The sequence below is a fragment of the Rhineura floridana genome, chromosome 9 (assembly GCF_030035675.1).
Source record: "Rhineura floridana isolate rRhiFlo1 chromosome 9, rRhiFlo1.hap2, whole genome shotgun sequence".
In the NCBI taxonomy this organism is placed as follows: Eukaryota; Metazoa; Chordata; class Lepidosauria; order Squamata; family Rhineuridae; genus Rhineura; species Rhineura floridana.
Window position 1 is genome coordinate 36214737 of NC_084488.1, and position 288358 is coordinate 36503094.

At 41.8% G+C, this 288358-nt stretch overlaps 3 protein-coding genes across 22 annotated transcripts; 1 reads left to right on the forward strand and 2 right to left on the reverse strand.

The window, feature by feature from the left end:
* Nucleotides 1-16065: 16065 nt before the first annotated feature.
* Nucleotides 16066-98048, reverse strand: FGL1 (fibrinogen like 1). 7 transcript variants are annotated; one of them, XM_061584368.1, is made up of 9 exons: nt 97996-98012; nt 64798-64848; nt 63008-63083; nt 41404-41587; nt 33099-33258; nt 32101-32198; nt 30279-30367; nt 27635-27822; nt 16066-16530 (listed from the first exon to the last, which is right to left on the reverse strand). In XM_061584368.1, the coding sequence occupies exons 3-9, from the start codon at nt 63071-63073 to the stop codon at nt 16371-16373; spliced, it is 945 nt and encodes a 314-aa protein (XP_061440352.1). In that variant the 5' UTR covers nt 63074-63083; nt 64798-64848; nt 97996-98012; the 3' UTR covers nt 16066-16370. The 7 variants fall into 7 exon arrangements, with proteins under 7 accessions (XP_061440352.1, XP_061440354.1, XP_061440351.1 ...); XM_061584370.1 differs by lacking the exon at nt 97996-98012 and adding an exon at nt 82827-82936 and having other exon boundaries at nt 41404-41584; XM_061584367.1 differs by lacking the exon at nt 97996-98012 and adding an exon at nt 82827-82936.
* A 162-nt stretch (nt 98049-98210) lies between these two features.
* PCM1 (pericentriolar material 1) lies at nt 98211-206640 on the forward strand. 13 transcript variants are annotated; one of them, XM_061584818.1, is made up of 41 exons: nt 98211-98454; nt 102355-102466; nt 102832-103077; nt 104968-105240; nt 106093-106263; nt 107376-107492; nt 110175-110363; nt 111915-112092; nt 117221-117330; nt 118188-118404; nt 120226-120412; nt 121514-121690; nt 124004-124158; nt 125234-125457; nt 143841-143989; nt 144766-144895; nt 145344-145457; nt 146014-146204; nt 147190-147390; nt 148344-148566; nt 152188-152333; nt 156381-156571; nt 157014-157191; nt 158311-158663; nt 160746-160913; nt 162621-162677; nt 180564-180736; nt 180830-180958; nt 183373-183493; nt 187050-187190; nt 187541-187656; nt 188129-188263; nt 191245-191442; nt 192562-192621; nt 197591-197723; nt 199266-199423; nt 203155-203224; nt 204444-204697; nt 205486-205578; nt 205703-205826; nt 206338-206640. In XM_061584818.1, exons 2-41 carry the CDS (start codon nt 102371-102373, stop codon nt 206361-206363), a joined length of 6372 nt encoding a protein of 2123 aa, XP_061440802.1. In that variant the 5' UTR covers nt 98211-98454; nt 102355-102370; the 3' UTR covers nt 206364-206640. The 13 variants fall into 13 exon arrangements, with proteins under 13 accessions (XP_061440802.1, XP_061440805.1, XP_061440796.1 ...); XM_061584812.1 differs by having other exon boundaries at nt 98212-98454; nt 187541-187674; XM_061584813.1 differs by lacking the exon at nt 98211-98454 and adding an exon at nt 98464-98635 and having other exon boundaries at nt 187541-187674.
* Nucleotides 206641-216346: 9706 nt separating this feature from the next.
* Nucleotides 216347-243326, reverse strand: ASAH1 (N-acylsphingosine amidohydrolase 1). 2 transcript variants are annotated; one of them, XM_061584251.1, is made up of 14 exons: nt 243024-243326; nt 234667-234713; nt 231657-231747; nt 230591-230677; nt 224879-224957; nt 223934-224008; nt 223805-223850; nt 222092-222236; nt 220980-221034; nt 220565-220646; nt 220169-220300; nt 219691-219814; nt 218247-218303; nt 216347-217731 (listed from the first exon to the last, which is right to left on the reverse strand). In XM_061584251.1, exons 1-14 carry the CDS (start codon nt 243309-243311, stop codon nt 217642-217644), a joined length of 1398 nt encoding a protein of 465 aa, XP_061440235.1. In that variant the 5' UTR covers nt 243312-243326; the 3' UTR covers nt 216347-217641. The 2 variants fall into 2 exon arrangements, with proteins under 2 accessions (XP_061440235.1, XP_061440236.1); XM_061584252.1 differs by lacking the exon at nt 243024-243326 and adding an exon at nt 242580-242669.
* Nucleotides 243327-288358: the final 45032 nt, after the last annotated feature.

The following is a 288358-nucleotide window of genomic DNA, read 5'->3' on the forward strand; positions in this document are numbered from 1 at the left end:
CAGCTTTTTCAGCCGATAGACCAGTATTTTGCAACTGTCTTTCACACTGCTTGTTTTCGTCCCTCACCCGTGCACACTGTTCCCCACAGTGTAGGAGGTCTAAGATCTCATCCCGTCGCCATGCAAGCCCTCTCCCTTTAGGATCTGACTTTTTAAATTGTTTTAGTTGTATTGAGACAGGGGAGGGTGCTGCTATCTGCGCCGATACCGGAATACCAGTACAACATTAGTTAGGCAAAACAACAACAACCCCAGTGCAACTAAAGGGTAGGAATGCACTGCATGCTGGGGTGCCTATCATGTGAGTGGCTGCAGCTAGCAAAAAACTGCAATCTTCCGGGTTCCCAGCCTTGCTAAATGATTATTTCTGGTATCATTTATCATGGAAATTAGTGCTAAACTTCCACTATATTCCACTAGAATTCTGGAGTTACCTTGTGCGTCGTGTGAAAGATCAAATATAAAGCACAAATTACCAGGTAAGAAATCGTCAGAATAACGGAATGAAGTGCAGTGTGAAAGTAGCCATTGTAAGATTTGTAAGAGGTGGATATTTATTTTTAGCAGCTGATTTAGTGATCCGTTGTAGTTTAGCATTTACCTGTCACATGTTTAAAAGGTATGCCACCATAAACTAAAACCCTTTGCTTTAAATGATTAATGAGTGAAACTTGATGAAGATCCCCCTTTTGCAGAAAGCAGTAGATTGGTTTGCATTGAAATGAGCAGACAAAAAAGGAGAGCACAGTACAACCTTTATTGAAGCTGACTCCTCTCAGGGTCTCAGTTTACATTTCTAGAGACTGGTGTTCCAAATACACTTAGGTGAAAGGAGATACTGTAGGTGGAATGAAAGAGGCAGCAGTCAGGCATCTGGCAACTGTAACATATCACTAAGGATTCAAACGATACCTGTAGATCACTCTTGAAGCTGACTTTGTCTTTTAAAGATTAAAGTCCAGGTTTAGATAAATAATTCACAGATACTTTGTGCATGTCACTAAATGAACTTTGATACAGACCAAAAACAAAAAACGCCATCTTCAGCTTTTGCTCTAACGACCTCCCATATTCAATTCCTGCCTCTATTCACTTTAGTAATTTGGCTATAAATGAAGGCCAGTTGTAAAGTGTCATGGTAGCTTCTGTCATGCTGGCCTTAGTACTAAAAGAAATACAGTGTTGAGAATTTTTACCAGACCTGTTTCTGTTTGTGGAAGGGTTTATAAACTTCTGTGAATTGTGCAGAGTTCCGTTTTAGACAGCATGAAATCTGATGAAGACCATTTTACCCAGTGCAAATTTAGCAGGGGGGAAAAACAAGTGACTCATCCCTCATAAATTGCCTGTGATTCAGCTCATATGTCCTTCTAGAGCAGGAATGGGGAACCAGTGGCCTCCCAATGTTGTCTCCATTAGCCCCAGCCACCACGGTCAGGGATTATGTGGCTCAGCAACATCTGGAGTGCCACAGGATCCCCATCCCTGGTCTAGAGTGTGTGGTCTTCTGAAAGCCCCAAGAAGAATATATTCTAGGGCTGTGCACACCCCGTCCATATCCAATTCATGGACCTGGTTTGTCAATCTGGAATGGACCCAGTTCAAATGGCAATAACATTTTTGTTTTTCACATAGAGTCATGATATTTGGAGGCATGGAAGCCCCTCAAGAGGGGATTAATCCTGCCAAATTACAGATAGATAGCTCCAGTGGTTTTCATGCTAGACACCTGCAAAGTTTTAATTTAAAGAAAATTAATGGCCATAACTTTTTTGTTGTTTCACATAGGTGCATGAAATCCCCAGAGGGGATTAACCCTGCCAGATTACAGACAGATATCTCTACGGTTTTTGTCCTAGCCACCTTTAAAGTGTTTTTTTTAAGTTTTCTTTTTTGAAGTCTGTACTGCACTAATGTATGCAGTATTACACTGCATGTGTGCTGCTTGTACACTGACTCTGTACAACATACTGGGCTATGTACAATGTACTCACAAGATGTACTGCCATTCACACTCACACACACAGAGGATGCTGGGAGGAAGGAGGGGATATAAATTAAATAATAAATAAATAGATAAGATAAGATAAAGTACTAATAAAAACAGATACAGAAAACAGAACTAAATGAACCTTACCGAAAAACTAGAACCAAAATCAGGGTGGCTGGCTGGGGGAGATAAGACACAGACAACAAACTTTTAAAAAAATAATAATGATGGGACTGGGATTGATTGGGAAAGTATGGAAAACAAACAGGTAAAAGTTTTGTTGAACTGTTAAGGAAACAAAACACAAGCTGAACAAATGTCGCCAAACTCCACCAAACTCTTTCGAAGAGACAGAGCTCACAAAAGAGTTCTGCATGTTAAGAGTTCAACATCCTTCCCCTCCCCCAAGCCCTGTGACTAGAGAGTGTTTGGTTGGGTGAGATTCTAGTCCTGTAGTTCTCAATAAGCAAAGTAGAGCTCCTCTCCTCCCCCGTCCCCACCCTGGTGCTCTCCTTGTATGGTGTTGCAATTAATAATTGCAACAGTTTGGAGACAATCTGTCTAACTTTCTGAGAGACTGTTTTGAGCTACAGATAATCACAAATTGCTACACATTTATTGGGTTGACCAAACCTGCTCTGCAGCAATTTGTAACTGCCTCAACCCAATATGGACATGGCACAAATCAGCCTGATCTGTTTTAGGATTTAGCTAAATCTGGCGCAGAGCCCGAATCTATACATAAAAGATGGTTAGAAAACTCAACAGAAAAAGGAAGGAACTTAATAGCAGGCATACAGGCCTGGATAAATGTAGATTCTACAAGTTTCATAGTTTGTTCTGCCTACAGAGTGAGTAGGAAATGACAAGTACCCATCACCACCATTCTCTACTTATCATGTCTAGATATCACCCATAAACAAAACATATATTTGGGGAATTAAAGACTAAACTCTTTCTGTAGACTACAATTTTTTGGATGTTAATCAGCCGAGTCTGCTTGCATATGAATAGTTTGCCTAATTAGAATGACCATGTGTAGAGCACCCTCTAGTGCAAACTGTTTCTTTTAGGCATGTGTGATAATCTTTTCACAGGTCAGTTACACCCCTAGTGTAGTAAATGATCAGAGGAATGGGAAACTGCTATAGGAATATTATTTTGTTTCCACATAGGAAATGAGGGTCAACAAAGGACCTGGAACCTTGACCTCAGGCCAGCAGGGAGAGGAAGCTGTTCGTAATCAGCTGATAGCTGGAATACATCCTGGAGGCAGCAAGCTTTTTGGTCAACAATACTGTAAGAAAAGTTAAACTCCCCCCAAACCATTTATTTAAATCCAAGGACTCCACTATATTTTCTGGGTTCAGAAAGACACAGGATCAGAGTCCTTTGAAACACTAGTAATGGGAAGACACATGAATGTGCAGCAAGACTTACGTGGGCTAATAAAAGCAGAGGCAGGACTGCATTAATTATTAGTCTAAGTATGCTGTAATGTAGGGCCTCTGCCAAACTGGGGACCCCAGTATGCTATAGATATCTAACACCCCTCCTGAACAGCGTGGGCCTGTTCTCCTCCCAGCACGTGGCTCTTTTAGAATCAGTCAGAACCAGCGGTGTGGGCTTGAGCCGGGGATGGAGAACCTGCGAGCCTTCAGATGCTGTTGGACTCCAGCTCTAACCAGCATGGCCAATTATTGGAGATGATGGGAGCTAGAGTCCAGCAACCTCTGAAGGCCACAGGTTCCACATCTCTGGGTTGAGCTACATGTGGCTGCTATTCAGGAGAATTTGCTGCCTCTTAGAATGAGCAACTGAATTGGGAAGAACACTGACTCTTTACTTGCCTTCAAAATTAGCCAACTATTCAGTACAATAATGGCTGCAATCCACAACCTGTTTACTGTATATTAGTAGCCTCATTAAAATCAAGGCAACTGGCCTACAGAACGTGGATTGTGGTATGCCACTGTAGCCAGTGTCCACATTTTTGGTGAATCATGGAAGTGGCAGGGCTTGTTTCACTTTTAGCTTATTCCACTCATCCCTGCACGTCAGTGAGAAAGCCTGACCTATTCTTTCCTATTGATGTAAGGAGGCTTGTTTGGTTGTCGTGGCAGGGCTCCCTGTAATTGCCCCTTCAGCCAGAGCTTAACAATTCAAGATTCAGACTCAGTTCCTGATATTTGAAAACTCATTTGGATACATATAATGAAAAGCCTTCACAAAATCAAGCACCATCCGTGACGGGGTGCTGCGCCTCTTGAACATAGCCTTTCTCTGTACAGGGGAAAAAAGTTTGCTAATGTTTCCATATTTCTGAACGTGAAAGGAAGAACGTGTCAGAACATGCCTCCATACTCTGTTTACAAACCTATCTACAAATCAGCTAAAGCTCAAGTGTAATTGGCTCCTGGAATGGAATGGTTGAGTGAATCCATCCATTAGTATGTCATTAGTTCTCTTTCAATCTTCATAGAGCTTATGTGTTTTTTTGTTTTGGTTTTTTTAAAACCATTTTTAAAAAAGGGATTCCTACAAACTACTGCAAAAGAGACAGCTTTTGTGCCCTATATGCTGTTGATGGCTAAAATAATGTCCTTTGTTGAATAATGAATGACAGTCTATTCCTTTTTTTTATTTCTCTGGTTTCCCCCCATTTGGTTGTGTGATCTTGGAATCGAGTGATAAATTCACACTTGTGCACTTTGTAGGTGTTGAGTGTCTCCTGTCCTATGTTGGAAGATGTAAGGTGATATTTCTTCTGCAGTCACGGAAGAATTCATTAATAGGCTTCTCCAGAGAGCATTCAGATTTTAGATGAAGCAAATTATTACCAGCAGGCAATATCAAGCCAAACAATTTTCTTTTAGATTTCATTTTCATTTTGATTTGGTAGTGCCTTTGAAAGTAACCTTAATAACTTAAATAGAGTTGATGTGGCCAAATGGTTGGCAGAGCAATCAACATAAGAACATAAGAACATAAGAAGAGCCTGCTGGATCAGGCCAGTGGCCCATCTAGTCCAGCATCCTGTTCTCACAGTGGCCAACCAGGTGCCTGGGGGAAGCCCACAAGCAGGACCCGAGTACAAGAACACTCTCCCCTCCTGAGGCTTCTGGCAACTGGTTTTCAGAAGCATGCTGCCTCTGACTAGGGTGGCACAGCACAGCCATCATGGCTAGTAGCCATTGATAGCCCTGTCCTCCAGGAATTTGTCTAATCTTCTTTTAAAGCCATCCAAGCTGGTGGCCATTACTGCATCTTGTGGGAGCAAATTCCATAGTTTAACTATGTGCTGAGTAAAGAAGTACTTCCTTTTGTCTGTCCTGAATCTTCCAACATTCAGCTTCTTTGAATGTCCACGAGTTCTAGTATTATGAGAGAGGGAGAAGAACTTTTCTCTATCCACTTTCTCAATGTCATGCATAATTTTATACACTTCTATCATGTCTCCTCTGACCCGCCTTTTCTCTAAACTAAAAAGCCCCAAATGCTGCAACCTTTCCTCGTAAGGGAGTCGCTCCATCCCCTTGATCATTCTGGTTGCCCTCTTCTGAACCTTTTCCAACTCTATAATATCCTTTTTGAGATGAGGTGACCAGAACTGTACACAGTATTCCAAATGCGGCCGCACCATAGATTTATACAACAGCACTATGATATTGGCTGTTTTATTTTCAATACCTTTCCTAATTATCCCTTGCATGGAATTTGCCTTTTTCACAGCTGCCGCACACTGGGTCGACATTTTCATCGTGCTGTCTGTGATGTTCCTGTATTAATGTAAATATGGTAAGTGCTATTTGTATAGAAGATATATGGTAAGTGGAGTGAAAGAGGAGGGGGGAGTAGATGAGCAGTAGAATGCTGGATGATTGGCTGAGTGTTTGAATGGCTGGGAGTATAAATGGAAGAATGACAGTTGAATCTAGAGTGAATGTTAGTAGGTGGGTGTTAGTTGGTGGATGTGAGAGGAAGAAGGTGTTTGGTGGTGGATGTTAGGAGAGTGTGGAGAAAGAGGGAATTGGAGTTCTAGTGAATAATAAGACAAGTATCACAGGAATAGATGAAACCCTATGCTTATGTACCATTATAAAAGTAATCTTGTTATTTCTGATATGTAATAAATACTATTTTGGTTTACCGAAGGCCTGATCCTTGGCTGGGGTTTTCACAGACCAGAAGGGAGGGCAAGGTAATTACCAAGGCTGAAGGGAAACAGTAACGAATGGTGGCAGCGGTGAAGAGAAGAATAATAACATTACAAGTATCCAGCGCAACCCAGAGTTATATGAGTTATCTATATAGATACAAAGGGGTTGGGAACAGCATAAGCATGGAGTCACAAAAGTAACCAGATAGAGAGAGGCTCAGGCAAAGTCTCTGGGAACATTGGTTAGAGAATGTGACTGGTGGTGCTGCCTAGCAGAGGGATCTAGTGAGATCTGTGCTAGAGCGGAGAGAGAAACCATAAAAAGGACAGTCCGGACTGGTGGAGTCCCTGGTGGTGCCTAGTGAAAGGTAGTAGCCACAAGCAGGTAGGAACCTGACAGGGAGAGCCAGGGAAGGGCGTCACAGGTGGTGGGTGTAGCGATGGGATACGAACAAAAGAGAGTCCCTAAAAGTGGTGTGGCAAAAAGAAATAACAAATAAAGATTACTTGTGAGAGTGACTGGCAAAGAGTGTGTGGCAAAGAGTGAGTGAACTCCAACACCATGGCTGAATATATAAAGATGAAAAGAGAGGAGCTGGTGGAGAAGTGCATAACATTCAATTTACCTCACGAGGGTAAAGGGGTAGATGAATTGCGGGTTGCACTAATAGCATTTACAACTGTCCAGCAAAAACAACCTGTCAGGGAAGAGACCCCAGAAGGGTATTCAAGCAATCCCGCTTATATAGAGTATTTGAGAGAGAAGTTAAGATTGGAAACTGAGAGATTGAGGATGGAAGGTGCAGAGAAGGAAAAACAGAGGGAGTTGGAATTTGAGAGAATGAGAGTGGATGCTGAAATACAGGTGGAAAAGTTAAAGTTTGAAAGAGAGAAGTTTCATTCTGATGAAACAAGAAAGGACAGAAATGAAACAAAAATAAAAGTTACACCGAAAGATTTTGCAGTGTTTGAGCCTGGACAAGATCCACAAATTTACCTCAGCACTTTTGAAAAGGCAGCTCAAATGTGGGAGCTACCGGAGGATAAATATATGCAATATTTATCAAACCTGATCAAAGGGGAATTGGCAGAGGTATACCAATATTTCCCCTCAGACAAGCCTGTCACATATGCCGAGTTTAAAGAGGCAGTATACAAAAGATTCAGACTGGGACCTGACTATTTTAGAAAGTTATTCCGAAACTGTCAGATCCAAGCAGGGAGATCTTTTGTTGAACTAGGAGCAAAGTTGATGGATATATTTGGAAAGTGGTTGAGTAGTGCCAAAGCTCAGTCAGTGGAAGAGGTGAAAAGCCTCATGATACTGGATCAATTATTCCATCAGTTACCACCAGAAATAAGGCTCCTTGTCAAAGACCGTTCCCCTACATCGGTGCAGGAGGCCGCAGAGATGGCGGATCACTTTGCCTCCAATAGACCTGGCTGGGTGGGGAAAACATCAAAAGAATTTAAACCCAGACCATATAATGGTGGCAGAAAGGATGTAGTACCACAGCGAGTGAGTCCTCCAATAAAATCTGAAGGGCACAGGACACACCAGAGTGGATCTGTGTACCCTAAAAGGGAGGAGAAATTATGCTATAAATGTGGTAGACCGGGGCACCTACGTTTTCAATGTGAGGTTGCTAACCCCATTGGTAATCCTGCTCAGGGAAGGGCAGTGAAAACAGAACCAAAAGAGCTGGAAACGAAAAAGGTTCAGTTCTGCCAGATAAACTGGACAGAAGTAAAAGACTTTGATTCGAGTCTAAGAGAAGAAGTGAGTGTTCAAGGGGCAAATTATTGGGCATTGCTTGATACTGGTGCCGCTCAGACGTTACTGAGGCCAGATTTAATAAAATCTGAGGAAATATTACCTCAGGAAACGGTGACTATCCAAGGAGTGAGGGGTGAACCAGAAAGCATACCCATGGCCCTAATAAGAATAAAGTGGAGAGGTAGGGAGGAAAAATATAAAGTAGGTATTAATGCCCAACAAGAAGAACCAGTGATACTGGGAAGAGATGTAATGGGGGCACAAGGAAAAATATATGTGGTGACCAGATGACAACTTGGCAAAGAAACAGAAGCCATGTTAAAAGAGGCTGAGGAAAACAGGGTGGAACCTGTTATCGAGCCTAAGGTCGCCATAGCAACCCTTGGCAGGCCTACTGAAAGAGACAACTTGTATCAAATGGTCTCTAGTGAAGAGGCAGAGCAGTTCAGGGAAGAGCTGAATAGGGATACAAGTCTGAAGCAAATAAAGGACCAAGCCCTGACACAAAAGGTTCCCTTTACTGACAAACTGAGGAATCAAATTGTGTGTGAGAATAGGATTTTATATAGACTGTGGATGCCCGCTGAGAGAAAGGATGAATGCGAACCAGTGAAGCAATTGATAGTACCTAGCAAATACAGAACCAGATTGCTAGAGATAGCCCATGATGTCCCATGTGCAGGGCATCTTGAAATAAAGAAGACCAAGAAGAGATTGGCTGCACACTATTATTGGCCAAATATCTCTAAAGATGTAAAACAATATTGTTTATCTTGTAACATATGCCAAAATGTGGGGAAAAGTGGAGTAAAGCCTAAGGCACCCTTAAAGTCCCTTCCTATAATAGGACAACCCTTTTATAGAGTGGGAGTAGATTTGGTGGGCCCTTTTTCCAAACCCACAAGGCATGGCAAGAAATATCTAGTGGTGGTGGTGGATTTTGCCACCAGGTACCCAGACGCGGAAGCATTAAGATCCGTAGAAGCCCCTATAGTGGCAGAGGCTTTATTAAAAATATTTATGAGACTGGGTTTCCCTCATGAAGTGCGAACGGATCAAGGCAGTGTATTCATGGGAGAAGTGATGCAATGTATGTGGAAGTGTTGTGGTCTAAAACATCTGAAGACAACCACTTACCATCCAGCCACTAATGGATTGACTGAGAGATTCAATGGGGTTCTGAAGGGCATGATAAGAAGTTATGTTCAAGATCACCCACAAGACTGGGATGAACGTTTGGGGTGATTCTTATTTGCGTACAGAGAAGTCCCTCAGGAGTCAACAGGCTTCTCACCCTTTGAACTGATGTTTACTAGAAAAGTGAGGGGACCTTTGGAACTGTTGAAAAATTCATGGGAAGGAACTCTGGGAGAGTACAAAACATCTGTAGTTGATTTTGTATTAGACTTCCGCAACAAATTAACATCAATGATGGAAGTTGTGCAAAAGAATTTGAGTCAAGCTCAGGAGAAGCAAAGTTACTGGTATGACAGAACAGCCAGGGAACGTGTGTATGATGTGGGAGATATGGTTATGGCATTCATACCCAGGAAACACGATAAATTACAGGCCAACTGGGAGGGACGATATACCATAAGGGAAAAGCTTGACAAAGTGACGTATGTAATAACCACAGGCCAATTAAAAAAGCACAAAGTGGTTCATGTAAATATGTTAAAACCTTATCACACCAGGGATGCAAAGGTGTTGCAAGTTACCTTATTCCCTGAGGGAAGTGGGGCTGAACTTCCAGATTTGGTACAGGAAAGCAAAGCCAAAGGAGGGGTAGATCAATTGGAATGGTCGGAGGAGGTGAAGGAAGAAGTAAAAGAAGAGATTCTGAGAGTTTTGAAAAATTATGGAGATCTCTTTAGCAATAAACCTGGCCGAACCAGTATAGCCAGACATTCCATTGATACTGGAAATCATGCCCCAATCAGATCTGTTACGTACCGTGTGAATGGGAAAGTTTTGAGTGAAATTAAAAAGGAGGTTGAAGACATGCTGGAACTAGGAGTGATCAGGGAATCCATCAGTCCCTGGGCCTCAAGTATTGTGCTGGTTCCGAAAAAAGATGGAACCACAAGATTTTGTATTGATTATCGTTTAATCAATAAAATTACTGTCCCAGATGCGTATCCTATGCCTAGGGTGGACGCAATGTTAGAGTTATTGGGGGCAGCAACCATTATCTCTACGATAGATCTCTGTAAAGGATTTTGGCAGATGGAACTAGACGAGCAATCCAGAGCCAAAACTGCCTTCAGTACACCAGATGGGTTATATGAGTTTGTGACTTTACCCATGGGACTAAGGAACTCACCAAGTTCGTTTCAGAGGCTAATTAATACTGTGTTGCGAGGCATGTCAGATTTTGCAGTGGCCTATATAGATGACGTGGCCATTTTCAGCAAGTCGGTGCCTGAGCATGTCCAACACCTGACGATAGTATTAGAGGCATTAAGGAAAGCAGGGCTAACTATAAAAGCTACAAAATGCCAGTTTGGGTTGAATGAAGTAATCTATTTAGGACATAAGGTGGGGAGTGGGAAAATAACCCCCTTATGGAGCAAAGTTGAGGCAATACAATAGTGGCCTTGCCCCTTAACCAAGAAACAAGTTAGGGCATTTTTAGGTGTGGCTGGGTTTTACTGAAAGTTTGTGAAAGATTTTGGGGAAATCGCACCCCCCTTGCATGAGCTGACAAAGAAAAAGTGTGCTGAGCGTGTGGTATGGACGGATGAATGTCAAAAGGCTTTTGATCTTCTGAAGCAAGCCTTGTGCCAAGGACCCATATTAATAGCACCGGATTATGAGCAACCATTCATCGTGGCTACGGATGCGTCGGACCTCGTGCTGGGAGTCGTCTTGCTGCAGGAGAGAGGAGGCACCAGACATCCAGTGGCGTATCTTAGTCGCAAGCTGACATCGAGGGAGAAGAATTATTCATCGGTCCAAAAGGAGTGCCTAGCGGTTGTGTGGGGACTGAGCAAGTTGCGCCCATACATGTGGGGACGAAGATTTATGGTGACGACGGATCATCGGGCCTTGTTATGGTTACAGACTATGAAAAATCATAACGCTATGCTGCAGAGGTGGTCCTCGGCTCTACAAGACTATCAAGTGGGCTTCAAGTTCATAAAAGGCAAGGACAATGTATTGGCCGATGGACTTTCAAGGCAGGTGGCTGGGACTGCAGTGACGTGACCCAGAAGTAGGAACAAAAAAGACATTTTCCCCATAAAGACTTGGTTTTATTGGTAACGCGACGTATGAATCCTAGAGCAGGAATAATACTTTGCCGTTATTTTTAAGGGGGGGGGGATGTGATGTTCCTGTATTAATGTAAATATGGTAAGTGCTATTTGTATAGAAGATATATGGTAAGTGGAGTGAAAGAGGAGGGGGGAGTAGATGAGCAGTAGAATGCTGGATGATTGGCTGAGCGTTTGAATGGCTGGGAGTATAAATGGAAGAATGATAGTTGAATCTGGGTGGTGGATGTTAGTCGGTGGATGTTAGTGGTGGGTGTTAGTTGGTGGGTGTGAGAGGAAGAAGGTGTTTGGTAGTGGATGTTAGGAGAGTGTGGAGAAAGAGGGAATTGGAGTTCTAGTTAATAATAAGACAAGTATCACAGGAATAGATGAAACCCTATGCTTATGTACCATTATAAAAGTAATCTTGTTATTTCTGATATTTAATAAATACTATTTTGGTTTACCGAAGGCCTGATCCTTGGCTGGGGTTTTCACAGACCAGAAGGGAGGGCAAGGTAATTACCAAGGCTGAAGGGAAACAGTAACGAATGGTGGCAGCGGTGAAGAGAAGAAGAATAACATTATATGTATCCAGCGCAACCCAGAGTATATGAGTTATCTATATAGATACAAAGGGGTTGGGAACAGCATAAGCACGGAGTCACAACCGTAACCAGACAGAGAGAGGCTCAGGCAAAGTCTCTGGGAATATTGGTTATAGGACGTGACTGGTGGTGCTGCCTAGCAGAGGGATCTAGTGAGATCTGTGCTAGAGCGGAGAGAGAAACCATAAAAAAGACAGTCCGGACTGGTGGAGTCCCTGGTGGTGCGTAGTGAAAGGTAGTAGCCACAAGCAGGTAGAAACCTGACAGGGAGAGCCAGGGAAGGGCGTCACACTGTCCACTACAACCCCGAGGTCTCTCTCCTGGTCGGTCACAGCCAGTTCATACCCCATGAGCGTATATGTGAAATTCAGATTTTTGCTCCAATATGCATAATTGTACACTTGTTTATATTGAATTGCATTTGCTATTTTTCCGCCCATTCACTCAGTTTGGAGAGGTCTTTTTGGAGCTCTTTGCAATCCCTTTTTGTTTTAACAACCCTGAACAATTTAGTATCGTCAGCAAACTTGGCCACTTCACTGCTCACTCCTAATTCTAGGTCATTAATGAGCAAGTAGAAAAGTACAGGTCCCAATACTGATCCTTGAGGGACTCCACTTTCTACAGCCCTCCATTGGGAGAACTGTCCGTTTATTCCTACTCTCTGCTTTCTGCTTCTTAACCAATTCCTTATCCACAAGAGGACCTCTCCTCTTATTCCATGACTGCTAAGCTTCCTCAGAAGTCTTTGGTGAGGTACCTTGTCAAATGCTTTTTGAAAGTCTAAGTACACTATGTCCACTGGATCACCTCTATCTATATGCTTGTTGACACTCTCAAAGAATTCTAATAGGTTACTGAGACAGGACTTTCCCTTGCAGAAGCCATGCTGGCTCTGCTTCAGCAAGGCTTGTTCTTCTATGTGCTTAGTTAATCTAGCTTTAATAATACTTTCCCTGGCTGGGCAGTGGTGGATCATAATGGAGCTACATGGCCACCATGACATCCACAGAGCCTTCGTTCATGCCAGCTGGGGCAGAAGGTGGTGGTGGGGAGCACACAAAGCTTGCTCTGGGCTACACCAGCATGGAAGCGGTGCAGAAACTGGGCTTGGACCAGGTCTGATGCTGTCAAGTGATGCAGTGAAGGCTGCTTGGTTCAGCCCCTCCACCTCCCAGAATGTCCTATTTTGTGGCTTTTCATCCTTCTGCCCACTGCACTTTTGGCCGGTGTAAGGGGGAGCTAGAGTCACTTTGCAGGGAGAGGCTAGCGAGGCTGTTCTCATCAGGACAGAAAGATACCTCTGCTCCATTCAACCCCCAGCACAGCAGATCAGGTGTGAGTGGTCTTAGAAGCCACTGACTATTCTCACTGGCATTATCTGATCTGCAAAATGAGGATAATAATATTGACCTACCTTACAGAGTTGTTGTAAGATTATCAAGGTAAAGCACTTTTAAAGGTAAAAAAGTGCTATATGAGTGCAATCAAATGGTCTGACCTCACATTGTCGATCCATTCATTTTCATGACAATTGTCCATAAAATGCAGTAATTCATGCAATAAAATGTGCTTAAAATAACAGAAATGTTTGTTTCAATGGTATAAAGTGACAAACACTTGAGAGTCAAAGTAAAACAAGTCTCTAGCCATCAAGAGGTAACATATGCTTTGCATGTAAAAGATCTCAGGTTCAGTTTCCTGATATTTCCTAGTAGGGCTGAGAAAAACTCATGCCTGAAGCCCTGGAGAGCTGCTGCCAATCAGTGTAGACAGTGCTGAGCTAGATGGACCAATGATCTGACTCTGTATAAAACAACGTCCTATGTTTTATCATGATTTGGTTCATTAGCTGGGGTGCTCATAGATCCAAATTTTGCCACTGGAGGCTTAACTGGCCTCAGTTGTACAGAACATTTTTCACCAGCTTAGGCTGTTGTACCTGCTGTGACCCCTTCTGGACAGAGACAGCCTAATCATGGTTATCTATACTCTGGTAACCTCCAGTTAAACTACTGCAGTGCTTTGTATATAGGGGCTGCCTGTGAAGACTGTTTGGAAACAGCAGCTACTGCAAAATTCACAGCCACTAGGCTGGTAATTGGAGTCAGGTAAAGGGAACTCATCTTACTGATACCTGAAGAGCTGCACTAGCTGCTGGGCCATTTCTGAGCACAATTCAAAGTGCTGGTGCTCGTGTTTAAATCCCAGTATGGCTTTGGATATGGCTACCTGAAGGGTCATCTTTCTTCATGTCAACTTGTCCGTGTATTGAAGGTGTCTTGAGGTACACTTGCCAGCTCAGGTGAAGCAGCTGGTGCCTGGAGGGAGGGCCTTTTGGTCATCACCCTCCACCTATGGAATTCTCTCCCCTAGGGAGGCTTGCCTGACTTTTCAACAACAGGAAAATACCTTTATGTTTTCCTAGACTTTAAACATCTGATGATATTTAAGTATCTGTTTTTACTGCTGTTTTTATTTTGCTTTATTATCTATTGTTTTATTATGCTGTTATGTGTGTCTTATTGTTGGTTGTGAACCTCCTGATGACCTCTATTGAAGGGAGCTATATACATCTCTCTCTCTCTCTCTCTCTCTCTCCCCCCCTCAAATAAAAATGCAAAACCTCAAAGAGTCTATATAGGACAGCCCAGGATCCAGATTTCCTGTGCCAGGTCTTTAATCACAAAACCACTCGTCTTTATTTCCTAAAGGACAATGACGTACTATATAAATAGCAACTTACTCTGAGAAAGGAATGCCTATGTGCCAAAGAAACCAGGAAGAGACACAGGAACATTCCCTTCCCGCACTCATGTATCAAGAGACTAGTATATAGTTTAGCTTGGTAGATATAACACATTCATATCTGAATTAGAATTTAATTTGAATGTAGGCTGATTGTAGAGTCAAAAAAATGGACATAAACTCAAGACTACTCAATATGTATTAGTTATCACTGAAAACCTTTAACTACTCTTATATTCTCAGTCAGGGATGTCAAGGGGTATAATTCCATCCTTTACAAGCCTGCTTATTCATAAAGTGGGGATTCTAGTGCATTGATACATTACATCTATATCCCCCACCCTCACTGTGGAAGCTCAGAACTGCATTCTTGCCTCACATCAACTTTGTAAGAAGGCTTAGGCAAAAGCTCCATAGGAACTGGATAGCTTTTCAATATCACAATGTAAACAAAGTATAGGAAGTGTTGAGAGGTGATAACATATAAACCAAATAGTAAGCTGTACAACAAAAATGATAAGGACCACCTGGCAGCATTAGATCATTTTAATCACCATTTGTGTTTGTTTTGGCTCAGATTTACTCCCCCTCTACAATTTTCTGTGGTGCGTTTACTGCTGAAAAAATAAGAAACAAATGTATGAAATCTAACTTCAGCAGTGTGCAGAGTAAAACTAATGTGCATGTTAATAGGAGAAACTAGGGCTGACCAAATATATTTTGCTGCTTGAGGTCTCCTAACACCTCCCAGCGCTCTTAACAAACTTAAGAGTTTCTTTGGAGGAAGCCATTACTGTTAAAGTGGTATAATACATCTTTAAATGTAAAGTGCAGATGTGGCTTATGTGTCACAACCATTTAGACAAACACAAATCATAAATGTCCTGGGCTAGTCCTCCTTAGGAGTCCACTATATAGAGTAATATACAGTATGCTCAGTGAAGTGTTTCAGCTCTTTAATAACTACAAGTCAGGTCAAAACCAATGGCAGAAAATAAATGCTCTATCAACAAAAGTTAATTGCCTCCTGTATTTGCTATGAAAAAAATCCACTTGACCAGATCCACTCTGTGTCCCTTATGAAATTCACCTCCTCCAAGCTGGATATATATACTGCCTTCAAATCTATTCTGACTTATGGCAATGCTATGAATAGGATTTTCATGGTAAGTGGTATTCAGAGGGGCTTTACCATTGCTTTCGTCTGAGGCTGAGAGACAGTGACTGGCCCAAGGTCACCCAGTGAGCTTCATGGCTGTGTGGGGATTAGAACCCTGGTCTTCCAGGTTGTACTTCAACACTCTAACCACTACGCCAATTGCAGACACTGCATGATGAAGCTGCAATAAATAGGTCACTAGTTTAAAGCATTTGAAATATGTGATTTTAGAATTGATGTACACGGACCATAAGCCTTTTTTTTAAAAAAATGGAAGAATTATGGTAGCATTGTAGTCCAAAAGGATAGAGTTGCACAAAATCAACAAAGACATAAAAACACCATAAAAACAAATAAACAAAACAGAAAATGAATCTACCACGAAAATTGTCTATTTTATCTGTTGGAATAAAGGGCATAACTGTGGCCCTAATCTTGAAATTCATACATCCACACTGTCAATTTTGGGCTGAATTCTTATTGGTCTGTGTAAAGCCTATTTGCCTTGACAAAGAGCTATGCACGCTTAAGCCTATAAGCACTTCATCCTGTGTTGGACTGCAGCTGCTGTACACAGCAGAGTCTTTCATAATTTGTACAGAGATAAATGAAGAAAACAAATGTTACAATACAATTCAGACTGGCTTGTTTAAAATGACAAGCGCAAGAACAAGCTTAAACGTCATTAGGACTAAAGTCTGATGGGCTAACTTTCATGACAACAGACTTCAAAGAATACCACCATCCATGCCACGTGTACCACACAATCCCATTGTCTGTCGCTGCCGAGTAGGGTCCATTGTAGTACAGGCCATTCAGGTTGGCAGAGTGACATCTGGTAGAAAAGAGAGAGAAAAAGGGTATCCTTTAGATTCAAACAGAACCTTCTATTCCCTGTGGTGTTTTCACATAGCAAATGTGGCTTATTTGTCTTGCTGGAATCCAGTTATCAAGCCCTCTCTGATTTTTATGTACTTTGCAAGTTTCATAGGTATTTCCTGTGTGAATCAGGTTCAAATGATGAATGGAATATTTCAGTGAAACACATTGACATATATATTCTAGCTGATTTTTGGAGAGGCTAAAAAAGTATACAGCTAAGATAATTAGACTAACCATGTGTCCCACTATAGAGAGGATGGGCCACTATTGGAAGGACTGTACTGTGCTGTTTAAATCTGTCTGATTTAAAGATAAAGAACCATAATATGGGAAAGCAGAAGCCTTGCAGTTGCCAATCAACAGTTAGCACCTGAACAGCAGATTAACAAGGCACTATGGTGAGATGTATTTCACTTTAAAGTAATTATTTCTATATTTGGGGGGGGGAGCTAGCCCAGTCCAGATGTGGGCCCCTGTGCAACTGAGGTTTGCTCTCTCATTGTATTTGTTATGCTTATCTTTCCTTCTTGGGTGTATGCTATTATAGTCCTTATACTTGGCCCCTTTAATATTTCCCACTATTCAAATCATGATGGTGGTTTGCTTATCATGTGACATGGGATCAGTTACTAGCTACACAGATATTTTGGGGGAGTGTGGGGGTTTACAAAAAGGTAGCAATTGTCCATCATGAAGAATATGATCTCTATCATCCCCTTTGCTACTCTATGTTCTCTGTGATAGGGTTTGAGAACAGCAGCCTTAAACAAAAGCCTTTTTGTTCCTTTGCTGATTTTTTGGATGCTATTAACTCCCGCCATTTTGCCTGCTAATCAGCTTAATCGGAGAATGCTTCCGAACCTGTGATGGTTGTACCTAGGAACAACCACATGAAAGGAGTGCAGTTACGTGCACTTCCTTGATTAGTTGCTTTGGAGTAACTTTGTGAATGCATTTGCTGCCAACAGTTGGGGTTCACATGACAGAACAAAAGCAATTACCCACACAGCCTAGCTATTAGGCAACTGATGACTATTTGTTAGGTGCAAGTTAAATATAGTCAAACTGGCCATCGGCCAACAGCTTAGATTCTCTCAGCTACCTTTTAATTGGCTATGCAGAAATCCTCCCTCTCCAGCCCTAACCCTTTCTGTAAACTGACTTCATAATTCTCCATGATGTTACAGGGCTTCATTTGTTTCTACAAAAAATAAAGCAGCTCTGAAGCCCCTCACCCACCCGGAGAACTGAACAGTGTCTTCTGCGGTACATTGCCATGAGTCAGTTGATCGATAGCTTCAGAATGTGAATGTAACAATAACAAATGTTTTGTAAATAGTACTCAGCCGCTGTAGCTCAGAGGCTGGGTGAGTGAAAAGAATATCTCATCAGACAGCATGCTCCAGAGCGGGATAGGTTTTCTCATTTCTAGCAGAATGCACTATCTGGAAATAGCAAAATGACCATTATTGTGATGGGCAAAGTGTTGTGTGGAGAAAGAGCTTGTTTATTGCAAGGACCCATAAGATGGATGCATGAAGATTTGCCCCACTCCACTGCCCCCTTGTAGGATCCCTGTCAGTTGAGCGCCAGGCCACCCCAGTGTCATGGTTGGATGGTAAGTTTTGCCCATAGATCAGGGTGACCTGTTAGAGTGCTTTACTTTTCATCACAGGAGGAAATTACAACCATTTACTAATATGGGGGGGAGATAAAGGAATGCCTTTTGGGACATCATTGGGGAGGGGTCAAAGAAAGGGCTAAACTTTCTAGAATGTGATATTGGGTGAGTTTGATGAAAATATGTCACCTTCCTTGAGTATCTCTTGAGAAAGAAGGCTCACAATTTCATAAAGAAATAAAAGAATAAAGCACTTTTGTAGAAGAGCCACAGCTTGGTGTTACAGCAGCTGCTTTGCATGCAGAAGGTGCCAGGTTCATTCCCTGACATCTCCAGGTAGGGCTGGAATTGTCCCCTGCCTGAAACTCCAGGGAGCCGCTACCAGACATTGTATGTAGATAACATTGTGCTAAATGGACCAATGTGTAAGACAGATTCCTTGGTTCCTAGATACTTTAATTGCGATTGTATTGTTGTTTATTATTATGTTTTTATAGTCTCTTTTATTTGTTTTGTTTTAACATTGTGTAAGTTGCTTGGGGACCTTTGGATATCAAGCAACTAATAAATCTAGATGATGATGATGATAATAATAATTAACTTCCAAGTAAATTTGCATAAGACTATGCTGCATACTAGACCTGACCCCATTGCCTACCAGTGCTTCATTAACGTCCTTGTTTTTTCAGTCCCAGACAGCTACCAAGACCTGGAAGTGTTGGCTTGTTGAGACACAAGTCGAGTAGGCCTCATCTATGGTCAGTCCCATTCCAGCTTTTCCAGATGTTGCTGAACTACAGTCCCCACAATTCCTGACCATTGGCCATCCTGGCTGGGGCTGGTGGGAATTGTAGTCCAGCAACATCTGAGGACCCAAAGGCTGGAAAAGTCTGTCCTCTTCTCTTCCTGAAGTCTTCATTTTTAAAGTCAAAACAACATTGTCATTCCCTCCCCCACAGCCCAAGCAAATCAGTATTTTTACTCATGTGGGCATCATCTTTTATTGTTCATATACTGGTAAGACAGCTGCAGCCATTTCTGGACCGGGATAGCCTGACCACTGTTGTCCACACTCTGGTAACCTCCAGGCTGGATTACTGTAATGCGCTCTATGTGGGGCTGCCCTTGAGGCTGGTCTGGAAGCTGCAGCTGGTGCAAAATGCGGCAGCAAGACTGCTCACTGGGGCAGGGTATCGCCAACATGTCACCCCGCTGCTGAAAGAATTGCACTGGCTGCCCATTTGCTACCGGGCCAAGTTCAAGGTTCTAGTTTTGGTGTATACAGCTTGGGACCAGGATACCTGAAAGACCATCTTACTCCTTATATACCCAGTCGATCACTGTGCTCTGCAGGTGAGGGCCTCCTGCAGATACCATCTTATCAGGAGGTTCGTTCTGCACAATATGGAAAACGGACCTTTAGTGTGGCAGCACCTACCCTGTGGAATTCCCTCCCCTTGAATATTAGGCAGGCGCCATCTCTGCTATCTTTTCGGCACCTTTTGAAGACTTTCCTCTTTCAACAAATCTTTTAAGTTGAGACCTATCTCAGTCTGCGTCTGTGTTAGAATTGCTTGTTAATATGTGGTTTTTTAAATAATGTTTTTAACCCTTTTTTAAAAGATGTTTTTAAAGCTTATTTTAAAAAATGTTTTTAACATTGTTTTGTTTTAATGTATTTTAAGGTCTGTTTTTATGATGTTTTAAAGTGTTTTTAGCGTTTCTGTTTGCCGCCCTGGGCTCCTGCTGGGAGGAAGGGCGGGATATAAATCAAATAATAAATAATGAATAAATATACAAGGGTCTGCTGTCGGTGCTTTCCCTGCCTGCGGTTGCCAGTTTTGTTCTTGCAGGCACACTGCTCCATTGAATGCTCTATTGTTCAGCACGAAAGAACCTAGCTTTAAAAAAACAGCAGCGGGGTGGTGGTGGAAGGGAGATGGGCACTGTCATTTTCAGAATGCATTACCACTGCACAACAAAGTTGCCATCAGACAATAATACTGTCAGTCCTTAAAGAGATACATACCCTTTGTCTGCCATACAAAGTACAAATTTACAGGCAGTCAAGTACTGGGGTGTGTTAGGGTCAGTTGCTGACAAATCTAGCTACACAGAGGCTTCCACTGGGTGACTGTAGTGCTTACGCTAGCCAGATCTTTTCCCTCCTCCAGCATACTCAACATTATTCTGCCTCAGCAGTCAGCACCATCATATTGACATGGGAATTGAACTGATTCTTTATAATGTTTTGCAGATGAACCTTAGAGCTTGAGCTGTTGTGTTGAAATTGGGTGCACTTGGATTCTGCACCAGAGAACAGTACAATGTTTTTCTTTGCCTTGAGGCTGATACAGCAGATGCCCTTGTCATATCTGTGCCAGTGCTTCACCAAGAGGCAGGGGAGGATAGCAAGGACTCTTTAAGTTTTATCTTATGGGTTGTTTACATTTCTATGGCTTGTGATTCAGAAATAGCAGGGCTGCCCTATGTTACTATTAGGGATGTTGGAGAATTCTTTCAGAAATGGAAATCGGAATGGAAATTGCCAAAATTCGCATGTTTGTTGGAGGTCAGGAATAGAAATCACACAAGCAGCATTTGCTATCCTTATTTTTATAGGGTGGGATTCAATGCTTCTACTCAGAGTAGATCCACTGAAATTAATAAACAAGACTAACTTAATTCATTAATTTCAGTGAGTCTACTCTGAGTAGAACTTCACTGAATACAACCCTTAGGAAATGTTATATAAATCATTGTTATTTTCTGCATTTTTTTGTTTTCCTTGTGTTGAAATAGATTGTGTAATTAATTGTTTCAGCAATAGTAGATAGTGAGATGAACAATGCAGATTTTAGCAGAAGCCGAAATGCAGAAGAATGGAAAAAGCACTGATTGTGACAAACACAGACAGGACAGGACAGAAATTGATGACTCCTTATATTCCTAGTCACTACTCTGTTAAATAAGGGAAGTTCACTGGCAAGTAAGCCAGTGACCATTTGTCCTGCCTGCAACAGCTGAAGCAAGCCCATTGGATTAGGCTCTTTTTGAATATCATCATCAGTTTTCAAATTCAAAAGTTGTTATATTTATGTATGTATGTATGTATTTCACAGAGTACAGTTATTTTAAGTTTTCCCGCAATACAAAATAAGTTCCCTTCCTTCAATGTCTTGTGATAAAGACACATTCACCAGTTTCTGCGATGTGTAGAATATGCACATTTTCCACACAGAGGTCGTCCTGTTAGGCAATACTTACAAAAGGCTCATTTTGACTCTGTAGTATATATAGCCTAATAATTAATCCAGCCCTCAACATAATCTCCTCACAGACCTCTTTTGATCTCCAAGCTTTCAGGTGTCAATTCACTCACAATAAATATGGAAGACTATAAAATCCAAATTAGACTGAAATTATACATACTCTTAAGTTGGGAGTAAGCCCCATTCAGGTTAGCAGGACTTATTTTGGAACACATATATGGATAGGTTCAGCTCACATGCAACATTAAACCATCGTTTAACATAAGCATAGTTTAAAATAAACACACTATGGTTTAATGCACATGTGTACTTTGCTCATCTTACACTCCTTCCGACTGTGCTGCTCAGGGGAGTAATATGCAAACCTGGGGTCATGTTTTGTTTCCTCCAAACCAACCATGAGCGGAAGCCAAGAACAAACCTTGGTGAGCCTGGGTTCACACATCATGATGAGCCAGACTCTAGCCTGTTTACTCCCCATGAGACACACTCAGGAGGGGTTGCATGTGTTACATGTGAACCGGGCCATATTTGGAGTGACCTGCAAGTAATTTTATTTGTTCTTTGGATGCTTCGAAATAATATATAACTTGGATCCTAATTTGTTCCTTGGTTTACTTGAGGATGGAGTGATCTTTGCCAGCAATTCCCTTCATCTGCTCCTCCCCCCCCCCATTCTCAAGGACCCCCAAAACCCAGGAGCAGATTTTCAGGGATTCAGCAGAGATTGGAGGGGAAAACATGAGGTGGAAAAGCCACATTCCATGAAGGTTAACCGTTGCATTCATAGAAAGAAAAAGTTAGGGTTCTATGCTTGGTTTGAAATGAGAAATAAAAAGTAAACAACAAAAGGTGGAATAATTCATTTATAACCATTATTCTGGGACTCTAAAAAATGTGATTCAGTTGGGTATATTCAGTAGTGATTCACTAGAAACAAATGTGACTCTTCATTGTCCTCAGTGAAATAATTTCCTTCTGAAGTCAGTGGAAGATTTGACTTAATTGGAAACAGGATTTACACACAGGTTCATTTCCTCCTTTTTATCATTTTAGGGTTGAGGAAAGTAAAAAAAAACTTTCGCATAGTAAATTTGGCTTCAGTTCAACCCAATTTGGACTGTTTGCATGACTCTTGCAGTCACTGGTGACATGGCCTATAAGCTATTTGGTAACGGACAGGTCTGGACAATTTCCCCACAAAAATCCAGAGCAATAAAGGGTGACAACTACAAACATTGTAGCTGATTCTGATTGACACCCTTGCTGAGTGAATTTAGATCGCTCTAAAATAGTAAAAGACAAATAATTTCCAAAGAAGCATGCATATTTCTATAGCTGTTGCATAACTCTATTGCCGTACTATATTTTGCAGCCATTTAAATTTAGCAGTGACATTTTGGGAGACAGCTGCAATTAAAGTTCCCTTACATATGTCACTTCTAATCCATGGATGCATTTTAAATGCAACCATTTAAGAGTCTTCCTTGCTACACTCTCTCTGACTGAGGCTATGCAGGTTTCCATGATGTTGCTGAAAACATGCAGTCACTCTGAACATGGGTAGGGATAAATTCAAGCAGAATTTATTAAATTTGCAATTTCCGAAACAATATGAGAACTGAAACACAGGCATCCTTTGAAATTCGCATTTATTAGAATTTTGGGATGCAGTTAACCAGATAAACAACATTTACAAAAATGCATATATTAGGAGAAAGTGTGCATAAAAATGAATACATGAGTGAAAATAACATGCAAAAGGCATGAAATGGTGAGAAATTGTTTGCAAAAATGTGTACCTTTGTCAAAACTGCCTACAAAAATGTGTTTATTTGGAGATATTTGCACTAAAACGGTGTAGAATTTTCATGAGAATTTTTTTTAAAATTTTTTGCTGATTGTTGCAGAAATGTAGAGAACTGAATTTAACACTGGAAAAATGAGAAACTGAGAGAACCGAAACAGACAAATATTTCCATCCCTAAACATGGGGATGAAAAAGTAACTCAGGTAACATTTATTAACTCATTTTAGTGCTAACCTGTCCTGCTTTCAAACAAGTGTCACATCTGATCTGGACAAGGGCTAAACCAGAGCTGACATTGGCAGACCAATATGTATTAGAATCAGATTGTTGCAAGTTCCCTGTGGAGCTGAGGATGAGGCAATTTAAAGTGCATCAAAGGACAGGAAGGGAGTACTGAGCCTTTCTCCCCCCCACACACTAGCCCTCCCCAAAGTTGTTTTGTAACCTCTGCAGCTTTTTCACAGCAGCTTTTCTCCTAGTGGGGAAAAGCAGTGTTATTTTTGGCAGGGGGGGGAGTGGCTATAAGCAGGGGAAGGCTTTATTTCTATTCCTTCTAACTATTCCCAGCTTTCCATAAAAATGACGAAGGTGGCTAACAATAAAATCCAATGCTTTATTTATTGATTTAATGGAATTTATATGCCACTTAATCATCAAAACCACGAAGCACTTTACACAAAATATACATTAACATTATGGACAAAGGCAGATGTTAAAAAGAAGCTAACCTAAAAAATTTCAAAATATAAATAAAATCAAATAAAATACATGTCAAAAATACATGTCAAATGTACATGTCTCAGTTTAAACATAAAGAAGGTTTCAACATGCCTTTACTTGCTCTCATCAATAAGGTTGTGGCCTTACTTCACTCATAAACCTGTGTCTGGCTGTGTTATTCGCATTGCTAAAGGGGGCGCAACATGCTCCTACCACACAATTAAGTGTTTGTAAAAGGCTAATAAGGGGGCTGCAATATTGGTTAACAGACTGAGTTACCTTGAGTAATTCAACTGTTAAGTTTCTGAACTAAGCAGATGTATATTCAAGCAACTGGCAGACATGCAGATCAGACAGTACTGTATCTTGTTGCAGGAAATGGGACAACTATGGGAAATGAGAAATCTTTCATTGAAGGAAAATAAACAAAACAGGTGCACCCAAGGGCACGGCAATGTTTTGTTGAATTTTTAATTTTTATTTTTAATATATATTTAACCCTTTTAAAATGTTTTAAAGGTTTTTTAAAATGTTTTTAAAGATGTTTTGTTTTAACATGTCTTTAATGGTTGTTGCGTTTTAATATATTTTGAAGTCTGTTTTTATGATGTTTTAAAGTGTTTTTAGTGCTTTTGTTTGCAGCCCTGGGCTCCTACTGGGAGCAAGGGCAGGATATAAATCAAATAAATACATAAATAAAATAGGCTTGCTTAAATAAAAAAGGTTTTAGCAGGCACTGAAAATAGTTCAGCAACTATTTTTAAGCAACATCATAATAAATAATATGCCAAAATCGCAATACAAATATCCGTTAAACCATATAAAAACTGGTGCAAATAAAAAAATGAAAATGGCAGCCTGTTAAAAATATAATCAGAATAAATAGTAATACAGAGCAACAAAGAAAAACAAATCACCTCTGAGGCCAAATGCCTGTTTTTGGTTTGGTTTTGTTTGTTTGGTTTCACATGCATGCCGATGGAAGGCCATAAAACTAACAAGCTAGACAAGCCTCCCTTGGTAGAGAGTTCCAAAGTTCAGGCTGAGAAGGCCCTTTGACAAGTTCCTGCTAACTGTATGTCTGCTGTTGGCAGGACAGAGACAGAGCTTGGAAAAGTTACTTTTTTGAACTACAGCTCCCATCAGCCCCAGCCAGCATGGCCACTGGATTGGGCTGATGGGAGTTGTAGTTCAAAAAAGTAACTTTTCCAAGCTCTGGACAGAGAGAACCTGCAGCAGGAAGGCAGGCTCGCATGGAAGAAGGCAGTCCTTCAGAGAGCCAGGTCCCAAGCCATTTTGACCTTCATAGGTCATCACCAGCACTCTGAATTATACCCAAAATCAGACCAGAGCTGGCATAGCTGTTATGTCCCAAGTCATGTACTCCCTATCATTGCCCTTTGTCAACAGTCTGGCTGCAGCATTCTGAGGCAGCTGAAATTTCTGAACAGTCTTCAAAGTCAGCCTCCCAAAAAGCAAATTGCCTTATATTCCGATTAAATTTAGCACTTTTAAAATTACTTCAGATGATACACATTTACTTTAATGGCAGCCTCAACCACAAGTGAGAATGGTGGTACAACTGGGGGCAATACCGGTCTTATGTACTTGATTCTCTTACTTACTAGCATTATATTTCATCCTATTTCACCCCCCAGATCAGCATGAGTGTTGTAGAGACTCATGATTTCCTTTGCGACAGTTATAGAGCTGTAGCCAGGTGGAGAAGGGGGAGAGGGTTTAGAAAGTAAGACAGAAAACAAATTAACAGGGAAGGACAAGGAGACAGAGAGGGAATGAGAAGGATCTTTCACTTTACTAAAGCCTTTATTGGTGGCACCAGGGTGGTTGAGAGTTAATACATCTCTTTGATGGCATAGCCCATTACAGCTACAAACAGATGTGCAGTGCAGCCCTAAGCTTGTTTACGCAGAAGCAGCGATGGGCTCCATTTCTGCAGTAATCAGATTCACCATCGGATTAATTATTTCTGATACTTTGTGGAGAGATTGGTGAAGTAGCGCCTGGTTTCTGATTCATTATTTTCCTCCGATTCATTTTTATAAAAAAAATAGCTTTGAAATCATTAATAGTGTGAATGATACTTTATTTTCTAATCTGTTTTCTATGTAAACTCTTCAAATGTGTATTCCCTTTCACTGATGTCAATGAAGTTCTGATTGTAACTGACAGACAGAAAGCAGCAGGGGGGAAGACACTGACTTGATTAACTGCCTCAGTCTGTCTGCTCTGCAGTGCACTTGAAAAAGAATGTAAATAGGCAATTATTACGGAGTTCAGAATAAAGATCGATACCAGTAGAGGCCCGTGAATAAACAGTTATTATAATATCGATAATTCTATGTAAAGCAAAAACAAAAACAAAACGGAAAATGAAACGTAAAAAAGGAGAGGATTCTATCCCTACTCAGAAGTAAGGTTCTCTGAGTTCAATGCAATTTGGGCAGTCCATTTCATTTTCTCAAGGGCCAAAAAGGACATTGCTTTAATTGCATGGCTAACAGCCACATCTGGGTTGTTCTTTTTTTATTTAATACCTGGTATGGGGATCTTCCTGGTTTTTATTAGAACTCTGGCAAAAAGGGAAGGGAAGCTTAACTCTGTGATCGTAACAAAACTGGTTCCCTCCATACAGCAGTACTAAGAAAAAATACTTCCATTGGCAGCTTTAACATGAGATTATATGCATGCTGTGACAGTCCTCATGTAGGTAAATCTGTGTTAGGAGGGAGGGAAATCCTTGTCTGCCCCCCCCATGGACCATGTTTGACAAATGGGTGGGGTCCCCTACCTGTCAATCACCTGACATTTAACTAATGTCAGATGACTCATTTTTGCCTGGGCAGACAATCAGATGATCATCAGTGCTTGAAAAGTGCCACACACAGAGCTATATCTCAACAATTGGCTAAATGTCAGCACCAGCTGATTGGTGGTACCTGCAAACCCCCTTTGGCCCAGCCGTGTACTTCCCCACACCTGATGCCATAGATGACATCAGGTATAGGGCAGTTGAGCATGGCTAAGCCAAAATGGCCTGGTGAGCTCAATTGGTCTGTGGGCTGGAAGTTTCCCACCCCACTTGTAGTTGATTGAGCTGATAGGTATAGATGTTGTGCATTAGTACAAATTCGGAACAGATGAAACTGTCCATTTCTGTTTCTCTTGGTTTCTCATCTTTCCAATCTTAAATTCAGTTCACCATATTTCACTATTCTTAAAAAAAGTCCTCATGATTTTTTTATTAATGTGCATTTCTCCTAATATACACGTTTTTGTATGCAATTTTGTCTGATATATGTATTTTTGGAAGCATTTCCCCTAATATAATGTATGTTTGTATATTATGTTCACTAATAAGTGGGTTTTCATGGACAAATTATATTTTTAACACATTACTTTGTTGAAGAACTGCATAGCAAAATTCAGAGAAATGTGAATTTTGAAGGCTTGCTGTATTTGGGTTCCTGTATTATTTTGAGAAGTGCAAATTCAGTAGGTTCACATAAAACTGTGAACAGGACCAAATTTCACCCCCTAGTATAAATGCATTTAGAGTCAAAATTATAATAAAATATTTCAAGTACAAGCAAGGTTAAAAAAGTTACTTAACCTGTTAAACCACCAACCAGCTTTATCTTCTTCAGCACAGTTCATTTCATAATTGTCATTATCTCTGTCTTTTGTACTGAATTTCATTCCTTGGTGGTTTGCCCACCATTTAACTTCAGGGTGAAACCCCCCAGTGAGGGAGTCTCCTGCTGTCCCAGAGTATTGTCCACAATTCATCTTGTAAGAACTCTGGTGAAAAGTTGAAAGATGGAGAAAGAATCATATAAAGCAGCAAACTACAACTTCGGCATTCAACAAACATGCTCAGAAAGGAAGGAAACATGCTCAATCCAATCAGAATTATTTACAAGCACAAATATCTCATACACAGTCTTCACATGCAATAGTAATTTAAAAGGCAAGTAGGTATTTAAGGTGATTTAATGTGTGACTAAGAATTAAAAGGTTAATAGTGCAGCTCTCAAACATCAAGCCTTCCAAACTTGTAGTGCTCACCATTGGATTAATTTTATTTATCTACCTACCCATCTCATCCTTCCTCCAAGGAGGTCAGGATGGAGCTATTCTATTTTATCCTTACTGCAACCTTGTAAGATAGGTTAACTGAAAACATGGGGACAGCCCCAATGTCATCTAGTAAACTTTCCAGTTGGGTGAGGAATGGGATTTGAACCAAGATCTGCCTTATCCAAGTCCAACATGCATTTACTACAGCATGCTAACAGACACACAGGCCTCATTTGCACATCATGATAAACCACAGTTAAGAGTTCAGCATGACCACATCTTCCTATTTGTCAGCTCCCCACTAGGGCGCAGAGGAAACAAAGCATGATCCCTGGCTTACTGTTATGTCTGAATGAAGGGTCGTGGTTTGTTTCATTCCTGACAAACCACAATCTGTTGCCAAGGTTTATTCTTGGCTTAGTGATCATAGTTTTTGGGATTGAAACAAACCACAATTCCTGGTTTGAATGTAACACTAAGCCAGGAGTTGTGGCTTGTTTTCCCCACATGCTAGTGTGGAGGAGATAAACAGAAAAAGGTGTGATAACAGTACCCAGTAACTGTGATTTACCATGATGTGTAAACTGGATCATAGTCTCAATATTTATTTATTTATTAAATTTATACCCCTCCTTATGGCCAAAAGGCCCTCAAGGTGGCTTACAAAAAACCATGAACATAATATATCAATAATAATAATATTTTATTAGTTAGTCCAAAGACCATTACAAGCAAAGGTCAGGTACAAAACATTAAAACGTTAAAATGTACATACAAACAAAATCATAATCAAAGTTATGTAAATATAATTAAAACAAGTATCTTAATCAGGACTATACAAAAGAGCAAGTGACCAGAGAAGGGCATAGCCTTTTAGTGCAATAACCAAAACCTTTATAGGCTCCAAACTGGGGCTTACTAGAATATTCTGGCTCTTTTGTTACTTTAATTAATTAGTTTAATTTTGTGGAGCAACCATACATGGTCTGTTAATTATAACTAGGTTCAAGAATTTAGAGACTTAGACTGCGATTGCTTTTTCAGCGCCCTCTAAGAGGGCAAACAAAAGAGCCTCCAGGGAACGACCCGGGAAGGATTTCAGGATGGGGTTTAAAAGATCTTTTCTAGCCCCATTGTAGTACCTACAGTTAAATAGGACATGCGAGACAGACTCGACTTCAGTCTTGTCGCATGAGCAGTATCTGAGATTTCTCGGGATTTTTTCATATCTGCCCTGCAGAAGATTAGAAGGTAGGGCATTGAATCGGGCCAAGGAAAATGCCCTTCTGTACTTGGGTACAGACAGACAGCTTAGATAACTCACCCCATCTTTGCAGGGGAGTCCTGGGAGTCTCAATGAACGGGGTGAACAAGGGCCTGAAGCAGCTGCCAGGAGCTCTTGATTGTCTATATCAATTAGCCGCTGTTTGACAATCGCCTTAGCCCTACCAAGCTCCATAGAAAGCAACTCAGCGGATGAGAGACCCACCGATGTAACTTTATCTTGAACAATCTTGGTCCAGGATGACTTAATAGGGTATCTCATCATCTGATAGGTGAATGCATCTTGAGAGGGCATAAGACAGCACCGTAGCCAGAATTGGATGACATTTGTCCAAGCTAGACAGTTTATGGAGTTAAAGCCAGCCTCCAAAGTAAGGGTGGCTCCAGCAACACGTCTAGGAGCACCAAAAATAGATCTAAGAAAGGTGGCATAGATTTCTCCCAATGAGCCTTTGAAAAAGGGGTACCAAATTGGGGCCCCATAGAGTATCATCGGGACTATTTTATTTTTTAAAACACGTGTTGCAGCTGGCACGAATTTCCCGCGCTTAGTGAAAAAGAATCAGGTCAGTGCACCCAGATTTTTCTCAGCCTTAGCCTTAACATATTTAGATTGGGTTCTCCAAGTGGCTGTTTCTTGAAACCAAATCCCCAAGTACTTATAAGAGTTGACTTGTTCAATTCGGACTGATCCCATAGACCAGGAGAATCTGGCCTTCCTCCTGGAGAAAACTATTACATTGGATTTAGAATGGTTAATTATGAGGTGGTTGGCTTCACAGTAATATACATCAATAGACAACACAGTTGGGGAACATATTTTTCTGTTGCATTCAGAATCCTAATTTTTATTATAAGTTCCAAAGTGCCAGTTTAGGAGTTAATTTTATTACCTGCTCATCCGCAACTCGGAAATTTTCATACCGTGCAAAACGCTGTTCATTCGCAAAATCAGTCAGATCAATTTTTAAGGTGTAATTCCCTGAATAATTAACAAAAATGATAAGGGTAAACCATCCAGAGGAGAGGAGAGAACATCCATTGAATTCATTATAAGCACTGAAGGAGTTCTATGTAGTGCGGTTGAACTGTAATCCTTGTTTATTGGTCCATTATCAAAAGTTTGATTTCCCTCATTGATTAGCATCATACTGACACATTATGTCTTGATTGCATATTGACATTTTATTTTGGATTTTCTTTATGACTTTAATTACAGATCTTGCTTTTTATAGTCCTAGGGCTCCTCTGATTATTTTGGTATCTAACATTGGTGATTAACGTGCAGCTGCTATCTCTAAGCGTGTACCCAGCAACTCTAACCAGGCACCTAGCAATATGTTTCTCTGCTTTAATATGGCTGTGAAGTGTGCTCAGCCTGAGTGGGTGGAGGTAAAAATGACATGTGGCCCATCCTTGAGATAAAACTGCTGGATCACCAAGCAAAGCCAAATCTAAAACTGAACCCATAATACTTTGAGTATTCAGGTGTGCCTAATTAAAAATATAAACCTTTTGTCTTTTTGGAAAGAGTAAGGGAAAAAAATTGATGAGACTTGTCCCCCACACTTCCATCATATTTTCACTCAGGCTTGATAATAGTTATTTCAAAATGTGTAAGCAGTAGCTATGATGCATGAGGAGCATTAAGCAGAGAGAGAGAGAGAGAGAGAAAATCTCACCATTATTGCTACATGAACGTACTGTTATTGAATCTCCTGAAACTGCAATTCTGTCTAAAGCGGGATGGGGATCGAAAATTCTCCCATCTCCTGCAGTGGTTGGGAGCATACTCTAAGTGTGCTCCCAATTCTTCCTTTGCAGCCCATCTTGAATTCCAGTCACGCCTCCAAAGGATGGTTTACTCAGCTGCAATTTGATGCTTTTTGAATGTGGTGCCTTAAAAGGTGTCAAATTCAAAAAGTCCCAAGCTATACCAGTGGCTGGAAAGGCTCAGGAGCACACTAAGAGCCTTCCTTTTTAATTTTAAACCTGCAGGTTTACCTGTCCCACACCTTACACCAAATGATCACATCACATGATGTCAGGTGATCAACAGGTGAGTGTTTAGGCCAAACCATGCTGAGGTCCAAATGGGAAGCCTTATTTAGGCCTGTGGGTCAGAGATATAAAGCAAATTAGCTACAACCACTGTGATTAGGGATGGAAAAATCTGTCAATTTTGGTTCTCAATTTCTCATTTTTCCAATATTCAACTCTGTTCTCTATATTTCTGCAGCAATTTGCCATTTTATTTTTTAAAAATCCTCATAAAAATTCTCCAACATTTTAGTGTGAATTTCTTCTAATAAACACATTTTTGTAGGCAGTTCTAATGTATGTGTTTGCAAGCCATTTCTCATCATAAAATGAACTTTGGTATGTTATTTTCACTCATATACAGTATTCATTTTTGCACACACTTTCCCCTTACATGTACATTTTTGTAGACATTGTTTGGTTGGCAAACTGCATTGCAAAATGTGAATAATTTCCAAGGATGGCTGTGTTTTGGTTCTCATATTGTTTTGGAATGTGCAAATCTGATAGATTTGGCTTGAAATACGAACTGAAGCAAATTTCTTGCTCATCCCCAACTGTGATGAAATCAAGCGGTTGATTTCAGCCTTCATTTTTGGTGTTGCACAAGCAGCAAATATTCCTGTCATTGTTGGTTTTGTTTTTCTTAATGAACATTAACTGAGCAGGTCTTACCCTGAGATGTCAAATAGTGGAGATTTTTATTTCCAAGCCAGTATTCACCATCTGGTGAAGCAAAATCGCCAAAACCTTGTTCATACTCAGCCCAGTCTCTGAAAACAAAATGCAAACCTCTGATTTGGGTCACTCAGAGAGGATTCTGGTTCTTATCAAATAATTTAATAATCAAGAGGATTATCAAGCTTGCACAGTCTTCTGATTATAGCAAATCACCAGTATACATAAGAATATATGGGGCTTGCTTCTGGATATATTTACAGAAATCTCTGTTTTAAAAATATTCACTTCCTCAGAAATAGTACTATTACTTTCTATTTGATACAAATGCAGAAATAGCTGTGACTGTGAAGACACAGCCCGTGGAGATTTGCCTGCTAGGAACACCTTTGATATCTCAGGTCCTGATAGGTTATGTTGTGCTCCAACATCAGTGTGAGAGAGCTCCCATTTATTCTCCTTTGGGTATCAGTAATCTGACCCAAACTTTCAATGACGGAAAGAAAGCTCCACTGGAGCTTTGACCAACCTTGCCCCCGTCCCCAAGGAAGTGAAGCAGTGCTCATCCCAGACACAGAACATTTTGAGGCATGTAAGAAGAACGAGAAAAGAGGATCCCTGTCTCAGCTGTTAACACAGGACAGAATTTGGTGATGGTGATACTGAATGTTTATCCCAGCCAACCAGATTTTAAATTTGCATTAGGAGAAGATTTAAAAGAAAGCTAACTTAAGCCTGATGTGAAAATGACCAAAAAATTCCACTTCATGAGTGTGTGTGGGGGAGGATCAGACAGTTGCAGTCTCTCCAGAGTCTATGGAACACACCCATAGATGATGAATTCAGCATTCTCAAGAGAAGCACAGAAAGGATTGGGTTGCATCTCTCACTCTCAGGAGTTAGTACTCTCAGGAGTTATATTGCAGGTTTGTCATTACTATTTACCTTCTTTAAAGTGCCTATGACTTATTTTGAATGGTACGTCCACCACTTACCTATCAAAGTTTTGACTCCCATCTGACCGCTTCTGAAAGACTGTCCATCCTCCTCCATCAGACATGTCACAATAGGCAGAGAATCCATTTGGACTTCCAAGAGGTTTCATCTTGTAAAATCCACTCTGTGCGTGTCCAGCATTATAGATCTCGGCACAGTCTGCACCGCCCCAAAACATCAGTCATTCCAAATAATGAAATTTGGTCTTGTTCTCAGCTTGTGTGACCCACCAAGCCAAATGCCACCCGTACATTTCAGCAGTATGCTATTGGTTTTTTCCCAGTCCCAAATATGTAGGAAAACCTAGAGGTTTACTGAGCAGCTTCTGAAAAGCCATTTATGGATGAGAGACTGTGTTTCGTAGGTCACAAGTTGTGCAAGCCTAATTAGCAAGTGACATCATTGTTAACCATCATAATAATGGCATCAAATTTGCACGGTAGACTTCTGGACAAAATTGCATCCTAATGATATAGTGCTCCCCTCCAGTTCCATGTGAGCTGTATTATTAAGTAGTAGTAGTATAATAGTTGTAAACATATTACCCACCTGTCACCAAAAGGCACCAGCCCGCCCTGGGCCCCGGCACTCCCCTTCTGCGATTTGTGGCAGGATTGGTACTGTGGATCGTAGGGCAGGAGCTCCCAAGCCACCCGCCATTCCCCTCCTCTACTTACCTTTCTCTCTGCTGTTTTTTCAGCTGCATGCACAGGGTTGCCATCAATCAAGATGGCGGCTGAGGTTTCCCTAAAGGGCTGAAGCCTCTGCTGCCAACTTCGTTGATGGCATGCATGCATGCCACATGCGCACATTGCTGCCATCAACCAAGATGGCGGTAGAGGCTTCAGCCCCTTAGGGAAACCTCAGCCGCCATCTTGATTGATGGCAACCCTGCACATGCAGTGTGCACAGCTGCAAAAAACAGCAGAGAGAAAGGTAGGTGAAGCGGGGGGAATGGCGGGCAGCTCAGAAGCTCCTGTCCTGTGATCTGCGGCAGCAATCCTGCTGTGGATTACAGAAGGGGAGCACAGGGGCCCCTCAGCCAGGGCCCCACCTGGCCGCCCTTTAGAGCCAGCCCTGAGAATAGGTCACAGCAACTTAAATACAACATAAAAACAGTTTAAAACAAATTACAACCACAAGAATAGGGTGGATCCTAAAAATATACATCTCAAGTGTCACCTTAAAGCTCATGAATCCTATGTCACCTTTATTGACTGACTTTTTGAGCCTCGTGGAAAAGAGAAGCCTGTGAGTTCTACAACCATAGTAAGATTGTGCCATTTTGTTTGTTTCCATCTGGGAGACATAATCCCCGATGGCTTTCACCCTCCCAAAGACTAATGATGTGAGGCAGAAATTTTTCCAGTGCTTTATTTTTTTGCATAAAATTTTCCATTTCATACATTCACTAGTAATTAAGAATGGATGTCAATTGCAAATACAATATGAGGCCCTTTGGCAGTTTCAACACTTTTAGTTTTGTTTACTAAATACAAGCGAAATAAACCTGTTAAATTAGATCACTTTCAGGAGGGCCTTCATGCCATTGCTTGGCCACTACCTCCTCACGAATCTGACCTGCTGCACTAGATGTGTAGCCTTTTGGTTGGACCAGCAACTCCCTGCATGCTGAGTATGGGTGGGTTTGAGAAGATTTGGGAGGGGGGAATGAAAGATCTACCTCTTCTGAGAGAAAAGGGCCAGTGAAGGTGTTGAAGGAAATTAGAAGGAAAGGAAGGGGATAAGAGAAAAAAAGGGATTATAAAAGGTCCAGGGGCTGGGGGGATAGAGATGACAGAAAGTGGCAGTTTGGGACGATGGGGGGATAAGGTACAAGTTGAATGTGAATGGAGAATGGCAGAAGAAATTACAGGAGATGGGTAAATATACTTTGAGAGTCATGCCAGGGTGGAAAGGGAAAAATATAAGAGAAAATCTTTCTCTACTTAGCCTGTAGCTCAGCAAACTCTGCCTAAAATGGGAAGGCTGAGTCACAATACCTCCAGAGCAAGTGTCTGTACTTAAACTTGAGGAAAATTGAGCTTTGGAACTCCTTGCCACAAGATAAATGCTGTGGCAAAGAATGTAGCAATTTCCAAAGATGGATTAGATATCAGCAGAAAAGCATGTCAGTAATTGCCAGCTGATTAGGACAAACTCTGCCTCCACCAACCCCCATTTTGTGATTGGCTATGCTCCTACACCATCATTTTGTGAGGGACCTGGGGGTAGAAAGTTTGAGTACCCCTGCTCTTGGGCATCAGAAAATGCTCCGATGAAAACTGAAAAATTTCCAATGCAAACTGAACATTTTCAGTTGCAAATTACCCTAATTAAGGAAAACTGTCCAGGACTATGAAAGACTGGCAAGAAATAGTATGAACAGCTTTCTCTGTTTGTCTATGACAGTAGAAATGGAAAGGGTGGTGAAAACACTTCCACTTCCGTAAAGAACAGAAGGTAAGTTTCTGTTGAGAGAATGGAGAGCAGAAGCAAAGGTCAAATTTAGCCCAGGTGACCTTTCTTAATAGACAAAAGCTGTTTTGGGATGCTTTTGTAACGGCAGATAGCATAGACTCTTTGACAAGCATGGAGGTGGTATGAAAATTATGGTATTAAGTTTTTTCACCTAACATAAAGCCATCAGATGCCCAGGCAAACAACAAAGGATGACTACTGCACCTTTGGTATTTAGAAATATTCTTGCTTATAGCCTTGGCTTCTAGTTATCTCCTGGCAATTTATCATGGCAAGAAGCAGGAGGATATGCCTGGTTTGCACATAATGCTAAGTCATGTTTGTTAAACTATAATTTATTATTATTATTATTATTATTATTATTATTATTATTATTATTATTATTAATAATAATAATAATAATAATAATAATAATAATAATAATAAATAAAATTTTATTTGTGAGTCGCCTATCCGGCCGAACTAACAGCCACTCTAGGCGACGTACAGTAACACAATAAAATACAATATATAGATCAAAACAATAATCAATAATTAATCTAAAACCAATTTTCCAATCAATAACATCATAAAAACTAATCCACCCCAGAAATCTTGTAGGCCTGCCTGAATAGCCAGGTCTTTAAGGCCCGGTGGAAGCCCATCAGGGAGGGGGCATGTCGAAGGTCAAAAGGAAGGGAATTCCAGAGGGTGGGGGCCACAATCGAAAATGCCCTCTCTCTGGTCCGTACCAACCTAGCTGTTTTGATTGGAGGGACCGAGAGGAGGTCTTCTGTGGCTGATCTCGTCAGGCGGCATAATTGGTGATGCTGGAGGTGCTCCTTCAGATAAACTGGGCCAAAACCATATAGGGAATCAGGTATGGGGAACCCTTGGCCCTCCAGATGTTGTTGGACTGCAACTCACATCAGCCCCAGCCAGCACAGCCAATGGTCATGGATGATGGTGTTGTAGTTTAGCAACATCTGGGGGTCCACAGGGTCCCTACCCCTATATTAAACAACAACAGTGTTATTTGAAAACCCTGCCCAGAGGTTTACCTTTGGTTTGTTTATTGCCAGCAAACCATGATCTGAAGCCGTGGTTTGTTGTTGGCTTACAAACCTTGGTTTGTTGGTCACCCTACCCCAGATACTCACTATGCTACAAAGGTATGAGGCAAGAACAGCTGAAAAACAACCCAAACTTTGCAGAAAAAGTTTCTTGTCTGTGAGACAACTCATGGTTTGTTAAAGGACTCCATGCCAACATTGTTCTACTTCTGCTGAAGGATACTGTGAGTTGTATTCAACTAAGTGTCACTCATAAGAGACTAACTGAAATGACTGAACCTAAGTTAGTCATCTCCATTAATTGGAATGGGTCTACTCTGAGTAGGACTAGCATTGAAAACCACCCACAATAATCTGCTAAGAGACTGCACTCAGCTGTATCTAACTTTCTTCTCAGTGAGGACCTAACAGATGTTACACTAAACACACAGTTAGTTCTGAAAATGGAAGGGGTGTTAAGCTCACCCCTTTCCTTCCATAATACCTAGCAGAATTTATTTGTGTCCTGAATTCATGCACTTTCCCACCCCAGTAGCAGCCAAAGATGTGGAGTGGTGGGGGCAGGGAAACACAAGATATTATAACATCAGGACACAGGTAAGGTCTACTAGATGCTAAAAAGAAAAGCTAGACATGTGACTGCCTTTTTTTGAAAAAGTCAGTTTAACATAATACCTTGTTTGGCCTATTATTATGGAGGCTAAGCTGCAATGGCACTCAGCTTCCCTAAGATGGTGTCTTACTCAGGGAAGCTATCCTGCAGCTCACTAGCCTAGGCAAAGAGCCAGAGCTACAATGCTATGAAAGGAGCTGCCTCACTGTGCTACTGCACCAGCATTGAGCAACTAGGGACTAATAGCTTTTATAGGGAGCCTGATGGCCCATATCCTCCTGGAACTGCTCAGGGTTAGAGACCAGAGCATGCACAGGAGTTGTTTTCTCTTCCTAAGTACGCTGGATTGGGGGTGCGTGGGGCGGGAATCTTGCTGCATTGGAAGACTTGACCTTCAGCCTGGGCCTTTTGGCACCACCATTCCTGAAGGTAATAAAGGAGCCAAGATGGGTCTGAGGCTGATGAAGCGGGTTCTAGTCAAGATGGGGATCCCAGCAAGAGGCAGTGGGGTCCCTCCTATTTAGAGTTTCTTTGGGGAAGTGTCATCAGCCTGTGCCTCAGGAGACAGGGAGGCTCCAGGGTCCCCATTTGGGCTAGAGGCTGCTACAGTCTAGGCCTAACTATTGGTTAAGATGCCAATTTGCAACTGATTTCAGCCAGCACTGTCTGAAAATGCCCTTAGGTAGCAACAGTCTTGTCACTTTCATTACCCAAACTACACTGCTTAAATGCAGAGCACAGAAAGGACAGAAAAGCCAAAAATGCTGTTGGACAGTTATTATTATCAACCAAGCTACGCATAAAGTTAAAAAATGCCAATAGATTCTTTCTGAATTGGATTCTTATAGCACAATTCTATGCATGTCTACTCAGATGTTAGTCCCCCTGAATTCAACCAGGCTTTCTCCCACGTAAGAGGGTACATGATTCAGTCAGAGTTATATTCCTACCTAGAAACCCAAACTAACAGTTGCTGTTTTGAATGGTCGTGTTCCATGCTGTGTCTTGGTTGAACTGTTTCAGGATAAACTCTTGGAAGATTTCAAGACAGTTTTATTGGTTAAATAAATACATGGAAAACAGATGGAAATTGGAGTTAACTAATTCCTGATTTTATATATATTTGCCCACAAACCCTTTTCCACTTTTTCTGCTGACTTAGTCTTTTCCTGGATGGGTTTATTGAAAGCATGCTATTTTTAAAAAATCTTTCACTCTTTATTTGCAGCCTTCCCAGTCAGATCCACCATTCACATTCAAGTCCAGCTCCCTCTCTAGCTTCCATTTTTGTATCAGCAACTTAAAAAGTAACTATTTATTTCTCAATGTGGGGATAACAGTATCAAGCCCCATCCATATTGCTAATGCTATGGCCTTTGTCGTATGCGTGGAGCTGGCTGCTGTGCCACCTATTGGTTTTTGGTACAAGCCTTGCCCGGGAACTGTGACATCACTCTGATAGAGAGGCCATGAGTTCTACGTTACAGTCCTCTATCTGAAGGGCTGGCAAAGGGCGGTCCAAGTCTGGTTTAAAGATAAAGAGCAATAAGAAGGGAGAGTAGGTTCTTTGAAGATGCCCATCAACAGTTGGCTCCTGGACAGCAGGTACAGAGGCCACCTGGTCACAGTCTTCTCAACTATGGCATTTCTCTTCAAATTACAGTAATTTCTGAATTTGCATCTATAATATTAATTAGCATATGCAAATGTCATGCAAAGCAGTGTTGCCTTTTCTCTCTCTTTTTGGTAAAGCATTCTCTCTTATTTTGTGATACATCAGTGGTCATCCCACACTCTTGATTGCTACCTAATGATGAAAGTGGGCACAGCACATTTACTCTCATGCTAATATTGTGTAATTCCTGCATTAAGCAAGAGGGTGGACTCAATGGCCTTATCAGCCCCTTCCAATTCTACGATTGTATGAGTCTATGATTTATATCCATGGAATGTTAGCAACTTTGGTAAAATTGTCACATATAATGAATGATGTGATAACAGCAATGATAGTAGCATGGACATTATTTTGTGATACATCAGTGGTCACCCCACACTCTTGATTGCTACTTAGTGATGAAAGTGGGCACAGCACATTTACTCTCATGCTAATATTGTGTAATTCCTGCATTGAGCAAGAGGGTTGGACTTGATGGCCTTATAGGCCCCTTCCAACTCTACTATTCTGTGATTCTATGACATATCTTTTGTCATTATCTGTTAGCCATGGGTGATATCCACAAGTCATAGAACAGATCTGTTGAAATCAACAGACAAGTTACTTAAGCATACTCATTTCAATGAGTCTACTCTAACTATGACTTAGACAGATATCATCCTAATTAGATGAAACCTTCTACATTTATAAGCAGTATATCTCTGACTCCCAGATGTTAAGAAGAACAGGGGACAGTTACAGATCATAAATAAATGCCCTGCTCATAACCTTCCCAGAATTATTTGGGTGGCCACTGTACAGAATGCTTCAATAGATGGATTTTTATGCTTGTGTCAAAATGGGAGAAATGTTGTTTCTCAGAGATGATTTCCTGAAAATGCCCCAAGCAGTGGTGTAGTGAAGTCCCCATAGCCACTCCCACAAAGGAGAGTCCAAAAATGCTAGCAGCTGTGTTGATCCTTTATATAAAATAATATACACTCTCCCAACAAGTTCAGTTTGCAATTTATTAGGATCAGCTGGCATAGAATAGTGAGCTGGCAAAGGGTGGTGTGAATAGTTAGCATGTTGGAATTTAGCTGGGGAGACCAGATCAGCCGCATCACATGACTGTAACTCTATGCATAGTTGTCTGGGAATAGGGATGGAAAGATCTGTACATTTTGGTTCTCTTATTTTCTCATTTTTCCAATCTTAAATACAGTTCTCCACATTTTTGCAGCAATCTGTGGATTCACCCCCAGCATTTTAGTATGAATTTCTCCTAATAAACACATTTTTGTAGGCAGTTCTAATATACACATAGTTGCAAGCCATTTCTCACCATAGAATGCATTTTTGTATGTTATTTTTGCCCAGTTATTCACTTTTATGCACACTTTACCCTAACATGCATTTTAAAAAAATTGGTAGGCAACTGCATTGCAAAATTCAAATAAGTGTGAATTTTGAAGGATAGCTGTTTTGGTTCTCATATTGTTTCGGAAAGTGCAAATTTGATAGATTTGGCATGAAATGTGAACTGAATCGAATTTCTTGCCCATCCGCATCTGAGAGTGAGTTTGCTTATTTCTGATTGCATAAGTTCAATTTGTAAATTACAGTGAACTTTAATAAAAGATCTTCAGACAGCTGAAATGCACCCTTTAACTTTTAATTAGAAATGTAAACAATCTTGTATTGAGGTGTTACCATTTAAACTGCTAATGTAAAGTAGGAACTTTATCAGTGAGAAGAGGTAGAAAACTACAGTTTGGCTTCATGTTTAAATTGACAAACCATAGTTTGTGATTGGCTGGCAAACTGAATAAGAGACTATGATTCAAAATGGGCTTGTAAAGTATGATTTGGTGCACAATGTCACCTCTGAACTGATAAACCACAGTTACAGCCAACAGATTACCTATTTATTGAGCATTCATCCTGATTTGCTTACCCAAAATTTACATGCAGGTTAGATTATATGTGGCATTTAGTGAGTGTTGGTTTCAATTTGTTTGCAGGGTGGTTATACAACAAGGAGTATTCATCTTGCATTTGCTTTTGGGGTGTTTACATGGTTTCCCATTAGTCATTTGTGCATCCCACAGTTTTCAAAACATTTTCCTGTCTCTTTCCTAACTGCTAAAAAGTCTTTTTAAAAAATGGATTTGTTGCATTAAGGTGACAGAACAATTTAATCCACATTAATTGCCCAAACCTAAAGTTCCAGCATGCACTTGAATCCCTCCCTCAAAATACTGACAGTGTGGAGCCACCCTTTGTCTGTATTTGTAGAGGCCGCAGCATTTATCAAACATGCTGCTGTGAAGAGGGAAAATTAAAGAAGGCAAGCAGCTCGAAACAGCAATTTGCCTGTTTAATTTTTGGAAGCTCAAACTATGGTTTGGGTTCTAACTATGGTAGCTGCATACCATGATTTGGCATGATGACTGAATGGAGCCTATTTGAAAAGCAGAGAGAGAGAGAGATTTAGTTCTAACCTTTATACTCTCTTTCTTCTCCCAGATCAATGACACTGTTTTCACTTCCTTTATCTCTGTTCTGTATGTCCTTCTCCATTAAGAGGTGCACGATTTTGGCTTGTTGCTGCTTCACACTGTGCTCCAGCAGTCTCACATGAGCCTGGAGTCGCAGTTGCTCTTGAAAACAACTCTCTAAAGTCTGCTGGAGCAGTTCATAGAAGAAAAAGAAGAAAGAAGAATAAATAGAATAAGCAATACTGCATTAGTATTAGGCCACTTCCAGATGTCCTGTTTATTGAGCAGTCATTCCGATTTGCATCAAATGTTATCCCAGTGCATTTTCCATCTTTCCTTATTGCAAATAGTCTGATTTTGAGGGGAAAGTGTGTTTGTTGCACAAGAGCTCCAAATCAACTTTAGCTGCACAATCTGAATTTGCCATTATGTGATTGAATCCCACCCAAATATAGCAGCACTTTGGAAGCACCCTTAGAGTACAGGTTCACCCATCAATCACAATAAAACCTATCACGTTCAGCTCCATGAGCCTGTTTGAAAAAAAGGAATATGGTATTCTCTCTTATTAGCAATATGCAAGGTTCATTACTAAACTGTTGTGATTAATCACTTAAAAGTGCTGATATTTTAAAAGCATAGCAGTTAATGAGCAAAGCCTCGTGAAACAGGCTCTTTTGGGTTCAAAAAGGTAACCCTGTTTGAGCAAGGAGTATTGACTCATACAAAGAAAACTCTGTGCATCTAAGATACACAAGTGCCTCACTGAAGATAATTCACCAGATCTGGTATTGCGTAAAAGCATCTGTTAACCCTGCCAGTATTAATAACTGATGGATTAATTTAAAAGTAATCTGAGTGCTTGCCTCATTCTATTATACCAAATGAAGACAGCAACAAGTGACTCACACTTTCTTTAATACCCATGCTTATTATATGCTGCTGTTTTTGTTCTTTCCTCCAATTTCTAATTATCTATTGGGTTTAAAACAAACAAATATTATTTATCTATCATTGTGCCAGTTCCATAAAATCCATTAACACGTAGGTCTGTTTACTGTTCTCTTTTCTTTGATGTGACAACACTAGGAATTATTACAATTCTGCAGTAAAATTTTGTTGGTTAAAACATATGAAATCCCCCCTCCTCCAATTTAATTACATTTTGGCTTGACTTAAAAGCAGGAATTCATTACCACAGCCAGGAAACATATACACAATCTGGATCACAATTATATACTGTTGCTTGTGGTAAAACAGAAGACTGTTGCACAGGTCTATACTTTTTTGGAGTCCCCCTTTTTGACTCCAAAAGATGTTATTCACTTTTGTTGACTAATAGCAGGAAATTAATTAGATTGGAATGCAGGAGGATGGGAATGGGGGGTAGGTCTGAAACTTCTTCATGGAAGAAAAATTCAAAATGGAATATTATTTTTAGACTAGATCCCTCTCGCCTCCAGTATTCATTTCTAGGTTGCTTTAAATAAGCATTTGTTGCTTGATGCTTGTTGACTCTGGAGTGATCTTGATTGCATGCCTGCCTTTTAAATATTTGTGTTGTGTCTCAGATGTTTGTTTTTTGTTTAATTCCTACCCTTGAGTGCAATCCAATATATGGCAATGGAGAACAGCCTGGAAAACATGCGGCAGGATTAGGCAGCTTGTCAGGAAACTATTCCAGGGGGACAGGCTCAGTGCCAGTCCAGAGCAGTTTTGGTAATGTTCTAACAATTCATTCAGAAGGGAACTTTCCTGCCAGCTGGGTGATGCTGTTTCAGTGTAAAGAATGGGGTCCCTCTGGGTAGGCTGAGATGTTGCACCCTTCCTATATTCATAGCCATATTATATATTGGGACTCTCAAGTTAATTAAAGGATTTTTAGTAATTAATTATCTACATTTTAACTGGTTAATTAAGTATCTGATTCAGTTAAAATAGAATTGGATGTTCCTAAAGACACCTATAATAATAGCCCTTTTTCAAATATTTATGGAACTGAAAATAACTTCCTAATATGTTCCTATTCTAAATACTGTACAAAATATTCCTAATATTATTCATAAGCTTTTGTTTAATCAAGTTATCATCCATTGCTAGATGGAAAGATAATAGTTTCTTATATATGTTGCAACCTTGTTCCAATGATTCCAACGGAATCAAAATTGTTCAGCCAAGGTGAAGAAGTGCACCCTTAACTTGTCTCAGTGCACCAATTAAAATTGCTTTCACTGTTTAAAATTGTCCTCTACCTATTAATTAACTAAAGCTTGAATAGACTAATCTACTGATTCAGCTGCTTTGAGGTTGCACTCCTTTATTATACACGTTATGATAAGGACAATGAGAAAATGTATTATCTCTATTATATACAGATAGGACTGACATGTGAAGGAAATTAGCAAATGTATTTATTTAATCTGTTAGTCACTTTTCTTCACAAAAGTGAACCCAACGTGACTTACAATCAATAAACTACCTGGATAAATTCCTATAAGACTTAATTTCTACCTAGAAGGTGGTGGACAAGTTACCTCAACTGGAAGTTGCTCAGGGCCCCTCCAGGTGTCCTTTTTGTTGTGCATACATGATAATTCATGCTCATGGTGCTATCAGGATGGTCACATACGATCCCATTTTCAATACTATTTGCAGCTGCAAAGGTTTTGGGGCTTTTATTTTTTTTTTCATTTCCAATCAGTTGACATCCTGTAACCTCCTGTTGAAATGCAGTAACTTTTCATACCACAAATGTTCTGGGTTTTGTTTTGTTTTATCCAGCTTTTGTTTCACAAGAGCCCTTCTGGACAGAATAATGTGGTAGCATTGGAGAAGCACAGCAAGACAATCAATAAAGCAAAATGAACCCACCACTAACACACTACTGTTGTGTCAAGAACATGTTGCAGAATATGCCCATTACAAAATACCAATCTGGAGGAACTTGCATGGATTCAAGATCCATAGGAAGCTGCCTTATACTAAGCCAGACCATTGGTCCATCTAGCTCAGTATTGTTTTTCAGCTTTAGGGCTATGTTCCCTTCTGGGCAACCTTCTGGGGAAGGCAGAGGCAAAGGTAGAGGGAGCAACAAATGTAAACGTTACCTTTGGACAGTAGGCTAATCTTTACCCACTAGGGTTGTCAGTTCTCCGGTTTTTGCCCGGATGCTCTGGTTTTGGGGGGTCCTGTCTGGGTCTCCAGGTGAGTCACCTTAATCTCCAAACCCGTAGCTTTCATTTTTTAAAAAATTAAGTTTCTAGGTGGTCTGGTTCAAAAATTATAAACCAAAATGTCAACCCCCCCAACTTCTGTTAGAACCAGCTGCTCTAATCCCTGCCCTTTCAGGTTTTTAGCCAGTCAATGAAGTCAGGGTTATGATTGACAAGATTTCTTGACCCCCACCCCCCGGCAATACCTAAATCCCATTTCAAGTTTTGAGATCAGTTTCCTTTTCCTGCTTGTCTCACATCAGCAGCATAAAGAGTACTTTCTCTGTACAGGATTGGGACTTGCTTCTGAATAAACATGCATAGGATTGCACTACAACAGAAGATCACAGCAGGATCTTGGTGAGCATATACAGTAAAAAATTTTAGTTATAATTATTATAAAAGTTTGTATGCAGGTTTTTTCAATTACTTGCAAAAATGGCATATTATACATTTTATCTTTCAAATAATTTTTGAACAGAAATTTTAAAAAGTATACATGCTGCGGTGTTATCCTTTTCCAATTAAGGAGTCAAACAAGTTTAAATTTTACTAGACTGTTGAAGAGGGCAGTTTATTTCTCTTATTCACAACCTGTTTTGAAAACCTTCCCAATGTGAAGCTTTTCTGGGAGTAAATCTGCAATGCTAATTCCACATACCTGGGAGTTAACCCCATTGAATTCAGTAAGACTGAGTAGGCATGGTTAGTATTGTGCTGAAAATCAGTGGGACTTCTAAGTGAACATAGAAAAGGATATATTTTTACATCTCCAGTGTGTGTGTGTATGGAATATTTCCAACAACCCTGTGAGGTAGGGTTGGGAAGCAAAGCAACTCACAAGAAATAAAGCCGTTTAAAATCAAATAACCACAAAACAAGTATAAAACAGTTGCAAAACAGCTTAAAGTGGCATGATTCTGAATTTTTGATGGGGTGAGTGAAGTTCCTTTTCACTAAATTTTAGTCCTATGCATGCTTCCCTATTTGAGTAAGCCCCATTGAATACATTGGGACTTGCTTCTGAGTAAACATGCATAGATTGCACTATAAAATGCAAGTAATAAACATCTATGATATTCATGCTTATATAAATATTTCTTCATACTATGTCTTGATATGTATCTGATTTCACACTATGGTTGTAAATTATTATTTACAAATTATTATTTCCTCTACATTTGTTGTTGTTTTCACCCTGAGGGGCAGATTAGGCTGAGAGATGGTGCATAGCCCATCGTCACCCAGTAAATTTTGTAGCTTATTTCCATTTTAAAATTGAATTAAAATGATTTATATGCAAGCAAAGTTGTGAAGTAATGCAGATCCACATTATACATTATACATCCAACTCGCATGACTTCCCCCAAACAATCCTGGAAAGTGTAGTTTCGCCCTCACAGTTATAGTTCCCACCACTCTTAACAAACTACAGTCCCCATGATTTTGTGTTGGGATTCATGTGCTTCAAATGTGTGTTGAATGTACTTTAAATGCATGGTGTGGATCTGCCCTAATATGCTGTGCATTCAATAGAGAATTGAAAGGAACAATTTTAAAAGATACTTTTTTAAACAGGGCTGTAGCTCAGTGGTAGGGCACTTCCATTGTATGCAAAGTTCCAAAATTCGATCTCTGGAAGAGCCTATTGCCTGGAATACTGGAGAGCAAATGCTAGTCCATGTCATGAGAACTGAGCTAGATGGCATCAAATGGCCTAACTCGGTATAAGACAGATTCCTTTGTGCTTAAAAGAGAAAGAGACCCAAGAGGCACAGTGAATCCAAAATTTATTATACAGCAACAAGAATGGCTGTATACTATAGTCAGCAGTTACCAAATTCTTCCAAGCTCCACAGGAAGTGGATTGGACTGTGAAAGACCAACCCAAATTGTGTTTGCATTTTGACAAATTTGTAGGGCAGTACAATATCTCAGACAGGAGGTCAGGTCTCCTGCTCCCCTGGTGCATTCACTATAGCTGCCCAATTTCCCTGCTTCTTAAAGTTTGATAGAAATATCTGTTGGCTATAGGTATGTTCCAAACCGCAAGGTTTTTTTGCCTATTAGTGAATTTATGTATTTTATATACAACATTTATATACTGCTTTATTGTAAAAAAAAAAACCCAAAAGCAATTTATAGAAGGAATTAAAACAATAAAATTCTTGGCACAAACAGTGAAAGACAGGTATTTAAAAACATTCAAAATAATAAAACCAACAATGAGTTAAAAACAGATAAAAAACATAATAGCTTCTACATGCCTGGGTAGGCTTGCCTAAACAAAAATGTTTTTAGCAGGTGCCAAAATGAGTACAATGAAGGCTCCTGCCTAATGGAAATAGGCAGGGAGTTCCCAAGTGTAGGTGCTGCCACACTAAAGGATCATTTTCTTATAAGAGCAGAACGAGTACTATGTAGAACCTGTAATGTGGAAAGCACAACTTGAACTTGGCATGGTAGCAAATCGGCAACCAGTGCAGATTTCAGAGCAGAAGTATTATGTGCTTATAGGGTCTCACTTATGTCAGCAATTATGCCTCAGCATTCTGCACTAACTGCAGACCCCAGGTCAGGTTGTGCTGCATGGAGATTTCTGTGACCTTGCTGACTGGCTGCCAGGATTTTTTTAGTTTGGTTAGGAACCCTGACTGGTTGTGGGATGCTGCGTTTTCTGTCTTACTCATAGGGATCTTGTTGTGGTTGGTATGGTATTGCATTTAGGAAATCATCACTGTGTTTTTCTTTGTCTATTTGCATTTCATTTTACCTCTGACCTTACTCCCTTACATCCATAGAAGCAACAACTGGTTCCATGTGGTCAGCTCAACCCCCTTAAACCCACTGATGATGCATCTTGTTGTTTCTTGCTCAATAGTGGTAAAAGAGAATTCACATACTGAGAAGCGTGGCTTCAATTGCTATTGTTCCCAAGCTATTGCCTGTGAAGGTAGACCAAACCAGGTGTGCTTTCTGTTTGTAGTTATTACTCACTGGAATTGGGCTGGGTGTCAAAGTGAGTTTATAGCAGCCCACAGAGTAGGTAGGAAAGAGTGGAGAATCTTCTTAACTCTTACTCATTTCTCAAACCTCTCTCTGCAGTGAAGGGTCAAGTCTGTCAAGACGTTTGGAGCAGCTAAGTTAAAAGGCAGGCAGCGCATTCCCGGCAGGGAGGTGCCAACCCTGCCTTTATATGAATACCATTGCAGAGGATCCCTAGTCAAGCCTCACCAACAGCACAATCCTAACAATATCTACTCAGAAGTGAGTCCTGTTGAGTTCTATTGGGTTAGTCCCTTCGTGTGTTTAGAACTGCAGCATTCAGTGGCATCCATCTTTACTCCTGAGTGCTTCCATCTAACAACTTCACAACACTAGGCTCCTTTCTTCCTACAATGGCCTTCTGGTGACTGAGGGCACTTAAACCCTTCCTGCCAGAAGCAAGTAGGCTAGATTAAATGTTCCTTACCCAGGCTTCCTAAGCAGGTGAGAAGGAATGATCCCATCACTTCAGCTGGACCTGGAAACACACTCATTTAGCTAAGATTTCTATCTTAATTTCCAGTCAGAGAATGATTTTTTGTTTGAGTGATAAGCTCCAAGCAACTGTGGTTGATGCTTAATGTACCATTCTTAATGACATCGCTAGTCATCACCTCATTTCATTTCATTTCATTTTATTAAATTTATATACCGCCCATAGCTGAAGCTCCCTGGGTGGTTCACAACAATCAGCATAAAATACAATGAAACATCACTAGGGCACACCCCCATGACATCACTAGGGCCCACCCCTGAAATCTCAGGGTTTGGGATGCTTCTGACCTGGCAACCCTATTACCCACACTTGTACACCCCCACTAGTCTTCTTCCTGGCAGCCAAATAGCATTATCAGGATCCAAAGAAACATTCCAAGAAGGCAAAAACACTCAAGGAAGGTGCAAAGCAGGGCCAGTAAAGGGTGTAGCCTGGGAAAGGAGAATGGCTGGAGTGTCCAGGCAGGGCCGGCTCCAAGCATGCCAGGGCCCTTGGACACCAGCCTGCCCCGGGTCCCTCCACTCCCCTTCTGTGCAGGACAGGAGCTTCTGAGCCGCCCGCCATCCCCCAGCTTCACCTTCCTTTCTCTGCTGTTTTTTACGGGTGCACGCACTGTGTGCACTGCGCACGCAGTGTTGCCATCAATCAAGATGGTGGCCAAGGTTTCCATAAGGGGCTGAATCCTCTGCCGCAATCTTGGTTGATGGCACACATGCACGCACGCACATTACTGCCATCAAACAAGATGGCAGCAGAGGCTTCAGCCCCTTACGGAAACCTACACTGCCATCTTGATTGATGGCAACCCTGCACACACTGCAAAAAACAGCAGAGAGAAAGGTAGATGAAGCGGGGGGATGGCGGGCAGCTCGGAAGCTCCTCCTGTCCTGCGATCTGCGGCTCCTGCAGCAGATCGCGCAAGGGGAGTGGAGGGGGCCCTCGGGCCAGTGCCCCACCTGGCCACCTTTTAGAACCGGCCCTGTCTCCAGGATCAGATAGAGAGGCTTCCAGACCCACATTTGGCCCCTGGGCCTGAGGTTCCCCATCCCTGGTCTGCACTGTCTGGCAGTGGCTCTTCAGGGTTTAAAGCAGGAGTTTCCCAGCCCTACCTGGAGATGGCAGGAATTGAACATGGGACCTTATGCACGCAAACCCAATGCTCTACCACTGACCTATGGGCCTTCTACACAGAGTGAGTAGGCCTAGGTCAACAGTAGTATCTGCAAAACACAGAACTGAGGGTGATTTTTTTTAAAGTGCTAATATCATTTATGAAGGGAACACAGATGCACAAAATAAAATACAGTAATGGCTTTTCACTTTAAATTAAATGTAAATGGAGGCTAGGAAAACCTTCAGCCCCAGTTGTGTGCATTTTAAAAGAAAAAGCGGCCATCAATACAGTTGTGTGTGGCATTCATTTCAATGGCTATCTTGAGTACGTCAGTGGAAAGGTGGTATTCAAATAATGCATAATGATGCAAAGTGTGCATTATTCACAGTGTTTGCTGACCAGGGGTCTAGTGTAGTAACCAGAAAAGAGAACGTTTGATATTCCCCACATCAGATCTTAAGTCTATTTGATGTAATAGATGTTAGCTGATATGTGGTTACTTAGATGATCTTTTCTCTTAAGCTTTACTCAGGAGAATTTAGAAAACTATGCGGTAATACTCATGCTCCCTCTTCTGGCTTTGTAGCTGCAAAACACCCGAGCAAGGAATCAAAGTCTCAGCAGCCACTTTCCATAAGGGTGCCATACTTCTTCTGGACATTCCTCTAACTTTAGGCCAGTTTTCACACTCTGCTTTGTCAGACACCTGTGAAGGTTCCTCCAGACTATTTGTTTGTGTGAGTGTATTTTGCAACATATAATTGACGCAATCATGGATTAGTGGTGGATTTATACTGGACCATCTTCACATCATTTGGTTTTTTCAGTTGTTTTGCAATGCTTCCCCTATGCTACCGCATTATTGCCATCTGGATGGGCACTCTTGCACTATAGTGGGACAAAAACAAAACCCTGGTATGTTTGTGGCATGGAAAGTAACAGGATTTCAGCAGGAAGCTGTGGCACATACATTGATTGGAAACAAAGCGGTGTATTTGCCTTGAAACTTCTGCAGGCACAAACAATATTGTAAGTGGGATTGTGTATAACCATCCCAATACCATCCTGAGCATAAAGCATTATGAAAGCACAATAAAAAGGAGTGTAGGGACCCTAAGTCAAACTAAATGTAATGGTGAGAGATGCTTTTATTTCATTGCATGTCTGCCCCATTCATATCTAAAGCAAGGAATGGGATGTCTAATTTTTATATCAGAGGCCTCACATATGAAGGTGGCTGAACTAACACACACACATGTCCCTGTTACGCAATGCCCCCCACTTGTGCATTATGCATAAATGGGGCAGACCTGCAAACACAAATATGGCTACCAATGACACATCTCATTTGCCCATACGCTGTTTTAAAGGAGATAGCCAACTTGGTGCCCTCCACATGTTGCTGGAGTCCAGTTCCCATCAGCCCCAGCCAGCCTGTCCAATGGTCAGGGAAGATGGAAGCTGAAGTCCAGCAACGTCTGCAGAATACTATGTTGGCTAGTTGTTTTCAAAAGGATACATTTAAAAATTTAAGAATGCAAACCGGAAACAATATTATTGTTATTGCTACTACCACCTGCCACAAGGTCACAACAATGTAAAACACAACATTAAAACAGTTTAAAACAAATTACAATCACAACTAGTGTGGGTCCTGAAATTATTTCTCTCAAGTGTCAAAAACCAGGGTGAAGAGGTGTGTCTGTAAGTAAGGAGCAGAACAAGGCCTGCTCATATAGATTCAAAGTTCTTATTCCAGAAACAGAGCTTATTTTAAGTACATGCTTGAGATTGTTCTCTTTTTTCATCTCTCATAATATCATGGAAGTACAATATCACAGCACAGGCATCCCCACCCTACCCCCCATAAGCAAAAACATCTAGAGAGCTGGGATGAAAAACAACCAAGAGTCTAGTAGCACTTTAAAGGCAAACAAATATATCTGCATAAGCTTCCATGGACTAGCGTCCATGATCCTCACATATAGTAGGAGGCTGCATGAAACTGCACATCAAGATACCTGCTTGTTCCCCAGGGGCAAAGATTATTGCAATGTGAAGCCTTCACCACCCCATTGCCAGAGTACAGAAGTAGCTCCCCCCCCCATTTCAGATGTCTGAAAAACACTGGTGCCATTGATGTTTACTAATGGTCACTGAGCACACAAAGTTGATCAGGCAGCCCTAGAAGTGCTCTTGAGAAATGATCACATTCACATATGAGCTGAAACATGGGACACTTTGCCTTGACTGAACCACACTCCTGTTGGAGATCAATATGTAACAGGTCCGTTTGAGGTTACTATGTAACCTCCTTTGTAGCAAAGCAATTTATCTCTTGTTCATGAAGAGAATCCTGTTAGGTAGTACTAGCACTAGTTTATAGTTTGATAAACTGGGACTTGTGCCATTGCTTCTAGAGATGCCAGAAAGCCAAGGAAGTTAATTTGTGTTCCACAACTAATGACCCAAGGCTGTTACCAGGGCTGGCCCTATCACTGTTATTATCATCAATCTAATTTTAATACCCCCCTTTCTCGTATGGGAGCCCAGGATGCTGAACAGCATAAAAATACAATCTGTATTCTATACAATAAAAATAATTTAAAAATACATCTTTAAAAACTAAATACAAGTAATGTCAGTTACTGAGCGCAGATCCACACCATAAATTTAAAGCATATCCAACATGCATTTAATTCACATTATTTCCCCCAAATATTCATAGGAACTGCTGTTTCCCTCTCAACAGAGCTACAAATTCCCAGCAACCTTAGCAAACTACAGTTGCCATTATTTTTGGGGAGATATCATGTGCTTTAAATATGTGTTGGATCAAGGATGTGCTTTAATATATGGTGTGGATCTGCCCTGAGATTGCAAAATACACCCATGTCCCAAAGACCCAGACCAAATATGTATCTAGTCTGCATCTAAATGCTAACAAGGTAGGAAACATGTGCATGGCACCTCCTGGGAGCGATTTCCGCAAAGAGGGCACTGCCACTGTGAAGGCCCTGTCCTAAGTCACTTCACAATGGGTCACATTCATTGGTGGCACCACCAACAGGGCCTCCTCCAGAGATCTCGAAGAACAGGGTTACATAGTATTGGGGAAGGTGATCCTGTAAGTAGCTGAGCCTCAACCATTTAGGGCTTTGTATACTAGCATCAAAACCTTGTATTGGGATCATTAGTACAGCCAGCCAGTGCAGTATTTTAAGGGCAGGTGATATATTGTCCCATCTTGCTGCTCCACTTCAGCCTTCCTTTTTAGGTAGGGCAGCCACATTTCTAGGTGGGGCATGGGGAGAGGCACATAATGCCAGCCAATCCCCCCCACCAATGGTGGAGAGGATGTGAGAGCCAGACCAAGGGAAGGGAAAGGCAGTGAACTTCTCCTGGATCCTCCTCCATACAGAAAATGTGTTAACTTACACAATGGGCTATGCAAAAGTCAACTTAACAGAAAAATTAGTATGAACACCAGGAATTAAATGATTAGTATATTTTTTTGTTTCATAAGAAAAAGGGTCTGAAGGATACAGTGAACAAGGGGACACCAAAAGATATAAAACAAACAAAATAGTTTATGCTGTTACTAAGAAGTTAAAAACTAGTGCAGAGCTTCTTTTCTCAAAAATTCAGTTTTAATCTTGTATCATGACAACACCAATGCAACAAAACAAAACAAGATGAGGTTTGAAAACAGAATAAGAGTACATTACAATGCAACCATAGTCAAGCATTTAGGGAGAGTGGTGCTAAAAAAATATGAAAAACTTTCTTGTTGAAGTCGAGATCTAGTCCTTAACTTTGTAAAATATTTACCGCACAACAGACTTTTTATATAAAGGACTAACTAAGCCACTGGAAACTAAGTGTGGAAAGAAACTGGAATTTTTTTTCTGGTTGCTGTGCTGATTTTTCTGCCCAGAAACCATGAAAAGGCCTCATGCTGAGCTCCACACATTGTGGAAATTAGAAATTAGGCCTGAGTTACAGCCTTACTGGCCAGCCAGCTAGCTAACTGTAGTGTGCACAGCCGTGTTTCTAACTGTAGTGTGCACAGCAGTGTTTCTAACTGTTGTATGCATAGCAGTGTTTCTATTTCTCTAGGGCAGCTGTCATTCTTTAATTGGAGGTTGTCTTATCAGAAATTAAAAACACAATTCCCCCCCCAAACAATCTGGGGGGAGCACAGCTCAGGCGTGTGTGTGCACCAATTTGCCCCACCCTGACTACAGGGCTGCTTCACTTAACAGCCTGGCAGCAGCATTCTGCACCAGCTGCAGCTTCTGGGCCATGTTCAAGAGTATCCCCACATAAAGTGCATTGCAGTAGTCATATTATGAGGTTACTAGAACATGGCCTACTGTGGCCAGACTATGGTGTAAGAACAGCCATAACAGGCTATTTTCAAGGAACAGCCATAACGTGCAAACCAGTAGTACCCCTAAGCAATGTACCCGCTTCTTCATGGGGAATGCAAATCCACCCAGAACAGATACTCTCCCTAATTCCCAGACATGAGAATCACCTATGGACAGTATCTCTGTCCTATCAGAATTCAGTTTCAATTTATTCACCACCCGTCCAGCTCATTACTGCCTCCAGACACTGGTCCAGCACCAGCACAGCATCTCCCGATTCAGATGGAATGGAGAGAGATGAGTGTCGTCAGCATACTAATGGCATCATGCTTGAAATCCTTAGATGACAGCTCCCAACAACTTCATATAGATATTAAACAGAATGGGAGATGGAATATTTATTTTTTATTATTATTATTAATTAGATTTTTATACAGCCCCATAGCCGAAGCTCTCTGGGCAGTGCACAACATATAAACATCCAATACAATTAAAACATTATTAAACAACTAAAAATGAAATGAAATACCAAAAACCAAAACATAACTAAACACATAAACAAATACAAAACTTCGTACTAAAATATAAACTGTTAAAAAAGTATTAAACTGATTAATATATTAAGATGTTAAAATGTTGTATATTAAATGTAAAATATTAAACTGTTAGCATGTTAAGATGTTAAAATGTTAAAATGCCTGGGAGAAGAGGAAGGTTTTTACCTGATGCCGAAAGGATAGTAACGTTGGCGCCAGGCGTACCTCATCAGGGAGCGAATTCCATAGTTCGGGGGCCACCACTGAGAAGGCCCTTTTTCTCGTTGTTACCTTCCGGGCTTCTCTCTGAGTCGGCACCCGGAGGAGGGCCTTAGATGTTGATCGCAGTGTACGGGTAGGTTTGTATCGGGAGATGCGTTCCAACAGATATTGTGGTTCCAGGCCGTGTAAGGCTTTATAGGTTAAAACCAGCACCTTGAATCGAGCCCGGAAGCATATAGGCAGCCAGTGCAAGCGGGCCAGAATTGGTGTTATATGATCGGACCTCCGAGTCCCTGTCAACATTCTGGCCGCTGCATTTTGCACGAGCTGCAGCTTCCGAACCCTCTTCAAAGGCAGCCCCACGTAGAGTGCATTGCAGTAGTCTAATCTAGAGGTTACCAGTGCATGGACAACTAAAGCAAGGTTGGCCCTGTCCAGATAGGGGCGTAGTTGGGCCACCAACCGAAGTTGATAGAAAGCACTCTGTGCCACCGAGGCTACCTGTGCCTCTAATGACAAGGATGGTTCTAAAAGAACTCCCAAACACTTGCAGACCCTCAGCAATCAACACAAATGCTGTGGGCCCAAACAGCAGTCCCTGATGCTACTGTCTGGTAAAAATCCTGAAGGTAGGAGCAGCACCACTGCCTGGAACTCCCACCTCACCCCACCCCCCATGACACTCCAGGAGGATATTAGACAACCACCTTAGGCAGCAAAATCGGGGGGGGAGGAGGTAGCAGCAGTGAGGTGTTAAAGAACAGAGTTGTGTGTGCTAGATGATGTGCCCCCTGCACCTCCTGAAGTTGCCTGCCACCTTCAGGTACAGAGGAAAATGTTGACCCATCACCAGTGCTGAAGTAAGATTCAGTACCACCAGTCCAGTTGGTTTCAGATTGGAGGGAGGTACCATCTTGTCTTTTGCTTCAGGCAGCAAAAACTGTGCAAATTTACCATGTCTCAACTCTCCAAGCATTTGGGAGGGGATGGATCAAACAATTCATGTGAATACATCAGATCAGAGATACTAACCAGCCTCCTTCCCTCCCACTGATTTTCCAACAAGTCATTTAAGGGCAATGAAAAGTGTTTTGTTTTGAGAATGCCAGAATTACTCCCTCTGGGGAAAAGTCATAAGGGCGGTCTTCAAAATGTTAACAAAAACCAGCCGCTAAACTGGGACATTACAGAAAAGGAAAAAGAGAAATTTGTAAACGCACAGATGTCATGGGATGAGGAACTGTTTGCTCTTGCCTTTTAAAGCCGTTTGAAAGAACAGAGTGAAAAATATAAGATAATCATTGGGGAGAAATGCTATTTAGACTATGGCTATGCCATTAATTGGAAACAGATTAAGTGTAACTGACTCTGCCTACTTTATTGACTACATTTGAAAAAATATTTTTCAATCTCAATTAAACAGCTGCAGTCAAATCCTGTAGTCTGGACACGCAATCAGGTTTATTCGAGCTGTTGCCATTAATGAATGCATCCAACCCCTTTTTATTGTATAGCTTTGTGTGGTCAATTACAAGCTAACACATCTGATATATTATCTTGAGGAAGGACTATGTCAAGTTAAAAGAGCTAGCCATGAAAGCACCCACATTGCTCGTTTCCATTGTGTGAGTTATGTGCCTTCAAGTTGATTACAACTTATGGCAACCCTGTGAATCAGCAACCTCCAGTAGCATATAGAATCATAGAATAGTAGAGTTGGAAGGGGCCTATAAGGGCATCAAGTCCAACCCACTGCTCAATGCAGGAATCCAAATCAAACCTTTCCTGACAGATGACTGTCCAGCTGCCTCTTATATATCTCCAGTGTTGGAGAGCCCGCTATCTCTCTAGGTAATTGGTTCCATTGTCATATGGCTCTAACAGTTAGGAAGTTTTTCCTGATGTCCAGTCGAAATCTGGCTTCCTGCAACTTGAGCCCATTGTTCCGTGTCCTGCACTCTAGGACGATTGAGAAGAGATCCCGGCCCTCCTCTGTGTGACAGCCTTTCACGTACTTGAAGAGTGCTATCATATCTCCCCTCAGTCTTCTCCAGGCTAAACATGCCCAGTTCTTTCAGTCTCTCCTCATAGGGCTTTGTTTCCAGTCCCCTGTTCATCCTTGTTGCCCTCCTCTGAACCTGTTCCAGTTTGTCTGCATCCTTCTTGAAGTGCGGAGACCAGAACTGGATGCAGTACTCAAGATGAGGCCTAACCAGTGCTGAATAGAGGGGAACTAATACTTCACGCGATTTGTAAACCACCCTGTTCAGATCTTGTAAATTCAGGTCTGTAGCTTCCTTCATGGAATCATTCCATGTCTTGTTTGGTCTTCCTCTTTTTCTACTCCCTTCTGTTTTTCCCAGCATTATTTTCTTTTCTAGTAAATCATGTCATTATGTGTCTAAAATACGATAACATCAGTTTCATCATATTAGCTTGTAGTGATAGCTCTGGTTTAATTTGTTGTAACACCCAATTCTTTGTCTTTTTCACAGTCCATCGTATGTGCAAAACTCTCCTCCAACACCACATTTCAAATGAGTTGATTTTCCTCTTATCCACTTTTTTCACTGTCCAACTTTTATATCCATACATAAAGATCGGGAATACCATGGTCTGAATGATCCTGATGTTGGTGTTCAGTGATACATCTTTGCATTTGAGGACCTTTTCTAGTTCTCTCATAGCTGCCCTCCCTAGTCCTAGCCTTTTTCTGATTACTTGACTATTGTCTCCATTTTGGTTAATGACTGCACCCTGGTATTGATAATCTTTGACAAGTTCAATAGTGAATGCACCAGGAGAGCAGGAGACCTGGCCTCCTCTCTGAGATATTGGACTGCTCTACAAATCTGTAAAAATGCAAACACAATTTCGCTTGGTCTTTCACAGTGAGTGGTGGCAACAACTGCAAACAGCCAAAATAATAGAAACAAGACATGGGCTGTATTGATTTTGTTTTAGCAGGGAGGAAGCAATATTAAGATAACAATATTTGCTACATCACTTCTCACTATTAAAGCAATCCCATTTCTTCTTGATTTCTCATTTCCTGCATAAAATATTTTGTAGTTGCCTGATTAAAAATGTCCCATTCCCATCCATTTTAATTCACCCATGCCTAGTATTGTAATGTTGATACATTCCATTTCTTGCTTGACAATTTCTAACTTTTCCTGGTTCATGCTTCTCACATTCCATGTTCCTATTGTGTGTGTCGTATAAGTGCAGACTCTTCTTTCGCATCTGTTTTACACTAAAACATACACTAAAAAAACTCCAAAAACAATTGTGGAATAATGCCACTGACTATTCTGCAGAATAGTCTCTAGTGGACATTGGGAGTGTCTCAGTTTACACAAGATAAAACAGTGGAAGGTGAAATATATACTAGCAAATTTCTAGGTGTGCTCTATGTTTTTAATTGACCATGGCCACTTTTCCTTAAATGAAGTGGTTTAAACATAGCAGTCTGAAAACATGCATCTTGGACAGGCCAAGTTTGTTTTTTTCAACAGCTAGAGCCATTCCTGAAGTAGCAACATATTGTAATCAGTCTGATTTTACATGAAACTGCAGTTTCAGATTCAACTGTTAATGCACCCAAAATAGAAATAGAACATTACTTCCAATTTGAAACACAAAAGGCTGTCTTCACCATCATATGACATTGACCAATAAAAAGGCTTTGAAATTAATAAAAACAAATTTGACACAGTTTTCTAGGATGAATAATGAGGGAAATAAAATTTTCTAGATTAGATTCTTTGTAGAAACAATAGTAACATAGGAAAGAAGCAAAGTAAGAGGAACACCAACAAACATACAAAAACATAATTCTCCATCTTTGGAGATGGCAGGTGTTGCCACCACTCACCATATGCTCAGAGACGCATGTTACCCAATTCTTCCAAGCTACACAGCAAGTGGATTGGACTGCAAAAGACCAACCCAAATTGTGTTTGCATTTTGACAAATTTGTAGGGTAGTACAATATCTCAGACAGGAGGTCAGGTCTCCTGCTTCCCTGGTGCGTTCACTATAGCTGCCCAATTTCCCTGCTTTTTAGATAGGTAGGCTATAGGTACATTGTTAAACTGCAAGGTTTTTTGCTTATGAGTGAATTGATCTTTAAATTCTTCTGGGATATTATTTAAATTGTATTTTGGCATTATGATTGCTTTGTTGTTCTTTGCTTTACTCTGATTTTCGATATTACCATTTCATGATCTGTACCGCAGTCTGTTTCTGGTCTTGTTTTCACAGAAAGTGTAGAACTTCTCCATCTTCTGCTTAGAATTTATATAATCAATTTGATTCCTATATTGACCATTTGGTGATGTCCAAGTGTGCAGTCATCTTTTCGATTGCTCAAAAAAATGTGTTTGCAAAATGCAAATTATTTGCTTCACAGAATTCAATAAGTCTCTCTCCTGCTTCATTTCTACCTCCTAAGCCGCATTTCCCCACAATTTCTAGTTCTTCTCTGTTCCCTACTTTTGCATTCCAGTCCCCCATGATTATGAGAACATCCTATTTTGGTGTGTGATCAATTTCTTCCAGTACTTCTGCATAAAATCTCTCCATTTCCTCTTCTTCTGTCTTTGCCGTTGGAGCATAGACTTGGAAGATGGTTTTGTTGATAGGTTTCCTGTTAAGTCTCATTGTTATCACTCACTCAGACCTTGCGTTGTAGCTCCTAACTGCTTTTGCTACATCACTTTTCACTATTAGAACAACCCCATTTCTTGTTAATTTATCATTTCCTGCATAAAATATTTTGTAGTTGCCTGATTGAAAGTGATCCATTCCCATCCATTTTAATTCACTCACGCCAGGTATTGGAATGTTGATACATTCCATTTCTTGCTTGACAATCTTTAACTTTCCCTGGTTCATGCTTCTCACATTCCATGTTCCTATTGTGTGCGTCGTACAACTCCGGACTCTCCTTTTGCATCTGTGCGCATCAGCCCCTGGGCTTCGTTTCGGCTTTGACCCAGCTGCGTCATTAGTTACAGTGCTACTCGTACTTGTCCTTTGTTCTTCCCCAGTAACTTGATGAGTGCCTTCTGACTGGGGGTCTCATCTTCCAGCACTATCTTGTGTTGCATTTTGGAGAGTCTATTCATACGGTTTTCATTGTAAAGGATATTCAGAGGTGGTTTACCATTGCCTTCCTCTGGGTCTGGATGAATCTTAGTCTGGTGTCTCAGCTTTGACTATTCTGCTTGGGTGCCCCTGCTAGGAGTCTAGCCTCTTGGTCTAGACTCCTGATGGCATCACTCTCAGCTTCTTCGATATTCTCAAACCCCCTCACCACATTAAGGTGTGCATCCTAGAGGGAGTCCTTTCCATTAAAATCATAAAATTAAATGTTATGAATTCTTAGTACTTCTGAACATAAGGTATTCAGCACAGCGTTAAGCAATTTGAACTATGCACTAAGAACAATAAAGAAGCCAATTTTTTTTGTAATTCTGAGGTTAAGTCCAGACGATTTACATTTTACTTCTCTGTTAGAGAAGTAGACAAATTCATGGAAGCACTGCAGATTGTCATACATTTGACAGATGGAAAACAATGGAAAGTCCCACACCCCTGCTGGCTTTGTACCTGCAGAGCTGTTCTGTAGCTTTTGGAGTTACTTTACTGGGAATTTAGTCTTGTTTAGGTTAAGGAAAGGAGGGGGAGAGTAGTGTGCCTGGCCTCCTTGCCCTGCTGCCGAACTCACTCGGCTGCTTAACTTGCCTTAACACTTCATCAGCTGGGGTTCCCTTTAGCTTGTGTTAATCCTTTCTTTGTATTTAGTAACAGCTAGGACTGGATATACAGTAGAATTACTCATACAAAGATAACAGAAGTCCATCTTGCCAATAGTTCTCGGTAAGATGAAGCTTATGCGGTAAAACAGCACCCCATTAACAAGGTTTGGGTGACTGTAAGGGAGTAACCAGATCATTTTTGCAATACAAAGCTAAGAAAGATGTATTATATTACATAGGAGTGATAGATGGAAAGGTATGAACAAACAAAACAGGGAAAGGGCATAGCTCAATGGTAGAGCATCTGCTTTGCATGCAAAAGGTTCCAGGTTCAATCCTCAACATCTCTGGGTAGGACTGGGAAGGATTCCCTACTTGAAACTCTGGATATTTGCTGCCATTCAGTGTGGACAATACTGAGCTAGTATGGTCTGACTCGATATTAGGTAGCTTCCTGTGCTTACATTCATTTGTCAGATAATCCCATTGCAAGATTCCTTTATGACTCCTCAAGGACACAAGTGTGCTCCAGCAAACCACATCGTTGTATACGTTCATTTCAGTTCTCCAAGTGCCATCACCTATGTAGCCAAAATGGCAACAGGGCTCACAAGAGGGAAGCATTGGCAGACTCAGGATAACCCTGGGATTTGCAGAAGTACAAGAAATCTTTAGGAAATAAAAACAAACCCTACATGGGAGGAACTCACAAAACAGCTCATTGAGGACTCAGCAGGCTCAGTAGGCATAGAAATCTCACTGACTGTTGAGAAGAAAATGTAGAAAATGGGAATGGAATAGAGTGGCTGGAAAATGAGTGCAGAGAAAAAGACACATATAAAAAGCACTAGTCTGTCTACACTTGTTGATGTCTGCCTGTTCAAGAATTTTGTGCAGTCTCCTGTCTGAGAAGGGAGACCTTTGAAGGCTCCTCCAGCCCCGTGACACACAGAGATGTTTGTTGCAGGGCTTCATTTGTATATATAAGTAGTGATGTAGCCAGTATGACACCATCCATACACAAGAGGGAGGTATCAGCAGGTTTGAAGGAAGCACAAGGTTTGCAGATATGTATATATATATATATTATATCTATGTATATAATATTTTGGTGAGCCATCGCACTGTCATGCAGTGTGTACGACAGCATTATATTGGGTTGTGGCGCAGTGTGACAGGGAGACGCAGCAGGTGTGAGGCAAGTGAGGCAAGAGCTTGAGGGAAGCAAGGTTGACAGCCAAGCAAGGTGGATGGGTGTGGGCTGAGCAAGGTGGAGGTTGTGGGGTGAGGGGCGGGTGTGGGGCAAGCGAGGCAGGGGTGTGTGAGGTGACACGCAGGTGTGAGGTGAGTGAGATGGGCAAGCAAGACGGGCGGATGTGGGGTGACCAAGGCGGGCTGGTGGGAGGCCAGTGAGGCAACGAGGTTGGCTAGTGTGAGGTCTAGATGTGCTGCATGGTGGCAGTGTTTGTCTGGGGTGGCATGGAGCAGGTGATGCAGGGCAGCAGTGGCAGAGGATTAGGCGAGGCAAGCAAGTTGATGAGGGGAGTGAGGTTGCCTGAGGGTTGATGGGTGAGTGAACAGAGTGAGCCGGGGAGGAGAGCCTATCTAGTATTATATATAATCCCCAAAACAGCCCAGTGAAAGCTGAGCATGCTCAGCGGCAACAGAATACCAAGCTCCTGTTAATGGGGGGGGGGGGAATAGAAAACAAGGAAGGGAAATGGAACTGAGTGTCCACGGCTGGCTTGCAGAAACTCTGAACAGGAGCGCTCTACTCTGCAACATTTTGTTGCAGTTCCCACTAATGAAAATATAATGCAAGAATTATTGGGCACATGTGGTGACACTACCTTTTTGTATCTGCCTTTTGGGATGTTGTTTTTCAGCACATGGTCAAAATCACCAGTCAAGTGATTCCCTAAAACCTGGCACTGGCATTACTTTCCATAAAGGCAATTCCCAAATTGTTATATTTTGGACTTAACCTTTTCCTACTGGTTGCAGGCAGGATGACAGTGGTGGTGGAAGATTCATCCGGCTTTACCATAACAGCTTGGTACAACCATATATGGCAAATCATTCTGTGTGAAAAAGTGACCTACGCAGTTCAGTGTATGAGAGGTTTGAAAGTGTCTGAGAGCTTTAAATCTATTTGATTGCCTTTCTTTTGTTTTATTAATGCAGCAGAAGGGGGCAGTTCTTTCGCAATCTCAAAACTCTTTTTTGAGTGACTCGGTCATGATAGTTTCATCTTCTACTTCTCCCTTTTCTACCCAACCTATTATTTAATTATCTTTTATTGCCATTTGGACTGTGTAAACTGGCTACATTTTCTTACTGTTTTGTTTCTTGTCCTATTCTTGTTTGTTTGATATGTTATATTGTACTATGTTCTAAAACTCTAATAAACATTAAAAAAAAGAATTATTGGGCATTTGAAGACTGTAATTAACAGCCACTTCTAGAAACCCACCAAAAGCAGCTCATCTCTGGTTCACATATTGTGTTTTAATATATATTTAGCCTCATATTGTCATGTACAACTAAAAAAAAACACAGTTCTGTTTTTGAACAGAGGTGTAAGAAGCTGCCTTTATTTTGGGAACAGGTCCTCTATCAACCATCTGGAATTACAACAGGAGCCTCCAGGGAATAGTTCTGATCTCTTGACATTTTTAGGCATAAGTGTAGCTTTGATAAACTTTACTATATTGGCTTAAGGGGTAATGCTCAGCTAAATCTCACCTCTAAACTCAACAAGATCTAAACATGAATAACCTCATTCTTTTTTTTCTTACATGGTGGGAAGAAACTGTAAATCATCTTGTAAAGAGTAAAACTTACCAAGCCAGCAGAGCCTGCTATCAATACCTTTAGAAGAAACAACTGAAATAAACTCCAATTTTTCATTTTGATGAACCTGCAAAAGAAAACAACACATTGTGTAAGCAGAACTATAAGCACAGCTACTGATTACTCAACACTGAGTTCGCAGAAGCAATCAAGGACCTACTGTTCACTCCCTCATTTGCGTTGCATTGAATTGTTAGTGCAGAAGTGTACTATTAGAAACCAAATTACTCTGAAACCCCTGGTGATTCTTAGACAAAAGCAAGACAAAAATAAAACATCTTAATGCAAAGTTGAGGTAAAAAAAATATTCCTCAACCCAATGACCTGGCTTACTATGAATGAGTAAGTAGACCAATGCACACTGCTCAGATTGCACCCACCCCACTCCCCATTTTCCAAGCTGGGAAGAAACAAACCAGAGAACTGGCATGACTGGAAACCAAGGTGTGTTGTTGGCTTTCTCTTGTGGTTTGCTTGGAGAGAAAGAAACCATGAGTGCTGGCTCACACATAATGGTAAGGCACTGCTCTGTTGGCATGGAAAAAGAAGGAGCGGTGTGAGCACGATTTGAGTAGAAGTGCACCAGCACGTTTGCTCATTGCCTATAAGCCACACTTTGGCTTACTCAAATGTGTGAACCAGGCCAACATGTCATGAAGATAAATGCTGAATGGCAATATCTTCAGTTACAACACCACCTCTTGGTGACTATGGCCTGTCTGCTTTGAGTGCTTTGGCATCTCCTAAAGGAAGAAATTATTGGATCTTCTCAGAAAGCTAAATCCACAACTGCTGTTTGTAAGTGCTTATTGGACCTTTGTAAAGTAGATGTTCAGGCACTTAGAGAGATGTGGAACAGGGAATTAGAATGCTATACAACCTAAACAATGGAAAATTGCTTTAGAATGTATACAAAGCATTTCTCTAGATTTGAAATTGAGACAGATTCAGCAATGATTAATGTTTTTGGTGCAATGGACTCCACAACATCGGACAGGAAGGCACTGCCTAATATAGATAGGAGGTATAATGCTGAAAACACCTCATTGAGGCAGATGATGTGGGCATATCCAGTGATATATTATTTTTGGCCTGAAGCTATTGTCCATATCAATTTTGTATTTGCAATATATTTCATGTTTGCAGATGTTCATGAAAATTTAAATTATATTCCTGTAATATGGGGAGTAATGGCAGGACAACAGAAGTAGATTTTGTGAGCTCTTATGGTTGCTGAGAGACTTCTACTGTGAACCTTGAAGGACAACTACCCACTGTTGATTACACAACGGTCTGAGGATCTTAACACCCTTGCTACATATGAACTTTTTTTTATAAACACCAATCTTGTGTGGATACCTATTTGGAGATCTGGAGGGCTTATATTGACATATGTTTAATTTTAGATGGAAGTACTAATGGCTGTTGCATTCTCAATGTAAGCTGTCAGTGTTTATTGACATTGTGTGTTTTTTTCCTTTCTCTTTTGAAATTTTTTTATTCTTTGTTAAATTTGACATTTTAAAATGATAATTAAATAAATGAAAAATAAAAGAGGAAATACAAACTTGAGTTCTTGTTAACAGTAACATGTTAAAAAAATTATCTGTGATACAGAAAATATTCTGGAAACCTGCTTCAAGACAGGAACTTACTCAGGAATCAGGTGCTGCACATTATGCATGCAAGTCTTTTTTTCCCCAGTATCCTGTCCACACAATGTTGTTATCAGAATGCAAGCCCATACCCCCTCCCATTTAATCTTGATCAATTCCTCTTACCGCAAAAATGCTGCCCTGGGCTCCTACTGGGAGGAAGGGTAGGATATAAATCTAATAATAAACAAACAAACAAACAAATATATAAATAAATACAAATCTTGTAAGTAAAAATAACCCATCATACATCTGCCGTCACTGCTGATGTGGAACTTTGTTGCTGTATCTTTTTCGTGGATGGTTTGACATGCATGTAGCCATGTTTCTACCACTTGCTTCCTGCTCTAGGTATGTCAAACTTTTTGCAATCCAACTCACATGTAGTACATTCAGGGGATTATACAGCCACAACAGTGGCTGTACACTATAGCCAGCATGGATTTTTCGCATTCCGCAGTGTTAAATTCAAAATACGCTCCCATGCCATTCTGCTGCTTCCCATATCATTAAACTTACAGTCCTGAACTCAGAAATGCTTGCTTAACAACTTTCTAAATTTTCATGGCGATACACAGAACACTCAGAGAGAATCGAGAGTTCAAAGTGTAAAACAAGAGGGGGGGAAATCCAGACCCCTGCTGGACTTTTTTCTGTGAGTGGTTTCATAATCTCCTGAAATTCATTACAAAATCAGCCATGTTCACAGAGTACCTGTAATCCTGTTACTGACCTTGCCTCATACTCTGACTTTCATCTTCTGCAGTTTAAAAGTTAAAAAAATGCCTGGCTGATTTTTAATTAATTTAAGAAATTTAACATTGAAGTCAATGATAAGCACAGGCATGCTCAGTAAGAGCATGTTCTAAAAGCCAGACTCACAGCTGTTTGGCTTGGCTAATCAGGAGGCCACACCCACTCCAGACCTTTATTTCTCTTTATACAGTCAGGGCTTCCCCCAAAGAATCCTGGGAAGTGTAGTTTGTGAAGGGAGCTGAGTTGTTAGGAGACTCCTATTCCCCTGACAGAGCTCCAGTGGCCAGAGTAGTTTAACAGTCAACCCCTCTTCTGAGGATTGTAGCTCTGTGAGGGGAATATGGCATCTCCTACCAACTCTCATGATTGTCTAAAGTGAAATAAAGGTCTGGTGTGGATGTGGCCAGGGACAGCTTTGGTTTAAATTTGGGTGGTAGGCTACATGTGCCTGCTGTAGAATAAAAAGGTGGAGAAAACAATGATACTGTTCACAATGTTTTCCTTTTAGAAAGAAAAGGGGCTTCCCCTCTGCCCAGTGCTGCCCACCCAATCTCCTCCCCTCCCTCTCCTTCTTCCCTCCCCTTCCCCTTCATCCCCCTCCCTGTCCCTTTCCCAAGTCAGTTTCACCTATCCTAAGCATGATTGCACAGAAGTACATCCCACTGAACTCTAAACGCATGCAAATGATCAAACTTGCCCTTCCCTCCTCCTCCCTCCTATCCCCTGCCTCTTGCCCCTTCTCTCCCCCTTCCTTTGCCTCTCCTGCCCCTCCCTTCCTCCTTCCCTCTCCTCTTCCCTACTCACCTTCTCCTCCCCCCCATGGTCAGTTTTACCTATCCTAAGCATGACTGCATGGGAGTAAATCCCATTTAACTCAATAAGCATGCAAATGATCAAACCTACCCTACCCTCCTCCTTCCTTCCCTCCAGCCCCTCCCTTCCTTCACATCTCCCTCCCCATTCTCCTCCTCCTGCATGGTCAGTTTCACCTATCCTAAGCATGACTGCACAGGAGTAAATCCCACTGAACTCAATAAGCATGCAAATGATCAGACCTGCCTTTCCCCTCCCCTCCCTGTCTCCTCTCCTTTCCCTGCCCTCCTTCCCCTCTCCTCTCCCCTCCTCCTTTCTTCCTCCCCTCCCCTTTTCCTCCTTCCCTGCCCACTCTAGCCCTCCCTCTTCTCCTCTCTCCCAAGCTCAGTTTCATCTATCCTAAGCATGATTGCAAAGGAGTAAATCCCATTGAACTCAATAACCATGCAAATAATCCTTTCTAAGCAAACTTGCACAGGATCCCATTTCTTACCTCCCAGATTAAAAAGCAGAGAAATTCATTAATAGGCAGAAAAACCTTGCAGTTAAATAACATATCTATAGCCAACAGATATTTCTATCAAACTTTAAAAACCAGGGAAATTGGGCATCTACAGTGAATACACCAGGGGAGCAGGAGACCTGACCTCATCTCTAAGATTTTGTACTACCCTACAAATTTGTAAAAAGGCAAACACAAGTTGGATTGGTCTTTCACAGTCCAATCCACTTCCTGTGTAGGTTGGAAGAATGTGGTAACGTGTCTCTGAGCATATGGTGAGTTGTGGCAACACCTGCAATCAGCGCAAACAATAGAAACCAGACATGTGCTGTGCTGATCTTGTTTTAGCAGGGAAGAAGCAACAATATTAAGACAGATGATATAGTTCAGATAGTCACTTGGAATATGTTTGATTTACTTTGCAATTTTAGTGAAGCATTTTCTTTTTCTTCTGTTTCTGTGAATATGTGAAATACAGCAACATTTTGCATTATGTACTAAAAAACTCTGAAAACAATTGTGGAATCATGGCACTGAGTATTCTGTTGAATAGTCTCAATTGGACATGAGGAGTGTCTCAGTCTACACAAGATAAAACCACTGGAGGTGAAATATATTCTAGCAAAATTATAGGTGTGCTCTATGTTTTTAATTGATCATTCCCACCCTTCCTTAAATGGGGTGTTTTAAGCATAGCAGGCTGAACACATGCATCTTGGGCAGGTCAAGTTTGTTTCTTCCAACAGCTAGATTTATTGCTTAAGTAGCAACAAAATCGGTCAGATTTTACATCAAAGTGGTTTCAGATTCTACTGTTAATACATCCAAAATAGAAATAAGATATAACCTCCAGTTTGAAACACAAAAGGCTGTCTTCAGCATCATATGACATTGACCAATAAAAAGGCTTTGAAATTAATAAAAATAAATTTGACACAGATTTCTAGGATGAATAATGAGAGAAATATAATTTTCTAGGTTAGATTCTCTGTAGAAAGAGTAGAAACACTGGAAAGAAGCAAAGCAAGAACACCAACAAACAAAAATGCAATTCTTCATCTTTGGAGCTGTAGTCCTGATTGCAGGTGTTGCCACCATTCGCCATATGCTCAGAGGCACATTACCAACTTCTTTCAAGCTACACAGGAGATGGCTTGGTCTGTGAAAGACCAACCCAAATTGTGTTTGCATTTTTATAAATTTATAGGGCAGTACAATATCTTAGACAAGAAGTCACATCTCCTGCTCCCCTGGTGCATTCACTCTAGCTGCTCAATTTCCCTGCTTTTTAAAGTTTGATAGAAATATCTGTTAGCTGTAGGTAAGTTCTTAAACTGCAAGTTTTTTTTTTGCCTATTAGTGAATTATCTCATAGACTGTAATTGGAGTAGACACAACAGAAGTTTAAAAAGTCATGTACAAGACAACTCTTGTGCAAACCTCAGTATTAAAAAACATACACCACCAAATGAAAATGGATTATTCACCCACCCGCCCCAAAAGCACAATGCTCCATTTTGCACATTGTGAAACATGATAACTAAAAGCTGGTAAAATTTGCTCTTTCTTTTTCCACTTCAAGTGAGTTTGTTTTTTTAAAAGATGTGCATATGCACGCTTGTGTGCATGCCTAGAAATGGAAGAGGTAGTAAGGAGTGGGAGAGTAGTGACTGAGGGCAAGGGGCCAGAGGGCACAGCATAGAAACAGTCTGTCAAGAGCCACCTACTGCAGTGGACGAGAAACAGTAGAATGCCTATTTAAAATGTGTAGATGCTTGCTTACATGCTAATCACACACACCAGGGGAAAAAACTGAAGTACCCGTTCATGATATTAACCCCCTGTCTGGAAACACCCATAGTCAGGTCATATGCACACCATACATTTAAAGCACATTTCTTCCCCCTAAGAATCCTAGGAACTGTAGTTTCTTAACGGTGCTGAAATTGTAGCTCTGTGTTGGGTTAACTTCCCAGGATTCTTTGGGGAAGAAATGAGCTTTAAATGTTCAGTTAGAAACCTTTAGAAAGTTAGTACAAACATTCATCTGTGTGAGTGTAAGGTTAGTAAGTTTCATTGCTAAGTGCGTTTTACTCAGCACATCTGGAGGCCATTTTAGCCACTGGTGACCTCTGACAGAAAATATTATCATTCCTCCCTTCTTAGTAGAGTAGTTTTGCCCTTGTATTTTCCTCAAGCCTTTTACATTTCTTTGGCTGGAAGAAGAGCTTTCACAGGGGGATTCTAAATAGTTATCTCGGCCACATTCCAGCAACATTTTTTCTTGAACAAAGGAAAGGCATTTAGCTGCTTGGGGAAGTTCAAACTTCCAATGCAAGGACATTAAGCGCTTATCCACATGAGCATTAGTACGTGCTAAAGACTCTGTTTTTACCTCCATTTTCTGTTTGCACTGACCACAGTAAGGGCTCAATGCCAGCTGCAAACACACTGTTTTCTATTCACACTGAGGGGAAGGATCAATCATACACTTTCCTAATGACCACGCCCTCTAATTTAACATTTCCACTCCCTCTAGTTACTTGGCAACTGAGAATGCTCAGTTTGTTCTACCAGTTAGTTTCATTTTAAAACAACAGCCCGGAAGTGCAATTATTTGTATTTTCACTCGCACAATACAGCTGAAATACAAATCTTTGCTTGAGCAGTGTAATACTTTTCTGCACAAGTTAGGGGGAAAAGAAAAATAAGGCACTGTTTGCAGCAACATATAAAAGGCTTGCAAAATGGGGGAGAGCAGCCAGAAATTGTTTGTCAGCCCACAGGAAATGAAATGAACAAAGGAAGGAAGAGGGAGTGGGTGTGGAGAGGGGAGCGATTGACACACCTGCCTTAAAGCATTGGAGCCAAGCACCTGCAAGACTAGAGATACAGAGTGAAGACTTTTTTCCCCTTCCCTTTTAGTATTATTAGAGGATTGGGTTAGTAGGATTTACAGGGGGGAAACTGTGTGACAGCTACTGTTTGCCCAGGGCCGGTTCCAAAGGGCAGCCAGGTGGGGCCTTGGCTGAGGGCGTCTGGGGCTACCACTCCCCTTCTGCGATTCGCAGCAGGATCGCTATGTGGATCACATGATGACAGCTTTTGAGCCCCCACCATTCCCTTGGTTAACCTATCTTTCTCGGCTGTTTTGCTGTTGCACACTGTCAGGACCCTTCCTGTCAGGATCCCACCTCAGGCCACCACCTGCTAGGATCCCACCTGTGGCTACCGCCTTGTCATCATCCCACCTCAGATCCCACTGCTAGGCAGCACCACCAGTCACTCCCAGTAATTCAATATTGCCTTGAGACTGTGCCTTAGTCTCCTCCAGGCCTATTGATACTTTGTGTCTGGGTGCACTTGCAGGCCACAACCCCCCTGTATCTTTGTGCCTATACGAACATGTAGATGAGCCCTAAGACCATACTTAGAATCATGCTGCTGCCTAAATTAGATTTTACATCTTTATTTTGTTTTTGGGCTTTTTTTGTGCTAATGAGATATATTCTTATAGAGGAAAAGAGAACAATAAAAGAGAATTAAATAGAATGAAATACTATAATTAAACATATGAAAACTGAAGCAACTGACAAAAGACTCTTCAGTGCAACAGAGCCATTGTATCGTAATTTTTAAACACAGCTGAAACAGGTCACCTAGTTTTTAATGAGGATTGCTTTTTTCTTTTCTTTTTAATTGCTGACTTCTGTAAGCTGAAATCATATCATATATGGAGCATATTCCAGTGCATTTTCACTTAGAAGTTAAGTCCCAGTAAGTTCAGGGGAACTTACTCCCATCCAAATAAGTGTGCTCATGATTGTAACTTTAACGTTATAGTCTGCAAATCTTTTCAAACCCACAGCCAACCTTAGCTCAAATATGCACAATGGGATCCACATCTTACTTTAATATATATATATATATATATATATATATATATATATATATATATATATATATATATATATATATATATAGTATTTTGTATGGTGCTAATGTTGCTCATGCAATTCACCTTAAATCAGGCTGCAGCCCAGTTGTGGATCCAACCCACCAGTTGAAGATCAATAGCTTAAAGGGTCTGAGATATTATACAGCCATGAGAGGGGTATACAGCCAGCATGGATTTTTTGCATTCTGCAATGTTAAACTAAAAATATCCCCCATCCCATACCACTGCTTTCCATAAGCACATATAAAAACAAAACCTTACAAAACTTATGGTCCTGAACTCAGAAACACTCGCTTAACAACCCTCTAAATGTTCATGGTGATACACAAAACAGTCAGAGAGAATTGAGAGTTTGTTTGTTTGTTTGTTATTTGATTTATATCCCGCCCTTCCTCCGAGCAGGAGCCCGGGGTGGCAAACAAAAGCACTAAAAACATTTTAAAACATCATAAAAACAGACTTTAAAATACACTAAAACAAGACATCTTTAAAAACTTTTTTTAAAAAAGGCTTTCAACACATCTTTTAAAGAAGGTTAAAAACATTTTTTTAAAAAGATTTAAAAGCATATTAAAAAGCAATTCCAACACAGGCACAGACTGAGATAAGGTCTCAACTTAAAAGGCTTGTTGAAAGAGGAAGGTCTTCAATAGGCACTGAAAAGATAACAGTCTAATATTTAAGGGGAGGGAATTCCAAAGGGTAGGTGCCACTACACTGAAGGTCTGCTTCCTATGTTGTACAGAACGGACCTCCTGATAAGATGGTATCTGTAGGAGGTCCTCACCTGCAGAGCGCAGTGATTGACAGGGGTATATAAGGGATAAGACAGCCTTTCAGGTATCCTGGTCCCAAGCTGTATAGGGCTTTGAACACCAAAACTAGAACCTTGAACTTAGCTAATAGGTAGCCAGTGCAATTATTTCAGTAGAGGAGTGACTCTAGGGAGCAGTCTCACCATCACATTTTGCACCAGCTGCAGCTTCTGGACCAACATGAAGAGTAGCTCCACATAGAGCACATTACAGTAATCCAGCCTGGAGGTGACCAGTGCATGGACAACAGTGGTCAGGCTATCCTGGTCCAGAAACAGCTGCCTTACCAGCTGAAGCTGATAAAAGGCACTCCTAGCCATTGAGGTCACCTGGGCCTCTAGTGACAAAGATGGATCCATGAGCAGCCCTGGACTATGAACCTGCTCTTTCAGAGGAAGTACGACCCCATCCAAAGCAGGCAACTGACCAATTATCCGAACTCGGGAACCACCAACCCGCAGGGTCTCCGTCTTGCTAGGATTCAGACTCAGTTTATTGGCCCTCATCCAGCCCACCACCAAGTCCAGGCAGCTGTCCAGGGCTTACTCCCGATTCAGATGTTACAGAGAAATAGAGCTGGGTATCATCAGAGCACTGACACCTTGCTGCAATCTCCTGATGACTACTCCCAAGGGCTTCATATAGATGTTAAACAGCATGGGGAACAAGATGGTACCCTGCGGCACTCCACTCCACAACTGCCAGGGGGCCGAAAGGCAATCACCCAATGCTATTCTCTGAAAATGACCTTGGAGATAGGATCAGAACCACTGTAAAACAGTGCCTCCAATACCCAGCTCACCAAGTTAGCCCAGAAGGATACCATGATGCTAGTACATCCAAGATGGTGGTAGGAGCAGCTCTTCTGTCTCCTTCCCTCCCTCATTGCTTGAGGCGATGTGGCCACCTGCCGTTTGCATTCTGGTAGTGCTGTTGTGCCTGGCTCCGCTGCTCCATTATGTGGCATCGGCACAGGCAGTCTGGACCGCTTGGCTCAATGTCTTGTGGAAGATGTCCGGCAGCAACCAGAGAGGCTGGAGCGCCAGCAAGAATGGAGTCTATGGGCAGGGCACATCCCTGCGGCGGGTGGCCGGTGTGCTGGTGCTGCCGGAGGGGCTCGATGCTGTCAACACCTGCAACCCCCTCACCAACTTCAGTGTCCCGGCCGCTGTCGCCATCACAGGTACACTGTGGCTCACCCTTATCCAGCGGGTGCATCTTCTCTGAGAAGATCTATGTGGCCACCATGCGGGAGGCCACCAGCACCATTTACAACTATGGCGACAGGATGGGGAATGACATCCAGGCTATGACCCACCCTGCTTCTGCGGGACCGGCTGGTGCTGAGGAAAGCTTACTTGTATTTGCCATCAGAGAAGCTGATCAGAAGTTCAAATGAAGGTGTCACACTTGCAAGCATAGAAAGAAAGAGAGAGAACCAACTCACAGCTTTGTTGGGGGCAGCCTGAGATGTTTCTGCCACTCCAGGCACCTACACCACCCTGTATTTTCACTAATTGCTGTTTTTTAAATAATGTTGTTATTTAATTTTTTAAAATTGTATTGTTTTATTGATGTATTTCTATATTTGTGTTTTTCTTGTAAGCCGCCTTGAGAGCCTTTTGGCCAAAAGGTGGGGTATAAATAAACTATAATAATAATAATAATAATAATAATAATAATAATAATAATAATACAATGGTATCAAAAGCTGCTGAGAGATCAAGTAAGAATAACAGGGTCGCACTCCCCCTGTCCTCCTCCCGATAAAGGTCATCCATCAGGGCGACCAAGGCTGATTCAGTCCCATAACCAGGCCTGAAGCCAGACTGGAATGGGTCAAGATAATCTGTTTCATCCAAGAGTACTTGTGATTCAAAGTGTAAAAAGAGAGAGAGAAAAAACAGACCCCTGCTGGACTTTTTTGTCAGTGTTCTCATAATTCATGAAAAATCAGCCATGTTCACAGAGTACCACCTGTAATCCTATTACTGACCTTGCCCCATACTCTGACCTTCATCTTTTGCAGCTTAAAAGTTAAAAAAAATGCCTGGCCGATTGTTAATTAAGAAATTTAGCATTGGAGTCAATGATAAGCATGGGCATGCTCAGTAAAAACAAACTGTCAGTGTTCTAATAGTCAAACTCACAGCTGTTTGGCTTGGCTAATCAGGGGGCTACACCCACACCAGTTTTACCTAAACATAAGCAGGGACCTCAGAGAGAGGAATCCAAAGAAAGAAACTCCATCTTACTGCATAAAGTTCTTGTGGCAAATAATTATAAGCAAAAATCAGACAATTGGATTTTAGACAGTGGATGTACAAACCATAGTTGTTATAATGAAGATTTATTTGATGAAATAAATAGTGATACTAAAGGAAGAATAGAGACTGCCAATGGTCAATATATTAATATTAATGGATCTGGAACTGTTGCTCTAAAGTGCCAGCTACCTAATGAAACCATAGAAAATGTAGCAGATCATGTTTTATTTGTTCCTGAACTGAGTTGCAATATGCTAAGCATTTCTGCTTTAGATAAGAAAGGATATGCAATACATTTCCAGGATGGAAAGTGTACAGTAACCAAAGATGATACGTTGTTTGCACTAGCTTATGAAAATGACAGTGTTTATGAATTAAGTCTTTCAGCTGAACAAGCAAATACAGCCATGGTAGACAAGGATGAGACCAGCCTAGAACTTTGCCACAGGCGACTGGGACATCGCGATCCAAAGCCAATCCTACAAATGCAAAAGCAGAGCCTTGCCACAGGTATCAAGGTAAACCAAGAGTGCCATGATAAAACAAGCAGGTGTGTAAATTGCATTGAGGAAAAGGGTGTTAGGTCCTCATTTCCATCAAGAACTGAAAAGAGAAGCACCAAGGTGCTAGATCACATACACAGTGACCTCTGTGGACCATTTAATGTACCCTAACTTGGAAAAGAATAGATATGTTCTAATTTTTGTGGATGATTTTTCAAGGTACTGTGTGACTTACTTATTAAAGGACAAGAGTCAAACGCATGAGATGCTGAAGAAATACATCTCCATGGTGAGCACAAAATTTGAAAGGAGGCCCAAAGCGATACAGACGGACAATAGTGGTGAGTTTATATCGCACCAAACACAAACTTTTCTGGAGGAACAAGGCATTTTGCACAGGAGGACTGTCAGTCATACTCCAGAGCAGAATGGGATTTCTGAAAGAAAATTTAGATCTCTTCTGGAAATGACTAAATGCATGTTGGCTGACGCTAATCTACCCAAAAGGCTGTGGGGTGACGCGATCGTGGCTGCAACGTATATCCAGAACAGATTGCCAACCAAGGGCACCACACACACCCCATTCCAGTTGTGGCATGACAGGATTCTAAACCTGGCACATATCAGAGTGTTTGGAAGCATTGCTTTTGCCTACATAGCAAAACAAAAGAGGCAGAAGCTAGATGCTAGAACAGAACAGACTATTTTAATAGGCTATGCTCCTGGTAGCAAAGGCTACAGAGTTATGAACCTAAAGACAGGTGAAGTCAGCACAAGAGATGTTGTCTACTTTGATGAACAAAGCAGAGCTGACAAAAGAGGGACTGTGCTAGATTTCTCAGAAGAGCAAGGACACCATGTCCAATCTCTCATAAACATGCCAGTACCCACATATGAAATACCAGTGACACCACAGATATCTGCACAACCTGAACCAAGCCTTAAGCAAGAGGAAGAGGCAGAGACTGCAGAAAGTGATGATGAGGCTGAGAGAGGTACAGACGCAGATGAGAATGATGAGATGACTGGACTGGAAGATGCTGCAGAGCGAGAACAGATCCCAGAACAAGCTCCTAGATGCTCATCGTGAACCAACAAGGGTGTACCACCTCTATGCCTGTCCTACCTCGCAAAGTCAGCCCTACCCAGAGAACCATCAACTTGGGAGGAGATTAAGCTTCCGAGGCCGCTCAGTGGAGAAAAGCTGCTCAGGAGGAGAAGGACGCATTGCGCAAGAATAAGAGGTGGACCCTGACAGAGCTTCCACCAGGAAAGAAAGCCATAGGGTGCAGATGGGTGTTCAAGATGAAGCAAGATGCAGGAGGAGAAATTGAACGCTACAAGGCAAGACTAGTTGCCAAAGGTTTCCTGCAGAAATATGGAGAGGACTATGATGCTATCTTTGCTCTTGTTGTCTGACACAGCACAATAAGAATGCTACTAAGTGTGGCAGCCTCCAAACAGATGCACATCAGACACCTCAATGTCAAGACCACCTTTCTGCATGGAGAAATAACGGAAGAGTTGTACATGCAACAACCTCCAGGCTTCGTGAACCAGAAGCAAGCACATCTTGTATGCAAACTTAAAAAGGGCCTGTATGGACTCAAACGAACTGCAAGGGCCTGGAATGAGAAAATGGATAAAATGCTCAAGGAGCAAGGCTTCAAGCAAGGTGAGGTAGACCAATGCCTGTATACCAGAAGCAAAGATGGACATTTAACTTATATCCTGATTTATGCTGATGACTTGATTGTGGCGACTCAAAGAGATCAAGACTACACAGAAATTGTACATCTTTTCAACAAAGAAGTTGAAATCAAAGAGTTAGGCACTGCAAAATACTACCTAGGAATCCAGATTGAAAAGGAAGCAGATGGCTCTTACCTATGCAACCAAAAGCAAAAGACTGTTGATCTTTTAGAGACGCTAGAACTCAAAGATGCCTATCTGTATCAATGCCCATGGCAACAGACTTTCTTAAAGACAATGATGTAGGTGAACCTTTACCAAATAACAACTATAAAACAGCAATGGGAAAGCTTCTGTACTTAACCACAAACACCAGACCTGACATAGCAAGTGCAGTAGGGATCCTATGCAGGAAAACTAGCACACCCACACAAAACGACTGGATTGCTGTCAAAAGGGTGGCTAGATAGTTGAAAGGGACTATGGACTTTAAACCGAGATTGCCAGCTAATAGTGATCCAAAACTTGTGTGTTACACTGACGCTGACTGGGCTGGAGACAGTTCAGACTCCAAGTCAACTAGTGGCTTCCTGTTTACATATGGAGATGGACCTATCTCTGGGCTAGTCACAAGCAAGACATTATAGCATTTGCTCCTACAGAATCTGAGTATATAGCTACTGCAGAAGCATGCAAATAAGCCATTTGGCTTAACAGACTACTAAAGGACTTTGGAATAAGAGCACAAAGACCAATCCGGATGATGGAAGACAACCAAAGTTGTATTAGACTTTCTCAGACTGAGAGAATCACACCACGCATTAAACATATAGGGATAAAGTACCATATTGTGCGTGAGCTGACAGAGAAGGATTCATCAAGATGAACTACTGTCCAACTACAGAAATGACAGCTGGTATCTTGACAAAGCCATTGCCAAGAGACTGTTTCCAGAGACTTCGTGTCAAGATGGGGCTGTTGGGTTCCTGCATGCCAGTTTGAGAAGGAGTGTTGGAATAAGCAAACCTGCATGTTCCCTTTAAGGGATATTTGGGAAATATCCCATGTACCTGTTTACCAGTGATGTAACTTCCTAAAGGGTGGGGTTACCTGGCTTCTCTTCCTCCTCCTTTGTCTGGTAGTTTTTGCATATTCTCCATTAAGCATGAGGAGAGTGAAGCATGCACATGCTCCTCTCCAAGATGACCTTTATTATGGACTAAGACTCCTTTTATTTCATCTAAGCTAGAGCCTATGTTTCCTGAACATATGGAAGGTTGTGAGTAAACATTCTTTATCTTTTACTTAAGAAGATTGTGTCTGTAATTATTTGTGTCTGAGGGAAAGTGTGGACTGGTTGATTCTCATCCTACTGCTTGCATTTATATCTCTACTGAGAAATAGGACCACAAAACTATTCCTATTTCACATATATTTTTAAAATACCAAACAGTTTCATCTATCCTAAGCATTGCAGGGGAGAAAATCCCATTGAACTCAATAAACATGGAACTGATAAATCCAATCTCAGCAAACTTGCACAGGATCCCATTTCCTACCTCCCACATTAAAAAGCAGAGAAATTCACTAACAGGCAAAAAAGCCTTGCAGTTTAAGAACATACCTATAGCCAACAGATATTTCTATCAAACTTTAAAAAGCAGGGAAATTGGAAGCCAGCTAATAGTTACCATATTGTTCCAAGCTACACAAATTTGTAGGGCAGTACAGTATCTCAGACAGGAGGTCAGGTCTCCTGCTCCCATGGTGCATTCACAACAGCTGCCCAATTTCCCTGCTTTTTAAAGTTTGATAGAAATATCTGTGGGCTATAGGCATGTTCTTAAACTGCAAGTTTTTTTTGCCTATTAGTGAATAAAATGAGGTTATCGGTAAACTAAATGGAAACTCTGTTCCCATTTATTTCCTATAAAGATTGTATGAACATAACAGGTATTGATTAATTCTAGAAGGCTAATCATATTTTAGTCTACCATAGTTTAGTTCACCTCTACAAAGAGATGAAGAAATCCTCAATCCTCCTAGCAGCACTAGGATGCCACAGAAAACAGAACACGTCCATATTTGGGTTTTCCCCTGCTTAATTTAGCACAACAGGTAACAACAATGATCTGTGTTTTGACATCATCACATGACTTTCCCTGCCCTCACTCCGCATCACTGGCTGCTGCTAGTGGTGGCATGGGAATACGCATGATGATGTCATGGGATGGATAAGTGTGGCTGCATATTAACAGGAGGTGGGAAGAGCTTGACAAGAGGGGTGCTGTTTTCAGTCACGTCACTGTGTTGGTGATCATGTCGAACAGAATCCTTAAATACCAACTAGTTTATCATAGATGAGCTTTTAGAGAAGGTCTATTTCATCATATGCATAAGAAAGTGACACTTGAAAGCCAATGTGGGCTGAAAACCAAGGCTGCAGCCTTGGCTCTTTTCACTCATGTATATGCTCTATTGATTTACTGTTGAACAACTCCACTGGTGCAATGCAGCAGATGCTGATGTAGCACAGAGGCTGATGCTGGCTGTAACCCAGGAACTTTCCATTTCAAAACTCACCTTGACCATGATCTCATTACATGTCATTAGGCAAGCCACTATTCTCTTACCCTCAGCCTCAGCAATATGGGAATAATAATATTGTTCTAGCTTACAGGATTCTGGCTGGAATATTAACACTACTTACCTGGGAGTAAGCCCCATTGAATTCAATAGGACTTACTTCTGAGCAGACATGGTTAGGATTGTGCTATTATGGAAATAACATATGTCAAGGCTGGGGAATCTTCAGCCCTCCAGATGTTGTTGGACTACAATTCCCATTAGCCCCAGCCAGCATGGTCAAGAGTCAGGGCTGATGGGTGCTGCAGGTTAGCAACATCTGGAATGCCAAAGGTTCCTCAGCCCTGATATACGAGAAGTTTGAACTCTTGAAATGTGCTACATAATTGCTGACTTATAATTAGATAACCAATGGTAGAATTGCACCCACACACAAAAAATGTAATGGACTCATAAAAGTAGGTTCAGCTAGAAATGACAGACTGACAGTGATACTTGTTCTTTTTTTTTTTTCAATAATTTTTATTCAGATTTTCATAAAACATACAAGACAAAATCATAAAACATTCAAAGACAAAAAACAAAATCAAAAATAGTTAAACAAAAAGAAAAAAAGAAAAGAAGAAAAAAATAAAATAAAAAATAAAGAGTAAAATATTGACTTCCCATTTGTCAAAGATCAAATCAGTTATAAGTCTATAATATATAGCAATCCTGTCTCTTAAGTCATATTATAAAATCACTTTCCTCCAGTAGTTATCTTACTTAATCATCAAATCTCATAAACATTACTTTATTCTTTCCACAAAAAGTCAAAGAGAGGTTTCAATTCTTTAAGAAATATATCTATCAATTTTTTTTTCCAGATAAGCATATCGATTAATCCATCTCATTACTAATTGTGATAATCTTATTGTCATAACCATAGTCAAAATAAACATTTCAATTAATCCATCACATCAGAATCTGTTAGGTTCAGTAATTTCAGTAGCCATTGTTCTATTATCTCTATTAGTTCCATTTTCCATCTTCCATCTTCAGTAGTCTTGTTAAGTCCAGTAATTTCAATATCCAATCTTCCATTATCAGTATTCCATAATAATCTTGCTGTCAAAGCCATAGTCATATAATAAGAGTCTGATGGGAATTACCTCTATCCCAAATATTTTCTTGCCATCCATTCTGAATAAGTTGCTGAAATACTGCTGTAAAATCATATCTCTGTTCTTTTTTTCAAAATACACTGGGTCATCTCTTAAAAGTTTTTCCATTGTCACATGGCTGCAGTTAATTCCATAGATTTTCTCTATATTGGGCTCCATCACATCATTCCAGTCCAGAAGATAATCCATGCCATTGATAACTTTATCTCTAGAATCTTCATTAATTTCTTCAGAGATAACATTGAGTTCCAAACAATAGATTTTATTTCTAAAGTCCATAGACTCCAAATCTTGTTCCTGTTCCACGTTTGTTCCAATCTCCGGGATCTCCTCTCTCACAGGGACCCCTATTCCAGTCTCCAGGGTCTCCTCTCTCACAGGGACCCCTATTCCAATCTCCGGGGTCTCCTCTCTCACAGGGACCCCTTCCAGGGTCACCTCTCTCACAGGGACCCTTATATCTTTAATCTCCTGCTTCATTTTACTCAATTCAATTTTCGTTATCTCAATCTCATTCATTATTCTCTGAAACATAGTTATTTCCAGATTCTCAGCCACTTTCTTAATTGCCATTTTAAAAGAAAAATATAGGAAAACCACTTCTTATTTCAGCAACAATTGGGTTAATACTCCAAACTTGGTGACATCACAGTATAAACAGAGCAGACAGCCTTATCTCTCCAATAGTTAAGTAAACAAAATGCAGTTCCCAGGATCGAAGGAATTAATGGCAATCGTCAAGAAACAGATTCGTCAAAATAAAATAAAATAGACCAAAAAGAGAGTAGTCTCAAAACAGTATAATATTTTTCAAAATAAAAATCTGGAATAGAAATCCCTCTTCTGTGTGTATCTTTAGAATGCAAATCCAGGACAGCTTTTTGCAACAAAAACAGAGATAAGCTATTAATTAGTGCGTAGCAGAGAGAAGTTACGGCTCCCCAGTGAGATGTCAAAAACCGATCAATCTGGCAAATCTCTTTTAAACAGCAACAATTTAAGTCAAGTAAAAGAAAAATATAGAAAGAAGGGTGCTTGCCTGTTAGTGCGTTCTCTCTTAGAAGATAAGATGAACGTTCGCTTTAACAGATAGAGCTTGCTGTTGAAAATCCGTCCCACCTTCGTCGGCTGGACCTCGTCCCATAAATTAATGAGATCTGGTCGTCCCAACAAAAATAGGCTTTGAGGTTAATCTCTTCGTTTCTCCCTACCCGGGAGAAGTTTAATCAGTCAAAAAAAAAAGAAAAAACTGACTGATATATCTGAATAAGCTTCTTTTGAGGCAGGAGCCCGTCTCAAAAGCAGGCACAGGCTAAGTCACCCTTCCCGGAAGTCCGACAGTGATACTTGTTCAAAAGGTCTAAGGTAGTGCACATCAGAGCAAGAGAGACTCATTTGCATAGGGCAATATTGGTGCTCCTTCAAGAGTAAATTTTTCCACTATAGGTACATGTGGGCTTTCAGCAAGAATTAAATGGATTTAAAGTAAATGTATCGGATATATTGCCAAGAAATAGTCCTCCAATAATCTGCCTTGGCCACCTCTCTATTATCCCCAAAGTATATTCATGAGTACATAACAATGGGCATTAATAATGTTAGGGAAATTTTTTTGCTACTAACACTGTAGACTATTAGAATTTGTCTTTTAACTGGTAGCAAGCTATTTCCAAAGATTATCTTTTGGGTTCATCTTAAGCAATTAAAACTATAAAATGATATCATACAATAACTGATCATGAGGAATAACAAAATAACTTGATACTGGGCTGATAAATAAAACATCATTATCCAGTTTTCAACTGTATACACATTTACCTGAGAGTAAGTCCCACTGAACTCAGCACTCTTACTTCTAAAGAGCATGTAGATTGGTCTACTTATTATAAATTGATTACTTTCTGTTAGCTTGTGAGCCTTGCATGCACTTCTTCCACACTAGCCTTTTTCCTACATTTGACTACTCATCCAGTCATGAGAATCCAAATAATATTTTCCCCAAAACTTTGCACCCTCCTTTTTTAAAAGGCTCTTTTATAGCAATTTCTGGAGCTTCCAGAGCAAGAGTAGCACAATCACATGAAAACTAAACTGAAATGGTTCTGTTACCTCACTGGCTTGTGATACCCTTGCTAATGGTGTGTAACCCTGCCTCTCTCTTTTATTTGGCACCCTCCATTACCTGTTCTACATCTCTGCCTATGATATGGAGCTCCTGGAGAAGAGACTACAGCAGTTCCTACTAGGGTCCATGGCAAAATTAGGTGAAATTGATACAGATTTTGTCAATTTCAGTCATTCCTTGAGCTGAAACTGTAAGGAGTCCCATCAGTCCCTCCCCCATAGCTTCCATACAAAATTAAATGAAACTATCACAACTCTTGCCTATGGCTCCTGTGGATGTTTCACATTCACTGCTTCTGATGGGGGAGAAAATAAGCTAGCCCACACAAATTACTCATCCTTCCACAGAGAAGCAGCAACAACAGCTGCATGGGAACTCTTACATGGAAATCAGTGACCAGTTATATTTCCCCCCAGGAGAAATAGCTGGTTGGAAGAGTGACTTTCCCCCTCCCCTGAGCAGCACAATGGTAGGAACAGTTACTCATGACTGGAGAAAGGATGGCTGGTTTATGTTCCTTCCTTTCAGTAACAGTGGTGGCAGGCAAATAAGTTAAGAGTAGAGGGAGAGGGCAAATTTTACACGGAAGAACTATCCCTTCTGAAGTCGGCAATCTATTGCTTGAGGGCCACATAATGTGCAGATAGCATTGAATCAGGCTAATTCTTGTACAATGTCTGCAAAAATTGCTTTTGCTGTTGTTGTCTTGAAACACTCACTATCTATGGAAACGTAGTAACTCAAAATTAACTTATACTGTGCAAGCCTTTGCATGTTTACTTGAAAGTAAGCCCCACTGTGTTCAGTGAGACTTACTGTCTAGTAATTGTGTTTAGGATTGCAGCTTTACTTTCTTTTACAGCAGTTCATTAAACTATTAATCCCATCAGAGCACGACACTGTAATTAAGTACACAGTGTATATCTGGTGATAGAGAAATCACCTCCACCCTCAAAACATTCTTCCATGGTTTACCTTTGAATGCTGTAGAGAGCCTTCGGAATTGTTGCAAAGAATATCACAGCCTCCTTTAGAATGAGATAGGGCTTTTTTTGCTGTTAATTTCTGAACTGTTCAAACTATAATGAGTCAGTGGGGAGGAATGTTCAGAGGAACTGTAGTTGTTAAGACTATTGCTAGCTTGCCACATTATAAATGCAATGCTAGTATGATCAACCATCCAACAGGAAAAAAAAAGAAGGGGAATAAAAAGTTTATTACCAAAAACACACTTGCATAATCTTTCTCCTTCATTTGACACCAAGGAAAGTTCTAGGATATGAAATCTCACTAGAATCTGTGTTCTTTCTATTGAGGCTGCATACACAACATACATTTAAAGCACATGCCTTCCCCCAAAGAATCCTGGAAACTGACATTTGTTAAGTGTACTGGGAATTGTAGTTATGTGAGGGGTAAACTACAGTTCCCAGGATTTTTTTGGGGAAACCACATGCTTTAAATGAATGGTGTGTACACAGCCTCACATAGACAGTTCAGAACAGAAGGAATTAATATTATATGTGATATGAGAGCCAGTGTAATGTAGTGGTTGGAGTATTGGACTGGAACCTGCAGGACCAGGGTTCAAATCCACACTGAGCCATGAAGTGCACTGGGTGACCTTGGGCCAGTAACTGTCTCTCATAGGGTTGCCAGGTTCAGGGCCTGAGACTGATCCTGTATCTTTAGGAGAAAGTCAGCCAAGTGCAGGTGTTCTTGCAACACTGTAATGGGAAAAACCACAAGGTGGAATTCTCCCTCCCCCCTCCATGACTTTCAAAGATACAGGAGACCTCTTGGAGGCCGGGCCTGGCAACCAAGAGGTCTTCTGTATCTTCAAAAGTTGTGCAGGAGGAAGGGAGAATTCCACCTTGTGGTTTTTCCCATTACAGTGTTGCAAGAACACCTGCATTTGGCTGACTTTCTCTTCTCCTAAAGATACAGGATCAGTCTCAGACCCTGAACCTGGCAACCCTAGTTTCTCAGCCTAACCTACCTCACGGGGTTGTTGCAAGGATAAACTCAGGAGGGGGAGAACCATGTTTGTACTTCATCTTGAGCTCCTTGGAGGAAAGGAGGGATATAAATGTAATTATAAAATAAAGAAACTGCACTGAAGTGATTACATGCAGAAAAATCACACCTGTGTATCGTTCCAACAATAGGCAAGCATGTGGAAAAATACTGGAACTGATGAAAGAAATGGGTATTTATTTATTTATTGCATCTGTATACCGCCCCATAGCCGAAGCTCTCTGGGCTGTTTACAACATTGCAATGCCTTTCAAAAAGGCTACATATGCACTCATGTGTATATGAAAACATAAACCCATCTTTGCATGTCACCCAAAATCCTTTAAAACTAGTGCCAACATTGTGCTAGAGATTGGGAGTGCAGGGAGGGTTCAAATCTCCACAAAGTCACAAAGCTCATTGAGTAACATTGAACCAGTTAACCTCTCACCTAACCTGCATCACATGTTTGTGGTGATGATAAAATTTGGGTGGGGGAAAGAAAAAATCATGTTCCTTCAGCAATTAAAATGTAATAAACATTAGGTTCCCATTTCTTACTGAGATACACAGATGATTATTTATTTACTTCCATTTATATCCTGCCATTCTTCCATCACAGAATCCAAGGCAAGATACATGTGCTTCTCAGATGGTAGCCCATCCAGGCACTGACCAAATTCAGACCCGCTTAACTTCAGCAACATGATGGCCTCATGTGCCTTCAGATCATATCCTGGGACCAACAGGGGTTCGCCAGCCAGTGGTCCATGAGCTCATTCAAGTTGTCTGTGGCCTGTCTGTGGCCTTGTTGTTAATGGGGACGGCACATCAATTGTACTAGATATTCATACTGATTTTAATTGTATTTTACTGTTTCTTTAGTTTCTTATAGATTGCATTTTTGTATTAAAATTTGAATTCAAATTGTATTACAGTATGCGGGGGTGGCGTTAGGCATGACTGGGCTCTTGGACACCAGCCTGTCCCGGGCCCACAGTGCCATAACCCAACCCCCCCCCTTATAGGCGGCGTAGGGCTAATAAGCCCACCCATGCATCTAACCTAACTCTCCCATCCCTGTGAATAATGTGTGTGCTGCATGAGCATGTGTGCCATCAACCAAGATGGTGGCAGGAGCGTCAGCCCCTTAGGAAAGCCTCCACTACCATCTTGGTGGATGGCAGCCACAGGGACAGGAGATATAGGTGTGGCATGTGTGTGGGCTTATTGAAGCCCACACTGACTGTACAGGGGGGTGCACAGGAGCTTCCTCTCTGTGATCCATGGCAGGGTTGGGAGCTGATGCAATTGGGAGCACTACCCTCCCACCATAAGGAGGAGCCCTTCAGGGGCCCTCTGGGTTGCAGGGGCCCAACCTGGCTGCCCTCTGGAGCCAGCCCTGACAGTATGGAATTCAAATTGTGACAGAATAAAATACTATATATGAAATAAATGAATAAAAATACAATTAAAAATAATTTAGCAGCTACAAGAGGCAGAAAAATCATTAAGTGGTCTGCCAAGACTTTCAGCAATTTTCAAAGTGGTCTGTCAGGGAAAAAGTTTGGGAACTATTGCCCTGTATATCTGGAAAAGATGCAAGGCAGCTGCAAATGCTCCTGCCCTCTTTCTCAGCAGCCCTGTCTTCACCTCTTGAAAACTGCAGCTAGTCCAGAACACTGTGGCTAAGTGGCTACTCCACGGGCTCCCAGTAAGCTTTTGAGGACAACTCAAAGTTCTGGTTTCAACCTATAAAGCCTTACATGGCTTAGAAACGTATCCGTTGGATCATGATATTCTCCCATATCAATCTGCCTGTCCACTGAGATTGTCATGGCGATGTCATTACTAACGTTTAGATGCCAGGCAAAAACCGATCTCCCCTTTGAAGAACTGTTAATATAACTGTTAGTATAAGCATTATTTAACTTGGAACACTTTAATTTCACCATCTATTGCTTGGTGCTGCTTTTGCTTGTTGTTTTCAATTTGCTATATTAGCGATATGCTTTAATAATAATAATAATAATAATAATTTGCACTTTTTTGTTTTTTACTACTCTGTTAGCCACCTTGGGAACATAAATCTGTGTTGAAGGTGAGGGATAGAAAGTATGTAAATTAATGGGCACTTGCTGCAGCAGATTAGCAAGGAGGAGGAAGCAGAAAAAAGGACCAGCAAGGGGAAGAGCCATAGCTTAATAGTAGATGGAGCATCTGCTTTGCATGCAGAAGGTCCCAGGTTCAACCCCCAGCACTTCCAGGTAAAGCTGGGAATGTCCCCTGAAACCCTGGAGAACAGCTTCCAATACTGTGCTAGATGTAGGCCCAGTGCCAGAGGACAGCCAGGTTGGCTGAGGGCCCCTGCGACTGGGACTGGGAGGGTGGAGCTCCCGCTCTGTGATCCCTTGCAGCATCGATTCCCAGGCCGCAACCAGATAGTGGCATGGATTGCAGAGCAGGAGCTCCACTCTCCCACCTGACATCAGTCCCACACACATGCGCAGCAGGTGTGCACTTACATAGACCGGTTGTGCCACCTTACGCATCATTCCGCTGTGCACTCATGCTTACCATCACCCAAGATGGCAGCAGGGGTGTCAACACCCACCCACCCACATCTTGGGTGATGGCAGGCATGTGAGCACAGTGTGCTGATATGCAAGGTGGCATGACTGGGCATATTTAAGTATGTGCTCACACACAGGAGGGAGGCAAGGGCCCATGGCAGGCTGGTGCCTGAAGGCCCGCACCAGCTGCTGGCAGCCCTGGCTAGATGGACCAATGGTGTGATTTGGTATAAGGCAGCTTCCTCTGTTTCTAAGAGAAAGGGCAGGCAGAGCCCCACTGAACACAGTGGGACTTACTTTTGATTACATTGTTAATATCTGAAAAATGCCCTCAGCACTGAAAGGGTAAAATATGTTAAATATTATGATACATCTAACAGCCATTTTCTAATTTACATCCTTTCCCCTATTATAAATAACATTTATGGTTTTATTGCTTTATAATCCCATAGCAACATATACAAGAGGTGGTAAAGACATATACAAGTTTCCAGTTTTTAGGTGGCAATTTCTAATGAAAGAATTTTAATTAAATTCTTTGTTACATAATTAGTTTTTTAAATGTCCTGTTCTTGCTTTAGTATTGTACTTGGCAGAATTTCAGGATTTGGTAAAATGTCAGTATTTAAAAGATGTCACACATCTGTCATTCGGATGCAAATGCCCCACAGACTAGCACGACATTCAGTTTTGAGAAACCTTGTCTTTCATGCATTATGCACCACCACCTGGAAGCTTTGCCATTTCCCAGAAGGCTGACTCCTAACCTGTAAAGTTTCAAATCATCTTGAGTTGTCATATAAAAATACAGAAAGGTCAAAGTTTGTACAATTATAAAAATGGTTGCTCAATCCTTGCTCAAATTGGCTTTCACTCCATCTGTTATGAATTAATTTGTTTACATTTTCTCCCCCCCCTGCACTGTGGAATGTTAAGGCCAAACTGAAAAAATGTAACAGACTTGATTTAAAAAAAATGAAACTGATCTAAGAAGACTGTGTAAGATGGCAATCATGTTAACTTAGGAAATGTACTACTGAATTCAGTGTAACTTCATCCCATGTACATATGCATTGGAATGGGATATATCTTATACATCTGCCTTCTGTGGTTCTTCCAAACATCAAGTTAAGGTTTCTTCTAATAAGCAACATGCTTTAGTAGGCTTTATGCTTAAATAATTAAACCCCTGTCCAAAAACTGTAAAAGCATTTTGTGGTCCATAGTTATTTTGTGTTGTGCATTTAGAAATCATATTTTAATTTGAAACTTTTTGGAGACAGGCAGTAGAGTGTATATGCTCTCCAGATGTTGTGGATTACAACTCTCACCATCCCTAAGAAATGCCCATACTGGCTGGGGCTGATGGGAGTTGTAGTCGAAAAAATCTGGAGACCACATTGGTTACCCCTAGTCTGTGCAATTCTGTTGTATATTTACAATATGCAATACATGCTATACAATCTCTGTTGAAACCATTGTGTTTTTTTTGTGACAGCTTACTTAGTGGCATGAATTTCCTTAGTGGCAAGACTTTCCTCTTCTCCCAGGCGTTTTTGCATGTGTTTTTTTAAATTGTTTTTTGTGTTTTAAAATTTGTATATTTGTTTTTATTGTTTTTAATTGCTGTAAACCACCCAGCGAGCTTCAGCTATGGGGCAGTATATAAATGCAACAAATAAATAAATAAATTTGGTAGCCATCACAATGCAATTGCCAAAAGAGATCACATTTTCAGAACTGAGTGTTCTCCAAATTTATACCATTATAAAATGATTTAAAATTTCAGGCAGACCATTTTTTCTCAAACATAAGAGCTCATGTGGACAGAAAATCATTCCGTCTTTGAAGTCTCCAACATAGTTTGATACACTAGGGCTGCTTTCACACATGGGGCTGATTGAATAAGTTTAACGGATTAAAAAGGTAGCACTTCTGTCCCGATTTCTAAAATCCCTTTCACACTGCAGTACCTGTTGCATTAAGGAACAGCAGGCTTTTCAGCCGATATACCAGCATTGTGTGCAATTGTCTTTCACATGGCTTGTTTTCGTCCCTCACCCATGCACACTGTTCCCCACTGTGAAGGAGGTCTAAGATCTCGTCCCATTGCCATGCAAGCCCTCTCCCTTTAGGATCTGACTTTTGAAATTGTTTTAGTTGTATCGAGACTGGTGTGTATGTAGGAAATGCTGCTGCTATCTGCACCAATACCGAAATACCGGTACAACATTCATCAGGCAAAACACCCCAGAAAACCTGCATGACTAAAGGGCAGGAACACACTGCATGCTGGGATGCCCATCACGTGAGCAGCTGCAGATAGTGAAAAACTCCTGCGATCTTCCGGGTTCCCAGCCATGCTAACAGATTATTACTGGTATCATTTATCGCGAAATTTACGCTAAACTTCCACCACATTCCACTAGAATTCTGGAGCTAGCTTGTGCGTCATGTGAAACATCAAATATAATGCGCAAATTACCAGGTAAGAAATTGTCAGAATAAAGGAATAAAGTGCAGTGTGCAAGCAGCCCAAATTCCTGAATGCTGACACATGTATTAAAGCCATGAAGTGTTGAGAAAGCAGTTCAGTTTCAAGGACATTTCAAAATCCAGAGGAATGATTGTTATCAGATGTTTTTTTAAAAAAATTCAATTATTAACACATTGCACCCTCAAGCTTTTGTTTTTGGAACGCAGTTTCAGAATTTGGTACTTACTCATCTTACTTCTTGAAGATGAGAACTGGAGAATGTCTAATTTAATTGGGTATTTTCAGAAATGGCTAAGTTGTTTCAAGAGTATTAATACAAAATAGGTAAAGAAATGTTTGTAACTGGGCAACTTTCTGATAGCTTAGTTGTGTAAAAGATTTACAAAACTCTTCCTCATTTTGTGTGATCAAGAGCTATTGGTCTGTAACTCTGCATACTCCTGCTTGAGTTCTATATTTCTTTGGATAAAATCCATTCCGGAACAGGATGTTTTCAGGATGATGAAAGAGCTTGTGTGTTTCCTCAAGCTCCCTTACTTATGAAAGACCATTTTACAGTATAATTTGCAGAATCCAATAGAGTATTAGTCTGAAAGGGGAAAAGAACAGAAATCTTCAGTGCCAGTTTGTAGATAAAACAAGACACGTAACAGCTCAAGAACCAATTTTAAATTTAACTTGTTCTCTTCTCCTCCTCCATCTTCCAACATACAAGGACAGATTTTTAAAATGCTCATTGCAGGAAAGAAGCTGAGGGGGAAAAAGGAGGCTTTCAAAAAAGCTATGAAGATCCTTTAATTTGTTTTCCTTTAAAGGAACCGCAAGCAGGGAATGGCTTTGCTTTCGGAAGTAGTGCAATGGGGGGACGGACATGGGGAACTCCCAGGCTGTCTCTGTATTCCAAAAAACAATTTAATATGCAGTTCTTAAATACAGAACATACCAGATATCAAACTTACAAGAACAGATTAACTTTTGTTGAGAAACCATTTCAAGCTTTAACTTTAAGAAGTTATAGCAATAAATTCATATGATACTAGTCATAAAGCTGAGAAGAGAGAGTTTTTGTTTTTTAAAAATGCTCAGTCTACTTCAGGGATGGGGAAACTGTGGCCCTCCAACTGCCATGCCATCAGGCAGCATGGCCAATGGACAGGGATGATGGGAGTTGGAGTCCACCAACATCTGGAGGGCTAGAAGTTCCCCAGATGTCTACTGGGCAGTCTGATGTCTTCTTCTGATGTCATGAGAAAATGCATCCAATTCCGCAAACCAGTTAACTGGAATTATGGGCATGTCTTTACAGAATTTTCCTGCATGATCAATTCAGCACTCTGGTGCACAACCAGAAGTGTGGGCAACAGGTATAGAACTGGATGATATCCCATGTTAGTCATGCTTAAGAATAGACCCACCAAAATCAATGCCCTTAAGTAACAATTGGATATCATGCTGTTTCAACTGCTTTGAAGTCATGAGGACTCCACCATTCTGCTACGGTGCTCCACTCTGTGCTCACTGAAAAATAGGCGGTGATGGTTTTATTCAGCTTACTTTTCCAGATACACTTGTACTAAATGCTGTTTACAGAAAACAAGCAGTCTAAACACAGTAGTACAATAACCACCATACACAATAAAAATTGGATCAGTACAACAGTAACAAATAAACAGGTAATTTGTTTAGCCAATAACCCAATTAGACTCCCAAAGTAGACATTAGGCTAATGACATTGCTACCAAGGCCCGCCACCCCCAATTTTATACCAGAAACCCTCTCTCAGTTCTTCTGGCAGCTGCTCTCTTATGAAGGCTCCTAGAGCAGGAGGATGGGGCATGGCAGGTGCAAGCAGCCATCCCATGATAGAAAACACAGTCTCTCTATTTTAAGGGACAGCTCACTCTTCATTCATTACAAATGGCCACCTTTTTCCAGATACTGGAAATACTGGGGCTTTTGTGTTGATGTAAATTGTGTAATCTACTTTGTTACTGTCTTTTAAATAGCAGCAGCAGGGGCACATCCTAGATCAGGCTGCTTGGTAAATTTGGAGAAGTATGCTTCTCTTACAATGAAAGCTCTGTGAATTTCACGCATCTTAGGCTGTGAGCATACTAGTTGCCTACGGCAAAGCACTTCTATTGGCCACACCTGGAGGGAGAACGGGTTGATCCGCCGATCAGTTGTGAAATCTCTTTGAAGTGATTAAAAAAATGCAACCAAACTGCTCCCACCAGGTTTTACAGTAAAAAGGTGTAGGGTTTGACTAACATTGTGTGCCCCCATTTTCAGAAAAGAGACGTGGAGACTCATTGGAACCGGCAGAACAGCAAGTGTGTCTCTACCCTTACTGTATAGTCTTGTACTCCATAAACTCTTAATGTGTTTTAATAAATACTCATGTAGTTTCCTTATGTTCTCTGCCATCTGCTGGACAGATGAATTTTGTATACCAGCACAATAAAGAATCCCTTTTAATCTGAGGAATTGCCTGCTCAAGATTAATCTGGGTTGATAAAGGTTAGTAGAAAGAGTGTTATTAAAATGCATCCATCATGTCTGCTGTGCAAACAAATGAACTATTGTGAGTGTACATATACACACAAACACAATAAGCAGTCTTCAGAAAGGCAAAAGAGCAGAATATACACAGTGTATTATACCATACGAGAGACTGGCAACCTTTTAAGGGTCAAGGGTTATATGCCTTCTGGTGGCAAGGGGAAGTGATCAGGAGCTACACACCATCGGGGCAGGACCAAAACTAAAAGTGAGCAAGTATACTGCCTTCTTTTCCCTTCATGTATCCATTACCCCCCCTTCCTCAATATCCATGTTGAGGCTGCCTCAAATGGGCCACTTCAGGACTTCATGGCCTCTATGACAATCATGGTGTTGTCTGAGTACATCACTGGTCCAACATATATAGCCAGACATACACTTGACCTGGATTTTGCCACACAGCAGACTGGTAATACTCCGTTGATTGGGGACTCACTGTGAGTCCATTGATATGGATGGATTACTCACTGATGAGGTATGTGTTGAATGTGGCTACTTCACACTGCAGGGATGGGGGACCTACTGTGATTGTCTGCACTTGGAGATTTATGGAATCTGAAGGATTCCTGAATGTTCTGAGGGATTTTTAGGCTGACATGGCTGTCGAGGCCCTTGTCATACTATGGAATAGTGAAATGCGCAGAGCCATCAACATCATTGCTCCTGAGTGCCCTCGCCATCGCTGTAGAGCATGCAGGTCACCTTGGTATTCTAGTGACCTATGTGCAATGAAACAGGAGAATAGACGGCTACAGCACAAGTAACATAAATCTTGGTCTGAACCTCAGCAACCACCAAAAGTCATATTTATTATCTACAAGATCTAAAAACACCAAAGGAGCTTAGTAACATCTAGCCAACAAAAATCCAAAGTGCCCAATGAAGAAAAGCTTTATAGGCTGATATGCATTTGGGAAAGATCTAGTTCAAGATCTGATTGCATGGAATGGATGAAGGATATTTTATTGCCATATATTATTGTTTTTAATAATGTTTTAGGTTTGCTAGTTAATATATTACATATATACATTAAAATTTAAAAGTTAAAGAGGAAAGCACAAAAGCAGGACTACAGCTGAACATCAGCAAGACTAAAGTAATGACAACAGAAGATTTATGTAACTTTAAAGTTGACAATGAGGATATTGAACTTGTCAACGATTATCAATACCTTGGCACAGTCATTAACCAAAATGGAGACAATAGTCAAGAAATCAGAAGAAGGCTACGGGTGGGGAGGGCAGCTATGAGACAACTAGAAAAGATCCTCAAATGCAAAGATGTATCACTGAACACTAAGTCAGGATCATTCAGACCATGATATTCCCGATTTCTATGTATGGATGTGAAAGTTGGACAGTGAAAAAAGTGCATAAGCAAAAAATCAAATCATTTGAAATGTAGTGTTACAGGAGAGCTTTGCAGATATTATGGACCGCAAAAAAGACAGATAATTGGGTGTTAGAACAAATTAAACCAGAACTATCACTAGAAGCTAAAATAATGAAACAGGTTATCATACGTTGGACACATAATGAGAAGACCTGATTCACTAGAAAAGACAATAATACTGAAACAGTAGAAAAAGAAGAGGCCAAACAAGAGATGGAATGATTCCATAAAGGAAGCCACAAGGTCTGAACAGGATTGTTTATAACAGATGCTCCTGGAGGTCGCTGATTCATAGGGTCGCCATAAGTCAAAATCGACTTGAAGGCACATAACAACAACATACATTAAAATTATATTTTTTACTTTAGATGTTTAATAGATACATTACCTATCCCAACTGAATTTTTCAGAGCTTCTCAGTAATTCCACCACCCTCAGAAGTTCGGGGGTTGTAGCCCAGGAGAGGGCATTATCTGTGGCAGTCCCTAAGCTCTGGAATGCCCTCCTCACAGATGCACCTCTTTACCCTAGTCTTTGGCACTTGAGATATACGTTTTCAGGACCAACCCTATTCTTGTGACTGTAATTTGCTTTAATTGCTTTTAATGCTGATTTTAGACTGCTGTAACCCACCCTGGGACCTGCTGGTGGAGGGCAGGAAATAATAATAATAATAATAACAACAACAACAACAATGTACAACAATTCACACAAGCTTCCCCTCTTCACTACCCAGTTAAGCTGCCTCTCTCTGGCTTCTGCTCACCTAAAGCAAGACCTGCCTTCTGGCCATTCTGATTAGAGGAGTTGGGACCCTCAGTGTCCCTGGTACTTTGCCCTCCACAAACTCTGTTCAGCTGCAGCAACAGAAAGGCATCCAGGTGCACACTACACTCTTCTAGGCGCTCTGCTCTGTGTTAGAGTTGCATATGCACACACACCAACCACAGAATGTGTGCACATAGAGCAGGATATGAACAATGCTGTAGGGCCTAGAGCAGCGTTTCTCAACCGGTGTGCCTCCAGATGTTGTTGGACCACAATTCCCATCCTTCCTGACCATTGGCAATGCTGGCTGAGGCTGATGGGAGTTATGGTCCAACAACATCTGGAGGCACACCGGTTGAGAAACACTGGCCTAGAGTCTATGTCATGGGTGGGGAACCTTGGCCCTCCAGATGTTCCTAGACTACAGCAGCTGGAAGGCTACAGGTTCCTCACCCCTGCTCTGTGGCTGGGTCATGCCTTCCTATTGGTTCTTCTGTTTCTTGTTAAGGCACAATGGCAGTACCAGAGGGCTGCATAGAGAGAGGCTGAGTGCTACAACCAGCCTGCCCACCTATGTTCTAAGGGCAAGGGCAAACATGGACCAACTCCCTTCAAATAACCAAGAAGCTTCAGGCATGAGCAGTGAGTACATGGGCAAGACTAACCCTGGAAACTAACAAGTATCCAGACAATTCCAGAGTTCTAACAGAAGTTTATTAAAGGATTCTGGAAAAGGAAAAATAAGACACAGGACCAAAAGAAAACAAACAATAATTGTTTGGAAGTAGCTTTAGATTAGAAGTTGTAAACCTGAGGAGCTCTCCCTCTTCTCTTCCCGAAAGACATCCCTTGTGTATTCAGACAAAACTTACAAACAATGTGGTTTGCTTGTTATTATGGCAGAATGTGTGGCAGTCCTAAAAATTGTTAACGAGACAAACGGGGTTGGATCTTTGGTATACGTCACAGAGAAGGCTTGGAAGGAAAGATGAGAAGTTTGGTGGACAAACTGAGCATGAGATAATGATGAAGCATCCAAGGGGAAATATTAAAGAGGCACTTGAAGATGTTGAATTGGGGAGAAAGTTTTGAGGTAGACAAGTGAAATGAAGAGAGGGTTGTCAGTATTTAAAATGGTGGTGAAAAAACATGGGATGGGATGAGGTCACCCAATGATAGTATGGAGAAAGACAAAATGAGAATAGCAGAGGGACAATAGCAGAGCCTTGAGGGATCCCAATGGAAAAAGAAAAAGCAGAGGAAGAGCTCCCTCCTAGGGAAACACTTGTTATGGGCTTCCCCCATTTCTTATGCATTTTTACCCCAAAAAACCCTCATCAGTAAGAGAAATGCATATTGCGTATCATGCAAGAGCTGTTAGAATGCTGTGTAGGGTCAAACCAGCGGAGAAAACCGATGAATATTTCTCCCCCTTAAGTCTTCAGCCTGACTTCAATTTCCAGGCATTCTGCCAAGCTCAGTAGTAAATAAAAGACAAGACAGCTGGGATTGAAGCCAACAGCACAGAAGTGAACTCTAGTTGAGTTTCTTAAAGTCCTTATTGGGAAAGCAAATTAATGTCTCTCCGAGGCATATGATGGGTGGTCCCGTCGCTTGCAAAGTTGACACCTGCCTGATAAGAAGTGTTATAAATATGTGAAGAACACAATGCCATTTGCCAGTGCTTTTAAGCCTGGTTGAAGAAGATGCAGCTGCTGCCGACAGATTGAGGTTTGACTCCCACAATGGGTAAGATAATTATTCATTTTCTTTCTTGATAGGAATTAGAGGTACTGATATAGGTCCTAAGATACTAAAGGATAGCCTTCATATATATTGCAGTGTAACTGATTTGATTCTGACTTATTGGCTAAGGCCAACTATATGCATTCTTGTAAAACGTTAAGTTTAAGAAATAAATGTTATAAAGATACTCTGCTGCTGAACTCCCATTTAGTTTCCTGATATTTCCTAAGGCCAAGAATTCTTGGGAGGGATCTCCAGCCAGTAGCCTGCCTATTCAGATTATTGCTGTTGGTAAATGTGCATGCTGAGGTGAACATAATGTCTGACATAAAAGGAATCTGAATAGCCTCAGGGCAAAGGGGAGAACATAAGAACCCTTGATCCTGCGTATTCACAAGGTAAGAGGCTGTCCAGGCGGTTTCTGACTGAAAGTAGGATTAGATATGTAGAACCAACTGAGGACAGAATCAGAGAGATCTAGGACAAAAAGGGAGTAAAAGAAAGCAACCGGCTGTATCACAGGCAGAAGAAAGGTAAAGGACCACAAATTATGCAGTCGAGTTTCCTGCATTTGGGGAAATCACAGGGGTCAGCAAGAGAGGTAAAGGAGTACGTGGACTGAGTAGACGCATTTGGATTTGGCAGTAAGGACACCATCAGTGATTTGATGAGAACAGTTCCAGCACAGTGCTGAGGATGAAAGGCAAAATGGAGAGGATTAACACCAGAGCTGTAAAACAGAAAGATGGTGGAAATATGCAGTACATTCCTAGTGTCTGGAATAAAGAGGGCAGAAGTAAAATTGGGTGGTAGTTGTAGTTTTAAATTTCATTCTTCAGCTATGAAAAAGAGGGCTGCAGTGCAGCCAAAGCAGGTGGAAATGGTGATGGTGACAGTTCTAGATGACCTTTATTAGAAGACTCCATATTATCTTAAGAGACATCTAAAGATAGTAAAAAATAGAAAGTAGCCATATTGGTCCACTAAACTCACAGTATTACAATACCTTTATCCAAAACTTACAGTATTACAATATCTTTATTACAACTAACTAAAATGTCACAAAATCATGAGATAGCCTCTGACTTCTCCAGAACTCTTAATCAGGCAAGATGTTAAACAAAACAAAGGTCGTGGTGGTGACCAAGTAGGAGGTGGAATGTTTACCTCAAGTTTGCAGTTCTTAAAATGGAGTCTGGCAAAATCACACAGAGATAAATGGGATAAATCTTATTGGCTGCAAGGTAGGGTGCAGGATGCATTCAGGGCAGGGCAGGGCGGGGCAATGGACCACAATAAAATGGGACGGTGTAAAAGCTGGAACGGAACAGGCTGGAACGAGCCCTTTATAAAAGAAATTGATGCCAAAAACACTGGGATGTGTTAGAGACACTTGAGAACAACATTTAGGAACAAAAACCATTCCGATAGGATTTTTATTAATCCTTTAACAACCAAAATGCCCTCTGGAACGGAATGAAACAGCCTGGAACGGCGCCTTCCCAGCGAGCCAAACCTCCAAAATTCACCAGTCCCACATGACTACATGGGATGCATGCAATAAGACACAAAACTTCCACAAAAACCACATTCCGATACCCGTTCCGGGCTATAATACGCTTTTACATAAAACAGCCCGGAACACCGACTTCCCAGTGAGCCAGACCTGGGAAGTCGCCGTTCCGGGCTGTTTTACATGAAAGCGTATTATAGCCCAGAACAGGTATCGGAACGTGGTTTTCGTGGAAGTTTTGTGTCTTATTGCATGCATCCCATGTAGTCATGTGGGACTGGTGAATTTCGGAGGTCTGGCTCGCTGGGAAGTCACTGTTCCAGGCTGTTTTACGTAAAAGCATATTATAGCCCAGAACGGGTATCGGAACGTGGTTTTCATGGAAGTTTTGTGTCTTATTGCATGCATCCCATGTAGTCATGTGGGACTGGTGAATTTTGGAGGTCTGGCTCGCTGGGAAGTCGCCGTTCCAGGCTGTTTCGTTCCGATCCAGAGGGCATTTTGGTTGTTAAAGGGTTAATAAAAATCCTATCGGAATGGTTTTTGTTCCTAAATGTTGTTCTCAAGTGTCTCTAACACATCCCAGTGTTTTTGGCATCATTTCTTTTATAAAGGGCCCGTTCCGGCCTGTTCAGTTCCGTCTTTTACACTGTCCTCAATAAAATGATTTTTCCGCCAAGTTTGAAAATACAAAACTGAGTAATTACTTGGATCTGTCTCCAGCCATATTCAGAACACACAGGTCCCTAAGAGCAGAGGCAGGCAACAGAAGTAAACAGAAATACAGCAGTCTTTTTATGAGCAAAGCCAACGATCAATTGTAGGTGGTATACCAGGTACAGAATCAACAGAAAATTAGTCAGAGTTTCTTTATATACACTAACTCTGAAGTCAGTTTCGTTGATGACACAAGACTGGCCTGAGACCTTAAAGTTAATTAGCAAAATTATTATACTTTTAAAGACTCTACTTTGGAAAACCTGAAAAGGTCGGGATTCACAATATGTAATTTATCCCCCTCCCCCGCTTTCGTTTATATACTACCCAGGCTTCTACTGGAAAAATTTCTAAAATTACCTAAGGAAATTAGATATCCCAGAATCCAACATTGTCTATGAGGTCTATGATCTGCAATCCTCGTTCACAGACTAAACTACACTTCCCAGAATGAGTTCGCCCAAGACCGTCAATGGCTTACGAAAGGCAGCACGCACTGCACTCTGGGGAACGTAGTTTAGTTTGAGTTTGTTACACCAACCCACGCGTGAGTTCGCTCGAGGAGTTCCCACTGGCTTAACGCCCAAGGAGGAAAGCGAATAGCTCTGGTGGCTGGAAGGCACCTGGTTGGCCACTGTGAGAACAGGATGCTGGACTAGATGGGCCACTGGCCTGATCCAGCAGGCTCTTCTTATGTTCTTATGAAGGCACCTGCTTCATCGACCATGTGACAAGAGGGAGGCGGGGAAAGGAAGAAGAGGCGCAGGGACGCGCGCTGCGGAAGAGCATCGTTTTCCAGGCACAGGTTACTTAGTAACGGTATGTATCCATCCGCCCCCTTCCTTTCACTGGAAAGATAGATCAAGATGGCGGTGAAGATGTCCGTTAGAGGTGGTATGTGAGGGGATTCCCTCAAGTATCTTCCTCCGCCCGGACTACGGTACGAGGCACCGGCAAGAAGGGGCGCGGGAGCAGCCTGCCAGGAAGGACAGAAAACGTGGTATTTGTCTCCATCCCCCAACCAGCGAGTCCCTGGGAGACCCCCCCCCCGAGGTGGGAGACGACGGGTGGCAAACAAAAGCGGTGGGGGAAGGGTGCCTTTTGGATCTCTGTGTGAGAGAGCGCGCGCTTCTTCTCTTTCGAGTTCTCCCATGAATCGCGTGCGGACGGTGAGGGGGAGCGTTTGCCATCTCAACCTCGTTACTTGCAACGCACTCACTTGTTTCACCCGCGCGGCGCCCTTCATACGCCCCTCCCCCTGTACCTGCTGAGCGGGATAGGTAGTGGTATCTTGTTTCCATGGAGACGGCGCGTTCTCTTTCCTAATTGGCCGAAAGCCAGGCTGCCCGTGTTGCCGGGGCCCCCTTCCATCTTCCACGGGTCTGGACTTTGCCGCCAATCTGAAGAAAGGAGCGGGATCTCTGAACCCGTGACTACGTCCCGCTAACCGTCTTTCTATCTCGCCCGCCACCCCCCGCAGCTGCAAGTGGGAAAAGGGCAGGTAAGACCTATTCAGTGGCGCTAAAGCGGCTGAAGAGCTTTTTGAAGAAGAGCTCCAGGTGCTCCTCCAACAGCAGGTGGGCCTCAGTTAGGATCTCCCCAATTGTGCTGGCCTTTCTTTTGTTAATTTCCTGTGGTCCGTTGGTGTAACTACTGTGGGGACACCTCTTATTCTTTCTGAATGGGGTTGGGGGCTCCGGTTATCTGATTATGTCTGCGTTGTAAACCACCCTGTTAGTGCTGTTCCTGCATTTGGGGGTTGACATATGACTTGCCAGAGGAATTGTGAAGTTAGTGTAGGTGGCTCCCACCATGTAGAAGATTATAGTTAACCATCACATATTAAAGCCTGCCTCTCCTTGTGCTGCTTTGAATTTCTGCATTTATTAAAAGTACCAGATCTGAAGTATAGGAAGTAATGTGAGCCTTATATATGCATAACTGAAAGCTCCATTTTTATAGAGAGAACATTTTGGGTGGTTGTCACATGTGGGTAGTTCAGTTCCAGTGTCTCCTAATGTTAGGCAGCATTTGATTCCTAAGAATAAAAGTACAAGTTATGAAGCAGTGCTTTGTCTATTTTCAATCAAAAGGACAAGGCAATACTTCTAGTTTAAGGCTGCGTATGTTTTGTTATCTCTGTTATTTTTTTATAAAGGATAAGCCCATTAAAGAATTGGAACTTAACCAGACTTTTTCATCCTGATGTTTACAGTGTATGCTTGGTAACTGTGTATAGTAACAACCATGTACAGTGGATCTTGTTGCTTAGATCTGTGGTATCACTGTGGAAAATACCAAGCCATAACAGTAAAAATAAAATAGAAATACAGTATGTAGTGAGATCTAAGAGATTCTTTCTTACGTCAAACTGAATAAAAATAATTTTAAAGTGTTTTTTTTTTTTAAATGCTGGTGGTTTTGAGAACTCTGAGTGGCTGCAACTTGGGCTTAAATAAGGTAAATGCAAAATATCTAGCAAGTCTGTTTCCTGGAAAAGGTGCTTTATTATATTTAAAGAAATAGTGTTTGCCAATTGCAAATGATGCTTGGTAGTGTGTGTGGCTAGGTGTCTGTGTTATTGATCAGGTAAAAGCAACTGGCCCATTGACATTCCTGTTATATCATGGGACGTGCTGTATATGGAAGATAATCTCTAATGTAAGGGGCCAGAGGCAAGTATTCAAGTTAGAGCTACGCTTTGGGAGCACTAACATGGCTAAATTTGTTTATGCAGCACAATATAAACGTTCAAAAACTGTTTGATATCTCATTGAGTGACCTTTAATTTTATATTTTTATGCTCTTTGTACTATAATTAATCTTTTATTTTACTTATTTTAGCCATTTTATGTATATACCATGCTACTGTAACAACTATTACTTGGATGGGTCTATGACCGTAATAAACTTATTGTATTGTATTGTATTGGGAGCACTAACAGTCTAATCCTCTGAGTTGGAGCTGAGTTCCTAGAAGGTATTCACTAATAGGCAAACAAACCTTGCGGTTTGAGAACATACTTATAGCCAACAGATATTTCTATCAAACTTTAAGAAACAGGGAAATTGGGCAGCTGTCATGAACAAAAGCACTAAAAACTTTAAAATATCATAAAAACAAACTTTAAAACACATTAAAACAAAACCTCTTTAAAAACGTTTCTTAAAAAAAACTTTCAAAACATCTTCTAAGATTAAAAACATTTTAAAAGAAGGATTAAGAACATATTAAAAAGCAATTCCGACACAGACTGGAATAGGTCTCAACTTCAAAGGCTTGTTGAAAGTTTATGCAGGTAAGTTCAGCAGGGAAATAGGTTGATTTAGATATTAAGAAAATGATTAAAATATTGTTAGAACAAGGAATGTTTGTGCTGCTTTTGATAGGTGAATGCTTACAGAACATAGGTTGCAGTCATATGTACACTTGCCTGGGAGTAAGTTCATTGAACTGGATAGGACTTATTTTTGAATAGATATGCATAGGATGATGCTGTTAGGCTGCAATTCTATAGGCACTTACCTTGGGAGTAAAGCTTCCATTGAATGAACTTATTTCTAAATAAATCTGTTTAGGATTAATTAAGTATGCGATATCCACTGAATTAAATCATCCTTGTATATGAACTGGGTTTAGCATGCATACACTGTTGGAGTTCAACCTTTTTTTAAAAAATCAATTCAGAAATAGGAATGCCATACTATTGGATGGTTAATCTGTACCTGTGTATCAGACTCAGTTCAGATGGACTTTTTCCCAACAAAGCCTGTGATTCTGTGCACACTTACCTGGGAGTAAATCACCCCCAAATGCAGTGAGGCTTACTTTGAAGTAAACATGTGTAAGATTGCTGTTATTACTATTTACTTCATTTAATGGTTTTCAGTGCAAAGTTATACTTGTCTACTCAGAAATAAGCCCCATTGAGTTTATTGAGGCTTACTTCCAGGTAAGTAAGTATGTATAGCGTTGTATCCAAAGTATAAATCCACTTACTTATAGTCCTAATTAAATTGGGAGTAATTCCAGTAATGTTTTTGTTTTTGTTTTGCTAAGGCATGATTCTTGTATCATTGAGAACACTTACTGTTCCTTGAAATACCTTTATGCTGTCATTAAGTTGAAATATTAGAGTAATTAAAAAAAAGATGTGTAAGGGTCTGTTTAATCTTTTTTGTTGAATAGCCATCTGTTTGCTGTAGTCTCTGCTCCGCTTGTCTGAGATACGGTATGTGGTAGCTTGTGAGAGGGCATTCCATAGTAGCACCCTGACTCTGCAATGCCCTCCCCTCTCGGGTGTGAGCAGCATTAACACCGATGGGGTTTGGTGTCAGGTAAAAATGTGGCTGTTCACCCAAGCATTTTGATTAAAGTGGTGTCCCTCACTTGGCTGATGTAGTTATGTTAATATATACTGTCTGTTTTTACAGTAAGATATTTAAATTAAATATTGTTTTATTGTAGTTTAATGTTGATTCTCATTCTGAGATTGTGTTAATAATGAAGAGTGGGTTATGAATAATTTAAACAAATAAAATGGTAACTGAGCAGGACCAAACATTAGAGAACATGGGTTGGTTCTGAAGCTATGGAAACCATGGTTTCTTGTTACATGAACTAACCTGTGCAAGCCCAGGGCTTGCCTAACTATTAGTAAAGACTAGAAGTATGATACAATGAAGTGGACTTGTCTCTTGCTTGCATTTATTTTTTAGTGGTGAATGGTATAACATGGCGGCAGGAGGCAGTCCTTTTGAAGAAGGAATGGATGATCGTGACTTACCCAGCTGGTGCAATGAGAGCCTTGATGATCGATTGAACAACACGGTATAACTATAATTTCTGATGATTATATCATAATATCGGTTATTCTGTTAAGCTCTAGATATAGACAAATGGGTTGCGCGGTCAATTTCAAGAATGTATGGTGCTTCTACCAAAACTATAAAAACTAAATGCAAGCTTGAAATTAATTTTACAGTGTTGAAGAAAAGCACTAGTAGACTGTAATATGCTGAATACTTGTTTTAAAATGGACAAACAATAATGTTTCACTCATTAGTTAAAACTAACTTTAGTGGTTTGAGTGTGTGGTTTTGATAAGAATAATATTTTAAGCAATACTTTTCCTTCAATAAAGGTAATAAGTTTTCTATTTGGTGTGTGTGGCTTTTTTGTTTTTTATTTTTAAGGGCTGGGGTGGTCAACCAAAGAGACCAAACAGATCTTCAGAAAAAAACAGGAAAAAAGTGTCTGGTGAAAGTGAAACAAGACTTACTAATGACATCTCACCAGAATCCACACCAGGAATTGGACGGCGAAAGTCAAAGACACCTCATACTTTTCCTCATACAAGATACATTTCCCAAATGTCTGTTCCAGAGCAAGCAGAATTGGAAAAACTTAAACAAAGAATAAACTTCAGTGATTTAGATCAGGTTTGTGCTTTGTGTTTACTAAACTAAGTGACATAATCTGGATATGAAAGTCAGTTAATGTATTTGAGAAACAAAAGGGTGGGCGTTCTTAGGCATTACATATATTTTTGTGTCTAGATGACACAAGTTACAAATTAGATTCTGAATAGGAGAAAAAATATATACCTCCTATGCTCATGATATAGGATTCAAGGAATTTGTGTGTTTCATCTGTTTTTATCTGGTAAACTAGACAAATTTTGTGTTGTCCTCAAGTTGTGCTATAATTGAAAAGGAGCACAACTGTTTATTTGCTTTCTGGAGTCCAGCATTGCTAACACACAGCTTTTGTTGTTTGAAGTGGTTCTGGTACTATTTGAGTAAGACATAAAGGAATTTTTCCAGGCCTCCTCTTATATATTTCCCCCAATAATGTTTTCAAATAGCCAGTGATGTGGTCACTTGTGGCAAGTAAAAATTGTCCTTGGGCAACCAGATAAATCCTCCTCTCCCCTCTCTCTCTACTTTAAATAACTACTGGATACTTTAAGGCTAGAAAACTGAGCACTCATCTGTTTTTTCTCTTCCTGGCAGTGAAAATCAATAGCCTTGATTCCCATCTCCAGAATTTAAGACTTCTGTTGCTGGACTTCACACTTCCTTCTCACTTTAAAACTGCAGTTCTAATCCTGGAAACAGGCAGTCTTGTGCATAGTTCCTAAACATTATTTCTTTCATCCCATTCCTCTGATAATGGAACAGAGAAGGGAAATGCAAAGGCTAGCAATTGCCTGGGTGGCCTCCCTTGTTTCCAAGCTAGGAAATTCAAGTGTTTAGCCAGTATCTCCCTTGGGTAGAGAGGCAGGAGGGAAGTGCAGAAGCTAGCAGCTGCCCAAGTGCCCTGCTGTCCACTCTTTAACTATCCTATAATCTTGTCTGACAAGAACTGAGGAAAGGTGATCAGCACAGACCACTGTCAAGCACTTGGGTATAACTAGCTTCTGAGCAACAGTGACAGCATTGCTTGGTTCCCTCTGTACTTTCAGGTTATAATTATGGACACTATCTCCATGACTTAATTTGTGAATAGGAAACAAGCCAATTGGGGCCTCTGCTGCTGTTAGGTGGCTAGCAGCACCTTGCTGTGTTCTCCACTGCATCCTTTCACCTCTTGCAGACAAAGGACAATTGTGGTTAACAGCAAAAGAATTGCTCATCTAGGCTAGCATTCTGTTTTCACAGTGGCCAACCAGATGCCTATAGGAAGCTCACAAGCAGAACGTGAGCACAAAAGCCCTCTTCCACTTAAGTTCCCCAATAACTGGTATTTGGAGGCAGACTACAGTCATCAGACTGGTAGCCATTGATAATCTTATTCTCCATGAATTTGTCTGATCCTGTTAAAACCATCACTACATCTTGGGTAATAAATGCTATGTTTAATAACTATGCATTGTGTGAAGAAGTACTTCCTTTTATCTCTCCTGAATCTCTCACCATTCAGCTTCATTGGAGGACTTTGGGTTCACTTGGCTACCAGAGGGAATAGGTTATTACATTGCTTTGCTGATGGAGCAGCTCTTCTTGTACTCCCCTCACCTCTGTCCCCACTCCTTTCATGTCAACACTGGGAAGGGAATAAAGAAGCAAGGGATTTGGGTATGAGAAGGGGATGGGGTAAAACCTAGTCAGGTAGAACTTTGGAAATGGGCAGCTGTTCCCTACAATATTATTTTTATTGCTGTGATAATACATTTTTCAATATTGCCTCAATTTATTCATTCATCTGGAGGGAAAATGTCCATTTGTCTGTTCAGATGTTTATCTAATAGTGCACTGCAAAGTTGCATAACTTGAGCAATGTTTGAAAGAAACATATAAGTAATTTTGTGGTATTTCACTCTTGTATAGAGAAGCATTGGAAGCGATTCTCAGGGCAGAGCAACAGCTGCTAATAACAAACGCCAGCTTAATGAAAACAGAAAGCCATTCAACTTCCTGTCACTGCAGATTAATACTAACAAAGGCAAAGATGCAACAGCAACTTCTCAAACACAAGAAATTGGTGGATTGTCACAATGTAAAGATTTGTTTACAGCTGCCTTGAGTAAGGATTTGTTACAGAATTGTCCTGTCTCAATTGAAGAAGATGGAAGAGGTGAACCTGCAGTGGATAGTAGTCAGGTAATGCTTGTGGTTAAGCTACCTGATTCATCTTGAAAAATATATTTAATACCTAATGAATACTCCTCAAAACAGTAATCTTTTCTAGAAGGCTTATTATGAATATAAGGCAAGCATGTGTTGAAACATAATGTGCAATTATTATTGCTGTGGAAGTACTTCAATTTTTTAAAGCATGTTTTTAATTGAAACATGGCTTTAGTCTAGAAAACCAGGCAGTCAATCAAGCAAGCCTTATTAGTAAAAAAAAAAGGATGTTACATTTTGAAGGTTTTGTACGTACTTGGACTATAGTCCTATATTTTTATTTATTACCTTTTTTACAGCTTTGCATACAAAATATCAAGGACTGTATACAACCGTATAAAAACATAATAATAAATCCCAAATTATAAGTGTTCCATTGATAAAACCAAATCGTTAGTAGGCAACAGGAAACATTCTTGACTGGGAGTAAGGTCAAGATTTAATAGGGCTTGTAAGTAGACAAGATTGCACTGTTAGAATAATAGTTGCACAAGTACATTCTTGATCTGTGTCAATTACAAAAAAAAATGGGTTCAACTTTTCTAACTGGTGTAACTTTGTTTTTGGTGTTGTGGTTTTACCCATATGCATGTACTTGTGAGACTGAAACCTTCACCTGTTAATTTCATGACAGCACTTTATACCTCACTGGCATTTCATAGAATCATCATAGAGTTGGAAGGGACTTATAAGGGCATCAAGTCCAGCTCACTGCTCAACTCAGGATCCAAATTAAAGCATACCCAACAGGTGGCTGTCCAGCTGCCTTGTGAATTTACTCATCACAAATGATTAACTCAATATTGTTGCTTGTGACTTTTTCAGATTGTGAGCCGTTTAGTTCAAATTCGTGACTATATTGCAAAAGCCAGTTCCATGAGAGATGATCTTGTTGAAAAAAATGAAAAATCTGCTAACGTTGAACGTTTATCACATCTCATAGATCATCTGAAAGAACAGGAGAAATCTTACCTAAAATTTTTGCAGAAGATGCTTGTAAGTTGGAGAACTTATATTATTTATTACTTAAATCCCACCCTTCCTCCCAGAAGGAGCCTAGGGTGGCAAACAAAACACTAACAAAACTCTAAAATGCATTAAAACAAAATATCCTTAAAAACATATTAAAATAAAACCTTAAAACAATCTTTTTAAAAAAACTTTAAAACATCTTAAAAAGCTCTTCCAACACAGACTGGGATAGGATCTCTACTTAAAAGGCTTGTTGAAAGAGGAAGATCTTCAGTAGGCTTCGAAAAGATAACAGAAATGGTGCTTGTCTAATATGTAAGGGGAGGGAATTCCGAAAGGTAGGTGCTGCTACACTAAAGGTCCACTTCCTATGTTGTGTGGAATGGGCCTCCTGATAAGATGGTATCTGAAGGAGGCCCTCATCTGCAGAGTGCAGTGATTGACTGGGTATACGAGGGGTAAGACTATCTTTCAGGTATCCTGGTCCAAAGCTGTGTAGGGCTTTGTATACCAAAACCAGAACCTTGAACTTGGCCTGGTAGCTAATGGGCAGCCAGTGCAATTCTTTCAGCAGTGGAGTGACATGTTGGTGATACCCTGCCCCAATGAGCAGTTGCTGTGCCGCATTTTGCACCAGCTACAGCTTCTGGACCAACCTCAAGAGCAGCCCCACATAGAGCACATTACAATAATCTAGCTCGAAGTTTACCAGTGCATGGACAACAGTCGTCAGGCTATCCTGGTCCAGAAATAGCCACAGCTGTCTTACCAGCTGAAGCTGGTAAAAGGCACTCCTAGTCACTGAGGCCACCTGGGCCTCTAGTGACAAAGATGGATCCAGGAGCACCCCCAGGCTATGGACCAGCTCTTTCAGAGGAAGTACGATTCCATCCAAAGCAGACAACTGACTAATTATCCAAACCACCAACCCACAGTGCCTCCATCTTGCTAGGATTCAGACTCAGTTTATTCGCCCTCATCCAGCCCACTGCCAAGTCCATCGAGAACTTAAATGTCTTTTTCGAACAGTGTGAAAAAATAGCATGTGGGATGAATTTAAAATGTAGCATTTTCCCCTTAATGTTCCCTTAACTTCATTTATACAGTTCTTTGTTTATGCCACTAAAATATTCCAGGCTAGCGAAAATGAGGAGGAGGATGGTCGGACTATAGATTCAGCTGTGGGATCTGGTTCTGTAGCTGAGAGCACATCGCTAAACATAGATGTGCAGTCTGAAGTTTCAGATACAACGGTAAGCTGCTTTTTTAGTAATAAAGGTGCTAGAAATGGAGATGCTTTTTTCTCTCTAGATAACTCATTCTGAATCTGAATTTTAGTCCAGGAAAATGTTTTATAACTATAAACTCTGGAAATGTTATAAAGAATGTAACAATTTTAAATCGTAATGGTTTGGTGCTTGACTACAGTAATATAGAAAACAGGGCATTGCTACCTCCCTCCTCTACTGCAGCCTGCTCCCAAAAATGCACTTGAGGGTCGGGGATCCTCTGAGATGGCCTGGAATGTTGCCCTTTCTGTAATGGCATCTCTTTGGATCCAACTCACTGACAGCTCTGCTTAAGTTCATTAAGTATTATGAAAAGATTGTTTACATGGTCTTTATTACTAAAGACAGAGAACTTCCCTCATCTCATGAAGCTGCAAGTGTGAAGAGTCATCCTCCCAATCCTCAATCTGAATAGTCGTACAAAGTGTTTTAGGATTCTGTTAACCCTATACTGTATTCAGTACTTATGGTCTGTATACTAAAGTGAGTGGTATAGCCCAGACACAGATGTACCACCAGGAAGAGGGCAGGAGAGAAGATGGATTTGAAGTTAAAGCTTTGTGACAGCAGAGTTTGAATCTTTGCTCATTGTTTATTTTGTATATATAGGATTCTCTGCAGGCTGGTATGCGTCAAGCTGTTTTCAAATTCATGTCTTACTTATTTGGTGTCTTGCTCTTGCTGCTACAATAAAGAAAGTGTGATCAATTCTTAGAATGCAGTCCTGTGCATATTTGCTTAGAAGTAAGTCCTAGTGACCTCAGTGGGACTTACTTCCAGGTAAGGTGCATAGGTAGCCGTAGCTCCTTAGTTGGCAGTACATTCTAATACCAGACATACCCAGCTCATTCTCCTCTTTGGTAGTGTCAGTTCTGAGGTATAATAGGTGAGGGATTGGTCTGAGGTAGTTGGAACAATAAAAATGGATGTGAATAATGTTTGTCTTTTAGCTTTGTTTTTCAACAAATGCAAGATGAAGTGCATATAAACAACCTATTTTTCTATCAAAATTACACTGTTCTCTACCCCCTTCCCTATGTAAAAGTAAATGTTAAACTTGTGGACCCCTTCCTCCCTGCCCCTGTTGCTTACTCCCATTTCTAAAAGATAAAATTAATGAACCAACAAAAAAAGGGAAGAAGGGTTAATTACCACGCATGCTCTGAAACTAGAGAATATTCTCCCGTGTCTTTGGTTTCCAGTGGTGTACAAACATAGTAAATTTCACTTGCCTCTTAACCACAAATGTAGATAACCGCAAATCTTAACTTCCAGGATTTTTTTTGTAAAAAAACACACACTAGAGCCTATGTATGGTTTAACACTGAACAATGATCATAGGTTTATTTAGAATACATTTGTTTTACTAGAAGGCAAGTTTAGTGGAATCTGCTGTACTAGATTCTAACCTGCCCCAGACCTGTCCTGCTCTTACAACAACTTAGTGTACAAATTAGGCAGTTCTTAGCTTAGTGAGGCAGGGGGAACGTGTGTGCTTGGCAGTAGGTGGAGGAGGTGATAAAGGTAGTCAGCAGCAAGTCCTTGCTTGGAAAGGGGATGAGCTGAACAGGGTTATTAGAAGCATGGGCTATACAGTGAGGAAACGGATCAGGGATGAGAGCTGTTCCACCTACCCAGAAGCAACTGTAGCTTATCATAAGTGATGTGAGTAGTTGCTGATGCATTTTGAATTAGAATATTACATATCTAAACAAATACTAAAGTGTTAGCTTTGAAAAGATATATGTAGTGATGAATTTATTTTAATATTCTTGTTTGAAACAGCAATAGTAGAAGGTTGTGATTGGCACAAACTGGGCACACTTCAAATACCTGTATGCATTGTGGTCTCCCATCTTTCTTTATGAAGGGTAGTGCTCTGCACACATGAGGATCCTTGTACATGTTGGGCAGTTGCCTGTACAAAATAGAACAGGCAAGTTTCTGTGTACATGGAGCTACACATGGGCTTCCTGGGCTTTGTGTACATTATAGATTACAGCAATTAAGTGAGAAGTGACCACATCATTGCCTGTACTTGTACGATCCATCTCCTTCAAACGTTACTGGGTACAGAGTGGAGGTAGCTCTGTCACAGCAGTTCCTGTGTTAGAGCATATGAACTAGGCTTAAAAGTTTCATGTTGTGTTTTGATTTGTTAAGTTTGGCTTGTGTAAGATGTTTTGTAGGAAATCTATTGGTCACAGTCAGAAGAATATATATGTGCCACCCATACAGTTCCTTCATGTTTGCACATAATTTGATGTTAATTTCTTATCCACCCCCAAAACAGCATTACACTTCAGAAGATGCTGCCCTTTTTGGGAACCCTTCTGCCAAATCCCAAAAACACTGTTTCAGTTTCTGGGAGTATAAAAAGGCAATGGAGAATTTGGAAGGACATACCTACAGGGAAATTCAAAGTTACAATTATGCATATTTCCCCTCTGGATCATAATGTTTGATATCTTTCCATCTTGTAAAAGCAAAAAGAAATATATGAAAATATATTAAGCAAGAACATGGTTTATATAATATTGTATGTTGACAAATCATAACTGGAGTAGGCCAGCGGTGTTATAAACGTAAAAACTATGCTTTACAGAAGTATGTTTACGGTCTAACTTATTAAACTATTTGATAAAGGAGGTATCTTTTAGTCTGAGAGCTCGCCCCTGCATTGAGGACAAACTAGGGAATTCAGCTTCTCAAGGACAGGTTTCAGACATGGCCGTTACAGCAAGTCCAAATGTGAAAAATGACAGAGCTGCTCTGAATGGCAGGGAAATCTGGTCTAGTAGGATTAATAGCCAAGACCCTGGATTGCTCTCAAAGGTACACTACCAAATAGTGCTTTCGAAATCTTGCAATATAGGGTCTAAGTCTGCATACTTGGTTTTTCTCTGCAATACGTTGTCTGTAGCAGCAGTTTAAAATGTACTGAAGAATTGCTTTTATTTTTTCAAAGATTCAACTTTGTTTATACTTATTGGTAAAGCTATTCTATTTTATTGCAAATGCAATTTTTTTAAAAAAACAAGCATTACCCACCTAGTTTTGCCAGTGAAGGATTTCTGCTTGTGCAACAGAACTTCCCCCTCCTCTCCCCATGTGCACCTCGCACACTCCCCAAATCTGCAGAGAATTTGAGGAACCACCAGAACAGACTTGGGAGGTGAGAAGAGGAGGGAAGGTCCATTGCAGAAGTGGAAATCCTTGTGCTGGTGGAATGAGGTTGTTGGATAGTGCCCACTGTCTACTTTGAAAGAATAAATTAAAGAATATTTTAATAATATTTATTTCAGCACAGATATCTTCTTGTCTGTGGCAGGCATTGATCTTGCCCCATAAGAAAAGAAAATAGTAAGGAAGTCTCTGTGCTGTTCTTATATGTAACTTTTTATAATCTTCTATTTCATTGATTAAGCTAATGGAATCAAACACTTCAAACGTTTTTTGGTGGCTATTGCTTAAAAAAAGTTGCTTATTCCTAAAATAGGACCTATTAATACTGGGGTTGTTTAGATTCATTTTTAGAAACACTCCCCTTTCTCTCTCAGCCCCAAATCTGTTATCTTAAAACAATTAAACTAGGCATTAAAGATGAGCAGCTGTATTTTGTGCTTGCCTTGGACATTTTTAGGAAGATGTTGAATTGTGTGGATTGTGATTGGGTTTTTGCATCTATTAATGGCTTTCCTTTTTCATAGTTTTTGTTGTAATATGGGGTTTTATATAATCATAGTGTTGGAATGGATCTTAATTTCAGTAGTTTTAATTTCAGTGGGAGACATGTTTCACCTTCTCCCATTAAAACAAATAGAACTCAATGTCCTCTGGCTGGATTATGCTCCTTTGTGGTTGCATGAATGGTATTATAACATTGGGTCTAGCCCTTAAATTTCAGAGGTTTTCTTAAATTTCAGAAAAGGCAGGATATCCAAATATGTAAGTACTATTATCAGGGCTATTCTATGTACATATGGGAGTAAGCCCCAGTAAACACAGTGGTACTTACAGCACAATCCTATGTATATTTACACAGAAGTAACTCTTGATTACTTGAGATGGCATGGTTTTTTAAGAACTGAATATAACTCCAGCTAATACAGTATTCTCTGGGGAGAGGAAACAGGTATATCAGAAACTTAAAATTTGCTTCCAATACTTTTTAAGAGAATAACATATTCTTCTGACCAAACCAAAAAAGGGTACACATTTAGAGGTTCAGATTTAATTATTTTCTCCAGAGAGAAAATATTGCAAATAGCCTTATTACTTTTGAATGCGATAATAGGCATAATGAAAGAAGTACATAAATTAAGTTTCCTTTTAATTGCCAGCTAAATATTAAACTTTTTTTCATTATCACTTTTTATTTCCCAGGCTAGAGATCCTCAGCAAGAGGCTACAGAAGAACTTGCAAATCTAAAGAAGCAACATGATTTACTGAAGAGGATGTTACAACAGCAGGAACAACTGAAAGCTCTTCAGGGGAGGCAAGCTGCTCTGCTTGCATTACAGCATAAAGCAGAACAAGCTATTGCTGTCATGGATGATTCTGGTATGTTGGGGTTTTCTATGCGAGCAAAAATTATTTTCCTCTGAACATAAATGATTAATTTGATGTCAGATTTTGTACCTTTTATGCTGGCATACCTAGAGTCATGAAGAAACTGGTTGACTGAAACTATTCACACTACTTTAGTGGCGATGTTTCTTAAATAAGACCATGAGAAATCTACCGGAGAACTTGTTAAATGAGACATGTTGATAGTATGCAGTTTGGGTGATAGTCACCAAGTCATACTCAAAGTAGATTCATTGAAATCAGTGGACTTAAATTACATAAGGACAACCCAACTAAGTAACAGTATTATGAGAAACTGAGAAGTATTAGGAAAGTGGCAATTAGTGTGTGTATGACCCAAGCTCCTAGTAATCTTCAGAATACGCTTTTAGCATGAATTGCAATCACAGTGACCATTATTCAGACTCCCACTGCAAAAAGCTAATATTCTCCAGATCTTTCAAATCCTTCCAGATTTCCATAATTCACTATATGATTTGGGGAAGAGCTGTAGGTCAGTGGTACAGCATCTGCCTTGCATGCAGAAGATCTCAGGTTCAATTCCTGGCATCTCCACTTAGGGCTGGGAGAGACTCCTGTCTGAAACCTTAGTGAGCTGCTGCCAATCACTGTAGGTAATACTGAGCTAAATGGACCAATCCAGGGCTAGTCTTAAGGGTGGGTGATCTGGGCAGTTGCCGGAGGTGCTTAGCTGAGCTGAGGGGGGCTGCTAGGTGAGCTCAGTGGCTTTTTAATATACTGTCTGCAGCAAACTAGGGTGGCAAAAAGCAAGTATCTGTAACTTTTTCCCAAAAGTTCTTTAGGTTGTTTGGGTACTAACTTCAAAAATGATTTTCCTTCAGTTAGCTTTAAAGTATGTTTCTTTCTCAATTTCCACGTTGATGCCATTTACGCTAGGTTAAAATCAGTGGAATTCAGCTGGAACACAGCTTTACTTTGAAGCAACTTTACCAAGCCTATACAAATAATAATAAAATAAAGCTGTAAGAGGTCAGCTGGATACCCTTCTTATTTATAACTTCTTTATTTTTAAAGGTAGAAATAATGGATCTTTTTAATATAAAGAATGCTTACTAAAAGATTAGGAACTGCTATGAAACAAAGAAATATTAAAAGTAAAACCTGTGATCGCTGAGGAAGGAGTGCTGGAGCTCAGGGAGGAGAGCGTGCAGCAGCCCTGTAGCCAGCCCTCCTTGTTAGGTGGGGCAGTCACATTTCTAGGTAGGGCGGGAGAAGTGCATAGTGCCAGCCATACTCACTCACTCACTCACTCACTCACTCACACTAGTGGAGAGGACATGAGGGTGGGACCAGGGGAAGGGAAAGTCAGTGACCTTCCCCCTCACTCCTCCTCCATCCAGAGAGTGTGTTAATTTACATGAATTTTACACAATCCAAGTTTAGCTTGGATGACTTTAAAAGAGGATTAGATTCATGGAGGATAAGGCTATTAATGGCTACTAGCCATGATGGCTGTGCTGTTCCATAGTCAGAGGCAGTATGCATCTTTAACACGCTGCAGGAGGGGAGAGTGCTCTTGCTTGTGGGCTTCCATCGGCATCTGGCTGGCCGCTCTGAGAATGCTGGACTAGATGGGCCACTGGCCTCATCCAGTAGGCTCTTCTTGTTCTATATCTGTTGAACTGTCTCACCTTTTTTTGAGAGATCCCACAGGAATACTAGTCTCAAATGCTTTACTTTGCCTATAGCTACAGTCCCCTTTCACCTGAGGTGTTCTGATTCTTCATGAACTGAACTTCTTTGGTAATGTCAGTAAGCTTTGGAGCTTGGCTTTGATGCTGCATTAGGTATGTCAGTTTTAGATTCCACCTGAAAAATAAACTCTTTCATACGAGTTTAGGGAAGGGCAGAGAGAAAATAAATACTTTAGGGTGTGTTTGTTAATTCCTCCTCTCTCCTTATAGTCTTGTTCCTGACTTTTAGATTTTCCTTGTTGGACAATCAAGGGAAAGCTTTTTAACTGGCTGCTATATAAAGAACTACCTAAGCAAATGGAAACTAATTGTGGAAAGCAATTGGAATTTTTTTTTTACCAGTTGCTGGGTTAATTTTTCCATCTACAAACCCTGAAAAGGACTCATGTTGAGCTGCACATATTGGGCAAATAAGAAATTAGACCTGAGTTACAGCCTAGATGGCCAGCCACCCAGCTAGCTAGCTAACTGTAGTGTACACAGCAATATTTCTTGTCCTCTAGGGCTGTTTTCATCCTTTGCCATCAAGTACTCAAGAAAAAGAAGAAAAAGTAGCCATTATGATTCTGAGTATAGTGAGTGCTTTAAAAGAGTAAAGGGTAGCCATTTTTTCACATTGCCTTAAGTTACCTCTTTATTTCATGCTTTAGCAATAAGCACCAATCCTGCTCTACTCACTATAATCACTGCAGAATAAACAAACTTACTGCTGTAGCCCATAATTCAAAGTTCTAATTCACTAATAGGCAAAAAACCTTGTGGTTTAAGAATGTAAATATAGCCCACAGATATTTCTATCAAACCTTAAAAAGCAGGGAACTTGGGCAGCTATAGTGAATGCACCAGGGGAGCAGGAGACCTGACCTCTCTGAGATATTGTACTGCCCTACAAATTTGTAAAAATGCAAATACAATTTGGGTTGGTCTTTCACAGTCCAATCCACTTCCTGTGTAGCTTGGAAGAATTTGGTACAACCATGCTTAGGATAGGTAAAACTGACCAGAGGGAGAGGGAGGGAGGGCTGGAGTGGGCAGGCTGGGAGGAAGAAAGAAGAGGGGAGGGGAGGGGGGAAGGAGGGGAAAAGCAGGTCTGATCATTTGCATGCTTATTGATTTCAATGGATGTACTCCTGTGTAATCATGGTTAGGATAGGTAAAACTGACCATGGGGAAGGAGCAGGGGGAGGGGAAGGAGGGGATTAGAGGGGGAGGGGCAAAGGAAGGGGCAGGGAAGGGCAGGTTTGATCATTTGCATGCCTATTGAGTTCAATGGTATTTACTCTCATGCAATCATGCTTAAGATAGGTAAAACTGACCATGGGGAGGGGATGGGAGGGAGAGGGCAGGGTTCAATGGGATTTATTTCTGTGCAGTCATGTTTGAAAATGAAAATAGACTGCCTTCAAGTCGATCCTGACTTATGGCGACCCTATGAAGAGGGTTTTCATGGTAAATGGTATCCAGAGGGGGTTCACCATTGCCTTCCTCTGAGGCTGAGAGGCAGTGACTGGCCCAAGGTCAGGCAGTGAGCTTCATGGCTGTGTGGGGATTCGAACCCTGGTCTCCTGGGTCGTAGTCCAACACTGACCTGTGGGAGGGGCAGGGAGGGTAGGAGATTGGGTGGGTGGTTACTGGTCAGAGGGGAAGCCCCTTTTTCAAAAGGAAAATATTGTGAACAGCATCATTGCTTTTCAGGGTTTCCCCCACCTTTTTATTCTACAGCAGGCACGTGTAGCCTCCCACCCAAATTTAAACCACACCGCTTCTCCCAAAGAATCCTCGGAAGTGTAGTTAGTGAAGAGTGCTGAGAGTTGCTAGGAGAGGCCCTGTTCCCCTTTCAATCAGAGCTTCAATCAGGCGGACTGTTCAGCCACTCTGGCCACTGGAGCTCTGTCAGTGGAATAGGAGTCTCCCCTCAGCACCGTTCACAAACTACACTTCCCAGGATTCTCTTAGGGAAGCCATGACTGTCTCACGTGAAACCAAAGTGGTGTGGGTGTGGCCCCCTGATTAGGCAAGCCAAGCAGCTGTGAGTCTGGCTTTTAGAACAGTGACAGTTGGTTCTTACTGAGCATGCCTGACATTATCTTTCAGTTCAATGCAAAATTTATTAAAAATCAGCCAGACATTTTTTAAACTTTTAAACTGCAGAAGATGAAGGTCAGAGTATGGGGCAAGGTCAGTATTAGGATTACAGGTACTCTGTGAACATGACTGATTTTTAATGAATTTCAACAGATTATGTGAACTCTCAGAGAAAAAAGTCTAAAGGGGGGGTCTGGGTTGTTTTCTCTCTTTTTAGACTTTGAACTCTTGATTCTCTCTGACTGTTTTCTGTATCGCCATGAAAATTTACAAGGTTATTAAGGAAGCGTTTCTGAGTTCAGGACTATAAGTTTTGTAAGGTTTTGTTTTGAAATGAGCTTATGGGAATCATCAGAATGGCATGGGGGGTATTTTCAATTTAACATTGTGGAATGTGAAAAATCCATGCTAGCTATAGTATACAGCCACTTTTGTGGCTGTATAATATAGTATAGTATTTAACTCTTTAAGGGTTATGTTACTATACAGGCTGTTTTTTTTCAGGATCACTTAAATAATTATTGGGTAACTGTGATCATGAAAAATCCACCCTCAGTTAGGGTAAATCTTGTGTGAGGAGACTTTGGGGGCTCTACCAGATGAGGCTGTTGTGCACCTGGCCTACCTTATTTACTGAATTTTTCAGAGGGTCCTATTCTTAAATTACTCCTTGCTTAAAATAAGTTGTCTACTTTTAAATGAAAGTTGTCATTGTCTGTCATGTCACAAATTAAAAAATATAATTTCCCCCCAAAATTGTGGGGGGGGGAGTGGCAAAGCACAGCTGAGGGGGGCAGTGCCCCCATTTCTTCACCCGCCCCCGGCTACATGCCTGACTTGCAGCCATTTTGTGTGTGTGCTGAATATAGGCCTGCAAGTCCATAAGAGTCATTTTTTGATAGCCACCCACACCACATGACAGAGACTTCTTTGGGATCCTAGAACTGGAGCAGACATGCACTTAAAGCAGACCAGCAACTAAGGGGTAGTTTGCTCTGGGTGCTTTTCATAGACATTGCTGCTAGATCCCATGGCACCACACCCACACCAGGCTCCATAAAGCCTCTGGGTTGCCCTGCAAAGCTGACCTCAGAGTGGGGGCGCCAAAGGCACTCCTCACCCAGGGCACTTTCCTAAGGCCGGCCTTGGGTCTTACTCAGTATAAAGCAGCTTCTAGGTTCCGTGCTATGACTGCTTTTTCTGTATGCCCTGTCTATTTTGTGTGATTGTGATTAAAGGCCTGGTTCTAATAAGTTGCAAACTTACATTGATAATAATTTCCATTTTTCTCCCACCTGTAGTTGTAACAGAAACCACAGGTAGCATTTCAGGAGTGAGTCTAACATCTGAGCTGAATGAAGAATTAAATGACTTAATTCAGCGTTTTCATAATCAGCTTCATGATTCTCAGGTAACTTTTTGGTATTCAGTGTGTACATAATTTCATCACTAGTTTGCCAATCAAAATCAGTTGAAAGTGGCTTGGTACTGCCAAGGCGAATTCGACTTCAGAACTGAGCATAATAGTATTGGTTGTTGCCAGTCCCAACTCTGTCGATTCCTTTATTAGCACTTGTCATGGAATATTTGTTTTTAAATTTAAGTTTTTACCCTGCTGTTCAGCTGAAAAGGCTATCAGGACAGCTCATATAAGATCGGTAGAAGCAAGACTGCTTGCTTACAAATCTAAAACACATGACAGAAAAGGAGAAGGGGTGGGGAGGGAAGAAGGGGAAAAAGCAAACTCTGGTAGCAGTTTTAAAAGTTCAGCTGTTGTTTATATGACCAGCTAGAATAGAATCAGTTCCAGGAGGCCACATTTAGCAGAGCTGATGGAGTGACCCTGTTTCCCTTCTTCCATCTCCTTTAGTGTGATGAATAGTGGCTGCCAACTGACCAGGAAATAGCGTGTGTGCACACTTTTGCTCCAGTATGGAGTACAAGAAGCACACAGGAGTTGATTGTGTCTAAGTGGCTTGATATAAAAACCTGCCTTGGACAGTTCTTTCTGCCATCCAGCATATCCATATGTTGTAGTCCCGTAAATATAATATCAATTTGATAGATAGATAGAAGCGGGAATCGCTTATGTTGCCAACTCTTCCTTTCACTAGCAGGAACTTCTACTGGATTTCTGTCCCTTCTGTGAATGGAAGGAACACTCTTTCCAACCCACTGAGTTCAGTGAAACTTACTGTCAGGAAAGTGGTTATAGGATTGTAGTGTTAAGCATACTGTGCCTGGAATAAGATCTATATTTGCTTTTAGGTTCAACCTGTTCCAGATAACAGGAGGCAAGCAGAGAGTCTTTCTCTTACCAGAGAGGTTTCCCAGAGCAGGAATTCTTCCATGTCTGAACATCTGTCTGAAGAGAAGGCACAGCTCTTTAGTAAGATGATAGCACTGCAGGGTAAAAAACAAAAAATGGACAAATTGCTAGGAAAATTGTATACGCTTCGGGATCAGCATCTGAACAATTCATCACGTAAGTAGCTTGCAACCTGGTGATGTTTAGGGCGTTTTGTTTTGTTTTTGTTTTTATGAGTTGTTATAACTTCATAATTCAGAATTTCTGCTTAACATTTAGTTGTGGAAGTCTTGTCAGTTATGTTTTTTCCTAAATACATTTTGAGATGTTGGGTTTTGATGTTAAACATTCAGGTTCAAGTCCTTGCTCAGCCTAATTTTTCTAGGTTAAGTTGGGTAAATTCTACTCTTGCAGGGCTTTTTCAGACATCATTTTCCTCACTCATCCCTTAAAGAAGTAAGTAGGTAAGGAAGACACCTCCAAAGGTTCATGTTGTAATATACACATGAAGTCTACTAGATGCATGTTACTCATCTCTGACCCTTCAGACATAAATATGCAGATTCTTCCTCTTTTCTTCTATCTGCTCCTTGAAGATAGAAGTCTGGAAAAATCATGTCTGAAACTGCCTTCAACTTAACCTACTGAGAGTTGGACTCATAAATGTGACCTAGAAATATTTTAAAATAAAAACTGTTTGAATAAATGCCCTAAGTATTATGAAGCGTGTGGTAAACTGACAAGCACTATTGAAATGATAAATACTATGATCTTCCATGTTGTAGTGGTTAACTTCATTAGCTGAGCTAAGACAGCTCTGGAAGGAAAAGAGGCTTTGTACTGGGAAAAGGAGGGGGGAATCTTCTGGAATGTTTGGGAACTGAAGCTGTGGTGAAGTCATACTGCCTCCTTGGGCTCCTGCTGGAAGGAAGGACGGAATATAAGTCTAATAAAAAAAAGGAAAGAGCACAAAATGGCTCTGCAACCAGTAATGCAAGCAATAGGGAAAGGAGGAACATGGTCAGCACATCATCCACTTTCCCCAGGGACAGCTGTTCCCAATGTGCCTCAATCCTGCATTTTTTTTGTCCACACCAAAGAAACTGCTGCTGTTCCACTCTTTCCCTTCTTAATAGATTTTCTGTGGTACAAAAAAACTGGTGCAGACTGGGAAAATAGCCTTCCCTTTGTAATCAGCCTAAGTCATGTGGACTCTGAAAAGATTTGTGAAGGGGGCATGGCAATTGCACATTAAAAGTTTTGTCTCAAAGCAACTAGTTTTTTTGTTTGAAGATGTATACCTCTGTGAAAGCATTAGAATCCTGCTTGTGTGTACTTAAAAGGGAAAAAACACTATGCATATGTGCCTTTCATAACTGATGTGATAAGTGTATCTTGACTCCTAGGTATAAAAGACATAAAGTAGCAATGACTATGCACCTGAGGCTTGGCGGGTGTTGGTAGAATGGCATGGAGCTAGGGTCAATTGTTTTCTCAATTCTGAGAGGGAAAGAAAGACAGACAGGAAGTACAATTGAGAGAGTGGAAATGGTGCATGGTTTTTGTACCATATGTTTGAGATGGGAGGCATCCACTTAGTGAGTTAGGGGCATGAGATTTGATTCTTCGCCATGTCCTCTCTCGGCGTTGGCTCCTTCTCCAATTTTGTATTTGTCTTCGCCCTAAGCAGAAGTAACTTTTCCTCTGTTCTTTTCCTCTCTGCTTTAATGCTCAGGCCTCTTCTACCCCCTCTAAAAAAATCTGTTAGCTTACTTTCTTGTTTTACTTGCTCTTCTTTATCCTCCCTCCCCCCATCCCGAAGTTACCCTTTGCAGTTACATCGGCTTTTTCTGATCACCTTCCTTCCCCCAGCTTCACTTGTTTAATATACTTGGGCTGCAACATTTAATTATTATAAAAACAGTCCTTAAGAAGTTAACAATTGCATAGTTTTTGCACAAAACAAGATAAAATCTGATTTTATCTTGTGTGCTTCAGGGTCTCCTCAGAGAAGTGTTGATCAAAGAAGTACAGCTTCAGTAGCTTCTGCACCAGTAGGGATAGCAACTGCTGTCAATGAAGAATCGAACAGCTTAGCATCATCTGCTGTCTACCATCCAGATTCTGTAACGTCGCAAAATGACAGTGAAGAGGATGACAACCTAAATCCAACAGAAAAGCTACAGTAATATATTTTTATGTTTTAATTTTGAATAATCAATATGTTGTATTGATTTGATTTATTCAGCATTTGGCAATGGTAGTTATTTGAGAGCATTTTTACCACACAGAAAGACGATTTGAAGACCTCAGTACTTCCTGTTTTAACATAGTTATTTCGAGGCATACTATACTGCTATGGATAACAGTTTAGTTGTATGTTCAAACTGGTTGCTGAAAAAAGGCAGACCTGGTGCTTTTGTATACTTTGGTACTGAACACTTATGTGTCTGCATACATTCTGGTTTCATTTTTTTCATGAAATTATAAACTATTAGCTACAGTACCTTACACAATTCAGACAACTACTTGGCAATGTAGCATTATCTGTACTGTGCTTTTAGAGCCTGATTTTAGCAAATGTCTTGGACCATCCTAAAATCAGAAGAGTAAAGTTTTAACAATGTTATGAAACAAGGAATAAGAGTGATGAATTAGCAAGTCTCTAGTTTAGATCTCAACTGTGACATGATCTTAGGTGTAAGACTTAGGTAGACTTAGGTGTGCCACTGTGTCAGTCTCAGCACACCTGTCTAAAGTATAGAGAAAATACTGACCTACCTTTTTATTGTAAGTATTACAACAATATTACATATGTGAAATGATTTGAACACTGTAAATGCTAAATGAGTTCTATGAATGGCCAGATTTCAAAGGAACTACTGAAATGTTTGGCACAGTATGTTTAGCTACTGTTGTATCATAAAAATCCTAATTTGCTTCCCAATTAGCTAACTTATGCCTAATCAAAGCAATCAGAAGTTCCAGTCTTTTCCATCTCTCTTCTCCCCCTGCCCCCCCCAAATTTACAAAATTATTCCTGTGGTTCTCCCCTCCCCCCAATAAAATAAAATAAATCCCAGTGCATTTCTAGAGGAATCTGGTAAATTACCAGCGCCTTGTCCAAAGCAAGATTTCCCCTAGAAAACTGCCTTTTGATCATCGCTGGGTTATGTTTTTCTTAATGTAAGGAAATAATAAACAAGTTTTCTCAAATCCCCCTACCCCCACCCCAGGGTACAGAATCAACAGAGCAAGCTGTCAGTTGGATATCTTTTCTTTGTAGGAAGTTGAATGAAGTTAGGAAAAGACTAAATGAATTACGTGAATTAGTCCACTACTATGAACAGACGTCTGATATGATGATAGATGCTGTTAATGAAAACACTAAAGAGGAAGAGGAGACAGAAGATTCAGAGTGTAATTCTGAGCATGAGAATCCACAGCCTGTTACCAATATTAGGTAGGTTGGTTGTGGTTGTTGCCTACTAAACAATGCTGCTATGATGACAAGAAATAAGCCCTATGTTATCTTAAACATAACCTTGCTGTAATTGTCTTATGTAGAATACCTAAAGTCTGACTTGATATTTAAGAAAGTGGGGAAAGCAAAAGTGCATATGTTTAATACTTTCTCCTGCTTTTTCTTCTGTAGCAATGTGGAGGGGGTGGGATGCTACAGCTTGCACTCTATCATTGGGACCATTATAATTTTTCCTGACTGCCCCACAGTTAGTTGCCTACAGCCTCAGGAGAGAAGTGGTTGGTTGTCACTCACAATCTAGATTCTTTCACTTTCTGGTCATGTTAATAGCTCTGTACTTGTACCATCTCTCTAGCTCAGTGTCATTTTTTGCGACAGGAATATAAGAAGTGTGCACAGTGTTTCTTACGTGGCTATACTACAGATTTTTATAGTGACAGTGCAGAATTTACTACTAATTTTATTTTCATTCCTTTTCCTCATAAACCTCTGCACTGAATTCACTGATGTAGTTTGAGGTTTTGTTGTGATTTCTTTTTTTTTGGTATGATGTCAGTATCTCTTGGCAAGTATGTGTGTGGACAGTTTTGTAGTTGGATTTCATTTATTTCCTCTTGGTAGTTACCCTGTTTGAAGGGACCTTTTGGGAACTTTTCAATCTTGTTTGGGGTCTAGTAATCCTGGGAATTTTGTGATTTCCTCGTACTTGCCTATTTTACTGTTTCCTCTTGGAGTGCAGAAAATTTTGAATTGGGATGCAACTGCAACAGCTGTTTTTATCCAAGCTTTGTCCCAGGAATAACTGTTGTAGTCCTTATTACACTACTCCTAAAGGTTCCTCTTCTAGGTTTGTTACTGGGCTCATAAAAGGAAGATACTTAATTCCCTTCTAGATTTCAGTTCACTGATAGGCAGACCTAAGCTTGCCATTCAAGGAGGAAGCAGACTGGAAGCCTTGCCTGGTTACAGATAATTTGAGGAAGGATTTACTCCTGCAGTTTCAAGACTGAAATATTTTCTTTAGAGGTCAATCTTCTTAGTCACTTTCTCTCCCAAGGAAATTTTTTAGGAGTGCAATTGATTGCGCCAAAGATATTATTTACTAGAAGTAAAACTGCGTGGCAACCGGTATTTGAAATTGAGTGGAATTTCAGAAGCAGTTTGTGATACGATGTTGGGTCAAAATTGTTCAAAAGGAGGAGTATTCACTGGACTAGTAGACTTCCCTAGCTATGTATAAGTAACTTTTTGGATTCTAGCTGCAATGTTAAGAAAAATGGATTTATTTTCAATATAGGGGTATTTTGTTCTTACAACTGCTGGAGATGCAACCAAGTGCAATTGTCCACATACCTGCTTTTCAAAATGTAGAGAGAGAGAGGTCAGTGAATTTGACCCTCTTCCCTCAACTATCTGTGATTATACTCCTTACGCCTGCTGTTCTAGCACTAATGTAAAGACAAAAGGACTGTATAGGAAGAGCTTCATTGGTTACCAAAAAAAAATAGTATTCCTCCACTGGAAATCGAAGCTTTCACCTGAAAAACCCTTGGCTGGATCGCATGCTATGCTTTTGTAATCAATAAAAAATGCTTTATGTAGAGAGACAACATCTGAGAAACATCAAATTATATGATCTTTTCTCTAATATTATGGAGTGATTATGACCCCCCCCCCGTTATATTAGTACTAACATTGGATTCCTTGTTGGTTATTTTTCTTCTTCCCCCACCCTTGTTTTTTCTCTCTCTTCCCTCACATGTGTCTGTCATCTTTGGTATGCTTGGAATGTGGGAAGCTTTGAGAACAGGATTTGTTAAGGTTATGTGTGCGTGTTGTTACATTAGAGAAATTCTTACAAAATCAAAATTTTAAAAAAATTAACATTTAAGTAATAAAAAATAAAAAATACTTTTTCGTAATTTAATGCAGGTACAAAAATGTTAAGGATTATTATCCATTATTGTATAAATTTATTACAAAAATTAGTATGTTCAGTTCATTTGATGTAGTATTTTTAAGAATAGAGTTTTTGTTAGATCATTTATTCATTTATTTTTATTTGCTATGGTGTGATCTAGAACTAGGAATAGAATGGTCTTCATGGGTGAAGGGCAAATATTCTGGTAAAATACAGATTTCAAAATATTGTAATTACTTGCTGCCTTACCAGTTGTTATCTTGAGTTTTTAAAACATACTGCTATCTAATTTTTAATTTTTTGACTTGGAGCTTGTAAGAAACTAAGGGTACTTACACTTAAATGATACTTAATTTGGTTTTCCCCTTTAGAAATCCACAAGGCATTAGTAACTGGGGAGAAATTAATTGCAATAGCAATTTGCAATGTGGAACGAATAACAGAAATGGAAGGCATCTTAATACAGCTTGTGAAATAAACAATCAGTCTGCTAATATAAGGATGCCGAATGTGCCCTCAACTTTAGGTATGTTTCAGAATAATATATTTTGCAGAAAAAGTATACTTCGGTATATTTGGAAATCTTCAAGTTGTTCAGTTTTCTTTTTGGTATTTTTAATGTTGCTGGGTCTTGGAAAATTAGATGTGTAAAATGCTCAGGGAAGTCTTCATATAATCGCAGTAACATAGGGTCAACATTAGTCACACTCAGAGTGGATGAGTTACTTGGACCCTCTGATTTCAGGGGTCTTTGCCTCACTGTGATTAATACTGGATGTCACCTGAAATAATGAAACCCTAAAGATTTCCATTTGCACAATGGAACTTCCCCCTTCTCGCCCTGCATGCCCTCCAAATCTTCTCCAGAGGATTGGGGGGAAACCCAGAACAGATTTAGGAGGGAAGTGAGGAGAGGGAGGGGAAGCTCTTTTGCACAGCCAGAAGTCCTTGCACTAATGGAACTACTTCGTTGGATACTGTCCAACAACATTTAGGATCAGCAGAACTTCATATTATAACTATAAAATAATTTTAAATTGACCATATGGTGATTAATCATGTTACTCTATAAACTAGATTTGTAAATTGTTAAAAACTGTTTCTGAAGCAGGAAGCATACTGTGTTTTTAGATGTATGTAAGTGTTGTTATGTGCCTTCAAAACGATTATGACTTATGGTGACCCTATGAATCAGTGACTTCCAATAGCATCTGTTATAAACCACCCTGTTCAGATCTTGTAAGTTCCAGTCTGTGGCTTCCTTTATGGAATCAATCCATCTCTTGTTTGGCCTGCCTCTTTTTCTATTCCCTTCTGTTTTTCCCAGCATTAGTGTATTTGTATGTAAGTGTAGCAGGCATCATTTGAGAAGAGGGTTCCTCTTTGATGTGAGAATGGAGAATGCCTCTTTTAAGGTGGTGCTTGTCATATGCAGTTTTTGTAATCCTTTTATTAAAAATAAGATAGATATATTTTAAAAATCTGTTGTCCAATTAATTGGGGACTCCTTTTTAGCCAATTAAATGATAAATTCTAATTGATACATCAGTTAGTTGGAGTCCAAATTGTAATTAATTTCAGTCACTTGTTTTTTCTTTCAGATTGTCATTATAATAGAAAAGATGATGAGGCAGATATACCACAAGGTGAGGACGATGATGTTGATGCTGAAGGTGATAGAGCCAGTGAAGCTTCCTTATCCAGTTACAGAAGCAGTATAGCTGATGAGGCTCCTGCAGATGTAGAATTTGAGCAGAAAATTAACAGGCTTATTGCAGCAAAGCAGAAACTTAGACAACTGCAAAATCTTGTTGCTATGGTGCAGGTATGTTTTCATTTAATAAATAATTATTCTTAGTTTACTGGCAAACTTAAACTAAAACAACACTGTGTGTGTGTTTTGAAAATTAATGCAGTGTAATCTGGCTTGTTTAGGCAGGACTTCATCAGTAAATGGTGAAATGCTTTTCAGCAGTGAAATACTGAAAAAGAGTGCTTAGTTCTTAAGGCATTAAATCAACCCTTTTTTACTCTTGATTACAGACAGCCTCACAATTTTGACATATTTCTGGTATCAAGAAAAAGGGGGAACCCAGTAATGACAAACAGTGAACATTTTGAAAATTTATTTTGGACATCATCTGGTCAAATTTAGGCTACGCCTATTTCAGTGGGAAAGAGTTGCACATGCTTAATTTTTCAGTTGAAATTAATTAGACTTACATTGGCGAGGTAATGTCCAAACTGTATATTCGATATACAGATTTCCATAGATAAGAATACTATATTTCCATTCACCACATCACTTCACAAGTGGAATTTTTATCATTTAGTATGATTTGGGGAATTCATCTTGGATTGTTCATGGATTTATCGTTTTATGTGATATTGTTACCCTTTGCATATATTTAAAATTTATACTAAGAAGTATAAGGTGGGTTCTCCAGTGGGCATCAAGATAGCCCAAATGGGTATTGTCTTCCTCTCCTGTTGCTTGAAGCAGGCAAGAGTTAACACTCCAAAGGACTCTCATCTTAGCCCCTTCCACAGAGTGTCAGTTTGTTTTCCTGCCTGGCTTAAGCAGTACTGTTTTCGTCTTGCTGGTTTATATCCTTAGAATCCCAAATCTTTCCCTACTGTTTTTGATTTGTTGTGTCTGAATTTCTTTCTGAGTGGTTAGTGCTTGAATGTCGTTAACAGTTTTTTCCAAATGAATTGTGTGTGTGTCTGAGTGACTTAAATGTCCATTATGTCCGTTGGTCAGTTTATTATGTTGTTAAATTAATTGCTCTAAGCATTTGATACCCTGAATTAATTACCTAGATAATTAGCTGAGGTGTTCAAATTAATTCTGTTTTATCTAATGAAGTCTATGTATTGATTCAACTGTGACGGAGAAGACTTTTTTGAGGTGGGAAAAACTACCACCTAGCAGTGAAATGCTTAGAGCTTACCAAACATTCATCAGAGCACTCTAAAAAAAATAAAATCAGTACAGAAAGCAGCAGGACCGGTTGATGTGGTAGTGCCTTCAGCCCGCTTAGGTGATGGTTAAAAAGACAAGCTGCAGTACTGTGTGCAGAGATAGCTGCCATTTTGGGCAACAGAAAACAGCCTCACAGTCAGTGCGTGGCCCATTCACTCTTGTGGTAGCACAGAGAGAGGCTAGTAGTCAACAGCAAAGTGCTTTAAACCCTGCAAGTGATGTGGTAGCAGAGCAATCGGTGAGGAAACATGCTGCCAAAAATAAAGAGAAAAATAAAAACACAGTTTTAGCAACATTATTAGAGTGCAGAAGGCTGCCATTTTGGGCAACAGGAAACAGCCTCACAGGCAGTGGGTGGCCCATTCACTCTTGCGGTAGCACAGAGAGTGGCCAGTAATATGTACAAAAGCATTGCAAACCCTGCAGGCGATGCGGTAGGGAAAATGCCTGCAAAACTAAGGAGAAAAATAAAAATGCAGTTTTACCAACAACATTATTAGAGTGCGGAAGAGCAACTTACATGGGAGAGCAAAGTCAGCAGTGGGTGGCAACAAATGATGAGATGCTCTCTGAGGATGAAAGGGCTTCACATCCTTTGGTCCTTTTCTGCTCAAATTCAGAGGAGGAAGAAGAATTCTCTGGGATTAACACCCAGCTGGTCTGAACTTCCACAGACCTGTTTAAATACTATGCTATTGAGTAATGCTGCCACTTCTGGTCAAAACCAGCAACAACAGCATACAGATTCAGCAAAGGCAAATGGCATAAAGATTCAACACAGACATTTTATTTGCTCTCTGCTGCCATCTCAGGGATCAATCAGGAAATTCAGCTGGTGAAATATTTCCATTTAAGTCCTGCTGCATTAAATCACATTCAGTCCATGGCAATCACTCGTGACCGCGTAAGATTGTCTTCCAAAATAAAGCCTTTAACAGTGGGTCCCGTAAGTGACTGTGGAGCCCAATCCTAGATCCACACATCCTCCCACAGTGAGGACATAGGTGTCCAGATGGAAGACAGTTGCAATGAGGATTTGTTTGACGTGCTTTCCGCTTGGCTCGTTTGTCCCTTTCGCTCTGTATTCGTGCTTCTTCAAAGTCCATAGTGCCTTTGATAATAGCCAACCTCCATTTGGGACGCTCATGGGCCAAGACTTCCCAGTTCTCGATGCTCATGTTACATTTTTTTTAGGTTATTTTTAAGAACATCTTTAAACCTCTTTTGCTGTCCACCAATATTCCGTTTTCCATCCTTAAGCTGGGAGTAAAGTAGCTGCTTTGGAAGATGGTGAACAACATGGCTGGTCCAGCGAAGCTGATGTTGGAGGATTATTGTTTTGACGCTGGTGGTCTTTGCTTCTTCCAATACACGTAACTTTAGTCTGCCTATCTTCCCAAGTAATGTGCAGAATTTTCTGGAGGCAGCGTTGGTGGAATGTTTTAAGAAGTTGGGAGTGTCGTTTATAGATGGTTCATGTTTCACAGGCATACAGTACAGTTGGTAGTACAATGGCATTGTAAATAAGCATTTTGGTCTTCCTGCAAATATCCCAGTCCTTGAACACTCTACACTTCATTCGGGAGAATGCGGCACTCGCAGAGCTCAGATGATGTTGAATATCAGCACTGTCAGCTTTTACAGAGAGATGGCTGACAAGATAAGAAAAGTGATTAACATACTCCAGAGTCACACCATTAAGAGGGACTAGTTCGCATCTGCTGATGCAACACTTGTGAGTTTTTTGATATTGAGTGAGAGGCCAAGCTTTCCATATGCTGCTGTGAAGACATTTAGGATAGTTTGAAGATATTCCTCTGAATGTGCGGAGACTACATTATCATTGGCATACAGGAACACCCCGCTATACGGACCTTCACTTAACGTACACACTCGCTTTTACGGACATACTCCATACTCCACCATGCCCCTGTTTATGTACGCTTGCTTCACACTTACGGACACTTAACAGTGCGTGGGGGTGGAAATAGACGTGATTGTGCCACCGCAAATCAGCTGGGAGGTGCGTTCGCGATCAGCTGAGAGGCGCGGCAGCGCAGCAGCAGAGGCTTTAGCGCGGGGCTTTGAGGCTCCGCATGAAGGAGAGGTAAAAAAAGTTTTAAAAGGTAGTGCTTCACTTTAAGGACATTTTCGGTTTACGTACTCGCTCTGGTCCTGTTGAGTATGTTAATGCGAGGTATTCCTGTATTGAAGTTCTATGACAGAGGTTCTAATTACCTTTTTACTTTCAGCCTACTGAGATTAAAAACCTTCCATTTGTTCAATATGTGATTGCCACACAAGTGGGAAGTTTCCCCTCAACAAGGTATAGAATCATGGCAATGAAACTGGCAAATAAGGTCGGAGCAATGACACTTCCCTGTTTTCCCCAGGTAGCATGCCATCACGTGAGTTATAGCGCCATCTAGCATCCGAAGGCAAGAATGTACTGAAGTCAAGACCTGGGGTATCCATGCTCATCTCACTCCAGTTCATTCTTGCCTTTGTCTGAGGCAGTTATATCCACTTGTCGTGTGAGAATTTAGTGTTTAAGTTTGTGAAAGTTTGTGTGAGAGAGAGTGTGTGTTGGGACTGGAGGTTATTTTTGCTGGAGTTTTTTGTTCCCAGTCTTTTCCCTCCATCCTTTTTCACCTTTACCCCTTTTGTGGCTGGTTTGGGCTGGTTGTTTTTCAGTTGTGTTTCCCTCCCCCCCTTCCTCCTGCCCTGCTTGTTCGTCCTTGTTTTTTGGGAACAGCAGAGGCTGCTGGTGTCGCCTCTGCCCTTTTAGTTGGTTTTTTCCCCCTTCATGGTTTTTGGCGACACCAGGGGCTGCTTCTGTCACCTCTGCTTCTGCAGCGGCTGCTTTCCCTCCTTCAGGACTGTTACTTCGCCGCCAACAGAAGCAGTGAGTCTGAAGCTGCGGCTTCGACTCGCACCCCGCTTTACTGTGGCGGTGGCTTCTGCATTTGGCAGCAGCGGCTATCTCTTCCCTCAGAGGAGCTGCTGCGGTGCGGTTTGTACTTGCAGCGACAGCGACTCCCTCTCTCCCCATGGAGGAGCTCCCTGTACTGGCTGCTGCAGCGCGCTTAGTGCTCGCTGTGGTGGCTCCCTGCCTTCGTCCCTGCTGACAGCGACTGCAGGATGGTTGCCTTCTTACTGCCCTCTTGGAAGGGCAAGGCGGTTTTTCTCCCCTTTTTGGAGCTTGCAGCTGCGGCTCCAGTTAAAGGAGAGGCGGATACTCCTGTTAGCTGTCGGTGTGTGCGTATAGAGATCATACAAAGAAGAAATTCTAGGGACTCATGGATCAGTAAATAAGCCAGGACAGGCAAGTTTCTTGTAAGAGTCTTTACTGACAAATTCACAAAGCACAGTTCTCTCTCTCCAAACTACTTTTTCCCCCACACCAGAGCTTCTGCAAGTTCCTGCTTATCTACTTGCCCACCAGTTGCTGACCTTGGCAAACCTGGCGCTCTGTTCTGCTCTGCTTAACCCGTTTATTGCAGGTTTCCTTCTCTCACAAAAAATCCCTGTCTGTGAGTCTCACAGCTTGCTTTACTGAACAACAGCCCCCACCTGAGACTCACAGATTACAAAACTACATGTTCATTGTTACATTTATACAATCTTAACTTGTCATTACAATACACTTCAGTACATGTTTCCTTACAGTATCTATTTACATTTCCATTTCAGTTTTTGTTCTTTATTCATACAAGTTTTACAGAGTTTTTGTTCACTTTTATTTGATAACACTCATTTATATTTCATTCTTCAATACAGTATTTCCACATGAGATCCATTGTTTCTTTGTCTATTGGCCCTTCTTTTTCCCATTCTACAGGATATTCATCTGTCTCATCATTCTTTTGTGTAACATTAAATGTGAATCTATGAGGTGGTTTTCCTTTCGTTTTTCTTTCTGACCGTCTAACAGTATCTATTTCCATTTCTTCCTCACTCTCAATTTTACTTGGTCCTGCACCTGTGTCTGCACTTGTTCCTGCACTAGTACCTGGCACCTCTTTATCTTGCATTGCCATGTCTTCACTCCTCAGTCTTTTCACAGTACGTTTGCCACTTTGAATTAAGTCAGTCAATGCGGTTCTTAATGGTATTTGATGCCCAAAAGGAACATCTGCTGCTTCCTGCTTGCTTGCACCATCAAGTATTACTGTTTGACTGTCTCTCCAAGGTTTATCTATCACCTTTATGCTTCTACTTAACACTACTTGTTGTTTCTCAGGCAACCAAATTCTATAATATGAATTCTGAAATCCCAAAATACGACCTGCCTGAGCTCTTGAAGCTAATTTACCATGTCTTTTCTGCTTTGACACATGCACCCAGCATTTTGCTCCAAAATGCTCTATGTGTTTTACCCTGGGTTTTCTTCCAGTCAGTTTCTCATATGGAGACATGCCTATTACTCTGTGCACAAGGCGGTTCTGAATGTAAGCAGTGTATAGAATACATTCACCCCAATAAGTGTTATTCATATCTGCATCAGCCAGCATGGCTCTCATTGAATCCTGCAGTGACCGGTTCCTCCTTTCTGCAGTTCCGTTGGAGGATGGGCTGAAGGGAGCAGTGAGACTTTGTATTATTCCCTTCTTTTCCAAATATGTTTTAAATGAATTACTGGTAAATTCCCCACCTTGATCTGATTTGATATTTTTGATAACAACCCCATATTGTGTCTCTGTCCTCTGTATAAATGCCTTTAATTTGTCTTCTGCTTCACTCTTCTTTTTCAATAAGAATACATGTGTAAATCTGGAAAAATCATCTACAATCACTAAATAGAATCTTGCCCCACCTTTTGAACACTGGAAAGGTCCAGCCAAATCCACATGTATGAGCTGATAGGGTTTAGTGGTAGTACTTTCACAGCTCTTATTTACAGGAGTCACAGTCATTTTTGTTTTATAGCATACCTCACATTCATCCACATGCTCACAATGTGTTAGTTCCAAATCTTGACTATGCGTTGGAGTATTTTTCACTTTCTCAAAATGTGCGTGCCCTAATTTTCTGTGCCATTCATGTATGCAATTTTCGTGTTTGTTTTTATTTACTCCTATCCAGGCACACATGGGTTTATCAAGCTTGCTCTCTACCATAAACATTTGGTTCTGTAATTTCCCTTGCATACAGATTTCACCATCTTTTCTCCCAAAACATCTATCCCCTTCAAATGTAATTTTACAACCTATTTGAGCTAGTTTTCGTACCGATAGAATGTTATATTTTAAACCAGAAACTAATAACACATCTGTCAATATAGTTCCCAAATTACTTAACTTGAGCGTGCCTCTTGCAATTGGGTCCTGAGTCGATCCGTCAGCCAGATAAATCTTCTCCTGTATTGGCTTTGATGTGTAAAATAAACTAGAGTCTGTGATCAGGCAATTAGACGCTCCGCTGTCTAACAGCCATTTAGAGTTAATCAGTTCATTGTCCTCCTTGGTAATAAAGTTCACGCTTGTTCTCTGACGTCCAAAGTCCCTGTTACTTCTCTTCTTACTTAAACAATGTCTCTGTATATGTCCTTGGGACCCACAAAAATAACATTTTATTCTCTTGCCTGTTTCTTTGATATTGATGTTGTTGTACAGCCTCAGTCTCTTTTAATTCAGTCTTCTTACTCTCTTGTCTCCTATTCCATTCTTGTTGAAGTTTTTGTTCTACAAAGTCCAAATTTAAATTTCCGTCTGGTAAAGTTTCTAAGCTCGAGACCATTACATCCCATTTTCGATCAAATGAAGATAACAGTATATAGACCATCTGAATGTCACTATGATGCACTCCTCTTTCTTGAAGTTCAGCAAATAATCTACGAAATTCAGCCAGATGCTCTGTCATAGTCACTTCATCTGTAAAACGCATCTGATAAAGTTTCCTTGCTAAACACAGCCAGCTCCCTGCGGTTTGCTGCACATGAGCGGCCCTTAGCTTCTCCCACATTTGATTAGCTGTCGGCTCATTACTCACCAGCAACAGTTGAGAATCAGACAGCCCCAGAGTAATAAAAGCCTTCGCTTTCTCATCTTTCTTCGTCCACGCTGCTGAAGGAGCTGCCGGAGGGGTTTTTTATTTATTTATTTATTTTATTATTATTATTTTATTACATTTCTAGACCGCCCTATAGCAGAAAGCTCTCAGGGCGGTGTACAACAAATAAAATCACAATTAAAATATGAGCAAGTGTGAAAAATATAACATGATAAAAATCCGAAATAGAATTGCCATGAGTTTATAAATTAAAATCCATATTAGGTTTAAAATTAAATTTAAAATGTTTAAAAAGCCTGGGCGAAAAGGTAGGTTTTTACCTGGCGCCGAAAAGATAACAAAGAAGGCGCCAGGCGTATCTCGTCTGGGAGGGCATTCCATAGTTCGGGGGCCACCACCGAGAAGGCCCTAGATCTAGTTGTTGATCTCCGGGCCTCTTTATGAGTTGGGACCCGGAGAAGGGCCTTCGACATCGAGCGTAGTGAACGGGTAGGTACATAGCGAGAGAGGCGTTCCACCAGGTATTGCGGTCCGATGCCGTTTAGGGCTTTATAGGTAAGAACCAACACTTTGAATCTGGCCCGGAAACATATCGGTAGCCAGTGCAGCTGCGCCAGGACAGGTGTTATATGGTCAAATTTCTTTGTCCCAGTGAGAACTCTGGCCGCAGCATTTTGCACTAGCTGAAGTTTCCGAACCGTCTTCACAGGTAGCCCCACGTAGAGTGCATTACAGTAGTCCAATCTAGAGGTTACCATAGCATGGATAACTGAGGCGAGATTCTCCCTGTCCAGATAGGGTTGTAGTTGGGCTACCAGCCGAAGCTGGTAGAATGCATTCCGTCCCACCGAGGCTACCTGAGCCTCAAGTGACAGGAGCGGATCTAATAAGACCCCCAAACTACGTACCTGCTCCTTTAGGGGGAGTGTAACCCCATCTAGGGCAGGTCGAACGTCAACCATCTGGGCAGAGGGCCCTCCCACCAACAGCATCTCAGTCTTGTTAGGATTGAGTTTCAGTTTATTAGCTCTCATCCAGCCCATTATCGCGGCCAGGCAGTGGTCTAGTACATCAACAGCCTCACCTGACGAAGATGAAAAGGAGTAGTAGAGCTGCGTATCATCAGCATATTGCTGGAAACGCACTCCAAAACTCCTGATGACCTCACCCAGCGGCTTCATATAGATATTGAAAAGCATGGGGGACAGAACTGAACCCTGTGGGACTCCATATTGGAGTACCCAGGGACTCGAGTAATGTTCCCCCAGCATCACCTTCTGGAGACGATTCCCGAGATAGGAGCAGAGCCACCGCCAAGCAGTGCCTCCCACTCCTAAATCCGTAAGTCGCTCCAGAAGGATACCATGGTCGATGGTATCAAACGCCGCTGAGAGATCAAGGAGAACCAACAGAGTTACACTCCCTCTGTCTTTCTCCCGACAGAGGTCATCATACAGGGCGACCAAGGCCGTTTCTGTACCAAACCCCGGCCGAAAGCCCGATTGAAATGGGTCCAGATAATCAGTTTCATCCAAGAGAGCCTGGAGTTGGCGAGCGACCACACGCTCTAGGACCTTGCCCAGGAATGGAACATTTGCTACCGGCCTATAGTTGTCCAAATTATCAGGGTCCAAGGAGGGTTTTTTTAGGAGCGGTCTCACCACCGCCTGTTTCAGGCAGGATGGGACCACTCCCTCTCGTAAAGAGGCATTAATCACCTCCTTGGCCCAGCCGGCTGTTCCATTCCTGCTAGCTTTTATTAGCCATGAGGGGCAAGGATCCAGAGCAGAAGTGGTCGCCCGCACCTGTCCAAGCACCTTGTCCACATCCTCGAGCTGTACCAACTGAAACTCATCCAGTAAAACAGGACAAGACTGTGCTCTGGACACCTCATTAGGATCAACTGCTACAATAATGGAGTCAAGGTCCCGGCGGATGTTCATGATCTTATCACGAAAGTGTCGCGCAAACTCATTACAGCGGGCAATTGATGGTGTTATTGCGTCCTGGGGACCAGAGTGTAAAAGTCCCCGGACAACTTTATAAAGTTCTGCTGGGCGGTTAAGAGATGACTGAATAGAGACAGCAAAGTATTGCTTCTTTGCTGCTCTCACTGCCTTTCTACGACATCATTCAAATCTTCTTTAATCAGAACTACTCTCATTCTCCATTTCCAGCTGGAGTAGTTTACAGCATTCAGTCTCTCCATCGGCATCCCGGATGACAGGTTTACAGCCATGTTGTCCACTCTTACTTGCCTCTTTCTCGCACTTTCTTTTCTCTGCAGCAACGTCACTCGAACCCCTTACTTTGTATGATAAGCTGGGCCCATAACCCCTGTCGGTGTGTGCGTATAGAGATCATACAAAGAAGAAATTCTAGGGACGCATGGATCAGTAAATAAGCCAGGACAGGCAAGTTTCTTGTAAGAGTCTTTACTGACAAATTCACAAAGCACAGTTCTCTCTCTCCAAACTACTTTTTCCCCCACACCAGAGCTTCTGCAAGTTCCTGCTTATCTACTTGCCCACCAGCTGCTGACCTTGGCAAACCTGGCGCTCTGTTCTGCTCTGCTTAACCCGTTTATTGCAGGTTTCCTTCTCTCACAAAAAATCCCTGTCTGTGAGTCTCACAGCTTGCTTTACTGAACAACATTAGCTTGGCCCGCCTAGAGTGCGTGACAGTGGCTCTTCCTTCCTTCATTGACTGCGGGGGTGGTTGCTTCTTTACTGCCCCTCCAGATGGCCTCCTCTACTACTGTGATGGCCGCCATTGTCCTCCCCTGAAGGGCCTGATAGACTCGGTGGCCGCCATTTTGTTTTCTACCTTTCCCTCCTTTTAATCAACAGCCTTTTTTGTTTACTTACTGTTTTCCCGCACTTTTTTTCTAAGGTATTTTTTCTTAGAGACTTTATATACACCCTCCACATATTACAACTTTCAGCATTGTGTGGTCAGTGTATCAGTATTAATACAGGGGATCATATAGGGCATATTTCTACTAATGTTGTTCTTATTTTAAAAAAAAAGAAGAAGAAAAAGAACAGGTCCAGGAGGCGGAGAGGCTACCAGATATATAAGTGCACAGGAGCAGTACTGCACCTCTCCCACTGTGTGCTTGTGCCTGAGCTTTGACTTCATGGTATCTCATCGCTAGCAGTGCACTTGGGGCTGTACTGCTCCTCTCGTCTGTGGGTGTGTAATGGTGCCCCTTTTATAACGCACCCCTCTTTTAGTGCATGGGTTGACAACAGATACCGCACCCTCCATCCTTGTGCGTGTATATTATGGCAGATCAGCGGCCAAATGATGTACTTCCGGGTGGAAGTACACTTGGGGCTGTACCACTCCCCTTGTCCATGGGTGTGTACCGGTGCTCCCTGTTCACACTGCATCCCTCTTCTAGTGCGTGTGTTTGACTAAAGATACCACATTCCTCACTCACATGGGTGTATAACATCTCGGTTCAGGCACCAGGCAAAGGTGAGTGTATGCCAGGCGACAGGTGAGTGTATGCCATGTTGATCACTCTCTGTCCTTCCCTCACATATCAGTCCATTAGGAGGTGCAAGGCCTCAAGTACAGGACCTCCTTGCACCAGGTCGCCTCTATTTTGCTGGCTGCCAGCCAGGCATGCAATGTGCCTACACTGCCAGTGAGTCCTTTTCAGAGGTTACAACCCAGACATCTGGCACTGTTGGGGCCAGCCTCAGCTTCCACTACCCCTTCAGTTTTCACTTGCCTGTTGATGCTACTGTCTTGTCACTACCTCAGATGACTTGCCTTTTTGCTGCAAGTACTTTGCTTGGGCCGTAGTTGATGGTGTTTGGATATTCTGGACCTTGGCTACATCTCTGGGCTACCTTCAGAGTTGAACCGCTCCTATCTGCTGTGTGCACTTGGTTTTATCCCTTGGCTGGATTTCATGGCTGCATTTAGAGCTCTAAATGGCACCTTGGCGAAGATTGCAAACTGATGGCATCCCCAGTTAAGTAGTCCGCTGCTGCAGCTGCGGAACCATGATGAGTTATCCACGGTTCCTGTCCGGTCAGATACATAACCATTGTGGAAGGACACTCTCACTGCCCCTCCCCACTGTGTGCGATGATTTTTGCTCTTAGTGGTTGCTCCACTTCCCTCATGAACCATGATAAGTATCCACGGTTCCTGTCAGGCCAGAGACAAGACCAGTGCGGAAGGACACTCTCAATGCCCCTCCACACTGTGTGCGATTATTTTGGTTCTTAGAGGTCGCTCCCCTCAGTGGTGTGCAGTTAGGTTTGGCCTCATGAGTCAATGCTCCCTCTACCGATGTAATTGTTGGTTTGCCTTTGCCTGTATTTGGAACTAATTAGAGGCAGATTTCTTCTCCTGCCTCTGTTGGGCAGTTTTTGGCCTCGCTATTACCGCTCCCCTCTACCTTGGGTAATTATGTTTTGCTTGGCCGCATTCAGAGCTCCTATGGGCTCGGCCCTCTCCCCTCTTCTGGGTTGGGTCCTTTTTTGGTCTCACCAATCCAGCCTTTGACTGCATTTGGAGCTCATTAAAGATCAGACCTCCACCCTCTTGGGGTGGGGTCATTTTGGGTCTCGATATTCCTCTATACTCCTCTTCCCATGCAGATGTTGATATATGGTATGGGTCTGCTTCCTTCTGCTGTGTGTGCGTATTTGTGGCCAGATCACCCTGTGTTGGTTTTCTAAATGTCATCATTTAGGCACAGCGCAGTAATAGGCAGCGATAGCCATTTCTTCAGATGTAAGTGATAGGCAGCAGCACCCACTTCAGCAGCAGTCAGTGATATGCAGCAGTAGCCTTTTCAGCAGCCGTCAGTTCCATGTTTCGCATAGCCTGCGTCAGAAGGAATTCTGCTGGAACGAATGCTGCATTCAATTTGGGCTGCACAAGGTGTGCATTGACCCTAAGGTAGGCAAGGCTGTCCTATAGTGAATATAGCAGCCAAACGTGGGCCTTCTAAGTATTCCTCCTCAGCAATTGCACCTGAGCAGCAAGGTTGGTGTTGACGCTGAGGGTGCTGATGCTGCTTGTGGAACGTAATGAGCGCTTTCTTAGTCAGTCCAGTGACTGTGGAAGGGCTTAGCCTGTCACTCAGAACCCTGGGGATAGGGCCTAGTTGCTACCTAGACTCCTTGGGCAGAAAACGGTGTAGCCCTCTGCTGAGGAATTCCTGTCATTCTGTCTAGTGACTGGGAAAAGGGGCCCAGCTAGTTCTCCAGAAGCTTTGGCCAGAGAGATGTCATAGTCCTCAGCTTGGAATTATGTCTGATCTTTTGCATTGAAAGCAATATTTGATTTCCCATTTTTTTCTTAGGCCTGAAGTAATAGCAGGCTGCTTCCAGGGGCAACAGTGGTACAACGTGTGCCTCCTCTAGGGGCCTTGGTGTACCTGAAATATACGGCTGGCTTTTCGAGCTACAGCTCAAATCCCTACTCTGTCCCTTTGAACAGTTGCTGGCCTTCATGGCCGTTGGTGTAAACTTGGCAGGATTTATAACTTGGTGACCCCTTTAGGGGCCTCAGATACTCAAATTGCATCAGCCTCAGTTGTAGGTTTCAGCCCTCCATATCTCTGTGTGAACCTTTGCAGGCCCTCATAGCTGACTGTGTAGCATTTTTTCTTGGTAACTGATGCTTAGCAGAATAACATCATGAACCTGGTGGCTAGGGGAGTCATCACCAGCAGATCCCTGGGTGATATCGTCTATTACAAATTCCATGCAGCCTCATTATGGCTCATTTCGAGGTTCAGCGAACTGGATTCTGTTCACTAGCTGTTTGCGTAACTTCCTTCTAGATTAATCACATAGTCTAAGCTCACGGTTACTTACATAAGTCTGTCCTAAGGTGCAGTTCTCCTGGTAGATGGGGATTGCCCACTTGAGTCCTGACCATCATCAGTACTTCCCTGGGTGACTATAACAGTTTAACATTTCTTATTACAGTTATCAAACATTGAGTTTTAGTAAGGCTTACTTCAGTGTTTATCTTGTGTATCTGGAGCTGAGAGCAGTCCACCTGACCCTTGCATCTTCCAGTCATGACATCTCCTGCGTGAAACTATGTAAAAGTTAGAAAGGGGGCATTGAAGCTCTTTCTCTTTGGGTGGAGACCACACTATTATGCTATCATTATATTGGGCTGAGAGTCACCTGTCCTCGAACAGAGATTACTTCAGTGGGGCTCGGAAGGTCACGGCAGATTGGCTGAGCAGGCAACAAGTGATCCCAGGGGACTGGAAAATACATCTGGCAGTATTTCATCTCCTTCAACTAGTTTTGACAGCTTGACAGTGGAGCTGCTTGTTTGAGTCACAACTCTTGACTTCCCTGGTGCTTCTCCTGGTACTTAGACACAAGGGTGGAGTCCGTAGAGGCCCTTGGGAACTCCTGATTGGACCATCTCCTATTTGGTTCCTTCCAGGGCAGAGCACTGTGGAAGTTGTGGCACTACGGGACCTTATGTACTGGCCGCGTCGACTGTGATTCTCAGATCAGCTTGCCCTATTAATAGCAGTTCGTTGGTGGCTGCCATCGAGATCAGATCCAATGACATTAGGTCTTCCTTTGCATTGTCCAATCTGGCACCCAGATTCTGACTGGTTGCGTCTGATGGCTTGGTGTTGGAGTGGACACAGCTGATCTGCGCAGGCCTATAACAGAAAGGTACTGATACAATGCTGGTGTCTAGAAGGCCATCAACAAATCACATCTACCAGACTGCATGGTCTGCCTTCTTTGACAGGTATGCTTCCAGGGCTCTTCCACCTTCATGAGCCACATTACAACAAGTCTTCCAGCGTCTTCATAGAGGTCTGAAGATGGGAGTGACAGCTAACACCTTGTGTCTCCAGGCTTAGTTTGATTACCCTTCGAGTGCTTAAATGGCCTTGCATCCAATGATTGTAGGTTCTTCCTAGGCAGCTGCCCTCCTTCCGTCGGCAGTGTGTCACTATTTTCCTTCCTGGAGTTTACCAAAGTTCCTGCAAGCCCTGCAGTGACCTCCCTTGGAGCCTCTTAGGTCAGTACCATTTTGACTGTTGACCTCCAAGGTCCTGTTTCTTGTGGCGGTCACCGCGACGAGAAGAGTTTCAGAGTTGGGAGCTTTGTCATTGACACGCCATCTTTGCATCGCCCATAAGGACTCAGTTGTGCTGAGTCCAGATCCAACCTTTTGTTCCAGAGTCAATTCAGTTTTCCTCTACAGTTAGGACATTGGTCTTCCCTCGCTCTGTCCTAAGCCCGTCCATCCACTGGAGAAGACCTGGCACTCTTTTGATGTTCGGAGGGCCCTCAAGTCCTGCCTGTCTCAAACCTAGGACATAAGATTAATGGATTCACTGTTTGTATCCTTTCACCATGGTCACTGGGGAAGAAAGGTTTCTAACTCCACCGTGTTTTGTTGGTTGCGCGCCTGCCTTACGCTGGCTTACAAGGCGCTTAAGCTTCCAGTGCCTAGTAAAATAATGGCACACTTGACTAGGTTGGTTGCCATTATGGCTGCATTTGCATCCAATGCACCTCTTGCAGATATTTGCAGAGTGGCTGTATAGTCTACTCCAGATTCCTTTCTCAAGCATTACAAGATAGATCGCTACACTTCTGCCGATGCCTCTTTTGGGAGGTGTGTTCTGCAACAGGTCCTTTCTCATATGTAATCAGTGCTATTCCATGCTGTTCCACAGCAACATCTTACTACTCACCTAGACTCCTTGGGCAGTAGTGGCCACTGTTGTCAAGTACTATATATGGGGCCAATTTGGGCACTTCCTCATCAGGAGGTGAAGAGTTTGCAGGGTTCCCGCCTCCCCATTCAGTAATCAGAAGCTGCAGTCAGCCTCTCAAAGGCAGAGAGGCTGCACTATATTATAGTGTGAGTAATTGTTTTCCATAATGTCCCATACTGGGTTGCCAGTTCGGGGTTATTTGGACCCCAGAATGTTCATACAGTGTTCAAGAGTTATATAGACATGTCTGTGGAGACTGTTAGTTTTTTTTCCCTCAGAACACACCAGAATATTGACCCTTTGGAAATATTCCTAGAGGACCAGAAGCATATAAGTTATTATCAGTTACCTCATGAGCTTCATGAAAATGTGAAGGTTATTTTTAGCAGTTGGCCCTGTGGTATTTTTATTTGGAAGTTTTTTCAAGAGTAGCAGCAAATAGCACAAGTTTGCTCTTCTGGAGAGCTGCATTCCTTAATAATTGAAGGAATGGATATCTTATCAATTCTTGAGGAGTTTAAGGGTCCTCTGTATGATGCCCTATTATCCTCTGCAATGACATATTCACTATTATTTTACCAGGGGTTTCGGTTCATTAGCTAAAGAACTGTTGGAATGGTGCTGATGTTCAATTCATTACTTACTCTTCACCATCAGGTTCCAGGGCAGCGTAAAAGAGTTTATAGATTAATACTGCAACCTGTGGAACAAATTAACCTTGGTAGGGCTTACTACTCTGCACAACTTGGTAACTTGGCTAAGGCTTACACACATGCAATTCTGTTTCGTTACTCCCTTGAGGAAGTTCAGTAGCAAATTTAATCCATGTTTTACATGTAAATTAATTTGTCTTTATTCCTTGTGTTCGAAAGATAGTTTTTTATATAGGTGTTTTGTTTTTTGTTTTTTAGAATATGAGCAACAGAATTGAAGGTAAACACATGCTTCTTATATAATCCCTAACCCACTGGAAATTAAGGCTACCTGGTGTTCTGTTGTTCTTGTTGTATTAATTTAAACAGCAGTTTAAGTTTCAGATTACTGGCACTCAGAATTTTTTTTATTGGGCTTTATGGGTAAACAAAAAGAAAAGAAATATGGAAGAATAATATTATATATGATTACGGCAGCAAGATTATTATATGCACAAAAGTGGAAAATGGAATCAGTACCAACAATGGAAGAATGGCTATTGAAATTAATGGACTTAGTCGAGATGGACAAATTGACATGCCTTCTCAGAGAAAAAACGATAGATACATTTCTTAAGGAATGGAAGCCTCTTTTGGACTTTTTGTTGAAAGAAAAAAATGAAATGATGATAATGGGATTTGACGATTAATCAAGATAGACTATGGAAAAAAGTGAATTTTGTATGTTTTAGGGGTCAAGTTTGATATATATTATGTACCTATAGCTGATCTGTAACAAATCGGAAGTCAAGTTTTTTTTTCTTTTTATTTTTGTTGTATTGTTTTTGTTTGATTTTGTTGTGTTTGTTTTATAAAAAATTGAATAATAAAAATTATTACAAAAAAAAAAGATTACTGGCACTCAGCAGGTTCTTGTAGCATGGCAATATTTCAGGGATTGCTTTGAAGGTATGAGAAGTTTCACCTAGTTGGAGTTCCCCTGGCTGCTTTTGAAACACTCAGGAGGTTTGATTGTATAAATTACCAAGTGTCCATTAGCGAGTTCCTTCTAGCTGGAGCTTCTCTGGCTGCTTCTGAAGCATTCAGGGGGTTACCTTACTCTGCACCTGGCTCATTCAATAAGAGCACCAGCTTGCTTACACAGCACATTCAACAATTGTTCCTCTACAGCAGCCACTTGGGCAAACCCAGATACATTTATCAAGTACTATAAGATGGATGTTTATGCATTTGCAGAGGCAGCCATAGGGAGGAGAGTTCCTTAGCAGGTGCTGCCGGATCATTAAGGGGCATGTACCCACCCACGCGGAAGGTCAGCTTTGGAACATTCCACTTGGAGATGTCCTGGTGCCCACTGGAGAAGGAACCTTTTACTCAGCAGAAAGGTGTTTCTCTGGGGGCACCAGGACACCGCCAAGGCCCACCCTGGGATGTCACATGAGAATGAATAACACAAGGTAAATGGGGGAAGGTTGAAGGGTCAGGGAACTGACCTAGTATATTTCATGGTGGCTTCAGTAAATTCAATGTTATTTTGAGTCATGATGTTAGTGTTATAAGTGTAATACTTTCAATCTTGGCCAGATGGCGAAGTGACACTCCATGGGAGGGGCTAAGATGAGAGTCCTTTGGAGTGTTAACTCTTTCCTACCTCTAGCAACAAAAGAGGAAGACAATACCCCCTTGGTGGTGTCCTGGTGCCTCCAGAGAAACACCTGGTGTGTAAAAGGGTTCTATCCAAAGGCTCATTTTCTCCATTTGAAGCTTCCTGTATTGGAGGAAGCAAACCTTTGGATCCAGTCCATAATTAAGTGACTTCGTTTGGTGTTCTTAATTATTTTTCAGATTTCCCTTCCATTATTTTTGATAAATACGGACTGTGCTAAATTGCGTAACAGCTAAGAATAAGTCAAATAGGTCTGGTTCTCACATAATGCAATGCCATAGTTTGTTTAGCCCAAGAGTGGTTTGTTTGGACATCTGAACCCAGTTCAGGAGACTAACAATTGAGATTGAAGGAGATTCTACAACTTTCCTACAAAACTTAAGCACTACCATTCTAAGTTTCATTCAGATAAGTAGAAATGGTACATAAATACTTCTACAGTACTGAATAGTTAATTTATTCAATATTGATTTTCAGTTTTTCATTTTCATCTTTATGTAATTATGTAATGATAACCATCCTTGCTACCACATGATGATGGGTGCAGTGGGGGAGTCGGTCTGCAGAGACTCTAGGCACTAGGAAAGTTCTCAAGAGTGCCATGGTACCAACCATTATGCTTATGCTGGATTTCTGCTGCCCACCACATCTAGTGTTAACTAACAATCTATGAAGTATACTAAACCATTTAAGAGTCCTTTATGACTTCACAAAGCGACATAAATGTATTTGAAACTGAAGTAAATGGCAAAAACAGTTTTCAGAAATGGCTTCTGGTTTGCAGTCTACTATTAGAAAATTAAAAAATTCTACTGGGTGATCTCAGGCCCTTGGGCTCTATCAATGTGCTCAGTTGATCTGACCATAATTATTTCATCAGAGTCACAGAAAGTACTTGATAAGAGTGCAAAGCGCTTGTGTGATCTTCTCCCACAATTACTTGTCTCATATATCTTTTCTACATTTCTCCACCATTAAATTTTCGTTGTGTGTTTTTAGTAAACAGTGTGTGACTATGCCAAGTGTGCAGCATGAGTCTTTGGCTCCAGTGCATCTGAAGGCAAATAACTCCTTTGGATGGGGCTGGGGAGGAAAAGAGTGGGGAGCTCAGTGAGATCATTGCTGGAGTGACTGTTGCTTTTTTTAGGATGATGAGGGGGAGCTAGAGGCTGCAGGACAGGACAACATGGATCAACTATTTCTGGCTGAAGAGGAAAAAGAGCAGCAGCAGCCAAACAATATTCGAACTAGTGCAAACAAGTCACAGAAAGGTGTGGTTCTAAATGAAAAAGCAAGGTACAGTCTCTTTTACCTGGATTAAAATTACTGATGGGGCAGATTTACTGACAGGAGTTGAGGGGATTATCTATTGCAAGGCTTTTTTCAGAGTCCACTTGAGCATTGCAGAGTCTGAAAACGTGCACGGCTGCACCCAGTGCCTTCCTGGAATTACTGGGATTCTCCCTGCCTGCCAGTACTCTTTTACTGACTTTACTTCTTGTGAGGCCCAGTAACCCATACACCATGCATGAATGATGCTGTCTAAGGCAGGGGTGTGGAATGTGTGGCTCTCCAGCTGTTGTACTTCAACTCCCAGTCAGCATGGCCAAAGCTTAGGGGTGATGGGAGTTGGAGTCCAGGAATTCCTGGAGGACCACAGGTTCCCTACACCATGTCTAAGGCCTCACATGCCCTTCTCAATCTAGGTGGAACTGTCTTGGACATGCATCCCTGCCTTTGGTATGTTGTATACTAGGAGGGGTGCAGGGAGGACTGTAAGCCCCGTAACTCTCCTGACGGCCTCATTGGGAATGCTGTGGGACCAGGAGGCTGTGCCAATTCAGAATGGATTGGTTTTAGAAATGAATACGTTTCAGACTTCTAGAGTGGATGTTCTCCAGATTAATCTTTTTTTTCCAGATCCATTGCAAATTAGATGGGGGTGGATGATTGCCCAGTCAGATGGTGATGCTGATGATTTTTTATTAGATGTCCTGCGATCACTTCAGTGTGCTTCCGTATATAATTCTTGTTCAAGAAAATGGTAATATGAGACAGTTTTATTATTCTAGAGAGAAATTTTATGAAGCCAAACTTCAGCAGCAACAGAGAGAACTGAAACATCTCCAAGAAGAAAGAAAGAAACTGATAAAAATTCAAGAAAAAATCCAAGTGCTGCAGAAGGCTTGTCCTGATCTTCAAGTAAGTAGAATGGTGGTCTAGCATGGGAGAGTGAAATAAGAAGTTCCAAAGGCAATTCTGCTTGGCATCTCATTGACAAGATGATTAATCCCAGCTTTTATTCATTTAAGAAAAGGGATGATGGGAGTGTTAGTCTTTGTGGGTATAATGCTAAGTTTTAAGTGTATTGTTGCCAATATATTAAAAGATCAGAAAACAATGAGAAAAAGACGTATGTTTGAAAGAGATGATGGATCTGTAAACAGTTGTATGAGCAGTTAAGAAACTTGGAGCATTAGTTTATATACATCAGTCTTGTTTGGCTTGCAAACTGTTTTCCCAGGATGCAGCCTTCCTGAAATAAAAAATTGGTTGCATCATTAAAAGGCAATGATGCTACAGATGTCATTAATTTGTGAAATGTTCTTATTAAAATATTAATATTCCCATTTTAACATTTCATTCTTAGTTGTCATCTAGCCTGGATAATTGCCCAGGGAATAATCCAACACCCGCTGCTAATGAAATCAATGCAGCCAGCAAGGCTCTGGTTCAGCCAGAAGAAACCACAGTGGATAGTGAGGTACTTCATATTCAGGACAACACTGATAAACTTTCCTCTTTAGATTCCAAATATTCTTCAGTAAATTGGGACTGCACCGTTGTAAAAGACTGGTAAACTTCTCTCATCCCATCCCTTCCTATTACTTTATTTTGCCTCATACTTGGAAGTATTTTGGGTTAAAAATTGGAATAAAATATGCAAATCAAGCAATCATGAAAACCTTGAATGCATTTGAGAAGTTTAAATTTGGCTACTGTGCAAGAGTTATAAGGGGAAGAAGAGGCTGAGTGAGAAATGAAGAGGGTGAAAGGATCATTAGGATACCCTGGGAAAGAGGCTTTCTAGATCTCCTGCCTCCTTTTCCCTTTGCTTGTGTCTCATTCCTTCATAATGTCCTAATTAAGGGGATAGGGAGCCCTTTCTCTGTGCTAGTCTAACAGAAGACATTGAAAAGTTGCACAGTTCTGAGTGTGCTTGAAATGGGATTTAAAAAAACCCTTAATCTTGTACATAAAATTGCAGTAACATATTTGATTTGTATTTCATTAAAATATTTTCTCTTAATATTTAACAGCTTTGGTCTGAGATGCGTAGACATGAGATTTTAAGAGAAGAATTGCGACAGAGAAGAAAGCAGCTTGAAGCTTTAATGGCTGAGCACCAGAGGAGAAGAGATCTAGCAGACAGCACTTCTGCTGGTGCTGGATCTATTAAAAGTGATGGATCAGAGACTCAGTGCACTCCCCAACAAAGCAGAACAGACAAGTAAGAGAAAAAGTCAAACGAGAAGAAAAAGCTTCCTCATCTGGGCTACATTTAGGTTGTATTCATTGTAAAGATAGATACCTTTTCAAAATTATATTTAGATTCAGATTTGTTCTGAATGAGCTATAACTAGGATTGCCTATACTTGGGTCTGAATACTGCTTTCTACAAACCATTTCAAGGAAGGGAAGAGATTCCCTTTCAGGTTTCCTTCCCCCCACCACAGATTTGATCACTGCTGTGATATTGCTGCTTCCTCAAATAGCCAGGCTGATTGTTATATAGCCAAGCTTGCTGATCTTGGTGCAGAAGGTTTGAGCAGACACTATTAGATTATAAACAATTTGTCCTTATATTGCAAAGACATAGTTGTGAATTGAAAAATGCAGTAGCTACTCGGAACAAAACATACACCCTGAAAGATGGAGAAATACTCTAAAAATAAAACAAAGGCATAACTAACTCCCCAGTATAATTTGGATCTTGCAGAATTCCCAAAAGACATACAGATAAAGCAAATTGTGTTTCTAGAACATGACATTAATTTGGGAAGTACATACAGTAGGGCCCCACTCATGCGGTGGATTACATTCCAGACCCCCGCCGAAAAGCTAAAATTGCCGGAAAGTGGGACATAGCCCGAAGCCTGCTGCTGCTCCAACTCGATCATCTGTACAGAACAGCTGATCGCTGTGATCTCTAGCATGGCAGCTGGAGCTCCCCACGTTACAGCTGATTAGTTATAGCGTGCAATCAGCTGTAGCGCAGGGAGCTCCAGCAGCCGCACTCCAGCTGACAGTGCTTGGCCCCTGAAGCTCCCCACGCTACAGTTATCTCCCCGCTGGCGCCATATTAGCGGGATGCCGAAAAGCAGGGCCCTACTGTACTTGCTGTTCTTACACAGTGCACAGTTATTTCTGTGTGATTTGATTTCATTTTATTATGCTTTAGCAGCAGAATGACTTTTTTTAATACCTAATGCTAGAACAACGGCAACATGGGGAGGGTCTACTCAGTGTGCACTCGATGAAGATGATGGTGGTGGTGATGAAGATTTATATCTTTCTGATGGGCTTGGCCAAGCAGAAGAGGAGGAAGAAGAGCAAGAATTTAGTTCCAATGAGTTCTCCGTGTGTCCCAGTAATGTAGATCAAAGTGCATATTGTGCAAAGGAAGATAAGGAGAGGTTAGTTTTGCATGTGCATTACCAATAGTGAAGTTGTAATTAATTCCCTTTAAGAAGGCCGTTTCCTTTGATTGTTTATTAATAATGTGAATCATTTGTTCTGTACTGAGGTCCATTCCGCACAACATAGGAAGCAGACCTTTAACATTGTGGCACCCAGCTTTTAGAATTCCATCCCCTTAAATATTATACATGCACCATCTCTGTTATCTTTTTGGCACATACCAAAGACCTTCCTCTGTAAACAAGCCTTTTAAGTAGAGACCTTATCCAGTCTCCGTCTGTGTGGGAATTGCTTTTTAAGATGTTTTTAAAGCTTTTTTTAAAAATATTTTTAAAGATGCATTGTTTTAATATGTCGTAAAGTCTTTTGTTTTTAAGATTTTTTAGTGTTTTGTTTGCCACCCTGGACTCCTTCTGGGAGGAAGAGCGGGATATAAATTTAATAAATAATAATAATAATAATAATAATACTGAGAAGTTTACCCTGAAAGGTTATATATAACCTGAAACTATGAACGTGTGGGTATTTGGTGTATTTCTTCTGTGACTTCATTTGTCTGCTTACTACTGATGCTTAGCTTCTAAGGCCTGCTTATAACATTTATTGGATCAGAGTCTTTGTGTTGTAGAGGAGAGACACTGCTCTGTCCCACCTCTACACAGAACAGAACGTATGATGTAGGTGCTTCATCCAGATGCCAGATAAAATAAATTCTTCCCCTTCACAAAGAAGGTGAAGGGAGGCTGTACAAATCAGGTGACTGTATCATATATGATGTTACCTGCATGGTGAAGGGGAGGAGGCATGAACTAGGCTTGGGTTCCTTTAGAACTGAACTGGCTATATTTCTTTTGCCTTGTAACCGTATTTTTTACTTTATGAAATGTTTTCTACCCAGAGCAGAATTTAGAAATGTGTAATCACTTGTTATAACACTAATTATTCCCAGCTGGAAGAATCCTCGTCCTCTTTCAGCAGATGGAAACTACCGTCCTCTCGCAACAGCAAGGCAGCAACAGAATATCAGCATGCGGCGTCAAGAAAACCATCGCTGGATGTCTGAACTTTCTCATGTGGAGGAGAAAGAACAATGGCAAGAGCAGATTAACCAACTTAAGAAACAACTTGAATTCAGTGTCAATATTTGTCAGACTTTAATGCAAGATCAACAGGTAGAATGAAAAAGACGTTAATTTTCTCTCCTGTATTTTTCCATCCAGTGGGGTATTTAAGGTTATGCCTAGATCCCTGTCTTTCCTGCTTTGTTTTTTTTAAAAAAGTGGCAGGGCCGAATTGAGCCCATTGTTGAGTGGAATTTTACTTTGGGGAAAGGGAGATTGCCTCCTATATTAAGAGGGAATGATTTAAACCCTTAAGAAACCATCACTTCTCCTGTTGCTGGTGAAACTCATCAGATTGGGTTATAGCTCCACCTTGTGGTCACAGGCGGGAAAGACAAGTTGAGGGAAGTAGGTCGCTCTCATTCTGTCTTTGCTCCCTTTTTTACCTCAGGTTTTCTTATTATTATGTATCATTGTGCCTTTAAAGCCCTCTCCCTCCCGCTATACTGCTCTGGTGACTATTTCTTCCTTTAAAAAAAAAAAAAAAAGGTCTCTGTTTTTCCCACCCTTTTTTCCTATCTCTGCTTTCTAATCTTGTTTTGGGCCTTCTCAGCGGGGGGGGGGCAGGGGGGAGAGTGAAGCAGTCATATCTCCATTTACAACAAATTCTTTCAGCCTGAGTCCAATTCTTTCGGCCTGAGTCCACTGCGCCTTCGTGTCAGGGTGTGTGTTGCGCTCACTCTGCTTCCTTTACCTCAGCGGTACAGCTGAAATGGTGTCCAGCAGCCTTTTACCAGAGGCATCTACGGTTCCTGTGCTCCCTGCAGCCCGCAAGGCCGAGCAGAAGCGCAGACATCTAGAGCCCCCCCCCCAGCCCAGATGAAGCCCTGGGGGCAAAAAAGCTGTGCACCAGCAACAGCAAGTATTTTCCTGCGCCTCATGGCCACGAAGCAACAAAAGGGAGGGGTACCTTTCCCACTGCCATGGTGATACAGAGGATCAACTTTATTAGCAGTGGGCTACATATCCTCATACCTGAGGAGAGGAAGAGTTTCTGGGGTTTCCAGAGGTCTCCCCCACTAGTTCAACCCCCTCTCCACCTTATCCCAAGTCAGCCAGCCTCCATCCCATACTCAGGGCTCTGATGACGCTGGCCAAGAATTCCTCCTTAGTGTCAACATACTGAGGCAAATTAAAGAAGCCTTAATAGGAGAATTATCAGCACAGTTAAGGGCCACCCCTCCCCCTCCTGCTGCTTGTGAACCACAGCACAATGTGCATTATGTTTCTGCAGACCCTAGTGTGTCTTCCTCGTTGCACTCTGGGCCTTCTGTACAGTTGCTGGTGCATGCTAATTGTTCTAACCATAGGGGGATGGAATGGCAGGCGGCTCAGAAGCTCCTGTCCTGTGATCCCTCCTGTGGCTGTTTCCGTGGATCACAGTAGGGGATTGGAGGGGCCCAGGGCACACTGGTGCCCAAGGGGCCCATCATACCTGGAGCTGGCCCTGATGGAAGACCTTCACATTCTGGTGTTCTTCCAAGGGATTTTCCGCACGCAACCCCAGGTTTTCCACCGTTCTAGCCTTTCTCCAAGCTGGTCGTGCAAAGGGCCTCCAGCCCAACACCCTGAAGAGGCAAAGTGCAGCTATATTTTCTCTAGCTTTCCTATCCTCAGTATTTCCTATATCCCATCACCCCTTATTGAAGAGATTCCTTGGGGGGTGACCCTTAAGTGTCCTCCTAGGTGCATAGATACCCATCTTAGGATCTTCATAAGGTGCTCAGGGCATTACAAAAACCTCTCTTTGAGCTCTTCAGTAAGGTTTTCTTAGACTTCTATCACTGAAAGCCCTTTTCCTCGTGGCAATAACATCCGCCTGTAGGATTTCAGAATTAAATGCTCTGTCAGTGGCTAAGTACCTCTGTATTTCATTCAGCGTGATCCTCCGCACTGACCCCTCTTTCCTCCCTAAAGTACTTTCTAGATTCCATAGACAGCAAGAATTGATCCTTCCTACATTTTGCCCAAATCCATCCCACCCCTTCTAAAGAGTCTGGCATTCACTTGACCTTAGAAGGGACCTTAAAGTGTACATTAATAGAACAAAAGCCCTTAGACAAATGGACTCTCTTTTTATCTCCTTCTACCTGGCCTCCTTGGGTAAGAGGGTCACTTCCCCTACTCTCAAGGTGGATTAGGGCATGTATAGTACTTGCCCATGAGTCACAGAAATTGCCAGTCCTGACTAGAATTACTGCCCATTCTGCGAGGGCTGCTGCCACCTCTGCAGCACTGTCAGCCAATGCTCCTTTGGAGTGGCCACTTTGGCATTGCCCAGTTCATTCACCAAACAGTATAAAATTGACAGGTATGCTTCAGCAGAGATGGCCTTTGGCCAAAGGGTTCTACAGCAGATTCTATGTGCTTGATGGACAGCTTTTTACATATGGCCCTCCCTACATGGGAAGCTTTAGAACATCCCAAGCTGATGAGTTTCACCAGCATCACAAGAAAAAAACATTGGTTCCCTACCTGAAGGGTAGTTCTGTGTTGCTGGTCAGAAACTCATCAGCCCCACCGTTGTGGCTGTCCTTTTTCTGTTTTGCATGTTTATCTGGGATTCTCATGTAATCCTCAATTAAGGGAAGTAGGTTTTTGTCTTCCACTATTGCATGGTTGTTTATTCCTTTGACATTTTTGAACTTGGCGAGGATACAAACTGAGGAATCCTGGGAGCTACCTACTTCCCTCAACTAGTCTTTCCTGCCTGCAACCACATCAGCTATAACCCAAGCTGATGAGTTTCTAACCAGCAACACAGAACTACCCTTCAGGTAGGGAATCAATGGTTCTTTTGTGGTGATGACCTCAGTTGTTACAGGCTAGTTTCCAGCCTCCCATTTCTTCTGCAAGGTTCCTGAATATGTGACACAACAACTCCAGAATTACTATTATTTTGTGACTCTCCAGCCCAGTTATGGACTGAGATGTTTTAGTAGTTTTAATGACACTATTATATTAACCTGGAAATTCACTGGGGAAACTCCTCATTGTTGATATTCTGGAGTTCTTTGCTGGCTTTTGACACTATGTGAATTACAGTATATTGTTGCCATGCCTCAAAACTTAAGTGTGAGGATGGGATTCTACCTTAAGATGGTTGTACACTTTGTTCTGTGGAGCGCTCTCAGAGTGTTATAATCAACAGTGCCTCTTGAGACTTGTTATGTGGTGTTCTGCAGAGGTCAATTTTGTTACCATTGTTGTTAACAAACCTACTTGTTCTACACAGCTTTGGTTAGTTTCAGGGCAGTATGATTATGTCATGACTAACATTGTTAGCAATTTCTTTTCATACTGTATATTGATTCCAATTGTATTTTTAAAAACAATTTTTTAAATATTGTATACTGCCTTGGTGTGTTAAAATGACAATTCTTAATGAGAATTTAATGTTCTCTTGTGGATATTAGAGGTCTCAAAGACGGGTTGTGCTCCCTGCAGCTCGGAGACAGTAAATGCCTAAGCTTCAACAGAAGACTTAGCTCCTCACTTCCTGTTGAAGTTCAGTTTGATTCCTATTGCAGCTCAGCACATCCTCCTGTGATCTCTCCATCTTCTTTCTACATACCTTGTGCTCCTTTGGGAGGAAGGGTGGGATAGAAAATTAATAAAAAATATTTTCATGTATATAGATACATGTCTATTTTCACACATTTTTCCCTGCAGACTCTCTCCTGTTTGTTGCAGACATTGCTTACTGGCCCTTACAGCGTGCTGCCCAGTAATGTTGCTTCACCACAAGTACATCTTATAATGCATCAGTTAAATCAGTGCTATACTCAACTGACATGGCAACAAAATAATGTTCAAAGGTATTCATTTCAACTTTATAGTTACCTGCTCAGTATTTTTGAGAAATGGCAGATTATAATGATACAGGAATGGTCTGTTAATGTATTTAAGGGAATCCTTGTCACATTAGAGTTTTATGTGCGCACTCCTACTTGAAGCTACCATTGGCTAGGTAGCTTGGTAGATAGTGCTGGGGTTGAGTCAGTGGTCATGGTGCATGTTGGCACCAATGACATGGGGAAATGCAGTCATGAGATCCTGGAAGCAAAATTTGGGTTGCTAGGTAGGATACTGAAAGCCAGGTGTACCAAGGTAGCTACCTCTGAAATGCTACTGGTTCTATGCACAGGGCTAGGTGTAGCTTTGTAGTCTTAATGTGTGGATGAAACGATGATGTCAGGGTGGGGAGTTAGATTTATTAAGTGCTGGGGAACATTTTGGGACAAGCTGGGTCTGTACAAACAGGACAGGCTTCACTTGAACCTGGATGGAACCAGATTGCTGACATTTAAAATCTAAAAGGTGGCAGAGCAGCTTTTAAACTGATTGAGGGGCAAAAGCTGACAGGAATCGAGGAGAGTGGTTTGAAACAAATCACACATCCCCGGGATAAAGTTAAAAAAAATGATGAAAACTTTAAAGGGATAGGCCTAGAACTAGGCACTGTGAGTGCAGGGGCACAAGATAGCAATCCAGAGAGGCAAAAGTACCACAGGCCAAACCAAAAGTGCCAAAGGCATTTACAGAGAGACACTGCATACAAGTGTTTATACATTAATGCTAGAAACCTCTGAACCAAGATGGGAGAACTGGAGTGCTTGGTCTTAGAGGACAGCACTGATATAGCGAGCATAATGGAAACGTGGAATGGAGAAAACCAGTGGGACATGGTTATCCCTGGATATAATCTGTATCAGAAGGACAGGGAAGGACGTATTGGAGGTGGTGTCACTCTGTATGTGAAAGAGGGCATTGAATCCAGGAAGCTGGAAACCCTCAAAGGGGCAGACTCCTCCACGGAATCATTGTGGGTGGTGTTACTGGGCCCTAAGAGTAACTTAGTACTGGGGACACTTTATCATCCCCCTGATCAAAGTGCTCAGGGAGATCTTGAGATGAAAAATGAAATTGAGGAAGCATCCAAACTAGGAAATGTTGTAGTAATGGGTGACTTCAGCTAACCTGACATAGATTGGCTACGTATGTGTTCAGTCATGACAAAGACGTACAATTTCTAGATCCCCTAAATGACTGTGCCCTAGAACAGTTGGTCATGGAACTGACAAGATGGATGGCAACTCCGAATTTAAACTTAAGTGGCACCCAGGACCTGGTACAAGATGCGAATATTGTTGAACCAATTGGGAGCATTGGTCATAGTGCTATTAAATTAAACATACATGTAAATGGCCAATTGCCAAGAAAATCCAACATAGTCACATTTGAATTCAAAAGGGGAAACTTCCCCAAAATGAGGAGGTTGGTAAAAAGAAAGTTGAAAGGCAAAGTCCAGTAACCAGATCACTCCAAAATGCTTGAGAGTTGTTTAAAAACACAATATTATAAGCTCAACCAGAGTATATACTACAGATCAGGAAAGGTACCACCAGGGCTAAGAGGATGCCGGCGTGGTTAACAAGCAGAGTCAAAGAAGCTATTAGAGGCAAGAAGGCTTCCTTCAAAAATGGAAGTCTTGTCCAAATGAGGAGAATAAAAAGGAACATGAATTCTGGCAAAAGAAATGCAAGAAGACAATAAGGGATGCTGAAAAAGGAATTTGAGGACCACATTGGTAAAAACAAACAACAAAAAATTCTGTAAATACATTCAAAGCAGGAGACCATCTAGGGAGGCGGTTGGACCCTTGGATGACAAGGGAGTCCGAAGGTGTGCTAAAGCAGGATAAGGAGACTGTAGAGAAGCTAAATGGATTGTTTGCATCTTTCTTCACAGTGGAGGATATAGGGCAGATCCCTATGCCGGAACTAGCTTTTGCAGGAAGGTAGTCTGAGGCAAATAATTTAATTAATTAAGAAGAAATAATGGTGATGAGAGATTAAGCTCTATGCTTAATAGACAAAATAAAAACTGACAAATCGCTGGTTCCGGATAGCATCCACCCGAGAGTTCTCAAAGAGCTCAAATGTGAGATTGTTGATCTTCTAACAAAAATATGTAACTTGTCCCTCAGATCCGTCTCCATACCTGAGGACTGGAAAGTGTTCAATGTAATGCCAATCTTAAAAAGGATTAAGGGGGAATCCTGGAAATTACAGGCTGGTTAGCTGAACATCTGTCCTGGGAAAATTGGTAGAAAGTATTGTTAAAGATAAAATAACTAAGCATATAGAAAAGCAAGTCTTGCTGCAGCAGAACCAGCATGGCTTCTGCAAGTCTCACTAACTTATTAAGAGTTCTTTGAGAGTGTCAAAGAGAATATAGATAGAGGTGATTCAGTTGACATAGTGTGCTTGGACTTTCAAAAAGCTTTCAATAAGATACCTCAGTAAAGACTCCTGAGTAAGGTTAGCAATCATGGAATAAGAAGAGAGGTTCTATTATGGATCAGGAATTGGTTAAGTAGCAGGAAGCAGAGAGTAGGACTAAATGAATAGTACTCCCAATGGAGGGCTATAGAAAGAGAACAATATGCTGGACCATATGGGCTATTGTTCTGATCCAACAGGCTCTTCTTATGTTTTTAAAGTGGAGTCCCCCAAGGATCTGTATTGGGACCTGTGCTTTTTAACTTCTTAATAAACAATCTAGAGTTAGGGATGAGCAGTGGGGTGGCCATGTTTGCTGATGATACTAAATTGTTCAGGGTTGTTAAAACAAAAAGGATTGCTCTGAAAGGACCATACTGAGTGAATGGGCAGTAAAATGGCAAATGCAATTCAGTGCAGACAAGTGTAAAGTTATGCATATTGGAGCAAAAAAATCTTAATCTGACATATACGCTCATGGGGTCCGAACTGGTGATGACTAACCAGGAACGAGACCTTAGGGTTGTAGTGGATAGCTTGATGAAAATGTTGACCCAGTGTGCGGCAGCTGTGAAAAAGGCATATTCCATGCTAAGGATCATTAAGAAAGGTATTGAAAATAAAACTGCTGATATCATAATGTCATTATGTAAATCTGTGGTTCAGAAAGGGCAACCAGAATGATCAAGGGAATGAAGCAATTCCCCTATGAAGAAAGGTTGCAGCATTTGGGGCTTTTTTAGTTTAGAGAAAAGGCGAATCGGACATGACATGATAGAAATGTATAAAATTATGCATGGCCTGGAGAAAGTGGATAGAGAAAAGCTTTTCTCCCTCTCTCATAACACTAGAACTTGTGGACATCCAATGAAGCAAATTTGGGAAGATTCAGGTCATACAAAATAAAGTACTTCTTCATGCAAGGCATAGTTAAACTCTAGACTTTGCTCCCACAAGAGGCAATGATGGCTGCCAACTTGGAAAACCTTAGAAGAGGATTAGAGAAGTTTATGGAGGAAAAGGCTATCAGTGGCTATTAGCCATAATGGCTATGCTCTGCTTCCATAGGTGGAGGCAGTATGCTTCCAAATACCAGTTGCTGGAAACCACAGGAGGGGAGAGTGCTCTTGTACTCAGGTCCAGCGTGCGGGCTTCCCATAGGCAACTGGTTAGCCACTGTGAAAACAGAATGCTGGACTAGATGGGCCATTGGCCTGATCCAGTAGGCTCCTCTTATGTTCTTATGAAATAAAAGTGTGATGCCTCAAGCACAGTGCAAGCAAGAAACACTGCAGTAATGTTATGTAATATTTTCAAAATAACATTTGTATGCTGTTTTTGTGAACATAGTAGAAATAAGGCTATCATAATAGCCTGACTTGCTTATTTCGTGATCATCTTAGAACATATTTAACCCTTGTTAAAACTGCTTAGGGACTGAAATTTGGACACAGATGCATTTCTGTACTACTGTTTACTAAAATCATGCCTCTTGAGCATTTGTTAATTACGCATTTTTGAAATAATTTGCTTAAACAGCCCTTACATCACTTCCTATTCAAAAACATATTAATTTCACAGGTTGAAGCAAATGCTTAATGATCTGATGCATCAGCAAGAGCAACAGCAGGCAAGAACAACCAAGAAGGAAAAGGGCAGCAGGGCACCACCACTTCCATCACCAGCTATGTTTTGTCCCTTCAGTTTTCCTTCCCAGACAATGAACCTTTTCAGTATGCCTGGTTTTACGAATTTCTCCTCTTTCCCACCAGGTAAGGATTTCCAGAACTGTGAAGGAGAACACGAAAGGGCTAGGAGCAGATCACAATGGGTTTTGCTACTCTTCCCCAAGAAAAGTTCTTGAAAGCAATATGTCTCATCATATTGTTTTCCTTGAAAGTAAATCCTCCCCCAGTCTTCCTTAAAATCTTTTTTACTAACTTCATTGTAGCTGCTTCGACCCTACTTCACTTTCTGCTCGATAGCACTAAGTTCTTTCCAGCCATGAAGCTCGTTGGGTGGCCTTGGTAGGATCGATTGAGGGAGTGACTGGGCTTGTAGGATAGTTATTAGGAAAAAATTGGATAATTCCATGCGCTCTGTCTGGGCTTCTTGGATAAAGATGGAATACAAGTTTGATAGACTATGAATATGTTATCACAAACATTTGAATTATGGAGGGAGTAATATTTCTGAGTTGATTTCTGTTCACAGGTATCAACTTTGGCCCAATGTTTCCATCTGGTTTGGCGGATTTTCCACGCAACTGCGCTGCTCAAAGCGGTGAACATCAGCAGCCACCCTTAGAGCATAACACTACTGGGAAAACTGACTACATGGCATTTCCAAAGCCTTTTGAAAGTAATTCCACTGGTGGAGCAGAGAAGCCAAGGTACTTTAAACTTAAATTGAACTTCTGTTTGTGAGCATCATTGTATTAAAACTCAAATTAGAACTTGTGCTTATAAGAGTGATTTAAAGGTTGAATTGTACATAGATGTTGGTGTGATTGAAGTTCTGATTTAGTGGTAGTTCAAGCCAGTAAAGATTTAGTATACTTCCAGAACCAATTCAGCTAAAGTTCAATTCTGGACCAATTTAGTCCCAGAGAAAAGATAGAAATGATTCACATTACAGTCCTAATTTGCCAAGTTGGATGCAATAGATCAGTGCTGTATCCAAAGACCATTCTCCCTGGGGATTCCTCATGCCCGGTGAGGGTTGGGGGACTTTTCAAACAGCATGTGTTATGTATCGAATAGGTTTTGAAATAAAGATTTGGGAGAAAAATTAAGGATTGGGTTTTCTTACTTCATGCCTGCAAATTACAGATTTATGTTTGCTTCTCATTTTATAATGCTACTCATTGAAACATTTAATTGCTTTGAATATCTATTTGATTGTTGTCTAACAGGGATTTTATTTAAATTAAAGAGTACACTTGGGCTGGTTCAGATGTAGTGTAAATCTGTAGGATCACAAGCTCCCTTTCTCCCTCTCCTCTTGCAGGCCCATTTCTTTTTATAGTAGTTCAGCATTATGTCTGATCAGTGTAATACCTTGAAGGCATTCTGAACCTGACTTGTGGAACCCAGGCGTTAACCATGGTTAAAATTGATCAGGTGTAATAGTGAACCATTTTAAGGAGGAATACAGAAATTGTGTGCTGGAGGGGAGAGATCATGTAGTTACAGTAGGGCCCCGCTTATACGGCAGGTTAGGGACCAGACTCCCGCCATAAAGCAGAAATCGCCATAAAGTGGAACCCATTGACTATAATGGATCGCGCTGTGCGAAAATGATGCCAAAATGCTGCAAAAGCGCAAAATTGGGTTTAAAACGGGGAATTTCCCCTAATTGAAAGCCGCCACCTCAGCGGAACGCCGGAAAGTGGGGACCTACTGTACACTTTAGTTGTCTAGAAATGCACTTCTTTTATTGGAAAGCTTCTGACCTTGCCCCCCATCCCATGATTTGAGAATGTATTCTGAATCTTTCTGTTTCTATTAAGAGGTCAGATGCAACCTGAAGAAGAAATGGAGAATAGATCAATGTGGTTAAATGGACACCAGGAAGGAGGAAAGCAGTTGTTCCTCAAGACCGGATTTGCACTGCCAGTGCAAAATACAACATGTGGAAATCACAAAAATGAACCCGAAGCTAGCAGGAGGAGGGAATTTGATGAAGAATCTCTGGAGAGCTTCAGCAGTATGCCTGATCCAGTTGATCCAACTACTGTGACTAAAACGTTTAAACCTCGGAAAGCATCTGCACAGGCCAGTCTAGCTTCAAAAGACAAAACACCAAAGTCCAAGAATAAGAGGAGGAATGCCTCCCAATTTAAAAACAGGCCTACAGCCAATGGTAGGTTCATACTAAACACCCATGATTTGGGATTATTTCATTGTATGTTTGTGTCAGTAATCTGCATGTGCTCTATCTTGGAGGCAGGATGGCTATGAAAACTGTAAGTAGCACACCAAAGCTTCAGCAAGAGATGTCTCTCACCTGACACTAGGTTGCAGTTCCAAACAGCAGGATATTTATTTATTTATTTATTAAATTAGTCGTCCATCTGGCTGGTTGTCCAGCCACTCTGGGCGACGTACAAGATAAAAAAAACAAAAAAAATACATTAAAACGTTAAAATTTAAAACCATAACAGTAAAAACCTAACCCACCCCAAAAGCCTGCCTGAAGAGCCAGGTCTTCAAGGCCCGGCGGAAGCTCATCATAGAAGGGGCATGGCAGAGATCATTTGGGAGAGAGTTCCACAGGGTGGGGGCCACTATTGAAAAAGCCCTCTCTCTAGTCCTCACCAGTCTAGCTGTTTTAACCGGTGGGATCGAGAGAAGGTCTTCTGAGGCTGATCTTGTTGAGCGGCATGGCATTCCTGACGATGCTGGAGGGCTCCTTCAGATAGACTGGGCTAAAACCGTATAGGGTTTTAAAGGTCAAAACCAACACCTTGAATTGGGCCCGGTAAACAACCGGTAGCCAGTGCAACTCCTTCAGCACTGGAGTGATGTGATCAAGTTTTCTAGTCCTTGATCATTTCTCGCCTCCACACTGGTGGTGCATCTGGCAGCTCTGCATTTTGATTGCTAATTCTGAGCTGCTTCTGTCAGATTTCTTCTCCCCCTTCCCCATACACATCAAGAATAACTTTTGCCCTCTACAAAATGACAACATTTTATTGAGGTCTGGAGTATATATTTTTTAAAATCCACAATGAAGTAATAAATATTTACTAAAACAATGTATTTTGGAGAGCCAGTGTGGTGTATTGGTTAGAGTGTTGGACTACAACCTGGGAGACCAAGATTTGAATCCCCACACAGCCATGAAGCTCACTGGGTGACCTTGGGCCAGTCACTGCCTCTCAGTCTGAGAGGAAGGCAATGGCAAACTACCTCTGAATACCGCTTACCATAAAAACCCTATTCATAAGGTCGCCATAAGTCGGAATCAACTTGAAGGCAGTCCATTTCCAAAGCAGTTCACTTCACTTCAGGGTTTTATAAGAAACTGATTAGGAGGACCTACTGAGATTGCTTAGTATAGATTAATTACCCTTCAACATACTTTGGCTGTCCATTTGTAATTTTTACCCATTAAGAATGTGATTTCTTTCTCTGTTCAAATGTGTGTGACTTTTAAGTTTTCATTAATAGGTATGGAACCAAGGGATCATAACTTTGTTCTAAATTAATTATCTGGAATAAATGTGAACTTTCATGTGAATTCAGAATAGAATTAAAATCTGAGCTGAGTTTTGGACTATTGTAGTACAAAGGGGCGTCTAACAGTCAGTGGAAATTGAGATAGATACTGTAGTCCTACTACACACACTTGGAAGTAACTTTGATTGACAGCAGTAGTACTTCTACACAAGTGTGAAGATATTTCAAATACATTGATAGCGATCCATGTGGACTTCCCTTCAGAACATAACGAGTTATTAAACTGAGTAGAAGTTTCTAATCTGACAAGATAGTTGTTGAGATATTATTTGACTTTTTAAAACTTCACAATATGTCTGAGAACATAAGACTTTTGATATAGGATGAGATAAAATGTCTGTGTAATCCAGTATTCTGTTAGGCAGTTGCCTCTGGAAATTCACAAGCAAGGAGTTAAGATGACAGTCTTTCCATATGTTTGTTTTCAGCATTTAATAGCCAGAAGTATGTTGCTTTAGAACATGGTAAATCTAATCAGTGCCATGCATCATAGCCATTGATAGACCTATCCTCCATTAATTTGTTTGTTTGTAAGAGTCATCTAGATTGGTTATCCCAATTTATATGTTAACTTCCTAGTGCCTGTTAACTGAGGACTTTAAACTGTGTTAATTGATCTTGAATTCTGATGTTTAATTAAATATTAAGACACTTTAAAAATAATTTTGGGGCAAGCTGTAAAAATTAATCTTTTTATTTTAAGGTTTTGAAAGTGCCAGTGTCTCTAGTACATGTGAGCCTTACAAGAGCAACAGGAGTAGGCACTCAACTCGGAAGGAAGAAGTAATTCCAGCAAAAGTGTTCAGTAAAAAAAATCGGGAACAACTAGAAAAAATAATTAAATACAGTAGATCATCAGAAATGTCCTCAGGTACTTTAGAATAAACATCTTAACTATTTTTAAGTGTACCGATTCAGTGGCTATTTACATGATCTTCAGAGGAACGGAATCTTACTAGGATTGAAATTTTCTGCTAATGGACTGTTGTGTTCACATAATTGTTACATGCTATTTTTTTTAAAGAAGCTTCATTAAAGATGTATAGATGGAAAATATTATATGCTGAAGAATATGCATGGGATTTTATGCCCCAGACCTAAATGCATTTGCATGCTATTAATGTCCTTTTAAATGTGATGGGAACTCGATGCAGGTAACATAGAACTGTGCTTTAATATTAATCCCCTCCCCCACAAGATTATAATGGATTGTGCCCCCTGAAAAGCCCCTTCAGAGGGTTGGGCTAACCCTGTAAGTGTGGGAGATGGCATGGAGGAATTGCAGGGGGGAAAGGGAATCAGCAAAAATTGTTTCTTCTCTCTCTCCCCCTTCCCCCCAATCCCAAAGCAGGGTTCCTTCCATTAATGAAAGAGAGACCCTGGATACAATGATCCAAACATTACAGTGTTTTATTGAAACATTGATTTCATATTTTTTTTTAATAAGAGAGCCTTAAGTAAACAACAAAATAGCAACAGGTCTAAAACTACTGTTCCTGAATGTAATGTACTTTCAGTGTTGTACTTTTTTCACCTTTAAAGGGACATAATTCAGGCATATATTTAGTCGCTTTTTGTTGCAGGTAATGTTGGAAATCCAGTTCTGGATGTTAGAGCATTTAAATAAAAAAACCATATAGCTCCATTCAAATTTTAAACATTGGTTAAGCATAATTTAATAACTTGACAGTGGACTGATTTGAATATAACTTGAAAGCATAGTTTAGCATTGCAAGAATGAGTCTGGCCTGTTCCTTCCTTCCCCCCTCCAATGAAGCCGCCGGAAGGCGTTCAGAAGCTTTCACTTCAGTTTTTGATTAACCGCAGCTTGCCATATAATCCAAACCCAGACAAACTATTTAATCTTATGATTAATGAAAACAAGCCAACTTTAAACCATAGTTTATAAATCTGGCTTCTTTTCCAGTGATCATAGTTATGATTGGCCACAGTTCATGGTTCATATGACATGCTGTGGTTAATACAAAGTTGGAACAGAAGGTTCCGGTCTTCTCATTGTTGTGCCAAAGTGGGTACATGAGTCCATGGGCAGGCTAGGCTCTTCTTGTAACACTAAACCATGCTTTAGCATTGCATTTGAATGCCTCCAATGTCCTTTTTTACCAATGTGGTGTGTGTACGGGTTTCTTTTTCTCTCCCCCTTTTGGGGTTCTTTGAAATCATGGGAGACTAGTTTAGTCTTGAGACTTAAATCATCTTTATTGAAGTGTTATGTTTTCAGTGGAATTTTTATTAGCAAACAAGTTTCAGTTGTGATTTCAATGGAACTATGTATGTGAAATTCTGTATAAGCCAAAAATCCAGGGCATATGCTTGAAAAAATCCCTTTTGGAATCTTCACACCTCACTGGGATTTTTGTGGTAATACGCTTTTCTCAATCCCCTGCCCTCAAAAGACCTGGGCTCTATGGGGATTTAAAAATATATACATAGACTCATTTGGATTACTCAGTAGCCTTTCTCCCATTATTTCATTAGGCCTTGCTTTTCTATCCCGATACACATTTTTGTGTTTATCACTGTCTGTCCTTCCCACCCACCCACCCCTTTCCTGCAGCACATGCTAGGAGAATACTGCAGCAGTCTAACAGAAATGCATGCATAGAAGCACCAGGTAATGCACTAGCTGCTTAGCTTCCAAACTTACCTTTTCTGATCTCTTGTCCTAAATATTTTTTGTAGGCTGCTTATTGAATTAGCCAAAAATGCACTAATCCAAATGATTCCACAGAATAACATAAACAGTTCTTATCTACTTGCTTTCCTAATTAGGTACTTTATTATTCCTGAAAGTCACAATAAACCCCTACATATCTTTGATTAAGGGAAAGGTAGCCAGTGTATACCCTCCACATGTTTTGGACTACAGCTCACATTATCCCAGGCCATTGGCCATGCTGACTGGGGCTGATGGGAGTTTGAATCCAAACAAATGGAGGGCACCACATTAATTTTCTCGGAATTAGGAATTTCTATGTCAGAGGGATGAGACTTTCAGGCTAAGTTTTGTGCTAGTATCTCTTATGGTAGAAACTAAGCAGTGTATTAATAAATAAAATGTTTGATTCTACCTGTTTGCATCTGGAGATATTTGAGATACAATACAGTACAGAAAAGTATTTGTGCAATCTGCTGCTTGAACTGCTGTTGAATCATCAAAAGTGGACAGGTAACATAATTTGCTTTCTGCTAGGAAAATGGAAGTGTGTTGCTATGCTCATTGCAGGCGATTAATCTCTCACGTCTTTCTGACTAGGTGAGCTCTTGAAAAGCCAGACGTTGTACACAGAATAATATAAATCTAAACATGTTACCATTTATGCTCAAGTGAAAATTTCAAAGGTGTGCCATGCTGGCTAATCTGAACTGGTGCCAAATAGTCTCAACCAATGGGAAATTTGATTTACTAGTCAGGAAAAGTAGAACAGGAGCATAGAACCCCATCTGTTCTTTTAAATGAGTGAATAATATATTAAGGGGAAGAGTTATAGCTCAGGAGTAGAACACATGCTTTGAATGCAGAAGGTCCTAGGTTCAATCTTTGGTGTCTCCAGATATAGCTTGGAAAGACTGAGCTAGGTGGACCAATGGTTTGACTTGGTATAAGGCAGTTTCCTACATTCCTATATATTATTGCCTAAAAAAGAAACTGGTTGCTGAAACTCAAAATTGGGTTTTAGTATACATACACATGTGCTCAACTACTTCAACAGATACAAGAGCCATTTGACACCTTAAAGACTAACAAATGTATTACGGCATGAGCTTTCATAGCCTACTTCATGAGCTGCATGAAGTGGACTGTGAAACAAATAGATTTGTTAGGCCAGGATCTAAAGAACCGCACACCTAGTTGCATGAGATCCAAGAGTTGTTTTGGATCCCAGCCATACTTTTAAAGTGTCATAAGACTGTGAATATTATGCTAACATGGCTACTGTCCTGGAAATTCACTCTTGACTTACACCAGCTTTCCTAATCTTTGGACCCCCAGATGTTGTTGAACTACAATTCCCATCAGCCCAGTCAGCATGACCAATGATCAGGAATGAGAACTGTAGTCCAGCAACATCTGGGGACCCAAAGATTGGGAAAGAGTGACTTACACTTAATAACGAACGACCTGATAGTGAGGTGTGCTATTGCAGCAATGTTTCAGATGCATCTGAAAATAACATAGATCTAAAACATACATGTTTTAAGATGCAGAGTACTGATTCTTGGCAAAAATGTTGTCACTAAATCATAGCATTGTACTAGTGTGTCAGTCACTGTGTGGTGTTTCCCGCAGGTAGCATACCATCAGGTGGGTTCTAGCGATGCCTAGTATCCAAAGGCAGGAATGCAGTAGTCAAGACTTTGGCTGCTGCTTCTGGTTAGACCCCATTCCATTCCTGCCTTTGTCCTAGGTTGGGTCCTTTGGTCTTAGCGCTTCTGAGTTTGTTCCTTGCTATCTGTGCTAATTTCTCTCAGTTTTCTTTTCTATTCTTATCTGTAGTGTTTCTGCTTCACTTGTTTTTTATTTAAAAAAAAGGTTTAAAAATTGTTTTTATTTAGGATTTTTCAGGGACAGTTTTTTTCGGGGGGCAGTTTCACCAGGCTCGGTCAGCCTTGGAGCTCGCTGGTTCTTCACCTACCCACTCTTGTGACTCTGCTTCCCCTCCCAGCTGGTCTCCTCAGCGCTGGCGGCCATTCTTGTGGCTGCTCCAGGCCTTCCCACGACAAGAGTCTCAGCGTTTTCCTGTTTGGAGCTTGTGGCTGCAACTCCCTTCTCTGCCGTGCTTCTCCTTCTTTCACCCCTTAGAGCAGCTAGAGCAATAGTATGCCATTGTCTGCCTTCTCCCTGGGGACCAGGGCTGGAGGCAGCCATTTTATGTGCGGCTGTCTTCCCGCTCTTTTTCAGAGACGGTTTTTTGTGTGCTCATTTTCCATAGGAGGTATGCCATCAAGCGGGTATTAGCTCCACCTATTGTCCGAAGGCAAGAATGTTTCTGAAATGAAGACTGGGGGCGTCAGGCCCCTCCCACTCTCCAGTTCATTCTTGCCTTCGTACCGAACAAGTTTGAGATTATTGCTTAGCTTATAGATAAGTCTTTCGTGTTTTTGTGACAGGGTGGGAGATTTCTGTGTACTTCTGTACGTTTTTTCCTTCCCTGTCTTGTCTTCGTTTTTTATTTGTTTGTTCACACTTTGTTTAAAATTTGATTGTTTCCCCTGGGGATTTTCTTGCAGGGTTTTATTTTCCCCTTGATTCTTCCCCAGTGAGTGCCTAACGGTGCTTCAGAGAGACCGCGGCTGCGGTCCTCTCTTCTGTAGGCGGCAGACACTGGTTTTTACAGGAGCTTGCGGCTGCAGCTCCTTGCCTTTCTGAACGGCCATTTCGGGAGACCGCGGCTGCGGTTTTCCCCTCCTCAGCAGGCGGCTGCTCACTTAATCCGTCAGCCTGCCGTTACAGCTCTCGCGCCGCTGTCCCCCTTCTCTTTATCCCTCACTGCATTTTGCGCCAGTTTCAAAGCCTGCGCCTGCAGTTTTCTCCATTCAGTGTCCATTCTAGTTGAACTCCCGCCTCCCTCCAGCTCGGTCTGCGGCTTTTTAAAGCTCGCCGCGACCGCCTTCGGAGCCTGTGACTGCGGCTCCGTCTTTTCTCCTTGCCTGCTGAGACTGTCCCGCGGCAATAGAGAGCTAGCTCTCTCGCTGCGATCATGATTATCAGCCCCGCACCATTAGATCGTATCCTTTGAAGGCGTTTTTTGAGCTCGTTGGTGCTTCCCTAACCGCCATTGCTTCTTCACCAGTTCTAGCCTTTTTGATTGGCCTATTTTCCCACTTCTTTTCGCGGGCGCCATTTTGATTGTCCGTTTTCTCCCGCTCTTTCTGCTAGCCCACTAGTATTGCATGTTGGCATTGCGGCTTGCCTGTCAGGGCAGAGCCACTGCGTATAACAGGAATGAATAGAGACAGAACGCTAGAAGTGGTGAAGATGAATCTTTTACTGATCCAATAGCTTAGGTCAGATACAGATACAGATACACGAGCTCTCTCCTTCACAGACATCAAATGCACCCCCCACACCCTGAGCTGTTTCTATGGAGTTATATAGCCTTGGCAGCTTTCCTGCCCAGCCACCTGCAGCCTTCGGTCTGCTCTCTGTCCTTGAGCCCCAGAGTGTGCTTACTTTAACCCTATCCATGTTTTTTTGGAACACTTCGTGTCTCAGCATGCTAACAAGCCCCCACCTTCCAAACAGACATGGCTTTCCTACATTTTACATTTTACAGTTTTGTTTTCTCATGTACAATTCACATTTCACCTATTACAGTTCAGGTTTACAGTTTCTTTCTTGCTTCCGGTCTCTCACTCCATCTTTTATTATACATTATACATTTGTTTATCACATCAGACAACACATCAGTCAGCATTTATTTCTGGTTTGAAACATGTTAGATACAAGGTTTCCTCATTTGTTTTGCGTTCTGGCACTTCTGTAAAACCTGTATACCCATGCATTTCATCATGTTTTCGTATGATATCTATCTGGAATCTATCAGGCGGTTTTCCCAGATTAGATCTCCTTGAAACAACTTTTGGTTTGGGACTGCTATGTGTTTCTGTTTCAACAAGAGCATGTTCCTCTTGTTTCTCCTGTTTCACTGTTTGCTCCCTTTGTTCAGAGCCATTGCGTGTGTGCGTTACTTTTGAACACCTAAAATGATTCCTTTCTGAGCTCTGTTTCTGTAAGAACCCTTTGGCGACCAGACGTGCTCTATGTATTTCACCTGTGTTTGTTCTTTTAGGTTTACGTACCCACTTGCACCCTATCATTGACTTGCCAGGAGGCAATGGTTCCAATGTCCACGTTTTATTGCTATCCATTGCCTCTAATTCATCCTGCATTGCCTCTTGCCATTTGGCTTGCTCATCCGGAGACATTTGTTTAATCTCATTTATATCCCCTGGATCTCTCTTTGTGTCTCCCTCAATCCACGAGGGACGTTCTTCGCACAACGCTACCAAGGCTTTTATTTGTGGCAGTGCTTGTACTTTTTCCTCCATTACTTGAGTACCTGTAACTGCAGTGAGTGTCACATGAAACAAAGACTGCTTAATGAAACCTTTCAAACGTGTCTTGTTTCCCTTCACTATCTCACATGTTCTGTTTCTAAATATAACAGTGAACCCCATCGCACACAATTTAGATACAGATAAAATGTTACATTGAATGTCTGGCACGTACAAAACGTCAGTAATAATTGTATTTAAAGCACTTAAATGCACAGTACCCATAGCTTGTACCTGTTTTTGAGTCCCATCAGCCAGTACCACATGTGAAGTCACTGGAACCATTGTCCTGAACATAGACTTGTCTTTTATTAGATTGTGAGCAGCCCCAGAATCAATAGTCCATATTCCTTTAATTTTATAGTCTCTTTCTCTGTCTTTACCTTCAGCATTCAGTAGCTGCACTTGCGACGAATTCCTTCTCTGTTTTCTCTGCCGCAACTCACAGTCTCTTTGAAGATGAGTTAATGACCCACAACGATAGCATGCCTTTGTTCCAAACGACCTGCCAAACGACCTGCCATTAATCTCAGTCTTTTCACTTTTTCCTTCCGACTTTCTTTCCTTCTCCTGTTCAGAAGCCTCCTGACGTCTCTCCCACTGCTGTATCAACTTGCCTGTCACGTAAGGGAGCTGGTACTTGAGCTGGTACAATCTTCTTGTTAAACTTATTTTATTGCTTGTTGCTTTTCGAACATGGATCTCATTCAGAGCTTGCCAAGCTAATTTAGCTGTTTCTTTATCCTGCACGTATAGCAATTGAGAGTCACTTACTGCCAGGATAATATACGATCTTGCACGTTCATCCAGCCTTCTCCACGGTGCCGGTGGGGGATCAGACGGGGGATCCTCTGTTACAACAGTCCATAAGTCTTCCTTTGTTAGAAACGCCTGCATTCTCAGTCTCCAATTCAAGTAATTAGTTTCGTTCAGATGCTCCAGCGGCATTTCTTGCGAAAGTGAAACTGCCATTTTTCACAGTTTCCTTGCGTCACTTTGGAGAAACGAAACTTCTCTTTTTATTACAGCTTCACTGTATCTGCTCCAGGCTTCTTTTACGATCTGCACAGGCTTCCACTGGCTCCTGTCACCGTCCGTGCTTCCTTCGACAGTCGGCTCAGCTCTGCTGCCTTTCTTTCTTCACTGCACTCTGCTCATGCTCTATTTCTTTCCTGTCTCTGGGCCCATAACCCTTTGTTGGAATTGTGGCTTGCCTGTCAGGGCAGAGCCACTGCGTATAACAGGAATGAATAGAGACAGAACGCTAGAAGTGGTGAAGATGAATCTTTTACTGATCCAATAGCTTAGGTCAGATACAGATACAGATACACGAGCTCTCTCCTTCACAGACATCAAATGCACCCCCCACACCCTGAGCTGTTTCTATGGCGTTATATAGCCTTGGCAGCTTTCCTGCCCAGCCACCTGCAGCCTTCGGTCTGCTCTCTGTCCTTGAGTCCCAGAGTGTGCTTACTTTAACCCTATCCATGTCTTTTTGGAACACTTCGTGTCTCAGCATGCTAACATTGCAAGGGGGGTCTCCCTTACACTGGCTATGGATAGCAGAGTCCAGAATTCCTGTCAGCTCCCCCTATGTGATCTGCCCCTGTTTGTGTGTTACAGATAGGATTCTATAACTCTATATAGGTTCCTTTATTAACTCCGCTTCTGCTGCTGGCCCTGCAACTATTTGATTACTGCTGTTATCTGAACCAGCACAAAGACTGTTATTGCTACAAGGCCTGTGCACCGGTGCCTGTTTCATCAAAACTATTAATACTGCTCTGATGGTGCACCAGACTAACTGATACCTAGTGTGCAAGGTGCTGATACCATATAATCCCTGTCTGGACTGTACATTCTGCCCCATCCGTGGCCGTGTACAAAGGCTGTTGATACCATGCAAAGCTGTTTGGACTGTACATTCTGCCCCATTCGTGGCCGAGTACTAGAGCTGTTGATACTGTGTGAAGCTGTGCAAATATTACTTCTGCTCTATATTGTACCACACCTGTTGATACTGTGCCACGCTATCTAGACATGCATTCTGCCCCATCTGTGGCCGTGTACTAAGTCTGTTCATAGTGTACATTCTGCCCCATCGTGGCAGTGTACTTAGCCATCAGCCAGTGCATTCTGCCCCAGTCGTGTGCCGTGTACTGAGCCTGTTCGGGTCTGTGCATTCTGCCCCATCCGTGGCCGTGTACTGCTACCCTTAAAATATATGATGGCAGAACAGCCAGAGACAACCCAGGCAATCAAGCCGAAACAACAGCCAGAGACAAACCAGATGACCAAGGCTAAACCACCTAAGGCGGTCAAACATAAGCATGCTAAAGCGGGTGCCAAAACCAAACATCTTTCCAGCCACAGCACAACCAAGCGGCCCCGCTATGTCTCTGTTCCAGTTCCAGAAGGGTCAACCCATGCACAGTTAACTACCCTCTTTCATTCTCCTGCTGCGTCCTCTGATGAGGAGGACTTTCCTGGTTTTCCTGAGCAGCCAACGGTCACCCAACCCGGGGCTTACTCTTCTTCACTACCTGTGGGACCGTCCGCACTTCCGCCTATCCAAGAGCAACTGGCTACATCTCCGGGACTGCAGCTGTCCCATGAGTTCATTTCACAACTTCAGGGCATGCTGTCGTTTTTCGCTCAGAGACAGTCACCATCACAAGTTCTCGCTACACCTCCACACAGTGGGGACCAATTTGCTCACAGTGAGACGAACCCTTCATGTTCTCCAAATCCGTTTGACATTGCCAGGGGCACGTTTGTTGATGACGTCTCTTGTGCGGAGGAATCCGCATTTGTGCTGCAAGACGAAGGAGATGACTGGAGTGACCATTCGGAACATGAGCAGTATACATCCTATCGCTTTTTCGATGCCTCAGACTACCAGCCTCTTGCGCGCAGAGTGTTGAACACCCTAGGCCTTCAATCCACTCCAACTGCAGCTGCTACTCCCGCTTTAAAAGGGGCCAGGGTCTTGAAATCCCCCGCTCCAGCAGAACACTATCTTCCTGTGCCAGATCCCATTGCTAAACTGGCCAAGGATGAATGGTCTCACCCTCTACAAGCACGCCGATTTAATAACATTGCGGACAGACTTTATCCTTTGGCCCCGGACTTTACTACCAAGCTGGCCGTCCCTGGCATAGACGAGCCAATTTCCAGTTTAGTTTCCAGATCCCTCTTGCCAAGGGAAGGAGAATCTCATTTAAAGGATGCCACTGAGCGGAGACTGGACTTCGCCTTACGCAAGTCTCATGAGGCCACCGCCTTTTCTATGCGTGCATCTACATCAGCCTCTATTTTTGCCAGGGCAGCGATGATGTGGTTGGACGACCTCATCGAGGATCCCAATCCAGATCCCGTTTCTCTGCGAAGATCGCTAATAAAATTGTGCAAAACAGCTGCTTTCGTGGCCGACGCCACCTTGGACGCGAATCAGCTAGGGGCACGCGCCATGGCGGCTCAGGTTGTGGCCCGACGGACCCTCTGGCTTCGTCACTGGCAGGCTGACTCTACTGCCAGAGTTAATCTATCACGGGCACCTTATGCCGGATCTTTACTTTTCAGTGCGGAGGCACTAAAGGCAGTGCTTGTTGACCCTAAGGACACTGGAAAGCCTCTCGGCCACCGTCAGAAACATCGAGCGCAGACCTTTTAGACGTTTCGTTTCGTACCGTACGTCTCAGCCCTTTCGAGGAACGCGGCCCGGGGGACGAGGCCGCGAGTTCCCAACATATGATTTCTGTTCATCCAGAGGAGGCTGGAATAGACATTTCCTGGGTAGAGGTCAGTACCAGGGCCGCAGAGCCTTCTCAACGTCCTCTTACAGGGGAGGGTCTCGCCAGCGCAGACAGTAATGCAATGCCAGTTGGGGGCAGACTGCTTCTGTTTGGTGAACATTGGCTACGCCCGACTCAGGTCTCCTGGATCAGAGATCTTTTTTGTTATGGATATGCTATTGAGTTTTGGGCAATACCTCCAGACAAGTTTCATCCCTCCCCTTGTCCCAGGGCACCAGCTAGGCACTGCATCATGCAGACTGCGATACGTCACCTCTTGGACATAGCGGCGATAGAGCCAGTCCCCGCGGCTGAGAGGTCGGAAGGGGTGTACTCCCTCCTATTTGCTGTGCCCAAACAAGATATCTCATGGAGGGCGGTATTGGATCTCAAGTTCATTAACCGTTTCATAAAGTATCGCATGTTCAAAATGGAATCCCTCTACTCCATTACAGACAGCCTGCATGAAGGAGACTTCCTGGCTTCTATTGACCTACAGGAACCGTATCTCCATGTACCTATTTGCATTGCCCACAGAAAATTCCTTCGTTTTGCCTTTGGCTCCCAGCACTTCCAATATCGAGTGATGCCATTCGGACTCTCGTCTGCCCCGAGGGTATTTACCAAGGTGCTACTTATTCTAGTGGCTCACCTCAGACTTCAAGGGGTCCATATCTACCCCTACTTGGACGATCTTCTAATACGGGTGAGTTCTAGGGAGTTGGCTCATCGACATCTAACGCTCACGCTCCATGTCTTACAGGCCCACGGCTGGCTAGTCAACTTTGACAAAAGCCATCTACAACCAACCCAACGTCTACAACATCTAGGGGCGATGTTGGACACCCTGCAAGCAACAGTGTTCCGGTCCCCAGATCGCATAACTGCTATCACAGACGTCGCAAGATCCCTGATGCACAAAACATCCGCAGACGTCTTGCTTCTAGCCAGGGCTCTAGGAATGTTGGTGTCCACCATTCACATTGTTCCATGGGCTCGAGCTCATACTCGTCAGCTACAGTGGGCCTTGCTGACGTTCCAACATGACATTGCCAACTCAAACCATCGAGCAATTCTCTTGAGCTCCACACTGTGTTTGTCATTCCGCTGGTGGACAAGGGTAAAACATCTCACCCAGGGCACTCCATTCAGAGAACCCCACAGGACTGTCATCACCACAGATGCCAGTCTCCTCGGCTGGGGAGCCCACTGCAACTCTCAGTTTGTTCAAGGGGTTTGGACCGTAGCAGAACTGGTTCAGAGCATCAATTGGCTGGAGCTAAAGGCTGTCCACTTTGCTCTGCTCCATTTTCAATCTCTGTTCCCCTTGGACCATGTTCTCATTCAAACCTACAACACGTGTGCGAAATCACATTTAAACAGACAAGGGGGAACGAGGTCGCGTTCTTTACAGGATCTAGCTTACCTCATCTTCGACTGGGCAGAACAAAATCTACAGTCCTTGAAAGCAGAGCATCTCAGAGGTATTTGGAATGTGACAGCGGACTGGCTCAGCAGACAAGTCTTTCCAGGAGAATGGAAACTTCATCTGACCATTTTCCATCTTCTCCAGCGTCGATTCAGCCCCTTCTCAGTCAACCTGTTTGCTTCCAGTCGCAATTGCCAGCTTCCCAGGTACTTCACACGATACCTGGACACGACAGCGGAAACAGTGGATGCTTTGTCAATACCGTGGCCGGATGGCCTATTGTACGCCTTCCCTGCAATAGCACTGTTAGCCAGAACCTTGAGGAAGGTGCGGCGCGAGAGGGCACGGCTAGTGCTGATAGCACCATATTGGCCCCGTCGACCGTGGTTCTCGGATCTCCTTGCAATGTCGGTGACGGATCCTTGGCCACTACCAGTCAGGCCAGACCTCCTATCCCAGGGCCCAGTATGTCATCAGGACCCCAAGTGGCTCAACCTAACAGCGTGGCTTTTGAACGGCGACATTTGAGGTCGGCTGGACTGTCGGATGCTGTTATTGACATTATTCTAGCCTCGAGACGACCATCCACCACCCGTATATATCAACATACTTGGGTGGCTTTTTCCAGGTGGTGTCAGACTCAGCACCTCGATCCTTCACAGGCTGCAGTACAACAAGTGCTGCAATATCTTCATAGGGGCCTCATGATGGGACTTAGACCCAACACATTGCGTCGACATGCGTCCACTCTGTCGTCCATTCTTTCAGTGTTCTCCACTGGTGCCCCTATTGCCTCACATCCGTTCATCAAACGCTTCCTCAGAGGCACTGCTCTACGCTCACTGGCTGTAGCCCACCGTTTTCCCTCATGGAGTTTGTCAAAGGTTCCGCAGGCCTTACAACGTCCTCTGTTTGAGCCCCTCAGGACTGTGCCTTTACGTCTGTTGTCATTCAAGGTCCTGTTCCTGATTGCGATTACATCTGCGAGAAGAGTCTCGGAACTGGGCGCATTGTCTTCTGCTCGCCATCTCTGTGTCTTTCACAAGGATTCTGTTGTGCTGAAAACTGATCCTTCCGCTCCAAGGTCAATTCAGTTTTCCATTGCAACCAGGACATTGTTCTTCTTTCATTTTGTCCGAATCCTACCCATCATCTAGAGAAGGCTTGGCATTCGTTGGATGTTCGGAGGGCTCTCAAGACCTAACTCTCCAGGACCCAGGATATATGACAGACTGAGTCTTTGTTTGTATCCTTTAATCCACGTTCTATGGGGCATAAAGTTGCTAATTCTACCTTATCCCGCTGGTTGAGAGCATGTATTACCTTAGCTTATGAGCCCCTTAAGCTTCCAGTTCCACCTAGTATAACAGCTCATTCCACTAGGTCAGCAGCCACTTCGGCTGCTTTTGCTACCAACGCTCCTGTTGCTGATATTTGCAGACCAGCTGTTTGGTCTACCCCACACTCGTTTATAAGGCATTATAAAATAGACCGTTATGCCTCTGCCGATGCCTCTTTTGGCAGACGAGTGTTGCAACAGGTTCTTAATGAGGATTAGGTTGTGGGTGGTCCCTCCCTGTTATGGGCTGCTTTGGTACATCCCGCTTGATGGCATACCTCCTATGGAAAATGGACCGTTGGTCTCACCTGTAGGGTGATTTTCATAGGGAGATATGCCATCACGACCCTCCCAGCAGAGGATACCTAGATATTGGTTGGGAATGTTATATATGCTTGTTACGCTATTTTATTACATTTATCAGTGAAGTCAAGACTTCTATTACTGTTATCTCGCTATTTTAGAGTCATATTATTATGAATGTTGCTATTATGTTATGTTCTTGCTGGTAGGCCCATTGGCCTTTTTTCCTGCATTTTTAGATATTTCTCTTGGACTTGCTGGGAATGAACTGGAGAGTGGGAGGGGCCTGACGCCCCTAGTCTTGACTTCAGAAACATTCTTGCCTTCGGACGATAGGTGGAGCTAATACCTGCTTGATGGCATACCTCCTATGAAAATCACCCTTCAGGTGAGACCAATGGTCCATTTTCCCTGCTCTTTTTTTGAGTGCCATTTTGACTGCCTTTTTTCCTATTGATGTCTCCTTCAGTCTCTAGTGCCTGTCTGTCACTTCCCTTGCCCTTGTTCCTGGATTCTGTCATTGGTTTCCTCCTGTTTCCCCCCCCCTTCCTTGAACAGGGGACAAACAGGACTTTAAGGGCAGTCATAAAGGAAGACGAGGAAGAACATCAGGAATTATTTTTGACACTGCAAGGATTTTTACTTGAGGCAAACCAACAGGAGGGAGTTGGCTCTGCTGAGTTTCACTGCACTCCTCTACCTGTGTATTTATAATTGGGCACCGAGGTCATACCTCTCCCCTCCTCTGTGGGTGTGTTCCACTGGCCTCTCTAATTCTGCTGCTCCCTTCAACTTGTGTGTAATAAGTTGGCTGCCTGAGGTCACACCGTTCCCCTCTTCTGTGGGCGTGTTCTACTGGCCTCCCTCGCTCTAAAGCACCCTCTCCACTTGGGTGTTAGGAAGATGGCTGCTTGAGGTCATACCTCTCCCCTCTTCTGTGGGCGTGTTCTACTGGCCTCTCTCTCATTCTCCACTGCACCCCGCAACCTGTGCGTGTGTTAACTGTATGTGTGCTGCGATACTGAACTCTCTTGCCATGGCCGACCTCTTTTCTGCTACGTCTAGAGCATTAGTTATGAGCACACAACTTATCGATAATGTGCAGCCTATTGTATCACAGTCTATTGCTTCACAGCCATCAATAATTGCGGCTGGGCCTACCGCTAGGGCACCTAAGCGTAAAGCCTCCAAACATACTCCTTCCAAATGTTCAAAAAAGTCCATGAGGCCAAACCGACGGCTGACAGACAATCCCAGTATATCAGTCTTCCTCAACAGAGCCTGGAAACCACTTTCCATTCATCTGCTGACACTTCTGAGGAAGAGTTTGAAGGGTTCCCCACTCAGACCACAGAGGGGTCCCCTCACCATGGGCTTCCTTCTCAACCAATGTCTCCTGAGCAACCGGGTCCGTCCGCGGCCTCATCACAGTCTCAGTTGTCCTTGGATCCTCAAGCGTTTGCTGCTCCTGCTTTTAAACCAGACATTCCTTTCACAATTCAGAGACACACTACTTGGTTCCATCTCCTTTGAGTTGCCGAGGCCAATGCAAGGGGCACAAGCTCCGCTCCACTCCGATGGGGGTCCTCAACACCAGTGGGCCTCCTCTCCTAACCCCTTTGACATTATCCAAGGTAGGATCTCGCGAGGCCAGGAACTGGAGGATGATCTGCTCGATCCTTTCATCTCCCCTGAAGATGACGACGTGGAGTGGAGTGGGGAGACTGAAGGTGAGGAAGAGAGCTCACATCATTTGTTTGATTCTTCAGATTATCTCACCCTTTTCCACAAGACTTTAACTACTCTGGGTCTGGATGGTTCAGTCCCTGACACCTCAGCTGCTCCTGTCAAAGGGGCGAAGGTGTTGAAGGCACCAAAGTTTTCGGCTTGTTTCTTCCCGGTTCCTGATCCTCTCAGTAAATTGGCGAAGGAAGAATGGGGTCATCCTCTTCGAGCACGCTGCATCTCAGCGTTTGCCAACAAGTTTTATTCACTAGACCTGGACTTCATGAAATTTTTGAAAGTTCCCTCAGTGGATGGTCCTGTCTCTGCTCTGGTTTCCAGATTTCTTCTCCTGCAGGAAAATGATTCCATATTCAGAGATCCATCTGAGCGAAGACTTGATTTTGCTCTTCAAAGAACACACGAAGCTTCGACTTACGCTCTGTGAACTTCCTGCACTGCCTCCCTCATCAGCAGAGCTGCGATGATGTGGCTTGATGAATTGCTTGATCAGCCAGACCTTCCACAGGCCGCACTACTCAGGACCTTGGTCAAGCTACACAAGGTGGCACTGTTTGTAGCAGATGTGTTGCTGGACGCAACACAATTTACAGCCAGGGCAATGTCCACAGGAGTAGTGGCTTGCCGTACCCTCTGGCTGCGCCACTGGGATGTGGACAACACCGCACGCATCAACCTGGCCACGGCTCCCTATGCTGGTTCCCTTTTATTCGGGGTGAGGCCCTCAAGGCAGTTCTTGTGGACCCCAAAGACAAACACAAGCCTGTCTTAGCCACTACCAAATGGGATGACTGCAGAGGAAACTGCAGAGTGTCATCTTACCCATACCAGCAGTCCGTTCAGGCTTTGTGGCCCTCTTAGAGGGGCCATGATTTTTGATCCACAAGAGGATATTGGAACAGGCAGCGATTCCCCGGCTGTAGCCAGAACCAGTTCGCTGGTCGCCAGGGACGTACTACACCCTCTGGCTGTGGGGGGAGGCAACAATGCCGATACTGACACCATCCCGATGGGGGCAGGTTCCTACATTTCGCTGAGGCCTGGAGACGTGACAGTGGATGCATGGGTGTGAGATACGGTAACTCAAGGCTACTTGATAGAGTTTTGGCAACTATCTCCTCAAAGATTCATTCTGTCATCCCTCTCCATCTCCCCCGAAAGGTGGATAGTGATGACAGAGGCCATAAACCATTGGCTGTCAGTTGGCGCAATAGAGCCAATGGATCCCCCACATTTTACTCAGATGCCTACTCCATTCTCTTCGTGGTGCCCAAAAAAGATCACTCATGGAAGGCAATCCTCAATCTCAAATTTGTCAACACCTTTGTCAGGCATCAGCACTTCAAAATGGAATCCCTGTCATCGATTGTCGAGTCTCTTCAGGAGAGGGATTATTTGGTTTCTGTTGAGCTCAAGGAAGCCTACCTGCATGTTCCCTTCTTGCCCAACCATCAGCAGTTCCTCAGGTTTGCTTACAACTGTGCTGACTTCCAGTGTCGAGCCCTCTCGTTTGGACTCTCATCAGCTCCAAGAGTGTTCATGAAACTGATGGCAGCTCTGGTGGCACACCTTCGGCTCCCGAGGATCCATATCTACCTCTATCTGGACAACCTTCTGGTGAGGGCTCACTCTGCGTCCCGGGCATACATATACGTCTCACCATCGAATCTCTCAGGGATCACGGCTTCCTTGTGAACCTGAAGAAGAGTCACCTGATTCCAACACAGTGTCTCCTGCACCTGGGCACGGTTTTGGATATGTCATGTGCAACAGTGTTTCTGTCTCTGGATAGCTTCCATCATTCATACTGCTTGTTGTTTGATGAACAAGAGGGTGGAGCACTTGATTTTTCTAGCCAGGGTTCTGGGGCTCTTCATTTCCTGCATTCACATAATTCTTTGGGCTCAACACCATTCTCAATCTCTCCAGTGGGCCCTGCTGCCTTTTCAGCTGGACATAGCCAATTCCAGCCGCAAGAGAGTGTATCTCTAACTTTCTCTCAGGAGGTTGTTTCTTTGGTGGACGATAGTCAGAAACCTGCAGCAAGGGACTCCCTTCAGACAACCGGACAGAGTCCTGATAACCACCAATGCCAGTCTCCTGGGCTGGGGGGCTCATTGCAATTCTTGTTTCATCCAAGGGCGGTGGACAGCTTCTGAGCAGTGCCTCAGCATAAACTTGCTAGAGCTACGAGTGGTACATCTGGCACTCCTTCACTTTCAGTCGCAGATCCAGCTGCTCTACGTACTCATTAGTACCGACAACATCAGTGTGAAGGCGCATTTGAATTGTCAAGGCAGCATGCGGTGACGAGCCCTCCAGGCAGAATCCACGCTCATTTTCAACTGGGCCAAACACCACCTACGCTCCTTGAGAGCAGAACATCTCAGCAGTAATCTCAATGTAGCAGCAGACTGGCTCAGCCAACAATAGATCCTTCCTTGGGAGTGGAAACTGCATCCCAGGATATTTCAACAACTGAACAGTCTATTCAGTCCATTCACCGCCCATCTCTTTGCCTCGGCCCACAACGCCCAACTACGGAGGTTCTTCTCTCGCTGTTTTCAACAGGGTGCCGAAGCAATCAACGTGTTGGTAACTCCCTGGCCAAACGGCACTCTGCTTTCCCTGCAGTACCACTGTTGGCGTGTACAGTCAGGAAAATTCACTGAGAACAGGCTCACATCATTCTCCTGGCCCTGTTCTGGCCACTCAGGCCATGGTTCTCAGACCTGCTGGCTCTGTCAACCCAGGAACCATGGCGCCTGCTACTGTTGCCAGACCTGCTCTCTCAGGGTCCAGTTCGCCATCCAGACCCCGGATGGCTGAGTCTGACAGCGTGGGTGTTGAGCAGTATTACTCGAGGCAGTCGTGGTATTCTAAAGATGTAGTAGCTACCATTTTGGCCTCTAGAAGGCCTTTCACGATCTGTATATATCAAACTACATGGTCAGCTTTTGCTACTTGGTGCTTTAAAGAATGGCTCTGCCCCTCCAGGGTTACTGTTCATCACCTACTTGAATTTCTCCATGTGGGTCACTAGATGGGCCTGAGGCCTAACACTCTACATAGGCAAGCCTCAACTATTTTTGTCTACATGATCGGACCAGTCCTCTCTGGGATCGCGTCCCTTGGTCAAGCATTTCCTGCGAGGAGTCTCTTCTGTCACTGCCGGTAGTTCATAGATTTCCGTCCTGGAGCCTTTCAAAGGTCCTTCAAGCATTACAGCATCCCCCTTTCGAACCGCTCAAGTCTGCATCACTTCGTTTGCTATCGTACAAGGTCCTGTTTCTTGTAGCAGTCACTTCAGCTCGAAGGGTTTCAGATCTGGCAGTGCCATCTTTGCTTCTTTCACAAGGACTCTGCAGTTGCGTCCAGATCCTACATTTTGGCCTAAGGTGGCTTCAGTTTTTCATTATAATCAGGATATTGTTTTGCCCTCCTTTTGTCCTCAGCCCAGTCATCCCTTGGCGGGCCCTGAAGGTTTACCTGGCCAGGACCAGGGACATTCGGCTATCTGAATCCCTTTTCGTTTCTTTTCATCCACGAATTTTGGGGCAAATTCAAAATACTGTCCCATTGGCTGTGGGCTTGCATCACTCTGGCCTATGAAAGTCTGCGGATACCAATGCCTCAAAACATAACAGTGCATTCTATAAGGTTGGTGGCTGCTGTGGCTGGCTTTGCGACCAATGCATCCATCGCAGATATTTGTAGGGCTGCTGCGTGGTCCACTCCTAATACATTTGTTGGACATTACAAAATAGTTTGGCTTCAGCAGACTCCTCTTTTGGTAGGCAAGTTCTGCAGCAAGTGCTCCTATCATCCTAGGCAGATGGGGCCCACCCTACTGGGACGCCTTTAGTACATCCCACCTGATGGTATGCTACCTGGGGGAAACGGACCATTGGCCTCACCTGAAGGGTGGCTTCCCCAGGTGTCATACCATCAGGGCACTCCCTGTTGAGGGTGGCTGCCTAGCATGTTTTTCCAGTGTTTACTGTTTCAGGAATGTTATCTTATTCGGTTCTATTCCACTACAGTTAGACTACACTACTGCTAAGACTTACTCAATGTGCTATTGTTGTTTGGAGTCGAGTTTGTACTTAACAGAATTGCTGCTTCTTGTATATCTCCCTTCCTGAGTGTCTTATGTCTGATGTGAAATGGTCAGATCTGGTGTACAGTTCGTCCGGAATGGAATGGGGTCTAGCCACAAGCAGCAGCCAAAGTCTTGACTCCTACATTGCTGCCTTTGGACACTAGGCAGCACTATAACCCACCTGATGGTATGATACCTTGGGAAACCACCCTTCAGGTGAGACCAGTGGTCCATTTCAAGTGAATTCGTTGTAACAATTAATATGTGGGGTTCCAGTATTAAGTCAGTTATGCTTTGTTTTATTTAGCATCCTTCAGTACAAAAGTTTGGTAGATATTTTTGTTTTCATCTATAAAATACAATATACAGCAATTCATTTGTTATTGTAGTGTAAGTTCTGTAAAAGATGGAAACTGGGACTGTAACCATTGTGCACAGTATTCCTCTTTTGTCTAGAGGCTTTTCAGCAACCTATTTCCAGCAGCAGCCCCTTCCAAGATTGGGAAGCCCTCTAAGAGCAGTTCTCCATGAGGCACAAGGAGCTGCTGCAGGAAGGAAATATCACTCCCCCTCATGCATGAGCAAAGCTACTTTCCACCCACTCAAGAAGGTCAGGGGGCTGAATCCCACCCATTAGACACATCCTCTTCAAAGCTTGCATGTTATCATAGGAGATAAATGTCAGTAGAGAAGAATTATGATAATTATTGATTTCTTTTATCTTTCTACAGAAACAGGCAGTGATCTTTCGATGTTTGAAGCTTTGCGAGACACCATTTATTCTGAAGTAGCTACTTTGATATCTCAAAATGAGTCTCGCCCTCATTTTTTAATTGAACTTTTTCATGAACTCCAGATGCTCAGTACAGACTATTTGAGACAAAGAGCATTGTATGCCTTACAGGTACCTTAAAAACCATGATTTTGGGTCTTGTGTTGTTTTGTTAAGCAAACATTTTCTTAATACAGTCTTTAACAAAATTGTTGCATTATATAGGATATAGTGACCAGACATGCATCTGAAGAAAATGCAAATGGAGAATGTCCAAAACCACTCAGCTCTGCAGGTTGGGCAGGATCAAATTCAGAACTTACTCCTAGTGAAAGCCTTCCAACTACTGATGATGTAAGGGGTTTTGAAAACTTTGGTGTATTTGAAGAAAAATCAACCTTTTTTAAAAAAAGGGGACTTAGATTTCAGTGTAAATGCACTTAATATTAAAAATCTGTATAGATTTGTGCCATTAGACTGGGATGTGAAGATAATTTGTCACAATGGCAAATGAGAATTATGGAAAAGTAAGAAAAATAAATACATACCGTAAAGCTTGTTCATTTTAAGCTGTTGTGTAAATAGATTATGCCCCTCACAAAATTAAATCACTGAAGACTTTAAAGTTTTGTTGACAATTGATCTGCGCTAGAGAAGAGGTGACTTCTGGCCATCTCAGGCTCTTTCCTGTTCTCCACGCAGTATCTTGCAGCATTACCCTTTGGTTTGACTTGTAATTTTTCCCAGGTAGCATGCAATCAGGTGGGTATTAGCACCACCTAGTGTCTAAAGACAGGAATGCATGGGAGTCAAGACTTCTGATGCTTCTTCCTGTCTGATGCCAGTCGATTCCTGCTTTTGTCCTAGGATGGATCCTTCTGCCTTAGCTCTTCGCAAGTCTGTTCTTACGCTACTGTATTTTGTCTTGTATTTTGTGAGCCTGTTCTCTTCCTTATTCTTTTTGATCCCTTGTTTTTTCTAAAAAACCTTTTTCTTCAGTATGGCTAGTCCCAGACTTGAGGCACTGGGGCTTTCCCCCTCTTTGCGTTCTCTTCCTCCTCCTCCTCCAGTTGTCTAAAAGTCGCGGCTTCTTCACCCCCTGCTTGATTGTGGCTTCTTCACCCCCGCTACTCGACCACAGCTTCTCCCCCCCTCCACCCAATTGTGGCTGCACCTGATCATGGTCTGAGGCTGGGGATCACTGACTGCCACTACGGGCAGCGGCTTGGACTGCCCCTGCAGCCACTGATTCCTCTGGTGCTTGCAGCTGAAGTCGCGTCCTTGCTGTCCTTCTTTCTGACCCCCATTTTGGTTCCCTTGCGGTCTCTCTCTCCTGACCACCATTTTGTTTTGTTCCCCCCCCCTCCATTTTCCATTTGTACTCAGTTCCTTTCATGCTCTTTTTGTTGTCTTATTGTTCCTTAGCCCTTTTTGCCTACCCTCCATTTAAAAAAAAAAAATGGTTTTCTTCTGCTTGTCTGTGCTGTACTTAGACTGGGATCTCTGTGCCTCCTTCCTTGCCACATTTCCTCTTCTGACAAGGGGAAAATATTGCTGCCTTTTTGGTCTGCAATTTCACACCCATCTACTGGATATAGTGAACGCTGTCTTGGCTGCCCTTAGTTTTTCTCCCCCCCTATTGGCTGCATTTAAAGCTCAAGCTGCTCCCCCCTACTGTGTGTGGTTAATTCTGTTTTGGCTGCATTTAGAGGTCAGACCACTCCCCTCTACTGTGTGCAGTTAATTCCAGCCTCACTAATCCACTGCACCACTCTACCTGTGCGTATGTTGATTAACTAGAAGTCTATCCAACTAATGCCTGGTACTGCTCCCCTCTATTGTGCATGTGTAACCATGGCTGGGTCATCTCATGCTGATCTTACGGACATCTCACCAGAACAGCAGCACTCTGATATGCACTAGCAGCCATCTCAGCATCTATCAACCTCTCAGGCCTTGGCAGAATCCAAGTCGCATAAGCACAAAGCCTCCAAACCTTTGAAATGCACTAAGAAGTTATATCTCTCTGCTAAGCAGAAGGCTCTAAGGAGGGCTTGCTATGTCAGTGCCCCTACTTCTCGAGGTGACTCATTGGAGGCTATGGTGCAGGAGCAGCCTCGCGGACAACACAAGGTAGAGGCACTTTTTCAATCACGTGTGGACTCCTCTGATGAGGAATTTGAAGGGTTTCCAGACAAGTCTTCCAGGAAGGCCGCTGCGCTCCTTCCTCACCAAACAGTTTCCAAGGTTCAGCATACAGCCCATGCTTCCCCTCAGTTATCTGAGCCACTTGAGTGTTCTCAGACCCAGCCGTCTACTCAGTTTCAACATTCTCCTGATCCACAAGCATGTCTAGACTCCCGCTGTCCTTACACTCCCTTGCAGGGAACTTCTCCTGAACCAGGTCTTTCTTTCTCAGTTCAGAGATGCTCAACTGAACTTCAAAGGCCTTCTCCTGTGCCTGCACCCCAAGCTTGTCCTCTCCCTCTATCTGAGGAACAAAGGTCATCGTCCCCTATGTGGTGCTAATACCCTCCTGATGGCATAATACCTGGGAAAACCACCTTTCAGGTGAGACCAGCGGTCCATTCTTCGTTCTGTGAACTTCACTAAGACTACAGTCCTAAACATGCATACTAGGAAGTATGTCAAAGATGATCTTAATTTAAGATTCTGGAGGGTATTTATGGAAACATGAGAGTTCTGAGAGTGGCAGTTATTTGTGGAACAGCATGTGCTTCAAAACTTGTTCTGTGCATGCTTTTAAGGAGACATTTGAGAAGAACTTTGACCAAGGAGCCTGTGGAGAGTGTGAACGAAATGATGAAGACAATGGCAGTACTATGTCTACATCTTCAAATTTTGAACCGTTTGCTACTGATGAGCTTGGTAAGCATAGATGTAGCAGTTGAACACTATGAAGCAGTAACTTGAAGATCTTTTTTGATTGTCACAACTGTTTATTGACTTTGTAACCCTGATGGACCTGTATTGGGAGAGGGATGGGGGAGTGTGACCATGTTAATATTACTTGATTTCTCACTGGCTTTTGATACCATTTACCATAGTATCTGTCAAAGAACCCTGGAGTCTTTGACCTCAAGACCCCAGGTCCTTGCTTCCTGGACTAATTCCCAACCCCTTGGGCAGTTGTTCCAGGGTAGACACTCCCTGTGCCTCTCCTTACCAGGACAGAGTTACAACCAATGTCAACCCTGCAAGGTAGGTAGACTGCCACCACCCCTCAGCCTGGCTTCCCACTCTGAGTAAGGGGAACTCAGAGCACCCATTAGAATGACAAAGATTCCAAAGAGCAAGAGCTATTGTTATACTCCTTGCCCTGGAGCATTAATAATCAGTAGTCAGTAGCGTTGTAGTCAAGGACTGGATTTAGAGCCAAAACCCTAAAGTAACACACACCAGTAATATCAGGTAGTTTATTAAAAGATACTAGAGTGCACATAAAAAGAGCAGCATACAAATTCCTTTAAGCCCAAATGCCTCAGACTGGGCTAGGCATAGTCAACACATACAACACAGTGAGAGATTCAAACAGACAAAACATAACAAAGCTTACTAGCCTAAACTAATGCTTCAAAAAGTACAAGAGCCTGGTTCCCTTTGGCTCCTTGTACCACAGAACATCCCACAGGCGAGTCAAGATGGAATAGTAACAACTAACTGAAGAATCACCCCTCTTTTTATGGGGTTTGTCTGGCAATAGCAAGAGGGCCAATTAGCCAATCCAGGCACCTCTTTAATTATCCAATCCAGGCACTTCTTTGATGAGGAAACAGCCTAGAAAATTCACACAGGGCTGGACTCTGATTTATGACCCTCAGACCTCCTGACTTTGATATCAGGAAACAGATATGGCTCAGCTACCTTCTCTTAGAAAAACAATCAGCAGTTGGCTGGTATAAGATGTCTTAATTTTCCCAGCACTGAGCATCCCAAGAACCTTTGCAGATATCCCCCACAATTCTCTCTTGCTGAGCCATATTAATTTGGTCACCCTTAACTCAACCTTATCTATTCTTGACAGTATCATCCTGGATTGACTGTATGGATGGGTATTGGAGGCGCTGTACTACAGTGGTTCTCTTCTTACATGCATGGTTGAGTCCAGAGAGCAGGATTGGGGGAGTGCTCTTTGACTCCCTGCCACCTATGCTATGGGGTTCTGCAGGGCACTATGTTGTCTCCAGTGCTATTTAACATTTATATGAAGCCACTAGAATGGTTATTTAGGAGTTTTGGAGCACCGTGCCATCAGTATGCTGATGACATGTAGCTCTACTACTCCATAACATCTGAATCGGGGGAAACTGTGTAAGCCCTGGACCAGTGTCGTAATGCAATGGTAGACTGGATTAGGCCCCAAAAACTGAGTTTGATCCTGGGAAGATGGAGGCTCTGTGGGTAGGTGGTTCCCATGTCCGGAAGATAGAGCAGTGGCCTGTTCTGGATAGGGTTGCACTCTCCTTTACCTTGGGGGTACTTTTGTATACATCTTTTTGACCTTGGGCCAGTCACTGCCTCTCAGCCTCAGAGGAAGGCAATGGTAAAACCTCTCTGAATACCGCTTACCATGAAAACCCTATTCATGGGTCGCCCATAAGTCGGAATCGACTTGAAGGCAGTCCATTCCATTTTTTTTGTCATTAGATGCTCAAGTGACCTTGAAAGCTAGGATTGCCTTTTACCAGCTTTGTCTGGTATGCTATCTGTGGCGGTATACGGATGGGAATAACTTGGACACTGTAGTCCATGAACTAATAGTTTTCCTCTATTCGGCACTGGTTAGGCCTCATCTTGAGTACTGCATGCAGTTCTGGACACCACTATTAAGAAGGATGCAGACTGGACATCCTATTAAGAAGGATGCAGACAAACGAACAGGTTCAGAGGAGGGCAACAAAGATGATTGGGGGACTGGAAACAAAGCCCTATGAGGAGAGACTGAAAGAACTGGGCATGTTTAGCCTGGAGAAGAGAAGATTGAGGGGAAGTACAATAGCACTGTTCAAGTACTTGAAACATAGTCACACTGAGGAGGGCCAGGATCTCTTCTCAGTTGTCCCAGAGTGCAGGGCATGGAATAATGGGCTCAAGTTACAGGAAGTCAGATTTCGACTAAACATCAGGAAAAACTTCCTAACTGTTAGAGCGGTATGACAATGGAACCAATTACCTAGGGAGGTGCTGGGCTCTCCGACACTGGAGACATTCAGGAGGCAGCTGGACAGCCACCTGTCGGGTGTGCTTTGATTTGGATTCCTGCACAGAGCAGGGGGTTGGATTTGATGGCCTTACAGGCCCCTTCCAACTCTATTATTCTGTGATTGGCAACCTTGCATTGGATTATTGCACTGTGCTTTGTGTGGGGCTGCATTTGGGCCAGGTCCGGAAGCTTCTGTTGATGCAGAATGCAATGGCTAGACTGCTGATGGAGGCAGACAGCTGACAGCATGTGATACCCCTGCTAAAACATTTGCAGTAGCTACCCATATGCCACTGGGCCAGGTTCAAGGTTCTTGTGTTGATATACAAAAACCCTGGACAACTTGGGTCCAGGGTACCTTAAGGACCACCTGAGCCCTTATATCCCAGCCCAGTCACTGACATCATCTGGAGGAGTGTTGTTAGTCGTCCCCCCGTGTTACAGAGGCCAGACTAGCCTCAACTAGAAGTCAGGCATTTAGTGTCACTGGTCTCATGTTGTGAAACACTCTTCTGGCAGAGATTTGGCAGGCATCCTCACTTTTGGCTTCCAGGTATCACTTGAAGACTTTTTTTTTATGACAGGCTTATGCAGCTGTTTGAAACGTTTTTGTGTAGCCAATCATTTTAATTGTTTTATATTGTTCTTAAATGTTTTGATGGTGCTGTACACCACTCTGGAAGTTTTGTGACAAGGCGGTATATACATACTTCTATAAACAAATAAATCAGTGTTTCATATCTAGGTCTGTGCAAGGCACCCCCATTTCAGTTTGTGGCCCAATTCAGTGATCCTGATTGCAACCTGGACCAAATTGGGGGGCTGTGCACACCCTCTAATAAAAAATTAGGGTTTTAAAGCCTAATTAAACATGTGGTCTCCCCCTCATCCCCCACAACCTCATGTTTAATCAAGGTTTTAAACCCTAATTAAACCTAATTATGATTGGTGACGGGGGAAGGAGGAGATGATGCAGGCAATCTCTTTCCCCCTCACTGCCCAACCGCCCCTCTTTTGACAGCCCCAGATTGCTGCAGGTAGACCCAACCTGCTCCAAACAGATCAGATCAGCCTGATTCAGGGCCAGAATTTATCCAGACCAAATGCACAACTCTAACAATAACCACACTTTTTCTTCCATTTTTTAATCTACACATATTAGAGTTTGATTTTCAAAAAATTTAAATACATATTGTAAAAGATTTGGTTGCCAAAAAATAGGCAACACTGTGATTCATTTAGATCAGGCACTGGTTCGGATGAGAGAATATGGACGGAAGAAAATGGCAGTCGAAAATAATGTTGACTCCGAGGATGGTTGCTGTAATAATTCCCAGAGTGTTCCTGCTTCTAAATTGGAAGGTATGCTGTACATGTTTGTTGATTTGTCACAATTGTATGTCACGCTTTTTGAAAAGGAACATACACAACCCTCCCCGGCATTCTCCATACAGATAGTGTTCTGGCCTAATCTTAAGAAACAGAACTACATCAGGTGCCTTAACACTGTTTCTGTACATATAAATGTTTCATACTGTTTATAAGCTATTTGTGTAGAAAACAACAGTAATATATTTTACTTCAGTTAATATGCTTTAATCTACTGAAATAAATTGGTAGTCCTCATATAGTCAAATAGATTTGTGACCTGTATTGAACCTGCAGTTTTGTGAAAAGAACATTAATTTGAATATACATTTTTCTCTTTAAAGGTTCAGATACAGTTGAAAGCCATTGTGTACCACAGCCTGCTGAAGTACCTGCTGTTCCTTGTCCTCGAATAGATACTCAACAGCTTGACCGACAAATTAAAGCTATTATGAAAGAGGTTATTCCTTTTCTGAGGGTAATCAAAATTGTTTCAGTAAATGCAGCTCTGAAGACATTTTTCCAGAAATATGTAGTTAGGTTTCTCTTACCGTAGAAGCTACTGTCTTGATCTATAGAGGGGGAGGCTTTTACCTTGTTTTCTTCTCAAACAATAAATGATTTCTTCACAGGACTGCAGAGTTAGCTACAGTTTCTGCAGTTGTGCAGATTTTTGTGTAGAGCAGTTAATATTGTATTTATCTGCATAGCCACTATTGCTCTGGCATACATGTACTGGAAAGATGCCTTATGATCTGTTAGCTGTAAGCAAATATCTGCATTGCTATTCTGGGAAATCAGCTGTGAAACTAGGACAGTCACTTTTTATATAAAATTTCTGGGAATAAAAGCAGGACATGTCAATAAAGGATCATTATCTTTTTATGTGTTTTCATTAAGTGAAGAGTAATTTGTTTTTCATCTATTGGTAGGAACACATGGATGAAGTGTGTTCTACTCAGCTCTTGACCTCAGTAAGACGTATGGTCTTAACCCTTACTCAGCAGAATGATGAGAGCAAAGAATTTGTGAAGATATTTCATAAGCAACTTCGTAGTATTCTACAAGTTAGTATGCAATATGTCTTTTAACTAAGCACTGTTAAGCCTCATTTTCACAATCACTATAATTAGGGGTAATCTACGATGGGTTAAGTTTAGCTTATTACTTTGATGTGAATGTTTCTATGATTGCTTTACCACATCAGTGAATCAGTTGGTTGTACAAAACCTGAGCAACTGAAGCAAAGCAGAGCTCTTTATAAACTTTCGTTGATGTAATGCTAAGCCAAACTATGTTGAGCACAAACAAATGTGTGGGTTCCTACAGAAAAGATTGTGGCCACTTTGCTTCTCTGGTCTTGGTGTTGCCTTATGCTCATGTTTATGTCCAAACCCAGGCTTGTGGTTTATTCTTCTGCAGGCAAACCACAAGCTGTAAGCTGTAGAAAAGAATCTTGGCTACAGCTCATAGGTAAACTACGTCCCTGGGTTTGGATGTAATGGTAAGCCAAACCATAGGTTAGCTCATAGGAGCACAGTGGTGGGAAGACTGGAGGTGGAGCAAAAGTGACTGCAATTTTTTCTCCAGGATCCTACATTTGCTTGTTTGTGCTAAGCCATGGCTTGGCAGTGTGACAGAGTGCTCTGTTCAGAGTTGTTGTTGCTATCGCACCCTTCCTCCCAGCAGTAGCCCAGGGCGGCAAACAAAGCACTAAAAGCACTTTAAAACATCATAAAAACAGGCTTTAAAACATATTAAAACAAAACATCTTTAAAAACATTTTTTGAAAAGCTTTAAAACAATTTTTTTAAAAAAGAAGTTTACAAACATATTAAAAAGCAATTCCAACATAGACACAGACTGGGATAAGGTCTCTGCTTAAAAGGCTTGTTGAAAGAGGAAGGATTGAAATCTTAAGTGTCCTATTTACCAGACTGTAAGCGTGGCAGTTAAGCTGCACCTTAGCTTTCCCTGAAACAGATGCCACGTCAGAGGAGAGAAAGGTAGCTCCCATTCTTCATATTAACATACAGGAAATTTAGGATTTGGGAACAACTGTTCAGACAGATAAGATCAGTTAAACAAGTTTCCTTTACTTATAAAACTATTTAAACATTACTTAAGAGGTAATAAAAGTTAACCAACATAGAATCAAAATAAAAGCAAGTTAAGGCATTGCATACCTTAAAGCATAATAGCTCTAAAGTCCTGATATATACCATAGATATAACACATCAATGCATCCTATTTGATGCAGAGCTGAGACACCTACCTGAGATACCTGAATCTTACAAGGTTAGGGGATGCAAGCATTAGTGAGCCTCTCCTAGGAGAAGACTTATTTGATGCTAGAAGACTGATTTGATACTAAAATGCAGGAATGTTTATAGTAAATGTTCCTTTGAAGATTATAAATTCATGAAATTCCTAGATTAATTGCTGCTTATTGCAATTGTCAGAGAAAAATTAACTATTCTAAAATATAACAAGATGGTACATTCCTCAATATATCTGAATGCATGAAAGAAATACATTAATTTCAGCTACAGAATAACATATTAAATCTCTTAGATGTGGTAAGGTATCTGATATGCATCTCAACATACAAAGAAATTGTCAATTTAAGGTTTTCAACATTTATACAAAAAATTGTCCAGCTAAGTGGAATCACTTAACAGTTCACAATATAGGTAATTAATGTCCTTATCAATGTGATTTAATTGCTCCTAATTGATGGTAGTCACTCTGAGATTTTATGTCTTGGAGATAAGCTTGACGTTTATGGTTTTATGGCTGGAGATGTTTTAGTGTGGCACCAAAGGTGTTCTGGTGTCTATCAGATGCCATGATGGTGGGCCCATCGTGAATAGACAAAGGGATAACTATTCCCTATGTATGAAATTTAATTGTGCCCCATTTGGTTGAGGGGAATTATTAATATGAATATTCTCTGAATCTTCCATCGTCTCTGGGTCCAGCTAGGTTAAAAATGTGAATATTTGCCACAGCAGACTAAAACAAAGTTGTTCAGAGTCCTCAATACACTTTGCATTACCTCATTACTTAAAAGGCAAGACTTCTTACTAAGTGTCACAAACTAACACCACAATATTATGGAGAGCTACTGTGTCCCACCCCAGTCTTTACATATGGCTTACAATAGTTACAGTGCAGTTCAGTAACCAATGGAGTCTAAAGGTTGAATTCTTCCTGTACTATAAACTCAAAAGGTAAGGCATTCTTTTTATCTCTCTTTCTCAGTTCTTTTGCTCATTCTGCACTATGGGGATTTTTGTTGCAGGGTTACAAAACTAACCAAAATGCTGTGTGGGAGATGTATAGGAGAAGTAAGGAAGAATATTTCACAGGGGCTATCCTGTCCTGAGCAGGGGGTTGGACTAAATGCCCTTAAAGGTTTCTTCTAACTTCTCTTATTCTAGATGGATGGTATTGCTTTCCGGTTGGGTGGTTGTAATGTAGAATTGTAGCTTCACTTGCAGTGATTCTGTGTGTCTAGCCACTGAACAGACAAATCTGGGACTTAAGGTCCATCCCTCTGCCACTGACAGCCATCCAGCTTCAACGTAGTGATGAAGCTAGAACTCACCTCAGCATAAGATACCATATCCGTATTGCCTAAATAACTAGTCTGTAGACGGTGTGGCCTTTAACAGCTGCAATTTCCCAGCGTTTGGAGCTTTCCTGACCATGGAAAACTCTTAACACATGTTAAATTGAAAGGTTTGTTAACTGAATTGGTCTCTGGGTTGTTGACCACTCTGGAAGTATAAAAATAAGAGTCAAGAGTTTTGAAATATGCCTGAAAAATAGAGTGCATGTGATGTAGTGGATAGTGTGTTAGACTTGGACTGGGGAGAGTTGACCACGAAGCTTACTAGATGGCCTTGGGCAAATCATGCAGCCAACATGGTAATTGTAAGGAAATATTTGAATAACCCCATATATGCTACCCTGAATTTTTTTTGGGGGGAGGGTGAACTATAAGTGGAGTAAATAAAAACAAAACTGTTTTCTTTTTTGACAGGATTCACTGGCAAAATTTGCTGGTAAGAAATTAAAGGATTGTGGTGAGGATCTTCTTGTGGAGATTTCTGAGGTCTTATTCAATGAATTAGCCTTCTTTAAACTTATGCAAGACTTGGACAACAATAGCCTTACAATAAAGCAAAGATGTAAAAAGAAAATTGAAGCAGATGGAATGATACAGTCCTATGCCAAAGAGGTTTATATCATATTTTAAATATGAGTGATTTCCCCAGGAAATGGAAGTAATATGGATTATTTCTAAAATTAAATTTATTAAATTTCTAAATTTGATCAGCTGTGCTGTCTAATACCACAGTAGAACTTGTTTGAATTATAAATATAGCTACTTTGAGATATAGTTGTGGCCTGTAAGATTCCACTTGTGTCAGGCATAGCACAAAGAACCATGTCACTCCTTGGAGCTGGGAGGTGACTGGTGACAAGCAGGATGACTGACCTTATTGTTTGAAGGCCTAGCTCCCCCAAACCCTGCAAATTGTTCCTATCTAAATGTAAATTGAACCTCACGTTAGACGTGAATCTTGAACATATTGTCAACTTACATACCTACAACAATAAATTACCAGGAATGCATTTACCTTAGTACAACTAGCAACTCATAAATAACATTTGAGTATCTTATTTATTTATTACATTTATATTTCGCCTTTCTTTTTCATGAAACCCAAGGCGGCTTGCATATGGTTCCCAGGAGGTCTCCCATCCAGGCACTGACCAGACCTGACCCTGCTTAACTTCACCAGGGAGCTGGCCTTATGTGCCTGGGACCTAATATCTTCAGTTCTGATTAAAAAGCCATATTTATCCAATTTTGATATAGCAGAACTGCACAAAACAGAAGCATTTATGTGAACTGTTTGCAGTGTCACAGCTAAAATGTCATTGCTAAAACCCAAGTGAGAACAATATCAAAACACCTTTTTTAACCAACTGAAAACTGTTCACATTGCATAGAAGTCTTTGTGCTTAGATTCAAGAGTTAAACCAAGCCCCAAAAAGAGGTAGTGGGGAAAAGTCTGGTAGAAGACATAGTATAAGCCTTGTCTGCAATATGTTTTAATCTTAAAAAGTTGATTTGGGGTGGGCATTGCAGACTAACTAGGTTAATTTGTTCCCAGTGCAAAAGCTGGCTGGTTGCACCAAAGCATACTGGGATAAAGAAGTAATGGTCACTCTCTCATTACTAGCAATCAATTTGATTTCCTTATTAGAGTCAATTCAATCTCTGTCTTAACTGGTTGGTTAGTTGGTTTTGAACAGAAAAGAAATAAACGTTCAATTCTTTGCTATCTAGGCAAAAAGAGCACTTGAAGGAGGAGCTTGTTCATCTACTGAAGATATAGATGAAGACAAAGTAAGATTTTCTCAAATTATGGTGAAAAATTGAGCCTGCCTTGAAAGGTCATTTTAAGTACAATATTAATCTGTCAAGAAATTGTCATTTTTCAACCTATAAAAATTTTTCATTCATTCAAATGCCTAGAAATAAGAACATCTGAGAAGCTATTTGCAAAAGTTCTGTTCCTGGGAAGTCAGGAGTATAATTCCACCCAAAGTGTATTCCAACTGATGAAAAGGGAAGCTTGATTTTCACTGTTTCCTCTTTCTTCCCCCAGCAGTCCCCTGCCCTCCAAAAATCTCTAAAGAGTTGGGGAACTGTGGGAGAAAATACACAAAAATCGCCTCCATCTCCCTTCTACCAGTGGGCAGTGTCCTTTGGATTGGAGTCCATTCTATGATCAGAAGGAGCCCTTCCAGGATCCAAACCAATAAATTTAATGAATTCAACTAAACCTGCTGTTGTGTGAACAGAAGGGTACCTCCCATTCATGGAAATGGCTTTGATCCAGCAAAGGGTCCTCTGTGGAGGAAACGGGGTAGCTACAATTTTTCACTGATTTTTTCCCTTTTCCCCTGCAGCCCCCAGCACCACCTCTTGTGCTGTAACAGAAGGTTTTCCCCAGGTAGGATGCCATCAGGTGGGTTTTAGCACCACCTAGTGTCTGAAGGTAGGAATGCACAGGTGTCAAGACTTGAGCTGCTCCTTCCGGTCCCCACTCCAGTCCATTCCTGTCTTCTTCCGAGGAGGATATATCTCAGCCTTAGCTCTCTTCTTCAGCTTTGTGGGTGTGTTTCTTTGAAATGTGTGAGTTCTTTCTTGTCCTTGGTCCGTGTGTGTTCATTGCTACTGCAGTTTTTTAAAAAATGTGGTTGGTAAAGTGTGTGTCTGTGGTGGTCATCCACCTACCCAAGCTTGCAGCTATGGCATTCTTTTCTGTTTGTCACCTGTTGTTGAGCCCCAGTTACTCCAAATGCCTCAGAGCAACTGGGCAGAGGAGGACGAGACTTCTGAGAGCCTTGAGGGAGGGGGGAGCGTTAGCAATCCTTCAATCTCTCTGGACACTCCCCCGAGCGGCTTAGAACCTGTTCCACCTCATAGCGTCTTGCCACCTGCAAGCGCACTGCCAGAGCCGTTGGGGAGCGATCTCGCTCACGCGCCAACTCCAACCCCCCAGGACACCTCACTTGGACCTTCAAACATTTCCCCGCCAACTCGCTCCCCGCCCCCTGAAGTCGAGTCGACACCTAGTAAGCCTGTACTGTCTGATCAGGCGGAGGCGCGCCCCCTTTCACCCTGTGCGAAACAACGCAAGAAGCGGTTCGGTCAGAGGGAGGGTCTTCGAAGGAGATTACAAGCGAAGACCTTTTCCACAGGAGGACTGCCATCAAGCGGATAACATAGCTCCACCTATCGTCCAAAGGCAAGAATGTTTTGAAGTCAAGACTAGGGGCATCAGGCCCCTCCCACTCTCCAGTTCATTCTTGCCTTTCGTCCGTGCAAGTTGGAGTATAAGATAGCGTAGATAAGTTTTGTGTATCTCTGTTATTTAATTTAGTGTGTGTGGGACTGATTGTTCTTTTTCTGTCTTTGTTTTTTATTGTCCTGGGGAATTTCTTTGGGGGGTTGCCCTTCGCCCTTGTTTCCTCAGTCCCTGCCTGAACGGTGACTTACTGGGAGACCGCGGCTGCGACTCTCCCTTCCTCAGGCGGCGGACGCAGCCTTAATCCAGGAGCTTGCGGCTGCAGCTTCCTGCTCTGCGCCTCTGCTGTCTCGTGTATTTTATAGATTGCCACCTACTTTCGCAGCGGCTCCCTTGGTCTTTCCTCCCCAGGAGCCTGCGGCTGCGGCTCTTTTTGCTTTTCCAGTGGCCCTTTATTTAGTTGGGCTGCTCCGTCTCCCTCCCTCCCCGGCTCGTTCCGCGGCATCTTAAATCTCACTGCGACTGACCTCAGGAGCCTGCAGCTGCGGCTCCTTACCGTTTTGCAGCTTTCTTTGCCGATTGCCACCCCCCCCCGCTAGCTGCGACTGTCTCAACGACTGTAGAGATTTCGCAGGCTGTTCTGCCTCCTCGGCAGTGATTTTCACGGCTGGCCCTTAAAGCTGCGATTGCGTCCTTCAGCCCTACGGCTGTAGAGCTTATTTTGATGCCACTCTGCTGCAGCAGTGTTTTCAGTCGGCCCTGTTTCAGCTCACTGGTGTTCTTCAGTGACCGCCATTGCTTCTTCCTCGTCCCTACACTTTTCTGATTGGCTTATTTTCCCGCTCTTTTAGCGGGCGCCATTTTATTCGTTCCCCCTTTTCCCGCCCTTTCTGTTTAACCCTTACAACAGTAAAGGATTCTTTTCAAGGCCTTTTTTGTCAGTTTCTGTGTGTGTGCTGCAGAGTACAATAATAGAGGATTCTTTTCAAGGCCTTTTTTGTCAGTTTCTGTGTGTGTGCCGCAGAGTAGGTCTCTCAACTCAAACTGCTGACTGAGGCTGACTACTGAAGCAGTTTGGAACTGTACATTCTGCCCCATCCGTGGCCGTGTACCAAGGCTGTTTGAAATTGTACATTCTGCCCCATCCGTGGCCGTGTACCAAGGCTGTTCGAAATTGTACATTCTGCCCCATCCGTGGCCGTGTACCAAGGCTGTTCAAAATTATACATTCTGCCCCATCCGTGGCCATGTACTAAGGCTGTTTGGAACTGTATATTCTCCCCCATCCACGGGCGTATACTTAGCCATCTGAGCCGGTGCACTCTGCCCCATCCGTGGCCGTGTACTGAGCCTGTTGGGTCTGTACATTCTGCCCCATCCGTGGCCGTGTACTGAACCCCCTCGAAAATATATGTTGGCGAAACAGCCAGTGACAGCTCAGGCAACCAAGCCTAAACAATCTAAGGCAACCAAGCACAAGCACCCCAAAGCGGTTGCCAAAACCAAGCATATATCCAGCCACAGCACAACCAAGCGGGTACGCTACGTCTCTGTCCCGGTTTCTGAGGAGGTGGGCCAAGAACCATTAACAAATGCTGAACTGCCCATATCTTTGCCTCTACAAGTGCAACTATCTCTCACACCAGGGCTGCAGCTGTCTCAGGAGTTCATATCCCAACTACAAGACATGCTGTCGTTCTTCTCTCAAACGCAGTCACAGTCACAGGTCACTGCCATGCCTCAGTGGAGTGTTTGCAGACAACCCGATGATATGAGCCACTGTGCACGCAATGAGGCAGATCCATCATGCTCTCCAAACCCTTTTGACATTGCCAGGGGCAGGTTTGTTGATGACGTTTCTTGTGGGCAGGATCCATCATTTGCTATGCAAGCCGAAGGAGATGAGTGGAGTGATCAGTCGGAACAAGAGGAGGATAGATCTTATCGCCTGTTTGATGCCTCTGATTATCAGCCCCTTGCTCGCAGAGTATTGAACACCCTTGGTCTCCAATCTACACAACCTGCAGCTACCACTCCCGCTATTAAAGGGGCCAGGGTCCTGAAATCCCCCACACCAGCAGAGCACTACCTTCCTGTGCCAGATCCTATTGCCAAACTGGCCAAGGACGAATGGTCTCACCCATTACAAACACGCCGTTTTAACGCCCTTGCGGACAAGCTTTACTCTTTGGCTCAGGATTTTACAAGTAGACTGGCCGTCCCCGGCATAGACGAGCCGATTTCCAGTCTAGTCTCTAGATCCCTTTTGCCGAGGGAAGGGGACTCACATTTAAAGGACGCCACTGAGCGGAAGCTGGACTTCGCCTTACACAAAAACCATGAGGCCACCGCTTTCTGCATGCGAGCCTCGGCATCAGCCTCCATCTTTTCCAGGGCAGCGATGATGTGGTTGGATGACCTCTTAGATGATCCTAATCCCGATCCTGTCTCTCTCAGGAGGTCACTGGTGAAATTACGCAAGACGGCAGCGTTTGTGGCTGATGCCACCTTGGACGCAAATCAGCTGGGAGCAAGAGCTATGGCAGCTCAGGTAGTCACTCGGCGGACCCTCTGGCTTTGTCACTGGCAAGCAGACTCTACAGTCAGGGTTAACTTATCAAGGGCACCTTATTCGGGCTCATTACTCTTTGGCGAGGAAGCCCTAAAGGCAGTACTTGTTGACCCCAAGGATGCTCGGAAGCCTGTCTTGGCCACTGTCAGGAACATTGATCGCAGGCCCTTCAGACGTTTCACCTCATACCGCACGACCCAGCCCTTTCGAGGAGTGCGGCCCGGGGGACGAGGCCGCGATTTCCAAACCAATGATTTCCAGTCCTCCAGGGGACCCTGGAACAGATGTTTCCCAGGCAGAGGTCAGTACCAGGGACGCAGAGGTACCTCAACGTCCTCATATCGGGGAGGGTCTCGCCAGCACAGACAGTACTGATGCGATACCGGTCGGAGGCAGACTGCTTCTGTTTGGAGACCATTGGCTGCGTCTGACTCAGGTCTCCTGGAAACTAACTTTTCCAAGCTCTGAGTATAGGTGCTGTAGGAAGAATGGGGAATTGGCAAAAATTGTTTCCCCCCTTCCATCCATGGAAACATACAATTAGCAGAGTTCTGCTACAGGCAGCTCTGGATCCAACTTCCTGGATCCAACTTTCACTGGTAGTATTCTTTCGGCATTGTTCCACTCAGTGTATAATACACAAAGAGCAAAAACTGGCATTTATTTTTATTTTCAGTGGCATAGAGCAGCATGAAAATAGATCTGCATTGTAACAGAACACCACATGCTTCCTTGGAAGCTCACAAGCAGGGCATTAAGTTGCCCTGCAGCTTCTTCCAAAAGAAACAGTTTAGGTGTTTCTGTTCACAACATGTTTGTTCAAGGTTTTTCTGCTCAGTCTTCATGTGTGTTTTACTTCAAAAAAAATCTGATATAACTTTAAGTTCAATAAACAATGTAAGAGACACACACATTTATGTCTACTGTAAATTGAATCTGAAAGCTGTAATTTTGAAATTTCATATAGGATTAATTTTGTTTATGTCTAGGATAAAGATGAAACTGAAACTACTAAGCATGTTCATGAATCTGCAATATACAACAGAGAAGTTCCTATAACTACAAGATCAGATGCTTCTGACCAGGAGGAAGAGGAGAGTGAAAATTGTCCAGTGTCCATAAGTAAGCAGTATTCATTGCTTTAATTAGCATCATCACACAATACACATTTCTGTCATAGCATTACATCTGCCTTTATCAACCTGGTATTCTCCAGATGTTTTAGACCATAACTCCAATCAGCCCTAGCAGGCATAGATGAGAGTTGTCCAAAAAATCTGGAGACAGTCAGGCTAGCAAAGTCACCAGATTTATGTCTTCTGATGTCATCTATCTTCAGATAAAATTATTTTTGTCCTATTCGGCTGGCCCAGTCATGAGACGAATTGAAACAGTTGTATCAGGCAGTAGCCACAGGGCTACATGTGGCAAACTGATGCCTACCCAGGTCCCTTGCTCTCTTGGTTTGCTGTTGCCTGGGCCCTGTAGAAGCCTTACATGGGCGGCAGCAGGCTGCCCACCACCTCCTCCTGCTGTGTGAAGGATCTAAGAGGAAGGTTCCTTCCTTAGAGTGATGCATTCAGGTTGAGGTGGCTGAAAACCGCCTCAGCTGTTGTTGCTTTGCTGCGGCAGGTAGAAGCTCTGATTTAAATGCAAGTAAAAAAAAAAAAAGTTGGAAAGGTTGCCCATGGCAAAGTAGTGGCAGTGGTACAGGCAGTCTCTTTTCCACCTCACTCAGAAGGCAACTCTGAGAGGAAGGACCTTCCCCACTTGGGCTTTCTCAGAGCATGGCAGGGAGGAGGAAAGAAAAAAAAAAGAGGAGGAGGAGGTAGGCATAACCACGGTTGACACTGTCAGCAGTACCACCTGATGGGGAGACCGAAAATAAGGAAAAGGCTGTAGCTGGCTGCATTTTACTATCTAAATATTGTCCAGTTGAATCCTAATGAGTATTTGGGTAGATATAGGCCGGAGTAAGAGAAGTTGATTGCATCTGTATAATGGGTACTATGTCCATTATACAAAGTTTAATGGAGTTTAAATACAAAGCTCTCACTGTGTGCTCTGTTCTTTTATGGTCAGAGATGGCATTTGGATGACAGCCTCAGTTCCTTTGTATGCTTACATGGGAGTAAGTCCTACTGAATATAGTATTTCTAAGTAAACCTGCATAGGACTATTCTTGTAAGCATCCATCTACAGGGCTTAACTATCCTTACTGGCTCATTGTTTTTCACATCTAAAAGTATGTACTATTATAATTATCACAGTGGCCCAAATCCAATTGAGTTAAGCTTGCTTAAGCCCATTGAAATCAGTGGACTTAAGCATGCCTAATTCTATGTGGCATTTAGGCCAGTGTGGTCTCTTGCAGTGAGGACTGCAGAAAATATGGCCAGAATTTAAAGAGCCACACAACCAGTTCTGTGCACCAAAGTTCCTTTGAAATTCACAGGACTCTCAAAAGCATTTTGTGATATGAAATGGAGCACCTGCTATTAAAGGGGAGGGGGAATCCTCAGATCTCACTTGACATTCCCAGGCCCTTGCACATTCCTATGTACCTCTTGGACTCCCACACCATGGCTTTAACATGCATACAGACACATTTTCACATACAAACACAGTATTTTGGTGTATGTTTTAAAACTTATTTCACTTCAGGTTTGTCTAAAGCAGAAACCCAGGCTTTAACTAATTATGGAAGTGGAGAGGATGAAAATGAAGATGAAGAAATAGATGAATTTGAAGAAGGACCTGTGGATGTCCAAACTTCCCTCCAAGCAAACGATGAAACTACAGCTGAAAATGAACAAGAGCAGGTATTGAGGGTGACAACATTGGGTGGTAGATGTACAGTGAAATTCAGTGCTGTATAAAAACTTCTTCAAAATACTAGCCAGCTTCTGAGTTGAAATGTATTGGTTTTCCTTACTTCCTTTAGCGTGTTTCTAATATCCCCAGTGATCCATTCCCAAAAAAACCTACAGAAAGACTCATAGAATTGTAGAGTTGGAAGGGACCTATAAGGCCATCAAGTCCAATTCCCTGGTCAATGCAGGAATCCAAATTAAAGCATATCTGACAGGTGGCTGTCCAGCTGCCTCTAGAATGCCTCCAGTGTTGGAGAGCCCACCGCTTCCCTAGATAATTGGCTACAGTGTCATACCACTGTAACAATTAGGACGTTTTTCCTGATGTTCAGCTGAAATCTGGCTTTCTGCAACTTGAGCCCATTTTTCCGTGTCCTGCATTCTTTGCAGTCCCCTGATCATCCATGTTGCCCTCCCAGAGCTTGGAAAAGTTACTTTTTTGAACTACAAGTCCCATCAGCCCCAACCAGCATGGCCACTGGATTGGGCTGATGGGAGTTGTAGTTCAAAAAAGTAACTTTTCCAAGCTCTGCCTGTTCCAGTTTGTCTGCATCCTTCTTGAAGTACGGAGACCAGAACTGCATGCAGTAGTCAAGATGAGGCCTAAAGACTTCCCAGGAGGATCCCTACGCCTGTGCAGCCTCTGAGACGAGCTCTCGTCTTGGATGAAACTTTTCCAGTTTAAATTCAGTCAGAAGGCTCTTTTCTGACTGGGAATAATTTCTTCCGGTTAAAGAAGAAACGTGAGATTTCCTACATAGCTTTGTTTTGATTGTTGGAGTCTGGAATTCGTCAGAATTGTCTGTCTTCCAGCAGCTCAGACAGAGCGAGGATTTTTATGCTAGCTCAGCTGGATAAGTGACCCGTTTTTTTATACGGATTAACAGGCAAACATCCTCCTGTCTACATTCATCATTTTCTTATCTATACAGCTAAAGAGATTTGTCAAAGTAACAGCAATTGAGATAACCTAGGTGAGGTAAGACTTTCCTTTTTTTATTCACGGAACTAAGGGGGAAGAAAATATAAATAGCGTATCTTTTTTTTTATTGCAAAAAGCTGACATGGAAAATAGCATTCTAAAGATTAAACGGATGAGAGATTTCTGATTGAAAGAGATAAGACTGGGACTATTTTTCTTGATCTACTTTTTTTTTTTCTTTTTGACGAATCTGCTCATTCTCTCTGCTACTAGCTATTTCGACGCTGTGAACTAAAGCCGTTCTTACACTTCTGGGCAGATAAGAGATAAGGGCTGTCTAGCGTGTGACGTTAGTTTGCTGGAAAGATTAACTCCTTTGTAACTGGTTAAAGAAATAAGCTGCTCTCTGTTTGGGACATTGAAAATTGAAGGAGTTTTGTTCCTTTGGTTTTAAGAATGACAATTAAGAAGATCATGGATGTACAAGAAGGGACTTTATCTCTAGACATGTTTCAGAAAATAATGAATGGGATTAACTCAATAAAACAAGAACTGAGAAATAATAGACAAGCGTGGAGAATTGAATTTCACGAAATGAGACAGGAGCTGAAAGAAACTCAGGATTCTATGAGAAAGGAGAATAAAGATAGATCTGGAAAACAAAAAAAGGATGGAAGAGAAATTAAAGGCAAGGTTCAAACTATGGAGATTGGCTTAATTATGGACATGAAAAAAGATTTGGATTTTCTGGCTGTGATGGATCCTGGAGACAAATATTATAGTTTGGAATTCAGCGCTGTCCTTGAAGGAATTGAAGAGATTGGAGATAAAGATATTATCGGTTCAAGAAAATTCTTGGACTGGAAGGATTTGATGGAACTTGAAATGGAGAAAGTTAACAGAATTAATCCCTGTTTTGTGTCAATGGAAAAACCTTCAAGCGATGTACTAGTGTATCATGTGGAAAAGAGGAACAGAGATGCGGCTTTGCAACAACACTTCAGTGATACGTTTGGATTTGATGGTAAGAAAACATCTGTGATGGAGGAAATTCCTATCAGACTTTTATTATATGACTATGACAGCAAGATTTTTGGGTGCGTAAAGATGGAAGATGGAAGATGGACCCAATATGGATAATGACAGAAGAGCGATTTAAAATTACTGGACTTAGTAGATTTGATGAGTTGGATTAATTGGCATGTTTATTTAGAAAAAAAATTGATTGACATATATCTCAAGGATTGGAAACTTCTCTTTGACTCTTTGTGGAAGATTAAAATGATATGATGTTAATGAGATTTGAAACCAACTAAGATAACCGTTGGAGGAAGGTGATTTTATAATCTATTAAGAGATAGGTTTGTTATATATTATAGATTTATAGCTGAACTATGACAAATCGGAAGTCAATATTCTTTCTTCTTTATATATATATATATATATTTTCTTTCTTTTTGTATTGTACTAGTTATTGATTTGTGTTGTTTTCTTTTGTATTGTTTTGGTTTTGAAAATTGGAATAAAAATTAATTGAAAAAAAAAAAAAAGATGAGGCCTAATGAGAACTTACAAGATCTGAACAGGGTGGTTCACGACAGATGCTGTTGGAGATCACTGATTCATAGGGTCGCCATAAGTCATAGTCGACGTGAAGGCACATAACAACAATAACAACAAAGTACTTCACGCACTTTGGAAACTATACTTCTGTTAATGCAGCCTAAAATGGCATTTGTCTTCTTTGCAGCCATATCACACTGTTAGCTCATATTCAGCTTGTGATCAACAACAATTCCAAGATCCTTCTCACATGTTGTATTTCTGAGCCAAGTATCCCCCATCTTTTAACTGTCCATTTGGTTTTTTTTCCCTACGTGTAGAACTTTGCACATATCACTGTTAAATTTCATTCTGTTGTTTTCAGCCCAATGCTCCAGCCTATCAAGATCCCTTTGAAATTTGTTTCTGTCTTCCAGGGTATTAGCTATCCCTCCTAATTTTGTATCATCTGCAAATTTGATAATTTGCAAAAACTCCTCATCCAAGTTACTATTAAATTTTTTGAAGAGCACTGGGCCCAGGACTAAGCCCTGCCCCCCTTGTTACCTCCCCTGAGTTCAAGGAGGAACCATTGATAAGCACTCTGAGTACGATTCTGTAGCCAACTGTGAATCCACCTGATAGTTGTTCCATCCAGCCCACATTCAACTAGCTTGCTAATCAGAATATCAAGGGGCACTTTGTCAAAAGGTGAATTTACTGTTGCTGCTGAACATCATTCAGAAAACTTGACTCACAACATATTTGTAGAAATATATGTCAACAGTCCACATTGCTTGATTGATTAACTTGCTTAATTGGATTAGAATGCCCAAATCTTGTATATCTGCATGGATGGGGAACTCAGAAACCCAAATTAGCTAAACTAGTTTTAAGCGTAGTTCTTTAAATGAGGAAGGTGGTGGCTTACTAATTTTAAAGCCATGTATCAGGAATAAAGTAGAATCTGATGAGGATGTCGTGGGATAAAAATTTCAGTGTTTACTAAATGAGACTAGTGGAAAATAAAAATTAATAGTGAGTTTTCCGGACATTGTGGATTTTAAAGTGCAAAAATGGTATTCCTATTGACTGGATTTATTTAACTTAACACAATCACTGCAGAAAACATTGGAGCTTTATGTGCTCATAATTAATTTAGATAAACTCTGGTAAAAACCCAGAGATTCAATATTTTAATTTTATTTCCTCACAGGTTTCACAACCCAAATCAGAGAATCCAAATGGTTGTCAGACTTCTGAGCAAGAATTTATAAATGATAACGGTAAAATGATTTTTCAAAGGAACTGATTTGTGTGTAATGGATTAAAAAAGTGTTTGTGTGGGAGAGAACATTTCAAACCTTTGTGGCCATATTCATAACTGGATGGTGTGTGTAGCATTTGTTCCACTGTTGCCAATATTAGGATGAGTTTTAATTGCACAGGTGTACTAATTATAAAATTATTGCTTTTTATTACATTTGCTAGTTCTAATTCACCTAAGTGACATTGCCGTGGATATAAAAGTTGACCCAATACCTCCTGCTGTTCAGAAGTCCTAATATAATTACTAGGTTTATGTTGATGTAGTTAAAGTATAACAGACAGCAAGCAAAGGTTATTACCTGGCCAAGGCTGATGTCTGTAGTCTCAAAGCTTGTTAGATGCAGCATTCATGCTTTGTGAGAAACTTGAGCAATCTCTGCATGATCTAAGTTACGCTCAGATATTTTAAAACTTTAAAACTATGAGGGAATTTGAATCACTAAATTGGATGGGGGGGGGAAGAGGGACTATTTTAGATGACTGTTCAATCATTTGAGGCTAGGTTACCTGGCACTAAGAACTGGTCTATCACAAATGGCCCACCATCTACTGTGTTCATGCATATGTTGTACCAGCTATGTACCTTATATGCAGATTACCCAAGGACTGCTAATTTTTATTACAAGCTTCTAGTGCAGTGGTGGGAAACCTGGTGCCCTCCCAATGTCGTTGGATTCTACCTCCCATTAGCCCCAGCCAGCATGGTCAGGGATTATGGGAATTGTCATTCAGCAACGTCTGGACGGCCACAGATTCTTCACCCATGGTTTAATATGATCTTCAGTGCTGATAGAATGACGGGTACACCTGACCGGCATAGTGGATTGTCATGCTCTTTTAGCCTTTTTAAGGCTGCAGTCCTGTATCCACTTATGTGGTGTATGCCACATTGAAATCTGTGGGTCTTCCTTTTGAGCAGAAATTTATAGGATTGCACTGCAAGACTCTTTACCGGTTTGAGACATTTGGTTTGCTGTTATTAAACAATGGGTGTCTCTTCATTTGGTCTTTTGAAGTATCTTTACCTCTTTTTACTGCTAACCCATAATGGGGCAGATAGCTGCTGCATTCTATACATGCCATGGAATCCCAGTTCTGCCTGTTTATTGAACAACTGTACTACCTTTGCAGGCAATGTAGTAAAATGCTGTTTTGGGTGTTAATATTTTTTTTTAGGTATCCAAGATTTACCTGCTGTTGTGCCTCAGTATCTGAATGTATTAGAAGATAAGCAGCTCTTAGCTGTAAGAGGTGCTGAAGATCTTAATATTAGCGCTGTATTAACATCAGAAGAACCAGACTCGTTAGCAGTAAATGAAAGTCATGCATTAGACACACTACATGGAGAAACCAAATCTTCATCAGGAACACCTGAAAGCTCCGTGGTTGGCAGTCCCAATACAGAGTCACCTGTATTAGTGAATGAATATGTATGTATTGGTTGACTTTAAATGCTGTGTTTTATTCCTTTTAAAATATAAACTTTGTTAACTTGTGCAATATAAGGTGATCTGAGCTTGGAAAGTGTTTAGTCTAGGGAGTTTCCCAAAGTTGTGTTGCTTAGTTGCTTACAAACATAGAACTGCATAGCTTAAATTAGCCTTTCCCAACCAGTGTGCCTCCAGATGCTGTTGGACCACAACTCCCATCAGCCTCAGCCATTGGCAGTGCTGGCTGAGGCTGATGGGAGTTGTGGTCCAACAGCATCTGGAGGCACACTGGTTGGGAAAGGCTGGCTTAAATGGTTTTATTGGATTTTATAGATGTGTGACGGCAAACTGCTTTGGGGGCATTTTTGCCTTAAAAGTGGTTTAAAGCCTTATTAAATGAAAATAAATAAAATATAATACCCCTTTTGAGATTTTGGACCTATCAGAAACCTTTCTCATGCTGCCATTTTATTTTCGGCAGCTGTTTTGGGTGTTCAGAATATGCAGGCAAGGGGGAGGGATAATTTTTTTTCTCAGTTAAGGGGAAATGCAGTACCCACTCAGCTCTGACTGGAAAGCTTTCTCCTCAGACCAGTTCTTTTACATGCACAAGGATAGTTTTTTAAAGAACAAACAAAACTATGACTTAGAAATTAATCTAAAAAAAATTTAAGCACTTTTTGATCCCATTCATTTTGGTATGTGTGTAACTTTTCCGTCTGATATCAGAATTACAAGCGATTAGCATTCTTAATGAGAACCTAGATTTAAAAATATTCTGTCAACAGGAAACTGGTTCTGGAAACGTCAGTCAGAAATCAGATGAAGATGACTTTGTAAAAGTTGAAGACTTACCTCTTAAACTTGCAGTCTATTCAGAGGTATGTTGCTTGAAAATCAGTATATTTAGAGATGTACTAAGCATACAATTTTATTTTTTAAAGTAACATACACAGGAAGTGGACAACAAATAGTTGTGATAATTATTACTTTATCTGTTTCTAGGAAGATTTAATGAAAAAAATGGTGGCAGAGGCTCAGACCAACAGTATCACTGAAGAAATACTAGCTGGTGGAGAAAGTCATGGCAAAGAATTAGCAGGAGATCCTCAAATGCTGAAGGAACCTGGTGAGAATCTTTAGTTTCTTTATACGTACTTGTTTATCTTAACATGACTCAACTAGTTTTATTTGTGTGGGCTGTAGATTTTAGTAGACTTGGGAAAGCGAGAATCAAGATTTGAAAGTTTCTGTTTATGTGCATGTTTGCAATATTTTGGCTGTTGGTCGAAGTAAGGGGAAGATTTAGCAAGATTTGCACCAATCCCTTTTTGTTCCACTGTTCCAGCAATTTTAGTATGGGGTCTTGAATGCTCCACTCATTTCATTGGAAGTACCAGATGTGTATATGTGGTTCCATGTGTTTAGGGATCTTCTGCTTGTGTTTAAATGAATGTGGAAGGATGAGCAAGAGCTCCATGTGCATATTAAAGTGCACCTGGGGCTCTGAATTGGCCATATGACTGTGCTGACTGTAGTCTGCAAAGTGCTGGGAATCCTTGGCCAAACTATTTTTTTATATATAAAAAGATATATTTGTATTGTTTCTAAACAGTGATTAGTATTTTCTCTTTTTACAGAGACTATTGGAGCCCAAAGTGCATGAAAACGATCTGCAGGGCTCCTTTTTGGCCCACTTCATTTACAATTGCATCTAGAAAATTGCTACTAAACTTCATGCGTTCTAATTTGTATAAAAATGTAAATTAGTTTTTCACATACTGCCTTTTAGAATAGGCATGCTCACTTTTCCCTATAAAAGTCTAAACAGCTTAAACTGAGATTTCAGTCTAGCTGCACAGTTCTTTTCTGTCTTGTCTTCTTAATTTTTATTGTGATTTTAGCAATTTTAACATGTAGTTTTAAATAAAGTTTGACTTGTATGTAGGTGTGTATGTGAGGCTCTGTGAATAGAGTGAAGCATTATAGATTCAAAGAAACAAGTGGTATGGAATTACTTTTTACTCTTGCTAGTTTTTTTATAAAGTGTAAAATTTCCTTTTTTCACAGGAACGTAGTTCTCTGGGGCAACAATAATGGGTTGGATGCAAAAGTGTCATCCTGCATACAGAAGCGATCTTCTAGTCATGGAAGAACTATTTTACATCTTGTTGTAGGGCAGGGAGTCTTCCTCAGTGGCTTGCTAGCTTCTGACCCAGTATTTCAGTTTTAAACTCGTCTATCCAGCCCAGCAAAATGCTGGAGATGCATATAATAATAATAAAAATGTTGCTCTGCTTCCACAAGTGGAAACATGACAATAATTATAGAATTTTCCTATTATATAACAATGTGAATTTCTTATTCTCTTGATGATGGCTGCGGAGGACAACACTAGTAGCTAATTTCTTTTTGTTCACAGTTCTGTGGCAGCAGTCCTAAATGTTTCTTATCAAGCAGGGTTGACTGTATTTAAGACACAGTCTTGCTTGTGAGCCCATTGTTGAGAATATCACACTTGTAACCAATTTGATTTCCTCCTTCAACACAAAAAAATGACATTAAATTATCGCCAAAGAGGAAAAGACCCCCACCCCTGTCACGGTTCTGCAATGGAGAGGAGGGCATAGGAGGAAACTGTAAGAGAGTGCATGTGTGACTGCATGTTCTCTGAAAAGCAAATAATGTTTGCGCTCCTTGTTACTGAGTGCTGTGATGTGGAACAGAGGGAGCTGTCTCTGTCTCACTGAAATGCTAGTTCAGTGAGAAAGTGCTGTGTGCCTGCAAGGTGTATGTGTGACAGAGTTTGTGCTGTGTGCTCAGGTGTGTGGCAGAGCTGCCTACTTTCAGTTGCTTTAAAATTTTCATTAAATGTTTTGGTGCTAGCAGTTTAGTGGCTTTTAATATATGCCGTTTGTTATTTTCATACGGACAGTTTCTCTGTCTCATCTCATGAGGAGCTACCGTATATTCCAGCGTATAAGACGACTGGGCGTATAAGACGACCCCCAACTTTTCCAGTTAAAATATAGAGTTTGGGATATACTCGCCGTATAAGACTACCCCTGCTTATGACGTGCAGGTACTTAGCAGGAAAACTGTCACTTATAAACTTATAAATATTAATATTTGGATTGTCCGGTTGTTTTGTTTTTGTGCCTAGGAATTACCACCAAAAACTGGGGAAAGATGTGAGAAATCTTTTTTTTAAAAGCAACATTAAATGCCTAGACTCTAGTTTCCAACACTATGGAGTATTTATTGATTGATTAAGAGAATTTATATCCTGCCCTTTTGCTGTTAAAAACAGAGCTCAGCACAGCTTACAAATATAGTAAAAACAATAAAAATACACAATCAGAGAAAAACAAGAAGCCAAAATGTTAGGAAAAGGAGTCTTTCACACCACATGCTCAGTTCTAAATACTGTTGCAGCAAGTTTTACAAGTTCCTCCAGTATTCCACTGGTGCAGGCACACATTCAAAGTACTGTATGTTTCTTAGGTTTTATAAAAGCAGAGCTTTGCTTAACTCAAAATTTCTTCTCCCTTTGATAACCACATCTACACAGGTTCCACCTCCATACTCAAAATGAAACTGAGCCTGGAAGTGTACAACAACCCCACACATACCTTGCTAATTCGATTATCAATGCCAGGATGTCTGTCTTATCGACTACTCTCCTGCTCCCCCCCCACACACACACACCGGGCATCATGAAAGACCCAGTCCTGGGCTCAGAGAGAAAATAAATATCTGGTCCTCTTCAAAGTATTGATAAGCCTCTTGTTTTAATTGAAATAATAATTATAAATTCTTGTTCTTATCACTAATGGGAGTTAATTATCTTGCATATGCTGCTGTTGCTTCTATGGCTGTAACGGAGTGAGGTTAAAGATAAGTGAAATGCAAATAGGAAAAAAAAATACAGAAGGCAGTAACACTTTCCTAAATGTAATACCATACCAACCACAACAAGATTCCTATAAGGCAAAAAACTAAGCATCTCACAACCAGTCAGGATTCCTAACCAAAAACCAAAAATATGATAAATGAAGAAATATTTATATAAGCATAACTATCAAATATATTTATTATTTACACAAACTGTAAAGATATTTATAGTGCAATCCTAAATTTATTTATTCAGAAGCAAGTCCCAGCGTATTCAATGGGGCTTACTCAAACAGGGACAGAAATGCAACCTCAAGTGATAAGCAACTTCATTCACACAACCCAAAATTCCGAATCATGCCACTTTACACTGTTTTGCAACTGTTTATACTTGTTTTATGGTCATTGGATTTTAAATGGCTTTATTTCTTCTTGTGAGCTGCCTTGGTTTGCAACCCTACCTCACAGGGGTGTTGGAAAGACTCCATACACACATGCACACACTGCAGATGTATAAATACATACAGCCCATATAATAGTTTATTGTCAAACCAATTGGTCATTGCAGAAAAATCAGTATTAGTTTTTTAAAAATCAGTATTAGTTTCCTACAGAATAAAAACTGCAATACCTAAGTAAGCCCTGCCTACTTGCTTTAAAATAGGACTGGGGGGGGGGCAGAAAGAGAACACAAACACAATTCTTTTTTACATTCACTCCAAAGTCCCATTGATTTTCAGCACATTCATAATCATGTCTACTCAAAAGTAATTCCTACTGAATTCAATAGGATTTACTCTGGACATATGGGATTAGCACTGTTTTTACCCCCAAAAGCAACTATTGGGAAGGTTTTCAAAACACTGCCCAGGATCTGACTCCTACACACAACAGGGGGAAAAACTGAAATGTATATACCTACCCAATTTATGAGATTTTCAGATAAACAGGAGGGGAAACCACCATTTTCTGGCCTCGCAATGAGGTTTTGCAGACACTGCCACCAAACAAACACTTCACTGATTGGCTGAAATCCTGAATGGGCGGGGTTAAAGCTACGAAGTGCTATACAGTAGTTTAAAAAAAGATTTAACCGGGGGGGGGGTTCCTGACGTTTTTATATATATCTCGGGAACCGCACCACCTAGAAACTTAATTTTTTTTTTAAATGAAAGCTGAGAATCCGGGCCACCTAAGGGGCTAGCCGGGCGCTGGGTGGCATGCTTAGAATCCGGGTAAAACCCAGCTATCCAGGCAATATGGCAACCCTAATAAGACGACACCCAGCGTATAAGACAACCCCCGACTTTGGAGAAGATTTTCCAGGGTTAAAAAGTCGTCTTATACGCCAGAATATACGGTAATTGTATTGTGAATCTGTGGTAAGTTAAGAGGTGGTAAGTTAAGAGTTGCCTTTAACTCAAAAATTTGTTGCTGCTCCACCATTAACTGGCAAAAGGGTTAAAGGTACCATAACCTCTGCAAGAAAAGGAACTAATTGACCTATGTATGGGATAGATTGAGTTGAGTTGAGTTCTGGGCAGGATCCTTGAGACAGATAGCCTAACTCTCCAGTCTCTTACTGACATCTTCCTTTCCTACCCCCTCCGTTGCCCTAAGCAGGGAATGGACCCATGGTGCATGAGATGAAAAGTTCCCAAATCTTCCAGGTTTCAAGTTAAACCCCAGTCTCCAATTTAAGGTTTACTTTTATCTATTTAAATATTTTAATACTGCCTTTCAAGCCTAAGCAGTCCTCTTAAGGCAATTCACATCATAATAACACACATGGAGAACACACACACTCACTCACTCACTCGCTCATTAGAAAACCAGCAGTAAGTGACATAAGAGCAATGGTTAAATTACCATTTAAGACCATGGGCCATCATCAGTAATCAATTTAAAGCAGATGTAACAAATCATGCCTTTGACTGATTTAAAAACAGGCATGGAGGAGCTAGCTGCACTCCCTGTGGAGGGGATTCCATAATGAAAACACCACCACTGGAAAGACCCCATCTCTCCTGCCCACTAACTTGATGGACCTTACTGGTGGATATGTGAGAGGGCTTTCATAATTTATTAGGATCAAGATATCTGATAGTATGAAAATAAAATATTTCTAGCTCACCTAACCATTTCAAAGAATCTAAGTGGGTCTTAAACCTATACTCACAATAAAAGAAGTACAGAAAGGTTTGAAGCTGAAAAATGACATTTTGTAAAGAAGATTGATTTGAAATTGAACATGATGACAGAATGGGATAGGGGGGAGCGTAATCAACTAGTCAATATGGGTAGAAAGTTCTTGCCACCAATGAAAGGTTTTCTTATGGCCATATGGGCTTGGTCACATATTTTAGTTTAGACGTTAAAGCAAATAGAGCCATAGTCTTTTGCTGTTTTGGAAAGAAACACTTGACAGAACATCCTGATCAAAAGAGAGGGAGGAGGAAGATGAGATCTAGTGGCAATTTCCAGCCTTTCCTGCTGAACAGGAGGCTAAATAGGATTTCTGATTAGATATATAGGAATGCCTTTTTTATTAAATGTGCCTTGGAAACACAGCTAATTGAAGTCACAGGGCTCCTTCTGGGAGGAAGGGCAGGATAGAAATTTAATAATAAATAAAAACTGAGGAGGGGAGCCAGTAACTAAATCCTACTATAATTGTGGCTGGACACTCACACATACACAGTTAAGTTAGTGAAAATCCAGAGCTAGTTTCATTGACAGATGAAAAACAAGAAGCTTACATTAAAGTTGGACAACAAATGTTCCAATCTGCCTTTGAGTAAGCATATGGATTAGATATTTAACCAAGTTGACAGCCAAACAGGATAGGGTAAACCATTTTGTGCTTTGTTAATGTGTTAAGTTTTGTGTCAACAGAGACATTTAGTGCCTTCACCCTTACCCTTCTAAACAGTAGTAGTTATAGGCAACCTTACAATTTTTAGTTTTTGACAATTTGCATTCTTGAAAATGTATTCCTGGACTGTATATATTTATACATCTGCAGTGTGTGCGTGTGTGTGTGTGTGTAGTCTTTCCAACACCCCTGTGAGGTAGGGTTGGAAACCAAGGCAGCTCACAACAAGAAATAAAGCCATTTAAAATCCAATAACCATAAAAACAAGTATAAACAGTTGCAAAACAGCGTAAAGTGGCATGATTCGGAATTTTGGGTTGTGTGAATGAAGTTGCTTATCACTTGAGGTTGCATTTCTGTCCCTGTTTGAGTAAGCCCCACTGAATACACTGGGACTTGCTTCTGAATAAATAAACCTAGGATTGCACTATAAATATCTTTACAGTTTGTGTAAATAATAAATATATTTGATAGTCATGCTTATATAAATATTTCTTCGTTTATCCTATTTTTGGTTTTTGGTTAGGAATCCTGACTGGTTGTGAGATGCTTAGTTTTTTGCCTTACTCATAGGAATCTTGTTGTGGTTGGTATGGTATTACATTTAGGAAAGCGTTACTGCCTTCTGTGTTTTTTTCCTTATTTGCATTTCACTTATCTTTAACCTCACTCCATTACCGCCATAGAAGCAACAGCAGCATATGCAAGATAATTAACTCCCATGAGTGATAAGAACAAGAATTTATAATTATTATTTCAATTAAAACAAGAGGCTTATCAATACTTTGAAGAGGACCAGATATTTATTTTCTTTCTGAGCCCAGGACTGGGTCTTTCATGATGCCCGGTGTGTGTGTGTGTGGGGGGGGGAGCAGGAGAGTAGTTGATAAGACAGACATCCTGGCATTGGTAATCTAATTAGCAAGGCATGTGTGGGGTTGTTGCACACTTCCAGGCTCAGTTTCATTTTGAGTATGGAGGTGGAACCTGTGTAGATGTGGTTGATCAAAGGGAGAAGAAATTTTGAGTTAAGCAAAGCTCAGCTTTTATAAAACCTAAGAAACATACAGATACTTTGAATGTCTGAGTGCCTGCACCAGTGGAATACTGGAGGAACTTGTAAAACTTGCTGCAACAGTATTTAGAACTGAGCATGTGGTGTGAAAGACTCCTTTTCCTAACATTTTGGCTTCTTGTTTTTCTCCACCCACCACATCTTTGAAATATATCGTATATGGTTAACCGTACTGCTGCCCTGATTTACTTTGTTTGTTGCTATTTTGTGTTTTTATTATGTTTTTATATTGATTGTGTATTTTTATTGTTTTTATTATATTTGTAAGCTTTGCTGAGCTCTGTTTTTAACAGCAAAAGGGCAGGATATAAATACTCTTAATCAATCAATAAATACTCCATAGTGTTGGAAACTAGAGTCTAGGCATTTAAGGCTGAAATTGTTGCTTTTAAAAAAAAGATTTCTCACATCTTTCCCCAGCTTTTGGTGGTAATTCCTAGGCACAAAAACAAAACAACTGGACAATCCAAATATTAATATGCAAATATTTGCATAATATGCAAATATTTGCATAGTATGCAAATACTTTACATAATATGCAAATTAACCTGCCCAGATTTGTGGAACTGGAATATGGCAACCCTATGAGCACCGCTTTGGCCGTTTTGTTTTCTGAGGGTTGGGATCATTCCCACCTCTCTTTTTATGTATCTGCTGTTGGTTTAATTTGTTGAAACGCCCTCTAAAGATAGCATTTAAACAGTAGTGCTGTTAATAGGATTAGCACTCTCCTAATAACTTTGTAGCCAGAGTGGGTGATGCCTTTAACAGCTTAAATGACAAGGGCCATATTCAAACCATATATTTATTCCACTAGTTTGTGAAGGGTGCTTAGAGTTAGGAGATTCCTATTCCCCTCACAGAGCTCTCATTCTCAGAGTGGTTTAACAGTGTTCCTCTTCCCTGGGAACTCAGAGCTGTAGCTCTGAGGGGAATAGAGGTCTGCTAACAACTCTGAGCGCCCTTCACAAACTACATGTCCCAGGATTCTTTGGGGGAAGCCATGACTGTTTAAAGTGGAATAAATATATGGTATGAATGTGATCAGGTATTAATCAACAAGCAAAACATTCTTCACGAAGGCCTCTCTATTCTGGGATAAGCTTCTCCTGCTATTTTCTGTGAATTGCACAGCATGTCCATCCCACACCCAAACAGCAATCATAGAATGTTCCCCTTTTCTCAGCTTCTGCTATTGAAATCATGACTTGTATGTAGCCTAGTTGTCCTTCATGCAGGGAGCTAGAGCATAGATGGAGACTTAGTAGCCCTCTGTTGCTGGAATCTAACTCCCATCAGCCCCAGCCAATGGTCAGGGCTATGGGAATTGGAATCCAACAACAGCTGGGAGGGCCACAGGTATTCTGGGTATTGTAGTTTGGTGAGGGTAGACATGTGAATTACAAATCACAAGGTCCTTCATCAAACTAGTTTCAAGGCTTCTGTGGTTAAAGGAAAAAATGTTATTCCAGGATATCTTTTGCACAATAGCTGTATCTGTTGAAGTCAATGGACTCAAGAATGCCTAATTCTGTACAAGATCCAGAAAATCTCCCCAATCTGGTTTTTGTTGCCAAACCATGTTCTACAGAACTAATAATAAGCCAATAAAATTCATTTGTATCACAGAACTATTTGCTACTCGACACATAATTCACCAGATTTTTTTCTAAACCCTAACATTAATGAGTGAAGCTGCAAGCCTGTGTATGCTTACTCACAAGTGAGCCCCTATTAAGTAACATGGGACTATTCTCCGAATGAATATGCATAGGAGCATATAGGTAGGATTATAATCCAGTCTGTTTTGACTGCTGAAATATTTCCTGCTGAAAGCTGGTTTTATGAATTGTCTTGTTTAAACTTGCAGGATTTAACAAGTTACTTTAATGAAATGATGCTAATTTGCAAAAACTAGGTCACAGAATGAGTATTAACTTTATACATCCTCTCATAGCTGTGTAGCTGCAATACAGTGGTATAGTAGCCTTAGCAAGTGGAACAAGTTAAGCTTGCTCTGGTAATATGAGAAGCTTAGAGAAATGCAAGTCTCTCCTCTTCATGGAGTAGGTGGGAGGAAACAGAAGACTGTGGGTATTAAAAGACTCAGGTTATCCACCTTGGCTTTTTGTTATGAAGACCAGCAATAGGTAATACATCTTGCATCAAGGAAGTATTGGTTATCTCACTGAACTGATAGGAAAGGTTAGAGCCAGGGAGATCAGCTGAACAACATAAAGCCAGAGAAAGAATCTCAGTAACAACTCTTGCTTCATAGTAGGACACCCAGTTAAGCCTCTCCAATTTTCTTGCCAGAAGAGAGGCCTTCAGAAGTCTCAAGAATATCAGCTTAGTTTTTTACATGATGGGTATGGCACAGAGCCAGGTTTACAACAGGAATATTTGCAACCATAGTTGTTTTTCAAATTAGGCATAAGTGTAGAAAAGTTGGTCAGAAAAAGAGGGAAGTTCTATATCTTGGCCACTACCATACTTTTTTGTAGCAAAAATGTTGATTTCATCATGGCTAAAAGGTGTTGATTTTTTCAAGTGGGAATAGTTGATTCTATGATCAGATACTACATAAATCCTATGTTCCTTATTTCTAGCATCCCTGATTATTGCATTCTTGCATCATCTCCATAGTTTGTGTTTTTCATGTTTGAACATGCTTATTAAAAAAAAAGATAGCTGGGAGGCATTCAGCTGGGATCTTTTAGATTACATAGATACTTTAACAGTATTTTCATTTACATGTGGTGGCTTTGCTCTTATGTGGCTCACTTTTGGGACTTGTCTTTGGTCACATTTCTAGGATCACTAATCTGTGCTGAAGTCACCTGCACTGGCCTTAATTTTCTCTCAGGGCCCAGATTGGGTCACAGAGACTTAATTTTTCTCCTTGCTGCAAGGATCATTGTGGCTGGAGGTTAGAAGACTACTGTGGACTTTTCAACTGGTATGAACACATTCGGTGCATTCCCATTTTAGAAGAACTAGTTCATAGCATTAGGCTGGCTGAAGGCCAAGCTGAACCAGCTGCATTTGAAGCTGTTTGGTTTCCCTTTACCACTTTCATTAACACATCTGCAGCCACTTGGATCTCTTGCAAACTTTTGGAGAGACTAATTGTATTACAGTACTTTGGCTATTGTGTCAACCTGTAACACCTCTTCCCCTGATGCTCCCATCAAACGTAAACATTGGAGTCCTGAGTTTATTAATGACCATTCTTATACTTTTTTAAAAAATCAGCAACAAATAATAAGTCACCTACTGCATAAAAATAGCCAAAACATTCCTTATTAACTCAGGTCTTTTTAGGCTGGAAACTCTTTCCAACCATCAGAAGGAGAGCTGCTGGGGGAAGATCTGTGTAAACATGTAGACATAATATTCGGAGGTTGGTGCCATCCTGTTCCTTCTTGCCCTGTTACCTTCTCTACCTGCTTCTCTCATCCTAATCAGAGAATGCTAACCAATAATTTAGAATCACCCTTTGCTACTTGTAAAATTAAGGGGTGTGCACCAGTCCTAGTGTTAATTACCATGGATAATTTGTGCTTTTGTTTGAAATGAGACTTCATATGCAAATTGAACCACTTGACAACTTTTGAGTAAATACACATACATTCTCAGTTTATATATGTAGATAGGTTGTAGAGTTAACTAATATGCAGATACAATGAAGCCCTAAGGGAAAGGCGAGTGGCTGTGCACAAGATGTAATCCTTTAAGCTCATGAATCGCAGTAACATTTGTTACTTCACTTTCTCCTGAAAGTTAGACAAAACAAGGCAGACCATTTTCCCGCATAGTTTTTATTGTAAAGTGATCGATAATATGTTAAAAGTACCTTCTTAATACTGATTAGCAGTACTGAAACATTCAAAGCCTCAGTTAACTTACTACAAAAGTAGAGCAACTTTTATTCTGAAGCAATAGTGTCTAAACCTTTTAGTAAGTGGACCACAAAAGAAACATCAAACTATGAGATAGTGACAATATAATGCATGTGGTAGTACAGATGGAGACACTCCATGTGCCTCGGTTACGTTTCCCCCCCTCTAATCTACAAAACTGGGGAGCAGGCAGTTGTACATGGAAGAGGAGGCAGCAGGCAGGCAATGTTGGCCCAATTTTCCCATAGCCAGGAATGCCCCAGACCACTGTTTATACTACCAGTGCGTCGGATTTAGCCAACTATGCTCTAAAAAAAGTGACTTAAAATGTGTCTGTATTGGAAGGAGTGCAACTGCTACTAGGCCTGGTGAACAGCCATACCCTCCATTTACCTCCCTCTGCTGATAATACCACCTTTCTCTCTTTAAAAGGGCAGGATATAACAGCCTGGCCATATGTTTGTCACTTAAGGAAAGAGTGGTGCAAGACGCTCACTGCTCTCCCACTCAGCTCTTAAAAAACAAAACTAAACACCGCAGGAAGGAGCCAGGATAGCTCTGTGGAACTCCTTCCAACCTGAGAGAAGTGCTATGCTGCTGTTTTCCCAGGCTGGACTGACCATCCCACAGCGCTGTCTCCCTATTTTAAAGGGATGAACGGGGGAGCCAAAAGCCACGTAGCATTCATTCAGCCTGGAAAAAACACACTGTAGTGCTGAGGTAGCTGGTAGTCAGAGGAGCAGCTGAATCACAAAGCCAAACTGGACTTTATTTCAAAAGACTGACAACAATGCTGCACCTGAAAGAATGTGTACAATGCCATTTCCAAGCTGTCCTCATTTCCAGGGCTACAATCCCATACCTGAGCCTGACTGAACAATGAGAGACTAAACATGCCTAGGACTGTGCTGCAAGACATTTTCTAAACACTGACTAACCGAAGCAGCATTGTAAAAAAATAGGGATCCAAAAAGCTGACTGTTTTAGTTTCAATTCATAGAAAGCAGACATATGAAAAGAGGTGTTGCAGGATAAGTGTCAGTCTGTTGTCTGAACTGGCAAGCCATCACACATCTCCCAAGATTAGAAGGCCATCACATGCAACATACTGCAAGCTAAGGAGCTTCTTGGATAAAGTACAGCATCTCCCCCCACCCCACCCCACAGACAGCATCCATTCCACAGGCAACTGCAATCCTCACCAGGGGCTACAAGGATCTGGACACTCCCTCAGATAAGTCTCTATGCGGCCTTCAGAAACCTCCATCAGTGTAGTAGCCACAGTCAACTAAACGGAGGGGAGAAAGTTGTAACAACAACCTTAGTCAGTTCAAATCAATGCCATGAAAGTATGTCAATACAAAAGTGCTTTTTTATGACTTGAAAACTACAGATATTTGATCTTAGCTAAAGCAAAATATAAAGCTCACATGCAACACAACCATGCTTTATAGATGTCTGTGTAAAAATACTCCACACAAAGTGGATTTGGAGCTGCCAATTTCTATAGGAAAGTTAACAGACCTACCACCATAAATTTGCCAGTGCTACTGCCATAGCTATTAGTAGTAAGCTTTTTGTTTTTGCACATTGCTTATACGGTCTTAATGCCTGCTTTTATCCCTTGCCTAGGGATCCAAGCAGTACTAGGAAGAATATTTTTTAAAATTCTTGAGGTAGAGAGCAGCTGTTGTTGGAACCATCCGCCTTGAAAGGAGCAATAGGGATTTTTCTCCCCTTTTGAACATGAGGACTTGATGAAAGCAAGGACATGCTAGACAAGTCACAGTAGGGAAGAGTTACCTTATTGAGAATAGGCTTTGTGGAGAGAATATTGTACATAGCTGATGATGAGAGGTTCTGGGGGAGAAAAAAGAAAACAGATTCAACAGTGGGGACTTGAACCAAAAAGAAAGTCAACACAAGCAATTTCATTACCAAACTTGCAGCAGCCATAATACAAGCAGCCACAATATCTAATCTCTGCTAAGCAGCAAAGAAACCAAAACACTATTTGATCTATAGAGCAGTAAGTGGGACCACAGGCAAAAGTATTCTGGATTAACTAATAAAGACTGCCCTACTTAAAATTTTCACCAGACTTAAGTTTACATCATACTAGAATTTCCAATCTTGTGCAGATCTACTCTGAAGTAAATTCTACTGGGTTTCATGGAGTTATTCTTGAATATACATGGAATTATTTTTGTGAAACAGACCAGCAGTCATCATCAATGTGGCACTTATGGGCACCAGTGTACCCATCATCACCTCCTATGGTGCTCGCAAAAGGTATCAGTATCTCCTAAAAAAAATCCAGTTTTGCTTTTCCTGCTCAGTTCCAGTTTCCCCCTGCTCGGCCTCTTCTACACAGAACATACTCCTTTAAAACATGTCCACATGTCACTGGATGCCAGGATTGGACACTCTGTTCTAAACAGAAAAGAGGTGCAAAGCATCTCCCTGAGAGAGCACAGCCTTTTTTCCCATTAAGGGGGAAGGGCTGATGGGGGAGGGCCAAGTTTGCACCATTTCGTGGTCTTGTCTCTTTCAGATGTGGCAACTGTTTTGTGTTATGCCACACATGTAAAGGACAGTCATTTTGTTACTGACTTTCATCCTTTCTCACAATTCCAAATGTACCCACAGGCCCCCAAAGGCTGGCAACCCCTGCAGTAGATCGACACAGCTACTCATCTAGAAAGCAATTCTTTCTTACTCTAGTGTATTACACAGATGGCAGAAGCCTGCCAATTTTTTCTCAGGCAGCTGGGGGGGAAAAATCTTCAGTTCTGAAACTACAGAGAAGCGGTGGGGGAGGGGGTGGCTTTTAAGAGCACGGAAAAATAAGGTGGAAATGAAAGGGATGGAAGTATGGGGTAGCTTCAGGAGGTGCTGGGAGCCACATAGAAGTGATTCTGGGGCTGCAGGTTACCCACCTGTCTTATATTGGCTCAAGACAAAGAGCACCTTGATAAGAGCCACTGCTCTAGATCTCCTCATGCTCAGGGAGGAGAGGAAGGTGGGAGTGTACTAGCCTAAGGCTTGCTGTGTCTCATAACACAAAACGAAAGCCAAGCCAAAGAGTTATTATAAGGCCTCAACAAATGCCTGTTACAGTGGATCTAAACTGCCATCCTGAGCCCGGTTGAGCACACAAAGTGTCATTTCAATTATTGGGTTTAGTCACCTGTAACAGGGCATCGGCTTACATCATTGTGTAAAACTGTACATTTCACAGACCTACCTCTTGCTTTGTTTGATTCAAGCACCTCATTGTAGGTCCTCTCCGGTCATCCAGAATGAGCGGATCCTTCCAGCGATCATAATTGGTCTCCAAAACATACCAGACCCCTCCTTCCGGGTCCAAGCTTGAAAGAAAGAGCAAATAACATCTATTTTCCATCAATAAAGCAACGTAATATTTTTTATTTTTAAACATGTCACCCCCCCTTAAAGGTGCTTAAAGCAGAATACCCCAAAACAGGTTTCATGCCACAAAAGCACTCATTTGAATAATATAAGCTGAAAGCCATTTTAAATGGTGTATTTTAAACTGAAAAAAGAGGAAAAACTGATTAAATCTATAAAAGCAAAGAATGTAAACAAAGAAACCTGTGCAAAAAGACTGAAGTCATATAGTAGCTTGTTTAGCAGCTTTAGCAAAATCCATTATAGACAACAGAGCTATCTGCTGAAACAGCTTTATTATCAAACATACTTACGTCCAAATGTCCAAGGCTGAAACTCGAGAACGTGTAATAACACAACCCTCACCAGATTTGTTTCCTGCTAGTATGAAGTAAGCTGGAGCCAATAGTTTTGTGTTAGCCAGTTTGTCCTTTGCATCCTCATAACTATGTGCAATAAAAGAAACTTCAATAAGAGACAACTTAACTAGGTATGCAGATTGTAAACTAGATGTCTGAACATTAAACAAAGTTTCCTTAGTAACACATGATTTTCTGTATTTCCCATTTCCTGGAACCAAGATAGCTGCAGAGACCCTCAAAACAAGAAAGAACCTCAGACTAAAGCCAAGGGAAACTATAAAAATGTGACTGTACATAATTTCAACACCACATATATGTAGATATACCACTTGACAACTTGACTGTTACCTTGTACTGTTTTCCAACACAGTTCTGGTGAGGAAACTCATCCACCAACCATTTCTCTGGCCAAGGATCCACTCAAAGAGTCCTATAAGAAATACAAATTAGAAGAGCTTTAAGGCTACAGTGATTTATTAGTGCCGAAGAATCTCATATCTCAGTCTTAATGCAATTTAGCTGAAAGTCAGCCCAATTACTTTCAGTGTGACTTACTTCAAGGTCAATATTTGGGTGTGGCCTACTATTGCACCACATCACCCTGCTTCTTATTTATAGTATGCATCACACTACTTTCTTCACTTTGTGCCCGTATCTTGTGTAATTGGTGTCTCCAATGGTTCAAGGCTATAATACTACTAAAAATGCTCCCTTTTATTTATTTTTTAAATGCACACAAGAATAGAGCATTAGGAATACTCACCAACATAACCTCCATCAAGACTGAACCGCTCATTCATGGTTAGAGTAAAAGCACCCTAAAACATTAAGTCAGTTAACAGAGTTTAGACTTGAATTAATCATATTGATACCCAACAGTTAGAAAACAGAGACTAAGCTAAGCTGATTGTGTACTGTCTTGGGTAGTTTCTCACATGGAGAAAGTCCAACCTGAATGACAGAACATTGTTATTAAGGCCCAAAGGACATGTAATACAATGTTTTACAGAGGCTTTTTATCTCTGTACATATTTGTGTATGCACGTGTGTGTGAGAGAGAGAGAGAAAGGTCTACTCATAGGGGGTAGTTATCAGGGCTCTAACTCATTAGGAACTAGCCTAAGATTTGGTATACAAGTAGACCAAGATACCCCACTTACTAGAAAATGGGAGAATTGTTTTGTACACTTCTCCCCCAAAATGGGCACATTCAAAGCGCCTCTCCAGAGTGGTTAAAAGTGCTTCCAGTTCAATGAGAAAGCAGAAATTTGGGGCACACATAGCCACAAGCCACACTGATTGCAGGAATAATCTAACTCTTGATGCTTAGGGCATGACATTTAGTTTGGGAGGTCAGCATTGGAGCACCAACTGAAGATAGAGTACTATGCATATGATGAAGTGAACTCCAGTCAACCAACGCTTAAACTTATTTTAGCATGTTGAGCATTTAAGGTGCTGCAAGCCTGCTGATTTTGCTACAATACACTAATATGTCTGCTGTTCTGGAATTCAAGCAGGAAAGACTACAGACCAGTTTTCACATAAGTTACCAAAAAAACCCAAAACATAAGAAGCAGGCTCCAGACTCTGTAACTTGTGAATATGCAGGACAAGAGAAGAACAACTGATCCTGGTTTTCAGGCAAACTATGATTTGAGCAAACCACAGTTTGCAACATCACACACACTGGCAAATTAAGGGCTGATGCTACCAGACATGGAAACTTCCAGTCTTCTCTCCTTACTCACAAAGAAAGGGGCAGATGGAGTGTGCAAGCCTCAGCTTCAGGCCTGTTCACGCTCGTAATGGCAAACTCGGCTTTACAGGTAGATCAGAATACAGCTAGTATTGGCCAAATGAAAGAATACTCACTGGCCTGACCCCAGACACCATTCCCACATAGCCTGCAAGATTTGCAGACTTAAACACTGTTTTATTGTTCTTCTGAAAATCCAGTGACACCATTAGTGGTTTCAGCTTCATTGTTATGATCCAAGAACTGTTGTGCACATCCCACCTACAAGAAAACCAGAACTATTTAAATATAAGCAATAGCTACATATTTAATGCTGATTGCAAGCTACAATTACTCTAGTGCAGCCTTTCCCGACCTTTGGGTCCCCAGTTGTCGCTGAGCTGCAACTCCCATTAGCCCCAGCCAGCATGGCCAATGGTCAGGAGTGATGGGAATTGTAGCCCAGTGACATCTGGGGATCCAAAGGTTGGGAAAGGCAACTCTCCTACAGTTTAGAGCTTTTCAGCACTCCAACAGCTAACATTTGAGCTGTTTACCTCTACACTTGAAAAAATGAGTATACAAAAATCTATCTGTGTCATCAGAAACATGCATCAGATTCATACAAATCCTGAGGAGAAGTGAGATTTCTATGAGGGGGATCTCTGGGGTAACACCAGTTGTACCAGGGACCCCACAAGTGTTTCCTGGCACCTGAGTGATTCAGATAGGAGTATAAAAAATGCTGCAGACAAACATCTGCTGAAAGGAAAAATAAAAGCTTACCATAATGCCATGGTGGGATAATGGGGAAGGGAGAACAGACACCAGAGTGGGGAGAGGAAATGGGAGGCAGACCTCTGTCGTAACTGACTGAGAGGTCTAATTTATAAACTGGAAGGAATTATTTTACCAGCATTCTCCAATCCCCACACTTCAGGGAAGGGAGCAACTTTGCAAAACCAAAACTTACATCTCTAAGCTTAAGGGAGATATCAGGATAGGGAGGGAAGAGGGCATTGAGGGAGAGCTTTGTTGTGTCTGACAGGTTAAGCTTGTAATCAGAGGGCGTTATTTTACTCAGAAAGCAAGTCCCTTTTAGTTCGTCCCACCTCAGCCGAATCAAGCATCCTCCGAAGTGATTTGAGCTGAATCTATGAAGTGCTGAACTGAATCCATGTGCACCCCTACCCTATCCTACCCTCCAGCCTCAGAAAGTTTGATCCAGATGGAGGACTCTCCTGAACAGGGTGGAAGGTGGTGCAGGGAGCTGCAGGGGTGAGAAATGGGCAAAACCCACCTCACTTCCTCTTCTGTTAGTAGAGGTGTTTGCTACACTGAGCAGGGGGTTAGACTCAATGGCCTTATAGGCCCCTTCCAACTTTACAGTTCTATGATTCTATGGATCAGAAGCCCTTTTGTGAGTGCAAGATCCCAATTAGATTGCACCCATAGCCTTCATGGAACACCACTAGGTCATGATCTTTTCTTTCTCTTTTAAAAAAGCCACTATATGCTTGTTTCAAAATAAAAATTGTTTTAAAAAAACCCAAAGTCACTATGCTGAAAACAGCAAGAAAACAACAACTGCAGGACTTCTTCATTTTATAGAAAATGGTGAGGTGGGATGTATTTTCTCTCTAAAGATGCTCCAAAGAAACTGAGAAAGAAAGGCCTTTAAATCACCATGGTTAAATATGTTTCAGATTAACCAAAAGCTCAGCTAGTTGCTTAGTCTCATAAGAGCAAAAAAGAAAAGAAAAATTATTCCCTCTGCTCTCTGCAGTCCCCAGCTCTAGAGAGTTTGGGGACCCGCCAGAACAGGGTGGACCTCACTATTATGTACATACCCAAGAAACAGTCCAAAATCAAGATTTCTGGCATGGTACAGCTTTCCTGGAAAAGAAAAAAAATGGAATTAAGATCAAAGAAAAAACACCATTTTAAAAATACAAAGGAACAGCTAAGCAAGGACTTACCCGTTTTGTCTTCTGCGACTATTGAAGTGCACAATGTGAAGATTTCATAGAAGACATTGAACACAACCATGTCACCTAAATTGGGGGATGGGGGGTGAGGAAGGAGGAAAGACACCTTTGATCAAAGTAATCATTAAAAACAGTCAATAAAAGAGAGTATGTGAAGAAAAGGAAGAAATAGTAGAGAGTTCACATCTTTAGACTATCACCTCTCAGTCACCGTGCTTGATTCAAATATAGGCCACAAGGCAGAGACACTAACAGGGAATCTATAAGAATTGCCATTTCAGAAGTTACTTTGAAGCCTGGAAAGAAGATGGGCAACTTGTTGGTCCATGCTGTTTTTGCATCTCTGTGAGACACCTTGAGGATTCCCTCATTTCAACTTTAAATTAATATGGGAAAGAAGCAGACTTGCCCTCCTGAATTAATGCAATACAGGCAGCAGATAAGCTATAGCTTGAAAATATTTAATTCAGGAATAGGATGACAGGATCCTATTCTGTGTTCAGACAGAAATACAGGGTTGTTTTCAGCTAAGTCCTACACAGAGTAGTTAAACTGAAATTACTGAACCTAAGTTAGTCGTGTCCATTAACTTCAATGGGCCTTCTCCAAGCAGGACTAGCATTGAATACCACCATAATCTTCAAATATTGTGTTCTCTGCATGTAAAGGAAAGAGGACGTATGTGGTCCAAGCCGTGTTCCCATCTTTACTGCTCTGGCTTTTACTCAGGAGAACACCTGGTCAGGTCTTACATTTGAATAGAACTCTGTTCTTCATATCTATCACATGCATTAAGCATTCCTGCGGTGGCTGAAATATTCAATTGCAGCAAATAATGCCTATAAAACACACACACAGGAGGGGGGGAAGAGAGCGAGTGAGCGAGAGAGCGAATGAGAATAATTTCAGAGCCTGTAATAACACAATGGAAATTACCTAAAGGAGATTCGATTGCAGAAGCAATGCCTTTGACTTCTTCATTGAAAGGATAGGGAAGAGTGGACCCTAACCAAGCCTAAAAGGAAAAGCCAAAAGTAGTGAAAATTGGAAAATGCAGTAACTATATATTTTGAATTTTTCTGTCTTCACATACTTTCTTCTTAATGCTGATTATTTCACTCAGTGTAAGCAGAGGAACTTTACAGAGAATTAGGGTCATTTCACATATCACAGAGACAAGTTCCATTTTGCTGCTGAATCTAATCAACAGGAGATGCAGCCAATTATGGTTCTCCAATGTGTGTATCAGGATAACACGTTTGTTGAATTTGCACTATACAGTTTTTAGGAGTACACATAAAAAAACATGCAGTGTGAGAAGGGGTCTTTAGTTGCCTCAGTAGATATTTGAGATTTTGTAGACCATTTAAGAGAAACATTGAGCAAGAAACTTGTTTATCAAGAACGTCTCTTTATGATGACCTCCAATAACAATGACAAAAAGTTCAAGGCACTGTGATATTTCACAATAGCTGAACATGGTTGCTCCCAGCATTTGAGAACTCCAGCACGTTTCCCATTTGCATTTTTTACATTCATTTTAATACCTGGGTTCACACAGAATATTGGAGAAGCATAGAGAACGACAGAGATTCAGGGCCTTGAGGAAGATCAATACAGAACTGTTGCATAATCATGTCCTCACTTCTGCACAAACCGTGACTACACATTAAGAATGTGCAGGTTGGTTAACAAATTTAATTCAATGTCCCTGAGTAAGTAAGCTGCAGCAGCTCACACTGCCATTTCTACAGCTCTTATTACACAACATCCATTTTATAGATTTCTATTCTGTCCTTCATTAACTATTTATTTATTTGATTTATATCCCTTCATCCCGGTAGGAGACCAGGGCACCAAACAGAAGCACTAAAAACACTTTAAAACATCATAAAAACAGGCTTTAATATATATTAAAAGACAACAACCATTAAAAACATTAAAACAAAGCATCTTTAAAAACATTTTAAAGCTTTAAAAACACCTTTAAAAAAGGCTTAAAAAGTATTAAAAAGTAATTCCAACACAGATGAGACTTAATCCCAGTCTGCAACTTAAAAGGCTTGTTGAAAGAGGAAGGGTTCAGTAGACACCAAAAAGATAACCGAGATGACACCTGTTTAATATTTAAGGGGAGGGAATTCCAAAGGGTAGGCGTCACCACGCTAAAGGTTTGTTTCCTATGTTGTGCAGAATAGACCTCCGGATAAGATGGTATCTGCAGGAGGCTCTCACCTGCAGAGCGCAGTGATCAACTGGATATATAAGGGATAAGACATTCTTTCATGTATCCTGGTCCCAAGATCTATAGGGCTTTGTACACTAAAACTAGAACCTTGAACATAGCTAATAGGTAGCCAGTGCAATTCTTTCACTAGCTGAGTGACTCCAGTGAGCAGTCTCCCCACCACATTTTGCACCACTTGCAGTTTCCTGACCAACCTCAAGAGTAGCCCCACATAGAGCGCATTACAGTAATCCAGCCTGGAGGTGACCAGTGCATGGACAACAGTGGTCAGGCTATCCTGGTCCAGAAACAGCTGCCTTACCAGCTGAAGCTGATAAAAGGCACTCCTAGCCACTGAGGCCACCTGGGCCTCTAGTGACAAAGATGGATCCACGAGCACCCCTGGACTATGGACCTGCTCTTTCAGAGGAAGTACGACCCCATCCAAAGCAGGCAACTGACCAATTATCTGAACTCAGGAACCACCAACCCACAGCATCTCCGTCTTGCTAGGATTCAGAGTCAGTTTATTGGCCCTCATCCAGCCCACCACTGAGTCCAGGCAGTGGTCCAGGGCTTGCACGGCCTCTTCCAATTCTGATGTTATGGAGAAATAGAGCTGGGTATCATCAGAGCACTGACACCTTACTGCAATCTCCTGATGACGGCTCCCAAGGGCTTCATATAGATATTAAACAGCATGGGGGACAAGATGGGGCCCCACAGCACCACACAGTACAACTGCCAGGGGGCCGAAAGACAATCAACCAATGCTATTCTCTGAAAACGACCCTGGAGATAGGATCGGAACCCCTGTAAAACAGTGCCTCCAATACCCATCTCACCAAGTCAGCCCAGAAGGATACCATGGTCAATGGTATTAAAAGCTGCCAAGCTGCAACTTTACCCTCAAAGTGCCTTGCAAACAATTCACAGTGGGCCTCCAAAGAGTTTAAACTCCTTTTCCTGAACTTGATGTCAACAGACCCCTGACAATATGGAAAAGTTCCAAGGGAGGGCTACTTGAGGATGCGATGGTGGAAGAGAAGTGGGCCTTCTTTGTTGCCCTCACTGCTGCACAGTAGGCACAGTTATGATGCTTTACTTGTGCTACTCAGCCTCACAGCACATCTTTCGCCACTTGCGCTCTAGCCGTCATCCAGCCTATTTTATTGCCTTTAGATCACTGGTGTACCAGGGTGCAAACAGGGCTCCACAGTGCAGGGGAGGGTGCTTGGGGGCAACTATTTCCACAGCAGTCTACAACAAACTCATAATAAGACAAGCTGGTCATGCCATCCATTCATGTCTTAATAAAGCAGCTGCAGAGGAATCATTCACAGGGCATTATCGGTACACAAGACCATACTCATCTATGATTTGGTGTGCATTACTGAGACCTGGTGGGTGAGCTGGGAGGAGCTGGTCTGACCCTGCTTTGCCCACCTGGATATAAATGTGACATTTATATTGTTGTAAGCGGTCTGCTCATTTGAACTTCTTGTTAGCCTGCACTCCCCTGATGAAGGCCTAAAAACCAATAGGCTGAAACGCGTCGGGTTTGAATATACAATAAATTCCTATTTTTCTAACATCTTGGTTTTCGCCCCCCCCTTTTTTTCCTGCTTGCCATGATGCGGCCAGCAACGTGTCCTCTCAACCCTTGCCCTTCTTGGCTTATTAAAGCTTGCTGAGGGGGTTTGACTGAGTGGATCCAGGGTGTGGTCAATGCATCATCGCAGAAGGGAATGGTTCCAGCCACCCTGAAAGAGGTGGTGATCTGACCACTCCTGAAAAAGCCCACCCTGGACCCATTGGTCTGCAACAATTACCAACCAGTCACAAATATCCCCTTTTTAGGGAAGGTGATTCAGAGGGTTGTGGCGCAGCAACTGCAAGTATTCTTGGATGAAACAGGTTATCTTGACCCATTCCAGTCTGGGTTCAGGCCTGGTAATGGGACTGAATTGGCCTTGGTCGCCCTGATGGATAACCTTTATCAAGAGAAGGACATGGGGAGTGCGACCCTGTTACTCTTACTTGATCTCTCAGCGGCTTTTGATACCATTGACCATGGTATCCTTCTGGGCTGACTTGTTGAGATGGGTATTGGAGGCACTGTTTTACAGTGGTTCTGATCCTATCTCCAGGGTCGTTTTCACAGAATAGCATTGGTTGACTGACTTTTGGCCCCCTGGCAGTTGTGCTGTGAGGTGCCTCAGGGTACCATCTTGTCTCCCATGCTGTGTAATATCTATATGAAGCCCTTGGGAGTGGTCATCAGGAGATTTGGGGCAAGGAGTCAGCAGTATGCTGATGATACCTAGCTCTATTTCTCTGTAACATCTGAATCGGGAGAGGCTGTGCAAGCCCCGGACTGCTGCCTGGACTCAGTGGTGGGCTAGATGAGGGTCAATAAACCGAGTCTGAATCCTAGCAAAACGGAGGCACTATGGGTTGGTGGTTCCTGAGTTCAGATAATTGGTCAGTTGCCTGCTTTGAATGGGGTCATACTTCCTCTGAAAGAGCAGGTCTGTAGTCTGGGGGTGCTCCTAGATTCATCTTTGTCACTAGAGGCCCAGGTGACCTCAGTGGCTAGGAGTGCCTTTTACCAGCTTCAGCGGTAAAACAGCTGCGGCCATTTCTGGACCGGGATAGCCTGACCACTGTTGTCCATGCACTGGTAGCCTCCAGGCTGGATTACTATAATGTGCTCTATGTGGGGCTGCCCTTGAGGTTGGTCCAGAAGCTGCAGCTGGTGCAAAATGCGGCAGCGAAACTGCTCACTGGAGCGGGGTATTGCCAACATGTCACCCCACTGCTGAAAGAATTGCACTGGCTGCCCATTTGCTACTGGGCCAAGTTCAAGGTTCTAGTTTCGGTGTACAAAGCCCTATACAGCTCGGGACCAGGATACCTGAAAGATCGTCTTACCCCTTATATACCCAGTCGATCACTGCTCTCTGCAGGTGAGGGCCTCCTGCAGATACCATCTTATCAGGAAGTCTGTTCCGCACATCATAGGAAATGGACCTTTAGTGTGGTGGCACCTACCCTGTGGAACTTCCTACCCTTAAATATTAGACAGGCGCCATGTCTGTTATCTTTTCGGGGCCTATTGAAGACCTTCCTTTTTCAACAAGCCTTCTAAGTTGAGACCTTATCCCAGTCTGCTTCTTTGTTGGAATTGCTTTTTAATATGCTTTTAAACCTTTTTTTTAATAATATGGTTTTTAATTTTTTTTAAAGTCCTCAAAGCTTTTTTTAAAAAAATGTTTTTAAAGTTGTTTTGTTTTAATGTATTTTAATGTCCATTTTTATTATGTTGTGTTTTTAGTGCTTTTGTTTGCCGCCCTGAGCTCCTGCTGGGAGGAAGGGCGATTTATAAATTAAATAATAAATACATAAATAAGTTATCCTTGCCCAATTCCCTGAAAGCAAAATGATCCAAACCCAGGTTTAAAAGAGAGAAAAGAATAAATAGGCTTTCTTCTATTTCTGAGCAACGCTACTGATAGCAATGGATATTGGAGGCATTCAACAAGAAAACACGCTGTGAAATATTAGAAGACGTGTATAATATCATAATGTAAATTTTTGACAGGATTACATGGATTTGAAAAGCATTTCAATGATTTGGATTTCTGGAAGGCTTCTTTGCAACTTGACCATCAACAGAGATCTCCCCTCCCCCACCAAAGTTATTCAGGGTCATACTATGTAGAGCTTATCACAAGATTAGTCTACAAGCATCCTTTCTGCAGCTGTCTGAATCCCTTTTAGTTGTTCTTCCTCATGTAGCAAAGGGCCACAGCTCAATGGTGAAGCACATGCTTTGCATACAGAAGATTTCTGATTCAATCCCCTGCATCTCCAGGTAGGTCTGGGGAAGACCCCTGCCTAAAATGTTGGAGAGCTGCTGCCAATTTGTGTAAACCAGGGGTAGCCATGTGATGCCCTCCAGGTGTTGCTGGACTGCATCTCTCATCAGTCCCAGTCTGCATGGCTAATGGTCAGGAACGATAGGCGTTGTAGTCCTAAACATCTGGAAGACACCACGTGTGCTTCCCCTGGTGCAAACAATACTGAGCTTGATGGACCAACAGTCAGACTCTGTGTAAGGCAGCTTCCTACATTCCAAGCAACTGTCGGCTAGTCTGGAGTGATGATAAACCACAACAGTTTTTCCATTCTGCCTGGTCATTTACAAACTCAAAATCTTGATTCGCTTTTTAAGTGTAGTTGCACACCAAATAGGTCTTCATTAAGGCTTCTACAAGGATAGTAATGACTCCTGCAGGAATATTAAGCAGCAAGTAATGTTTATAACTGCTACGTTTATTTTCCTGTCTATTGTTATTAGCAGTAACTATACATACACGTTCAGCAAGCTGAATTATGGTCATTGGAAAAATACTCACCAATTTAGATTCCAACGATGCTATAAGTTTTTCACTACGGAGGAATGCAGCTACCATATCTTTCATAGACTTAATCATAGACTTCATCTAGAAAAAGTTTAAGAAAAGCTCAGATGAATACACTTTAGGATAATGGAATGCAAGAGCCACTTAATCATATAAACCTTTCACCTGTGCCTGAAAACTAATGACAGCACATACAAAAAGTAGCTTTTAAATGGTAATGAGTTGGCACTTTCAGCTATGCTTATTGATGCATTTTCACCCTTCTTTTGTAAGAGTACAGAAATGTTGATCAAGGAAGCCTCATGTGTTTTAAGGGTCCCATCTCTGAAAGCTCTGGCCTTCCAAGTCTTGGCTGATAGTAGTGACTGCTTCAAGGGAAAAGAAGCCCTAATTTTATGAGCATCTTGTTGTATCTCTTTGGATATCCATCCTAATAAAGCCTCTGCCAACTTACATCCTAATAAGGCAGGGATAGCCAATGTGATGCCCTACAGATGTTTTGGACTACAACTCCCATTATGGCTGATAATTGGTCAAGATAGCTGGGGCTGAAGGGCGTTGCAAGTCACAATATCTGGAGGGCACCAGATTGGCTATTGTTGCAATAAGGCCTCCTTCAGAACTTTACAATTGCAAACTCCCACTCCTCTGAACTCAGCAGTGGAATAGGGTCAGAGAAGAGAGTAGGAGAGGAGGTTTGTCTCCATTAAAATTCCACTAGGTAAAACTTATGACTATATCCCAGAAGCCTTAAAAAAAAACCCAAACATGCAACAGAAAATTAACTCAAAGCCTAAGAGCTCATACAGCCTAAGCACATTTATCTGAATGAAGTTAGTTACAGCCATTTTTCTATGCATTCAGACAGAACAATGCACAATTCAAGCATCTTTTCCTGTAAATAATTTTAAATATTTCTGCTCTTATTGGAAACAGGATTAAAATCTGTGTCAGAAATTAATGTTTGCCTTTCTTTAAAAATACGACTCCCCTACCACCACGCACACACCAAATGTACAACCAACAAAGAAGAGTTCAAGATCCCCACCAACTTGCATACCTCTACTTTTTTGTCACGTGCCATCTGGGCCCATCTCTCACTTGGTGGCAAGTCAAGATTTATTATGTATGTAGGAATCTTTCCTTTGTACCTGAAAAAAGACGAGTTTTCATGAAATTCATAAGGTGTCACTAAATTTAAACCACTGTCTTACAGCTGTTCCCTTCAGTTGTTTTTATACGTTTTGGTAATTTTTTACTAAGCAATCTGCTACATTCTTTCAATTACTATAGTTACATCATCTGGTTTTCATCCATCACCAGTATTTAACACAAGTGCACCTTAGTTACACTTAAACCAAGTAGTGGTTTCCGTATTGTTTAAACGGAGGGGCGAACATATTTTTGTCTTCTTTTATTATCTCCTAAGGCAATCCATCTTTTTAAGGGTAACTTACATATTTCCTAAACCTTTCCACATGGCCTCACTCTGATATTTCCAAAGACAACCAGTGTCTCAAACTAGACATAATTTCCCTAGATGAACTTTTAGCTAGTGATAAACAAAGCTATCTGTCCCTTTAAAGTATGTTCAGATATTTCTGTTAATCAGCTAATGTAAGCAGGGTACCATTTAGTTTGTTTGCAGCAGTACCACAGTCCTGACTCAATACACTAAAGTTTAAAGTTTAAGTTAACTAACTTTGTGAGAAAACAGGGGTGTGCTTACCGTATATTCCGGCGTATAAGATGACTTTTTAACCCTGGAAAATCTTCTCCAAAGTCAGGGGTCGTCTTATACGCCGGGTGTCGTCTTATTAGGGTTGCCATATTGCCCGGATAGCCGGGTTTTACCCGGATTCTAAGCATGCCACCCAGCACCCAGCTAGCCCCTTAGGTGGCCCGGATTCTCAGCTTTCATTTTAAAAAAAAATTAAGATTCTAGGTGGTGCGGTTCTCGAGATATATATAAAAACGTCAGGAGCCCCCCCCCGGTTAAATCTTTTTTTAAACTACTGTATAGCACTTCGTAGCTTTAACCCCGCCCGTTCAGGATTTCAGCCAATCAGTGAAGTGTTTGTTTGGTGGCAGTGTCTGCAAAACCTCATTGCGAGGCCAGAAAATGGTGGTTTCCCCTCCTGTTTATCTGAAAATCTCATAAATTGGGTAGGTATATACATTTCAGTTTTTCCCCCTGTTGTGTGTAGGAGTCAGATCCTGGGCAGTGTTTTGAAAACCTTCCCAATAGTTGCTTTTGGGGGTAAAAACAGTGCTAATCCCATATGTCCAGAGTAAATCCTATTGAATTCAGTAGGAATTACTTTTGAGTAGACATGATTATGAATGTGCTGAAAATCAATGGGACTTTGGAGTGAATGTAAAAAAGAATTGTGTTTGTGTTCTCTTTCTGCCCCCCCCCAGTCCTATTTTAAAGCAAGTAGGCAGGGCTTACTTAGGTATTGCAGTTTTTATTCTGTAGGAAACTAATACTGATTTTTAAAAAACTAATACTGATTTTTCTGCAATGACCAATTGGTTTGACAATAAACTATTATATGGGCTGTATGTATTTATACATCTGCAGTGTGTGCATGTGTGTATGGAGTCTTTCCAACACCCCTGTGAGGTAGGGTTGCAAACCAAGGCAGCTCACAAGAAGAAATAAAGCCATTTAAAATCCAATGACCATAAAACAAGTATAAACAGTTGCAAAACAGTGTAAAGTGGCATGATTCGGAATTTTGGGTTGTGTGAATGAAGTTGCTTATCACTTGAGGTTGCATTTCTGTCCCTGTTTGAGTAAGCCCCATTGAATACGCTGGGACTTGCTTCTGAATAAATAAATTTAGGATTGCACTATAAATATCTTTACAGTTTGTGTAAAAAATATATTTGATAGTTATGCTTATATAAATATTTCTTCATTTATCATATTTTTGGTTTTTGGTTAGGAATCCTGACTGGTTGTGAGATGCTTAGTTTTTTGCCTTATAGGAATCTTGTTGTGGTTGGTATGGTATTACATTTAGGAAAGTGTTACTGCCTTCTGTATTTTTTTTTCCTATTTGCATTTCACTTATCTTTAACCTCACTCTGTTACAGCCATAGAAGCAACAGCAGCATATGCAAGATAATTAACTCCCATTAGTGATAAGAACAAGAATTTATAATTATTATTTCAATTAAAACAAGAGGCTTATCAATACTTTGAAGAGGACCAGATATTTATTTTCTCTCTGAGCCCAGGACTGGGTCTTTCATGATGCCCGGTGTGTGTGTGTGGGGGGGGGGGAGCAGGAGAGTAGTCGATAAGACAGACATCCTGGCATTGATAATCGAATTAGCAAGGTATGTGTGGGGTTGTTGTACACTTCCAGGCTCAGTTTCATTTTGAGTATGGAGGTGGAACCTGTGTAGATGTGGTTATCAAAGGGAGAAGAAATTTTGAGTTAAGCAAAGCTCTGCTTTTATAAAACCTAAGAAACATACAGTACTTTGAATGTCTGAGTGCCTGCACCAGTGGAATACTGGAGGAACTTGTAAAACTTGCTGCAACAGTATTTAGAACTGAGCATGTGGTGTGAAAGACTCCTTTTCCTAACATTTTGGCTTCTTGTTTTTCTCTGATTGTGTATTTTTATTGTTTTTACTATATTTGTAAGCTGTGCTGAGCTCTGTTTTTAACAGCAAAAGGGCAGGATATAAATTCTCTTAATCAATCAATAAATACTCCATAGTGTTGGAAACTAGAGTCTAGGCATTTAATGTTGCTTTTAAAAAAAAGATTTCTCACATCTTTCCCCAGTTTTTGGTGGTAATTCCTAGGCACAAAAACAAAACAACTGGACAATCCAAATATTAATATTTATAAGTTTATAAGTGACAGTTTTCCTGCTAAGTACCTGCATGACATAAGCAGGGGTAGTCTTATACGGCGAGTATATCCCAAACTCTATATTTTAACTGGAAAAGTTGGGGGTCGTCTTATACGCCCAGTCGTCTTATACGCCGGAATATACGGTATATCAGCAGCTATCAGCTACTCAGCTGTCCTTTATTAAGTTACTTACGTCGGTCCTGAGGGAGGATACTCATGTGTTTTGCATTCTTCAGCAAACTGCAAAAGTAAGACAGAACCTTTTTGAGAAGAAATATTTTTCCTCCTTTCATGCAAAAACATTCAGTGTTCTCATTGCCTTTTCAGCTTTGGGAGTAAAAAAATAATAAGATGGAGGCTGCAATCATACACAAACTTATCAGAGACTAGCTCCCATGGAATTCAGTGGACCTTACTTAGGACTGCACTGCAAGACTTTTAACAATATACCTGTAGAAGTGGACTGGTTTGCACATAACTAAACCATGTGCTACATGAAGAAGCTGTAGTGAGCCTCTGGCCTATGAAGTCCCCTCTCACTTTTGATGGATGCCAGAAGGAGGAGGAGATGGAAATTACCTCCTTCCACCTTTTAACCATCTGTGGACTTGGACCAGGATGTGAGAGAGACGCAGTGTTTTCTTGCCTAGCAGCTCCCCCCCCCCACAAAACAAAAAACTGCTCTTTGTGGCAGGTTAGATTAAGGAAAAGAGTCCCATTTGTAATAATGTGGACCAGTAGTTCTCCACCCCTAGTTTAAACTATAGCTAGCATAAAAGCAAAGATCATAAACAATGGCTTTATTCTGGCTTGTCAATTTAATGCCGGAAGTGGATGCTTCCAGTCTCCACCTCTGGCATGTATCGGAGAGGAAGGGGTGTGTGCATAAGGCACTTATGCAGCAAATTTATATAATGCTAAAATAATGGTTTATATTACATATGGACTGTTGCAGTAAGTCACCACAAATTATATCCTGCCAAGTTAACTCATACTCCACCTACTTGAAGCTCTGCCAGAGGCATTTCTTTTCATGTGGTATAGTAGCACTGAATTCGCACATAGTGTTTATCCATGGGTAATTCAACAGCAACAGGGCCAGCTCCAAAGGGTGGCTAGGTGGGACCCTGGATGAGGGCCCCTCCGGTCCCCTTCCACGATCCATGGAGCTTCTGAGTCACCCACTATTCCCTCGCTCCACCTACCTTTCTCGGCTGACTTTTATTGCTGTGCACAGTGTGGACGCAGCACTACCATTAACCAATATGGCGGCCGAAGTTTCCCTAAGGTGCTGATGCCCCTGCCGGCATCTTCGTTGATGGCAGAGATGCACGCACGTAGCATGCATGAGTGCCATCAACCAAGATGGCGGCGGAGGCTTCAGCCCCTTAGGGAAACTGTGGCCGCCATCTTGGTTAATGGTAGTACTGTGCGTGCAGCCCACATAGCTGTAAAAGGCAGGAGACAGGTAGGTGGGGTATGCATGCGTGCACACACACATGCCAGGGCCCTGGTCAAGCTGGCGTCCAAGGGCTCTGGCATGCCTGGGGCTGGCCCTGAATAGCAAGACAGGTCTTTTTAAATCATGTAGCTGAAATCAAGAAAGCTTTTACATTGTTACACAGGAAATGTTAAAAATGTGTTTTCCATATTATACAAATTAAGTACTGTGTATTTAGATTATGCTTTTCAATAATGACCAGGGTTTACGAACACAGAATTCCTGTGGTAAACACACATGAATGATAGGGGACCAGTATTGCAGCTGATACAAATCCTCCAGACAGATTACTACCAACTGTATTTGGAGATAATCCCCACAACTTGGCAAAATTGCTTAGAAACCATTTTGGTATATAGCCAGTATATAAAACAATAATAAAAATTAATAATAAAACGAAGCAAGCACTGGTTACTCAGTCATACATGAACAAACAAGGCAGCTTCTGTTTTTTGCAATGAGAAGCAACTCTGGAAAAATTTAAAATAGATGCCAAAGGCATACATCTGAAGGAGTTCACTTTGTATTTATCTATCTACATCTTTCCTGTCCTGTAAGCCCTGCAAAGGATACCATCTACAACTGGAGAGTTTCTCAAGGGTGCATATATTGTTGATGGTCTTATTCTTATCTACCTTGTCTTTGAAATGACTCTTAAGCTTCTGGATACAAGGAACACTGGACGCAAAGTAAGCTGACTCAGCAAAATGCTAACAATTTGGCCCACAGGGAATCAGCTCCACCATGAGGTGTGGTAACGCCACCCTAACCTTCAAGAGTATCCTGACTAGGGTTGCCTTCAAAGGCATCCTGTGCAGATGACAATGGCTCCATTTACATATCACACCAACCTTGGGATACCAGAAGTACCACAGGCAAGGCATGATTGGCATGCATTATCATAGTTATACCATCTTATCCATGATTTGAATTAAGTGAAACTTTTGCCAGAACAAGTTTTTGCTTTCTGTTGTGTGTTTGCCTCTGGATGGCTCTTGGATCTAGTACGGTCTGAACTTTTGCCTTGCTTGAGAAGTGAGATATTCCAGTCTGATGCCATAGAAAAGAGGTAGGCTCGGCTAGAAATTCACATCTATGTAGAGGCCCATATCACCCAACCCCCACTCGACAGTGGATAGGCAAGAGGCTCTACGGGCTGAAAAGTAAAAGAAAAAAAAATAAAAAAGTAACTGTATCAGTATAACCTAGAGCAGGGGTGGGGAACCTGAGGGCCTCATTTGGATTCTAGCTTCCAACAGCTCTAGCCAGCACAGCCAGTGGCCAGTGATGATGGAAGCTGTAAGCCAATAACATCTGGAGGGCCACTGCATTCCCCACCCTGGCCTAGAGCAAAATCTGGTTAGCTCTGCCTTCTTTGTAAGTATTGAAATAAGAGTTTTCAAGCTGCTTATTAAAACATAATGAGAAGGTACTTAAGCAGAGACCATTTAGAAAAATACTCAAGAGCTGGGCAGTACATATGCCTCTAATTAAGAGAAGAAAAAGAAATCATAGGACTCTCAAAAGCATTACTCAACCAATCGGTTATGTAAGCGGACACAGAGATGTCACTACTTTAGGCTTGGAGTGGGCTGTTCAGCTACTCAACTGCAGAGCGGCAGTTCCCAGATTAGCAACAGCATCTGTCCCCTTGAAGGGCCTCTTCAATTTCTTAAGTAGGATTCCTAGAAAAAGAAAAGGCCTATATGCTTCCCATACTATGTGTTTGCATCCCCACACACTGTCATATAATTTAGCAGAATTCACTAGCCCTATTAAGGTGTTAGGAGCTGGGACAATACTGGCTAGCTCCATTGCTCCCATCCCATCTCCATATCCCTCCCCACCGCCCTATGCATATCAGAGGGCAAACATCTGCAGCATGGAGCTGATGGATCCGCATAGGCTCCCTGCAAGATTTAGAACCTTGCTCCATCAAGGCTCTGCATCAGGTGAGGACCCTACACAAACACATGAACAGGGCTACTGAATGAGTCAGAACCATGCTGCGTTGAAGTTCTCAGTCTGTGATCCACATCGGTGGTGTTCATCTGGTTGGTTGTGGAACATCAGTACATGATGGTTCCACTCAACCTATGTTGGGATGTGTTGGGTGCTGGCACAGAACTGGCCACAAGGAAGCAAACTACTGTGATAAATGTTAAGATATATATGCCAACTCTCAAAGAGAAAAAAACAAAGATAGTCTCAGTGGTACCAGGGCAGCAACATATGAAAGGCAGCACATTCATTTAGTAGTATTTATTCATGTCATTTATTGGCACAATGCCTTTTTATGGGACTAGTATATAATGGAACCATGGGCCAGCAGAGGACTGTATGCCCTGGCTCCCAGGAAGGCTCCCCTTGACTCATCCATGGTCAGAGAAGGGACAGCTGCAGGGTGCTGCTGCCAGAAAGGACTGTGCTCCAATTGCCAGTAGCCCTGGGATTACAAACAAAGGACACTCTAGCCCCATCCACAGGCCACAGAACAAGGGATGCTGCATTTAAAAGGCAAGGCAGCCCTCTTGTTCAGACCAGATAATGCATAGGGATTATAGCCCCCTTCACACATGTGTTGTGTGAAGGGGAATCATGCAAGAATGGGGCTGCACCTGTTCCCATTATTGAGGTTTATGCCTAAACACATTATGATTGGGGGCAGGCATAATGGCTTCACACAGGGATAGGGGCTGAACGGTCACCCCATTGTATACATGATTCCCCTTCACAAATGTGTGGCTTGTCTAACTTCAAGAATTGGCACATGAACTTGCCTGTCTCTTTCTTCCCTCCCCATTTTTTTCCTTTTGCATGATGGAATATATTCACTCTTTGGATTTGGAGGTATTTCCTCTGCATCAAGAACAATCTATTGAAAAGCTAATCACTATTTTCTTTGTTAATCTTGTTCAATAGAATATAGCAATAGTTCTCTATTCTATACCAATTACAATCCACAAATATTTAGTTATTGCTATAGGATTACCAGGTCTAATTATTTTCCATGCTATCTTTTTTTTTTAAAGGGCTATTCAATTTTTCTTTGCTGTTTTTAATGAAACACTTCAGTGTAATTAAAAATATTAACCCCCTCCATTTAACTGTTTGGGAATCTTTGAATCTTTTGCACAGTTTTTGCTAAGTTTTGGTTATTCAAAAGACAGATCTTGCAATTGCTAATTGATATAAAAGAGAAGAAAGCAAGTGATAGGTTTTGTAATAATAGTTTAAATATTGCTTTATCTTTCTCCTGCAAAAATAAGAGATATACAGCCTAAACAAGATTAAATGGAAATGGACTGCCTTCAAGTCGATCCCAACTTATGGCGACCCTATGAATAGGGATTTCATGGTAAGCGGTATTCAGAGGGGGTTTACCATTGCCTCCCTCTGGCCAGTCCTCCCCAGCTGGATAGGGCCTGCTCAGCTTGCCACAGCTGCACAAGCCAGCCCCTTCCTTGTCCGCAACTGCCAGCTGGGGGGGCAACTGGGCTCCTTGGGACTATGCAGCGCTGCACAGGTGGCAGGGCACGTAACCCCTGAGCCACTCACTGTGGGGGTGATCTTTAGCTGGCCCTTTACACCCAGGAGACACAAGTGGGGATTTGAACTCATAGACTCTGGACTCCCAGCCAGGCTCTCCTTCCCACTGCGCTACACAAGCAAGGATGCAATTAAAGGCATCACTATGAGAGGCATTATTTCACACCACAGGATGGTGCGACAGAGAAAAAAAATAGATGTGGCAAACTTCAAAGACTTGCCCTGGGATCAGGGATCCACAATTTTTGATGTTTTTTTCTAATTAGGCAAACGATTCATACTCTGACATACACTCAGCCTTAAGCCCATTTAATAGTTTACCTTGCAAAGTCACCCAAGTGAGTGGAACCAGGGCTGTTGTAAATCATGGGAAACTGATGCAAACTTACTTCCTTTATTCCCTAAACATGGAAGAACTAGTTCATTTCATAATATCAGAAATCTTGACTATATAATAAACATGGGATTTCCCCTCTGATTGGGTCTGAACAAATGCTCCCATATTGGTCACAGGCCACAAACAAACAGCCCACTTTATTTCTCTCAAGGTCAACCACAACCAATTTTGCAGTGAGGCACACTTCAACATATGTGGTACACTTTAAAAATTGAAAATGCAAGCAAAGTACAGAAAAATTGGAAGCAGAAGGCAGGCTCCTCTGACCAAACTGTGGTAATACAAGTGTAACATGACATCTTAATATCCTTAGCCATAAGATGCATGTTGAGCATTCGTCAATATTAATTAAGGCCACATTTTGCTGTTCTGTGGGGAAAGAACATATTTTTCAAGGTAGGATTACAGATACATGAGCTGCAGCACTCAGCAATTTGTTTAAACAAAACAGGAAGGAAATTGCTGTGTAAAGTCACAAGATGCAACATAAGCCTATCTGAACTTCCCACAAGTTGAACTTGAGAAAATAGCCTGGCCCTGTTCAAAGAGACAAGCAAGATAGGGGGAAATGTAACAGTGTATGAGATGAAGTAAATAAAATATTTTTGCTACTACATATTATCATGGAGAACACTATAAGCCAATTAGCTCTTGAATGTTTTGTGAGGGAGAATGGCTAAAATTAGATGCTTAAATCTATTTAGTCTTCTAAGCAAACACCGGTGACCAGAAGCAATGGTAATACTAAGGAGGGGCTGTACAGAAAGCAAAGTAAGAGAGATTAAACTTTAACAGGTTTAAACTCACAAGGTGAGAGATTATAATTACATGCTTTAATGAGTTAGCTTCACCAACCAGTGCAAGTAAAAGACAAACCAAAGGTATTTTCACAAATGGTAACAATATGTCACTTTGGCCTGTATATAGAAAGGAAACATTTAAAATTACATGCATTCTGGTCAATATAGTACAGGTGTTTTGTTCAAGAGTCCACAACTGGCTAACACCTTTACTAGGACCAACCAAAAAGTCACAGAAGTGTGGCAAGCGTTTAAGTTCTGAAGAACTCTTCATCAGGTAAGATGTTACACAAGGTAGGCGATGGTTTGTACATGGAAAACTAAAGTATTTTTCTACTTTATTTTTCTTCATCTAACCACCTTCTACTTTGTGTAACATCTTGCCTGATGAAGAGTTTGAACTCAAAAGCATGCCGCACTTCTGTAACTTTTTGGTTGCTCCTAGTAAAGGTATTACCCATCTATGTATGTTTGTGTCTTCTTTTACGGATCCACACACTACCCTTGGTTTACTTCGGTTTCATTTGATGTACTGCCACAGCAAGCACCCAGTTTTGAAATGATCTGTGAAAATGCCTCACAGAAAAGCTCTCCAAGCTAACTGATTATCCAGACCTTTAGACCTTCAGCTTCTACCAGGCGTGGCCCAAGTGAAATATATGACTAAGGGACAATTCAAATATCTGACTTTGGATGACAAAACATGTGCAAGAAGAACTCTTTGTCCTATGACCATGCAGTGAAGCAGACAGTTGACTGCTTCAGCACATGGGCTGATCCCAGTTTTCTGCACCTCTGCAGTGCTTTGGACACTAGGTAGATGAGTTGTATAAAAATGTAACTATGCAGTAAATAACAACTACCACCAATTTCAGTGCCATTGCTTGATTTTGAAGATTTGAGAGGCCCATTCAAATCAGCTTCCAAGTCGTGATTGCCACTCCAGAAAGCCCCCCCCCCATGGTTGTGGCAAACGGATGGCAAAGCAGCATGCACAGGCTCACAACTATTCCCTTCATTGCTACTTCATGTATTTTAAGCCTCAGTGCTGCCACTAAGAACCTATTATCTGAAGTATTGGCTCAAATTAGTAAAGCACTCATACAACCAATACACTCAAGGAAGGGGGTGGGGGAAACACCCCATTCATTCAGTGCTACTTACAAATAGTTGTGTGGATGGAAAGTCTGTAGGCACAAAATGCAGCTGATTATGATTCAGGACAGAAGCTTCTCAAGATCTTACATAAACCCAACCCATAGGGCACACAATGGCTAGTCCTGCAATTGCCTGAAAGATGTAGGGGAGAGTAAATACAGCCCTGCACTTTAGCATCCCTAGCAAAAGGAGATGAGAAACAACAGGGGGTAATTTCTCTACCTCTACAACTTTACACACCCATTGGATTAACCATCCCTTTAAGTCCTTGGGCCATTGCTCTGCTCAAAATCAGGTTGGCAAAAGGTAGATTGTTTTGGGATCCTCACCCACCCCCTAATACTAGGCCTGAGGCTAGAAGTATGCAAATAAAACAGTCCAGGCTACATTTGCTTCATCACCAGTGCTTCATTTCTAGCAAAAAGGAGAAGGGTGGGACAAGACTAGAGTTTGTTTGGTCTAACCCAGCCTTTCCCAACCAGTGTGCCTCCAGATGTTGTTGGACCACAACTCCCATCAGCCTCAGCCAGCATTGCCAATGGTCAGGAAAGATGGGAGTTGTGGTCCAACAACATCTGGAGGCACACTGGTTGGGAAAGGCTGGTCTAACCCCTCAATCTAGGAGCCCATGATGTGCAAGGATACTCAGATACTTGAAGTTAAGGGTACATACACTCTGCATCTGCTTAGAAATACTTTACCTGATTCTTATGTCACATATGTTCTAGGATTCAGCCCTGGCACTGAAAACGGCAGGACTGAGCCAAGGAAAACCCTACTCCACAATCTACACAGGCCGCACACCATACACTTAAAAGCACATTTTCCTCCCAAAGAATCTTGGGAACTGCAGTTTGTTAAGAGTGCTGGGAATTGCGGCTCTGTTAAGGGATAAACTACATTTCCCATGATTCTTTGAGGGAGGGAAAATGTGCTTTTAAATTTCACAGCTGAAGGTAACCTCAGCCAGTTTAAAGGTCAAACTTTAAAGGTATAGACGGGCCTCAGCACCATCAGCTCTCTTTCGAATATAAGTGGTGCCCGGGAGAAAGGGCTCGCTTGCGAGAGACGACAGGGAGTGCCAGTGTCAGCAGCTCCCTCGGAAACAGAACTCGCCCTGCGGCACCTCCCTCCGCGGAACTCACCGGGTCCTTGGCCAGCACGGCCGCCCAAACGGAGGCTACAGCGACAACGATCACCACCAACACCCGCATCTTCTTGCAGTCTGCCGGATTCCGATTATCACTGCCGTGACAACCCCACTTTGAGGCGAGCGGAGGAGGAAGAGGACAGTGCAAGAGAGTCACATGACTTTCCGCACGGCGGAGGAGCAGCAGCTGCTCCTTCGTCACGTGACCCAACCCGGCGAAATTTACCAGTACCAAGCAGAGGAAGCGAAAGCTAGTTAAGTGCTCGCTGGTGGAACGTTCCATTCAGCTGCGTGTTAGAGGGACGGGGGAAGTGTGCAGCTTCTTCCCTCTCGGTTCTGTGACCCCGTTTTGGAGTGTCGATGTTTTCAGTTCTCTTGGGCTGCAGGGCAAAAGGAGAAGAATGTTTAGAGGAGAAGGATTCAGTAGAGTGCTCTTTTTATTTTGTTCATTTCGGCTGTGTAAAGTTGCTATAAGTCGGGATCGACTTGAAGACAGTCTGTTTCCATTTCAATCCAACTGACGCATTGGGAGACTTTCAACAACAAATCTGTAACATTTAGGAAAGAGGCCAAGTCAAAACCATTCCCCCCCCTTTTAAAAATATCAGATTGATTAAAGCTGTGCAAGAAACAGGAAGGGAAGGAATATTAAAGAAATGAATAGAGCAATCCATTCAGTTCGTTGGACTTCTGGTGTACCATCACCTTTTTCTTCTTTTTGAGTGCTTGGTTTCCTCCCTCCCCTTCATTTGTTTTCCTGTTTCAGGTTTCATAAAGCCAGAGGGGTTCCTTGGACCTGTTGACCCAAGGCACTGTATTGGTAATTTTCTCAATGAACTTCATGCTAAAATATTGTGCAATTAAAACAGCTAGGTAACTAGGATGGTTTTGAACTGGGTGAACTGGAAGAAGTATTAGGAGGATTCGGGTCTAGTAACATATATAGATGGATAGTAATGCCTCCGTTAACAAGTAGATGTGTTCCTGCACATTACTTCTTTAACAGAAACTTTGGTACCAGAGGTAGGAATGACATAGGAAGAATAGGGATAGGTTCCTACACCCACTTATAGATGGTTGGGGCAGCTTCAACAGGGGCTTTAAAAGGTCTTGGTTCCTCCGCCTCAGAATTGTATTGGATCCTTCCTTCCCTAGCCCTGGGAGAAAACAAGAGATCTCTTTAACATCAAAGGAACACACATGCTTGTCAGTTTCACCCTAGCAAAGCAAAGACACAGGCTTATCAGTTTATTGATAGCGAAGACACAGGCTGATCAGTTGTACCTTAAGGAAAAGGTATAGGCTTGTCAGATTATTGACAGCAAAGTAAGGACACATGCTGGTCAGTTTCACTTTAAATCAAAGGCACAGGCTTAAAAGTTTATCCATAGCATAGCAAAGCTGGTCAGTTTCACCTTTAAAAAAGCGGTTGTTAAAATAAGCTTCTTCCTGGAGGATTCCTTAACTGAGGTACTGCTGCATATACATACACAAGCGCACGCACACAAATACGAAAATGCCTTATTAGTAGTCTGTTTTTCTTATTCAAATTGTTATTTTATTTGTATCACACTGTCTTTTTTAACCAATTATTTTTATTGCTTTTTAAACAAGAAAACACAACACATAACCATAAACTGTGTACTTCAGATTTGTTTTTTTAAAAAAGGAATGTACAGCAAGAAGATGACAATTGGTGTGTCTCAGGAAATACTCCCACATGAGATATTAATGCCTAAACCATTACAGCCATAAGCTCTTTGGTTACAGGTAACACCAAAAGAACTTATGAGGCATTGCACTGTCTTAATTATTACAGGTCTGGAGCCAGTGATTGGCTAGGTGGGCACTGGGCAAGGGCCCCAGGGACTCAGAAGGCTTTCTCATCAGCTCATCCTGCTGGGCCCCTAGACAGCCATTTTAGTGGTGGCTGGATGGGGGTGCCACTTTTGAACTGGAAACAAGTTTGGCTTCCATTTGTGCTGGCCACTTGCCATCATAATTTATCAAAAATACAATGCTTCAGCCTATAGATCTATGAAATGCTACCCCGGGGCTGGTGGGTCAGCATGGTAAGAGAAAGAACAAGATCACATCCCCCTTTTCTTAAAAAGTGTTAATATGCTGAGAAGTACAGCTAGCCCTTCTGAAAAATCCATACAGAAATATCTAGCAGTGTACACTTATGTTTACATGAATGTAGTGTTTATGCTCCAAATAATTCATTAGTGAAAACTTCTTTCTTAAAAGGTAGATTTAGCTGATCAACTATTAAAATTGGAAAACAGACCACAGTGTTGATATTCTATATTTTTGTACAGGTTGTAATACAATATCCTGAACTGAGAGAAACTTTACAAGTCTCTGAGAGAGATCCATATAATTAGTAGAACAGTTTACTGAGGCAATTCTATGCTACAAAACCTTCTTTATTTATATATTTGCTGCTCAAAGACTCATAAGAGATGCAAGCACAAATAATTGAAGTAACTGTAGTTGCTACAGTCAGTGCCTGTCCATAAAGTGCTTATGGGAGTGGAAGTTGTATATAGATTTTGGTTTAACTTCTAAGTGGTGTCAGAGTAAACATTGCTTCTGTCCTACTTGCTTTTGGAATGTCCTGAATACAGCCCAACATATATGACACAACTGGCCATAGTTACACGTGCTTTAGTAACCTCCTGACAGAACTACTTTTGTTGAAAAGTGTCCCAAAATTTCAGTTGATCCAAAATGTCACTGCCCGGAATATTATTCAACCTTCATTGGTTTTCTGTATGGATGGAACAATGTGTCAATTTTGTTTCTCATTTTTCCAGTCTTAAACTCAGTCTTAAACATATTTCTGCAGCCATTTGCAATTAAAAAAACATTTAATGGAAATATTATCCTAATAAACACATTTTTGTAGGCAGTTTTAACTAATGTACACATGTTTGCAAGCAATTTCTTGTTATATAATGCAGTTTAATGTTATTTTCACTCATATTTTATGCACAGTTTCTCCTAACATATGCACTTTTGTAAACATTGTTTGGTTGGCAAACTGTACTGCAAAATTCGCATAAGTGCAAATGTTGATGGACAGCTATGTTTAGGTTCTCATATTGTTTCAGAAAGTGCAGATTTGATAGATTTGGCTTAAAATGCGAACTAAATTGAATTTCTCGCCCATCTCTAGTTACTTATTTGTTACCTTTAAATTCGTAAATGGCTTGGGCTCTGGATTCTTCTCCAATACATCGACTATGATTGATATGGGAGGTTCTTCTGATGATTGTTGTACAGCCAGCAGGTAAGTACAAGGGGCAGGGCCATTTCTGTTGTCACACAAATAACTCGGAATGCCTCCCTACCCTGCCTCATCAAGATATAGCTTTTTAGGGAGGCTTTTTGGAGACGCTGGCGGTTAGCTATATCCTCCTGCTGCTGCTATGATAGTGGCCTAACCTCCTTTTTATTCTGTTGATAATGCTTTGTATTATCGCTGTTACCATTTTTAATTGGTTTTTGAGTGTATTGATTGTTACTATGGCTATTTAAAAAATAGACACAGATATTATTTAAAAAATTAATAGCATTTAAAAGTGGAATGTGGGCTAGTTAAAGTTTAATCAGAAGAGATAGAGAGGAACCAGCTCCCACTTTTTTATGATGATGATGGACTGCCTTCAAGTCAATTCCGACTTATGGCGACCCTATGAATAGGGTTTTCATGGTAAGCGATATTCAGAGGGGGTTTACCAGTGTCTAAAAAAAGAGTGTTGTGGAGTAGCCTCCTGGCATGATTCCAAAAAAAGGTGAATTACCTGGGGATGTAATGTGCACTTAGTTATAGAGAAAACGTATCATACAACCTCACCCTGAATCTGCTTAGACCAGAGTGGCACTGCATATCAAAAGACCTAGGTGTTGGGCATGTGATGGTCTAGAACTATGGGTTGTATTCAACTAAGTCCTACTTAAAGTAGACCTATTGAAGTTAACAAAGCTAAGTTAATCATATCTATTAACTTTAATGCATCTACTCTGGGTAGGACTAGCATTGAACACCGCCTGTTGTCTTTCCCATATGACATGCTTGTATTCAGCAAATGGGCTAACATCGTCTGACTTTTCCAAATATATATTTTTCCTATGGTTATCATCTGTCTTTATTTTTTTACTCTTCAATAAGAAAACAAAGAGGTGTTGAAGTCCTGGGGCATCCTGAATCATGTGAATGGAATGTCATGGCACATGATTAAAGTCAAGCCACATCTGAGTATCTCCACCCCTTAAGTCTTTATTCTAATAAGGTGATCTTGACCAGCTAAAAAAAAAGAGATAAGCCTGGACCTCTTGGGGAATGAAAAAAGGGTGCTTGGGTTTAATGAAGGTGGGATATGTTTGCCAACTTGTTACCATTCATTCACAAGGAAAGGTTTGATTAATTGCTGGATTCTAAATTTTTGGACTGGATCCTAAGATCCATTAATGGAAGAAAGTTCACAGAGGAAATTTCACTCTCCTCCTCCCTGCAATCACATGTACCGTCTGTTAAAAACCTCTCCAGAGGATGGAGCATCCTCCTGAACAATATGGAGTGGGTGTAGGGGGCTGCTGGAGGAAGGGAGAATCAATAAAAATCTGGCTGAGGAATATTTATAAAAGTATTTATATACAATCCACTCACCAAATATCAGGGCAGAGTACAGCAATATAAAAACATTTAAAAGCAATACATTAAAAATGACTGGCTACGTTCCATGAATGGAGTTCTGAAATGGTTTCTGTAAAACTATTGTATCTAAATCAAAGTGAAAAAAAGCAATTTTATTTGCAAAGTGGTCGTAACAGGCCTTCAAAAGAAACCAGCCAAATCACTCTGCTGGACAGTATTGAGCAGATGTGATGGTGACAGAGATTTCTTTGCTGCTGTCACCACAACAGAGCTCTCTTGCATTCAGTTGGATTCAGCATAGCTTTCTGGCATTTGAGCTCTAGTTGCCATCCAGCCTGTTTCAGCCAATCCCACACCAAGGAAGTGATCTGCCAGACCATCATGACTGAAAAGGGAGTTTGGATGTGACCGTGTCACTGGCCAGATGGTCTCCTTACTCCAATGGCCAACCAGGGTGTTGACAGGATTATTGACCATATCAACAGGAAAATTCTCCAGAGACATCAGGAAGCTATTCCAATCCTTAAGACTTTGAGGGCAGATCATTCTGATAGGCTCTCCTTTGCAGAGATTAGGGCTCTCCTGTAGTCTGACCAGGTAGCCTAGTCCATAACAAGGGATCCATTTCAAGCAACCTCACTTCTAGAACACCTTCCTCCTGTCCAGAACAGCAGTCCCAATCAAGAATGTAATCTATTTCATGATGAGGCCAGATATAATCTGAGACAGACCCACAGTGGTTATGGCTATCATGAAATCCTGGAATACACCCAACAAGGCAGTCTCAGTATGGATATTAAGCCCTGGGGTCTCCAACCCCATCCCAAGACCATTTCCGTCATCTCAGGAACAAAGACAGCTAGGAAGGAGGGTAGGTGGTTACTTGTGAGCCAAACGTCAGATACAAAACCCAAAGTGACTGTGGAAGTCAAGTCAACCCCCTACTTACAATAATATTTTATGCAACATGGTAATCTGACTGGTATTGGTAACTTTTGGATAGTACCCACTGGCCATGTAGAAGGAAGAGATTCTGTCAATGGTTTTGATTTGCAAGAATTGTGGATCTCAATCCCCACTCCCCCAACACACCGGTCATGAAGATATATGGAAGAGAGGTAGCCAACGTTTATTGTGGTTTGCAGTTCCTTATTGAGGTTGTTCTCTGTTTTGAACATTTGTGGGAACGAGGAACCAAGCACTAGGAACTAGTAAACATCACTGGATACTACTCTTTAGTGAGTAATTAGAACCAGAAAAGTGTTCCTAAAGAAGGAGGACGTTTATAGTAAGGCTCTGACAAGCACACAAACTTTCCTACTAGGTTCACATCCCACTGACCTGTAGATTGGCAAAAGGTAATTCAAATTAATCTGCAGGAAAATGCAGGACAGACAAAAACAAAGTACTTCACACAGTGCTTAGTTACAATATGGAATTCACTCCCACACTATGTAGTGATGGCCACCAATTTACATGGCTTTAAAAGAGGATGAGACAGATTAATGGAGGATGCCATCAATGCCTGTGTTTTACTTCCACTTCTGAAGACCAGCTGTTGAGAATCACAAGTGTAGATTGCTGTTGCTCCTGCTTGCAGGTTTCCCATGGGCATCTGGTTAGCCACAGTGAGAACAGGATGCTAGATGAGATGGGACTCTGGCCTGATCCAGCAGGACACTACATATGTTCTTATGCCATTCTAAGAACTAAATATCAAAATTGATAACAAATGATGTCGTAGTATCTCCTGGCCCAGGGCTGATATCAAGTCTTGAACAACTTTTGCCCCGTTTCAAATTTGCCATTTTTGGGGAAGATCATTGAGCGAGTGGTAGCTGGCCAGTTGTCAGCACACTTGGATGAAACGGATTATTTGGATCCATACCAATCGGGTTTCAGGACTGGACATGGTACTGAAACAGCCTTGGTCGCTCTGGTGGATGATATGAGGAGGGCATTAGATAGGGGAGAATCCACCTTTCTTGTCCTCCTGGATCTCTCGGCGGCTTTTGATACCGTCGACCACGGTATCTTGTTAGATCGCCTGGAAGGATTGGGAATAGGAGGCACTGTTTTGCAGTGGTTCCATTCCTTTCTCTCTGACAGGCATCAACAGGTAGCATTGGGGGATGAGGTTTCAGACCCTTGGCCCCTCACATGTGGAGTGCCACAGGGCTCTATCCTCTCTCCCATGCTATTTAACATCTATGTAAAACCGCTGGGAGCTATCATCAGGAGTTTTGGGCTGCGATGTCACCAATATGCTGATGACACGCAGCTCTATTTCTCCTTTAAATCTTCACCAGAGATGGCTGTGGAGACCTTGTCCAAGTGCCTGGAATCTGTGAGTGGGTGGATGGGAAGGAACAGACTGAAGCTTAATACTGATAAGACCGAGGTGCTACTTGTGGGTGACAGGGGGAGGTTGGGTGCTGTTGACCTACAGTTTAATGGGGTAAGTTTACCCCTGAAAGATCAGGTCCGCAGCCTCGGGGTGGTTCTTGATTCCAGGCTGTCCATGGAGGCTCAGATTTTGGCAGTGAGCCGGGCAGCTTGGTATCAATTACATCTCATATGGAGGCTGCAACCCTACCTCCCTATTCATCAGCTCCCACTGGTGGTACACGCCCTGGTCACCTCTCGATTAGACTACTGCAATGCGCTCTACATGGGGTTACCCCTGAAAATGGTCCGGAAACTACAACTGGTGCAGAATGTGGCGGCTCGTTTGCTTACAAACAGCCGCCGCCGTGATCACATCATGCCAGTATTATTTCACCTACATTGGCTTCCAGTTGTTTTCCGGGCCCAATTCAAGGTGTTGGTATTAACCTCTAAATCCCTATACGGTCTCGGCCCAGTTTACCTGAAGGAGCGCCTCCAGTACCACAAATTAAGCCGCCCAACTAGAACAGCCACACAGGGCCTTCTCTCAGTCCCACCAACGAAAACAGCTAGGTTGGTAGGGACTAGAGAGAGGGCATTTTCAGTGGTGGCCCCCACTCTCTGGAACTCCCTCCCATTCGATCTTCGCCATGCCCCTTCCCTGGATACATTCCGCCGGGCCTTAAAAACTTGGCTCTTTGGACAGGCCTTTAGGATTTCCGTGGAGGGCTAACTTTTTTGGGATACTTATTATCTATTGATTGCCCTAACTGATCTCATGCTGCTGTGATTAATGACTTCATTGTATTTTATCTGCATTGTATTGTATTTTACTGAATTTTAGTTTGTACGTCGCCTAGAGTGGCTTCGGCCAGATAGGCAACACAAAAATTAAATTGTATTATTATTATTATAAGGGTTAGCATTGCTGGGCATTTGCCAAAGCCCCACCAAAGGCCCACCACCAGCTGTTGTAGCCCACAGGTTATTTGCTGTGCCTTTTTGCTGCCATTATCTAGTCACCTCATCTCTCTGAGAAAGGGAATAATAATGTAATGGGAAAGTCCATATAATAGCTTCAAATATGCATATAATGTGCTGAAATTATTTACATATGCTTACATTTGCTTAGAAGATCCATAAGAACAGAGATTGGAAGATTACTTTTAAAAAGTAATAAATTACAGTTACAATTACTTGGCCAAAAAAGTAGTAATTACTGTTACAATTACAATTGCTCTGAAAGTAACTGATTACTTTACTTTTCCTCAAAAGTAATCACTACAATTACTTTTCAGTTACTTTTTTTAAAAAAAACGCCTACAGGTGCTGGCCTTGGCTGCTGCACATCTAAATAGCCTAAAACAATATTAAAAATAAACACACACACACAGGGGGTAGTAGAATAATGTTTTTTATCCATAAGATTAACAGAATGGCATAACAGAATCTCACATGCCCCTCAAGAAATGATAATACCCCTACACTTGAAATCAAATTTTACACTTGAAATGCTGCTTTTATAATACATTTCTGTTATGTCTGAAAAGAACAAGATGCTCAAAAAGCACGTCAGACAAGGAATGTCTTTTCACAGTCATTACGTTGCCACCAGTACTGAACAAGTGTTCTACTGCGGCGCTTGAAGGCATGCCTGTGTTGTGCTGCAAAAAACACTGCAGCACACGTGGAAAGCCATGGAGTGATGACACTTCCCTGCTGGGAGACCTCAGGTACCTCAACAATTCCTCATCAGCAGACTCCAGCAGTTTATAGAAATACATAGTAGATAGGAAAGGCATACCTAGTTCTAACTAACTAACTTGGAGGCACAACACCCAGGTTTGGGAGTTGCCCTTGTTGGGTATGGAAATATTACTGACTTGATATAAAGTAGATATCGGTTTATTTCCTGATGACCTGACCCCAAACATTCCAGTGGCTAAGTGAATAAAAGCCTGATTGAACTGGAAATGTTCTCTCCTCCCATTTCCTTGTGCATATCTATACTCAATGTCTTATATGATGTTACCAACTGTATCACAAAAGAATGCCTGTGCTTCATTTACATGGTTGTAGACCTTGACACGCATACTCTTACAAATGTAGAAAATGTAACCTGAGTGTATTCTTAGTTTAATGATCCCACTTGTAACCAAACCTCCCCTGCTCCTATCTATCCTTTGTTCCTCTGACTCTGAGTGCTTATCTCAAGGTCATATAAACTATGCAAGCCAATGTCTGAAAGAAGGCAAGATGTTCCTGGCTTTGTTATCCTAAGCACCCCCTTTTCCATATAATAATAATAATAAATTTTATTTGTTGGTCACCTATCTGTCCAGGTTAGTGGACACTCTAGGTGACTTACAATAATAAAAGCAGTACATAATATACAACATAATATACCAGCAAACATAATCATAATCAATTTAAAACCAATTGCAGTTAAAACCTCATAAAAATTAATCCTCCCCAATCCCATAGGCCCGCCTGAATAGCCAGGTTTTTAAGGCTTGGCGAAAACCTATCAGGGAGGGAGCATGTCGGAGATCAAAAGGAAGGGAATTCCAGAGGGTGGGGGCCACAATCGAAAATGCCCTCTCTCTGGTCCGCACCAGTCTAGCTGTTTTAACCGGTGGGACCGAGAGAAGGTCTTGTGAGGCTGATCTTGTCAGGCGGCATAATTGGTGATTCTTGAGGCGCTCCTTCAGATAGACTGGGCCGAAACCATATAGGGTTTTAAAGGTCAACACCAACACCTTGAATTGGGCCCGGTAGACAACTGGTAACCAGTGAAGATCTATTTGTTAGAATGCTGAGACATGAAGTGTTCCAAAAAGACATGGACAGAGTTAAAACAGGGTTAAAATAAGCACACTCTGGGGCTCAAGGACAGAGAGCAGACCGAAGGCTGCAGGTGGCTGGGCAGGAAAGCTGCCAAGGCTATATAACTCCATAGAAACAGCTCAGGGTGTGGGGGGTGCATTTGATGTATGTGGAGGAGAGAGCTCGTGTATCTGTGTATCTGTGTAGCTATTGAATCAGTAAAAGATTCATCTTCATCACTTCTGTGTTCTGTATCTATTCATTCCTGTCATACGCAGTGGCATTGCCCTGACAGGCAAGCCGCAATTCCAACAAAGGGTTATGGGCCCAGAGACAGGAAAGGAATAGAGCATAAGCAGAGTGCAGTGAAGAAAGAAAGGCAGCAGAGCTGAGCCGACTGTCGACAGCAGCACGAACGGTGACAGGAGCCAGTGGAAGCCTGTGCAGATCGTAAAAGAGGCCTGGAGTGTAAAGAAATCAGATACGGTACAGCTGTCAAAAGAGAAGTTTCATTTCTCCAAAGTGACGCAAGGAAACTGTGAAAAATGGCAGTTTCACTTTCGCAAGGGATGCCGCTGGAGCGTCTGAACGAAACTAATTACTTGAATTGGAGACTGAGAATGCAGGCGTTTCTAACAAAGGAAGACTTATGGACTGTTGTAACAGAGGATCCCCCGTCTGATCCCCCACCGGCACCGTGGATAAGGCTGGATGAGCGTGCGAGATCGTGTATTATCCTGGCAGTAAGTGACTCTCAATTGCTATACGTGCAGGATAAAGAAACAGCGAAATTAACCTGGCAAGCTCTGAATGAGATCCATGTCCGTAAAGCAGCAAGCAATAAAATAAGTTTAACAAGAAGATTGTACCAGCTCAAGTACACAGATAATGTCACAATGGCTGAACATTTGTTTAAAATTTCAAAGCTGTTTGCTGAGTTACAAGAAAGAAATGTAATATATCCGGACACACAAAAAATATATATAATCCTGGCAACATTAAATTCATCATGGGACAATCTTATTAGTTCACTCGAAGCGCTCCCTGAAGAAGATTTATCGCTCCCTTACGTGACAGGCAAGTTGATACAGCAGTGGGAGAGACGTCAGGAGGCTTCTGAACAGGAGAAGGAAAGAAAGTCGGAAGGAAAAAGTGAAAAGACTGAGATTAATGGCAGGTCGTTTGGCAGGTTGTTTGGAACAAAGGCATGCTATCGTTGTGGGTCATTAACTCATCTGCAAAGAGACTGTGAGTTGCGGCAAAGAAAACAGAGAAGGAATTCGTCACAAGTGCAGCTAGTGAAAGCTGAAGGTAAAGACAGAGACAGAGACTATAAAATTAAAGGAACCTGGCTTATTGATTCTGGGGCTACGCACAATTTGATAAATGACAAATCAATGTTCAGGACAATGGTTCCAGCGACTTCACACGTGGTGCTGGCTGATGGAACACAAAAACAGGTACAAGCTATGGGTACTGTGACTTTAAGTGCTTTAAATACGATAATTACTGATGTTTTGTACGTGCCAGACATTCAATGTAACATTTTATCTGTATCTAAATTATGTGCGATGGGATTTACAGTTACATTCAGAAACAGAACATGTGAGGTGAAAGCAGGAGACAAAGTATGCGTGAGAGGGTTTCTCAGGGATTCCATGTATTATGTGAAACTAAACCCTAATGACAAAGAAAACGTAATGATGTTTTCAAACCAAAGGCCACATGATAACTGCATACACTCCTGGCATAAAAGATTAGGGCACGCAAATCATGAAATGATTAAGAAAATGCCCGGTTTGAGTAAAGATGTTACATTAAAACCATGTGATGCCTATATAGATTGTGAAATATGTAAGCAGACAAAAGCAACCACAGCTCCCAAACACAAGGAAGCTGAAAGTCACACGAATAAGCCATACCAAACAATACATGTAGACGTGGCAGGACCTTTTCAGGGGTCACAAGGTGGAGCCCGCTATTTCTTGGTGATAATAGATGAATTTTCAAGATATAGTACAGTATATCTGTTACGTTCCAAGAATGAAGCGGAAGGGAAACTAAAGATGTTCATACAAAAGGTGAAAGTACAGCATGGAATGAGCATACAGCAACTGAGATCAGACCAAGGGGGGGAATTTACCAGTCAGTCCTTGGCACAGTATCTGGAAAAGAAAGGCATTAAACACGCACTCACCGCTCCTTTTAGCCCCTATAAGAACGGGCTGGCGGAAAGAAAAAACAGGTCATTGCAGGATGCCACGAGGGCAATGCTTAGAGATGCCAATCTGAGTAATGCATACTGGGGTGAATGTATTTTATATGCGGTTTATATTCAGAACAGGCTGTTCCACAGTGCTATAAACATGACACCCTACGAAAAGCTATATGGACGTAAACCTACTCTCCAGCACATCTTAAAATTCGGCGCAAAATGCTGGGTTCATGTCCCCAAGGGAAAACGTAGGGGAAAACTAGCACCCAGGGCCCAGAAAGGAATTATTTTGGGGTTTCAAAATGTTTTTTACCGTGTATGGCTACCACAGGAGAAAAGGGTGATATTTAGCCGGAGTGTGAAAGCTCAGGAGGAAGACTGGGATAAGTCAGTATCAGTTGATCTAACACACACACACAGTGGCTCAGAACAAGGGGGGCAAACAGTGAAAGAAGAGGAAGAGGAATGTGAACCTGATGAGACAGAAACACAAATCAGCCCCAAGCAAGAAGTTGTTTTAAGGAGATCAGAGAGATCTAATCTGGGGAAACCGCCTGATAGATTCCAAATAGATATTATACGAAAACATGATGAAATGCATGGGTATACAGGTTTTACAGAAGTGCCAGAACGCAAAACAAACGAGGAAATCTTGTATCTAACATGTTTCAAACCAGAAGCTGACTGATGTGCTATCTGAAGCTAATAAACAAAATGGGCATGTGTATAGTAAAAGAGTAATAACGAATGCAATGTAACAATAAAACAATAACAAGCAACAGAAAAAAAAGAAACTGTAAAACTGTAAAGAACTGAACTGTAATTGTGGTATGTGAAAGGTGAAAAAGCATAATCTGTAAAATGTAAAATGTATAAAAAGCCATGTCTGTTTGGAAGGTGGGGGCTTGTTAGAATGCTGAGACATGAAGTGTTCCAAAAAGACATGGACAGAGTTAAAACAGGGTTAAAATAAGCACACTCTGGGGCTCAAGGACAGAGAGCAGACCGAAGGCTGCAGGTGGCTGGGCAGGAAAGCTGCCAAGGCTATATAACTCCATAGAAACAGCTCAGGGTGTGGGGGGTGCATTTGATGTATGTGAAGGAGAGAGCTCGTGTATCTGTGTATCTGTGTAGCTATTGAATCAGTAAAAGATTCATCTTCATCACTTCCGTGTTCTGTATCTATTCATTCCTGTCATACGCAGTGGCATTGCCCTGACAGGCAAGCCGCAATTCCAACACTATTAACACTGGCGTGATATGGTCACGGCGATGGCTGTGCTTGATCAAGCGGGCCGCCACATTCTGTACCAGCTGTAACTTCCGGACCATTTTCAGGGGTAACCCCACGTAGAGCGCATTACAGTAGTCTAAGCGAGAGGAGACCAGGGCATGTATCACCTGTGGGAGCAGATGAACAGGAAGGTAGGGTTGCAGCCTCCGTATCAGATGTAATTGATACCAAGCTGCCCGACTCACCGCTGAGACCTGAGCCTCCATGGACAGCCTGGAGTCAAGAATGACCCCAAGGCTGCAGATCTGGTCCTGCAGGGGCAATCTCACCCCATTAAGCATCAGGTCCGTAATACTGATATTACTATGTCCAGCAATGTTTTCTATTCTTTATGACGTCTGCTCCCCATTTTTGTAACCATTGGGGAAACTATATATATCCTGTGTGTATCAATAAACGGTGTTCCCACTTCTGAAAGGCAATTCGCTCGCAGGTCTTGGGACCCCTTTGCAAAGGTAATATTGTGTGTTATTTCCTGGCCTCTGGCAATAGATTCTTGCTCTCAACTCCGCACCTTCCCGGGTGTATGTGAGCTGAGTAGACAGTGACAGCTTGCGTGTTGGGTTTGGACCTAACACCCTCATGGCTCAGAAGGAAGAGAGCAGAGACAAAGGTGTCTCCTCTCTCTCGGACAGTCAAACAAAAGAGGAAGGGTAAAGGGCAGAAGGAGGAAAGGCAGATAAGCTTCCCTAAGCATATCAGTCTACAAGGGAAGGAAGTCAGTCAGAGCATCACAGGTAAAGGTAGGCAAGCCTAGCCAGGAGTTTTATCTAAGAATTATGGCTTCTAAGAGCTGGTTGTTAGGAGAGCAAAAAAATCTCTCTCTTGGAAGCAAGCTGCTTGTTTCTAAATGTGTGTGTTGTTAATCTTTCACTAATAGTTGCACATAGAATTTTCTGAAGTTTGCTTTCTTTCTTTTGACAGATGCCCATTCACTTGAAGTGAATTTTTTTAGTCAAAATATTCCTATAGGTCTGAACAGAAGTGAGAAATCAGTACCTCTTATTGTCAAATTAACCTTGTCACAAGGTCTTCAGCTGCAGTTTCCCATAATAAAACCTCCATATGAGGAGGGTGTGGAATGTGTTAGTTACAAATGCGGTGCACCTGCAGTGTGGCACCTAGATGCCCACAAAGTGAATGAAACTTGGCAGCTTTGCAATCTAACTGGATTGCTTTATTGCTTAACTGCATTCCTTGTTTGCCTCTGTAATTCTGTAATTCTCACTTTATTTTACCCACTGTTTGAATGTCTTTTGGGAATGCCTACTGATTATTTGTTATCATTTTGGGCTGATTACCTTCAGCTATATAAAGCACATTTCCACCCCCCCAAAAAAAGAATCCTGGGAACTGTAGTTTGTTAAGGGTGCTGGGAATTGTAGCTCTGTGAGGGGTAAACTACAGTTCCCAAGATTCTTGGGGAAAAGCCATGTGCTTACATGTATGGTGTCTAAAGGGAGACTCTTACTGACTGATCCTATACTCCCAGAAGTAAATCTTATTGACTCCTATGGGAATTACTCCCAAGTAAGTATGCTTGGGATTGCAGCTTTTAGGTCATGCTTAACAGCCACCTTGTATCAAATTGAACAGATAGTTTCCAATCAGATTTAAACACTTTAGCCACTTAAACTGGTCAGAGTGTCATTCTCTCTATTTCTGAAGCTCAGGCTGGAAGTGTTGTTGCTATGGTATCACCATCCATACCACACATGATGAGTATTAGTGGACAAGATGGAATACAAAAAAAGTGAGAGAGAAAACAGAAAGGAGATGACTCCCAAAACAGTCCAAATGAATACTGAGCATGCTCTGTTATGGAATGCTGTGTGTGTGTGTGTGTGTGTGTGTGTGTGTGTGTGTGTGTGTGTGTGTGTGTGTGTGTGTGAGAGAGAGAGAGAGAGAGAGAGAGAGAGAGAGAGAGAGAGAGAGAGAGAGAGAGAGAGAGAGAGAGAGCATATGTGTGTGAGAGTGTGTGTGTGAGAGAGAGAGTGTGTGTGTGAGAGAGAGAGAGAGAGTGTGTGTGTGTGTGTGTGTGTGTGAGAGAGAGAGAGAGAGAGAGAGAGAGAGAACACGAGAACGAACATGAACCATGTGAGAAAACTTCTCGGGTAAAAGGAACATATCACACACTTCCCCAGCAACATGGGATCACAGCAAAGAGAAGTGGCTCCCATGGCACTGTGAAGAGAGCTCTCCCGACAGCTTAAATCCAAGTACTTCGACTTAAACTGTATTGACAATTTCCTTTACATAAAGCATGGGTAGGGAACCTATGGTCCTTCAGATGTTGGTGGACTCCAGCTCCCATAATCTCTCACCATTGGCCATTTTGGGCTGTAAGCTCACTAGTCACGTACAGCAAAGCATTTCCATTGGCCACACCTGGAAGAGGACTGGGTTGATCGACCCATCTGTTGTGAAATCTCTTTGAAGTGAATTTTAAAAAATGCCCTCAAGGTGATCCCACCAGGTTTTACAGTAAAAAGGGGGCAGGGTTTGACTAGCATCGTGTGCCCCCATTTTCAGAACAGAGAGGTGGAAATTACTAGATCAGGAAATGGCTAGAGCAGTCTACACAAACCCTAACAGGCCAGTATAGCTGTGTCACATGGGCTATCATGCCTGGGGAAACTATACAGCTGTTCCATTGTATATATATTTTTAATTACTTTTCTGAGCTCTGGAAAAAAAGGAAGTTCATCAGAGACAACATGTGGAGGGTGCTTGTTTTGTTCATGACATCATGCAGGTGCCCCATTGCTATTCCACAGTAATTGCCTAGGGTAGGAGCAGTCGATATGGAAAGAGGGGGAGGAGACTTTTAAAAGCCAGGGAAAATAAAGAATAGAACAGGATGGAAGGAACACTGGTGGGATGGGAAAATGGAACATCTTCATGAGGTCCTGGAGGCAGCTGGGGTGGCACACACACACACACATCATCATCGTCACTCACCTCCACAGCTCTTCACCGCCATTCTGCTGCTGCCTTCTCCTCCATCATCCTTGCCCTGGCTTTTTTCTCCACCGTCCATTTTTCTCTCTCTCAGGCACTACACAATCCCCTGCCTATTCACCTCTTCCCTTGTGTCTCCTAACACAGAGCACAAGGGATGAGAGAGGCTGCGCAGAAGTCCTGTGTGAGGCACATGCCTTGTGTCCACCAGTCACAGGATCTGAAGACTTCCGCTTGATCCCACCCCCAAGTCCTGTGTGAGGCACATGTCTTGTGTCCACCAGTCACAGGAGCTGAAGACTTCCGCTTGATCCCACCCCCAAGTAACGTCCAAACCTAATGTGAAAATGTTAAAGTCGCAGCTGAAAAGTAGGGAAATTACTAGTCGTTCTATTACTTGCAAAATGTAATGGAATTACCCACTTGTTCATTTAAAAAGTAGTGAATTACAAGTAACTCATTATTTCTAATGAGTTACTTCCAAGCTCTGCGTAACAATGAATGAAATAGTCTATAAAGTCTGCTGTATGCAAAAGAACCAAACAGTAAAACAGGAGTAGTTTGAAACTGCCCCCTTTTTTCCTCCATCTCCTGACTAAAGTTGTAAGTTCCCTGAGAAACAATTGGACGAGACAAAGCATGATTTTTCTCATGTACCATACAAGATAATAGGTCTGGGCAGACAGCCAGTGTGTCAGATAAACAGTAGAAGTGAAGGAAGAGGAAATCCTTATATGGTAAAGTTGAGCTGAGAAAGAAAGACTCTTTTGGAGCTTCTGATGAGAGCCTGATTAGAAGTAGCAAAAAGCTGATAAGACCATGGGAATATACCTTCCCATAGAAAAGAAAGGGCATAAAAAGCCAGGTCTTATAGCAGGGCCCCTCAGCTCTGCTTGGGGGGGGGGGTCGAAGAAAGCAGGAAAACCATCCATCTACACCATCCATAACATCTGATGGGTGATGCATCATGACATGTACTTCTACGTACTTAATATTTTGGCTCTGTGATATGAATTAGAGTTTAACTCAGCCCTTCAACTATTGTAACTTGTTTTAATTAAGATGCGCCTTCAGAGTTTTATACTTTGATGTTAAATGGATATGCAGCAATTTATTTCATGCTGATATATATGTTTCTGTTTTCTGTTTCTGCAATGATGGCTACTAGAATGCATTTTATTAGTTGTAGCATGCAAGATACGAATAAATAGAATATAAACCAAAATGGAGACAATAGTCAAGAAATCAGAAGAAGGCTAGGACTGGGGAGGGCAGCTCTGAGAGAACTAGAAAAGGTCCTCAAATGCAAAGATGTGTCACTGAACACCAAAGTCAGGATCATTCAGACCATGGTATTCCTCATCTCTATGTATGGAAGTGAAAGTTGGACAGTGAAAAAAGTGGATAAGAGAAAATCAACTGATTTGAAATGTGGTGTTGGAGGAGAGCTTTGTGCGTGCCATGGACTGCGAAAAAGACAAATACTTGGGTGTTAGAACAAATTAAACCAGAACTATCACTAGAAGCTAAAATGATGAAACTGAAATTATCATACTTTGGACACATCATGAGAAGACCTGATTCACTAGAAAAGACAATAATGCTGGGAAAAACAGAAGGGAGTAGAAAAAGAGGAAGACCAAACAAGAGATGGATTGATTCCATAAAGGAAGCCACAGACCTGAACTTACAAGATCTGAACAGGGTGATTCATGACAAATGCTATCAGAAGTTGCTGATTCATAGGGTCACCATAAGTTGTGATCGACTTGAAGGTACATAACAACAACAATTTTTCCCTGGGCTATTTCTGGGAGGAAGGACAGGATATGCATCTAATAAATAAATAATAAATAATTTTTGAACCATATTTATAGAGTGCTGTGTAATCCAGAATAAAATAAAACTGCACAAATTACAGGAAAGGAGGCATTTTGGCTAGTCCCTCTGGAGCCCCAGCAGATGATTTGTGTCTCATAGGAGGGCAGGTTCTGCAAGCATCCAAAGGATGTCACAATCAGCTTGGGTGTGAATCCCAACCCATTTTTCATGATGCACTTCTGTTACAGTGAAGAAACCAACCAGCACACTCATATCTGATTTCTGTTGATCATTGCTAAATCCCCTCCCCTTGCAAACATAAATGTTTGTCTATATGTGTGCTAGGGATGTATGATGTCACAATATATTTCAACAATCATTTACACTTTCATCCAGTATTCTATTTCACTGCAACTGGTTTAGTTTGCATCAGACTTTCCTCTTTTTTGTCTTCTGCTAATGTGGAAATATATGTAATTCTTTACATATACAGTAGCACATGACAGACATGCTTATCTCAGCCATCAACAGATATGTACAAATCAATTACCTTTTCTATTTCTTCTCTTTCAAAGTTAATGAACTGAAAGAAGGCCAGCTCTACTAGTCTTTTCCAGCAAAAACAACGAGGAGTCTTGTGGCACAAAGTTAATGAAGTGGCTAATGGCCCATCACAAAGCCATCCTTGGCAGCAATTCTAACCATATCTACTCAGAAGTCCCATTTAATTCAATTGGGCTTACTCCTGAGTAAGTTGGTTACAATTGTAGCCTCACTGTCTGGATTTTACAATTCAGGCATCAGGGAAGGACAGTTTAGCACCCTGTTGATATTTTGTTCTTTGTGTCATGGAGTGTATGGATTTATGTGGGCATATTAAACATTTTACAGGCACTTTAAATGTCATTTATATGTTCTTTATGTAATGCAGCATTTTATTTCATATTTTATACAAAGAATGTTTGTGTTGTCCATCTGGTGAAATATAACATTTTAATTAATTTATGTTTTAAATGTTTGTGGTAAAACATGATTTTACTTTATTTATTTATTGTGTTTATATACTGCCCTGAAGTGGAATTTTCCACTCTCAGGGGTTGCTGGTACTAGTATGTAAATAAGGTGGAAGGGGACGGATGTTGTGACAGGATGGGACAGACAAAAGATGAGTATGTGCGTTCATACTTCCTCTTAATGGAGAATTACCTGATGAATCACGGAGCCAGGTGGGAGCGGAAAACAGGTAAAGTCCCGTATTGGGTACCTTGGGACACATGACTGTACATTGTAAAATCTTATAAAAGACCCTTAATTTGGGGAAGAAGGCAGTTTTTCGCCATAGCACATGCTAGCAGGAACAATTTACAATTGTAAGTACAGTAGGGCCCCGCTTTACAGCACTTCACTTTACAGCGTTCCGCTAATACAGCGGTTGTGAATTGTAAAAAGGCCCCGCTTTACAGCACTTGTTCTGTTTTTACGGCGGTTTTTTGCTGCCGGGCTCCATTTTGGTCAATGTAAGTCAATGGGATCCTCTTTACAGCGGTTTTCGCTTTATAGTGGGGGTCCGGAATGTGACCCGCTGTATGAGCGAGGCCCTACTGTATAATAAACAGCTGTAAGCTTCAACCTGCCTCAGTGTCGTTGCCTGGACATGGACTCCATTAAGGAGAAAATTCCACAACATATGGCACTGTGAGCAGGATTCCAGGCTCTCCGCTGGGAAGCAGCTCTCGCTTCAGCGGCCAGACAGCGCACTACATTAGTAGAGACCATTTGGTCCCCTAGTCGTCTCAAGCACGAGCCTCTTCCTGGTGGCGGTAAGTAAAAAACGACCGGGCAGCACTCGAAGCTTTAATTCGGCCTCTGATCTAAACTTCTGTACCTGACTGAATTTGATTTCATGTATCTGTCTGAAATGGAATTCCTGACTGAAGCTGGTTTCCTGCAAATTCTCTGATTGGAACCAGCTTCCTGTATCTGACTGAAATTGATTTCCTGACTGAATCCAATTTCCTGTAATTGGATGAAATCAGATTCCTTACTGAAGCCGGCTCCCTGCAAATTCTCTGACTGGAACTGGCTTCCTGCTGCTGGCCTAGGCGTGGGTTATTCCCTTATGGAAAAGGTCTGGGGGACTGTGTTGTTTTCCTACTCTGGGGATGCCCAGTTTCTACCGCTTTCTTTCCTCTCCTTCCTTTGCCCACCAGACCGCCCACCTGAAAATGGGTTCAGGACAGTCCTGTCCCAATTCTGGAACACGCTTGGGTAATATGTGTAAGAATTATGGATCCAGGTTAGGTCCAAAGATCAGACAAAAGTTAGTTACGCTAGCGCAGCGCTAGAATGGATATACTTATATAAAATAATAATAATAAAAATATTCTGACCTGCAGTTTCGTGATACTGGTACCTTTGATTTGGACAAATTAAAGTAATCTCAGGGGTTTTCTAGAGACTCCACACCCCCACCAGATAAACTACTGGTCCTTTTGAAAAGAAGAGGGGGGAAAGCAAAAAATTAAAATCCCTTAAAATCTGGCTCTAAATTAACGGCCAAGAAATAAAGGATTGAAAGCTTCTAAGAGCTCCGTATCTGTGCACCAACGCTTGCAGCCTTTGCATCCTGTTTTGTCTGGAGGGGGCATCCTATCGCCCTGCCATCCCACTTGGTGACGCCTTTGACTCTTGGGTGCTGCTGCCTCCCACCTTGGAGTCTCAAATAATGAACCCTGGAACTCCCACCCCACTGCCCTGCCTGACTCACTCTCTCTTGCCCCTGGCGCTCCCACTCCTCCTTTTGCTGTTCCCTTTTAAGTCGCCAGACCAAGGATGTATTTTTTACCAGAAATGTGTGTGAGACAGTATGTTGAGACTAGAGATCTGTTGTTGTTGGGGTTTTTGTCCCTCCCTCCCTCTTCATTTTTACACTGCCTGCCCTTCTTTTGTCTGGTGCTGGAGGCAGCTGTCTCCTCTGGCAACAGCCTTCCCCCCCCCCCGAGAATTTTCTGGGGAAAAAAAGATTAGGACAACTTTTTGATGTGTACAACCCCACGTGGGCTGATGTGAATCAAATTTTGGCGGGACGTTTACCATCCCCCGAGCAACGCCTAGCCCTATTTACTCAAACTGGCACCAGGGTTGGGAACGCTGCTCTTAAGTGACTCGATAAAGACCCAGGTCACAATACTACGAAAAAATCTGCCCCCCCCTACACTCACGTCTTTTAACTTCTTGCACTGAGCTGCAGCCGCCTAAAATCACCTGGCAAGAGATGTGGTTTTTTTGCCTGATCATGAATGAACTTGGGTAAGAAAAGGTGCATATCACAGTGTACCTAAGAAGGAAAAATATGGAAGCGAACAACAGAAATTCTTGAAAGTTTTTTCTTTCATAAGGGGAATAAAACCTTTTCTGAAAGTGCTCCATCCCAGAGAAATTGTTTTAAATTTGTCTGGAAAATGTATGATTTGCTCATTTTCTAGATAGGCAAAACTGAGGCCACCTTGTTGTTTAAATCTAATGTTATGCCCTCTTGTGACTGGGTAAAGTCATTACAGATAGGATTTTGCCCTGTAAACAAAAGAGCTGATAGGATTTCAAAATTTATATTATTGAGTTGAAAGCTTGATTTAATTGGGTTTTTTTTATCCACCAAGGTGTAGTTTTCTACTAATGAATATTACCCTCCCAAAAGTTTTTGCCTGCAAACCATTTTTTGACTGAAATGGGGACCAACATATAGAGCTTCCAGCCACAGCAATTGTCTACCTTACATTAGTATTCACATTGAGAATTAATGTTACTTTGCGTCCAAAGTAGAAACCCATCCCCAGAGGCTCTCTGAATGGAAATGGACCAGGACTTTCAACTGTAAGCCCTGAATTAAATAGGGAAATGCTTTCCTCATTGTCATACCTTGTGCATGTAAACCACACTGCTATTCATTAAGGTTTTTTTTTTTCCTTTCAAAATGCTGCTCATAATTCTAACACGCCGGTGCATTTGTTCCTTGTCAGACATATAAGGCAACTGCCTTGCATACAGGATGCGCACTACTGGAACTCCCTGCCGATTTGGAACAAAACCTAATTTATTTGTGCTACTAACATTTCTTTGTTTTGCATTACTAGCCAAAGAATATTCCTGTTCACTTGGTACCATGATTTCCTGTACTCCTGATTCAACTCCCTGTTGATCATATGTTTCACAGCTTTAAAAGATGAAGCTTGCAGTGGTTCTTTGTCACACGGGGGTTGTTTTTTGTTCTTGTTGCATTTCCAACATTGATCTGCAGACTTCACTTAACAGAAGCATTCAATTTTCTGAGGATGAACTTTGTGCTAAAAGGCAACTTAATTCCAAACTTGAAAGGACTGCTCTTGTCATAATAAATGTATGATATTGTAGATATTGAAAAAGATCAGATTTGTATATGTTGTGTCGGGTTTGGCATAATGTCAGTGGTCTGACTATTCAACCTTTACTTTCCTATTAATTGTTAATGCTATGATGAAGGATATTCTACTGCTTTCTCTAAAATACCAAGGAATGGTTTTGCTCTGCTCTGTGTGAGGAATGAATGTGTGTGTGTGTGTGTGTGTGTGTGTGTGTGTGTGAGTGAGTGAGTGAGTGAGTGAGTGAGTGAGTGAGGCAACCGGTAGCCCAGTCAATGTGTGTCAAGCCAATGGATGTATGACGATGTGTGTAATGAGCAATGGTATTTGTACATCTTCTTCAATTTTTCTTTAATGGATACATTTGTAATATTTTAATTAGGAAGTGACTTTTCTTTCCAAGCACCCTCACCGTGTTTGGTGCTCTGCTGATGGACGTCTTGTATTCTTTCTTGCACAGGTGACCCACTCTGTGGGTCACCTGTCCAAAGGAGAGATGCAGCAGCGGATTGAAAAACTGGATTGGAAAAATATTGGAAAAAAATTGGGTTGCAGCTGCTCGTGTGCTTCAACCAGGAGATTCTGCCGCCACAGCCACTTGGGTTGCTGAACGAAAGACTTAGATCCACGCATCCCTTGGCTGCTCAGTGAGTGAGACAGCTACAAGGAGCTACCCTGGGAAACAGGTGCACCCCCATCGACTGGCTCTGACAGAGGAGGGACAGAGAAATGGACCGGTGGAAGAAGGTAGACAACAAAACTGAAGAGTGCTCCTAAAGGGAGAGCAAGCGAAATAAATCCCAAAAGGTGACTGTGGGACCAACAAGGTATAACCCCCACAGAAGGGGTGACTGGGTGGTCTGATATTAGTGACAGATACTGTTTTTACATTATGGACTTGATGGGAACTTACAAGAACTAGGTAAGAATAATAATTGCCTCAGCCTTACGCACAACCCTTGCTGCCACTGAGTGGAGTCAAAACACTCATTTACAACCGCTAATAGAAACCTCTACTGCACTGAACCAAACCACTTGCTGGTGCACCCTTCACAGGGGTGCCTCTAAATGCCATTGGTCTAGCAGGATACATAGGTCTCACTGCTGACAGACCTTAACACACCCAAGTGCATCTCCCTTTCTGAAACTTCAAGGGTCTTCTGTGCCCCAACCTCACAGGAAATGGTACCCTAGTGGGAGACAGTATGCGCCAGCAATCTCTGCAACTAATGGCAGATAGCTGGATACTTTTTTGGAAGAAAAAAAGTTCTGTGACATGGTTATACCAGGTGTGGTGTGGAAGCTGGGCACAGAAATCGCAGAAAGTGCATAACAGCCCCTGCAAAGGAAATACATCAAGCAATCTGGCCATGTTCCAGTATGAGGAACCCCAAAACCCTGAGAGACTGCAGTGCATGGTGGTGAATCTGTGGGCATAAAGCCTAAAAGCACCTACCCCCAGGGGCACAGGGCTCTGGCTACTTGGGTCTGGTATTCACAGACATCAGAATTCTGAATACTCCTCCTAAAGGGAGAGTGCAGAATTACTGAGCTATTGATTCCCAATCAATAGAAGATACAGTAGTCACCACTGGGGAAACTTGGCTGAGGGTGCTTCTTTTCCCTCTTATGGAGCAGGGGCAAACCACCTACAAATATTATGCCTCAGTGCCATGCTCAAAAGTTCCCTGAATGAAACTGCTTCTGCCTTATCCCTTGTAAATATCGAACTATAACAAACCAGACAGGTTGCCCTCCAAAATCACTTGATTTGAGATTATTTACTCAGTTCCCAAGGAAGTTGTGTACGGACTAGTTGGGCAAGAGTGTTGCACTCACGTTGCCATTGGCAAAATCCACATCACAGGTGCCATACACAATATCTACTGGCCCAACAAGCAAACCAGGTTCAAAACGAAGGAGCCAACTGGGATGTTTGGAGCTGGCTACCTGATGTAGGAGCTGGCTAAGGACTCTGCTAAAGGGAATGGTAGTCCTGGGAATAATCATTGTATGTATAGGACTGTTATTTTGCTGTGTGATGAACTGTATCCCCATTATATGTGGTATGTGTACAGATCTTGTGAAGCCCAGAACGCAAAACATGACTAGGGCTGAGATAAGACAGATGTATGTAGAAATGGAATTGGCTAGAAAGGACACGGAAAGTGCAATTATGGAACTGACGAATGTGGACAACTTGGACACGTCCAAAGGAGGGACTGAAGTGGAATTTTCCACTCTCAGGGGTCGCTGGTACTAGTATGTGAATAAGGTGGTAGGGGACTGATGTTGTGACAGGATGGGGCAGACAAAAGATGAGTATGTGAGTTCGTATTTCCTCTTAATGGAGAATTACCTGATGAATCACGGAGCCAGGTGGGAGCAGGAAACAGGTAAAGGCCCTTATTGGGTACCTTGGGACACATGACTTTACATTGTAAAATCTTATAAAAGACCCTCAATTTGGGGGAAAAGGCAGTCTTCCATAGCACATGCTAGCAGGGACTCCTTACAATTGTAAGTATAATAAACAGCTGTAAGCTTCAACCTGCCCCAGTGTCGTTTCCTGGACAAGGACTCCATTAAGGAGAAATTCCACAACAGCCCCATAGCCGAAGCTCTCTGGGCGGTTTACAATAACTAAAAACATTAAAAACAAATATACAAATTTAAAAACACATCTTTTAAAAACAATTTAAAACACAATTTAAAACACATGCTAAAATGCCTGGGAGAAGAGGTAAGTCTTGACCTGGCGCCGAAAAGATAACAGTGTTGGCGCCAGGCACACTTTGTCAGAGAGATCATTCCATAATTTGGGGGCCACCACTGAGAAGGCCCTCTCCCTTTTTGCCATCATCCCAGCTTCCCTCGGAGTAGGCACCTGGAGGAGGGCCTTTGATGTTGAGTATAGTGTACGGGTGGGTTCATATCAGGAGAGGCATTCCATCAGGTATTGTGGTCCCAAGCCTTGTAAGGTTTTATAGGTTAAAACCAGCACCTTGAATCGAACTTGGAAACAACAAGTTGTTTTTGACAACTTGAAATCCTCAGAATTTAACTGAGGAGCACAGATAAAGTCAACTGGTAACAAAAGAGGTCACTTTCTATGCAGAAAGAACAATATTGAATGATGCATTCAATTAGTTTTTCACATTCACAGTAGGAAGTGGATTAAGACTACAATCATAACCCCACCTACTTGAGAGCAAGCCCCCTGGAATTAAGTGGGACTTACTTCTGAGTAGACATATTTAGGATTTTGGTCTTAGTGCCTATAGTTTGTCTGTAGCAGCAAACACACACAATGAGGCTGCAATCCAACATACATGTCTACTCAGAAATAAGCTCCATTGGCTTCAATGGTACTCCCAGGTAAATGTGTATTGGATTGCAACCTAAGTGAACAAACAACACTAGATTCTAGATGAGCATATGTAATAGTTTTTCTATGTTCACTCATAATTCCATGGCTAGGAACAGGCCATAGCTCAGTGAGCAGCTCATGCTGAAAAGCCTCACTTTCATTCTTCTGTTTAGAAAAGGCTCTCAGGGACCAGAGTCAATAAAGACTCATGAGGATGACCCATAGGTTAGTAGTAGAGCACATGCTTTTCATCCTGAAGGTCCAAGGATCATAGGCCAGGTGAGGCTGCCAGTGAGCAGATGTCCCATTTTTATGGGGGTGGGGAGAGAAGGTTAGGATGTCAGCACTGCGTATAGGATGGAGGCAGCTAGTGCTTAGGTATCCCACAGCCTTTGTTGTTGCTATGAGCCTTCAAGTCGATTATGACTTATGGCGACCCTATGAATCAGTGACCTCCAAGAGCATCTGTCATGAACCACCCTGTTCAGATCTTGTAAGTTCAGGTCTGGCTTCCATTATGGAATCAATCCATCTCTTGTTTGGCCTTCCTCTTTTTCTACTCCCTTCTGTTTTTCCCAGCATTATTGTCTTTTCTAGTGAATCAGGTCTTCCCATGATGTGTCCAAAGTATGATAACCTCAGTTTCATCATTTTAGCTTCTAGTGATAGTTCTGGTTTAATTTGTTCTAACACCTAAGTATTTGTCTTTTTCGCAGTCCATGGTATGCGCAAAACTCTCCTCCAGCACCACATTTCAAATGAGTTGATTTTTCTCTTATCCACCTTTTTCACTGTCCAACTTTCACATCCATACATAGAGATCGGTAATACCATGGTCTAAATGATCCTGACTTTGGTGTTCGGTGATACATCTTTGCATTTGAGGACCTTTTCTGGTTCTCTCACAGCTGCCTGTGATGTCCCTGTATACAGATATTACTGTAAATATGGTAAGTGCAGGTTTATTAAAGTATATATGGTAAGTTGACAGTTGAGAGGGGGGAGTACATGGGCTAGAATGCTGGAGAATGCTGTATGATGATTGGCTGAGCGTTTGAGTGGCTGAAGGTATAAATGAGAGGATGACAGTTGAGAAAAGGTGGAGAGTTTGGGAGTTCTGAGGTTGTTGTGGGTTGGAGTTGGTTGTGGGTTGGAGTTGGTTGTGGGTTGGATTGTATTAGGCTGGTATTGAGGCAGATTATATATGACTAGGGACCATGGCACTGATGTTGAAAGTGTGTTGTTTCATCTAAGCAGAGCCTGGCAGAATGAGCCCACTGTTAAAAGGTCACCAGGGCCAACCCTCTAACCCAGGGCAATTGTCCCAGACCAGGCATACCCCATGCCCCTCCTTTCCAGGGCTGAGTTAATCCCAATGCCAACCCTGTAAGGTAGGTAGACTGCCACAATCCCTTAACTTGTTTTCCCACACTGAATCAAGGGGAACTCAGAGCACCAACTAGACTGACAGAGATTCCTAAGAGCAACAGCCAAACCATACACTCACTGTTCTGGAGCCTCCAGTTAAACCCGATCCAGTAGTTAGTAGCTTTGAGGTCAAGGTGCTGGTTTCAGAGCCACAGCCGCAGGTAACACACACCAAATAATATGAGATAGTTTATTAAATATAATAAAAATGCATGTAAAAGAGCAGCATACAAATCCCTTTAAGCCCAATACTCTGGAACAGAGTTAGACATAGTCAATACCAAGGCAAAATACTACGAGAAAGTTCAAAACAAACCCAAAATAACAAAGCTTACTTAGTCTAAGCTAGAATACTCACAAATAGGAAAAGTAGAAGAGCCTGTCCCCTTGGCTCCTTATACCAATAGACATCACACAGGTAAGTCAAGATGGAATGGGACACTTTGGTGAAAGCTAGCTTCTCTTTTATGGGAATTTGCCCAGCAACAGCAAGAGGGCCAATTAGCCAATCATGACACCTCTGGGTGATGGAATAGTCCGAGGGTTCACCGCAAGGCCAGGCCTACTCATTTACAGCTACCCAGGCCTCCTGACCTTGGTACCAGGCACTACAGATAAGATTCAGCTGCCTCCCTTCTCAGCTAACAAGCTGCCGCTGCACTATGCAACACACTCTTTTCCCTAGCTTAGATCATCCCAGGAACCTATGTAGAATATTCCCCACAATCCCTTTAGACTGGGCCATTTTACTTTGGCCAGCCTTGTTCTTCTTGACACCCACCACTTGGCACTTCCAGCAACCAGCATGGCCAATGGTCAGGGGAAATTATGGGAGCTATAGTCCCAATTATGGGAGCTATAGTTCTCCACTCGTGTTCTAAATGATGAAAATGTTGGTGTCTCCCTTACCTACTGGAGAAGGGCACTCCATACAGACAAAGCCCCCCCCCGGCAAGCAGGCAGAGGAGGTCCTCCAATGCAGACCTTAGATATGGGGCAGTATCATATGTGAGGACATAGTTCTTTTAGAATTGTTGAGGACAACAAGCAAAGGCTGTCTCTGCTAATGGAACAAACTCCATAGTGGATGGCGGCAGTCTGCCTCTTTGGCCAGCCTTGCTCTTCTTGACACCCACCACTTGGCATTTCCAACATCTGAGTCTGAGATGCTGTTTCCTCCCACAAGACCTGAGATGTTACATGAGATGCTACATGAGAAGCAGTGATAACTGGGATGAACGAAATCAGACAGACAGCAGCATCTGTTCACTGTTAGTGTATGTGGCGAGACTCCCCAACCTGATAGTAATCAACTAATTTTTATATATTTATTTGGAATACTTACATTCCACTTTATAGCCCCAAGAAGCTCTCAAAGGGGCTTACAAAAGATTCTCACAGTAGTAGTCACATTCAAGTCGGGTATCAGGTACAGAAATAATGTGGCAGGGGTATTCAGGTGCCATTTCCTGTCATCTTCCTTGGTGTTGCACTTTGGCCCCTGCCTACTAGGCCAGAAGACCCACTGTGCTCCTCTAAGGCAAGGAATTGGAGTCAACCAGCTGGATCTTCCTCAGTCTTTCATGGAGACAAGGCTTTCTTTCTGTCCTCACTTTGGCTTGGTTCTGCTTCAGTGTTCTCTTGTACATGTTATTTGGTTTTGGAGGATAGAAAAAAAGGCATTTGATTCAGCATTTTGTTACCTCTCCAGATAGACTCAATTCATGAAATTGTCCTCCAGAGCTGTCTGGACAGTGCCCTAGATATACATCCACAGTGTGGAAACACAGAATGAACTGATGCAAGTCATTTTTCACACTAAATCCAGTATCTGTAGCCTCAGCCGGTGCCTGAGGAGGGCCCATCTTTTAGCTGTAATGTCAGAGGGTCCTGAAATCCAAGCCTTGTCACGTACCAAAGGTGGTGTTTTCTCTGAGGAAGTCCCCCAGCCAAGCTGCAGGCGTAGATGCAAACATGACCACCCATAGAAGGATCTGGAACACAAAACCCAACCCCTAAAGATATCCTTTATTTCTTTCATATGAACAGCAACACTCTCACCCCCTCGCTAACTCCAGGCCTGGCACCAGGCTCGAGTGGACCCTTGGCATAGTGTCATAGTTCCCCTGGCACTGACCTGATCCCCCATCACCTTCAGGCTGCTGCTGACCCCCCATCTCACCCCGACTTACATTTTGGCCCTTTTGAGTGAGAGAATAGGTACTGAGAGGAGGGGAGGCTGCCACCTTTTCTTTCCCAAACTGCAGTGCCCAGCATCAATGCCAGGCATTTTATTCCAGTTGCCACCTGGCTAAGCTGTCAGGCTGCACCTGAAAGCAGCACTAAGGCCACATAAGCAGAGGGGAAGGTAGATGCCAGCTGCCATGTTCCTACTGCCTCAGAAGTGGGGGAGAAGGCTGGCACCCATTGCTGGAGGGGCCCTGATGGTCTCACAGCAGTGGCGATGGCAGGGGTAGGCAGCAGCCCCAGTGGGTCCAGCAGGACCATATTGAATCCAGCAGCTTTCTGAGACTACGCCTAGCTAAGTTAAATATTGTTTAGCTTTGGGTTTTCATTTTATGTCTTTCTACCCTGGAACCTTTTGGTTAAGGATAAATGGGGAAAATAAATAAAAAGTGCCATTGTTCAGTCTTTCTTCACTTCTGTTCACTTTTCTCCAGAGACTAGAAGATTACGCAGATGAGGCATGAATCCCCCAGACTGGATTAAAATGCTGTCGGACAGTGATTTTATTGTTCTTGTTAGTTTCACCCAATCAATCACGCATGGCCAATTGGCTTGAAGAGATTGGGCTATCCGTTTTGCTCCTAATGCCTCTAGGATTATATCACTCTGGATCCTGCTCATCTCAAAGACACCTTTAGGGTAAACAGGCAGAAAGAAGCCTGGAGTAGTTCTTTGACAGATCTAAGTCAGGATGGAGTCACCCATGAAAGGTAGACAGCAGGAGTTCCACCCAGCTCTAGCCTTAAGTGTTAAGCTGCCTGTGGTTTTGGATGGAATTGTGTCTGCTATATTGTCTTATTGCAGATACCTTAAAGTAGAATACAGCTATGGTGTTAATTCTGTATGTTGTCTCTGTCTCCCTTCTGTGGATGTTCAGGTGAACATTCTTTTTTTAAAAAAAGAAATCAGCAAGAGTGAGGATTTAATGTTTCATAAATTATCCCTTTAAAATATTTTAAAAGCTCAAATACTGTTTGATTTTTGATTCAGGTTGGCCTCACACATTTGTCTAGTAGAACATAAGAATATTGAGAGCCCATTCTTTTGGGGGATTTTTTTTAAATATGTCCAGCAAAAAAGTGCTTGGATACATATGCTGTGTACATAGGTAGATTTTTCCCACTTTGGAGAGGTTACAGTGACTGATAATTTCATCCACTTGTGTAAAAAGTAACCTTTTTCTGACTTTCTGATAGTGGGGGAGAAGAAACAAAGTAGGCTTGAATAAACCTGATTATCTGGATCCATTTCAGTCGGGTTTCAGGCCTGGTTTTGACACAGAAACAGCCTTGGTCGCCCTGTATGATGACCTTTGTCGGGAGAGAGACAGGGGGAGTGTGACTCTGCTGATTCTCCTTGATCTCTCAGCAGCTTTCGATACCATCGACCATGACATCCTTCTGGGGAGACTGGCTGAGTTGGGAGTGGGAGGTACTGCATTGCAGTGGTTCCGCTCCTACTTGGCAGGTCACCTCCAGAAGGTGGTGCTTGGGGAACATTACTCGGCACCCTGGACTCTCCGGTATGGGACTTCTGTCCCCCATGCTGTTCAACATCTACATGAAACCATTGGGTGCCGTCATCCGGAGCTTTGGAGTGCGTTGCCATAAGTATGCTGATGACACACAGCTCTATTTCTCCTTTTCATCTTCAGGTGAGGCTGTCAATGAACTGAACTGGTGCCTGGCTGTGACAATGGACTGGATGAGGGCTAATAAACTGAGGCTCAATCCAGACAAGACTGAGATGCTGCTAGTGGGTGGTTCTTCTGACCGGATGGTGAATGTCCAACCTGTCCTGGATGGGGTTGCACTCCCCCTGAAGGAGCAGGTTCGTAGCTTGTGGGTTCTCCTAGAATCATCTCTGTCACTTGAGGCTCAGGTAGCCTCGGTGGCACGGAGTGCCTTATACCAACCTCGGTTGGTGGCCCAACTACGTTCCTATCTGGACAGGGATAACCTGGCTTCAGTTGTCCATGCTCTAGTAACCTCTAAATTAGATTACTGCAATGCACTCTACGTGGGGCTGCCTTTGAAGACGGTTCAGAAACTGCAGCTTGTGCAAAATGCAGCAGCCAGACTGGTAACAGGGACCAGACGGTCCAAACATATAAAACCGATTCTGGCCCGCTTGCACTGGCTGCCTTTATGTTTCCAAGCTCGATTCAAGGTGCTGGTTTTGACCTATAAAGCCTTACACGGCTTGGGACCACAATACCTGATGGAACGCCTCTCCTGATATGAACCCACCCGTACACTACATTCAAGATCAAAGGCCCTCCTCCGGGTGCCTATTCCAAGGGAAGCTTGGAGAATGGCAACAAGGGAGAGGGCCTTCTCAGTGGTGGCCCCCAAATTATGGAATGATCTTCCTGACGAGGTGTGCCTGGCGCCAACACTGTTATCTTTTCGGTGCCAGGTCAAGACTTTCCTCTTCTCCCAGGCATTTTAGCATGTGTTTTATATTGTTTTAAATTTTTAAATTGTGTTTTAAATTGTTTTTTAAAAGATGTATTTTAAATTGTATTTGTTTTTAGTTACTGTAAACCGCCCAGAGAGCTTCGGCTATGGGGCGGTATACAAGTTAAACAAACAAACAAACAAACAAACAAACAAACAAACCCTAATCAAATCTAGCAGATCATGAAGATCTTTGGGATGAGCACCAAATCTGGAACCAAACCAAATTATCTGGTCAGTGGATATCCCTACTTTGTATCTCTTCATCAACATCACTATTTTTATTTTCCTCTGTTTCCATCTGAAGCTGCTGCATCCATCTGGGATTTTTAATCTTGGTTTAATGCAGATAATCAATGCTGTATTGACCAGGAGTATGTCCATTAATTTGTTCTTTTTGTGAGTCATCCAAAACAGCCCCCTTTGGCAACCCCTCCCAACCTGAATCTAAAGCCTGATTGTCACAAATAAGCAAAAGAAATAAAAAACTAAATAGAGCCACAACTGATATCTGGGATGCAGATAGACAAGATCTATTGAGGAGTTCATGAAAGAATTTCTATGGTGGCCACCTTTAAAAAGATCAACAGTACATTCTATGCAGAGGAAGAAGATACATGGAAGATGAGTTAAAGAGCCCAAGGCAAAGATAAGCAGTGGAAATCAGAACTTCTCAGGAATCTGGAAGCATCAAAACTTTTGCAGGCCAGTGGAATATTCGTAGGCCCATGGATGGATGATGAGCATACGTCATCCACATCTCTGAAAGGGAAGTCAGCTGTTCTTGTGTATGCTCTTCTGTACATTCAGGAGCTCTGCAGGATGGGAGCTCCTGATTGTGGGGGGGGGGGAGCCAATGAAAACTGAGCTGAATCTCCTTCAGATCTTCACTGGTCAGAGGGGTGGAGCTGGATGGGCACGGAGATGTTGAGGATGGGGTCAACAGGCCATGCAGTGTTGGCAAGAGCAGCCCTCCATGTGGAGGACTAATGCGTGAACAGAGCAGAGTCTGCAATGAAGATTTGTATGTTGGGTTTACTGAAGCAATTCCTCACTGATGCAGAAGATGCCAACTGTGGGAATTAACATTTCTTCCCTTTCTTCTTACCGGTTTTGTACCTGCCTCTATCCTTGGACAAATTCTGATTCCCTTGAAGACTTCATGTAAAGAAACCAGTTCCCTATGTCCCTAGTACAACCTGTGTTTTAGATACAGTGCAGTACTTCTGCCAAAAGGAACAGAGAGGTCACTCTCTTGCAAACCAATCCAAGGACACGAGTATTCCATTAGCAACTCTGTCTGAAGGCCAAGAGTGGAAACAGGTCTACCACAAGCACCCACCCCCTGACAAATACTTATGAATATCAGGAACTCTGAAAATCAGACCTGTTTCCAGTTTTGTGTCTCCAAGTTTAATACCTGCATATTGTCTGACACTAACTCATAACAAATCTAATGCACCCCTAGCAAATATAATGTACACCTTCATAAAAAGTAACCTCTTGTAATGCAAGGTTCTTGGGGCTGTATACTCTTTGGAGGCTTCAGCTCCTGAATATTCCAAATTCCTTCATTTATTCCTCTTCTTCTGACAGACATTTAGAGTGGCCAAACTCTTAATTATTCCCTGTGTGTGTCAACTTCCTATGATAAGGGCACATAGAGAGATGTTATCAGTTTCTGCCTTATTGCTGTAAAACATCCCCCTGGAGACTCTCAAGTCTGCGCTTAAGGCTGGGACATTGTCTTTAGGCGTTGGGGGCTGGTGTTTAATTTTGCTTCAACTTCCAGGCCACATAAAAAGGCAATACTGGAGATGCCGATGCTATAAATGGAAGGTTGTATAATACAATCCTTTTATCTCATTAATATCTTGTTATCTTGGTATAAATATATTAATCTGTTTTTGAAGCCACCCTGAATTAATTTCAGTGGTGGTTGTGATCCTCAGACTTTTATTCTTAGAAAGTTCAAATTGAGATCAGTGCCTAATGTATTGCTCCCTGCATGTCTCATTTATAACCAGCTGCCAGTTCTATCTCTGAGGTCAGCTTTGCACAACATAATTTCTATGGGTTTTTTTTCTGTGTAGCTCTTTAGTTTCAGCCCCAGATGAAAGTAAGTTCAAGTTTGTGTAACTACGTATGCTCACATTCATCCCTCGTTTACCCCTGCTCCTCGCCATACAGCCCACCAGCGTCTGCTCTCCTGCCCTGCCCTCCCACTGGGTTTGGTCTGGACCTGCCTTTTACTTAGGTAACTCCGTAAAGTACCATGTACAGCGATAGTGCTATATAAATAATCATCGTCATGGCCTAGGAAAACAGTGTGTATAACATGTGTAACAAATGGGTAATGAGCAATTGGGCGGTTTGTCACTTTCCCAAGACTACAAGGGTAGGCTTGGCGTAAACATCTGCCTAGAAACAATTACTCATTTCAGATCTTTAGCAGTTCCCATGCGATTGCTTGTAGGAGTGTACAGGACTACCTGAAAGGCTTTGTGACCCACTGAGGATCACATAAACACACATGGCCACTGTGATTGCAACAATACAAAAAAGGGCTATCACAATTGCCATAATTGCTTTCGTTGTGTGGAGGTGCTGCTTCATACAGCTGGCTCCTCCATGTGATCTGTGCAAGTGGCCCCATAAACTCCTGGAAGTAATCTCATAGGGGCCAGGCATAATCTGAATTTGAGGCAATCTCTTATAGTTTGAAGTGATTTTTTCCCAAGGTAATCATGCAGTTCTAATTAAATTTAAAGAATATGACTGTTGCTTAAATATTTAGATGGCACAGAATTTACACTTTGCATAATGGTTGTGTGAGAATATGCCAACAGTCTCCATGGAATGTGATGTAATCAAGGAGTACAAGTATACTATTGTCAAGCTGTAGCATACATTTGTGTGATTTATCCCACGCTGACATTAAACTTCAGCCAGCTCACAAAACTAACATACTGACGGCACTAATTATTCAAAGCAATTCTACAACTTCTTATCTCCATCAAGCAAGTAAAATGTATGAAAGAACAATAGCATTAAGGCTTGGAAAGGAGACAATATACCCATGATGGAACTGTCAGAAATTAGAACAAAGCTGGGGGGAGCAGCTCAAGCATTTTTACAGTGAAGAAAGAACTCCATGAGTGGGAAGTAATTAGCTTCTTTATATTAGGCAAAAGCAGGTTGCATGGTACTGTCATGCAGAGATTTATGAAACAGTGCAATCCTATAGGAACATAGTAACATTCACTAATAGGCAAAAAACCTTGCAGTTTAAGAAACTACCTATAGCCAACAGATATTTCTATCAAATTTTAAAAAGCAGGGCAATTGGGCAGCTATAGTGAATGTACCAGGGGAGCAGGAGACCTGCCCTCCTCTCTGAGATATTATACTGCTCTACAAATTTGAAAAATGCAAACACAATTTGGGTTGGTCTTTCACAGTCCAATCCACTTCCTGTGTAGCTTGGAAGAATTTGCCTCTGAGCATATGGTGAGTGGTGGCAACACCTGCCATCTCTAAAGATGGAGAATTACATTTTTATGTTTGTTGGTGTTCTTACTTTGCTTCTTTTCTATGTTACTACTGTTTCAACAGAGAATCTAATCTAGAAAATTATCTAGAATCTAATCTAGAAATCTGTGTCAAATTTGTTTTATTAATTTCAAAGCCTTTTTATTGGTCAGTGTCATATGATGGTGAAGTCAGCCTTTTGTGTTTCAAACTGGAAGTTATGCTCTATTTCTATTTTGGGTGCAATAACAGTTGAATCTGAAACTGCAGTTTGATGTAAAATTGGACAGATTACAATATGTCGCTACTTAAGCAATGACTCTACCTGTTGGAAAAAAACAAACTTGGCCTGTACAAGATGCATGTTTTCAGCTTGCTATGCTTAACCTACTCCACTTAAGGAAAGATGGGCATGGTCAATTAAAAACATAGAACAACAACAAACAACAACAAACTTTATTGCAATCTGAGCCATAGGCCATGTGCAAAGTTACAAGTATATAGTACATATACAGTAGAAAGAAATATTTTTAAAATCAGTGTCTTGGGAGAATAAATAGGTTGGCTAATTCAAAACGTCGGCCCTTTTGTAAAAATTTTCCTCAGTTTTTGGGCCACCAAGGCAAAATTGGCGACTGCAAGGGTCACTGAATTATAATTATCACTTAAAAGAAAATTGACCTTCTCTTTATCTGTGCAGCGATAGGGTTTTCATATAGAGGGCAGTAGAGTAGATAGTGGGCTAACTCCTCTATTGCCTTACAACTGTAGACACATTGGTGTTGAGCCACTGGGATGCCGCTGTACCTGCCCTCAATGTAGGCCGTGGGCATAGCTTGGAATCGGAGGGAGGTAAAAGCTCTTCTAATAGGAGCAGAGTCGAGAGCATCTAAATAATTAGACATAAAATGGTTGAATTTAAAGGATGGAAACCAAATTGAGTAAGCAGTCGCTTCTATATGTACACGATCCTGTTCAGCGTCTTTATCAAAAATCCAGTTATGGAGCGCAGCATTACTTGATTCCATTAACTTTCCTGAGGGGAGATTATATTTGGCTAAAATCGTCTGGTAGTTCTTTGCCCATCCTCCCAGCCGCATTTGTTCATGCCAGCAATGTTTCACTAAAGTTGAATCATCCGTATTTAGGATTCGGAGCCAGTATCTCAGGTATGCCAAGTCGATACGAGCCTTGACTGAGGGAATCCCCAGTTCTGCTCTAAGGTGGGCAGCCGGTGTACCCACAGGGAGGCCTAAAACTTGCTTCATAAAACTATTTTGGATAGTGTCCAAATGAGTTTTTGCTGTAGTCCCCCAAAGTTCTGATCCGTATAGGATCTTCGGTAGTAATTTGGTTTTTAATAGTTTTAACATAGGGGGAACAAGCTGACCTCCCTTTGTAAAGAAATTTTTTTTCGCTAAACCGAGGACTCGGGAGCCGGTTAAGGACATAGCCTTAATCTCGGTTGTCCAGGAGAGTCTATTGGACAGATGTATACCCAGGTATTTAAAATTGGAAACCTGTTCTAATGGGACCCCATTTATTGACCAGCTGTTCTTTACATTCCTAAATTTGCCGCATACCATAATTTTGGATTTGGCTTGATTGATCCTTAGATTCTGGGAGTGGCAATAGTCTTCCAGTTTTAGGATCATTCGTTTAAGTTCTATTTTTGTTAGTGAACATAAGGCAAGATCGTCGGCATATAAAAGCATTGATATTTTTTGTGTATTGATTGAAGGGGGAAAAAAGTCAGGCGATGATAGAGTCTCCACAATATCGTTAATAAAAAAATTAAATAGAAAGGGAGCCAACAAACACCCTTATTTAACTCCCCTATAGACTGGGATTTTAGATGATAAAGTGCCATTAATCCCTAGTCGCACCTGTATGACATTTGATTGGTAGAGCGCTCTAATCAACCATAGCAGTCTTTGATCTATATTTGTTTGTGACAGTTTTTGCCAAAGAAGGCCTCTGTCTATTGTATCAAAGGCCGCAGCAAAGTCTATGAAGGCAATGTATAAGGATTGGTTCGCTTTAGCTTTGGTTTTGCTTATGAGATGTTGCAGAATAAATGCTTGGTCGATTGTGCTCATGTGTGGTCTAAACCCAGCCTGTTCTTTACAGATTATCGAATTTGTTTGTTCCCAAGCCATGAGTTTATTAAGGAGCATTCGGCTGAACAGTTTCGATGTTATGTTTAGTAGGCTTATGGGTCGGTAATTTGACGGAATCATTGGGTCACCTTTTTTAAAAATTGGGACCACTATGCTGGTTAGCCATCCCTGTGGAATTATGCCTGTATTAATTATGTAGGTGAAAAGTGTAGCGAGAAGGGGGGCCCACCACGATAGATCTTGTATAATAAATTCGGGTGGGAGCATGTCCTCTCCAGGGGCTTTACCTACTTTTAAGTAGGGTACTAACTCTAACTTCTTCCGGTGTCACCAGAGGCCAGGGAGGAAGGTCCTTCAGCATCTCAGCGATAATCACCGGTTTCAGGGGAAGGAAACTTCCGAAAATTGAGCTAAAGTGAGCCACCCATTCGTCATGCATGATAGGGGGTATATTGATATAATTTATTGGAGTTATCTTTCCCTGGAGGAATCTCCAGAATTCTGCTTCATTCCCCTCACGGGTTACTCTTGTTAAAGTTCTCCAATTTGTCTGATAGATTTTTTTTTCTTTTTTTTAATTAGTACTTTGTATGCCTTTCTTTGTGTTATTAATTGCTGGAAGGTATCTGGAAAATTATTTAAACGAAATATCTTGATTAACTTGATAAGTCGTTTTTTGGAGACTCTACATTCCTTGTCAAACCAGGTTCTAGGCTGGAACGGGGCTGATGTCTCCATAAGGTCAGCAATTTGTGGGCTTAACTCAGCTAATAATGATTCGTAAGCCCTTAAACAGCTCTGGGGGTCTATTATGGCCGTTTGATGTAACTGGGCTACAGATTGAATGGACAACAATTGGTGGGCTTTTGTCCCAATTTCCTGCGACCATTTTAGACGCCTACGCCTACAAGTGGTCTCATTTTGATTGCAACTTCGTCTTTGGGAGGCCTGCAGAATAACCTTTATTGGTAGATGATCACTCTCTGGTCTTGCCAATACGTTAAATTCCGTTATTCTATTTATCAAAGGGTAAGAACCAAGAAAGTAGTCGACTACGCTAGCCCCCGTTCTTGCTAGGTATGTAAAGGCACCTTTAGAGTAGTCCTATGGGGAGCCGTTTAAACATACCATTTGGAATTTTTGAATCAGCTGGGAAAGGGCTATACCATATTTATTAACTATTTGGTCCTTAGTGGCTCTATTTAAAGTTGGGAGGTCTGCGATAAGTTCATTTAGGCTATCATCATCCGATGGGAAATTTGGACCCATTCTAGCATTAAAATCGCCCCCAAGGAGGGCCGGGGATCTTTATACCCAAGGCTATGAGAGGGTTTTGTGCCTCTACGTTAAGATCTGTTATATAACTGGTGAGGTGAGTGGCCACCAGGATGGCTAAACCACCCTTAGCTCTGCCCTTAGATGAAATTTTAATGGCTGGTTTTAGCCAAGTTTTATACCCTCTAAGTTCAATAGGCTCTCCTGCTGTTAGCCACGTTTCCTGCAAAAGAATAATTTCAAAGGATTGTAAAAACTGCATTAGAGCCAAGTCTAATATTTTGCTTTTCCAGCCAGCTATATTCCACGATATTATAGATATAAGGGGGCCCTCTTGGAAGATGTCCGAGGGGTTACCACTTTTGCAGTGTCTAGGCAGAGTTATTGGGCTATTTACTTTATCTATTATACTTGGCTGTTGTCACGGGCATGGAGTAACAATATTCACTGTTGGCGTAAGTGTACTCATATTGGACGAGACCCTAAATGTTTGTAATGCCCGCTTTGAGGGATCAGGATTAATAGTTTGGTTTTTGACCGGGGTTCCCAATTCTTCCGGTTGTAGCATTCGCATCTCTAGCCAGGTGGGTCCAGTTGTTAACTTCACTGGGTCCAGGACCACATCCTTAAATTGTGGGCTGGAAGGTCTCCACACTCTTCCAGGCGAAGAGGAGTTAATTTCGCTATTAAAGGTCGAGTATTGTGGTGAAAGTTGTTGAGTTAGGTTTTTAGAGGGGGGGACATTTAAATTGTTTGAAATTAGCATCTGGTCTAAGGAGTAATTAACTCCATTTGCATAGGAGCTTTGCTTCAATAAATTTTGTATGAGGTGGACCAGTCTGGAGATTATATCTTCTTGGTCAGGTTTCGGTAAACGATCGTACGATTCTAAGAGGAAGAGTTCTTCTGGGACAAATCCTTCTTGCCTCGAAGTCCGACGCTCCGAGGTAGCATTTGTATGCCAAAGTTGGCGATAGATTTGCCCAGTAGGTGCCATTTGCTGTCCTTGGCTATTCAACCCACTAGGGGTTATCTGTGTTCGACACTTCTTAGTTCTTATCTGTGGCAGGAAATGCCTACACAGTAACTTAGGTGGAGCATTATTTACAAAATAGCGTTGTAGCAAGATGCCATTTGCAAGAAAGTCTTCCTTAATCTTGTAAATACGATCAGCCAACTGTGACGATTGTAAGGTAAAAATGACATGTTTATCTGGATCCACAGAAAATAAATAAGTCACGTGTTTAATATAGGTTTTACACTGGATATCTGGCAGAAGGATCTGAAGGCAAGAATCAAAGCATTGTCTTATCGAGGTAGTCATCCATAAATCCAACGTTGATGCCGGGAAAGTTACCACTAGCTTTTCTCTCTGCAGTTGTAAATTCCAGGGCCAATCATTGCGATTGTTTGGAGAGGGGTGATGATTTTGTTGTAAGTTAACAGTGCCTTTGGCATTGGCTCCTCTGGCTGTCAGCTCTGGGGCCAATCCAGCTACAGCTTTATCACTTCCTGCAGTGGAACTTATATGTGTCAGGCTTGCAGGGCTTGCTCTTAGTGATGATCTCTCACCATCAAGTGGTGACAGTTGGTGAGTTTTAGGTGGAGCATCCAATAGTTTAAATAGAGGTTTAAAGTTCATCTTTCTATTTGAAGCCAGTTTGAAGTTTTTGACGTTTTTGGATTTTTTCAGTCTTTCCTTTCTCCGGTTAGCCAGTCATGTTATCTTAGAGCCCTTAGCTTTAGCCTTCATCCTAGGCTTCTGTTTCAGGGAGTCCTTGTTATGAAGGCTGTTAACGGGTTTGGGAGGTAGTTTGTATTGTTCAGAGAGGAGAGACCCCATAGACTTAATTAAGGTGGTTAATAAGCTATTCGTTTCCGTAATGTACGTCTTTATTAAACCTAGTTCCTCAGTTACTGCCCTGCCCCATCCAAGGGAGAGTAAGCTGAGGCCAATATTTTCCTTATTAAGGACAGAGTTGTTTTTAGTACGATTATCAGAGACTCTTGATTCCTGAAGCTCATCTATCGAGTCTCTAGTAATTATTTCTGATGGAAGATCTTCAACCCTCGATGTTAAAGAGCAATTAAGGCCCGCATCCTGTAATTCTTCTGCCAGGCTTCTAACATGTGAATTTTCTTTAAAAGGTCTAGTTGTTAATTGCCGGTCTAATGACCATTCATGGGGACTTAGATGTTGTGGGGTAGTCTTAAAGTTGTTTAAAGGTGCAGGCAAGGCTTGAATCGCTTCCATTTGTGGAGAAAAGAAATGAGTTATTTTGGCTTGAGAAGTTATTGGTGAATAAACCTCTTCTTCAGGGGCAATGCCCATTTCCTTGCATTGTTTCCTCGTGAAAACCATTAGGTTGTAGTTTAAGTGGAGATCTTTAAATATGTTTTCTTCCTGAAAGCAGAGCTCTAGGGCAAGGAGCAGTTTATAGTCCTAGTTTGTAGTAGTAAATATCTTAATATAGCCAATATTCAGTTATTATGCAAGTAGGTTTTAAAGTTCGCTCGTTATTTGCAAAGCTGAGGGTTTTCTTTGAAAATAAATATTTCTCTTGGCATCCTCTTTAATAAGCTTTGTTTGCTACTACTCCGGATAGAGTACAGCAAGATATCTTAATTATTGCTTAATTGTAGCTTTGAAGCAGCTTTGGGTAATAATAACATTGTTGGTAGGTGCACCCAGTCTTTGCCTTTCATAGAAGGGAAATTTTCATTGTTTTTACTGGTTAATCAGGGAAGTTTATAGAATTTCTGAGATACAAGTCGAGAGAGCTGTATAAGAAACGTTCTTACCGGATGCTGCCTCCTGGAATCATAGAGTACATAGAGCACACCTAGAATTTTGCTAGGATATATTTCACCTTCCACTGTTTTATCTTGTGCAAATTGAAACACTCCTGCTGTCCATTGGAAACTATTCTGCAGAACAATCAGTGCCATTATTCCACAATTGTTTTGGGAGCTTTTTAGTGTTGCAAAGTGTTGCTGTATTTCACATATTCACAGAAACAGAAGCAAAAGAGAATGATTTCCTATAGGAAACTTCACTAAAATTGCAAAGTAAATCAAACATATTTAAAGTGACTATCTGAACTATATCAACTGTTTTAATGTTGTTGCTTCCTCCCTGCTAAAAAAAGATCAGCACAACACGTCTTGTTTCTGTTATTTGGGCTGATTGCAGGTGTTGCCACCACTCCCCATATGCTCAGATGCACAGGTTACCAAATTCTTCCAAGCTACACAGGAAGTGGATTGGGCTGTGAAAGACCAACCCAAATGGTATTTGCATTTTGACAAATTTGTAGGGCAGTACAATATCTCAGAGAGGAGGTCAGGTCTCCTGCTCCCCTGGTGCATTCACTATAGCTGCCCATTTTCCCTGCTTTTTAAAGTTTGATATAAATATCTGTTGGCTATAGGTACATTCTTAAACTGCAAGGTTTTTTGCCTCTAAGTGAATTTCTCTGCTTTTTAATCTGGGAGGTAAGAAATGAGATCCTGTGCAAGCTTGCTGAGAATGCATTGATCATTTGCATGCTTATTGAGTTCAGTGGGATTTACTCCCCTGCAATCATACTTAGGATAGGTGAAACTGTCCTGGGGGAGGGGAAGCCTCTTTCCTTTCCAAAAGGAAAACATTGTGAACAGTATCATTCTTTTTCAGGGTTTCACCCATCTTTTTATGCTACAGCAGGCACATGTAGCCTCGCACCCAAATTTAAATCAGAGCTGTCCCTGGCCACATCCACACCAGACCTTTATTGCACTTTGGACAGTCATGGCTTCTCCCAAAGAATCCTGGGAAGTGTAGTTAGTGAAGGGTGCTGAGAGTTGCTAGGAGATGCACTGTTCCACTCACAGAGCTTCAATCAGAGTGGCTGACTGTTAAACCACTCTGGCCACTGGAGCTCTCAGAAGAATAAGTCTTCTCTCAGCACCCTTCACAAACGACACATCCCAGGATACTTTAGGGGAAGCCATGACTGTCTCAAGTCAAATAAAGGTGTGGTGTGGGTGTGGCCCCGATTAGGCAAGCCCAGCAGCTGTGAGTCTGGCTTTTATAACACTGACAGTTGGCTCTTACTGAGCATGCCCAGCCGTATCATTGAGTTCAATGCTAAATTTCTTAAATTAATTAAAAATCAGCCAGGCATTTTTTAAACTTTTAAACTGCAGAAGATGAAGGTCTGAGCATGGGGCAAGGTCAGTAACAGGATTACATGTACTCTGTGAACATGGCTGATTTTTAATGAATTTCAACAGATTATGAGAACTCTGACAGAGAAAAGTCCAAAAGGGCTCTATTTTTTTTGAACTCTTGATTCTCTCTGACTGTTTTGTGTATTGCAATGAAAATGTAGAGGGTTGTTAAGCAAGCATTTCTGAGTTCAGGACTGTAAGTTATGTAAGGTTTTGTTTTGAAATGAGCTTATGGGAAGCCTCAGAATGGCATGGGGGTAATTTCAATTTAACATTGTGGAATGTGAAAAATCCATGCTGACTATAGTATGCAACCACTCTTGTGGCTGTATAACAGGGTTGCACTCCCACTGTCCTCCTGATAAAGGTTATCCATCAGAGTGACCAAGGCCAATTCAGTCCCATAACTAGGCCTGAACCCAGACTGGAATGGGTCAAGATAATTTTTCATCCAAGAGTACTTGCAATTGCTGCGTCACAACCCTCTCAATCACCTTCCCTAAGAAGGGGGTATCTGTGACTGGGCAGTAGTTGTTGCAAACCAATGGGTCCAGGGTGGGCTTTTTCAGGAGTGGTTTTTCAGGGTGGCTGGAACCACTCCCTCCCGCAACAATGCATTGACGACATCCTGAATCCACTTGGTCAAACCCCCTTGGCAAGCTTTAATAAACCAAGAAGGGCAAGGGTTGAGAGGACACATTGCTGATTGAGTTGTCGCAAGAACCTCGTCCACATCATCAGGCTGCATCAATTACCCTCAGAACTACAGTCACAAAGTTCACAGTTATAGAAGCATGTAGAAACTGAATGCTTTGAATGGATGTAATTGTCCATATAAGATACAGTATATCCCATATGAAAACAGGGATACTCATGTCTACTTTTACCTCCCCTATTTTCCCAAGAATGACTCTCTGAGTGCACTTTTGTGCCTGTACATTCTGGGTATACTTCGAAGCAGTAGAATATGCTTCTGTTCAAAGTCTTAAAATGGAATGGGGAGGAAGTAGGTGATGTTCAAATGAGGCCCTTTAGACGCTATGGAGGTATGGGATTGCACCAAGGCCTGCTGGGAACAAGAACCATAACAACAGCTGACCCTCCATCTTTAGAACCTCAAAGGTTGGCTGTTACCCAGGGCTCTTTAAATTCTTAGCCACAACACACAGGTTCCTTAGTAGGTGGAAAACAGGAAACAAGAGAAACTAGGCAGGCAGACCTTGCTAACAGCTGGCTTCTATGGCTCCTGAGATGGGAAAATCAGCCATTGTTTTGCTTCTTGTTCCCAGCAGACATCTTCAGACCACTGTGTAGTGGATGGTGGGTGTTATCCTTCCAGGCTGTGATGTAAGTCTCTTTGCCAACATAAGGGTTCACGGGATCAACATGAGTTGTGTGACTTGGAAAAAACTGAATTTAGCTGTTCAACAGTGAGAATACAAACTGGAAGAAGCGTTTATACTACTTAAAGATGGGACTTTTATTCTCTTAGGGAATATTCCTTCCCAGCTGCTAAGTAAAACTACCCAACTTGGATTCTATTGACTGTATACCTAGCACACCAGCAGAAATTAATTTCCACCATTGCTAATATAAAGACTGCCTAGTTTCTTTTGATTCCTGTTTCCAGCTGGCTGTACTTCATGTGAGTGGGAGACTCAAACTCTGTGGAGAAATATCAGACAGTTTCCCCACTTCGGCCTGTTATTCAACTTGTGGAGGAGGGAGAGCAGGTGTTGTGGGTGGTGGAGCCAGTGCATCCTTAAATGCACAAAGGGGACTTAGGTCTAAAGAAGCATCACAACAAACTGTACAACATCAGACTGTGCATACTACCTTTGAATGCTTTTCTGTTTAAAAATGTTTTCTACAGATAGAAAGCTAGCCCAGCAGGGGGAAAAAAAGATTATTCCTTGGTCCTGCTGTGCTGATTTTCCTTTTTCAGAGAGTTTTAAACACAGGGAACATTTTTAAGATGCTACTTTAAGTTAATTATACAGTGACTTCTTAATAAGTCCCTGGTCTTCCTGTAAAGCAGAAGACATGCCTAAGCCTCTTTGCAAAATTTTCACATTTGTCTTTTGGAGGAAGGGGGATTCTTTAACATTCACCCACACTTATTG

What these genes read in the sequence shown, in the direction of transcription:
- FGL1 (XM_061584364.1), bottom strand. Translation starts at nt 98,027, where the DNA reads ATGTTGGATTCTGGGATATCTAATTTCCTTAG. An exon ending in GGGATATCTAATTTCCTTAG is followed by an intron (nt 63,084 to 97,995) that starts GTAATTTTAGAA and finishes TTTCTTTTGCAG; the next exon opens with GTTCATCAAAATGAAAAATT. An exon ending in GCTGGTTGGTGGTTTAACAG is followed by an intron (nt 16,531 to 27,634) that starts GTTAAGTAACTT and finishes CTTTTCTACCAG; the next exon opens with ATGTCACTCTGCCAACCTGA.
- PCM1 (XM_061584812.1), top strand. Translation starts at nt 102,371, where the DNA reads ATGGCGGCAGGAGGCAGTCCTTTTGAAGAAGGAATGGATGATCGTGAC. An exon ending in ATGATCGATTGAACAACACG is followed by an intron (nt 102,467 to 102,831) that starts GTATAACTATAA and finishes TTTATTTTTAAG; the next exon opens with GGCTGGGGTGGTCAACCAAA. An exon ending in ATCAGCTTCATGATTCTCAG is followed by an intron (nt 117,331 to 118,187) that starts GTAACTTTTTGG and finishes ATTTGCTTTTAG; the next exon opens with GTTCAACCTGTTCCAGATAA.
- ASAH1 (XM_061584251.1), bottom strand. Translation starts at nt 243,311, where the DNA reads ATGGAACGTTCCACCAGCGAGCACTTAACTAGCTTTCGCTTCCTCTGC. An exon ending in TCTTGATGGAGGTTATGTTG is followed by an intron (nt 220,647 to 220,979) that starts GTGAGTATTCCT and finishes TATTTCTTATAG; the next exon opens with GACTCTTTGAGTGGATCCTT. An exon ending in TCAGCCTTGGACATTTGGAC is followed by an intron (nt 219,815 to 220,168) that starts GTAAGTATGTTT and finishes CTTTCTTTCAAG; the next exon opens with CTTGGACCCGGAAGGAGGGG.